The sequence below is a fragment of the Oncorhynchus mykiss genome, chromosome 26 (assembly GCF_013265735.2).
Source record: "Oncorhynchus mykiss isolate Arlee chromosome 26, USDA_OmykA_1.1, whole genome shotgun sequence".
Taxonomy (NCBI): domain Eukaryota; kingdom Metazoa; phylum Chordata; class Actinopteri; order Salmoniformes; family Salmonidae; genus Oncorhynchus; species Oncorhynchus mykiss.
This window is the reverse complement of record NC_048590.1, coordinates 45,303,510-45,519,387: the sequence shown is the minus strand read 5'-3', so window position 1 is coordinate 45,519,387 and position 215,878 is coordinate 45,303,510. Positions and strand designations below refer to the sequence as shown.

The 215,878-nt window shown below is 43.0% G+C and overlaps 9 protein-coding genes, 1 long non-coding RNA gene and 2 pseudogenes across 16 annotated transcripts in view; 4 read left to right on the top strand and 8 right to left on the bottom strand.

The window, feature by feature from the left end:
• Positions 1-18,304, top strand: part of LOC110511667 (UPF0606 protein KIAA1549L-like) — a 146,722-nt gene extending 128,418 nt beyond the window's left edge. Inside the window, exons 15-22 of the mRNA XM_036963808.1 lie at positions 406-536; positions 765-997; positions 3,992-4,124; positions 10,436-10,837; positions 11,005-11,102; positions 11,480-11,790; positions 12,058-12,209; positions 16,588-18,304. Of these exons, the coding sequence (XP_036819703.1) occupies positions 406-536; positions 765-997; positions 3,992-4,124; positions 10,436-10,837; positions 11,005-11,102; positions 11,480-11,790; positions 12,058-12,209; positions 16,588-16,857 (1,730 nt within the window). The 3' untranslated portion in view covers positions 16,858-18,304. The remainder of the gene's footprint in view (positions 1-405; positions 537-764; positions 998-3,991; positions 4,125-10,435; positions 10,838-11,004; positions 11,103-11,479; positions 11,791-12,057; positions 12,210-16,587) is intronic.
• Positions 18,305-20,745: 2,441 nt separating this feature from the next.
• LOC118944462 lies at positions 20,746-21,237 on the bottom strand. Its single transcript, XR_005039801.1, has 2 exons — positions 21,111-21,237; positions 20,746-20,913 (listed from the first exon to the last, which is right to left on the bottom strand). It is a non-coding gene; the product is annotated as an uncharacterized LOC118944462 (long non-coding RNA).
• A 2,458-nt stretch (positions 21,238-23,695) lies between these two features.
• LOC118944461 lies at positions 23,696-25,055 on the top strand. The gene is made up of 2 exons (XM_036963942.1): positions 23,696-23,799; positions 23,907-25,055. Exons 1-2 carry the CDS (start codon positions 23,704-23,706, stop codon positions 24,615-24,617), a joined length of 807 nt encoding a protein of 268 aa, XP_036819837.1. The 5' UTR covers positions 23,696-23,703; the 3' UTR covers positions 24,618-25,055.
• Positions 25,056-40,194: 15,139 nt separating this feature from the next.
• Positions 40,195-42,516, top strand: LOC118944460. The gene is made up of 2 exons (XM_036963941.1): positions 40,195-40,328; positions 40,877-42,516. The coding sequence occupies exons 1-2, from the start codon at positions 40,250-40,252 to the stop codon at positions 41,785-41,787; spliced, it is 990 nt and encodes a 329-aa protein (XP_036819836.1). The 5' UTR covers positions 40,195-40,249; the 3' UTR covers positions 41,788-42,516.
• Positions 42,517-44,811: 2,295 nt separating this feature from the next.
• Positions 44,812-108,227, bottom strand: LOC110506186 (golgin subfamily B member 1). 6 transcript variants are annotated; one of them, XM_036963556.1, is made up of 28 exons: positions 108,061-108,227; positions 105,921-105,983; positions 104,685-104,855; positions 103,406-103,561; positions 103,129-103,242; positions 99,414-99,584; positions 98,274-98,462; positions 97,421-97,543; positions 96,943-97,056; positions 95,816-96,113; positions 95,087-95,202; positions 94,649-94,766; positions 92,809-92,900; positions 91,184-91,334; positions 87,801-87,916; positions 87,353-87,485; positions 86,459-86,592; positions 84,464-84,573; positions 83,973-84,141; positions 83,783-83,887; positions 78,638-83,548; positions 70,670-70,782; positions 65,798-66,002; positions 65,484-65,624; positions 65,129-65,229; positions 64,664-64,777; positions 56,198-56,312; positions 44,812-48,061 (listed from the first exon to the last, which is right to left on the bottom strand). In XM_036963556.1, exons 2-28 carry the CDS (start codon positions 105,963-105,965, stop codon positions 47,903-47,905), a joined length of 8,484 nt encoding a protein of 2,827 aa, XP_036819451.1. In that variant the 5' UTR covers positions 105,966-105,983; positions 108,061-108,227; the 3' UTR covers positions 44,812-47,902. The 6 variants fall into 6 exon arrangements, with proteins under 6 accessions (XP_036819451.1, XP_036819452.1, XP_036819453.1 ...); XM_036963557.1 differs by having other exon boundaries at positions 65,129-65,226; XM_036963558.1 differs by having other exon boundaries at positions 70,670-70,779.
• Positions 108,228-108,634: 407 nt separating this feature from the next.
• LOC110506185 lies at positions 108,635-112,724 on the bottom strand (annotated as a pseudogene).
• Positions 112,725-121,001: 8,277 nt separating this feature from the next.
• Positions 121,002-125,258, bottom strand: LOC110506183 (guanylyl cyclase-activating protein 2-like). The gene is made up of 4 exons (XM_021585592.2): positions 125,067-125,258; positions 122,757-122,906; positions 121,765-121,861; positions 121,002-121,215 (listed from the first exon to the last, which is right to left on the bottom strand). Exons 1-4 carry the CDS (start codon positions 125,256-125,258, stop codon positions 121,094-121,096), a joined length of 561 nt encoding a protein of 186 aa, XP_021441267.1. The 3' UTR covers positions 121,002-121,093.
• Positions 125,259-130,207: 4,949 nt separating this feature from the next.
• On the bottom strand, positions 130,208-131,358 carry LOC118944427 (annotated as a pseudogene).
• Positions 131,359-144,094: 12,736 nt separating this feature from the next.
• Positions 144,095-148,481, bottom strand: LOC110506922 (guanylyl cyclase-activating protein 2-like). The gene is made up of 4 exons (XM_021586791.2): positions 148,187-148,481; positions 146,171-146,320; positions 145,181-145,292; positions 144,095-144,883 (listed from the first exon to the last, which is right to left on the bottom strand). The coding sequence occupies exons 1-4, from the start codon at positions 148,391-148,393 to the stop codon at positions 144,744-144,746; spliced, it is 609 nt and encodes a 202-aa protein (XP_021442466.2). The 5' UTR covers positions 148,394-148,481; the 3' UTR covers positions 144,095-144,743.
• A 12,182-nt stretch (positions 148,482-160,663) lies between these two features.
• LOC110506182 (sushi, nidogen and EGF-like domain-containing protein 1) lies at positions 160,664-180,821 on the top strand. Of its 2 annotated transcripts, XM_036964335.1 has the most exons (12): positions 160,664-160,755; positions 160,880-160,952; positions 161,048-161,071; positions 163,322-163,360; positions 164,600-164,638; positions 170,537-170,575; positions 171,053-171,174; positions 175,689-175,967; positions 176,148-176,243; positions 176,414-176,540; positions 178,510-178,548; positions 179,845-180,821. In XM_036964335.1, the coding sequence occupies exons 2-12, from the start codon at positions 160,886-160,888 to the stop codon at positions 179,982-179,984; spliced, it is 1,011 nt and encodes a 336-aa protein (XP_036820230.1). In that variant the 5' UTR covers positions 160,664-160,755; positions 160,880-160,885; the 3' UTR covers positions 179,985-180,821. The 2 variants fall into 2 exon arrangements, with proteins under 2 accessions (XP_036820230.1, XP_036820231.1); XM_036964336.1 differs by lacking the exon at positions 164,600-164,638.
• A 3,667-nt stretch (positions 180,822-184,488) lies between these two features.
• LOC110506920 (guanylyl cyclase-activating protein 2-like) lies at positions 184,489-186,610 on the bottom strand. The gene is made up of 4 exons (XM_021586790.2): positions 186,295-186,610; positions 186,010-186,159; positions 185,460-185,568; positions 184,489-185,160 (listed from the first exon to the last, which is right to left on the bottom strand). Exons 1-4 carry the CDS (start codon positions 186,577-186,579, stop codon positions 185,033-185,035), a joined length of 672 nt encoding a protein of 223 aa, XP_021442465.2. The 5' UTR covers positions 186,580-186,610; the 3' UTR covers positions 184,489-185,032.
• Positions 186,611-200,960: 14,350 nt separating this feature from the next.
• LOC110506916 (U2 small nuclear ribonucleoprotein A') lies at positions 200,961-204,192 on the bottom strand. Its single transcript, XM_021586786.2, has 9 exons — positions 203,962-204,192; positions 203,652-203,799; positions 203,475-203,553; positions 203,189-203,235; positions 202,922-203,024; positions 202,472-202,551; positions 202,033-202,111; positions 201,568-201,661; positions 200,961-201,378 (listed from the first exon to the last, which is right to left on the bottom strand). Exons 1-9 carry the CDS (start codon positions 204,041-204,043, stop codon positions 201,089-201,091), a joined length of 1,002 nt encoding a protein of 333 aa, XP_021442461.2. The 5' UTR covers positions 204,044-204,192; the 3' UTR covers positions 200,961-201,088.
• Between the last annotated feature and the right edge of the window lie 11,686 nt (positions 204,193-215,878).

Sequence of the window (215,878 nt, the reverse complement as noted above, 5' to 3'; positions counted from 1 at the left end):
TTTGTGGTGAGTGTGTATTAACTCCTTGTTCCTTGTGGTGAGTGTGTATTAACTCCTTGTTCCTTGTGGTGAGTGTGTATTAACTCCTTGTTCCTTGTGGTGAGTGTGTATTAACTCCTTGTGGTGAGTGTGTATTAACTCCTTGTTCCTTGTGGTGAGTGTGTATTAACTCCTTGTTCCTTGTGGTGAGTGTGTATTAACTCCTTGTTCCTTGTGGTGAGTGTGTATTAACTCCTTGTTCCTTGTGGTGAGTGTGTATTAACTCCTTGTTCCTTGTGGTGAGTGTGTATTAACTCCTTGTTCTTTGTGGTGAGTGTGTATTAACTCCTTGTTCTTTGTGGTGAGTGTGTAGTAACTCCTTGTTCTTTGTGGTGAGTGTGTGTTAACTCCTTGTTCCTTGTTCAGATCCCTACGACACCTCGTTTGGTTCCCTGCAGCTTATTTCCATAAAGCCCATGACTGCTCCGCCCACCTATTCACACCCCGCCTCCTCTGACCGCAGCCAAGACTCAGCCATCCTCAATGGAAATGGAGAGGTGAGACACACACACACAACACACACACACACACACACATACACACACACACACACACTTTTTACATGTCTGTGCTTTTTCTCCTCCCTCCCTGCCTCCCTGCCTCCCTGCCTCCCTGCCTGCCTGCCTACCTGCCTGCCTGCCTGCCTGCCTGCCTGCCTGCCTGCCTGCCTGCCTGCCTGCCTCCCTGCCTCCCTCCCTCCCTCCCTTCCTTCCTTCTTTCTCCAGGTGAACCTAGCTCTGAAGCAGAAGTCCGACATAGAGCACTACAGGAACAAGCTGAGGCTGAAGGCTAAGAGGAAAGGGTACTATGACTTCCCCTCAGCGGATGGCAGCGGGAGTGGTAGCAGGGCGCTGGCACAGAGGCAGAGACACGGACATGAGAGGGCACCTGGAGAGCATGGCCCACCACTGGAGCCTGATGAAGACCGAGCATCCACCTACGTCAAGTCCAGCAGGAGGTGAGATGGGGGAGGGTGTGAGGGAAAAGAGGAGGGGATGGGGATATATGTTGAGTTGTAGGTGGGTAGTTTAATAGTCCCTCCTCCAAAGCTTTTCAAGGACATTGATTGGCACTCTCTCTGTGTCTGTCACGCAGCCTCATTGACCAGTTGTCTGTATGCAGTTCCATGCCCTCATCTAACCCTCCCTCTCTATAAATGCTCCCTCAGCACGGCAGTCTGTCTGTCTAATTGTTTCATTATCATCTTTCTGTGATCCAGAGGAGGGTCTCATCAGGCCTCTTTAATCAGACTAATCCCCTCCTGTCTCTGGGATGGTGCTGGGCTCTGGCCCCTGGTCCTCTGGTTTTCTGCTCCTTCAGTCTGGAGATAAGAGGATTTGGTGTACTTGTCTCAGAGCAGGGGAGCCCATAAGGGGCTCTCCATTGGGACGGCTCTGCCCTGCTCTGTCGTGCCATCATTTGCTACTGATGTAGACAGAGAGAGAATAGTTGTGGTTTGTTATGGATGCCGATGAGGGAAAAACACATATGCGTACATAACGCACAGACACGCACACAGACACGCACACAGACATGCACACGCACACGCACACACACACAAACACACACACACACTGTACAGGAGGAGAAAGGAAAGGCAGATGTTGGCTGTTTAGGTGATGGTTTTGTGATTTTCATTGCTCTGTTTCTCTGGAGAACCAAACTTCATATTCACTGCTTGTTGCCCTCCTCGTCCTGTCTCCTCTCTCCTGTGTCCTGTCTCCTCTCTCCTGTGTCCTGTCTCCTGTGTCCCGTCTCCTGTCTCCTCTCTCCTGTCTACTCTCTCCTGTGTCCTGTTTCTTCTCTCCTGTCTCCTCTCTCCTCCCCCTGTGTCCTCTCTCCTGTCTCCTCTCTCCTGTCTCCTCTCTCCTGTCTCCTGTGTCCTCCTCCTGTCTTCTCTCTCCTGTCTCCTCTCTCCTGTGTCCTGTCTCCTCTCTCCTGTGTCCTGTCTCCTCTCTCCTGTCTCCTGTGTCCTCCTCCTGTCTCCTCTCTCCTGTCTCCTCTCTTCTGTCTCCTCTCTTCTGTCTCCTCTCTTCTGTCTCCTGTGTCCTCCTCCTGTCTCCTCTCTTCTGTCTCCTCTCTTCTGTCTGCTCTCTTCTGTCTGCTCTCTCCTGTCTCTATCATCTTTGGTTCTGGTGAAGTTTCCCATAGAGACATGTTTGACAGACTCTCCAGTCATGCTCAGCCTGCTGATAGGACTGTGATGAGTGATGAGATAGCACACCCAGAGCATGTTCACTGATCTGCATCACTGCATCTTGTTCAACAGAATGAAAAATATGTATCAATATTATCATACATATTACCTCCTCTCTAAGACGTCCTCAGTATGATGCCGTTTTAGGTGTTTCAGCATTGGCTGGCAGGGATAAGTAATTGAAAAACACACAATTATGTCAAATCAATCTGGCAGAGGAGATATTATGTTCAGACATACACTACCGTTCAAAAGTTTGGGGTCACTTAGAAATGTCCTTGTTTTCAATGAAAACATACAGTACATGAAATGAGTTGCAAAATGAATAGGAAATATAGTCAAGATGTTGACAAGGGCTTCTTCGCTAAATAGTTCTTGCATAGTTTGGACCTGTGCTTTAGGTCATTGTCCTGTTGTAGAAGGAAATTGGCTCCAATGAAGCGCCGTCCACAGGGTATGGCATGGAGCTGCAAAATGGAATGATACCATTCCTTCTTCAAGATCCCTTTTACCCTGAACAGATCTCCCACTTTACCAGCACCAAAGCCCCCCAGACCATCACATTGCCTCCAGCATCTTTTCATTTTTTCTACGTCTCTCGAATGTTCTTCTTTGTGATCTGAACACTCAAACTTAGATTCGTCTGTCCATAACACTTTTTTCCAATATTCCTCTGTCCAGTGTCTGTGTTCTTTTGCCCATCTTAATCTTTTATTTTTATTGGCCAGTCTGAGAAATGTTTTTTTCCTTTGCAACTCTGCCTAGAAGGCCAGCATCCCAGAGTCACCTCTTCACTGTTGACGTTGAGACTGGTGTTTTGCGGGTACTATTTAATGATGCTGCCAGTTGAGGACGTGTGAGGCGTCTGTTTCTCAAACTAGACACTCTAATGAACTTGTCCTCTTGCTCAGTTGTGCACCGGGGCCTCCCACTCCTCTTTCTATTCTGGTTAGAGCCAGTTTGCGCTGTTCTGTGAAGGGAGTAGTACACAGCGTTGTATGAGACCTTCAGTTTCTTGGCAATTTCTCGCATGGAATAGCCTTCATTTTTCAGAACAAGAATAGACTGACGAGTTTCAGAAGAGAGTTATTTGTTTCTGGCCATTTTGAGCCTGTAATCGAACCCACAAATGCTGACGCTCCAGATACTCAACTAGATACTCAACTAGTCTAAAGAAGGACAGTTTTATTGCTTCTTTAATCAGAACAACAGTTTTCAGCTGTTCTAACATAATTGCAAAAGGGTTTTCTAATCATCAATTAGCCTTTTAAAATGATAAACTTGGATTAGCTAACACAACGTGCCATTGGAACACAGGAGTGATGGTTGCTGATAATGGGCCTATGTAGACATTATGTAGATATTTGATTAAAAATCAGCCGTAATAGTCATTTACAACATTAACAATGTCTACACTGTATTTCTGATCAATTTGATGTTATTTTAATGGACCAGAAAATGTGCTTTTCTTTCAAAAACAAGGACATTTCTAAGTGACCCCAGACTGTTGAACGGTAGTGTGGCTGGAAAGGCCTATAGAATATAATAGAATGTTGATTCATGATGACAAAGTTGCTGCTGATCATGATGAGGTTGATGACGAAGAAAACGATGACCACGACAATGATAATGAAACCAGGAGTTTCTCCTAGTTAACTGTATTGTCTAAGGCGGTTTGTTGCACTCATTTGATTAACACATTCCTCTTCTTATTGGCTGATTGATTTGAGCTCTGTAACACCCTGTGATTGGCAGACATTCTCAGGTGAGGCAGCGGACCTATCGGAGCAGGCAGAGCCTGAACAGCCCGAGTACCGGAGGAACAGAGATGGACCTGCTGGTTATGAGGGAGAGACCCAGGAGAGGCATCAGGAATAGCGGCTATGACGTGAGTCCCACTCCCCTGACCCTGGTCCTGGTCCTGACCCTGGTCCTTACCCTGGTCCTGACCCTTGTCCTGACCCTGGTCCTGACCCTGGTCCTTACCCTGGTCCTTACCCTGGTCCTGACCCTGGTCCTGACCCTGGTCCTTTCCCACTGGCCCTATCTGAACTGGTGTTCTGGGTCTCAGAAGCAGACGGGTTCAAACACTATTTCAAATCTTTCAGTTACTTTGAGCATTTGCTCTAGCATGATGGGTTTGGAGTGGCAGATGGTTGGGGTTTGGAATGGCAGATGGGAGGGGTTTGGAATGGCAGATCGGTGGGGTAAGGAATTGCAGAAGGGTGGGGTTTTTAGTGGCATATGGGCGGGGTTGGAATGGCAGATGGGTAGGGTTTGGAGTGGCAGATGGGCGGGTTTGGAATGGCAGATGGGTGGGGTTGGAATGGCAGATGGGTGAGGTTTGGAATGGCAGATGGGCAGGGTTTGGAGTGGCAGATGGGTGGGGTTTGGAATGGCAGATGGGAGGGGTTTGGAATGGCAGATGGGAGGGGTTTGGAATGGCAGATCGGTGGGGTAAGGAGTGGCAGATGGGCGAGGTTTGGAGTGGCAGATGCGCGGGGTTTGGAGTGGCAGATGGGAGGGGTTTGGAATGGCAGATGTGCGGGGTTTGGAGTGGCAGATGTGCGGGGTTTGGAATGGCAGATGTGCGGGGTTTGGAGTGGCAGATGTGCAGGGTTTGGAGTGGCAGATGTGCGGGGTTTGGAATGGCAGATGTGCGGGGTTTGGAGTGGCAGATGTGCGGGGTTTGGAGTGGCAGATGTGCGGGGTTTGGAGTGGCAGATGTGCGGGGTTTGGAGTGGCAGATGTGCGGGGTTTGGAGTGGCAGATGTGCGGGGTTTGGAATGGCAGATGTGCGGGGTTTGGAGTGGCAGATGTGCGGGGTTTGGAGTGGCAGATGGGCGGGGTTGGAATGGCAGATGGGTGGGGTTTGGAGTGGCAGATGGGCGTGGTTGTAATGGCAGATGGGTGGGGTTTGGAGTGGCAGATGGGCGGGGTTGGAATGGCAGATGGGTGGGGTTTGGAGTGGCAGATGGGCGTGGTTGTAATGGCAGATGGGTGGGGTTTGGAGTGGCAGATGGGCGGGGTTGGAATAGCAGATGGGTGGGGTTTGTAGTGGCAGATGGGCGGGGTTGGAATGGCAGATGGGTGGGGTTTGGAGTGGCAGATGGGCGGGGTTGGAATGGCAGATGGGTGGGGTTTGGAGTGGCAGATGGGCGTGGTTGTAATGGCAGATGGGTGGGGTTTGGAATGGCAGATGGGTGGGGTTGGAATGGCAGATGGGTGGGGTTTGGAGTGGCAGATGGGCGTGGTTGTAATGGCAGATGGGTGGGGTTTGGAGTGGCAGATGGGCGGGGTTGGAATGGCAGATGGGTGGGGTTTGGAGTGGCAGATGGGCGGGGTTGGAATGGCAGATGGGTGGGGTTTGGAGTGGCAGATGGGCGTGGTTGTAATGGCAGATGGGTTGGGTTTGGAGTGGCAGATGGGCGTGGTTGTAATGGCAGATGGGTGGGGTTTGGAGTGGCAGATGGGTGGGGTTGGAATGGCAGATGGGTGGGGTTTGGAGTGGCAGATGGGCGTGGTTGTAATGGCAGATGGGTGGGGTTTGGAGTGGCAGATTGGCGGGGTTGGAATGGCAGATGCGTGGGGTTTGGAGTGGCAGATGCGTGGGGTTTGGAGTGGCAGATGGGTGGGCTTTGAAACAATGTTGAAACGAGCAGTTCATGCTTGTAAACCCACAAATGTTGCTGAGTTAAAGCAGTCCTGCATGCAAGTATGTTTATTTTGTTATTTGTAAACTCAGGTTCCCTTTATCTAACATTAGTTTTTTGCTGAAGATCTGACAACATTCAGTATCAAAAATACGCAAAAATAGAGAAAATGTAAAAGGGGGCAAATGCTTTTTCCTGACACTGTATCTGTAGCTTACATGTCCACAGTCGTTAAAACCACTCATTTTACAGGTGATTTACTATCCAAAAATAGCTAACATCCCCAGGTGACTGGAGACAACAGCTTCCTGTTGCAAACAAACAAACAATGTACCTGCACGCTCCAAATGTTTTGTATGGTGCTGAGGCCAAAATAAACACAAACACATTCACTGCTTGCTGTAAAAAGTGTTGACTTGGAAGGATTCAGACTAGTGCATGTTTCACAACAGACACATCACTGGGTAGTGAACTGTCTGTTTTGTAGTACCTCTGGCAGGGTACTGTTGCAGTCAAAGCAGTTGTCTTAAGGTGTAGAGGTGAGTTCCATTCAACATCACAGCATATTGCAATCCTGAATGCACCCCTAATAGAGCTCTCCAGGGGTCAAAGTCTCAGACAGGAACTGGACTGTCCACATACAGGTGTGGTTGAAGTTAAGCACATCAGACTGCAGTGAAGGAGTTGCTTAATGGATGATAGTGGTAGATTCATAAGGTGTTCTTTATAGTTGTGGTTTATGATACCTTTCAGACATGTTGCTCTCCTCGCCTCGCCTCTCCTCTTCCCTCCTCTCCTCTTCCTCTCCTCTCCTCTCCTCTCCTCTCCTCTCCTCTCCTCGCCTCTCCTCTTCCCTCCTCTCCTCTCCTCTCCTCTCCTCTCCTCTCCTCTCCTCTCCTCTCCTCTCCTCTCCTCTCCTCTCCTCTCCTCTCCTCTCCTCTCCTCTCCTCGCCTCGCCTCGCCTCTCCTCTCCTCTCCTCTCCTCTCCTCTCCTCTGCCTCTCCTCTCCTCTTCCTCTCCTCTGCCTCGCCTCTCCTCTCCTCTTCCCTCCTCTCCTTTCCTCTCCTCTTCCTCTCATCTGCCTCGCCTCGCCCCTCCTCTCCTCTCCTCTCCTCTTCCTCTCCTCTTCCTCTCCTCTTCCTTGCCTCGCCTCGTCCCGCCTCCTCGCCCCTCCTCTCCTCTCATCTCCTCTCCTGTGGTGTGATACTGTTGCTGCGTAGATGATGCTGGACAGATGCAGTTAGAATATCAAGAGGCTAAAGAGCAGCTCCCTGAAGTCATGTTTCAGATCACTACTTAACAAACACCACAATTATCTCTAAGACACTGTTAATATCTTATAACCTTTAACCTTTCATTTACAAACAAAGAGAACGAGGTAGTTTTACAGTAAGCTCCTACTTTACAAACAGAACAGCATAGTGTCTTTCTCTCCTTTACTTTATCTAATCATCTCAGACATTGGTTTTAACAATAACCACATATTACATCTAATAGAATATGTATCACATTTACCACAGACAGTAACAACTCTTTGAGTCTATTGTCAATATCCTCTACATAGAGAAGCATCATTTCCTCCCAAGCAACCTGTCTTCATACTTCTCTTCCTCTAGTCCACCCTCCACTGTTCTGCTCCCTGTCTTCCTCCACCTCCTCCCTCCACTGTTCTGCTCCCTGTCTTCCTCCACCTCCTCCCTCCACTGTTCTGCTCCCTGTCTTCCTCCACCTCCTCCCTCCACTGTTCTGCTCCCTGTCTTCCTCCACCTCCTCCCTCCACTGTTCTGCTCCCTGTCTTCCTCCACCTCCTCCCTCCACTGTTCTGCTCCCTGTCTTCCTCCACCTCCTCCCTCCACTGTTCTGCTCCCTGTCTTCCTCCACCTCCTGCCTCCACTGTTCTGCTCCCTGTCTTCCTCCACCTCCTCCCTCCACTGTTCTGCTCACTGTCTTCCTCCACCTCCTCCCTCCACTGTTCTGTTCCCTGTCTTCCTCCTCCTCCCTCCACTCTTCTGCTCCCTGTCTTCCTCTATGTCCTCCCTCCACTGTTCTGCTCCCTTTCTTCCTCCACCTCCTCCCTCCACTGTTCTGCCGCCTGTCTTCCTCCACCTCCTCCCTCCACTGTTCTGCCGCCTGTCTTCCTCCACCTCCTCCCTCCACTGTTCTGCTCCCTGTCTTCCTCCACCTCCTCCCTCCACTGTTCTGCTCCCTGTCTTCCTCTATGTCCTCCCTCCACTGTTCTGCTCCCTGTCTTCCTCCACCTCCTCCCTCCACTGTTCTGCTCCCTGTCATCCTCCACCTCCTCCCTCCACTGTTCTGCTCCTTGTCTTCCTCCACCTCCTCCCTCCACTGTTCTCCTCCCTGTCCTCCTCCACCTCCTCCCTCCACTGTTCTGCTCCCTTCTCTACCTCCCGTGGGAGTGAATCATAGCCTCCCTGCAGTAACCGTAACAACCGTGTCAAACCTGCAACCTGCAAAGAATCCGGTGCTAGCGTGTTCGGTCAGCTCCTTGCAGAAGGACTGGCTCTATTGATTACAGTGGGAACGCTTGCTCTGCGGGCCATATCACTGCGGAACAGTGGGAATGCTTGCTCTGCGGGCCATATCACTGCGGAACAGTGGGAACGCTTGCTCTGCGGGCCATATCACTGCGGAACAGTGGGAACGCTTGCTCTGCGGGCCATATCACTGCGGAACAGTGGGAACGCTTGCTCTGCGGGCCATATCACTGCGGAACAGTGGGAACGCTTGCTCTGCGGGCCATATCACTGCGGAACAGTGGGAACGCTTGCTCTGCGGGCCATATCACTGCGGAACAGTGGGAACGCTTGCTCTGCGGGCCATATCACTGCGGAACAGTGGGAACGCTTGCTCTGCGGGCCATATCACTGCGGATCCACGTCTCTGCCTGTCCGTGTTGCGAGGGAACTGATTTATGAGGCGGCTGCGCCAGGTCTCCTGTGGCTGCTCCCATCCACTCGCACAGGAAGTAGGGCACCCTCAGATCCAACTCATTTATCACCATGAGAGAGAGTGGGATGGAGGAAGAGAGAGGCTGGAGGGAGAAAGCAAGGAGGGAGAGGTGCATATAGAGAGAGCAGAGCGAGCACAGAGCGTGGGTGAGAAAAGGGAAGGAGAGAGAGTGAGAGAGAGTGAGAGAGTGAGAGTGAGAGTGAGAGAGAGATATAACAGTAGGCTAACATACAGACCTCCAGTAGTTTACCGCAGTGCTTAATTACTTCTACAGTGATTTGACGGATTGTTTATCGCCACAATGAATCTACGGGGGGCGGGACAAGGAGAGGGAAGGAGGAGATGGAGAGATAAACAGAAACACAACTCACACTCCATACAAAACTGTCCCGGTAGCACTCTACCCTGCAGAGACCAACCAGAGAGACAGCAGTTCCACTGGAGGAATACTGAACACCTATTCATGTGAGATATTACAGGACTACAGTGTACCATCAAGCAGCTCTGGCTAACTTAGTCAGCATCTTGTCAACAACAACTAGTATAGCTTCCTGAATCGTTAAAGCCACTTGAACATTTCTCATCTGACCATCTCTGGTTGAGTCAGTGGCATTCCACCCAGCTATCAGGGGACTGTTCATTTACCGTTGTAGCACTGTGCTCGTAAATCATGAAATGGGGGGGGGGGTTGCAATGCATTGTGGGATAGTCCTTCAGTGCTGTAAAGAGAAAGTACTTGGCACGAGTGTCTTTGGAGTTGTGGTGTGTTTCTGTGTAAAGGACATGGCTCCCTAAACCGGGGCAGCATCACAAGTTTGCAGGGTGCTAATAAAGTGAATGAAGAGTTTTTGTTTGAGCCTAAGAGAGCACTAAAATGACACTCTACTCTGATAGATCTGGGAGACAATGACACTCTACTCTGATAGATCTGGGAGACAATGACACTCTACTCTGATAGGTCTGGGAGACAATGACACTCTACTCTGATAGGTCTGGGAGACAATGACACTCTACTCTGATAGGTCTGGGAGACAATGACACTCTACTGTGATAGGTCTGGGAGAATATGACACTCTACTCTGATAGGTCTGGGAGACAATGACACTCTACTCTGATAGGTCTGGGAGGCAATGACACTCTACTCTGATAGGTCTGGGAGGCAATGACACTCTACTCTGATAGGTCTGGGAGACACTGACACTCTACTCTGATAGGTCTGGGAGACAATGACACTACTCTGAAAGGTCTGGGAGGCAATGACACTCTACTCTGATAGGTCTGGGAGACAATGACTCTACTCTGATAGGTCTGAACTGTATTAGCTCTACTAGTACTAATTGGAAATGAAGTGTGAACAGTGTATGAGGTTGCTGAGGGAGGACGGCTCATAATGATGGCTGGAACGGCGCCAATGGAGCCATGTGTTTCATGTGTTTGATACCATTCCACTGATTCTGCTCCAGTCATTACCACAAGCCTGTCCTCCCTGATTAAGGTGCCACCAACCTCCTGGGCAGTGTGTGTGTGTGTGTGTGTGTGTGCGTAACCAATTCCCCTCTTTTTCTCTGTGTTTCAGACTGAACCGGAGCTGATTGAGGAGACCAACGTGGATCGTCTGATTGGCCCGCGGGGGGGTTATGTCTGCCCCAGAGGGGTCAAAGGTCACTCAGAGACCTCCACGTTGAGCTCCCAGCCGTCCATCGACGAGGTACGCCAGCAGATGCACCTGCTCTTGGAGGAGGCCTTCAGCCTGGCCTCAGGGGGACACTCCTCCACAGCCGGACGCCACCACCACTCCCATCATCCCCACCCCCACCACGGTTACCACCACGGCCACTACAGCCCCGGACCTCCACCCCTGCCCTACTCTGACGTGGTGACCAGTGCCCCGGGAACCATGAGCCGTGGCCGGGGAGGAGGGCTGCAGTGGGTGCCGGCGTACGGAGCAGACATGTATCAGTGCAGCCTCCCCAAACCTGTGAGTGGGTGGAAGGATACAACCTCTGGGAATGGTTATGTTAGGTCAAAATGTACTACTGTACTGGTTCTAGTTGACTAAACCTTAACAAGTAGACACTTTCTCCTATCAGAAAACATCAACCCACAGTATATTATTCATGTGTGTGTTGACTTGTCTTCTTCCAGGCCTTTAGGTTCACCCAGCTTCCTGACATGGTTATGACCTCTCCTCCACCCCCTATTCCCCCTCGCACCGGCCCCCCTCCAGGGACCTCTCTAAGACGGTACGGCCAGGACACACACACACACACACACACACACACACACCCACACACACACACAGCCCCCATAACACTATTCTTTCCTCGAATGAATCAAAGCTGCAACACCTCACTCTCAACCAAAAATGAATCATTGAACTCCCCAACATTCACATGGTAATATTCACCAGGGAAATGCAGTGTGGCCAGACTGATCTCAGTCGTGTATACTGCACATTTGAAAGCAGAATCAGTGCAGAGGAAGATGACATGAATAGCAATGAGAATCCAGTGTTACTGTGGGTCTTATATGGAGCACCACTGTCCTCTTGAGGTGAAGAATATGTGTTGCATGTGAATGTGATTTTGCGATGTGAGCATTATCTCTCTCTCTGACTCAGCTCGTCGCCTGACCTGGGGTCCACGGCCAGGATCTCAGAGTCTGGGACCAACATGACGGATATGCAGACCCAGCATAATGACAGCAGCGCCCCCTATGTCTCTCTCTCTAGAGCAGCACTCCCCTCAGTCCCCCTCTCCAGAGCAGCACTCCCCTCAGTCCCCCTCTCCAGAGCAGCACTCCCCTCAGTCCCCCTCTCCAGAGCAGCACTCCCCTCAGTCCCCCTCTCCAGAGCAGCACTCCCCTCAGTCCCCCTCTCCAGAGCAGCACTCCCCTCAGTCACAGCAGAACAGCCGATGTCCACCTACTCAGGTCAGAACCTGTTTGTCTGTTTTTTAAATTTATTTTATTATCCTTGTGAGGGTCTAGGTTAGGAGTTAGGGTTTGGGTTAGGTGTTTGGGTTAGGAGTTTGGGTTTGGGTTAGGAGTTAGAATTAGGGTTAGGATTTAGGTTTAGGTCTAGGTCTAGGTTAACTTTGTTGTTTGTCACAATTGTAGAACAACTTGATTCTTCTTCTAGTAATGGCAGTTGTCATTGTAGTATTTCCCCTGTATAACGACCTCCTAACCCCCCCACAGGAAACCCCATCACAGCGGTGTACGCCATCCCAGCCTCGCGGTCGGGTTACTCTGAGTACTTTGCCTCCACGCCCCCGTCCTCCTACCACAGCCCATCCTGGATGTCCTACCCCCCCGAGCCTGAGGACGTGCCCCCCCAGTGGGCTGACTCTGTAAGAACCCCCCCTACTCTCCACACTCACCTCGTAGGTAGAAGTAGCTACCCACTGTAAGAATAGGTCAAAGATAAATACACAACGCAGAGACAGAGGACGAGAGGTCAAAAGGACGAGAAGTCAATAGAGTAATAATGATGAAGGGAATAGTGTTTTTTCTGTAATAGGGAATTATTGCTCAATGGTTCAGAGACATGGGAGGAATATGTCTTCTGAAATAAGATACTTGTTATTTGGCCATTGGCTAGTTTTATTGCAAGGAATTCTAATTGGTCAAGCACAGGCTAGGGCTGGGTTATAAAACTACATGCTGTCCCTTTGTTCTGGGGAGAGAACCACTGGAGAGAATCACTGAGGACAGGGGAGAATGACCATAACATCTATGATTTGGCCTCTTTGAATAAACCTATTTTCCTCCCCTTGATTTGCTTTGGGGTTTGTGTTATTGAAGAGTAACAAAAATTGCTAACACCACTGATCCTGGGACAGATACGTTACCTTATGGTAAAGTTAGGATGGGGGTGAAATATTCTGATCCTAAATCTGTGCTTAATGGTATGTTCTACCTCGAGCCACAACCACACCACACACAAGGGAAAGCCCAATCCTGCCCCAGGTCTTAGAGTTGTTATGTAAACTAATGGAAAGTTACAGAGCTCAATGTGTTTTCCTGGATGTTTGTAAGACACCAAAATGTGACTCATCAGTGAATATGAAGACATTTTCATGACAGCCTCTGCAGAGAGCCTTATCAGGGATTGACAGTGAGCTCATTCCTCATCTACCACTAAGCAAAATGTGGTTCCTAATTTTCTATTGTACAATACTCTCTGTCTCTCTCTGTCTGTTAAACATGAAACAGGTTCCATTTCCTCCTCTGTCAGATCTGTTATTGATCATGTGACCTCCCCTCTCCTCACTGGCCTTTCCTCCTCTGTCTATCTGTTATTGACCATGTGACCTCCCCTCTCCTCACTGGCCTTTCCTCCTCTGTCAGATCTGTTATTGATAATGTGACCTCCCCTCTCCTCACTGGCCTTTCCTCCTCTGTCAGATCTGTTATTGACCATGTGACCTCCCCTCTCCTCACTGGCCTTTCCCCCTCTGTCAGATCTGTTATTGACCATGTGACCTCCCCTCTCCTCACTGGCCTTTCCTCCTCTGTCAGATCTGTTATTGACCATGTGACCTCCCCTCTCCTCACTGGCCTTTCCTCCTCTGTCAGATCTGTTATTGATCATGTGACCTCCCCTCTCCTCACTGGCCTTTCCTCCTCTGTCAGATCTGTTATTGACCATGTGACCTCCCCTCTCCTCACTGGCCTTTCCTCCTCTGTCTATCTGTTATTGATCATGTGACCTCCCCTCTCCTCACTGGCCTTTCCTCCTCTGTCAGATCTGTTATTGACCATGTGACCTCCCCTCTCCTCACTGGCCTTTCCCCCTCTGTCAGATCTGTTATTGATCATGTGACCTCCCCTCTCCTCACTGGCCTTTCCTCCTCTGTCAGATCTGTTATTGACCATGTGACCTCCCCTCTCCTCACTGGCCTTTCCCCCTCTGTCAGATCTGTTATTGACCATGTGATCTCCCCTCTCCTCACTGGCCTTTCCCCCTCTGTCAGATCTGTTATTGACCATGTGACCTCCCCTCTCCTCACTGGCCTTTCCCCCTCTGTCAGATCTGTTATTGACCATGTGACCTCCCCTCTCCTCACTGGCCTTTCCTCCTCTGTCAGATCTGTTATTGATCATGTGACCTCCCCTCTCCTCACTGGCCTTTCCTCCTCTGTCAGATCTGTTATTGATCATGTGACCTCCCCTCTCCTCACTGGCCTTTCCCCCTCTGTCTATCTGTTATTGATCATGTGACCTCCCCTCTCCTCACTGGCCTTTCCCCCTCTGTCTATCTGTTATTGATCATGTGACCTCCCCTCTCCTCACTGGCCTTTCCCCCTCTGTCAGATCTGTTATTGATCATGTGACCTCCCCTCTCCTCACTGGCCTTTCCCCCTCTGTCTATCTGTTATTGATCATGTGACCTCCCCTCTCCTCACTGGCCTTTCCCCCTCTGTCTATCTGTTATTGATCATGTGACCTCCCCTCTCCTCACTGGCCTTTCCCCCTCTGTCTATCTGTTATTGATCATGTGACCTCCCCTCTCCTCACTGGCCTTTCCTCCTCTGTCAGATCTGTTATTGACCATGTGACCTCCCCTCTCCTCACTGGCCTTTCCCCCTCTGTCAGATCTGTTATTGACCATGTGACCTCCCCTCTCCTAACTGGCCTTTCCCCCTCTGTCAGATCTGTTATTGACCATGTGACCTCCCCTCTCCTCACTGGCCTTTCCCCCTCTGTCAGATCTGTTATTGACCATGTGACCTCCCCTCTCCTCACTGGCCTTTCCCCCTCTGTCAGATCTGTTATTGATCATGTGACCTCCCCTCTCCTCACTGGCCTTTCCCCCCCTGTCTATCTGTTATTGATCATGTGACCTCCCCTCTCCTCACTGGCCTTTCCCCCTCTGTCTATCTGTTATTGATCATGTGACCTCCCCTCTCCTCACTGGCCTTTCCCCCTCTGTCTATCTGTTATTGATCATGTGACCTCCCCTCTCCTCACTGGCCTTTCCTCCTCTGTCAGATCTGTTATTGACCATGTGACCTCCCCTCTCCTCACTGGCCTTTCCCCCTCTGTCAGATCTGTTATTGACCATGTGACCTCCCCTCTCCTAACTGGCCTTTCCCCCTCTGTCAGATCTGTTATTGACCATGTGACCTCCCCTCTCCTCACTGGCCTTTCCCCCTCTGTCAGATCTGTTATTGACCATGTGACCTCCCCTCTCCTCACTGGCCTTTCCCCCTCTGTCAGATCTGTTATTGATCATGTGACCTCCCCTCTCCTCACTGGCCTTTCCCCCTCTGTCAGATCTGTTATTGACCATGTGACCTCCCCTCTCCTCACTGGCCTTTCCTCCTCTGTCAGATCTGTTATTGATCATGTGACCTCCCCTCTCCTCACTGGCCTTTCCCCCTCTGTCAGATCTGTTATTGATCATGTGACCTCCCCTCTCCTCACTGGCCTTTCCCCCTCTGTCAGATCTGTTATTGATCATGTGACCTCCCCTCTCCTCACTGGCCTTTCCTCCTCTGTCAGATCTGTTATTGACCATGTGACCTCCCCTCTCCTCACTGGCCTTTCCTCCTCTGTCAGATCTGTTATTGACCATGTGACCTCCCCTCTCCTCACTGGCCTTTCCCCCTCTGTCAGATCTGTTATTGACCATGTGACCTCCCCTCTCCTCACTGGCCTTTCCCCCTCTGTCAGATCTGTTATTGACCATGTGACCTCCCCTCTCCTCACTGGCCTTTCCCCCTCTGTCAGATCTGTTATTGACCATGTGACCTCCCCTCTCCTCACTGGCCTTTCCCCCTCTGTCAGATCTGTTATTGATCATGTGACCTCCCCTCTCCTCACTGGCCTTTCCTCCTCTGTCAGATCTGTTATTGACCATGTGACCTCCCCTCTCCTCACTGGCCTTTCCCCCTCTGTCAGATCTGTTATTGACCATGTGACCTCCCCTCTCCTCACTGGCCTTTCCCCCTCTGTCAGATCTGTTATTGACCATGTGACCTCCCCTCTCCTCACTGGCCTTTCCCCCTCTGTCAGATCTGTTATTGACCATGTGACCTCCCCTCTCCTCACTGGCCTTTCCTCCTCTGTGAGATCTGTTATTGACCATGTGACCTCCCCTCTCCTCACTGGTCTCTCCTCTGTATGGAATGTTCTTTGTATCCCTGTTTGTCTGCCTGTTTCAACCAGATGCCTTCACGCAGTGTCTTTTTGCAGAACCAGTGTCATTTAGAAACCATTTGCTGAACTGAATGTATGGCTGGCGTTGAGTGGACACAGCAAAATACCGGGGTAGTTGAGCACATTTCCTAAATGAACACCTCTTTTCTTTTTTCTTTGGGGTATTTCAATGATTAGTTTTGTGTGTAAAGTCAGACACATCTCATGTCCACATTCTAAACTAAACCATAAGTGGAGTTCAAATGCTTGGTTTGAATCGAAAGTCCATTTTTAAAAGTCACAGATATTTTAATCGCCGTTTTAATTTTTACTTCTTAATTTATTTTATCGTGTGAGTTTCGTCCAAGTGTGCTTGTGTATATTTTCCCTTGTTTTCAGCCATTTGAATATGTGTAATACATGTGGAAGAGAGACAATGTTCACCCAGCAAACTGATCCAATAAGGATAATACATTTTGAATTTGAAAAACAAAAACAAAGCACCAGCTGTATTTCCTGTCGTGTTGGTGGGTATCAAACCCTGTGTGGTAGTTTTGGTGACGCCTGGCCTACCCTCTCTTCCAGGTGGCTCTCCCAGGGTACGTGGAGGCCTTCCCTCATCCCCGCTACCCTCAAGGCAGCTCCCCCAGACTCCCCCTACACTACGGCCATGCCATGGGGCCACCCCCCACCCCGACCACCGCCGCGTCCCAGCAGAGCCTGCCCGATGCGGGGGAGCCCAGAGACAGAGTCCCCCTCAGCAGTCTCTCCACATCCGCCCTGGTCCAGGCCATCCGCCAGGAGGTGGCAAAGCTGGCCAAGAAGCAGACAGACATGTTTGAGTTCCAGGTGTAATCCCTCCCTCTAGTGGCCGGGAGGTGGAATTGCAGCATTCTCTTTTCTGAACATGCTGTAACACTAGAGACAAAACAAACTCTCAAACTCAACTTTTTTGACATTTGTATATTAAGACTGATAAAAGCCTCTTTCTTTCTATTTCTCGCTCTCCCCCACCTCTCTCAAAGTGGGAAAATCCCACGTTTCTCTGATGTGTTTCATCATCATGCTGTTATTTTGGAGTTACTGAAGAGTGAAAGTGTTCTATCTCAAACTGTCAGTCATCTCTTCTTAACGATGTCTCTATAGTTACATTACCTGTTCCTTTACATTGTACATATGTCATCCCCACATCTAAAGACCTGTAATAATGAAAGATGAGTGTTTCTCTAACCAGGACAGTAACCTTAGCAACCCACAGAGGAGTATGTCATGACATCAATAGAACAATTGATGAGGCAGAGAGAGTCGTCACATGTTCATGCACAAAGGTCCAACCACTTCAGAACATCAGAATGAAGTGATAACGAGCCAAGGGTTTTAGGAGGATATATTGGCACGGTTGTTGTTAGGCCTGAGACGAAGTCGAGGGCAGGCAGACCGTGGCACTAAATCCTCCAAACACCGGTTTCGAGGGCAGGCAGACCGTGGCACTATATTCTCCAAACACTGGTTTCGAGGGCAGGCAGACAGTGGCACTATATTCTCCAAACACCGGTTTCGAGAGCATCACTTTTATAAGAAGTGTTACCAACATATTCAAATAATGATTGACATATTTTCATTATTATTATTTTTTAAAATTAATTTAGTCATACTATTACATCCTTCTACAAGATATAGTCCTGACACAAATCTAGCCGGCTTGTCGTTCGTTCTATCAGTTCGGTTGCTACAGTAGAGAAGCACAGAGTCGTTCAGTCTTTTTGTTCTGTATTTATGGATGTGACCCAGTCATTTGTTCTAAATGTTCTGTTTCCATGCCGGCTGGCAACGTTCTTATCCTTTTCTTTCCTGTTAGCCAACTAAGACTAACTTACAGCTAGAATAACAGCAAAGTAGTTGCATTTGTTTTAGCTGTTTTCTAGAGATATTTATTAGGATTAATCCATAACAATGAGCTATTGAGGCTCGATTTGTCCTGGCATACAAAATGTGCTCATTTGTCAGGACACTGTTGTTCAGAGAGGCTAACCAACAACACAGCTAACACAATCACTTCAAACTGAAGCTGGAAAGACTGCAAACTAGCTGCACTTCGTTTCATTTGACCTTTTTTCAATTTACATTTCTTTGTATATATCCATAAAAACGATACCAGCTGATTCATAATTTTGACTTGTTGAGAAACGCTGCCTGTCTGTCCTGTCCCGACTCCCGACATGTTCATTACTATGGGACAGCTGGAGGTTGAATTTGAATATTGAAACAATGTTGCAAATGTCAGAGAGACAGAGAGCAAGGTTAATACAACACTCTGCTGTTGAAAACTAAATGTTAGTCTAAAGGAAATGGGAGATCATGTCTAGATGCTTTTTATAGTGGAGATTAAGTTTATAAATTGCTTGGCTGGGATGATGAGACAGTGGATTGCGCAGTCATATGGAACAGAGTAAATAGACATTTTAACATCATAGATTTAGCCGGTGGTAACTTGTGGAATAGACACTGGCTGGAATGCGGTTTTAACCAATCAGCATTCAGGATTAGACCCACCCGTTGTATAATGTGTATATATAAGCATGTAAAGGGATGCCATGTATCTTAGCTCTTTTTATAGAACAAGTTCATTTCAACTAAAAGAGAGACTTCTGTTTTGTTGTCATCTCCAATGGCCCTGGGTATTCCATCCACTGACTGAGAGGGGATTTACCTTGTTATGTTCTTCAATGATAATTGAGGTCTGAGTCAGATTCCCTTTGTCTGTGCTCAGCCATGTCTTCTAAGTATAATTTCAAGTAGTTTGAAAACAACATGACCACAAATTACATTGGACCACAAATTAGGCACAATTGAAGTCAGTAGATTTAAAGAAGGGTGTTGATTTTCTCCTATGAAAAGGAGGTGCTGGTATTGTATATGAATGGATATGAATGGTGAGTTGAGATCTGACACCATGTTTGGAAGACACACCTGTCAGAACACATGTGCCTCATAAACTGTGATTATTGTGTCGACAAACACTTGAATCTGAAGGATGCCAACAACAATTTCACTTGTTTCTTGGCGATGCCTCCAAACTGCCTTTCACAACGTGAACATGATCAGAAATCCAGTACTGTAGCCCTTTTCTTGGGCACTGGGTTGGACTGGGTTTAACACAACTGTAAATGTAATGTGTTTCTTAACAGAAAGGAGAGGGGACACTTTAAATGCTGACACAGTGCTCAGTTAGATTTCTCTTTTCTTTACAAATCTTTAGAAATCATAAAGAAATCATAAATTGGCCACAGAATCCACTCAGCAAATGTTAGAGAAAGTATGTATTGCACTGTAATGATTCTATATAACAGAGTGTCATATCTGTGTTCTACACAATACATTTCTACATTCTGTAATGTTTTTTCTTCTAGTAATGATCAGATAAGACAAAAAGCAGACTGACTCTTTGACATTTTAGGACTGGAGATGTGCATCTCTGGTTTAATGCACAAAATCCCCAGGATTGATTGGCACAAGGTCCTCTAGTAGGGATAATGATACTATACAGTCCATATGGACAGTGGTGGACTGGGACACTGTTAACTACATAGATATTAGTTTGACCTTTGAAGACCAAGGTCCTCTAGTAGGGATAATGATACTATACAGTCCATATGGACAGTGGTGGACTGGGACACTGTTAACTACATAGATGTTAGTTTGACCTTTAAAGACCAAGGTGCTCTGTCAGCAGTGCATTCTTTACATCATATTGTGAATGTCGATCCCAATGACTTTGATCTCCTCCTTGATGATTGTACTGTAACTCTTTATTTTTAACGAGAACCAGCTCAAATGCACTTTATCCTATAGGTATATGTCTGTTATGTTAACTGTTGCTGGACAGGAAGGTGAAAAGGTTAGGGCAGCTCCCAGTCCTAAGTTTGGTCCTCTCCATGGAGTCTTTTATTCTTTTATTCTCTCGTTCCCAGTGAGGGAACACACCTTGTCTGAAGCTCCTTTTCAGTACAGTATTCATACAGTTGCTCTTGGTATTCTAATGGGTGGACATGGCATGCATGAGTCTACACATGGAAACCAAGGCTGAGATGAGCCTGGTTTGATTATCTTTGATAAGAGGAACAAGTGAGAGGGGGAAGAGTGTAATCGTTTTGGTCACAGTATACCAAAGGATGGGTGGAAGAGCATATCACCTCACACATCATAGGTGGTATTGCAACACAAAAATAAACTGTTAAAATGAAGAATTGTCCCAAAAATGTAACATATTTTCTCCTTCTGTGTTTATCATGACGACACATTATTGCATTATTTCAGATGTAGGTCATAGTCTTTCACCCTGATTTCCTTTTTTACTGACCCCCTGTACAGTAGAGTTTCTGTTTTCAGATGCACCCTGGGAGATTGGGTTTTCCAGCCCGTCCTGTGTGTCTGAGTGTAAATAGGAGAGGAATACTCTCTCTTACTGTAACTCCAAACCAGAACTCTGTTGCTTTTCTGTTTCCAGCATCTCTTTTGCTGATGGACTGACAACACTCATGGTTGAGGATGGACGGTTATGTTACCATGTAGCTGCAGTATTGTAAAATGAAACCCTTTCTGTCTGTTATGTAGATGCTGACCAGTTTTGTGATGAAATGAACACTTTTCACATGTGAATGCTGATACATCAGTCTGAAGAGAGAAACAGGATGGCAGATTATGTGATTTGAATCTTTGCAGATTAACTCAATAAAGGGGATGTTTGATGAAGAATGTGGTTTGTGACTTTAATATATGATTTATTTATGAACATAAATAGTTGTTAGTCAAGGTAATTCTGATACAATCATTATAGTTTTTTCCCTGATTTGAATCCTTCTCTTCTCAGTTGTTGGATGACAGATGTATGAAGGTTGTTTAGGAAGTAATCTATAATGGGAGGGAAAGAGAATCAATCAATTTATAAAAGTGTTGGCACTAATTTTCCATAGAGGTCTAACATTGTTAGACAACAGCATCAGACGCCCCAAACTGTCTGTCTGTCACATAGACCTACTAGGTCTACAACACGAAACAGCGCGTTGGAAGTCAGATTGTCATATGAAAAAAATAGCACTGTATTTTACATCTCCCGTGATCTAAAGGCTCTCCCATCTGCTCTCCCAACTCCAACTCCATCATCAGGATAGCCAGCTCGTTGACTTCGTCCATTTCGCTCCTCCTGGCCACATGGATACCGGTCGGAGGACTAAACACCTCCAGAGGTTGGTAGTTGTTCACCAGTAGGATGCCCGTGTCAGGCCACCGCTCCGTGTCTCTAACAGGCTGCTGCTGCTTCTGCTGCGCATTGCAATGATTATGGTCCTGCAAAATGGAGGTCCAAATATCCCCGCATGCGTTGGACTGGTCATAGAGAGAGGGGAAGAATCTGGATTTGTTGGCATTCATCTTGTTTTCACTTTTCAGTAGGTCATGAATTCAGGTTTGTTTGGATTTGAAAGATGAATGCACCTGGTGGTTCTGGAACCATTACCTCAAGTTCTTCATGTTCTAAACCTTTTGTTGCATTTTAAATTGTGCAGTAGGCTAAACCAGTAGGCTAAACCAGTAGGCTAAACCAGTAGGCTAAGCCTAATGCTAAAAGGAAATATTTAATCAATACATTAATTCACCCACCCTAATTCACCTTAGGGGAAAATAATAAAGTATGGGGGATTGGAAATGGTGCAGATAATTACATTGATCTCTCTGCAATATTAAATATGATCTACTCTCTAAATCAAGATGTATATCGAAATAAAAACATCTGCTGTTCTATTGTGTGGGTAATAATGTTTAATGATGTCCGATGATTTTGTCTTTGTTGTTTGAATTAACGTCTTTGTTGTAAATCGCAAACTGAGGTGGCAGTTCCACCTCTATGGATTCCAACGTTCAGGTCAGGGTCAGAAGGAGACATGAACTGGGTACTGGATGGACAGGTTGAGACATTACTAGAGGAGGGGTGTGGTCTGTGGAGGAGGAAAGATACAGTTCCTAGTAATATGTATTCTGTAGAATTGTTGTTAATAGGTTAATAATCTTACACCTAGGCCTCCCGGATGGCGCTGTACTGTGCCATCAGAGTCCCTGGGTTCACGCCCAGGCTCTGTCGTAACCGGCCGCGACCGGGAGGTCCGTGGGGCGACGCACAATTGGCCTAGCGTCGTCCGGGTTAGGGAGGGCTTGGTCGGTAGGGATGTCCTTGTCTCATCGCGCACCAGTGACTCCTGTGGCGGGCCGGGCAGAGTGCGCGCTAGCCAAGGTTGCCGGGTGCGGCTGGCTTCCGGGTTGGATGCGCGCTGTGTTAAGAAGCAGTGCGGCTGGTTGGGTTGTGTATCGGAGGACGCATGACATTCAACCTTCGTCTCTCCCGAGCCCGTAAGGGAGTTGTAGCGATGAGACAAGATAGTAGTAACAATTGGATACCACGAAATTGGGGAGAAAAAGGGGTAAAAAAAAAATTATAATAATTTTACACCTTAACTGGTGTAAACAAACTGTATAAAAGAGATACTCAGCTCTCTGATTTGTACACTTTCTACTAGAGAAATATAACACAGTTGTGTTGTTGAGAATAAATGGAATTATGCTGACCATGAAAAACTCAATTAAATAGTAGCTTTGCTTAACCTAGCCATAGCTCAAAATGACAGTAACGGTTGGAGTTCTGTTACTCTGTGCCAAGTTCTGCCATTTTAACCCACTAGAGAGGAGGCAAGAGACCTTGTGAATTCAATTTAGACTTTAATACAAAGTAGAAAAACTGAGCCCTTCCATGGAAGGACCCTATCACAAACATAACAGGGCCGAGCCCCTCCATGGAAGGACCCTATGACAAACATAACAGGATCGAGCCAATCCATGGAAAGAGAAGGCCTGGGTGTCACCTTCTCTTAATGTGCATGTCCTTGCTATTTCAGCCTGGCAACTAGACCTATTTAATGCTCAGCTCTCTCCTTAATGGTTCGCTCCAACAACGTCTGACACTCCAGAACAGAAGAACACAACATCACTGGTAAAGAAATGACTTCCAATTAAGGGTCCTGATGTGAATATGAGTATGTCGGTGTGTTACTTTAAAGGGCAGGGTGGTGGTGGGATGCATTGGTTGCACACTTGCTCCACTAGCACCATAACACCTGATTCAGATGATCAAAGAATCATAGTCTTCAATTTAGATCATAATTGATGTAAAGCTGAGGAGCAAAACAAATATGTGGTGAATGCTGTCCTCTAGGGGGCGTTGTTACCACACCTGGTCTATGTCATTATGTGTTGTAGTGGTTCTTTTTCAGTAAACTTATAAATTAATATATTTGTATAATTATTCATTTGACTCAGCCGAGCCCATGTTTCTGTTTTAGTATCTGTTCAGGGCGTTTTTCATGCATCCTTGAAGTCATCATTTTAATGTTTCCCCTTTAGAACAGCTGGAGAAAATGCTTTAAAAAGCTAGCTGTCAATTATTTCATATTTTATCCTTATCAAATGTTCTGGTCTTTGGTGTATTTAGTGTTGTTTCTTGCATCATATGAGGTGTTGACCAATTTCACTATTGATTCTTACTTTACAGACGCTTGTCTCCAACTACATAAAATGGCTTCTAAATACATCACAGAAATTGCAATCTCCATTGACTCTAAAAAGGAAGAACAGCTTCGTGGCCAAGGCTTTCACATGATGGATGTAAACCTCAACCAAGGCAATTCATCCACCACCAGAGTTGACATGTGGTACAAAAAGGGCAATGAAGAACCCATCACCAGAGTCCAGTTCTCATTCACTGATGGAATGAAAGATGGCCTGAGGAGTGCAGGGTACACTGAGCTCCCAGAAAACATCAACTCTGGAGCAATGAAGAACCCATCACCAGAGTCCAGTTCTCATTCACTGATGGAATGAAAGATGGCCTGAGGAGTGCAGGGTACACTGAGCTCCCAGAAAACCTAAACTCTGGAGCAGAGGGAAATGTCATCCATCTGTGGTACTTTAGTGGTGCAAGCCCTAAGTATGACATTCCCATTGTAGATCTGCTACTCACCACTAATGTGAATGCAGAGGCCGCTCAATTCAAATACGGCTGGGAAAGGCTACCATGTGATCTGAACCGCGGTAACTCAGGAGATCACATCAACCTCTGGGTGAAGAGAGAGAGTGAGACCTACATCTGTGACGTTGCTGCCACCATCTCATACCAAGAACACATCAACCTTTTCAACAAGGGCTACATCCGGATGGATGAAGATCTCAATAGAGGTGCTGGAGGAAACTGGATCTTCCTCTGGTACCGTCAATCCACCGATAAGGGCTGCGGGGTCATCAAGATGGATGTCTCCATCAACCATGAGCAGGATTTCAGCCTACAGCAGCGTGGTTTCTCCGTGGTGAATGTTAACCTCAACGAGGGAACATCCGGTCGGCCAGTGTTTGTCTGGCTCAATAAAGATGGATCTCTCCCTATCAAGGCCTTGACCGTTACATCCAACCACAAGGCAGACGGTCCTTATGAGGAGGCCGGCTTGGTTTCCATCGCGAAAAGTCTGAATACTGGCAACAACGGTGTGCCCCTCTTCCTCTGGTATGGCAAGTAAAAACCTGAGGTGGAGAGGAAGTGTCAGACTAAAAATGTGGAAGATGTTAGCTTGTGCATGGTAATTTCTCTGTCTATTTTCTGTTAAAAAATATCTTATCTTTCCCGTCAAAAAATATAAATAATTAAATGACACTAAATGTTAGCTTCATGTAATAAAGTCACTGTCATAGATCATTAAGGAACATTAAGGTTGACTTTAATGTTCTTTCCAATCTATTCACAATTGAATTATGGTTTCAATTTTACTATAACATTTTAGCAGCAGATGTATCTTTTTTCTGACTGTTTCAAGGGCTCATAAGGTATTATATCTCATTGTGTCAAATGTGATTTACAAAAACTTTAGTACAGTAATAGAAATAAAGTCAAATGATGAATGATTTCTGTGTAACACTGAGAATCCCAGTCTGTTCATCAATAAAGAAAGCGTTGCAAATCTTGTTGTACCTTTTTAAATAACTGCCCAGTGAAAATCTCACTTTTAAAAGTTAATTTTCTATTAACTCATGTGCAAATAATGTTGTTGACTCATCTTATACTAGTATTTGTGGCCAAAGAGAGGGGCTGTAAAATGGTGGGTGTCAAAGGTCACAAGAGTGGAAGGAAATGGGTCGATGTGTTAAGGAGTAGGGTGATGTTGACCCTAGACACTGATCTTTGGTCAGTTTTGCACTCATGATTGGGGAAGGGGAAGCTGATCCTAAATCTGTACCTAGGGGAAACTTCACCCCAGACAGTGTGTTCAGGAGGATGGGGGGGGGGGTCATCTGTTGGTTAGAATGGGATGCGTTGGTGGAGGGAATGGTGTTTAGAAGCACTTCCTGTGGACGATGGAGGATCCAGTCTCTGTGCATTCATCCTTACTGATATACATCTGCAAGAAGGTGGACAGGGAGACCACAGAGTACACTCACTGGGAGCAAGTATCTACACAGGGGGAGATGAGAGGTTCAGTATTTGTAGTATTTATTTTATACAGTATATTTTTCTCATCTTTATCGAGCGTGGCAATAATATTGGACCTAACTGTATATAAAAAAAACATGAGCTGACACACACCCAGAATAATGGCCAATAAACTATTAACTATCAAAATAAATAAAGTTGCAAAGTCCATGTATAATCTCCCAACAATTTAATGGGTACTTACCAAGGTTTCGGCATCACTGTGCCTTTCTCAGGATAATGTCATGAATACTTGAACCAGGTTATGTAGACACACAGTGCAATTAGTGCAACCAATGACAGTAGTGAGGGGTGTGTCATAATGATTAAGTTAATTCAAATTAATTAGTGAAACTGTTAAAAAAAAAGTATATGGCATATATATTACGCTATTGTTATCATATAGAAACATATGGAATATTGTACATCATATTAGCATCAACATACGTTGTTTCATTCAATTTCACATTATAATGTCATATTTAATTTTTGGTCTGAATATTTGTCACGTCCAGACCTTAGTTATCTTTGTTTTCTTTATTATTTTGGTTAGGTCAGGGTGTGACGAGGGTGGTTTGTTTAGTTTTTGTATTGTCTAGGGCGTTTTGTAAGTCTAGGGGTTTTGTAAGTCTAGGTGTTTATATGTCTGTGGTTGCCTAGATTGGTCCTCAATCAGAGGCAGCTGTTTATTGTTGTCTCTGATTGGGGACCATATTTAGGTAGTTTATGGGGTCTTAGTCTATGTTTAGTTGCCTGTCTGCACTAGCCATATTAGCTTCACGGTTAGTTTTGTTCAGTGTTTGTTCTTACAACGCTGCGCCTTGGTCTCCTCATTGACAATATTGACTTTGATCTCAGGCTCTTCTTATGAACACATTTTCCTGGTCTGGTTTTCCAGCCCATCCAGTGTGTCTGAGTGTAAATAGGAGAGGAATACTCTCTCTTACTGTAACTCCAAACCAGGACTCTGTTGCTTTTCTGTTTCCAGCATCTCTTTTGCTGATGGACTGACAACACTCATGGTTGAGGATGGACGGTTATGTTACCATATAGCTGCAGTATTGTAAAATGAAACCCTTTCTGTCTGTTCTGTAGATGCTGACCAGTTTTGTGATGAAATGAACACTTTTCACATGTGAATGCTGATACATCAGTCTGAAGAGAGAAACAGGATGGCAGATTATGTGATCTGAATCTTTGCAGATGAACTCAATAAAAGGGATGACAGATTGGCTGTTTGATGAAGAATGTGGTTTGTGACTTTAATATATGATTTATTTATGAACATAAATAGTTGTTAGTCAAGGTAATTCTGATACAATCATTATAGTTTTTTCCCTGATTTGAATCCTTCTCTTCTCAGTTGTTGGATGACAGATGTATGAAGGTTGTTTAGGAAGTAATCTATAATGGGAGGGAAAGAGAATCAATCAATTTATAAAAGTGTTGGCACTAATTTTCCATAGAGGTCTAACATTGTTAGACAACAGCATCAGACGCCCCAAACTGTCTGTCTGTCACATAGACCTACTAGGTCTACAATACGAAACAGCGCGTTGGAAGTCAGATTGTCATATGAAAAAAATAGCACTGTATTTTACATCTCCCGTGATCTAAAGGCTCTCCCATCTGCTCTCCCAACTCCAACTCCATCATCAGGATAGCCAGCTCGTTGACTTCGTCCATTTCGCTCCTCCTGGCTACATGGATACCGGTCGGAGGACTAAACACCTCCAGAGGTTGGTAGTTGTTCACCAGTAGGATGCCCGTGTCAGGCCACCGCTCCGTGTCTCTAACAGGCTGCTGCTGCTTCTGCTGCGCATTGCAATGATTATGGTCCTGCAAAATGGAGGTCCAAATATCCCCGCATGCGTTGGACTGGTCATAGAGAGAGGGGAAGAATCTGGATTTGTTGGCATTCATCTTGTTTTCACTTTTCAGTAGGTCATGAAATCAGATTTGTTTGGATTCGAAAGATTTATTTATATGTAAACACATGACATTAACACGTTCAAATGACTGAGGATCAGCGTCAACAACCCAGGAGGCCAAAGATATCATGTCACAATATTACTGTTGTAAAACACAGACATTCTTTGGAATTACACAGAAGGGAATTTCACATAACAATAAAAGAAGGTTCCTTTGAATCACTAATCAATAACTGTAGAATTGTTGGTTTAGATTAAAATGAACTGTGCAGTTCCAGCGAACCAGACCTGGCTGACTGGCCTTGTCACGTACATGAAAGATAAATGCAATCACCCACACACACACCATGTCATTAAACAGTAGGTCATGAATTCAGATGAAAGCCTGATATTGATTTTTGCATTCAAATGTAAGTAGAAAACCGTATTGTACTGGATCATATGAATGATTAGTAGGCATAGTAGATAACAGAAAGACTAAATCCAAAGCATATGGAACAATGTATTTATTTAAAGATTTGTAGGCCAACAGTAGGCCTAATATTTGTGTTTTACCCCTTTAATGTGTAATAATATAAATAATTGTTTAGTGGGGGGGGGGGGGGGGGGGGGGGGGGGGTCCTAGCAGATGTCCTTGCAACTTTATCTTAATCTCAAATATTGAGTAATGAAAGATAGTGAGGGCATTTCCTGTAAGTGTTAATTTTCAAAGACATGTTTTGTCATATTTGTACGTTAAAGGAGCAATCTCTCCTGAACAAACACATTCATTTATTTGCCGGGATCCGAACCAGATACAGTGCCTTGCGAAAGTATTCGCCCCCTTGAACTTTGCGACCTTTTGCCACATTTCAGGCTTCAAACATAAAGATATAAAACTGTATTTTTTTGTGAAGAATCAACAACAAGTGGGACACAATCATGAAGTGGAACGACATTTATTGGATATTTCAAACTTTTTTAACAAATCAAAAACTGAAAAATTGGGCGTGCAAAATTATTCAGCCCCTTTACTTTCAGTGCAGCAAACTCTCTCCAGAAGTTCAGTGAGGATCTCTGAATGATCCAATGTTGACCTAAATGACTAATGATGATAAATACAATCCACCTGTGTGTAATCAAGTCTCCGTATAAATGCACCTGCACTGTGATAGTCTCAGAGGTCCGTTAAAAGCGCAGAGAGCATCATGAAGAACAAGGAACACACCAGGCAGGTCCGATATACTGTTGTGAAGAAGTTTAAAGCCGGATTTGGATACAAAAAGATTTCCCAAGCTTTAAACATCCCAAGGAGCACTGTGCAAGCGATAATATTGAAATGGAAGGAGTATCAGACCACTGCAAATCTACCAAGACCTGGCCGTCCCTCTAAACTTTCAGCTCATACAAGGAGAAGACTGATCAGAGATGCAACCAAGAGGCCCATGATCACTCTGGATGAACTGCAGAGATCTACAGCTGAGGTGGGAGACTGTCCATAGGACAACAATCAGTCGTATATTGCACAAATCTGGCCTTTATGGAAGAGTGGCAAGAAGAAAGCCATTTCTTAAGATATCCATAAAAAGTGTCGATTAAAGTTTGCCACAAGCCACCTGGGAGACACACCAAACATGTGGAAGAAGGTGCTCTGGTCAGATGAAACCAAAATTGAACTTTTTGGCAACAATGCAAAACTTTATGTTTGGCGTAAAAGCAACACAGCTGAACACACCATCCCCACTGTCAAACATGGTGGTGGCAGCATCATGGTTTGGGCCTGCTTTTCTTCAGCAGGGACAGGGAAGATGGTTAAAATTGATGGGAAGATGGATGGAGCCAAATACAGGACCATTCTGGAAGAAAACCTGATGGAGTCTGCAAAAGACCTGAGACTGGGACGGAGATTTGTCTTCCAACAAGACAATGATCCAAAACATAAAGCAAAATCTACAATGGAATGGTTCAAAAATAAACATATCCAGGTGTTAGAATGGCCAAGTCAAAGTCCAGACCTGAATCCAATCGAGAATCTGTGGAAAGAACTGAAAACTGCTGTTCACAAATGCTCTCCATCCAACCTCACTGAGCTCGAGCTGTTTTGCAAGGAGGAATGGGAAAAAATGTCAGTCTCTCGATGTGCAAAACTGATAGAGACATACCCCAAGCGACTTACAGCTGTAATCGCAGCAAAAGGTGGCGCTACAAAGTATTAACTTAAGGGGGCTGAATAATTTTGCACGCCCAATTTTTCAGTTTTTGATTTGTTAAAAAAGTTTGACATATCCAATAAATGTTGTTCCACTTCATGATTGTGTCCCACTTGTTGTTGATTCTTCACAAAAAAATACAGTTTTATATCTTTATGTTTGAAGCCTGAAATGTGGCAAAAGGTCTAAGTTCAAGGGGGCCGAATACTTTCGCAAGGCACTGTAAGTTTGTAATCAAACATTGGATAACATTATGTATTTTGTCTCATCTAAAAAAGTTGTCTGGGGTGTACCGATTCCATGGAACATGGTTTATGAACTGATACATAAAATGACGCTGGATTAAAAACTTTGAGTTTTTCAATTTAAATGATTATACAAAATTATTGCAAACAGTAGAGTGTTATATATATGGGGAATACAACCATCCCAGCTCTGCAGAATTTGCTGCGTAGAGACAATCATAATATAACGTATTTTTGGTACTGCCCATATGTAGCTTGTTTTTGGTCACAAGTTCAGGAATGGCTGAAGGTTTGCAACATTTACCTGGAGTTAACTCTGCAAATATCACTGCTGGTTGATTTAAAAGTCATAGTCAATCAATCAATAATATAATAATACATACTTTTAGCAAAATGTTTGTACATTAAAGATTATCTGTAGAAACTATGAGAATGGAAAGGTTCATAACCTTCTTAAAACATCACAGCACAGTTGAAAAATATATGGCAAATAGAAATGAAAACGTGATGGTCTTCAGAGATAGATGAGAGGAGTTTTGAGTAGCTTAATGGTGGGACAAAAAGATAACTCATGTAAAATGTTTATATTATGTATAAGCTGGAAGTAGAGTTGTCCATTAGTTTACTCCAATTTGGAGTGGGGTGGTAGGCTTAGGGGAAAATAAAGTCACAAAATACAATAAACATATATATATATATATATATATATATATATATGGGGTATTGGAAATGGTGCAGATAATTACATTGATAGAAGCCACAATCTCTCTGCAATATTAAATGAGATCTACCATCTAAAAGAAGATGTATATGTAAATAAAATAAATACATCATAGTACATACTCTGCTGTTCTATTGTGTGGGTAATCATGTGGAATGATGTTCAACCAATTTTATTTTGTCTTTGTTGTTTGAATTAACGTCTTTGTTGTAAATCACAAACTGAGGTGGCAGTTTCACCTCTATGGATTCCAATGTTCAGGTCAGGGTCAGAAGGAGACATGAACTGGGTACTGGATGGACAGGTTGACACATTACTAGAGGAGGGGTGTGGTCTGTGGAGGAGGAAAGATACAGTTCCTAGTAATATGTATTCTGTAGAACTCTGATAGGTTAATCATTTTACACCTTAATAATGAACTGGGTACTGGACGGACAGGTTGAGACACGACTAGAGGAGGAGTGTGGTCTGTGGAGGACGAAGTAATATGACAATGTTCCTAGTAATATGTATTCTGTAGAACTCTGATAGGTTAATCATTTGACACCTTAAATTTACTCATACCAGATTACTTTCATCAACATATCTGTCTCTCAAGAAGTAAGAATCATCAGCAAAAGTTAGAAGTCTAAAGTGAACTACACATAGTGCAGAGTTGTTAGATGCCTGCTGGAGCTGAGGACATACAGGAGGATAGGAACCCGTTAGTTACAGGCCGTTTGATGTGCTATATGTACGATTACACTGTGGGTTTTTTACTGAAAGTTGCCAGCCATGGCCCCATGTACTGGGCCGTTCGCACTACCCTCTGTAGCGCCTTGCGGTCAGCTGCCGAGCAGTTGCCATACCAGGTGGGTGATGCAACTGGCCAGGATGCTCTCGATGGTGCAGCTGTAGAAGCTTTTGAGGATCTGGGGACACATGCCAAATATTTTCAGTCTCCTGTTGTGCCCTCTTCACGACTGTCTTGGTATGTTTGGACCATGTCAGTTCATTGGGGATGTGGACACCAAGGAACTTGAAACTCTCGACCCGCTCCACTACAGACCCGTCGATGTTAATGGGGGCCTGTTCGGCCCGCCTTTTTCTGTAGTCCACGATCCGCTCCATTGTCTTGCTCACATTGAGGGAGAGGTTGTTGTCCTGGCACCACACTGCCAGTTCTCTGACCTCCACCCCATAGGCGTCTCATCGTTGTCGGTGATCAGGCCTACCAGTGTTGTGTCGTCAGCAAACTTAATGATTGTGTTTGAGTCGTGTTTGGCCACGCAGTCGTGGGTAAACAGGGAATACAGGATGGGACAAAGTACACACCCCTGAGAGGCCCCAGTGTTAAGGATCAGCGCTACAGACGTGGTGTTGCCTACTCTTACCACCTGGGGGTGGACCGTCAGGAAGTCCAGGATCCAGTTTACATGAGTTTTCCAGGTCACCAATGACCTACTGTATCATTTATCATCATGTCTCCTTCCTTTATGAGAAAAGTCAGGATTATCTACAATACTGTATCACTGAAACCACAGGTCTTACATGTAGATGCCCTGCTGCAAATTTTATTCTGATAAAGTAACTTAAGTGATAATGCCCGAGAAGCAAGTGTTTGGAGGATATATTGGCACGGGCGTTGTTAGGCCCAAAACAAAGTGAAGGTTTATATATTTTCATAAAAAACATTATTTTAATGAATTTCTTCAAACTTACACTTCATAATGTCCTGAAACAAATCTATGGTTGCTACCAGAACTGGCTGGTCATTTGTATCGTTTTGGTTGCTGGAGACACGACCCAGTCGTTTATTGTTCTGTATCTATGGATGTGACTCGGACGTTCGTTCTAAATGTTCCATTATCATACTGGCTGGCAACGTTCTTATCCCTTGCTTGCTAGCTAGCTAACTATGAATTTCCACGACAATGTAAACATCTGTATGTTTAGATAGCTAATGGTTTACATGAGACTTTAATGACAAAGCACAGCTCAATGTACCCATGAAATGGACCAAGGACCATGACAAGAAGTTTCAACTGTGAACTATAGCCAGTACAATGTCAGACATGTATTTTTCAAAGAACACTTTGGTCACAACAATAAAACAAATGGATTCTAAAGTTGGATTCTATTGTATGTGGCGTTTCGATGTTAGTTGTTGTTGTTGTCACTATGTACATCTGTCACTGGCAGAATGTAGTGTCAAAGGAGATCAAGGTCTCTTTTCCAACGGAGCACTGCTTATCACAATTCTACAACAATTCAACTAAATGGAAGGATAGTAGCATAGGAAATACACCAAAGAAAATCCCAAAATACAAAACCCAATCATGAAAAACAACCATTGGGAATGTTCATATAATATCTTAATAGTGCTCTCATCTGCATTGCTTCTAATAGATTCTCCCAAGTGGCGCAGTGGTCTAAGGCACAGCATCTCAGTGCTAGAGATATCACAGCCTGGTTCAATTCTAGGCTGTGTCACAATCTGGCCATGAATGGGAGTCCCATAGGGCGGAGCACAATTGCCGAGCATCGTCTCGGGTAGGCCGTCATTGTAAACAATAATTTGTTCTTAACTGACTTGCCTAGTTAATTAAATAAACAATAATTAACACAATCCTGGTGGACATGTGTTTTGAGATTTCAACACCATCCCCTGAACTTCCAAGTAACCAAATGCACCCCAGCCAACTTTTTTAGAAGTAGTACATCATGTTATCCAATATTTAATTAAAAACGTATCTGGCATGGATTCTGGTCAATAAATAAACCCTTTGTTTGCTCAGGAGACATTAAATCTTTAACAAAGGACAGATATGATATGCTCTCTCTCTTTCAGACCAAATCAATAGCTGAGGTTAAGAGAGAGTTCCCATGAAAGCTGACATAAGCTCTACGAAAGTACACATGTCTCTGATGTACACACACATACACACTCACCACTTTAGCACTAGACTAACTGTACAGACCAGGGTTAAGCAGTTCTTTTGAATATAACAGGTGAAAGGGGTCAAATCCAAACATTAGTCTGTTGGCCTACTCTGAAATAAATACATTTCATATGCTTTGGATTTAGAGTCTCTGTTATCTCCTATGCCTACTAATAATTGGTTTTATGTATTACAATATGGTTTTATACTTACATGTGAATGCAAAAATCAATATCAGGCTTTCTTTTGTCCCATATCAAATACATAATGTTTTCAGCAGAGATGGCATGTGTACACCACAATCCTTGTGACCAAGATTGTTTCACATGCACACGAAAGAGAGCGAGAACCAAGTTGGCGACAATACAATCCCTTTTGATGGGAGTTTATGTAGGCCAATTGTACATGTATGAGGGTTTGTAGTCCTTATGCCATTTTGCCACAACTTTGGAAGTATGCTTGGGGTCATTGTCCATTTGGAGGGGTCATTGTCCATTTTAAGACCCATTTGCGACCATGCTTTCACTACCTGACTGATGCCTTGAGATGTTGCTTCAATATATCCACATAATGTTCCTTACTCATGATGTCATCTATTTTGTGAAGTGCACCAGTCCCTCCTGCAGCAAAGCACCCCCACAACATGATGTTGTTATCTCCGTGCTTCATGGTTGGGATAATGTTCTTGGACTTGCAAGCCTCCCCCTTTTTCCTCCAAACATAACGATGGTCATTATGGCCAAACAGTTCTATTTTTGTTTCATCAGACCAGAGGAGATTTCTCCAAAAAATACTATCGTTGTCCCCATGTGTAGTTGCAAACCGTAGTCTGGCTTTTTATGGCGGTTTTGGAGCAGTGGCTTCTTCCTTGCTGAGCGGCCTTTCGGGTTATGTCAATATATGCACTTTTCACACCACAGTACGTTCATCTCTAGGACACAGAACGCGTCTCCTTCCTGAGCAGTATGACGGCTACGTGGTGCTATGGTGTTTATACTTGCATACTATTGTTTGTACAGATGAACATGGTACCTTCAGGTGTTTGGAAATTGCTCCAAAGGATGAATCAGACGTGTGCAGGTCTACATTTCAAGCAAAGAGCCACTGAGTTTGAAGGTAGGCCTTTAAATACATCCCCAGGTACACTTCCAATTGACTCAAATGATGTTAATTAGCCTATCAAAAGCTTCTAAAGCCATGACATAATTTTCTGGAATTTTCCAAGCTGTTTAAAGGCACAGTCAACTTAGTGTATGCAAACTTCTGACCCGCAGGAATTGTGATACAGTCAATTATAAGTGATAATCTGTCTGTAAGCATTTGTTGGAAAAATTACTTGTGTCATGCACAAAGTAGATGTCTTAACCGACTTGACCCTTGGCATTTTTCCTATTTTGTTGCCTTACAACCTGGAATTAAAATATAATTTTTGTGGGTGTGTATCATTTTATTTACACAACATGCCTACCACTTTGAATATGCAAAATATTTTTTATTGTGAAACAAAAAATAAATAATACAAAAAAACAGAAAACTTGAGCATGCATAACTAACCCCCCCCAACGTCAATACTTTGTAGAGCCACCTTTTGCAGCAATTACAGCTGCAAGTCTCTTGGGGTATGTCTATAAGCTTGGCACATCTAGCCACTGGGATTTTTGCCCATTCTTCAAGGCAAAACTGCTCCAGCTCCTTCAAGTTGGATGGGTTCTGCTGGCGTACAGCAATCTTTAAGTCATACCACAGACTCTCAAATGGATTGAGGTCTGGGCTTTGACAAGGTCCTTCCAATACATTTAAATGTTTCTCCTTAAACCACTCGAGTGTTGCTTTAGCAGTATGCTTGGGGTAATTGTCCTGCTGGAAGGTGAACCTCCGTCCAATTTCCCTGTATTTGGCGCCATCCATCTTTCCTTCAATTCTGACCAGTTTCCCAGACCCTGCGATGAAAAACATCCCAACAGCATGATGCTGCCACCACCATGCTTCACCTTGGGGATGTTGTTCTTGGGGTGATGAGAGGTGTTGGGTTTGCGCCAGAAATAGTGGTTTCCTTGAAGGCCAAAAATCTCTATTTTAGTCTCATTTGACCAGAGTACCTTCTTTCATATGTTTGGGGAGTCTCCCACATGCCCTTTGGCAAACACCAAACATGTTTGCTTCTTTTTTTCTATAACCCCACTCACTAACATTGAGTGGCTGCTGCCAACATACTGACTCAAATCTCTAGCCACTTTAAGAATTCAAAATTGGATGTAATAAATGTATCCCTAGTCACTTTAAACAATGGCACTTTATATAAAGTTTACATACACTATATTAGTCATCTCATATGTATATACTGTATCTTGCCTATGCCGTTTGGCCAACGCTCATCCATATATTTATATGTACATATTCTTATTCATTCCTTTACACTTGTGTGTATAAGGTAGTTGTTGTGAAATTGTTAGATTACTTGTTAGATATTACTACACGGTCGGAACTAGAAGCACAAGCATTTCGCTACACTCGCATTAACATCTGCTAACCATGTGTATGTGACCAATACAATTTGATTTGCTTTGATTGATGACGGCCTCTGCAGAGAGTCTATCTGTTATTGCCCATGTGACCTCCCCTCTCCTCACTGGTCTCTCCTCTGTATGGAATGTTATTGTTATCCATGTTTGTCTGCCTGTTTCAACCAGATGCCTTCACGCAGTGCCTTTTTGCAGAACCAGTGTAATTTAGAAACCGTTTTCTGAACTGAATGTATGGCTGGCGTTGAGTGGACACAGCTCTTCTCTTTCTGATCTTTCTTTGATTAGTTTTGTGTAGAATCAGACACTCATGCACATCTCATGTCCACATTCTAAAGTCACCCATAAGTAGAGTTCAAACGCTCAGTTTGAATCAGATATTCATTTAAAATATATATATATATTTCTTTCCTCGTGTGAGTTTGATCCCAATGTGCTTGTGTATATTTTCCCTTGTTTTCCCTCATTTGAATATATGTGAAATACTGGTGGAAGAGAGACAATGTTCACCCAGCAAACTTATCCAATAATGATAATACCTTTTGAATTTGAAAAAAATAACCAAAAACAAAGATTCAGCTGTATTTCTTATCATGTTGGTGGGTATCAAACCCTGTGTGGTTGTTTTGATGACGTCTGGCCAACCATCTCTTCCAGGTGACTCTCCCAGGGTGTGTGGAGGCCTTCCCTCATCCCGGATACCCTCAAGGCAGCTCCCCCAGACTCCCCCTACACTACGGCCAGGCCATGGAGCCACCCCTCACCCAGTCTACCGCCGCGTCCCAACATATCGAGTCCCCCTCAGCAGCCTCTCCACCTCCGCCCTGGTCCAGCCCATCTGCCAGGAGGTGACAAAGCTGGTCAAGAATCAGACAGACATGAGTTCCAGGTGTAATCCCTCCAACTAGTGGCCGGCAGGTGGAATTGCAGATCTCTCTTTTCTGAGATGAGAGACTAACCAAACACACATCTTTTTTGACATTTGTATATTAAGGCTTATAAAAGCCTCTCTGTCTTCCTCGCTCTCTCTCTCTGTCTCTCTCACTTTCTTTCTCTCATGGTGGTGTCATGAGGTTGGCCTGGGGGAAGGTTTATGACAGTCATAAATACATCTTCCCCCCTTTTTCCTCTCTCCACCCTACTGAGGTTACATTTGCAAACCTTTTGGTTAACATAGAGATTCTGGGAAGATGGGGGGAAATGAACTATATTCTGGTAATCCGACCAGTTGAACATATGCTGTGGTACTTAATGAATACAATGTCAGTTCGGTTGTCATCTGAGACATTCTCATCAATGATAAGATGACGACAACTCTACAGTGGAAAGCCTCTCTGTTTTCCTCTCTCTCTCTATCTGTCTCTCTCTATCTGTCTCTCTCTATTTGTCTCTCTCTCTATCTGTCTCTCTCTATCTGTCTCTCTCTATCTGTCTCTCTCTCTATCTGTCTCTCTCTCTATCTGTCTCTCTCTATCTGTCTCTCTCTCTATCTGTCTCTCTCTCTATCTGTCTCTCTCTCTATCTGTCTCTCTCTATCTGTCTCTCTCTCTATCTGTCTCTCTCTCTATCTGTCTCTCTCTATCTGTCTCTCTATATCTGTCTCTCTCTATCTGTCTCTCTCTATCTGTCTCTCTCTATCTGTCTCTCTCTCTATCTGTCTCTCTCTATCTGTCTCTCTCTATCTGTCTCTCTCTCTCTATCTGTCTCTCTCTATCTGTCTCTCTCTATCTGTCTCTCTCTCTATCTGTCTCTCTCTATCTGTCTCTCTCTATCTGTCTCTCTCTATCTGTCTCTCTCTCTATCTGTCTCTCTCTATCTGTCTCTCTCTATCTGTCTCTCTCTCTATCTGTCTCTCTCTATCTGTCTCTCTCTATCTGTCTCTCTCTATCTGTCTCTCTCTCTATCTGTCTCTCTCTATCTGTCTCTCTCTCTATCTGTCTCTCTATATCTGTCTCTCTCTATCTGTCTCTCTCTCTATCTGTCTCTCTCACTGTCTTTCTCTCATGGTAGGAAAATACCACTTTGCTCTGATGTGTTTCACGACCATGCTCTTATTTTGGAGTCAGTCATCTCTTCTTAACGATGACTCTAAAGTTACATTACACCACCTGTTCATTTACATTGAACATATGTCATTCCCACATCTAAAGACTTGTACTAATGAAAGATGAGTGTTTCTCTAACCAAGACAATAACCTTAGCAACCCACAGAGGAGTATGAAACAAAATCAATACATGAACAACAATTGATGAGGCAGAGGGTGTCGTCATATGTTAGTGCACAAAGGTCGAAACACTTCAGAAGAGTTCTGGTTAGATCACAATGTATATATAAGCATTGTAGAGGGATGCCAAGTATCTTAGCTCCATTTCAACTAAAAGACTGACTTCTGTTTTGTTGTCATCTCCAATGGCCCTGGGTATTCCATCCACTGACTGAGAGGTGATTTACCTTGTTATGTTCTTCAATGATAATTGAGATCTGAGTCAGATTCCCTTTTCCTGTGCTCAGCCATGTCTTCTACGTCTCATTTCAAGCAGTTTGAAAACAACATGACTGATCTGATTGTAATATTGGACCACACATTAGGTACAATTGAAGTCAGTAGATTTTATGAAGGGTGTTGATTTTCTCCAAAGACTGCAAAATCGGCAGTGTATCAAATACTTGTTCTCCCCACTGTATAGGATAAAATTATTTCAACTGGTTCTCGTTAAAAACAAAGATTTGAAGTACAACAATCAAGGAGGAGATCAAACTCTTTGGGATCGACATTCACAATATGATGACAAGAATGCACTACTGACAGAGCACCTTGGTCTGCAAAGGTCAAACCAATCTCTATGTAGTTAACAGTGTCCCAGTCCACCACTGTCCAACGTAACAGTATCGTATAATTATAATTACTAGAGGACCTTGTGCCAATTAATCCTGGGGATTTTGTGCATTAAACCAGAGATGCACAACTCCAGTCCTAAAATGTCAGTGTCAGCCTGGTTTTTGTCTTATGTGATCATTACTAGAAGAAAAAAACATTACAGAATGTAGAAATGTATTGTATAGAACACAGATATGACACTCTGTTTCTCACCTAACTTTTATTAGATTGTACAGTAGTAGGATATGTTTTTCACCATTTTCCATGACTATTCATGCTTAGTCCTACCAGTCAGGTACGCTCCAGCTATACTTGTCTGGCGCCCTTCTCATGTCTCGGTAAGATAAAAGTATTTATTCTCTTCACAAACGGCAAAGCCAAGATGCTTATCGATAGCCGCGGGAACCACTACCTGAAGCTAACTCTGCAAATAGCACTGCTGGTTGATTTAAAAGTCATAGTCAATCAATCTATAATATAATAATACATACTTTTAGCAAAATGTTTGTACATTAAAGATAATCTGTAGAAACTATGAGAATAGAAAGGTTCATAACCTTCTTAAAACATCACAGCACAGTTGAAAAATATATGGCAAATAGAAATTAAAACGTGATGGTCTTCAGAGATAGATGAGAGGAGTTTTGAGTAGCTTAATGGTGGGACAAAAAGATAACTCATGTAAAATGTTTATATTATGTATAAGCTGGAAGTAGAGTTGTCCATTAGTTTACTCCAATTTGGAGTGGGGTGGTAGGCTTAGGGGAAAATAATAAAGTCATAAAATACAATAAACCTATATATATATATATATATATATATATGGGGTATTGGAAATGGTGCAGATAATTACATTGATAGAAGCCACAATCTCTCTGCAATATTAAATGAGATCTACCATCTAAAAGAAGATGTATATCTAAATAAAATAAATACATCATAGTACATACTCTGCTGTTCTATTGTGTGGGTAATCATGTGGAATGATGTTCAACCAATTTTATTTTGTCTTTGTTGTTTGAATTAACGTCTTTGTTGTAAATCGCAAACTGAGGTGGCAGTTTCACCTCTATGGATTCCAACGTTCAGGTCAGGGTCAGAAGGAGACATGAACTGGGTACTGGATGGACAGGTTGAGACATTACTAGAGGAGGGGTGTGGTCTGTGGAGGAGGAAAGATACAGTTCCTAGTTCTATGTATTCTGTAGAACTCTGATAGGTTAATAATTTGCCACCTTAACTGGACAAACTGTATAAAAGAGACACTCAGCTCTTTGATGTGTACACTTTCTCCCAGAGAAGACACTTTCTCCCAGAGAAGACACTCCAGAACAGAGGAAGAGCACAACATCACTGGTAACGAAATTACTTGCAATTAAGGGTCCTGATGTGAATATGAGTATGTCTGTGTGTTAGGTGGTGGTGGGATACATGGGTTGCACACTTGCTCCACTAGCACCATAACACCTGATTCAGATGATCAAAGAATCATAGTCTTCAATTTAGATCATAATTGATGTAAAGCTGAGGAGCAAAACAAATGTGTGGTCAATGCTGTCCTCTAGGGGGCGTTGTTACCGCTCCTGGTTTATGTGATTATGTGTTGTAGTGGTTCTTTTTCTTTTTCAGTTAACTTATAAATTAATATATTTGTATAATTATTAATTAGACTCAGCCGAGCCCATGTTTCTGTTTTAGTATCTGTTCAGGGCATTTTTCGTGCATCCTTGAAGTTATCATTTTGACAAGCCATGTTTCCCCTTTAGAACAGCTGGAGACAATGCTAGCCGTTAATTCTTTCATACTTTATACTCATCAAATGTCCTGGTCTTTGGTGTGTTTAGTGTTGTTTCTTGCATCATATGAGGTGTTGACCAATGCCACTATGTATTCGTACTTTACAGACGCTTGTCTCCAACTACATAAAATGGCTTCTAAATACATCACAGAAATTGAAATCTCCATTGACTCTAAAAAGGAAGAACAGCTTCGTGGCCAAGGCTTTCACATGATGGATGTAAACCTCAACCAAGGCAATTCATCCACCACCAGAGTTTACATGTGGTACAAAAAGGGCAATGAAGAACCCATCACCAGAGTCCAGTTCTCATTCAATGATGGAATGAAAGATGGCCCAAGGAGTGCAGGGTACACTGAGCTCCCAGAAAACATCAACTCTGGAGCAAAGGGAAATGTCATCCATCTGTGGTACTTTAGTGGTGCAAGCCCTAAGTATGACATTCCCATTGTAGATCTGCTACTCACCACTAATGTGAATGCAGAGGCCGCTCAATTCAAATACGGCTGGGAAAGGCTACCATGTGATCTGAACCGCGGTAACTCAGGAGATCACATCAACCTCTGGGTGAAGAGAGAGAGTGAGACCTACATCTGTGACGTTGCTGCCACCACCTCATTCCAAGAAGACATCAACCTTTTCAACAAGGGCTACATCCGGATGGATGAAGATCTCAATAGAGGTGCTGGAGGAAGCTGGATCTTCCTCTGGTACCGTCAATCCACTGATCAGGGCTGCGGGGTCACCAGGGTGAATGTCTCCATCAACCATGAGCAGGATTTCAGCCTACAGCAGCGTGGTTTCTCCGTGGTGAATGTTAACCTCAACGAGGGAACATCCGGTCGGCCAGTGTTTGTCTGGCTCAAGAAAGATGGATCTCTCCCTATCAAGGCCTTGACCATTACATCCAACCCCAAGGCAGACGGTCCTTATGAGGAGGCCGGCTTGGTCTTCATTGAAAAAAGTCTGAATTCTGGCAACAACGGTGTGCCCCTCTTCCTCTGGTATGGCAAGTAAAAACCTGAGGTGGAGAGGCAGTCACAGTAAAAATGTGCCAGATGCTAGCTTTTGCATGGCAATTTCTCTGTCTATTTTCTGTTTAATTTTGTATTATCGTTCTGAAAAAAATGTGTAATTAAATTAAACTGAATGTTAGCTTTTATGTCATCAACTCACTGTCATAGACCATTTAGAAATGTTTTAAAGTTGACTTTAATGTTCTTTCCAATTAATTCACAGTTGAATTATGGTATTACATTTTAGTATTGTCACAGCCGTCAAAGGAAGTGGACATGAGCGTACATATTCCTTTATTCAGGTGACGCCAACAAAAACAATAAACAAAGTTAACTTCCCACACAGAAAGGAGGGAAAAGGGCTACCTAAGTATGGTTCCCGATAGACAGCTGTCCCTGATTGAGAACCATACCAGGCCAAAACAAAGAAATACCAAAACATAGAAAATAGAACATAGAATGCCCACCCAAATCACCCCCTGACCAAACCAAAATAGAGACATAAAAAGCTCTCTACGGTCAGGGTGTGACAAGTAGTACATTTTAGCAGCAGATTTATCTTTTTTCTGACTATTTCAAGGGCTTATAAGGTATTATATCTCATTGTGTCAAATGTGATTTAGAAAAAATGTAGTACAGTAATAGAAATAAAATCAAATGATGAATGATTTGTGTGTAACACTGAGAATCCCAGTCTGTTCATCAATAAAGAAAGCTTTACAAATCTGAATGTTGGACCTTTTTAAATAACTGCCCAGTCAAAATCTCACTTTTAAAAGTTCATTTTCTATTAACTCATGTCCAAATAATGTTGTTGACTCGTCTTATACTCGTATTTGTGGCCAAAGAGTGTGTTAAGACGGTGGGTGTCAAGAGGTCACTAGAGTGGAAGGTCATGGGACGGTGTATTAAGGGGTAGGGTGTGCCCCTAGACACTGATCTTGAGTCAGTTTTGCACTTACGATTGGGGAAGGGGAAGCTGATCCTAGATCTGTAGCTAGGGGAAACTTCACAACTTCAGCAAAATGACCCCCTCTATCAGGAGGATGGTGGGGTCATATGCTGGTTGGAGTGGGATACAGGGGTGCAGGGAATGGTGGTTAGAAGCACTTCCTGTGGACGATGGAAGCTCTAGCCTCCTTGTATTCCTCCTTACTGATCCACATTCGCTGGAAGGTGGACAGGGAGGAAAGATGGATCCACCGACCAAGACTGAGCCCTTATTCTCAGGGGGGTCAATCATCTACACGAGGGGGAGGTTTAGAGAGCAGAGTTCCATATGTTTGAAAGTTCTCTCTATTTTACATGTCCTTTCTTCAGTTTCATTCTTTCATGTAGTTTTGTAATCATAAGAAATAGCTCAAATGTCAGGTCCTGTGCCCCCCCCCCCGTGTGTGTGTGTATCGTAGGCCTGTTCCCAGCCATTTACCTTGATTTTAATGGTGCTGGAGACCAGGGTGCATGGTGGTACCACCAGATAGAATATTGTTGGAGTACAGGTCCTTACGAATGTCAGTGTCACTTCATGATGCTGTTGTATGTGGTCTCATGAATGCCACTGACTTCATACCTGGGAGGGGGCGGCACAGCTTCCTTATTTCAACACCATACCCACCACCGGTTTGCGTGGCCAAGGAGATAGATTTTAATGTTATCTGACCGTAACTCCGGTTCCAGTCCAAGTACCAATGCCGTTTAGCAAAATCCCTGTCAGCAAACGCTCTTGTATGACATGAAATAAATCTCTTTGTTCACGCACACCAGTGGTGGATTTGATGTTGAAAGAAAGATGCATAAACAGAAAATAACCCCCTACTGTAAAGAAATGGTGGTGGATCAATATGTTTTGGGGCTATTCTGCTTCCACTGGTTTTGTGCTCTGGGCAATTCCATTGTTCCTTCTCAAGCCAAACAAATGTTAAGGAGTTGGCATGATGGCACAGACCGTCACTCAGGCTACATATTTCCTAGTGCAGAGCGGTAATAAACACACTTGTTATTAGTATGACATTCTCCATGCTAAATATGAAACAGCTAGTAGGTTTTTCTGACCATGCAACTTGACCAGGACAAAGTCTAGGTTCCAGTTATATCCTATTACTAGGGTCCAGATAGACCCTATTACTAGGGTCCAGTTATATCCTATTACTAGGGTCCAGATAGACCCTATTACTAGGGTAAAGTTATATCCTATTACTAGGGTCCAGATAGACCCTATTACTAGGGTCCAGTTATATCCTATTACTAGGGTCCAGATAGACCCTATTACTAGGGTCCAGTTATATCCTATTACTAGGGTCCAGATAGACCCTATTACTAGGGTCCAGATAGACCCTATTACTAGGGTCCAGATAGACCCTATTACTAGGGTCCAGATAGACCCTATTACTAGGGTCCAGATAGATCCTATTACTAGGGTCCAGTTAGATCCTATTACTAGGGTCCAGATAGATCTTATTACTAGGGGCCAGTTAGATCCTATTACTAGGGGCCAGTTAGATCCTATTACTAGGGGCCAGTTAGATCCTATTACTAGGGGCCAGTTAGATCATATTACTAGGGTGCAGATAGATCCTATTACTAGGGGCCAGTTAGATCATATTACTAGGGCCCAGTTAGATCATATTACTAGGGTCCAGATCAGTATTTCCTTATCAGGACACGTGGTCAGATAAAACTCCTGGCCCTACATTATGTTGAATATCTTTGCTGAAGGAGAGAAGGGAAAAAAAACACCCCCTGATGTGAAATGAGATGCATACAATTGGGAGTTTTAGTGCATAGCTTTGAATGCAGCAGTCTTGTATAACTAAGCTTGTGGGGCCAAAGAATTCAGTCCCATTCAAAATCCTATTTTCCCTAACCCTACCACTAATTCTAACCTTAACCCTAAACCCCCTAGAAATAGCATTTGCCCTTGTGGGGACAAACAAAATGTCCCCAGTTGGTGAAATCTTTGTTGTTCGTTTACTATTTCTGTGGGGACTTCACGTCCACACACATCAAAAACAGGTAACTTGAGTCGTGTTTTTCAAACAGATTTATTAAAATTCCTTTCTTCGTGAAAGTCAACCTCAAGGTATTGAACCCATTAATGCCTGGATAGGATAGTAATTGCTGTCCAAACGATTTGACTTCTAAAAAATAGAGCCTATTTAGAAAATATGACAATTCGGTTTCACTCAGTAGCATTTCCTCTTATAAATAGATGTATTTTGTCATCCTTTCCTCAATCACAACATATATACAGACAATCAGGACCACAACACCAACGTTAGAACAGGGTGGTATCCATTATCTTTGTATCTGTGCCATTACAGCGTCTGACAGCATGGGCAGTGCCATTGAAGTAGTCAATCTTCTTCTTCACGATTAGCTGATCCCTCCTAATGACCCGGTTGGACATGACTCCAACAGGGTCACCAGGAGGGATCAGCCAATGAAGTTGGAAGTCCAACCCAGTTGACTACATTAAAATGGTGGAAGCCCTCAATGGCGCTGCCCATGCTAATTCAGCCTTTTGGCCACTAGAGGCCTCTATCATTCTCTATGGTGGTATCCCACAAAGCAGGAGCAATGTTTTTAGCTCAGCTGGCTAACTACCGTAAATATTCTTAAACACCAGATTTCCTATCCTGGTCCCAAATCTGTTTGTGTTCTGGCCAACTCCATTGCTCATTGTCAAGCCAAACGTGTTTGGTATAACAATGAGTGAGAAAGAGTTGGCATGATGGCACAAACAAACAGCTTGTCACTCAGGCTTCATATTTCCTAGTGCAGAGAGGTAAAACACACTTGTTATAAGTATGACATTCTCTCAGTACTTCCCATGCTAAACTTGAAACAGATGAGATACGAACCAGAGAAATACGAAATATATCCCAAATTGTCTCAAAGTAAGATGGCTGACATATTGTCTCCTGCTTTGTGAATTGCCACCCTGCACTATCAATCAAGTGATTAAATCAGCATGTAATCAATCAACAGATGAAGTAGAAATGTACAGTGAACAACAGAGCATTGGGGGGCACAGAGCAACAAATACAGATACATAAATACACACAGTAGACTTTCAAGGGTGCACACTCGCACCCTTTTACACTCCACCCTTAAATACAACATCTTACTTACACACTTACCAGGGTACATGCTCACAAACGGGGTAGGAGGATATTCTTCGGACCATGTGATCTGACAAGGTAAAACCTTTAGGTTCCAGATAGATCCTATTACTAGGGACCAGTTAGATCCTATTACTAGGGGCCAGTTAGATCCTATTACTAGGGTCCAGTTAGATCCTATTACTAGGGTCCAGTTAGATCCTATTACTAGGGGCCAGTTAGATCCTATTACTAGGGTCCAGTTAGATCCTATTACTAGGGTCCAGTTAGATCCTATTACTAGGGGCCAGATATATCCTATTACTAGGGTCCAGTTAGATCCTATTACTAGGGTCCAGTTAGATCCTATTACTAGTGGCCAGTTAGATCCTATTACTAGGGTCCAGTTAGATCCTATTACTAGGGTCCAGTTAGATCCTATTACTAGGGTCCAGTAGATCCTATTACTAGGGTCCAGTTAGATCCTATTACTAGGGTCCAGTTAGATCCTATTACTAGGGTCCAGTTAGATCCTATTACTTGTGGCCAGTTAGATCCTATTACTTGTGGCCAGTTAGATCCTATTACTAGGGGCCAGTTAGATCCTATTACTAGGGTCCAGTTAGATCCTATTACTAGGGTCCAGTTAGATCCTATTACTAGGGTCCAGTTAGATCCTATTACTAGGGTCCAGTTAGATCCTATTACTAGGGTCCAGTTAGATCCTATTACTAGGGGCCAGTTAGATCATATTACTAGGGTCCAGATCAGTATTTCCTTATCAGGACACGTGGTCAGATAAAACTCCTGGCCCTATATTATGTTGAATATCTTTGCTGAAGGAGAGAAGGGGAAAAAAACACCCCCTGATGTGAAATGAGATGCATACAATTGGGAGTTTTAGTGCATAGCTTTGAATGCAGCAGCTATAGAATAGACCTTAGAATTGTGCCAAGGCCACCATGAGACAGTTATTACCCAGGAGACACCAGGGGGTGCCAAAGGGAACATTGTGCCATGGCCTGGTCGTGCCAGGTTGAGCACACAGTGGGTTTGGTATTGGGGAGAAGGGTTGAGCAGCAGTGCAATTACATAGGCATCTTTGCAGAAATAGTACTATTGGCCTTTTCCACCCTTCTCTCCTGAAATACCGTATCTGTGTCTTGCCAGACATCAGCATCAGTCTGAGTGGGGCAGTTCCATCATGTTGTTGATGAATCATCTTAGACTTACACCAGTCTTTGTTCTCCAAGGGGAATCTAAATGAGGTTACAGTGGACTAGTGTTTATTTCTTGTACACGTGCAAATGAACACACACACCTGCGCACACAAATGTGTTTCAAACACACACACACACACACGTACGTACGTACGCACGTCTTAGGCTAGCGTTCATGTAGAATGGATATGGCTTTCTGTTCCGTCTCAGGCTTTAACACATAACAGACAGGATCGAAACGGCACTTTCTCCTGAGACACTCCAAAAGCTGAGTCTTAATAGTCAATAACAGTCTTCTTCCTCTCGCCTCCGTCTGCACTGATCTGACAAAAAAATGGGTGAAAACAAGAAGGTAGGATCTAACCAAAGGACCCACTTTCAGCTGTCCATTTTCTTTTCAGACCAGTGAGAACCAAGGGAAGGAGGCGAGGCGAAGAAGCTACAAGACTTGAGACACACCCCAAAAGCCCTCACTCTTATGAAAACTCTGGATACTAGACAAAAACCTGCAGCTTATTCTGAAAGGTGGAATAAGATTCCAGGGGAAAAAGACATGGTTAACTACCTCGAAATGGAGTAGAACAGACATTCCTCTTTGTCGTGGAGGAAACGGGCCATGGTGTCTTGTCTACACATGACATTTGTATCTGCAATGTTAACACCCCCAGCGTCAAGTGAACTACATAGAAAAACATTGCGCAGAACAAACCGTCTTTGTCATGGAGGAAACGTGCCTCAGTCTGCTCTATAAATTATATTTCTATCTGCAATTTGTGATTGTTTTCACCCCACAGCACTAGAGGGCGCCGGTGAGGCACATGAGGACAGCCACGTGCAGAATCAGCAGGTAGCCAAGGAAGAGGTAGCGCGAGCGGGCCCGTGATGTCAGCAGCTTGGAGCAGTACAGGCTCCGCCCCCGAAGCCAGCGCCTGCAGGCCAGCATCCCGCCTTTCACCTGGTTAGGAGAGGGTATGGATGTGGGGAGGGGAGGAGAGTCATTCGTCAAACAGGCATTGGTAATCATATTGGTTACCATTGGTCATCATCATCATGTGATTGATGATTGGTGAGTCAAGAAGAACAGTCCTAGCCTGAGTGCCAGTCTGCTTGTGCCATCATGTCAACTCCTTGTCATGCCAAACACGTTTGCCTTATAATGACAGTAATGGAGTTGGCCAGAGCACATAGTAGAATGAGGATGCACATGTCAAAAAACACACCTTTCAGCTTGATTCTTTTTACATTTGTTGAATTCAATATCTAAACCAGCCCCAACATGATTTCTGCCTTTCTCCAGGGGTGCTGACAAGAGCACAAACAGATCTGGGACCAGGTAGTTCTGCATCGGTGGCGGCCGGTGCCGTTTAAGATTAGGGAGGATGTTTGTTTTTTGGTGCATGGCCTTATTTCTATTACATCATAATGGATGATGTCATTCATATTCTAGTAACCCAGCTCAATGTAACATCCATAGGTTTAGGCTCCTACAAGATACTCAACTTTGCCGTATACGTATCATGATGTTGCTACACCCTCCTAGCCTACAAATGAAAGTTTATAACGTAGTTGCACAGGTCGAGAGACACATTTTGGTAAAATGACAGACAGGCTGCATATAATCACACAAAACAGTGTACAGCAAGCAATGCAGCCTTGAACACACCTGCCTGCGTTTAGCCGATCTGGGCTGTAATCATTAGTCCAAACAGTTGCAAAATGGAAAACTATTTCATTTGCTTCCATTTTATTTTCTTCCTTTTCTTTTTTTTTTACCGTTTTCTCCCCAATTTCGTGGTTTCCAATTGGTAGTTACAGTCCTGTCTCATCGCTGCAACTCCCGTATGGACTCAGGAGAGGCGAAGGTCGATCCCTGCCGGCCAAACCCTCCCCTAACCCGGACGATGCTGGGCCAATTGTGTGCCGCCCCATGGGTTTCCCGGTCGCGGTCGGCTGAGACAGAGCCTGGACTCGAACCCAGAATCTCTAGTGGCACAGCTAGCACTGCGATGCAGTACCTTAGACCACTGAGACAGAGCCTGGACTCGAACAAAGAATCTCTAGTGGCACAGCTAGCCCTGCGATGCAGTACCTTAGACCACTGAGACAGAGCCTGGACTCAAACCCAGAATCTCTAGTGGCACAGCTAGCACTGCGATGCAGTACCTTAGACCACTGAGACAGAGCCTGGACTCGAACCCAGAATCTCTAGTGGCACAGCTAGCACTGCGATGCAGTACCTTAGACCACTGAGACAGAGCCTGGACTCGAACCCAGAATCTCTAGTGGCACAGCTAGCCCTGCGATGCAGTACCTTAGACCACTGCCTGGACTCGAACCCAGAATCTCTAGTGGCACAGCTAGCACTGCGATGCAGTACCTTAGACCACTGAGACAGAGCCTGGACTCGAACCCAGAATCTCTAGTGGCACAGCTATCACTGCGATGCAGTACCTTAGACCACTGAGACAGAGCCTGGACTCGAACCCAGAATCTCTAGTGGCACAGCTAGCCCTGCGATGCAGTACCTTAGACCACTGAGACAGAGCCTGGACTCGAACCCAGAATCTCTAGTGGCACAGCTAGCCCTGCGATGCAGTACCTTAGACCACTGAGACAGAGCCTGGACTCGAACCCAGAATCTCTAGTGGCACAGCTATCACTGCGATGCAGTACCTTAGACCACTGAGACAGAGCCTGGACTCGAACCCAGAATCTCTAGTGGCACAGCTAGCCCTGCGATGCAGTACCTTAGACCACTGAGACAGAGCCTGGACTCAAACCCAGAATCTCTAGTGGCACAGCTAGCCCTGCGATGCAGTACCTTAGACCACTGAGACAGAGCCTGGACTCAAACCCAGAATCTCTAGTGGCACAGCTAGCACTGCGATGCAGTACCTTAGACCACTGAGACTCGAACCCAGAATCTCTAGTGGCACAGCTATCACTGCGATGCAGTACCTTAGACCACTGAGACAGAGCCTGGACTCGAACCCAGAATCTCTAGTGGCACAGCTAGCCCTGCGATGCAGTACCTTAGACCACTGAGACAGAGCCTGGACTCAAACCCAGAATCTCTAGTGGCACAGCTAGCACTGCGATGCAGTACCTTAGACCACTGAGACAGAGCCTGGACTCGAACCCAGAATCTCTAGTGGCACAGCTATCACTGCGATGCAGTACCTTAGACCACTGAGACAGAGCCTGGACTCGAACCAAGAATCTCTAGTGGCACAGCTAGCACTGCGATGCAGTACCTTAGACCACTGAGACAGAGCCTGGACTTGAACCCAGAATCTCTAGTGGCACAGCTAGCACTGCGATGCAGTACCTTAGACCACTGAGACAGAGCCTGGACTCGAACCCAGAATCTCTAGTGGCACAGCTAGCACTGCGATGCAGTACCTTAGACCACTGAGACAGAGCCTGGACTCGAACCAAGAATCTCTAGTGGCACAGCTATCACTGCGATGCAGTACCTTAGACCACTGAGACAGAGCCTGGACTCGAACCCAGAATCTCTAGTGGCACAGCTATCACTGCGATGCAGTACCTTAGACCACTGAGACAGAGCCTGGACTCAAACCAAGAATCTCTAGTGGCACAGCTATCACTGCGATGCAGTACCTTAGACCACTGAGACAGAGCCTGGACTCAAACCAAGAATCTCTAGTGGCACAGCTAGCACTGCGATGCAGTACCGTAGACCACTGAGACAGAGCCTGGACTTGAACTCAGAATCTCTAGTGGCGATGCAGTACCTTAGACCACTGAGACAGAGCCTGGACTTGAACCCAGAATCTCTAGTGGCACAGCTAGCACTGCGATGCAGTACCTTAGACCACTGAGACAGAGCCTGGACTCGAACCCAGAATCTCTAGTGGCACAGCTAGCACTGCGATGCAGTACCTTAGACCACTGAGACAGAGCCTGGACTCGAACCAAGAATCTCTAGTGGCACAGCTAGCACTGCGATGCAGTACCTTAGACCACTGAGACAGAGCCTGGACTTGAACCCAGAATCTCTAGTGGCACAGCTAGCACTGCGATGCAGTACCTTAGACCACTGAGACAGAGCCTGGACTTGAACCCAGAATCTCTAGTGGCACAGCTATCACTGCGATGCAGTACCTTAGACCACTGAGACAGAGCCTGGACTCAAACCCAGAATCTCTAGTGGCACAGCTAGCACTGCGATGCAGTACCTTAGACCACTGAGACAGAGCCTGGACTCGAACCCAGAATCTCTAGTGGCACAGCTAGCACTGCGATGCAGTACCTTAGACCACTGAGACAGAGCCTGGACTCGAACCCAGAATCTCTAGTGGCACAGCTAGCCCTGCGATGCAGTACCTTAGACCACTGCCTGGACTCGAACCCAGAATCTCTAGTGGCACAGCTAGCACTGCGATGCAGTACCTTAGACCACTGAGACAGAGCCTGGACTCGAACCCAGAATCTCTAGTGGCACAGCTATCACTGCGATGCAGTACCTTAGACCACTGAGACAGAGCCTGGACTCGAACCCAGAATCTCTAGTGGCACAGCTAGCCCTGCGATGCAGTACCTTAGACCACTGAGACAGAGCCTGGACTCGAACCCAGAATCTCTAGTGGCACAGCTAGCCCTGCGATGCAGTACCTTAGACCACTGAGACAGAGCCTGGACTCGAACCCAGAATCTCTAGTGGCACAGCTATCACTGCGATGCAGTACCTTAGACCACTGAGACAGAGCCTGGACTCGAACCCAGAATCTCTAGTGGCACAGCTAGCCCTGCGATGCAGTACCTTAGACCACTGAGACAGAGCCTGGACTCAAACCCAGAATCTCTAGTGGCACAGCTAGCCCTGCGATGCAGTACCTTAGACCACTGAGACAGAGCCTGGACTCAAACCCAGAATCTCTAGTGGCACAGCTAGCACTGCGATGCAGTACCTTAGACCACTGAGACTCGAACCCAGAATCTCTAGTGGCACAGCTATCACTGCGATGCAGTACCTTAGACCACTGAGACAGAGCCTGGACTCGAACCCAGAATCTCTAGTGGCACAGCTAGCCCTGCGATGCAGTACCTTAGACCACTGAGACAGAGCCTGGACTCAAACCCAGAATCTCTAGTGGCACAGCTAGCACTGCGATGCAGTACCTTAGACCACTGAGACAGAGCCTGGACTCGAACCCAGAATCTCTAGTGGCACAGCTATCACTGCGATGCAGTACCTTAGACCACTGAGACAGAGCCTGGACTCGAACCAAGAATCTCTAGTGGCACAGCTAGCACTGCGATGCAGTACCTTAGACCACTGAGACAGAGCCTGGACTTGAACCCAGAATCTCTAGTGGCACAGCTAGCACTGCGATGCAGTACCTTAGACCACTGAGACAGAGCCTGGACTCGAACCCAGAATCTCTAGTGGCACAGCTAGCACTGCGATGCAGTACCTTAGACCACTGAGACAGAGCCTGGACTCGAACCAAGAATCTCTAGTGGCACAGCTATCACTGCGATGCAGTACCTTAGACCACTGAGACAGAGCCTGGACTCGAACCCAGAATCTCTAGTGGCACAGCTATCACTGCGATGCAGTACCTTAGACCACTGAGACAGAGCCTGGACTCAAACCAAGAATCTCTAGTGGCACAGCTATCACTGCGATGCAGTACCTTAGACCACTGAGACAGAGCCTGGACTCAAACCAAGAATCTCTAGTGGCACAGCTAGCACTGCGATGCAGTACCGTAGACCACTGAGACAGAGCCTGGACTTGAACTCAGAATCTCTAGTGGCGATGCAGTACCTTAGACCACTGAGACAGAGCCTGGACTTGAACCCAGAATCTCTAGTGGCACAGCTAGCACTGCGATGCAGTACCTTAGACCACTGAGACAGAGCCTGGACTCGAACCCAGAATCTCTAGTGGCACAGCTAGCACTGCGATGCAGTACCTTAGACCACTGAGACAGAGCCTGGACTCGAACCAAGAATCTCTAGTGGCACAGCTAGCACTGCGATGCAGTACCTTAGACCACTGAGACAGAGCCTGGACTTGAACCCAGAATCTCTAGTGGCACAGCTAGCACTGCGATGCAGTACCTTAGACCACTGAGACAGAGCCTGGACTTGAACCCAGAATCTCTAGTGGCACAGCTATCACTGCGATGCAGTACCTTAGACCACTGAGACAGAGCCTGGACTCGAACCAAGAATCTCTAGTGGCACAGCTAGCACTGCGATGCAGTACCTTAGACCACTGAGACAGAGCCTGGACTCGAACCCAGAATCTCTAGTGGCACAGCTAGCACTGCGATGCAGTACCTTAGACCACTGAGACAGAGCCTGGACTCGAACCAAGAATCTCTAGTGGCACAGCTATCACTGCGATGCAGTACCTTAGACCACTGAGACAGAGCCTGGACTCGAACCCAGAATCTCTAGTGGCACAGCTATCACTGCGATGCAGTACCTTAGACCACTGAGACAGAGCCTGGACTCAAACCAAGAATCTCTAGTGGCACAGCTATCACTGCGATGCAGTACCTTAGACCACTGAGACAGAGCCTGGACTCAAACCAAGAATCTCTAGTGGCACAGCTAGCACTGCGATGCAGTACCGTAGACCACTGAGACAGAGCCTGGACTTGAACTCAGAATCTCTAGTGGCGATGCAGTACCTTAGACCACTGAGACAGAGCCTGGACTTGAACCCAGAATCTCTAGTGGCACAGCTAGCACTGCGATGCAGTACCTTAGACCACTGAGACAGAGCCTGGACTCGAACCCAGAATCTCTAGTGGCACAGCTAGCACTGCGATGCAGTACCTTAGACCACTGAGACAGAGCCTGGACTCGAACCAAGAATCTCTAGTGGCACAGCTAGCACTGCGATGCAGTACCTTAGACCACTGAGACAGAGCCTGGACTTGAACCCAGAATCTCTAGTGGCACAGCTAGCACTGCGATGCAGTACCTTAGACCACTGAGACAGAGCCTGGACTCGAACCCAGAATCTCTAGTGGCACAGCTATCACTGCGATGCAGTACCTTAGACCACTGAGACAGAGCCTGGACTCGAACCAAGAATCTCTAGTGGCACAGCTATCACTGCGATGCAGTACCTTAGACCACTGAGACAGAGCCTGCACTCGAACCAAGAATCTCTAGTGGCACAGCTAGCACTGCGATGCAGTACCTTAGACCACTGAGACAGAGCCTGGACTTGAACCCAGAATCTCTAGTGGCACAGCTAGCACTGCGATGCAGTACCTTAGACCACTGAGACAGAGCCTGGACTTGAACCCAGAATCTCTAGTGGCACAGCTAGCACTGCGATGCAGTACCTTAGACCACTGAGACAGAGCCTGGACTTGAACCCAGAATCTCTAGTGGCACAGCTAGCACTGCGATGCAGTACCTTAGACCACTGAGACAGAGCCTGGACTTGAACCCAGAATCTCTAGTGGCACAGCTAGCACTGCGATGCAGTACCTTAGACCACTGAGACAGAGCCTGGACTCGAACCCAGAATCTCTAGTGGCAAAGCTAGCACTGCGATGCAGTACCTTAGACCACTGAGACAGAGCCTGGACTTGAACCCAGAATCTCTAGTGGCACAGCTAGCACTGCGATGCAGTACCTTAGACCACTGAGACAGAGCCTGGACTTGAACCCAGAATCTCTAGTGGCACAGCTAGCACTGCGATGCAGTACCTTAGACCACTGAGACAGAGCCTGGACTTGAACCCAGAATCTCTAGTGGCACAGCTAGCACTGCGATGCAGTACCTTAGACCACTGAGACAGAGCCTGGACTCGAACCCAGAATCTCTAGTGGCACAGCTATCACTGCGATGCAGTACCTTAGACCACTGAGACAGAGCCTGGACTCGAACCAAGAATCTCTAGTGGCACAGCTATCACTGCGATGCAGTACCTTAGACCACTGAGACAGAGCCTGGACTCGAACCAAGAATCTCTAGTGGCACAGCTAGCACTGCGATGCAGTACCTTAGACCACTGAGACAGAGCCTGGACTTGAACCCAGAATCTCAGAACCCAGAATCTCTAGTGGCACAGCTAGCACCTTAGACCACTGAGACAGAGCCTGGACTTGAACCCAGAATCTCTAGTGGCACAGCTAGCACTGCGATGCAGTACCTTAGACCACTGAGACAGAGCCTGGACTCGAACCCAGAATCTCTAGTGGCACAGCTAGCACTGCGATGCAGTACCTTAGACCACTGAGACAGAGCCTGGACTTGAACCCAGAATCTCTAGTGGCACAGCTAGCACTGCGATGCAGTACCTTAGACCACTGAGACAGAGCCTGGACTTGAACCCAGAATCTCTAGTGGCACAGCTAGCACTGCGATGCAGTACCTTAGACCACTGAGACAGAGCCTGGACTCGAACCCAGAATCTCTAGTGGCACAGCTATCACTGCGATGCAGTACCTTAGACCACTGAGACAGAGCCTGGACTCGAACCCAGAATCTCTAGTGGCACAGCTAGCACTGCGATGCAGTACCTTAGACCACTGCGCCACTCAGGAGGCCCATATTTTGCTTCCATTTATTAAGAAACGTTTTGAAACAGAATCGGCGGAATGAATACACCCGATCACACAGTTCACTTTCATAGTATCCACATACAGCATCAAACACTTTCCTTCTGGCATCTACAGGCTCTCCTCCTCACACCTTTTCCCTTCGCTTGTGGACTTCAGTGCATAACAGTGGTCTGTGACCAGGTGCAACAACAAAAAACGTCTCCAAGCCAAACCGCTACTCAGCCTTCATTATTGTCACCATATTAAGGTTAACGTCAACCTAGAACTAACACGTTAGTAAACCCACAATCCAATCCATGTGTATAATCACACAAAACAGTGTACAGCAAGCAGTTTAGCAGTTACACCGACGGGCCACAGTGGCAAAACAAATAAAAATGAATTGGATTGAGATGCAGCCCATGCAAAGAAACAGACATCCCTTGCTTAATCAGACCGATTTTAATGGGGACTTTAAAATTATGCCCAATAACTTTCCACAGGATTGCGGACATCGACTAATTTAAGTTTTGTGAGTAACACTGACCTTGCGTGTGACCAGGGGTTCGTTGGGGTTGAGGATGAGGGCTTCCCACTCCTCCTCTGTATCCAGCTGGATGCTGAAGTCTCTCTGGGTCGTCCTGGATGGACTGGAGTCAACGCTGGAGAGGAAAGAGACGCCTTTACTACTATGTGTGTGTGTGAATTCAATTCATCGGCGGAATGAAAACACCCGATCACACAGTTGACTTTCATAGTATCCACATACAGCATCAAATGACTTTATTCATGTGCTTCTGCAACAACAAGAAAAACTACCACAGCGACAACCATTCACATCATCATCAAATCATCATGAACCGTTACCAGCATAACAACTACTGACCGGTCTATTTAAAAAGCACCTGTGTCAGAAAGTAGGAACATGTGTGAAAGAGAAAGGGTCTATTCTCATTGATGAGAATGAAGAATCATTTTGAAAGATTCTCGAGAGTAGGAGCTAAGGGTCTATTCTTATTCACCAGAATTAAGGAGAATTTCTAGAGATTCTTGAGAGGTATTGATTCTCGAGAGGTATTGATTCTCGAGAGGTATTGATTCTCGAGAGACATTACTGTAATGTAAAGTTAAGTATTTCTCACGTCTCAAACGATAGCTCCGGAGTTCACGCACAGCACTCACCCCACAGCTGCACCCCTCTAAGCAGGACAGTGTAAACAGCATTTTCAATGTATAGTTTATTGAGTTTTCACCTGAAACTGCAGTAACAGCCTGCTACATTCTGAAATGATCGCTGTATATTTAAGAAAGTGATGCTCAACAGTGTTTTTCCTCCCTTGGCTGCTCTGAGCCAACATCCAGGCAAGGAGCTGATTAACACACTAGGAGATTTATCAAAGTACTCAGTCGCAATGTTGCATTTACCACATATAATAACCTCCACGATATTGATAAAATGAAGCCTGGTTTGTTCAAAGGTGACTTTAATATGCTGAAACTATACTTTTCGTATGAGAGGGGTAAACGTTAACGTTTGATATGCTAACGTTACTAGCTAGCATAGCTGACTAGCTGTATTATTGTCTTACATTTTAGACAACTTTTTTTTATCCAGAACGACTTACATGAGCAATTAGGGTTAAGGGCACACTAGCAGATTTCTTTCACCAAGTCGGCTCTGGGATTCGAACCAGCAAACGCTTGGTTACCTGCACAACGCCCTTAAACGCTGGGCTACCTGCTCCCCATTGCAAGCTACATCTTGCAAGCTAAGTTTAGTTAATACGCGTAAGAACGAGAAAAAAAAGCTTTAATTGTCTGCACATGCTTGTGAATTGTTGCATTATTCAAGAGTGTGATACGGTTTGGTTGCATTATTCAAGAGTGTAATACAGTTTGGTTGCATTATTCAAGAGTGTGATACGGTTTGGTTGCATTATTCAAGAGTGTGATACAGTTTGGTTGCATTATTCAAGAGTGTAATACAGTTTGGTTGCATTATTCAAGAGTGTGATACAGTTTGGTTGCATTATTCAAGAGTGATACGGTTTGGTTGCATTATTCAAGAGTGTGATACAGTTTGGTTGCATTATTCAAGAGTGTAATACAGTTTGGTTGCATTATTCAAGAGTGTGATACGGTTTGGTTGCATTATTCAAGAGTGATACGGTTTGGTTGCATTATTCAAGAGTGTGATACAGTTTGGTTGCATTATTCAAGAGTGTGATACAGTTTGGTTGCATTATTCTAGAGTGTGATACAGTTTGGTTGCATTATTCAAGAGTGTGATACAGTTTGGTTGCATTATTCAAGAGTGTGATACGGTTTGGTTGCATTATTCAAGAGTGTGATACAGTTTGGTTGCATTATTCAAGAGTGTGATACAGTTTGGTTGCATTATTCAAGAGTGTGATACAGTTTGGTTGCATTATTCAAGAGTGTGATACAGTTTGGTTGCATTATTCAAGAGTGTAATACAGTTTGGTTGCATTATTCAAGAGTGTGATACAGTTTGGTTGCATTATTCAAGAGTGTAATACAGTTTGGTTGCATTATTCAAGAGTGTGATACAGTTTGGTTGCATTATTCAAGAGTGTAATACAGTTTGGTTGCATTATTCAAGAGTGTAATAAGGTTTGGTTGCATTATTCAAGAGTGTAATACAGTTTGGTTGCATTATTCAAGAGTGTAATAAGGTTTGGTTGCATTATTCAAGAGTGTAATACAGTTTGGTTGCATTATTCAAGAGTGTAATACAGTTTGGTTGCATTATTCAAGAGTGTAATACAGTTTGGTTGCATTATTCAAGAGTGTGATACAGTTTGGTTGCATTATTCAAGAGTGTAATACAGTTTGGTTGCATTATTCAAGAGTGTGATACAGTTTGGTTGCATTATTCAAGAGTGTGATACAGTTTGGTTGCATTATTCAAGAGTGTAATACAGTTTGGTTGCATTATTCAAGAGTGTAATAAGGTTTGGTTGCATTATTCAAGAGTGTAATACAGTTTGGTTGCATTATTCAAGAGTGTGATACAGTTTGGTTGCATTATTCAAGAGTGTAATAAGGTTTGGTTGCATTATTCAAGAGTGTAATACAGTTTGGTTGCATTATTCAAGAGTGTGATACAGTTTGGTTGCATTATTCAAGAGTGTAATACAGTTTGGTTGCATTATTCAAGAGTGTGATACAGTTTGGTTGCATTATTCAAGAGTGTGATACAGTTTGGTTGCATTATTCAAGAGTGTAATACAGTTTGGTTGCATTATTCAAGAGTGTAATAAGGTTTGGTTGCATTATTCAAGAGTGTAATACAGTTTGGTTGCATTATTCAAGAGTGTGATACAGTTTGGTTGCATTATTCAAGAGTGTAATAAGGTTTGGTTGCATTATTCAAGAGTGTAATACAGTTTGGTTGCATTATTCAAGAGTGTGATACAGTTTGGTTGCATTATTCAAGAGTGTGATACGGTTTGGTTGCATTATTCAAGAGTGTAATACAGTTTGGTTGCATTATTCAAGAGTGTGATACAGTTTGGTTGCATTATTCAAGAGTGTAATACAGTTTGGTTGCATTATTCAAGAGTGTAATACAGTTTGGTTGCATTATTCAAGAGTGTGATACAGTTTGGTTGCATTATTCAAGAGTGTAATACAGTTTGGTTGCATTATTCAAGAGTGTAATAAGGTTTGGTTGCATTATTCAAGAGTGTAATACAGTTTGGTTGCATTATTCAAGAGTGTGATACAGTTTGGTTGCATTATTCAAGAGTGTAATAAGGTTTGGTTGCATTATTCAAGAGTGTAATACAGTTTGGTTGCATTATTCAAGAGTGTGATACAGTTTGGTTGCATTATTCAAGAGTGTGATACAGTTTGGTTGCATTATTCAAGAGTGTAATAAGGTTTGGTTGCATTATTCAAGAGTGTGATACAGTTTGGTTGCATTATTCAAGAGTGTGATACAGTTTGGTTGCATTATTCAAGAGTGATACGGTTTGGTTGCATTATTCAAGAGTGTGATACAGTTTGGTTGCATTATTCAAGAGTGTAATACAGTTTGGTTGCATTATTCAAGAGTGTGATACGGTTTGGTTGCATTATTCAAGAGTGATACGGTTTGGTTGCATTATTCAAGAGTGTGATACAGTTTGGTTGCATTATTCAAGAGTGTGATACAGTTTGGTTGCATTATTCTAGAGTGTGATACAGTTTGGTTGCATTATTCAAGAGTGTGATACAGTTTGGTTGCATTATTCAAGAGTGTGATACGGTTTGGTTGCATTATTCAAGAGTGTGATACAGTTTGGTTGCATTATTCAAGAGTGTGATACAGTTTGGTTGCATTATTCAAGAGTGTGATACAGTTTGGTTGCATTATTCAAGAGTGTGATACAGTTTGGTTGCATTATTCAAGAGTGTAATACAGTTTGGTTGCATTATTCAAGAGTGTGATACAGTTTGGTTGCATTATTCAAGAGTGTAATACAGTTTGGTTGCATTATTCAAGAGTGTGATACAGTTTGGTTGCATTATTCAAGAGTGTAATACAGTTTGGTTGCATTATTCAAGAGTGTAATAAGGTTTGGTTGCATTATTCAAGAGTGTAATACAGTTTGGTTGCATTATTCAAGAGTGTAATAAGGTTTGGTTGCATTATTCAAGAGTGTAATACAGTTTGGTTGCATTATTCAAGAGTGTAATACAGTTTGGTTGCATTATTCAAGAGTGTAATACAGTTTGGTTGCATTATTCAAGAGTGTGATACAGTTTGGTTGCATTATTCAAGAGTGTAATACAGTTTGGTTGCATTATTCAAGAGTGTGATACAGTTTGGTTGCATTATTCAAGAGTGTGATACAGTTTGGTTGCATTATTCAAGAGTGTAATACAGTTTGGTTGCATTATTCAAGAGTGTAATAAGGTTTGGTTGCATTATTCAAGAGTGTAATACAGTTTGGTTGCATTATTCAAGAGTGTGATACAGTTTGGTTGCATTATTCAAGAGTGTAATAAGGTTTGGTTGCATTATTCAAGAGTGTAATACAGTTTGGTTGCATTATTCAAGAGTGTGATACAGTTTGGTTGCATTATTCAAGAGTGTAATACAGTTTGGTTGCATTATTCAAGAGTGTGATACAGTTTGGTTGCATTATTCAAGAGTGTGATACAGTTTGGTTGCATTATTCAAGAGTGTAATACAGTTTGGTTGCATTATTCAAGAGTGTAATAAGGTTTGGTTGCATTATTCAAGAGTGTAATACAGTTTGGTTGCATTATTCAAGAGTGTGATACAGTTTGGTTGCATTATTCAAGAGTGTAATAAGGTTTGGTTGCATTATTCAAGAGTGTAATACAGTTTGGTTGCATTATTCAAGAGTGTGATACAGTTTGGTTGCATTATTCAAGAGTGTGATACGGTTTGGTTGCATTATTCAAGAGTGTAATACAGTTTGGTTGCATTATTCAAGAGTGTGATACAGTTTGGTTGCATTATTCAAGAGTGTAATACAGTTTGGTTGCATTATTCAAGAGTGTAATACAGTTTGGTTGCATTATTCAAGAGTGTGATACAGTTTGGTTGCATTATTCAAGAGTGTAATACAGTTTGGTTGCATTATTCAAGAGTGTAATAAGGTTTGGTTGCATTATTCAAGAGTGTAATACAGTTTGGTTGCATTATTCAAGAGTGTGATACAGTTTGGTTGCATTATTCAAGAGTGTAATAAGGTTTGGTTGCATTATTCAAGAGTGTAATACAGTTTGGTTGCATTATTCAAGAGTGTGATACAGTTTGGTTGCATTATTCAAGAGTGTGATACAGTTTGGTTGCATTATTCAAGAGTGTAATAAGGTTTGGTTGCATTATTCAAGAGTGTGATACAGTTTGGTTGCATTATTCAAGAGTGTGATACAGTTTGGTTGCATTATTCAAGAGTGTAATACAGTTTGGTTGCATTATTCAAGAGTGTGATACAGTTTGGTTGCATTATTCAAGAGTGTGATACAGTTTGGTTGCATTATTCAAGAGTGTGATACGGTTTGGTTGCATTATTCAAGAGTGTGATACAGTTTGGTTGCATTATTCAAGAGTGTGATACGGTTTGGTTGCATTATTCAAGAGTGTAATACAGTTTGGTTGCATTATTCAAGAGTGTGATACAGTTTGGTTGCATTATTCAAGAGTGTAATACAGTTTGGTTGCATTATTCAAGAGTGTGATACAGTTTGGTTGCATTATTCAAGAGTGTAATACAGTTTGGTTGCATTATTCAAGAGTGTGATACAGTTTGGTTGCATTATTCAAGAGTGTAATACAGTTTGGTTGCATTATTCAAGAGTGTGATACAGTTTGGTTGCATTATTCAAGAGTGTAATACAGTTTGGTTGCATTATTCAAGAGTGTGATACAGTTTGGTTGCATTATTCAAGAGTGTAATACAGTTTGGTTGCATTATTCAAGAGTGTGATACAGTTTGGTTGCATTATTCAAGAGTGTAATACAGTTTGGTTGCATTATTCAAGAGTGTAATACAGTTTGGTTGCATTATTCAAGAGTGTAATAAGGTTTGGTTGCATTATTCAAGAGTGTAATACAGTTTGGTTGCATTATTCAAGAGTGTGATACAGTTTGGTTGCATTATTCAAGAGTGTGATACAGTTTGGTTGCATTATTCAAGAGTGTGATACGGTTTGGTTGCATTATTCAAGAGTGTAATAAGGTTTGGTTGCATTATTCAAGAGTGTGATACAGTTTGGTTGCATTATTCAAGAGTGTGATACGGTTTGGTTGCATTATTCAAGAGTGTGATACAGTTTGGTTGCATTATTCAAGAGTGTGATACGGTTTGGTTGCATTATTCAAGAGTGTGATACAGTTTGGTTGCATTATTCAAGAGTGTGATACAGTTTGGTTGCATTATTCAAGAGTGTAATACAGTTTGGTTGCATTATTCAAGAGTGTGATACGGTTTGGTTGCATTATTCAAGAGTGTAATAAGGTTTGGTTGCATTATTCAAGAGTGTGATACGGTTTGGTTGCATTATTCAAGAGTGTAATAAGGTTTGGTTGCATTATTCAAGAGTGTGATACAGTTTGGTTGCATTATTCAAGAGTGTGATACAGTTTGGTTGCATTATTCAAGAGTGTGATACAGTTTGGTTGCATTATTCAAGAGTGTGATACAGTTTGGTTGCATTATTCAAGAGTGTGATACGGTTTGGTTGCATTATTCAAGAGTGTGATACAGTTTGGTTGCATTATTCAAGAGTGTGATACAGTTTGGTTGCATTATTCAAGAGTGTGATACAGTTTGGTTGCATTATTCAAGAGTGTGATACGGTTTGGTTGCATTATTCAAGAGTGTGATACAGTTTGGTTGCATTATTCAAGAGTGTAATACAGTTTGGTTGCATTATTCAAGAGTGTGATACAGTTTGGTTGCATTATTCAAGAGTGTGATACAGTTTGGTTGCATTATTCAAGAGTGTGATACAGTTTGGTTGCATTATTCAAGAGTGTGATACGGTTTGGTTGCATTATTCAAGAGTGTGATACAGTTTGGTTGCATTATTCAAGAGTGTAATACAGTTTGGTTGCATTATTCAAGAGTGTGATACAGTTTGGTTGCATTATTCAAGAGTGTGATACAGTTTGGTTGCATTATTCAAGAGTGTGATACGGTTTGGTTGCATTATTCAAGAGTGTGATACGGTTTGGTTGCATTATTCAAGAGCGTAGTTAATATATTTTAGAGGAAAAGTTGCTCGCATTGTTGAATAGTTTCAAAGCTTACTGGCTAGTCAGTGGCTATTGCCATACTGATATTTACAGTAAATTTGGAGCTGCAGAGCAAGAATGTCACGTTGCCAGTCTCAACGAGAGGTAAGGCAAGCTTGTAACGTAAATTGAAAAGTTGATGTACATATTATGTAAATAGAAATCTTGTCATGCTGCCTCTCCTTAAATATTTGTCAATGAGAATAGCCTCTAAGTGAATTTGTGCGTGTGTATGACACCATGCCCAAACCGGGCACATGCGCCATCGATTTTGTCCCTCCACACGATCACGATACACAGGTTGAAATATCAAAACAAACTCTGAACCAATTATATTAATTTGGGGACAGGTCGAAAAGCATTAAACATTTATGGCAATTTATCTAGCTAGCAGTTACTAAATAATTTGTCTTATTTAGCTAGCTTTCTGTTGCTAGCTAATTTGTCCTGGGATATAAACATTGAGTTGTTATTTTACCTGAAATGCACAAGGTCCTCTACTCCGACAATTAATCCACACATAAAACGGTCAACCGAATCGTTTCTAGTCATCTATCCTCATTCCAGGCTTTTTCTTCTTTGGACTTTATATGGCGATTGGCAACTAACTTTCATAATAAGATGTATTACCACAACCAACCGACCGACCTCTGTTCATATTTCAATCACCCATGTGGGTATATGCTTCTAAAAGCCAATGAGGAGATGGGAGAGGCAGGACTTGCATTGCGTTCAGTGTCACAAATAGAAGCAACTTCTATTTTAGTGCTTGGCAACGCAGACGCTCTTTGGCGCGTGCGAGCAGTGTGGGTGCAAAGATTGAATAACATTATTATTTTGCAACGCTCGCACATGCGTTCGGTTTGGGTAGCATGATAGAGTGTGAGAGACAGAGACAGAGTGTGTATGTTATCAATGGTCAAATTAAAGTTTATTAGCTACATTTCCTGCCGTCTCCCCTAATGTCAGTGATGGTGTTGACATTGAAGGCTGTAGTGAACGTTGAGAATGCTGTGAGGCCAGGCTGCTGTTTGGCATGACAATGAGTTGGCATGGTAACTCAAACAGACAGGCACCCACACATAGTGTGAGAATAGCTGTGTGTGTGTGTGTCCAGTTGTGGCAAAATCTTTACCTATCCCAGTACTGCAGAATACATGGTATCCTCCTCCTCCTCAGACCAGAACCCTCCCCTAGGCATGTCTCAACCCTGCATTAGTGTGTGTGTGTCACCTCTTGGCTCTGTCCTCAGCCAGTCCCAGAGCTTCCTCGGCTGCTTCCCTCCTGGTCCTCTCTTCAGCCAGACTCTCACTTAGCTGAACCACGCTCTGCTCCACCTCCACCAGCCTGCAACACACACACACAATGTAGTCATTCTGACACTCCTTCATGCCAAACAGTCTGGCATCACGGTATTCTCAATGTTCACTATGAAACCGTATCTATGAGAGGTCACTGATTGGTTGTCGATATATATGAAGACTGGCAGACTGTTTGGCTTGACACTGACAGCAATGGTTGGCAAGAGCACAAACAGATCTGGAAACAGGCTAACCATGCATGGACACAGAGAGCGAGAGAACAAGGGAGAGAAAGAAAGAGAGAACATAATAGAGAGAGAAAGAGCAAAGCATATCAAGAAAGTGAGAGAGCGAGAGAGAGTTTGAGAGAGAGACAGACGAAGGGACAGAGAGTCACCTGGTCCTGAGCTCGCCGGCCTCCAGTGCTTCCATGTCTACCACAGCACTGCTCCTCCCCTGGGGAGCTCCCGGAGGCACTTCTACAGACACCGCCCCCTGCTGGACGGGAGAGCAAACAGCAAGATATTTGAGCTGATTCACTTCAGTAGGATGAGCATGTGTCCAACGTTATATGCAAACATAAATATAGTAACCTACTGACACAGAGTACATCCAGGCTACTATTCATTAAAACACACACGGACAAGGATACACACACAGTCAGACACAGATACCAGACAAACAAACACACTATAGTCATTCAGACACCAGACAAGCCTGAGACACACACACACACACACACGACTTTCTACCTTTGCAAGGCCCTGGTGGTGCTGGTTAGGCAGGGCCTGGTTCTCCAGCCAATAGCAGCGGTTCTGGGTGTCTCTCAGCGTCTGAGACACTGCCCTCAGCTGAGCCGACACACCCCCTTTCTCCTCCACCACCTGCTGCAGCTGAGATAGGGAGATGAGGAGAGGACAGAGGAGCGGTTGGGAGGAGAGAAGATGTGTTGAGTATGGTGAACTTAGTGGAAACTGATTCAATACCTGTGCGTTGGTTTCTGTGTTCGGCACTTTGGTTGCAGAGCTGATTTGGGTTGTTTTGTGAGTGCGTGCGTGTTCAGTACCTTGGCGTTGAGCTGCTGGCAGTGCAGATCTCTCTGCTGGATCTCATAGAGGCAGCGCTGCAGGTGACTCTGCAGCTGAGTTCTCTCTGCCTGGAGCTGGGTCAGTGACGGGTCATCAGACACATCCTTCCCCACCAGGGCCATGGTCTCCTTCCTCTCCCCAGCCAGACGCTGGCACTCAGCCTGCAGCCTGCTACTCTCAGACCTGGGGAAGAACAGAGGTCAGAGGTCATTGCAGCAACACTTGAGTGACCCTCTGGTGGACCCAGTCAGTAGTGTGGTTTCTTCAGTAGCCTCTGTTTAGTAGCGGACAATCAATCTATTTGTATGGCTGTAGTAAGCAGTGAACCACTACTGGGCAAACCAAGGAACACACATGGAGGCGTGGGTCAGGGGAGATTCCAAATCCACTTCAAACACAGTCAATATAAGAGGTGTATTGAAAATAGATGTGCCTTTTTTTTTCAATTCTCTAACTAATGGAATTGAGACCTGGTTTGTCTTGGAGATGGGATTGGCAGGAGATCTAGCAGCTGAAGGGGATTGTCACCACGTGACAACTCATATAGTGCTTGACCATAGGGACCTGCCAGGGCATGTGAGCGAGTGGGGGTTGGGAGAACTGTGTGGGTGGGGAGACAACCTGAAGGGACACCATGAGGACAGATAGATGGGCTGTCACCTGCTGGTGAGCTAAAGACTTTGTCTGGTGCATCAACACAGTTTCCACTCTGGTAACTAGATGCCATCTGTTGCATAACAATTAAACAATTAGCTATTTTTTTGTGAAATGTGAAGCGGGGCCTTTGTTCACCATTTACACTCAGGGGAATTGGCATATATGAACATGGCCAAATTGTAATTTTTCTAACAGAAAATAATATGAGAAGCATAGGGCTATGTACAATCATGGTAGCAGTTGAAAGGGAACACCTTGGAGATTATGGGGAAATGATCAGAACAAAGGTGAGGAGACAACATTTCATCTGACAAGACCGAATCCAAAAATAAACTTGTTCATTTTATGTGATTTTTACATTTACTCTACTTTTCGCAGCATCTGTATACATTTGGTAACATGATAACAATATTCACGCAACATTTGGGGTAATTGCAACATAAGACAATAAAATGACAAGTGAGAGGTCTGACTGGTGTCTCCATGAGGCCTCACACCTCTCCAAACTGTGGGTTTGAGTGAGAGGTCTGACTGGTGTCTCCATGAGGCCTCACACCTCTCCAAACTGTGGGTTTGAGTGAGAGGTCTGACTGGTGTCTCCATGAGGCCTCACACCTCTCCAAACTGTGGGTTTGAGTGAGAGGTCTGACTGGTGTCTCCATGAGGCCTCACACCTCTCCAAACTGTGGGTTTGAGTGAGAGGTCTGACTGGTGTCTCCATGAGGCCACGCACCTCTCCAAACTGTGGGTTTGAGTGAGAGGTCTAACTGGTGTCTCCATGAGGCCTCACACCTCTCCAAACTGTGGGTTTGAGTGAGAGGTCTAACTGGTGTCTACATGAGGCCACGCACCTCTCCAAACTGTGGGTTTGAGTGAGAGGTCTAACTGGTGTCTCCATGAGGCCTCACACCTCTCCAAACTGTGGGTTTGAGTGAGAGGTCTAACTGGTGTCTACATGAGGCCACGCACCTCTCCAAACTGTGGGTTTGAGTGAGAGGTCTAACTGGTGTCTACATGAGGCCTCACACCTCTCCAAACTGTGGGTTTGAGTGAGAGGTCTAACTGGTGTCTACATGAGGCCACACACCTCTCCAAACTGTGCACAGTTCCTAAGTCATTTCAATACATGTATCAATCAAAGAAAGAGCCTTCAAGCTGTGCAATTGAGGAAGTTACATAATAATAATAAAATAAAGGTTAAGTAAATAAAAAATATATATATTTAAAATAAAAGTGAAGCAAGCGCAGTGGTAGTTTTTAGTTTGGAACACAGCCCTGCATCCCCACCATTACACAGCCCTGCATCCCCACCATTACACAGCCCTGCATCCCCACCATTACACAGCCCTGCATCCCCACCATTACACAGCCCTGCATCCCCACCATTACACAGCCCTGCATCCCCACCATTACACAGCCCTGCATCCTCACCATTACACAGCCCTGCATCCCCACCATTACACAGCCCTGCATCCCCACCATTACACAGCCCTGCATCCCCACCATTACACAGCCCTGCATCCCCACCATTACACAGCCCTGCATCCCCACCATTACACAGCCCTGCATCCCCACCATTACACAGCCCTGCATCCCCACCATTACACAGCCCTGCATCCCCACCATTACACAGCCCTGCATCCCCACCATTACACAGCCCTGCATCCCCACCATTACACAGCCCTGCATCCCCACCATTACACAGCCCTGCATCCTCACCATTACACAGCCCTGCATCCCCACCATTACACAGCCCTGCATCCCCACCATTACACAGCCCTGCATCCCCACCATTACACAGCCCTGCATCCCCACCATTACACAGCCCTGCATCCTCACCATTACACAGCCCTGCATCCCCACCATTACACAGCCCTGCATCCCCACCATTACACAGCCCTGCATCCCCACCATTACACAGCCCTGCATCCCCACCATTACACAGCCCTGCATCCCCACCATTACACAGCCCTGCATCCCCACCATTACACAGCCCTGCATCCCCACCATTACACAGCCCTGCATCCCCACCATTACACAGCCCTGCATCCCCACCATTACACAGCCCTGCATCCCCACCATTACACAGCCCTGCATCCCCACCATTACACAGCCCTGCATCCTCACCATTACACAGCCCTGCATCCCCACCATTACACAGCCCTGCATCCCCACCATTACACAGCCCTGCATCCCCACCATTACACAGCCCTGCATCCCCACCATTACACAGCCCTGCATCCCCACCATTACACAGCCCTGCATCCCCACCATTACACAGCCCTGCATCCCCACCATTACACAGCCCTGCATCCCCACCATTACACAGCCCTGCATCCCCACCATTACACAGCCCTGCATCCCCACCATTACACAGCCCTGCATCCTCACCATTACACAGCCCTGCATCCCCACCATTACACAGCCCTGCATCCTCACCATTACACAGCCCTGCATCCCCACCATTACACAGCCCTGCATCCCCACCATTACACAGCCCTGCATCCCCACCATTACACAGCCCTGCATCCCCACCATTACACAGCCCTGCATCCCCACCATTACACAGCCCTGCATCCCCACCATTACACAGCCCTGCATCCCCACCATTACACAGCCCTGCATCCCCACCATTACACAGCCCTGCATCCCCACCATTACACAGCCCTGCATCCCCACCATTACACAGCCCTGCATCCTCACCATTACACAGCCCTGCATCCCCACCATTACACAGCCCTGCATCCCCACCATTACACAGCCCTGCATCCTCACCATTACACAGCCCTGCACCCCCACCATTACACAGCCCTGCACCCCCACCATTACACAGCCCTGCATCCCCACCATTACACAGCCCTGCATCCCCACCATTACACAGCCCTGCATCCCCACCATTACACAGCCCTGCATCCCCACCATTACACAGCCCTGCATCCCCACCATTACACAGCCCTGCATCCCCACCATTACACAGCCCTGCATCCCCACCATTACACAGCCCTGCATCCCCACCATTACACAGCCCTGCATCCCCACCATTACACAGCCCTGCATCCCCACCATTACACAGCCCTGCATCCCCACCATTACACAGCCCTGCATCCCCACCATTACACAGCCCTGCATCCTCACCATTACACAGCCCTGCATCCCCACCATTACACAGCCCTGCATCCCCACCATTACACAGCCCTGCATCCCCACCATTACACAGCCCTGCATCCCCACCATTACACAGCCCTGCATCCCCACCATTACACAGCCCTGCATCCTCACCATTACACAGCCCTGCATCCCCACCATTACACAGCCCTGCATCCCCACCATTACACAGCCCTGCATCCCCACCATTACACAGCCCTGCATCCCCACCATTACACAGCCCTGCATCCCCACCATTACACAGCCCTGCATCCCCACCATTACACAGCCCTGCATCCTCACCATTACACAGCCCTGCATCCCCACCATTACACAGCACTGCATCCCCACCATTACACAGCCCTGCATCCCCACCATTACACAGCCCTGCATCCCCACCATTACACAGCCCTGCATCCCCACCATTACACAGCCCTGCATCCTCACCATTACACAGCCCTGCATCCCCACCATTACACAGCCCTGCATCCCCACCATTACACAGCCCTGCATCCCCACCATTACACAAGTACTGTCTCAGTCTAGGTCAGGTGGACATGCTCATTCTATTGCCAACAAGACTAGCCAAGATCTAAAAAACTACTATACGGAGTTAGGATTTCACAAGGCACTTCAGAGAAACACACACATTTTGATGAGCAAAGAATGGAGTCGTGAGGGCATTCAGGTGCGTGTTCCACTGCACATTTTCTTCACAATAAAGCAAACATTCTGTTTAGAACAACCCAGGGTATGATGGCACGCCATCCTCGTAATTCTACATCAAACAGAGATCATACGTTTCCATACTGTGAATTTTGAAATGTGAAGTGCACATTTGGAGTGTGTGTGTGTGTGTGTGTGTGGTTTGCTTGTATTACATCAAAGACATATTTATTATAATCCTCGACGTCTCATCTTTCAGAACACATTGAGTGCTTTCAATTTACTGCATTGACCTCACCAATGTGCAAAAGTAACCCAATTGGCAGAAGTAATACAATTTAAATGGCCAACTCAAATCTTTGTAGGTGCAGTTAGGATCTTACCTCAGTTCAGCCAGCTCTGCCTGGTACCCGCTGACTTCTGCTTCAGTCTGCAGTTTGAAGGCCTGTGCCTGCTGCAAGGCGCTCTGCAGCTCATCCACCCTCTGTCTCGTCTCCTTCAATAGACAAAACATACCACTAGAGACACAACAACAACGCACATTGAGGAGACTCATTTGAACACTTCACAAAAAAACTGCATTCCTGCAACACAACCAAATTGTCATGCTTGCACACACCAAAGCCATGACTGGTAGATTAGCTTTTTGACTGGTCCCCCTGCATGCTGTCAGGAAGTTCACACACCAAAGCCATGACAGGTAGATTAGCTTTTTGACTGGTCCCCTGCATGCTGTCAGGAAGTGCACACACCAAAGCCATGACAGGTAGATTAGCTTTTTGACTGGTCCCCCTGCATGCTGTCAGGAAGTTCACACACCAAAGCCATGACAGGTAGATTAGCTTTTTGACTGGTCCCCCTGCATGCTGTCAGGAAGTTCACACACCAAAGCCATGACAGGTAGATTAGCTTTTTGACTGGTCCCCCTGCATGCTGTCAGGAAGTTCACACACCAAAGCCATGACAGGTAGATTAGCTTTTTGACTGGTCCCCCTGCATGCTGTCAGCAAGTTTACACACCAAAGCCATGACAGGTAGATTAGCTTTTGACTGGTCCCCTGCATGCTGTCAGCAAGTTCACACTCACAGCCTAAACCAAAACACAACCAAATGACAACCAAACAACAAGCTTTGAGTCACAACTGGTGACTTACCAGCCCATCTCTCCCAGTCTGAAGGGCCTGAATACCACTGCTTCTATGGCTATTTGACTCCCCTGTGTTGGCGATGTCTACTACCTCTGGACCTAATCCTTGCCTGGACTCGAATGCCCTCTTTGCCCCAGCCAGCTCCTCCATCAGCCGGTCTCGGTCATCTTGGAGGCTGGCCATGGACCTAGAGAAAGCCGACACCTTACTGCTATACGTGTCGTTTTCCAGGGAGACCCGTTGGAGCTGCCCTTCCTTCTCTGACAAGGCCACAGACAGCTCGTCTACCAGTGAAGTGAGCTGGGAGGGAGCATCTTTGCTCTCTAGAGCAGAGAGTTTCTGTACCAGTATGTGTCTCTCTTTGGCCAAGGTGGCCAGCTCCGAGGTCGTGTCGCCTAGATGTCTCTCCACCTTGGTCATGGCCCCCTGGGTCTCTCGGAGCTCCTCGTCGTATCGGTTCCGGAGGATCTTGAAGTCCTCGATGAGCTGGTCGCGGTCGTTCTGCAAGGCGGCCATGGCTTTACCCAGAGACTCGTTCTGAGACTTCAGGTCCGTGCTTTGGACTCTAGCATCGGACAGCAGCTTCTCAGTTTGCATCAGGTCCCTGGCCAGCTCAGCAACCCTCTGGTCAGCGGTCTCCTTCTCGTTTCTCATCAGTTCGACTTCTTGTTCAAAGGCATCGAGCTCGCTGTTGTACTTGTCCTCTGCCTCTCCCAGTTTCTTCTCAGTCTCACACTCCAGGAGCTGCAGGCTGCCTTTCCAGTCATCCGCTGCCACTTTCTGAGCAAACAGTTTTTGCTGGAGGTCGTTACATTCCGCAGATTTGGCTGCCACGGCATGCTGCAAGTCGGCAATCACTTTTCCTTTATTCGTTTCTTGCATTCCCTTATTCAGGGCAAATATGTTAGCTTCCAGATCAGTGACCTGTGTTTGAAGTTTGGAATTCGCAGCTTTTAAGGCATCGCTTGCCTCTCCTTCCCTCTCGAGTTCCAGAAGGGTCTTCCGGTTCTGCTTTTCAGCTGTGGCTTTTTGGTTTTCCAGGTTTTTGATGGCATCTTGCTGCTTCCTGAGCAACTCTTTCAACTGGCTGTCCTTCAAGGACAGGACCTGATTCAAGTCTTCTCTATATCTGATCAGCTGTGCCCTGAGCATGGCATTCTCAGAGTTCAGATCATCCATCTGGTGAAGGAGAGTCCTAATCTCGTGTTTAAGGCCCTTGGTTGCACTGAGGTCTCCTTCAGCCGACCCCTCCTTGCCTTGCATTACAGTCTGATTCCTTGCCTCAGACATCCTATATTCTGACATCAAACGCTCTCTCTCTGTCTGCAAGGAGACCATGGAGTTCCTGAATGTTTCCATCTGAGCAGCCATTTTTTCCTTTTCCTGAATGGACTTGTCAACTTTCATTTGAAGGGATTTTACTTTGTTCTCCAGCCTTCTGAACTCCTTGTCAGCTTTCTCCCTTTCATAGTACAAGGCAGATAGTCTGTCCTCGTAGCCTTCAACCTGGGCACGGTGATTAGCTTGCAGCTGTTCTAGATACCCAGACATCTGTCCATCTCTGGAGGACAGCAGAGAGGAGATTTCTGCATCTTTGTTCTGCAGGAGTGACTTCAGGTGCAGTGAAATGGCCTCCTGTTTCTCAAAATCAACTTGAAGCATGTCACTGTGAGACTGCGAGAGGAGTAGCTGAGACTCTGTGTCTAAGAGTGTATTTTCCAGCTGCTGGAGATCAAACTCCATTTTAGATGTGGAATCTACACTGCCAGTGAGATGTCTGTTGAGTGCACTCCTATCCTGTTCTAATCTCTCAACCTGGTCACTCAGTTCCTGCAACTGTTGATTCAGGAGCTCCACGGTTTCGTTAAGCTCTCTATTGCTGGCACCCATTATAAACAACTGCCTCTGCTGAGCTGTGGCAGCTACTGTGTAATCACCAAGTGTCCTTTCGAGCCTCGACTTGGTTACCTGCAGTTCAGTTATCTCCTTCTCCTTCACTCGAATGTCTTCAAGGAATCTCGTTATGACAAAGCCCTGTTCTAGAAGCTGGCTGTCCTTCTCATGCAAGGTATTTAGGAACATATCATTCCACTGTTTCACAGCATCAGTACCCTGAGGACTAGAGGACAGGGCTGCTAACTTAACCAAATTAGTGTCAGCCTCTCTCTTCAGAGTATTCATCTGTAAATCTTGAGAATCTATTTTCCTCTTCAATTCTAAAACTACCTGACTCTCCTTCTCCTTGGAACCCAGAAGTTCCTCTATATGTTGCTGTAAAATTACCTCCCTCTCCATGAAAATACTATTTTGCTGTTCAGCTACATGCTGTAGTGCTTTAGTTCTCTCCATGACCTGACATTCTGATTGATTGTTATTTTCTGATACTACCTCAACCAATTGGTCTTTTTCAGAGCTAATGTTTGTCAAATCTTTCTTTGCCTCATTGAGAAGGTTCTTGTGTGTGGTAAGCTCAGCTTCAAGATGCCTCCTCCCTTCTTCTAGACAAGATATCCTCTCTGTCATTTCCCTCAGCTCCTTCTCCACCTGTTCATGCGCTGACTCTGAAGCCTTCAGAGACCTTTCTAGGTCTAAAATCAGCTCCTGGTATTTGATGGAGTCATGTTGCAAATGATTGATTTCATGATGCTTTTCTTTCAGCAGTTCCTGTAGCTCCTTCTTTATATTTCTGGAGCCCTCATTGCCTCTCTGGAACATTTTGAGTTTCTCCTCAAACTCCTTAACCAACTTCAGCTGCTGTTCCTCCTTCTCCTGGCAAACCTGAGTAGCCTTCTCTTTGCTCTCAGTCAATTGAGAGGAGAGCTGTGTGTTCTGGGCTTGGAGAACATTGACTGTCTCTGTCAGTTCATCAATTCTTTCAGCGTTTTTGAGGATCACTATCTCCAAATATTCATTCTCATTTTTTACTTTGTCCGAGATCTCTTGGACATTTTCAAGCTCCTCTTGTAATATAGACTTGTCGTCCTCCAAGATCCTGACCTTCTCATTTAGGCTGGTGGTCTCTTGGCTGTGTCTGTTGATAATTTCTTGGAGCTCTGAGATTGCATCGTCTTTTTCTCCCAATTCCTTTTCATGCTTATTCTGCATTTGTTTAATTCTTTCAGAGAGAGTTTCTTTCCCCTTTTGCGTTAATTTATTGATTTCCTGTTGGGAAGCAAGTTCTGTCTTCTGTGACTCAATCTGGGCAGTCAGTGAATTATTCAAAATGAGTGCATCATCTAGTTTAAGCTGCATGTTTTGCTCACATGCTTTTGATTCGGTGGACCACTTTTCTAATGAACAGGTTGCTTCTTTGAGTGCCTCTGCGAGACTGCCATTGTTGAGCTGAATCTCTGTTAGCTTCCTTCTGAGTGCTTCTGAGGACTCTACAAGGCTGTGGATCTCTGCTTCCAAGTGGTTGTTTTTAATAGTCAACTCTTCAACTGTGGCTTTCTGCTTATCATCAAACTCTAGCAAGTCTATTCTGATTTGTTTATTCTCCTCCTCCAGCTCTTCCATTTTCAGCTGCTTCGCCTTAGTAAACTTTCTCATCTTCTCTTTAATTTTCTCATTTTCATCCTCCATCTCCCCAACTTGTTTCTCCAGATTCTCCCTCTCAGCTTCAGATTTGTGTGCTTTAACGAGCGCTTCTTGTCTCTCTCTTCTTGCCCCCTCCAATAGTTGTCTCATCTTGTCCATTTCGCTACTGACATTCTCGTACGCTTGTAAAAGTGACTCATACTCCTGTTTCAGCTCTGTATGCTTAGATTTCCACTCTGACAACTCATCCGTCTGCGAGTCTTTCAGGGACTCAAGCTGACACGAAAATGCCTGTTTCTGTTGGGTGATATTTTCTATGGTGAGTTTGAGGCTTTCACAGGCTGCAGATAAATTGTGATTATCATTGAGGATGCGATCAACCTCGGCAATGAGCTTCTCTTTCTCCCTGCTCAGGGATGATACAGAACTCTCCAGGTCCTCTTTTTGTTGTTTCAACTTGGCAACAGACATTTCCAGTACAGTGGATGATGCCCCAATTTCTTCATTTTTAGCTGAGAGTATACGCATTTGTTCCTTCAGAGAGCTATTATCTTTCAAGATTTCTTTCCTGGAAACTAAGGCTGCTTGAAGCTTCCTGGTGAGAAGTGCTGTTTTGCTTTGGTTGCCCTGATCCTTTGTTTTGATGGCATCTTCTTGAGACCTCTGCTGAAGCTCATCAACTTCAGTCCTCATCTTTTCCATGGCAACTTCGTGAAGGTGAATCTGCCGCTGCAGTTGCTGTTCCAAGGCAGCAATAAGCTCTTCCTTTTCCATGGCCAGAGACTGAGAAATCACCAGGGCATCATCTCTTTCCTTGAGACTCATCTCATGTTCTTCAGGGGATATCTTAAGATACTGGACCTCCTTCCCAATTACCCCAATCTGTTCAGAGGATTTATCCTGCAAACCAGATATCTTTTGAAGAAGCTCCTCATGTACTTTTCCAGCTTCCTTTAGTTGAGCATCCAGCATGGCAACTTCACAGTTTAATTGTTCTATGACCATGAAGGCGCTTTCTTTTTCCTGCTGTAGTGATTCCATGTGCAGCTTAAGACTTTCCATTTCAGCCTGGGACTCTGCAGAATGGGACTGTGCTTTTTCAAGCTCCACTTTTAGCTGTTCCTTTTCTTCACAGAGTTGCTGTTGAGTTTCAGCCCAAGTGTTTTGGAGGATTTGAAGTTCAGACGATTGCTGGGCGATGGTAGTGAGTGCATTCTCCATCTCTCCTTTCATTCGATCCCTGTCCTCTATTAGTTCTTTGCTTTCACTTATAAATTTGTGCGACTGGGATTCTTTCTCACCAACAAGTGCTTCTAAGGTGTGTTTTAGCTCCTCCACTGTGGTTTGTAATGGGCCCAACTGGTTATGCAGCACCAGGTGGTCATCTACCATAGTTTGTTTTTCCTGCTGGTGCAGCTGCTCGGCCATCTCCACTGCTTGTTGCTGTCTTGCGAGCTCTTCCATCTTCTCCTTTATCTCTGCATGGGCTTTTTCAAGTTGACTTTCTGTGCAGCTCATTCGCTCAGATAATGCTTTGGACTTCTGTTCCAGTGCTATGAGAACCTTGTCCTTATTTGCCAACTCAGAGGACATGCTTTCCAGTTTGAAGTGAAGGGTTTCTAGCTCTGCTTGATATGATGAGGCATGGACTTGACTCTCCCTTTCTGATAGGGATATGTTGAGGTCTTGAAGAGTTTTATCCCGTTCCTGTACAAGCAGTCTTAGGGTCTCCAATTCACCTAGCTGAGAGACTGAGGCCTGACTGATTTCTTCAAATTTCCTGACCTTCTGGTCGTAACTTAACTGGACAGCATTAAGGTCATTGGTCTGCTGACAGTGTTGTTCCAGGAGTGCTTTATAATCATCTTTTAATTCTGAAAGCTCTTGGGTGAACTTTTTCTCACTTTCTTGAGACTTCTTTATAGTCTCTTTTCGTGCCAGTAAAGCAGCTTGAGCCTTTTTCTGCATCATTGCCTTTTCTTGCTTCACCTTCGTTAACTCGTTTTCAATGTCAACAGCTGTCGCACTGGAGCTTGACATGTCCTCCTTCAAACTCTCCTCGCTCTTTCTCATATCCTCCTGAAGCTTCTCTAACCTCAGCATCATACCACTTTTCTCCTGTTCAAAAGCCTCGTCTTTCTCAGAGATGATGGAATTAAGTTGATCAATGATGATGCTCTTTTCATTGAGATTATGCAGAGCTGTTGTCAAACTTGCTTCTTGTTCATCTAGTTTCGCTTGCAAAGTTTGCATATTTATTTCAAAATGTTCTAAAAGACTGTCTCGCACTGTTAAGACCTTGGCCAGTTCTAGGAGTTCACCCTCTTTCTGATTAACTTGCCATTTAATATCTGCAACAATGTCTTCATGCTCTTTTGTAGTAGCTTGAGCTTGTAAAGTGAGTTCTTGCAACCTATCCTGTAAGCCTGAAATCTCAATTCCTTTATTCACATTCTGCTCTATTTGATGTTCATGCTCCTCTATTTTCTTCAATAGTTCTTTCCTTACAACCAGAGCAGCTTGGAGCTTCTTTTTCAAGACCTCTTTTTCTTTGGTTAACTTAGTGAGCTGAGTGTTGAGATGATCCTTTTCTTTAACCAAATCTCCATTCTCCAAATCCTTGGTCTCAAGTTCACTTTGAGAGCGTGACAGATGAGCTTTGCTCTCTTCTAGTTGCGAGAACATATGTTCAAGCTGTTTCATAGAGCTACTTTGTGCATTTTCCAAGCTTTCCAGCTGCGAGAGGAAATTACTATTTTCCTCTGCGTATTTCATTCTTTCGTTTGAGGCGGATTCAATTACCTGTGCTACTGAAGCATCTTTCTCCCTCAACTGTTGACTGAGACCTGCTAGCAATTCCTTCTGGTGACTTATTTGGATGGTCATGCAGCTGACCTGCTCATCTTTCGTTTGGATGTCACTAAGTAGAGCTGTCTGTTTAATACCTGCCTCTCTCAGATTTTCAGTCTCAGTTTGGAGCTGTGCATGAAGGTGCTGTATATTTTCTTGGAATAAAACATTCTGTTGATTCTTACCTTGATAGCCCATTTCTTTATCGTTAAGGGTACACTCTGTCCGTTTCAACAATTCCGAAACTTCATTTAATTCACCCCTCAAAGAATCTACCTCACACTGATGTCTTTCTCTCAACTGTTTGAGCATAGTCTGTAGGGAGACATTTTCCTCCTCTAAAGCAACTAATCTATCAGACATGGTTAGTGACAATACAGACAAATCTTTGTCAGAACACTCTTTGCTGACCTCTAATTGTCTTAACTCACTTTCCATATCTTGAAGAGCCTGCCTCAATTCAATATTATGCTTGTCTTTTTCCTTAACAGATACTAAGATGTTTTCAGTCTGAACCCTGGATGTGGATGCCTCTACCTCTTTCGCTTTAAGCAGATCTGAACCCTGTCTAATTGCTGTTGCTGCCTCTGCCAACTTTTCATGCAAACTATCTAGGTCTTGTTTCAATGCTTGAACTTTAAAATCTTTTGACTTCATTTCATTTTCAACACTTTTCAACTGCTCCGCAATGAGATATTTATCCTGCGTCTCTCTATCCAGGACCGATAGCCACTCCTTCTCAGAGTCCTGAAGAGTTTGCCCTATCTTTTGAATGTCTGATTTCAATCCGGTGATTTCTTCACCTTTGACACTAACCTCAACCTGTAGTCTTTCCTTCTCAGCCACCATTTTCTCCATGACTTCATTCATGCTGCTGGATTGCTGCTGCTTTTGGAGATGCAACTGCTCCTGCATTGTTTGTATCTGGCTGCTGTAGCTCTTGCCGTGTTCATCTCTCTCAATTATGAGTTTCTGAACTTCTTGCTGCAGACGTTCTTTTTCACTGATTGCTGCATCCAGCCGCTGTTGATTTTCTTGCTTTGACAGAGCTATCTCCTCTCTTAGCTTCTTATTTTGCTCTTCTAGTTTCTGCATTTCTGACACTACGTGCTCTGCCTGTTTCACCTGGGCTGTGTACTGACTGTTAATGGCATGAAGAGACATCTCTCTCTGCTCAAGATTTTCTGTCAGTGCATTTACCTGAGCAGCCACATGCAAATACTGAGATTTTAGTCTATCAATTTCGACAGTGAATGTTGAGGTGCTCCTTTGATGGGTAGCAAGGGCGTCTTCCTTTTGTTTTGAAAGGTCGACATTCAGTGTTTGGATTTGCCGAAGGTCTTGACGTAGCAAGGAAGACTCATTCCTCAGCACCTCTATGGTGCTTTCTGCTGCCTGAACTGTGCTGTTGCTTTCACTGAGGGACTTGTTAAGACTGGACATCTCCTCGGCCCTTTGAGAAAGCATCGTCCGAGCTTCCTGGAGCTCCTCTAAATGAGTAGCATACTTCTCCTGAAGATTTACAAAGGCACTTTGGTTCTCCTCTGCCGACTGGCTGAGGCTTGCAGACTTAGTGGAGAGTTCCTGTATCTGATCCTGCAGTTGTGACACCAACTCTGTGCTCTCCATGAACTGGGTTTTGAAGAGGGCTGCTTCATCTGCCCTTCTCTGCAGCTCCTGAAGGGCCTTTGACTGGTCCATAACGGCAGTCCCTCTTTCCTCTAAGGCTTGTTGAAGTCGTGCCACTTCAGAGGATTGGGCACTGAGGCTACTATTGAGCTTTGAAACAGACTCTTGGAGATGTGAAAGCTGCTCTTTTAAGCACTCACATTCTGCATCTTTGGTATTGAGCTTTGAAACAGACTCTTGGAGATGTGAAAGCTGCTCTTTTAAGCTCTCACATTCTGTATCTTTGGTTTTGAGTTTTGAATTTAGGCTTTCACTAACAGCTGAGGAGGTGCTTTGTGCCTCAAGGATGAACTTGACTTTCTCTTTCAGGGTCTCTTTTAACAGAGATGACTCAGAGGTCAGGCTGTCAACTTGACCTCTGAGCTGTGTGGTGGAATCCTCCAGCTCTGAAACATATGTCCTTAAACTCACATAATCATCAACTTTCTGCTTAAGCTGTGCCTCTTGTTCTTCAAGCCTCCCACTGAGCTGATTACTCTGTTCCACCGCATTACGCAGATCACCCTGAAGCTGTTTCATTGTTTCCGCACTTGAATTCAGCTGGGTTTTGAAATCCTCAGATTCTAAGGTGAACTTCTCTCTGAGCAGACTCAGCTGTTTCTCCGCCTCATGCAGCGAAACATCTTTGTCTTGAAGGCTTTTCTGAAGACTCTGAGCTTGTGTCTGCAGCTCAGTGATGGCCTGGCTCATCTGACCCTCCCCCTCTACTGACTTAGTTTGCAACTGCTTAATAAACATCTCCTGCTGTTTTAGGGACTCACCTCTCTGCTGCAAATTCAAACCTAAGCTATCCCTGTCCGAGCAGGCTGCTGTCAGTTGCTTTGTTAAATTAGACACATAACTGTCCCTGTTAGAAATCTCTGCCTTGAGAACTGAAATCTCTTCAAGTTTCTTGGATGCCTCTGTGACAGAGTTTTTGAGTTCGGTTTTTAGTCTGACATTCTGTTCATTCAATGCTTGGATGTTGTCCCTAAGATCTAATATCTCAGTTTGCCTCTGTTCCATCTCTTCCCTTAGCTTCTTGTTTTCTGCTGCGTGGTTCTCCAGAGTGGTCTTCAGCTCTGTATTTTCAGACTCCAACTTCGCACTGCTCTCGTTTATGACACCAAGCTGACTGCTTAGTGACTTCAATGACTCGTTCCTCTGGTTCAGCTCATCTTTGTGGTTTTCACAGTCCTGTGTCATTTGTCTGAAGGTCTCTTCTTTTTCTTCCAGATGCTGAGTCAGTTGTGAGCATTGCCCTTCAAGTGATTTAGTCTCGCCCTGCAGTTGATTAAGTTTATTCTGTAAAGAGCTCCACTCCTCTGCTTTCTGCTGCAACATGGTGTCTTTCTCTGATAGCCCAGATTTCAGTGCGGTCCCCTGCTCCTGTAATAAAGCCAATGTCTCCTGGAGTTGCGACAACTCTCTCTGCTGGGCCTCTAATTGTGAGTTTTGATTTCTGATAGTCTTCTCTTTTTCGGTTATGTTGTTGTTCAGTTGATCAAGTTGGGTGTTCAAGCTGTCAACTTGGTCTTGTGAATGTGCAAGTGCCTCTTCACTCCCTCTAAGCAATTTGGTGAGATTAGTACATTTATTTGTTTTGTCCAGCAAACTCTCTGAAACAGTCTGTTTGTTTTGCTCTAGGACATTGTTGAGTTCCTCTACTGCTACACTGAGCTCCTTTTTGTCTCTCAGTAGCCCTTCAATCATTTTGCAGTTTTCTGAATGTTGCATTTCAAAATTGGAAAGTTTATCTTTCAGTAAGTTCTTCTCCTTGCTTAATTCAGAAATGGACTCCGACTGTAAAGCTAATTCCTGTTGCAGTATCTGCTTCTCCTCTGTCAGACTGTTCAGTTGTGAGCACAGGTTTGTGTTCTGCTCAAGAGTCACATTTACCCTTCTATCAAGCTCAGATGCAACGTGCATTTGCTGGGCAAGTTCCTGATCTCTGATCTCATAAGCAGCTCGGAGTTGTTGGTTTTGCTCACTCAGTGCCTGGATGTGACTGTGGAGGCCAACCACCTCAGCTTGCCTCTGTTCCATCTCATGCCTCAGCTTGTTGTTTTCTGCTCCGTGGTTCTCCAGAGTGGTTTTCAGCTCTGTATTTTCAGACTCCAACTTCGCACTGCTCTCGTTCATGACACCAAGCTGACTGCTTAGTGACTTCAATGACTCATTCCTCTTGTTAAGCTCGGCTTTGTGGTTTTCACAGTCCTGTGTCATTTGTCTGAAGGTCTCTTCTTTTTCTTCCAGACACTGGGTCAGTTGTGAGCATTGTCCTTTAAGTGATTTAGTCTCACCCTGTAGCTTGGATAGAAGCTTTTTCTGCTGCCCAAGTTTATTCTGTAAAGAGCTACACTCATCTGATTTCTGCTGCAATACGGTGTCTTTCTCCGTGAGCCCAGTTTTCAGGGCAGTCTCCTGCTCCTGCAGTAAATACATTGTTTCCTGGAGTTGCGAAAGCTGGCTCTGCTGTGTCTCTACTTGTGAGTTTTGATCAGTGACAAACTTCTCTTTTTCAGCAATTTTGTGATGGAACTGCTCCACTTGAGTGTTCAAACTGTCAATTTGCACCTGTAAACGGGCAACTGTCTCCTCCCTTTCCCTGAGTGTTTTAGTTAGAAGAATACATTCATTTGTTTTCTCAAATAGACTCTCGGAAATTGACTGTTTATTTTGCTCCAGGACCCTGTTCAGTTCATTGGCTCTAACACTCAGCTCCTCCTTGTCTTTCAGAAGCCCTTCAATGACTTTTCTGTTTTCTGAATGCTGTGTTTCGAAGTCAGAGACTTTGTTTCTCAGAGAATCCCTTTCATCTGTCATCTCTGAAATTGATTTCTGCTTTCCAGCTACATCCTGTTGCAACCTCTGATTCTCCTCTCTGAGGCCATTTTTTTGAGAGTTCAAACTGCTGTTAAGTTCAAGAGCTGCCGTAGATGTTTTATTAAGCTCATCTACAAGCTGCTTTTGAGACTTAAGTTCATCTGCCTTCTCCTTCAGGTCAGCTTGCAGTTGTTGTTTTTCTGTCTTCATGTTTTTCAAGAGCTTCTTCATATTTGAGATATTTTCCAATTTAACCTGCAGGTCTTTCGCCAACTTCTCCTTTTCAGAATCTCTGACTTGCAGTTCTGTGTTAAATTTCTGTTGCTCTACTTCGGCCTCTTCCTGGATGGCCCTGAGTTTTTCCTCAAGAGAGGATATTGTCTCCAGTTTTTCTTGCATATCTTTTTTCAACTGTACCTGACACTCTGTCTGCTTCTCTAGCTGGTTGGACAGGGTCTTAAGGTCATCAATGTGTTTGGACACCTCTGCGTTAAGCTTGTTCCGTTCCTCCTTGACCGATTTTAGTTCTTTCTCATACGTCTGCTCCTTGTCCTGGAGCTGGTCTTTCAGTGTCTTGCTGGATGTACTTGCTTCCCTCAACTGAGAGATGAGACCCTCGGACTCCTGTAGTTTCTGGGAAGCAACAGTCACATGCTCCTTCAGTGAAGAGATCTGAGTTTCGCACTCTAAGAGATGATTACGATGGCCCACGTTGTGCTGCTGGATCTCCCCTCGAAGTTCCAGGATGGTCCGCTTGTCCTCTTCCACTTGCTTCCTCAGCTCCTCCACCTCTACTGTCCTCGACTCCTTCTCCTCTTTGGCCTTGCTCAGCTCAGTCTCTGCATCCTTCAGCTGTTCCACCAGCTCTGCCGTCCTGGTGTACAGAGCCTGCTGGTCCGAGTTCTGAGAGTCTTTGATGATCTCTGCCTCCCGCTCCGATTTAGTGAGGGCGGTCTCGATGCGAACCAGGTCCTCCTCCTTGTGCTTAATCTCCTGCTTCAGCACCATGATCTGCTCTGCGTACTCCGCCATGTTGCCCGAGAGGGCTAAGATCTCCTTGTCCTTGTCTGAGAGGACATCTCTGAGGTTATCAATCTCCCGTTCACAGCTTTGAAGGTTGTGGATCAGCTGAGACCTTTCTTCCAGATGGGTGGTGTTCAACTTGTCCAGTTCATCGTTTGTCTGATCCAGGTCATTTTGAAGAGTGTTTATTGTGGCCTCTTGTTTCTGTGTCTATGGGTTTGGAAAAAATACAAATATGTTACTGGAGGAAGAAATCTCCTAAAGTACTGTCAATATCACTGCCATTTAATGAGTGTGAAGGTAATAGTTTGCATAAACTATTAAATCTGAGATAAACATGTCTTCAGGTTTCTTATATGCAAAAACTCTTAACCTGAATTCCAATTAATATTTATATTTCATCACAGTAATTAAGCCATGGTAGTCATATCCCGAAAACCTTACCTTCTCTTTAAGCACACTCAGCTTATGTGTGAGATCTGCAACCGATGTCTTCAGTTCTGAACACTGTTTTTCAAAGGTACTGCATTTTGTGGAGACTTCAGTGAGCTGAAAGAAGAAAAGAAGGTGTCATGACTTACTATAAAACAGATTGGACTATTAATTGATCACCAAAACAGGCTACTGTAGTTACATTGTTCTCAGATTGAAGCAGCTTGTCGGCGACCTCTTTGTGCTGCGCCTCCTTTTCCATGAAAGAATCTCGGAGGCTGTCGATGAGCTCCAGTTTCTCAGAGGTCTTGACTAATGTGTTCTCCTTCTCTATAAGAGAGGTTTCGAGACACTCTTGGGTGTCACTCAGTCTAAAAGGCATCAAAGAGAAAGGAGATGTTTTAAAGGTTACAAATGAGGACATGATGATAATCTTACATTCTCCAATGCAAAATAGCACAAACACATGATCATCATCAGTGCACAACTTTACCCATACTTGATGGTATTTGTTTGTTAGTAACTTGCATATGACTGCAGTTAGATGCATGGAGCCAAACCTTTCAGTACAAAAACCTTACATTCCTTTTTACCCTTAAATGAGTAACTGGCACTGGATACAAATTTGGGAAATGAACCAGTTTACCAGTTGTGTGTGTGACCCGTGACCTTTTTTGAATTGTGTGGGGTTACCCTTTGAGCTGCTCGTTGAGGCTGGTGACCAGGAGATGGTGTTTCTCTGCATCCCTGCTCTGCTGGCTCCGAAGGCTGGCCAGCTGACCCTGTAGTCTCTCGGACTCGTTCTGTGGGGAGGAGAGGGAAGGTTTAACATGGTTTGGAGAAAAGATCAGAGTAAAGCCGGTAGGAAGCTCACTCCATCTCACTGCACACATATTGACCCAAAATACTACTCTCTTTCTTCTATGTGCAGTGTTAGGGTTAGTCCAAACACAGCATAAAAGGAACATTTCAGCTTTCAGGACATTTTGGCTTAGTATCATTTCTATTATCTATTTTGCCTTTCTTAGGGTAAAAAAATGCTTTGAACTTGGCCTGATAGGAATTGTTATATACTTTTGTATGCTCCTTGTATGATGGTTGAACAATTAACCAACCAAGTGAGTTTGTTCTCCACACCGAGTGAATTTGTGGCCAAAATATGCTCAACATAGCACTCACTTATTAGAAGACTGATCGCAAGCCGTGAACACAGAACAAACAAGCCAAAGGATTAGCCTTCACCGCCGGAGGTGCTCTCTCTAGCGCACACAAACACTAACACACCTGGGAAACCCAAAATGGACTCCTTTCTTCATCTACATCAAACGTCACCTGTGTTAGAGGGGTCTGTTACAAAATCCTAGTCCTCGGGAGGAAACATGCAATGAACTGAATAGTACAAATTAATTCAGTAAAAAGTCCATCCAAAAGCAAAACAAACTCCCAAACACAAAGGAGAACTTATCAGATGCAAAATGTTGATAATGGGAGCAGCTGACAAAGTTACAATATAAAGGGGTTAGATTTCCACTACCTCAGGAACTGGCACAGGTAAGTAAACCCCAGTTTACAGGTAAGTAAACCCCAGTCAGTTATGTGCTTCTTTTTATTAACAGACCAGGAGGTATAGGAGGGTATAAGAGGGTAATATATGGTGAGTGGTATGGAAGTGTGAGAGGGGAGAAAGAAACATCCCTTAAGTCAGTGGTTCCTAAACAGTGGGGTTCGTAAACTGTGGGGTTCCCCCCCAACATTTTTTTTTTATATATTATTTTTAGGGAACTCAGTCCGGCTATCAACTTACTCTTGAAAGTTGTAATTATAGAATGGACAAGGGGACATTTCGAATTGGGTAGTAAATGATCAGTATTCCTCTTGTCATGTCGGTCATTGTATACCTTAGAGATCTATTTATAACCTGTCAGAAATGTCCAGATCAACTAGCAAATCTCAGCTAATGTTTTTTTGCTAGGTGTTTTAGCACAGATTTTGTAGTAATGTTCGAGTCACTCAAATATTACATGAAATGACATTAGACATGGCAGTGGGGCAAAAAAGTATTTAGTCAGCCACCAATTGTGCAGTTCTCCCACTTAAAAAGATGAGAGAGGCCTGTAATTTTCATCATAGGTACACTTCAACTATGACAGACAAAATTAGAAAATAAATCCAGAAAATCACATTGTAGGATTTTTTATGAATTTATTTGCAAATTATGATGGAAAATAAGTATTTGGTCAATAACATAAGTTTATCTCAATACTTTGTTATATACCCTTTGTTGGCAATGACAGAGGTCAAACGTTTTCTGTAAGTCTTCACAAGGTTTTCACACACTGTTGCTGGTATTTTGGCCCACAGCAAGCAAATTCGCTTTAAAACCGCAACATTTTCTCTACAACCCATGACAAAATGTGTAGAATTTCAGGAAATAAGCTTTAAACCTGCAAAATGTATGAACCGTTTGTGTCATGAACAGTACTTGTGCCAATAGAAACAGACGTGGGATGTTCCCCCAATGCTGGAACGGGGACCTGAGTAAAAAAGTTTAGGAACCCCTGCTTTAAGTGTCTTTATGGAGGCTATCTTGGTACAGTGTGGCATTCTGCAAGGTGCATGTGGTTCTGAAACGTCTACAAGGCGTGATATATCAGTGTCCAACCAGGTCTGTGAGACATGAGAGTTTACCTGTAGGGACTCGATGCGAGCCTGCAGCTGCAGCCGGTCCTCAAGGTCCTGACAGCGGTCCTCCAGTCCTAGGATCTGTTCCTGCAGCTGGTTCCTCTCCAGCTCCAACTCCTCCACTACCGACCGCAGGCCACCTGCAAGGGCAGTCGCATAGACAAGAAAGAGAAAAATCATCTCAATGGTTGAGAAATCTGGTAATTATCTATCATGATCAACAATAGTTAGCGAAAATGGATGCAAATTGTAATCATAGAAACAGCCCTTTATACAGTCACAACTGAAACATTTCCATGCAAACATATTGTTGTGATGGATTACAATGTTTATGATAGTTGGCCTGCTACTTGCCCCATGCAAGGTCACCGGTTTTTGGACATTTATTTATATTTTTTGTCCCATTAAAAACCATGAACCTTTCAACACAGTGAATGTGTCAAACACAAGGAGAGATAAGAGGAAAAAGAAGAACAGACAGGGCATGCCAAACACTCACCACGGACGGGGGGAAACTCTCCACCTAAATTCATATGAACTGACAAGAGTTCAATGCATTCCACATGGACCAACATCGTAGCGAGCCAAATACTAGCCAGTTCAACCAGCATGCACATGTTCAAATAATAACCACCTCAACTTGTGATGAGATAACACAAAAGCCCACAGATGAGTCAACCTTAGGGAATGTATCCACTCTGGGGTTGAATGTGTTAGACTGGAGGGAGAACAAACACCCACATGTAAAACCCCCAAAACGGCAGAGGAGTGTTAGAATGACAAAAAAACAACCCAAATGACTACAACATCTCAAGCTCCCAAAATGGTGGTGGCTGGGTGACAAATGCACAAAAAGTGACAACGTGCATGCCAGCGTAGACTGACTAGTGGGTCTCACACCTGTGTTGGGGGAAGTGTACTCAGGCCACCAACCTCCCATGTTCTCCCCCTCCTCCATCGGGGTGGTGCTCTCAGATCCGCCACTGTGTGGGTCCTGGTGGAACGCTTGCTTGCCATCAAACTCAAAGTCCTCCTGCGTGGGGGTGGGGTGACAATACTCATTTTAGTCTAGTGACTGAAGTACATTTTGTCTGGGATGTTACAGAGGACAGCGTACAAATCTAATGTCAGACAGAACTACAGTAACATTTAATCTCCCTTGTTATACTGATCATCTACAGGTATCCTTGCTGGCCGTGACCATGTGACCACACTCTCCGAGTTATTATTATTGCTGTCTTATTCATTCCCAGCTCTGAACTCCCCACACCCTCCTTCTGCCAAATCACTCACCCATCTTGCCACCTCCCCTCCATCATTCATTCTCCCTCTCCTTTTTACTCCGTACCTGCAGGCTGTGTTGGTGGGCGGTGCCTCCCATTTTCTTGCCGCCCCTATGTAGCCCTGTGAGACCCCGGGCCTGCACCAGCTCCTCCTCCAACTCCTGCTGCCGGCTGGCCAGCACTGGATCGGAGCAGCCGGGAAAGAACCAGTCATCCTCAATCAGTTTTGTGCCACAGGGAAGGGGAGGGAGCGATGAGGGGGGTGTTTTTGGGTTACAGAGTTGAACCCCAGAGATGCATTACAGGAGGGGGGTAGAGAGATGGAGAGACAGAGATGGAGAGACAGATGGAGAGACAGAGATGGAGAGACAGATGGAGAGACAGAGATGGAGAGACAGAGATGGAGAGACAGAGATGGAGAGACAGATGGAGAGACAGAGATGGAGAGACAGATGGAGACAGAGATGGAGAGACAGATGGAGAGACAGAGATGGAGAGACAGATGGAGAGACAGAGATGGAGAGACAGAGATGTAGAGACAGATGTAGAGACAGAGATGTAGAGACAGAGATGTAGAGACAGAGATGGAGAGACAGATGGAGAGACAGATGGAGAGACAGATGGAGAGACCGAGATGGAGAGACAGATGGAGAGACCGAGATGGAGAGACAGATGGAGAGACAGATGGAGAGACAGAGATGGAGAGACAGAGATGTAGAGAGAGATGTAGAGACAGAGATGGAGAGACAGAGATGGAGAGACAGAGATGGAGAGACAGATGGAGAGACAGATGGAGAGACAGATGGAGAGACAGATGGAGAGACAGATGTAGAGACAGATGTAGAGACAGATGGAGAGACAGATGGAGAGACAGATGGAGAGACAGATGGAGAGACAGATGGAGAGACAGATGGAGAGACAGATGGAGAGATAGAGGATGGTTTAAGAAAGACAGATGATACAGGGAAAGGAGGGAGTGAGACAGAGATAATGGATAAGGAGAGAAGAGTGACAGAGGGTGAAAGTCAAGAGGGAAAGACTGCAAAAAGGTACGCTCACCCAATGGATGAACACACAACAGCAGCATTGCACACAAGGAAACGTGCATACTCACTCCAGAGAGGAGAGAAAGAGAGCACTCCAGACTCCTATGAGTGTGTGTTCTTTACATACGTGTGTGTGTGTGTGTGTGTGTGTGTGTGTGTGTGTGTGTGTGTGTGTGTGTGTGTGTGTGTGTGTGTGTGTGTGTGTGTGGATTGCGTGGCTGTGTAGACTTTCCTAAAAGCAGAGTTTCTGGTCAAAGCCATGCACAACTAATAGGGAGGGAGACAGGCAGCAACCAAACACGAGGAGGATGGAAGGGGGGCGGGCTGGGGCAGTGGTTGCAATGTCTTTACGGCTCAAGGAGACTGTACTGCAACAACATTTTCAATGGTGATTTGGCATACTGGAAAGCAGGGAGGTCACAGCCATTCCGACTGAAAGCTGCCCACATTGTGATTGGACTGTGATCAGTGGTCACTACATTTTTAATTATCAGTGGTCACTAGTCAGTGATTGGACCATCAAGGGGAAGGGGGGGTAGCAATCACATTTATGTCAAATTGATCAATCAGGGCCAACAATTTGCACAAAACTCATTCCCATCTGTTTTGTGATATCAGGTAGATGTGGGAGGGGTGGGGGAGGAGTAGCTAAAAGCAAAGAGTGACAGAGAAAGGGGTTTCATTGGGTGACAGAGAGAAGGGTTTCATTGGGTGAGGATTGCAGATGTGGTAGTGCAAAGTGGTCAATGTAGCCAAGCGAATAAAAACAATTGTCATTTATTTTCAATGAGGGACTCTTTAGATTCTTGAATTCCAAGGAATCTCCTTTAACAGAATGAACTTATGGAATTGACTCCATATAATTTATTAAGTGATGAGCAATCATTGAATGGACATGACAATATTTCATTGACAGCCAGTTGTTGTTTAGATGTTAAGATGAGCTCCAGAAAACAAGTTTGAGTAGGAATGCACCAATCAGATATTGCAACAGTTAGCTACTTCAGCAACTAAAAGCAGCAAGGGTGGCGGTATTACACAGGCAAATGACAACAATGAGGTTAGCAAGCGTTAGTAAAGATGGGTAGATGATTGGAGAGGACAAAAGTGTTGAAAAACAGCACCACTTGCAGTGTGCGCGTGTGTGTGTTAGAAGACACAAAACTCCCTCAAGCTATTATGTCAGTATATTATATAATTCCACATCATCTGTCAAGTAACTATGCTCACAATGACATCACAACTGTGGCCTAGAATTTTCACTTTAGTGTTTAGTGGTTTAGATATAGCCTCATTTTTCTATGAATTAAACAATAAGGATATTTCACAATTCTATTAGAGGAGAGTCTTCTAGGGCTCTTTTGATTGGTTTATTAATTCTTTATAAACAAGATCATTGGTTTCTTTCTTTTTTATAAAGAAGATCATTGGTTTATTTCTTTTTTCCATACAAGCTCCGCCCTCAGTTAGTCCTAATTCCAGTGTTAGCGTTAGTCTTCCCACCACCATTGAAGCCTTGTCATTTTGTTGTGTTAATATGTTTTGCAGATCAGTTCAAGGACAGTGTCATTATGAAGTCAACGGAGTCCGAAAGTGGCAGGGAAAGTTGGGGGAGGGAGAGACGGAAGGAAGGAGAGAGGGAAGGAAGGAGAGAGGGAAGGAAGGAGAGAGGGAAGGAAGGAGAGAGGGAAGGAAGGAGAGAGGGAGGGGAAAGTGGGAGGGAAGGAAACTTAAAAAGAGAGGAAGATACTGAAAGAAACACTACATGGAGGAAGAGGGACAAATAAAAAGCACAGGCCTCCACTGTACTGCCTCCAGTTTACCCCGGAGGAGGTGAAAAGGATCCTGGGAAACTGAGGACAGTACAGTGGGCACAGGCTTTTGCTGAGGGGGATGGGCCTGCATGCACAAAACTGATGGGAAACAGGTTCTTGTTGGCTGCCCCCATCCCAGGAGCAGGGAGCGGAGGAGGAGGGGGGGGAGGACATGGGGTAGGGGTTGGGGGGGGCGCAGAGCCAGAACGAAAAGCTCGCCGGGGACGGATGGTTGGAGGGAAAAAAATGAAACAAAAAATAAACATGCTCAGTTGGACAGTGAGGGGCTCTCAAACAACAACAGAAGACATTGAACTTTAACAGATAACTTCTCTAGAATTCCCTCCCACCTTCCTTCCTCCCTGTTTCCTTGGGTAAAAGATGTATGCTGTTTGACAGTATATAACAAAAGGTTTGGACGGAGTGGTAGCTGTGTTCTGTGTCATCGAGGGAGGCGGGTTAGCGGCTTCTGGGTGATACGACTGTTGCATTTCGGTCTGAGGTGAGGTTTAGTGTCTGTGGTGTGTGGTAGTGCCAGTGCGCCCTGTGTGTGTGTGGATCACCCACCAGTGGTGACAGGGCCCTTACCCTCTCTCTCCTCCTCCATGTGGCTCATGCGCAGGGCCATGGTGGCCTTTTCCTCGCGGGCACGGTCCCTGGCCGTCACCGCCTCCGACACCATCTCCTGCCAGTCCAGCACCTGGCTCTGGGCGTCGTCGGCGCTACCTGACTCGCTGGCCTAGTGTGTGTAGGATCAGAAAGACATGGGAAGCAGGATATTGGTTTGGGGGTGGAGGAAGTATTGGGTCCAGAGATAAGGTATTTATTCTCATCCAGGGATTACTCAACATGGGAGAATGTGGTGTTTGATTTCATCTGAGAACAAGTGTGTTTCCATCAGAGAAGTGGTCAATAGGATAGATGTGTCAGATGTGTTTGGTGTACGGTGCCAGCAGGGTTTCTGTGAGGAAAATGAGGCGCCGGACATTTCATCTGCAGAATTTGCATTTACCAGATCATTTTGAATGTACCGGATCTGGAGGAGGAGCGGGAGGAGACGCTGTGGAGTACCGGACCCATATGTATTGGGTGCGTAACCTGATTACGTCCTCCACCCAAGGTGCTGAGAAATCCCATTTAGATTACGGTAATACATCTGAACAGAACATACAACTGGAGGATACAACGCCATGAATCCTCCTTCTTACTTTGTAGATGTTAGAATAACTGTCCACGTTTACTGTTCCTCAGTCGACAAGGAGAAACCAACAGCAACATCACTAGTCTATGACAATCTACTATCCCCCACAGTAGAAAAGTTACCCTGTTCTATTGTTCAGCTTATCTTTCTTTGTGAGAAAGAAATAGCCTTTTCCAAACAGACTCTGGGACAGTTGTGGGACGATAGATCCCAAAATCCTACAACAAGTAGGACTAGGATACATCAAAAAAACGTTAAAAAGCAATGAGGATGATGCAACAGATCAGAACATTTAGCTTGAAATGTTGATAAACTATTATTTCTTCACATTAGAAGTGCAGCAACGCGCACAAGGCAGTAGGCTACAGGCGAATGTTTGTTCCCTAATGCAATTAACGGACCGCATCAGACAGCAAGTTCATGAGACAGAGATAAAACATTTAGCAGGGAGATCTAATGATGCAACAACTAGCACGGGCTGCTAATATGACGAGGGTTGAAGTTTGGCAACTGGTCAATGAAACAAAGTTGATTTGAAAACCAATAGAAGATGAGAGAAACAGGCTGCTGGTTTCAATGGCATAAGGAAGTCTTTCTAAAATACTTTAGGCTACTTTGATGCAAGGTAAGACATGCCTCACAATATGAAGCAAAACATTCAGGTTTCAAACAATTAAGTATACATCTGCAAAATGCATACTGCTTCCAGCTCATTGCAAAGTGGTGTGGGACATGCTGAAGCCTGCCTATGCACTTGATTGGTGAATGTAAAACGCGCTTCAATTACCAGATGGGGGGGTAAAGCCGGCGATTACTGGTTAATGGAAACCTTGAGTGACAGTCAAGGCATGCATCCATAGATGAACCCATCTACCCCTCACTGGTTTCCCCAACATTGAGTATCAAGTATCATGACTCGATACCACTACTGCACTGCATGCCGGGATGTAGGTGGTACTTCCTCGTTGCAGTGCATGTTGGGGGTACCGTCTGGTGGGGTTTGAACTCTGACCTGAGAGGCGGCTCTCTTGGTGACCTGCTCCAGGTCGGAGGCCATCTTCCTCTGCTGCTCCTCGTACACCACCAGCTTGGCCTCCAGTACATCTACAGGAGGACAGAGGACATGTTAACATCTACATAAGGTCAGAGGGCATGTTAACATCTACATAAGGTCAGAGGACATGTTAACATCTACATAAGGTCAGAGGGCATGTTAACATCTACATAATGTCAGAGGACATGTTAACCACCTCCAGCACATCTACATGAGGACAGAGGACATGTTAACCACCTCCAGCACATCTACATGAGGACAGAGGACATGTTAACCTCCTCCAGCACATCTACATGAGGACAGAGGACATGTTAACCTCCTCCAGTACATCTACATGAGGACAGAGGACATGTTAACCACCTCCAGCACATCTACATGAGGACAGAGGACATGTTAACCTCCTCCAGTACATCTACAGGAGGACAGAGGACATGTTAACATCTACATGAGGACAGAGGACATGTTAACCTCCTCCAGTACATCTACATGAGGACAGGGGACATGTTAACCTCCTACAGTACATCTACAGGAGGACAGAGGACATGTTAACCTCCTCCAGCACATCTACATGAGGACAGAGGACATGTTAACCACCTCCAGCACATCTACATGAGGACAGAGGACATGTTAACCTCCTCCAGTACATCTAAAGGAGGACAGAGGGCATGTTAACCTCCTCCAGCACATCTACATGAGGACAGAGGACATGTTAACCTTCTCCAGTACATCTACAGGAGGACAGAGGACATGTTAACCTCCTCCAGTACATCTACAGGAGGACAGAGGACATGTTAACCTCCTCCAGCACATCTACATGAGGACAGAGGACATGTTAACCACCTCCAGCACATCTACATGAGGACAGAGGACATGTTAACCTCCTCCAGTACATCTAAAGGAGGACAGAGGGCATGTTAACCTCCTCCAGCACATCTACATGAGGACAGAGGACATGTTAACCTTCTCCAGTACATCTACAGGAGGACAGAGGACATGTTAACCTCCTCCAGTACATCTACAGGAGGACAGAGGACATGTTAACCTCCTCCAGTACATCTACAGGAGGACAGAGGACATGTTAGAGACAGAACACAATGTAAACAGATTCTGAATAACACGCTGAAGGTACATTGACAAAGATCAAACAGAACAAGCGACCAAAATAACATACAGATGTACAAGGCTGAAACAGATCACTTGTAAACATGGGGAGCCGTTGCTCATTTAGATGGTCTTCAAACCTCTTGTAAATCCTCACCAGACGACACAGAGATTAGTTTCAGTACAGAGAACATCTGCAGTAGAAAAGCCTTTTGTTAAAGAGAAAATAAAACCCTTTTCACTTTGAAAAGGGGCGGCAGGGTAGCCTAGTGGTTAGAGCGTTGGACTAGTAACCGGAAGGTTGCAAGTTCAAATCCCCGAGCTGACAAGGTACAAATCTGTCGTTCTGCCCCTGAACAGGCAGTTAACCCACTGTTCCTAGGCCGTCATTGAAAATAAGAATTTGTTCTTAACTGACTTGCCTGGTTAAATAAAGGTAAAATAAAAAAATAAAAAAATAAAATGCTTTTTTTTCTAGCGTTGCTAAATTCTCCAAAAACGCTAGACAAAAGAGGGGTGGGGTGTTTGCTAAATACCCAATTAACACATCATTTTTTAAAGAGTTATAAATGATAACACCAAGGAGAAGTCCACAATAAGATAACGTGCTAGCTAGTTTTGTAAGTGTTAAGTTCATTACACCATGGTCCAGATAAGTGTAGTCAGGTGATTGATGATAGTTGAAGACTCTCCTCACCGTTCTTGGCCTTGATCTCGTCGTACTGCTCCAGCTTCCACAGCGTCTCCTCCCGCTCCTCCTCCAGATCCGTGACGCGGCTACGCAGGGACGTCACGTCAGGGCCCACTCTGCCAGACTAGGAGGAGGGTCAAAGTTCACAGGTCAAGGGAAGCTCAGCGCAACATGTCTGGTTCTTGAATGAGACTAAACGTGTACGACATTCAGGGCAACATTTTCGCTCTCCCAAAGACACGTGCCCTCTGAGCATACTAATCATAGAAGTCTAAATAGATGGGAGCTCTGAATTAAACTCTGCTAAAATAATTGCCCTCTTCTCACAGACCATTGTTACAGAAAAGTTATAACATTGATCATCACGCTGCTGATTATAAATGTACTCATCCCGCCTATTTAAAATGTTACAATTAGTTTGCTAGATATAACTGGATCTCTTACCTGGCTTTTCCTCAGCTCGTCCTCCAGCTGTCGAATACGAGACTTTGACCAGGCTTTTATCTTTAGGAACTTGGCTTCCGATTTACTGGCCTCCTCAGATTTCAGCTTGGCTTGTGCTGCGAGAGACGAGAAAGAAGGGGGGAGACAGAGAGAGAAAGAAGGGGGGAAGAAAGAGAGAGAAAGAAGGGGGGGAGACAGAGAGAGAAAGAAGGTGGGGAGACAGAGAGAGAAAGAAGGTGGGGAGACAGAGAGAGAAAGAAGGGGGGGAGACAGAGAGAGAAAGAAGGGGGGGAGACAGAGAGAGAAAGAAGGGGGGGAGACAGAGAGAGAAAGAAGGGGGGGAGACAGAGAGAGAAAGAAGGGGGGGAGACAGAGAGAGAAAGAAGGTGGGGAGACAGAGAGAGAAAGAAGGTGGGGAGACAGAGAGAGAAAGAAGGGGGGGAGACAGAGAGAGAAAGAAGGGGGGGAGACAGAGAGAGAAAGAAGGGGGGGAGACAGAGAGAGAAAGAAGGGGGGAGACAGAGAGAGAAAGAAGGTGGGGAGACAGAGAGAGAAAGAAGGGGGGGAGTCAGAGAGAGAAAGGAGAGTGACAGGAGAAAAGCAGATCATGAGATCTTCACAAGACCTGAAGAAGAGCTTAACATCCCAGGAAGCCCATCAACATTATATAAGCATCCTATGGTCTGCAGAATGTGTGTGTATCTGTCCACACCTGTACCGACTACCTACCTTCCAGCTCGTTCATCCTCTGGGCCGTGGCTGGAGAATCCCCGCCGCTCCCTGCTTGCGTTTGGGTCTGAAGCTCGGCGACAGGGGTCCTTCCCAGCTCCTCCTGTAGCTGCCCGCGAAGTGCCTGCTCCCGCTCGGCCAGCTGGGCCTCGTGGCACTCGGCGGCACGGCGCAGCTCGCCCTGATGCTTCTCCAAGAGGTCACGCAGCTGAGCCCGCATCACGTGCTTCTCAGCCTCCATCTTGGACCCGAGGCTCTCGCGCTCCACCTGCAGCCGCCGCGCCCGCTCCACAAGGTCCTGGGAGAGAAAAGGAGGGATGAGGGTAGAGCAGGAGGAGGGGATAGAGAGGGATGGATGAGGGAAGGAGGGACAATTGGTGATCACTGTTCTAAGCTAGGGTTGTCGCGAGAGAGATTCCATCATAAGGGGATTGGTCTCCCTCATCTGAAGTTAATTAGTCCAGGGTCACCGTTGATAGTGGCAGACCCTGGCCGTCACGCCACTCTCCGAGGGTGTCCGGAGAGATGGGATACGCAAAAAACACATTTAGAATTCACACAGGCGTATTAATACACACTTGTATGTGTATGAAATAGGACAAATATAAGCACCAACCAAATTATTATTCATTATAGTAGTAGCCATCACCAAGACTGTATCCTTGATTCTCCACCCTCTTCCTAGTAGTGTGCACTTGCACACTCCCTGTAAGGGATCTAATAGCATTGGAATGATGTAAGAGTAGTCTGGAGAGAGTTCTCGTCATTGTTAAATGTATGCAGGAAGGTTTGGAAGTGGACACACACTTTGGGAGAAAGAAAGAGAATTGGAACTTAGTCCATATTGTTGTGGCCCACCCTTCCAATGGGTATAGCTGTTAACACCCATGTGGTTCCTTATAATATATCATAATATATGCCTTTTAGCAGAAGTTTTTATCCAAAGTGACAGTGTTAACAGTGTACAGTCATGTGTGCATACATTCTTCATATGGGTGGCCCCAGCGGGAAACAAACCCCCTGGTCCAGGCGGTGCAAGCGCCATGCTCCACCTGAGACACAAAGAGGACCCCTTAAAGGGATAGTTCACCTTAAATAAAGTTTGACCTATTTAAATAACCCCTCACCTTGATCTGCTGGTCTCTGGAGTCCACCTCCCCCTGGAGGACATCAATCACCTGGTTTTTACCCTGCAGCACCTCCTCCTTCTCATGTAGTTTCTGTTTCAGAGCCTTCAGGAGCTGGGGAGGACAGACAGCCATGTCAGCAACTACACTACCCACGGTGCACAGCAGTGATACTGTATATCACAACTTGATCTTGTGGTCACACTAGGACATTGCATGTTGTAACTGGAAATGTTTCACTTTTGGTACAATTCGCTGGATGTATAACTGTTTTGAAACAGAATGTTCCTTCCAATGACCTAAGATAGAATAATCTATAGTGTATCTACAGCTAGCATGCAGCCGGGTTACAGAGTTCAGAATGAATAGAGTAACTTCACGGAATAAGGACAATTTAAAGTGGGTTCATAGTAGATTTTACTGGTCATTTTAATGGTAAAACAAAAGTAACAGTGGTAAATCCTCTAGTCTAGTTTACCTGTTCCAGATCAGCACTGGCGTCAGACTTGGCGGCCAACTTGAAGAGCTCCTGCTCATGCATCTGGTTGACCTCCATTAGCTTGTTGTCTTTCTGCAGAATGATGTCTTTAAACGTCTGGATCTGAAACGATAGTTCATTCAGAAGACATTTGTGAAGCTTGAATACATGGCTGGTCACAGCTGGTCTGACGGAAGCTTGAATACACGGCTGGTCTGACAGGGAAGCTTGAATACACGGCTGGTCTGACAGGGAAGCTTGAATACACGGCTGGTCTGACAGGGAAGCTTGAATACACGGCTGGTCTGACAGGGAAGCTTGAATACACAGCTGGTCTGACAGGGAAGCTTGAATACACGGCTGGTCACGGCTGGTCTGACAGGGAAGCTTGAATACACAGCTGGTCTGACAGGGAAGCTTGAATACACGGCTGGTCACGGCTAGTCTGACAGGGAAGCTTGAATATACGGCTGGTCTGACAGGGAAGCTTGAATACACGGCTGGTCACGGCTGGTCTGACAGGGAAGCTTGAATACACGGCTGGTCACGGCTGGTCTGACAGGGAAATAGAGCATTTGCGATTTCTTCAGCTGATGAGGTGAACAGTGATGTGATTGGCCAAGACACAGAAAACATGAAAAAGCTGATTTTACAGGGACGGGGGAGGAGTTGAGTTGTAACTGGGTGTTTTGTTTTTGTTTTAATGTTTATCTGTCATTAATAAATGTGACGATAAATGTGATGATTTAAAAAATAGTACATCTCTTGTAATCTAAAGTCAAACAGATTTGCTGATAAATCACGTTAAAAAAAATCACATCTGCGAAATCTGTGATTTTTCACCATAACCTACGTTTTGCTTGTACATGTTCTCCTTGTCCTCGAAGGCGGCCTTTTCTGTGACTAGGAGCTCTTTGAGGCTCTCAGTCTGCTCCTGCAGCAGGCTGTAACGTTCATCACCCTCGCCCACCTTCCTGGTCAGACTTAGGACCAGCAGCTGCAGCTCCGCCAGGGAGCCCGCTCCGCTCTCCTCCGGCAATGCCTGGAAAACCACCCAAAAACCTTGTATTAGATTGTGTGGTGGGATACCTTGTATTAGATTGTGTGGTGAGATACCTCGTATTAGATTGTGTGGTGAGAAACCTCATATTAGATTGTGTGGTGAGAAACCTCGTATTAGATTGTGTAGTGTGATACCTCGTATTAGATTGTGTGGTGTGTGGTGAGATACCTCGTGTTAGATTGTGTGGTGAGAAACCTCGTATTAGATTGTGTGGTGGGATACCTCGTGTTAGATTGTGTGGTGGGATACCTCGTATTAGATTGTGTGGTGGGATACCTCGTGTTAGATTGTGTGGTGGGATACCTCATATTAGATTGTGTGGTGGGATACCTCGTATTAGATTGTGTGGTGGGATACCTCGTGTTAGATTGTGTGGTGGGATACCTTATATTAGATTGTGTGGTGAGAAACCTCGTGTTAGATTGTGTGGTGAGATACCTCGTATTAGATTGTGTGGTGAGATACCTCGTATTAGATTGTGTGGTGGGATACCTCGTATTAGATTGTGTGGTGGGATACCTCGTATTAGATTGTGTGGTGAGATACCTCGTATTAGATTGTGTGGTGAGATACCTCGTGTTAGATTGTGTGGTGAGATACCTCGTATTAGATTGTGTGGTGGGATACCTCGTATTAGATTGTGTGGTGAGATACCTCGTATTAGATTGTGTGGTGAGATACCTCGTATTAGATTGTGTGGTGGGATACCTCGTGTTAGATTGTGTGCATGAGGTCAAGAATAATATGACTGTGCTGGTCACACCCCATGTATCTCCAGGACCAGGGCTGGTGACTACTGTTTCTGGTACCCCCAACATCTCTCTGAAATCCGTAGTGTCCCAATAGCAGAAGCATCATTGTTGGGTCGTGCCAATTTGTCCATGTGATGTATATTTCAAAGACAATAAAGCTTCTGGAATTTGTATTTACCATGAGCTCCGTGTCGGGTTGGGCTGGAGGCGTGGCCGTCTGCTCTCCGGTGGCCATGCCAGTCTGCAGGTGGACTATGTAGGCCTCCTTCTCTGACAGCTTCCTGTTTCGCTCCACCAGCATGGCGTCCATGTCCGCACCACGCTGCCTCTGGGCCTCCAGCTCTCGTGACTGGTAGAGGGAAAGACGTGGGCATGGGTCAGATGCACATCGGTGCACACACACCGTAAACACTCAAACACAAAAAATATATACTCATTCACACACACAGCAAAATTCAAACACAAAAAATATACTCACTCACACACACAACAACACTCAAGCACTAAAAATATATACTCATTCACACACAGACACAGTAGACACAACAACACTCAAACACAAAAAATATATACTCATTCACACACAATTTTGAGAATTTTCCACCAAACACCTTGAAGATACTGGATCAGGTACAACTAAGTATGAAAAGACAAACACACTATACATACACACTTGATGGACAAAGCAACCTGAACCACAAACATAACTAAACACCTATTCTCTACGTAACAGTGTAGGCCTTGGTTACAAGATCGACCTGGGATGGATCGACCTGGGATGGATCGACCTGGGATGGATCGACCTGGGATGGATTGACCTAAAAATGGATTGACCTAAGATGGATTGACCTAAAAATGGATTGACCTAAAAATGGATTGACCTGGGATGGATTGACCTAAGATGGATTGACCTGGGATGAATTGACCTAAAAATGGATTGACCTGGGATGGATTGACCTAAAAATGGATTGACCTGGGATGGATTGACCTAAGATGGATTGACCTGGGATGAATTGACCTAAAAATGGATTGACCTGGGATGGATTGACCTAAAAATGGATTGACCTAAAATGGATTGACCTAAAAATGGATTGACCTAAAATGGATTGACCTAAAAATGGATTGACCTAAAAATTGATTGACCTGGGATGGATTGACCTAAAAATGGATTGACCTGGGATGGATTGACCTAAAAATGGATTGACCTGGGATGGATTGACCTAAAAATGGATTGACCTGGGATGGATTGACCTAAAAATGGATTGACCTGGGTCTAGATGAAAATGATAAATTGTATTACATGTTATCAGGTAATAATATGAATAAAGCACACCACCTTATCCTCCAAAGGAGACATGTCTTTATAAGGGCCCAACTGTCTACTGTACATCGTTTTCTGTTTATGCATACATGTGTATAGATGATGTAATGCATTATAGATGATGCCTCTACCATGTTTGACTAGGATTGTTTTTAGTGTCTCAAAACTGAGTGGTCCACATTGTGGTTTGAAAAATCTGTATTTTTTATCATTGTGGAGTGACACTAAAATACAATTTTCTAAACTCTAGGACACAACCCCTCATATCTCACTGACAAGGCCACACTGTTTAAAAACATAGCCATGGGACATGAACATTCCCATAGTTAAGGAAACGAGAGCTGAGCACTGTGAGACATTCTGAATAGGCCTAGTAGGAAAAATGACTTCGTAGATAAGAGGATGGAGGAAAACACCTCAGTCACATTCATTAGGGCATGACGTAACAAAACGGTTTGCACAGAAAACAAGTCCAGGCAGTACTTCTCTGTTCCAGTCCGTTTTCTTGCACTTGGTGCCTAATGAACAGGACCCATGTTAGCTGTGGCCTGAGGGCACCTTGCAGGAGATAATAACACTACGCCAACTCATTCCTCACATCCTTGCAGGAGGATTTTGGCTTCCCTTATCTGTCCGCTGGCTAAGGAAACATGGACCTGGGCTTTCTGCTCAGGAACAAGGTGATGTTTCTATTTGGAGTGGTGACATTCTCTTGTTACTACAGTTATGTAGGCAAAAAAATAAAGGGTTGTTTTAAAAAAGTTAGTTCACAATCACACTGGATTGACGAAAGCCATGTTCTATACAACTCATACACAGAGTATTAAAGCATGTTTACTGTGGAATGTTTTAGTTGTGACACACTAAAGTCCACTGGAACACTAACAGTATTGTCATGGCCTTAGCTTAGGAACACAGTATTTATGTATTTGTGTATTGTTTGTGTATGTACACTGCATTGGGAAAGGATTCAGGCCCCTTCCCTTTTTCAACATTTTTTTACTTTACAGCCTTATTCTAAAACCTTATTTACATAAGTATTCAGACCCTTTACTATGAGACTCAAAATTAAAATGTTGAATCAAAATTTCCATTGTTCATCCTTGAGATGTTTCTACAACTTGAATGGAGTCCACCTGTGGGAAATTCAATTGATTGAGCATGATTTGAAAAGGCACACACCTGTCTATATAAGGTCCAACAGTTGACAGTGTATGTCAAAGCAAAAACCAAACCATGAGGTCAAACATTTCTGCAACATTGAATGTCCCTAAGAACACAGTGGCCTCCATCATTCTTAAAAATGGAAGAAGTTTGGAACCACCAAGACTCTTCCTAGAGCTGGCCGCCCGGGTAAACTGAGCAATCGGGAGATGGGCCTTGGTCAGGGAGGTGACCAAGAACCCGATGGTCACGCTGACAGTGCACCAGAGTTCCTCTGTGGAGATGGGAGAACCTTCCAGAAGGACAACCATCTCTGCAGCACTCCACCAATCAGGCCTTTATGGTTGAGTGGCCAGACGGAAGCCACTTCAGTAAAAAGCACATGACAGCCTGCTAGGAGCTGCCAAAAGGCATCTAAAGGACTCTGACCATGAGAAAAAAAGATTCTCTGGTCTGATGAAACCTAGATTGAACTATTTAGCCTGAATGCCAAGCGTCACGTTTGGAACAAATAAGGCACCATCCCTACGATGAAGCATGGTGGTGACAGCATCATGCTGTGGGGATGTTTTTCAGCGGCAGGGACTGGGAGACTAGTCAGGATCGAGGGAAAGATGAACGGAGAAAAGTACAGAGAGATCCTTGATGAAAACCTGCTCCAGAGCGCTCAGGACCTCAGACTGGGGCGAAGGTTCACCTCCAGCATATCAATAACCCTAAGCACACAGGCAACGCAGGAGTGGCTTCAGGACAAGTCTTTCAATGTCCTTGAGTGGGCCAGCCAGAGCCCGGACTTGAACCCAATCGAACATCTTTGGAGAGACCTGGAAATAGCTGTGCAGTGACGCTTCCCACCTAACTTGACAGAGCTTGAGAGGATCTGCAGAGAAGAATGGGAGAAACTCCACAAATACAAGTGTGCCAAGCTTGTAGTGTCATACCCAAGAAGACCTGAGTCTAATCGCTGCCAAAGATGCTTCAACAAAGTACTGAGTAAAGGGTCTGTAATATTTTAGTTTTTATGTTGTATAAATGTGCAGAAATGTCTAAAAACCTGTTTTTGCTTTGTCATTATGGGGTATTGTGTGTAGATTGATGAGCGAAAAATTATTTTTAATCAATTTTAGAATAAGGCTGTAACGTAACAAATTGTGGAAAAAGTCTAGGGGTCTGGATACTTTCCAAATGCACCGTATATAGCAACTAAGCTTTAAACTGCAAATGTGTACATTCCCTAAACCAAACCACATTTCATAAGGCATTATAAAGCTAGTATGAATGCTCATAGGAATGCATGTACAGTGCCTATAGAAAGTTTAAACCCCTTTGAACTTCCTTCACATTTTTCTGCCTCAAAATGCATTCTAAAAGGGAATAGATGAGATTTTGGTGAGGGTGTAGGTAGTACCTTGACTTCCAGTTCCTCATCTCTCTGTGACAGCTGATGCTCCAGCTCCTCCACCTTCTTCCTAAGGAGGAGGATCTTCCCACGGCTGGCCTGCTCGCTTCCCTCTGCACCTCCCTACAGGGGTCACATGCAGGGAAAAACAGGGTCAAAGGTCAGAAGGGTTACTGTGGTTTCCTGTTGCTATTGCTCACTGAACTTGGATGGGTGTGCCTGTCTGTCCGTCTGTCTGCGTGTGTACGTGAAAACATATGTGCATGCGTGTGTGTGAGCGTGTTACCTTCTTACTGTGGGTGGGAGTCCCCTGGCCCCCAGCTCCACTCCCGGCAGCACCTCCTTTCTTCAGCTCCTCCAGCTGGGCGCTGAGGGAGGTGACCTTGGCTTTGTTCTGGAGACGCATCTTGGACAGCTTGGCCTCGCACGCCTCCTTCTCTGCCTGTGTAGAAAATTAGGAGGGGGGAGGGGTAGACATGGTACCTTTAGTTAAAGCTAGGGATGTCACACATTCAATGTATGTCTTGCTCCGATATGGAGGGGTAGCCTACTCTTTGGAGTTATCGTGTCTTTAGCATCGTCTTAATAAGCATAACTGTAAAAGCTCATTTGGGCTAACTGTGCCTTTAAAAGGCCATATGGACACTGAGTTTGTGAGCTGTTTTTTTATGTGATGCACTGTGCTGTGATCTCAGACTGCCTGAACACCTCTCACATATTAGCCAGTCTGTTTCTTTATTCATGCACCTTGGTTGGACTGTGAGTTAGCGATAGTAGTCTATACTATTCCCTGTGGACTCCAATCCTGTTTTACTATATAGTCTATCTATGGAGCCTCTCAGGTAGACTAAGCTATGGCTGTAGTATCAGCAGAGACCACAATGTTTCAATTGGACAAAATTAATTGGTTGTAAATTCCTCAGCAGCCCTCTTGTAGACATGGGGTGCATCCCAAATTGCACTCTATTCCCTATGTAGTGCAATACTTTTGACCAGGGCCCATCTATTCCCTATATAGTGCACTACTTTTGACCAGGGCCCATCTAATCCCCATATAGTGCACTACTTTTAACCAGGGTCCATCAAATCCCTATATATTGCACATCTTTTAACCAGGGCCCATCAAATCCCTATATATTGCACATCTTTTGACCAGGGCCCAGTAGTGAACTATACAGGGAATAGGGTGACATTTGGGATGCAGAAATGGTGTCAGCACTCTGTGCAGCACAAGTGGACTTTGACTTGTAAATGAATAGACAAAAGTAACTAAACCACTCCCTGCCATTGAAACAGGATGAGTGGTTCTATTGTCTTGAATTAAAAACAAACTGACAGCATATGGGCCTCACTCTGCCGTGGCCGTGTTTGCATTGCGCTTTCTGATAAATGCCTCTACTTTGTCCATCACCAATCCCGGTGGCTTTAGGCCTTTAGGCCACAATGTTGCAGTTGGTAAGACCTGATCTACGGTCAGTTTAAAAATGTTCACCTCTTAATGGTTAGGGTTAGGCCTTCGGGAGAGTGTCTAGGAGCATCATCAAACTGGAGCACACAGGACGTACCTTGAGCTGCTCGTCCTTGTTGCGCAGCGAGCCATCCTTCTCACGGATCAGCTCCTTCAGCTGGGCCACCAGCTGCTCTGTCTGGGCCAGCCGCTCCGCCACCTCCACCAGGGCTGCCTGGCCTCCTTCTCCTCCTCCAGCACCACCACCACCCTGGGGAGAGCCGAGCGCCTGGAGAGAGACCGGGGACCGAGGGTAGGATGGGGGAGAGGGAGATATGGTAGAGAGCCAGGAGAGGGAGACAGACAGACGACAAGAGAGACGAGGAGAGAGAGAGACGAGGAGAGAGAGAGAGAGACAAGAGAAAGACACAGATAGCGAGACAAGGTGAGAGAGAGGCGAGGAGAGAGAGCGAGAGAGACGAGAAGAGAGAGAGAGACGAGGAGAGAGAGAGCAAAGAAGAGAGACGAGGAGAGCGAGACGGGGAGAGCGAGACGGGGAGAGCGAGACGGGTAGAGCGAGACGGGGAGAACGAGACGAGGACAGAGAGACGAGGAGAGCGAGACGAGGAGAGCGAGACGAGGAGAGCGAGACGAGGAGAGCGAGACGAGGAGGGCGAGACGGGGAGGGCGAGACGGGGAGGGCGAGACGGGGAGAGCGAGACGGGGAGAGCGAGACGGGGAGAGCGAGACGAGGAGAGCGAGACGGGGAGAGCGACGAGGAGAGACAGACAAGGAGAGAGAGACAATCTGTTAGTGAAAACAGAAAGCTAGCCTTCGCTGGAACAGAGGAGGGCATGGTATGGATGAGAAAGAGATGGGGTATACACAGGGGGACAGCTCCATGTCTTCACTATGGTAATGTATGGAGGGATTCTAGATGTGTGAGGACTGGATAGGTTTCAGCTAATAACATAGCCCCAATCCAATAAACGTATTATACAAACAGCTAAGGGATAAGAACAAGGAGAATGGGCTAGGCTAGGGACTGAAAGGAAAAGTCTATGGGGTTGTTGTTAGGGGTCGATTGTCGTGAATTGGGGCGGATGTGTGGGGAGGGGTAGCTGTGGCTTCACTACAGGAAGTACGATTTCTGATCCTCACACAGTAAAAAGCTGTGTGCTCAGCACTCTCCCTAATCCCCCCCCCCCCATCTATGGGGTTATGGGCTGATGGCTTTGGAAGAACACACACGACATTGCACACACGTGTATACACACATACACAAATGGGCATACTACATGTACATAGCACAGGTGCATTCCTTCACAAACAGACATGCTGGTTTAATACTTACTCCCTGGCCAGGAGTGCCATCTTCATTGGAAAACCACTTCAGCATGGTTTAGAGTGCTACTTCCTGGGGTCAAATAAACAACAGGGACATTTAGTCCACAACCAAAGCATTTAAACAAATAGGCTACCCTACACATAACCATGACAACTAACACAGGACATTCAATGGAATTCGGGATAACGATGACTAAAATGCATCTTAGCTGGAAGCTAGGCTAAAACTTAAGTGGCCTATCAAATTCAAGCTTCAGTGAAACTCTGAAGGTCTTGCATCAGAAGTTGCGTCACTGAGCTTTCTTGAGGGCTGTTTTCAACAACAACAAAATCATAGCAATGTCAGTTTCAGATCCTGGGGCTTTTTGAAGGCCTGTGCCACATAATTAATTTGTGAACACCAAACATATCCCAGAAATGTTGGAATGTCCCCCAAGAGGTTCCTCAGGCTCTAGGACCCAATACTAGCCTAGGTATTGTGAGTAGTGTGGAATGTATGAGTGAAAACAAGCATGCAAGCTTACATATAGTAGATTTTTTTACATGTTTTAAAGCTAACTCTAAAAAAATGTTTTTATTTGTTTTCTTCTTGTGACAGCAAATCCGTTTGCTTTTAAATTTTCACAACTACACTAGGGTGTCAAATAGCCCGTTTGTGAAAGGATGTCGATCCATAGCCTAACTGACATAACGCAAGACTAAGATAAGACATTCACCCCCTGTTGCGAGACGCCGACTAATGAATACACCCATGTGTTAGGCTTCTGCACCTTCGAGTGCAACACAGTGAGGCTACATTGGTTCCCACTCACAGACTAGCCTATTCCATGAACAGCTTGTTTCATGCCAGGGATAAAGCGTTTCAGAGTAGGAGTGCTGATCAAGGACCCCCCCTAAAACTGATCCAAGATCAGCACTCTGAGACTCGTTGTCAATACAGGCCCAGGTCTGTAACCGGTGCCCACGCACATTGACTCTGTACCGGTACCCCCCTGTATATAGTCTGGCTATTGTTATTTTATTGCTGCACTTGAATTACTTGTTACTTTTATTTCTTATTATTATTAATATTTTTTTAAACTGCATTGTTGGTTGGGAGCTCATAAGTAAACATTTCACTGTAAGGTCTACTACACCTGTTGTATTCAGCACATGTGACTAATACAATTTGATTTGAGATCATGTTAGTGGAGAGGAGTTAGGAATCACTCAATTCTGGCTGCTACTAATGACAATGAGCAGTGGGTTGTTTATGATTCTGCAATCTAGACAGGTAAGGCGAGTTGTTATATTGCACAACAAGGGCTGGAAGCCAGTCATTTAACTGAGTGCCCTGAGATGCTGGCAGCCAAAAGCACTTAGCTGTTTGACGCACATGTCACATGACATACAGCCAGGAGAAAATCAGGCCAAACCAGTTCACTCATGCATTCAGCAAGTCCTGCCACTCCCTCTGTGCCCAGCTGCCCAAACCTCCCTGTCTCATTCCTCGGTTCCACTGGCCCGTAACAGAACAACGTTAATAATCTCAAGCAGAAAAATGCAGGGTTGGCCCTACGAGGTTTATTACATTATCAGCCGCAGGCACCGCTGGATAGCAACGACATTATTAGTAACGTCGGTGCTGACTGCGCCATTGTAACGTTATATACAGTCATCTTTTGGCTGCTGGTTTGGAAATCCTTAATAGCATGGTAGTTAGTAATGGCTTTGAAAGATAGCCGGTTGACTGTTCACGTGTTTGTACATGTCCGCAAACCATTGTAAACTAGCTGAAATGGAGGTACTTGTTCTGTTCATTTGGCTTACACTTGCTAACTACATTTACATTTGTCATTTAGCAGACCCTCTTATCCAGCGCGACTCAGCCTGTGACACAGGAGCTAACGTTGATGTAACATGACCATTTACATTTTAGCTAGCTACGTTAGCCAGCTCGACTTGGCATGCCAAATGCATCAGCATGCAAAACATGTTCTATAACGTTGCCTCCACTATGTAACTAAAGGCTACTTAATGAGTAGTATAATATAATTAATGTCAGCTATGAACCTTATCTAAGCCAGTCGGCAGCTGACAATTTTGCTAACGTTAGCTAGCATTAGCAGCTGCTTGCACTTGTCAGACAGCAAAACCCAAACGCTTACCCAATTTATCGCTTCATAAAGATGTTCATTCACATATTATACAATGAAATCGTCAAATGGCGCATGTTTATTGCTCAAGTTAAGAAATCACAAGAGATCCGAGGTATCCTTCAATCATCAGCGGCCATGTTCGTCAGGTGAATAAAAACAGCGAAGGGACGCAACGACGCTCCTACTGCGATGCTGCGTGCGCGTGCCCAAGGTCCGCGTGCCCACGAATAAGGTACGTATCAGGGAGGACGAGGTATATCATCTTTATAAGTACAGTATGTGTAGCCCTTCATATATACAGTGAGTCATTGGTGTAGTCCAGGGATGGGCAACTTTGATGATGGGGGGGCACAAAAAAATCTGAGCTCATCATGCAACAATTGGCTGTTGAGACTGTTCTGTTATCTGTTTTATTTTATTAATTGTAATTCACTACAAAGCTGTATTCTGTTTTGGGGGGGGAATTGATCTAAGGGCCTTCAAAAGGGGGTCAGTTGCCCATCCCCGGTGTTAATTTTTTTTATTTAACCTTTATTTTTTAAAAATTAACACCGGGGATGGGCAACTGTCGACTAGGCCTTTTGAAGGCCCTTGGATCAATTCCCCCTCAAAAACAAGTCAGTTAAGAACAAATTCTAATTTACAATGACGGCCTACACCGGCCAAACACGGACGACGTTGAGCCAATTGTGCACCGCTCTTTTGGATCCCAATCACGGCCGGTTGTGATACAGCCTGGATTCGAACCAGTGAAATGCAGTTCCTTAGATCGCTGCGCCACTTGGGAGCTTATCTAGGTTTCTAGGGTCCAACTTTGAAGGTTTATTTTTGTTTTATTTTGGAATTTTTACCCTCTTTTCTCCCCAATTTCGTGGTATCCAATTGTTAGTAGTTACTATCTTGTCTCATCGCTACAACTCCCGTAAGGGCTCAGAAGAGACGATATGGCACCATGTGTTTTGTTAATAGCTCTGTCCTTTGTCCATATCAATATATTGTCTATATATCTTACAAATATCATTGTAGGAATCCAATCCCTTGAAGGTCACTTGTTGTTCTTCCTCTGCAGTTCTTCCTCCACATTATTCCTCTGCTATTCTAGGAACCACCCACAGGGCCTTATGTCCAGCTGAAGCTGGTCCAGCACCCACTGGTCCTTCTGAGCCCCATCCAGGAACTCCTCCAGGGAAATCTGGCCTGAAAACGGGAGAGATAGAGAATGAAAGGAATACCTGTATATATGTGTGTATAGATATATAGTGTACATATATACCGTATACACAATCAGTTTATCAGTACCAGTTTATTAGGTACACCACCCAGGTCACAAAAATGGTACGCTCCAACAGACTTTGAGTCACGTGGTCATGGCTTGCTATATAAAGCAGGCAGACAGGCATCAGGTTATTGTTTGATTGAACATTAGAATGGGCAAAACAAGTGACCTAAGCGACTTTGAGCGTGGTATGATCGTCGGCGCCAGGCACGCCGGTTCCAGTATCTCAGAAACGGACAGCCTCCTGGGCTTTTCACGCACAACAGTGTCTAAGGTTTACCAAGAATTGTGCGAAAAACAACCAGTTAGTGGCAATCATGTGGGCGAAAACAGCTCGTTGATGAGAAGTCGAAGGAGAATGGCATGAATCGTGCAAGCTAAAAGGCAGGCCACAAACAGGCAAATAACGGCACAGTACAACAGTGGTGTGCAGAACGGTCCTTGTCACGGATGGGCTACTGCAGCAGATGACCACACCGGGTTCTACTGCTATCAGCTAATAACAAGAAGAAGCTCCAGTGGACACGCCATCACTGGACAATTGAGGAGTGGAAAAACTTTGCCTAGTCCGATGAATCCATCATGCTGATGCTACAGGAACAGGGATCAGGATTTGGCGTAAGGATTTGGCGTAAGCAGCATGAGTCCATGGCCCCATCCTGCGCTGGTGTCAATGGTACAGGCTGGTGGCAGTGGTGTAATGGTGTGGGGAATGTTTTCCTGGCACATGTTAGGTCCCTTAGTACCGATTGAGCAATGTTTCCATGCCCTAAAGAATTCAGGCTGTTCTGGAGGCAAAGGGGGATCCGACCCAGTACTAGATGGGTGTACCTAATACTCCAATGCTTCCCACAGTTGTGTCAAGTTGGCTGGATGTCCTTTGGGTGGTGGACCATTCTTCATACACGGGAAACCGCTGAGCTTGAAAAACCCAGCAGGGTTGCAGATTTTGACACAATCCATGTCTCAATTATCTCAAGGCTTAACCATCTTTCTTTAACCAGTCTCCTTCCCTTCATCTACATTGATTGAAGTTGATTTAACAAGTGACATCCAAAAGGAATCATAGACTGACCAGGTGAAAGCTATGTTATGAAAAGAGCAAGTGTTCTTAATGTTTTGTACACTCAGTTTATATATACAGTCGGTACCTTAATGATTGACACCCTCGATAAAAGTGAGCAAAAATTACTGTATAAAATAAATATTTCAAATACTGAGCTAGATTGTATGCTAGAGAACATTTTGTAAATTGTATTATTTTAATACAATTGCTCAGAGAAAGCAATTTTGTTTAACAAGCAATATTCTTTTCTCAACAAGGTAGGGGTCTTACTTATTCACACCCCTGTTTTCAAAACCTTTCAATACCTCATCTTTGAGAGGATAACGCTATTGTCTTTTTCAATAACAAAAACTATGAGTTGGAGAACATATTGGGAAGGATCTTAGACCATTCCTCCACACAGAATCCTTTCAGATCCTTGACATTCTTCTGTCTGTGCTTATGGACTGCCCTCTTCAATTCAAACCACAGGATGTCAATGGGGTTCAAGTCCGGAGACCTTAACGTTCCCCAGGACCAGTAGGGATGAGGTATTTTCTGCAGATGCATTGTACTTTCGAAGGCAAAACCCTCCGCTGGTGAGCGAGGTCAAATACCTCTATTTTCGTGTCATATGACTATTAGCACCGGTTCCGATCCAAGCACCAATGCCGTTCAGCAAACTTCTGGTGGTGCTATGGTCAGATGCCATGAAAATAGAGCTCTTAGACCACGCACACCAATGGTGGGCACAAATGTTTGCGCTCTCGTCATCTCAACATTGCTGGCTCTGCGCATATACCATCATTTGCAGAGCCGAAATGTTTTAGTATTTCCTTAATACACCCACAATGTAATGAGTGGATTGCACAAATACAGATACTACCCAGATACTACATTTCTATTGATAGACAGACACCTCCCACCTTACCATCTTTATTCTTATCCACCAGGTCAAAGATCCGGTCAGTGATTTGATCAGGGGTCAGGTTCTCCGTTTCAGATGGGTTCCCAGGCCTCTTGATATTGTAGATGATCTGCAGAGAGAGGAAGACATGAGAACATGTATTTACTATGGTGAGTGGAAGCAGGGTACATACACACATTTTGTCTAGATTGAAGCAGATGATGGTACACTACACACAAAGGTGTTTTTAATGGCTCAATATGCTGTATGTCATATCATATCAAATGTATAGTGTCATATCCCTACATATAATTAGGCTTGCTGGTTATGTGGTTTTGGTATGCACAGTTCATTAAAAAGGAGTACAATTAGCATGGGAAAATGTTGAGGCATCTCAATTTATGAGAGGATTATACACAGTATATTGTTTACATACATCACGTTCAGAAAGGGTCTCTGGCAGCATACACGCTGTTTAGCTTCAGGGTACTTCAAAATAATAAGAAAGAAACCACATCTAAACATGAAACCCCTATACACTTACTTTGACAACTTGTTTTAGCTCCTTTTTGTCAAGGTGTCCGTTTCCATCTCTGTCATAAAATTTGAAAGAAGACCTCAGTCGGTCCTCGAGCTTTCCTCTAAGAACGAGGTGCACTGCTGCCACATACCCCATAAAGTCTAGTGTGTTGTCCTATGGACAAAATAAATAAATCATTTTAGAGGGAAAAACAAGGAATTAAATAAACTAAACACCAATGAATGTGATGTAGGTGAGGATCTCTGTGTGACGTTGTTACATAGTTGAGCGTTTCAGCACCAAGGACAGCGCGCGGGGATATCCAAAACAGAATCTGCGTAGAAGCCAGGGCCGACGTTTACATTTTAGTCATTTATATTTGAGCCACTTATCCAGAGCAACTTGCAGTTGCTATTAGGGTTAAGTGCCTTGCTCAAGGGCACATCAACATATATATCACCGGCTCGGGGATTGAACCAGGCTAGCGACCTTTCGGTTACTGGTCCAAAGCTATTAACAGCTAGGCTACCTGCTTACCTTTAATTAATATCTTTAATGTTGTGTTTCTCTAGGCTATATAACCAAGATATTATCACAATTAATGACTCGTTTTATAATATACAACTGTCTCAGCTTCTGACAAAGTCTACTAGCCTACTGATGTCCATGATCCCTTCCTCTGAAGATACTTAGCTTAATAAATCAGTACAAAGGTACCTAAAAACGTACATGGTTTGCATCAAACGATCGAAACACATTGTCCATGTATGCGGAATCCTCTATCGAATCGCTGTTAATTCCAGATTTTCTTGAATTTGTGTAAATGCAGGTTGCCACTGGGACACTCGCTGGCGAACTTTCGGTAAAGTTCCTGGATATGTGTGAGGGCCACCTCGTCGTCTAGCTCACTGTGCGACTGACCCATGGTTGAGCAGATCCAAGTCCTTCAAAGGTAGTCTATGAAGTTTCAATTAATAACTTGAATTGATTTCAATCGATGGTAAAGTCATCTACCACAGCCATTAATTCAACACGCTCAGAGACCACACACCAGGTTTGCGCCCACGTCAAAGAGTTTGAGGATTAACCCAACATTGCAACATTTGGCGATATTTTAGATCCGTTATAAAGCAATCCAATCAAGACAGGCGGGAACAAATCAAGATGCATCAAGCGTCAAAACCCGTGTTTATTTATCCGTTATTTTACCAGGTAAGTTGACTGAGAACATGTTCTCATTTGCAGCAACGACCTGGGGAATAGTTACAGGGGAGAGGAGGGGGATTAATGAGCCAATTGTAAACTGGGGATTATTAGGTGACCGTGATGGTTGGAGGGCCAGATTGGGAATTTAGTCAGGACTCCAGGGTTAACACCCCTACTCTTACGATAAGTGCCATGGGATCTTTAATGACCTCAGAGAGTCAGGACACCCATTTAACGTCCCATCCAAAAGACAACACCCTACACAGGGCAGTGGCCCCAATCACTGCCCCGGGGGATTGGGATTTTTTTTTAGACCAGAGGAAAGAGTGCCTCCTACTGGCCCTCCAACACCACTTCCAGCAGCATCTGGTCTCCCATCCAGGAACTGACCAGGACCAACACTGCTTAGCTTCAGAAGCAAGCCATCAGTGGTATGCAGGGTGGTATGCTGCTGGCAAGATAAGGTACTATTCCATTCTTTGGATATTTGAGGGGATTATTTAACAATTCACCAATATTAATGACTGGTGAAGTCACCCGATGACCCTCCACACTGAAAAGGGTTATACCTAGAACCAAAATGATTCTATCTGGAACCAAAAAGGGTTCTTCAAAGGGTTGTCTTATCGGGACAGCCGAATAACCCTTTTCTAAGAGGGTATAGCTACTCAGACCACAAAGTCATTTAATTAGCCTCATGTTGCCCACTCCACATTTTCCTCTGCTCTTTATCAGACAATTCACCAAAGCTAACATGAAGTTTCATTTGCTTGGTATTTATTCAACCTTAGTTTAAATCCAGGACAGTCTCATTGGAATACATCTATTTTGCAAGAGCGACCTGAGTAGATTCATGTTGAAGCATATGGATATATTCATTAAACACTGAATACCACATGCCAATGACCTGGTATGTGGGTAAATAGCTAGGATTAATTGAGTGTATTCATTCATTAAACAATTTGAGATGACTGAATAGCCTAAACAAGCACTTTGTATATGTGTTTCAGAGTGTTTGCCTGTAGTTAATATATTAATTGACTTAGTGGATTGAATTAACTTCAGGTGTGTGTCCCAGGTCACGGTGTAACTCATACCTGTGCTCACTGATACATGAACAAGACAAAGCCTGCAACTTTACATTCCAGAAAAACAAATGTGAAGTAGTCATTAGATCCCACATTCACATTTAGCAGCGACACTGAACAAAAATGGTGTGTGTGTGTGTGTGTGTGTTGTGTAATAATTAGCCTTAGCTGTGAAATCCAGTTAAAGTATTAGCTGAACACTCACCTTTCACCGTCTTATCAACCTACTGTAGTCTGACCCCAAGAGGACAGTTAACCTCAGGGGAATCAATCACCTAAAAAAACAGACTGGGGGTGAACGGACGGACGGATGGAAAAGGCATACAGAGGTGTCTCACAACACATGTTGCATAAGGAAGTGTGTGTGCATGCGTGTCTGTGTGTGTGTGTTAGGAGGATACATCCCTTCATTAATTGCACAGGGGATGAATTATATGAATAAAGTGGAATGTGGTCATCAAAAACCTACAGGTGATCTAAATCCACTTTATATTCTGTATATGGACATACAGCCCTAAACATATGGATAAAGAGAGCCATACGACAGAGAATCCGTATAACATATGGATAAAGAGACATACAGCAGAGAATCCGTATAACATATGGATAAAGAGACATACGACAGAGAATCCGTATAACATATGGATAAAGAGAGACATACAGCAGAGAATCCGTATAACATATGGATAAAGAGAGACATACTGGAGAGAATCCGTATAACATATGGATAAAGAGACATACGACAGAGAATCAGTATAACATATGGATAAAGAGAGACATACTGGAGAGAATCCGTATAACATATGGATAAAGAGACATACGACAGAGAATCAGTATAACATATGGATAAAGAGACATACGACAGAGAATCCGTATAACATATGGATAAAGAGACACGACAGAGAATCCGTATAACATATGGATAAAGAGAGACATACAGCAGAGAATCCGTATAACATATGGATAAAGAGAGACATACTGGAGAGAATCCGTATAACATATGGATAAAGAGACATACGACAGAGAATCAGTATAACATATGGATAAAGAGACATACGACAGAGAATCCGTATAACATATGGATAAAGAGAGACATACGACAGAGAATCCGTATAACATATGGATAAAGAGACATACTGGAGAGAATCCGTATAACATATGGATAGAGAGACATACAGCAAAGAATCCGTATAACATATGGATAAAGAGAGACATACGGCAGAGAATCCGTATAACATATGGATAAAGAGAGACATACTGGAGAGAATCCGTATAACATATGGATAAAGAGAGACATACGGCAGAGAATCCGTATAACATATGGATAGAGAGACACGACAGAGAATCCGTATAACATATGGATAAAGAGACATACGACAGAGAATCCGTATAACATATGGATAAAGAGAGACATACGGCAGAGAATCCGTATAACATATGGATAAAGAGAGACATACTGGAGAGAATCCGTATAACATATGGATAAAGAGAGACATACTGGAGAGAATCCGTATAACATATGGATAAAGAGAGACATACGGCAGAGAATCCGTATAACATATGGATAAAGAGAGACATACTGGAGAGAATCCGTATAACATATGGATAAAGAGACATACGACAGAGAATCAGTATAACATATGGATAAAGAGAGACATACTGGAGAGAATCCGTATAACATATGGATAAAGAGACATACGACAGAGAATCCGTATAACATATGGATAAAGAGACATACGACAGAGAATCCGTATAACATATGGATAAAGAGAGACATACAGCAGAGAATCCGTATAACATATGGATAAAGAGAGACATACGGCAGAGAATCCGTATAACATATGGATAAAGAGAGACATACAGCAGAGAATCCGTATAACATATGGATAAAGAGAGACATACAGCAGAGAATCCGTATAACATATGGATAAAGAGAGACATACTGGAGAGAATCCGTATAACATATGGATAAAGAGAGACATACTGGAGAGAATCCGTATAACATATGGATAAAGAGACATACAGCAGAGAATCTGTATAACATATGGATAAAGAGAGACACGACAGAGAATCAGTATAACATATGGATAAAGAGAGACACGACAGAGAATCCTTATAACATATGGATAAAGAGAGACATACTGGAGAGAATCCGTATAACATATGGATAAAGAGACATACGACAGAGAATCCGTATAACATATGGATAAAGAGACATACAGCAGAGAATCCGTATAACATATGGATAAAGAGAGACATACAGCAGAGAATCAGTATAACATATGGATAAAGAGAGACATACTGGAGAGAATCCGTATAACATATGGATAAAGAGACATACGGCAGAGAATCAGTATAACATATGGATAAAGAGAGACACGACAGAGAATCCGTATAACATATGGATAAAGAGAGACATACAGCAGAGAATCCGTATAACATATGGATAAAGAGACATACTGGAGAGAATCCGTATAAAACGACATTGTAATACAGTAAGTCATCACAGGTCCACAATACAGTGCATCTGGAGCGTCTAAAAGGTTCACAGTGAATGTACTGTACACACATTGGAGAGCATAGAGAAGACCGCTCATGAACCCTGGACACTCTCTCACTTCCCCTCTTTCTCACTCTTCCATCCTCACAGTGAATGTACTGTACACACATTGGAGAGCATAGAGAAGACCGCTCATGAACCCTGGACACTCTCTCACTTCCCCTCTTTCTCACTCTTCCATCCTCACAGTGAATGTACTGTACACACATTGGAGAGCATAGAGAAGACCGCTCATGAACCCTGGACACTCTCTCACTTCCCCTCTTTCTCACTCTTCCATCCTCACAGTGAATGTACTGTACACACATTGGAGAGCATAGAGAAGACCGCTCATGAACCCTGGACACTCTCTCACTTCCCCTCTTTCTCACTCTTCCATCCTCACAGTGAATGTACTGTACACACATTGGAGAGCATAGAGAAGACCGCTCATGAACCCTGGACACTCTCTCACTTCCCCTCTTTCTCACTCTTCCATCCTCACAGTGAATGTACTGTACACACATTGGAGAGCATAGAGAAGACCGCTCATGAACCCTGGACACTCTCTCACTTCCCCTCTTTCTCACTCTTCCATCCTCACAGTGAATGTACTGTACACACATTGGAGAGCATAGAGAAGACCGCTCATGAACCCTGGACACTCTCTCACTTCCCCTCTTTCTCACTCTTCCATCCTCACAGAGAATCAGACAGCTGGGTGTGATTTCTTGTTATAAAACAGGTAGTTTGGATCCTGGATGCTGATTGGATCCTGGATGCTGATTGCTCGGTATTTGTATGCATGTTGTGACCCTTTTTTTAAAAGCAGTAAGGCACGTGATACTACACTATAAAGAATATAGTCCCAGGTAAATGGGTTGAAAGGCCTTCTACTAGCACTATCATGACACAAGGCAAGAACCAGATGCAGACACAGGAGGAAGATGGTTGGCGTTTAAGATGTTTAATAATCCAAAAGGAGTCGGCAAGAGAATGGTCGTGGACAGGTCAAAGGTCAAAACCAGTTCAGAGTCCAGGAGGTACAGAGTGGCAGACAGGCTCGAGGTCAAGGGAGGTAGAATAGTCATGCAGGTCGGTACAGAGTCCAGAAACAGCCAAGGGACAAAACCAGGAGGACTAGAAATAGCAAATAGCAAAGGCAGGAGAACAGGAAAAACAGCTGGTTGACTTGGAAACATACAAGACGAACTGGCCCAGAGAGACAGGAATCACAGGGATAAATACACTGGCCCAGAGAAACAGGAAACACAGGGATAAATACACTGGCCCAGAGAAACAGGAAACACAGGGATAAATACACTGGCCCAGAGAGACAGGAAACACAGGGATAAATACACTGGCCCAGAGAGACAGGAAACACAGGGATAAATACACTGGCCCAGAGAGACAGGAAACACAGGGATAAATACACTGGCCCAGAGAGACAGGAAACACAGGGATAAATACACTGGCCCAGAGAGACAGGAAACACAGGGATAAATACACTGGCCCAGAGAGACAGGAAACACAGGGATAAATACACTCGCACAGAGAGACAGGAAACACAGGGATAAATACACTGGCCCAGAGAGACAGGAAACACAGGGATAAATAGACTGGCCCAGAGAGACAGGAAACACAGGGATAAATACACTGGCCCAGAGAGACAGGAAACACAGGGATAAATACACTGGGGAAAACAAGTGACACCTGGGGGGGTTGGAGACAATAACAAGGACAGGTGAAACAGATCAGGGTGTAACAAGTACATCAAGATGAACAACGGCATTTACCTGTGACTATATTCATGATATAGCATGGACTCTTGTGCCTTACTGTTTGAACAAACCTCTGTTCTGAGACAACGATGCCTTGTGCATAGAAATGTTGTGTATCACAGTATCATGTAACAGAGTGGAGCAAGAGTTCAAAACAATGGTCCTCTTGAATGTGGGTTTTCAGCTGAGCCAATCTTCTAGCTGCACTCTGACTATTGATTTGGACATATAACCTGCATAATACCCTAGAGTGGTAGGCTACATGAAGACCAATGCTGGGAACCCTTGTCATAGATGCAAGGAGGTTTTTCCATTGGGACACCCCACCCAAGAAAATACTAGTGGAAAGCTTCTTTCTCCCTGAGGTATGCCTACATGGCTGGGTGGCTTTGCAAATCAAATCCAGTTTATTTGTCGTATGCACAGGATACACTTGGTGTACATACACAGTACAATTAAATGCTTACTTACAGGTACACCTCTCAGCTATGCGACAACAATAAGCCTGTGGTTTATCGTGATGGGTGCATCGATTGTCAAATAAATGAACAAAGAATGGTTGCTATGGTGAGACCACTTAATGGGACATGCTTGCATTAGATTAAACAAAATGTAAATATAGATATTTGGTGTAAATGTGTTGAATGCACATAATTCTATACAAAATTCTACATTTTTTGTATGAGGATTGTTCTATCTAGAATGATCTGTTGTGTTATCTTTAGTCATTACTTGGATCAAATATCACAGCACTTGCTTCTCAGCCAAGGGAGTGGGCTCACTCACAATTTTGCCTAAGAACACAGCCATGAATAAAGAATGGTACCAACACATCCTCCGAGAGCAACTTCTCCCGACCATCCAGGAACAGTTTGGTGACGAACTATGCCTTTTCCAGCATGATGGAGCACCTTGCCATAAGGCAAAAGTGATAACTAAGTGGCTCGGGGAACAAAACATCAATATTTTGAGTCCATGGCCAAGAAACTCCCCAGACCTTTATCCCATTGAGAACTTGTGGTCAATCCTCAAGAGGTGGGTGGACAAACAAAAACCCACAAATTCTGACAAACTCCAAGCATTGATTATGCAAGAATGGGCTGCCATCAGTCAGGATGTGGCCCAGAGGTTAATTGAAAGCATGCCAGGGTGGATTGCAGAGGTCTTGAAAAAGAAGGGTCAACACTGCAAATATTGACTCTTTGCATCAACTTCATGTAATTGTCAATAAAAGCCTTTGACACTTATGAAATGCTTGTAATTATACTTCAGTATTCCATAGTAACATCTGACAAAAATATCTATACACTGAAGCAGCAAACTTTGTGAAAATTAATATTTGTGTCATTTTCAAAACTTTTGGTTACGACTGTAGCCAACAGTTTGGTTCACAGTTTAAACTCTGCTGATATTTAAAGGTTATTAAAGCTTTTTTTGTGATGCCTCATTGTTTTTGAAAGGATTTGAAGTACTTGACATTGAATAATATAACATATCCCCATTCTAAGTTCTGTTGGGGAATAATCAGAGTTGGTTGGTAACATAGGTAAGATGTTTTATATTCATCATGCTTCTCATCAGAATGTTATTTTTGTATAATACTGTGGCAGGGTTGCAGTATCTGTTCTATGTCAAGACTAAGTTGTTTGGGCCGGAGAGAGGGGAGAGGTCAAGCGTGTATCTCTTGGCTCCACAATGTCTGTGTGCCAGTCAGTGTGTCTCTGTGATCTTGTCAAGATAGGATGGATTTGATATATGCCTGTTGATATGGAGGATTGGTTTATGGTTCTGGGTTTGAGTAAGGAGACAAAGCTGAACAATGTATTATGTCTATGCTGTCTGACTATGTGTGCTTTTTGCTATTAAAGGATCTCAGCTGCAATGTGTAAGGGGCTCTCAGAGAATTCATTGATAGACACTGAATTGATCTGAGAAGTCACAGGGGATGAGGATAGAGCTCATATAATTAAAAATGGACTTTGTGATAACTAACTCTGACTTGTGTGTGGTTTGCTCCCATGATTTGGTAAATAGAGGAAATTTCCACGACAGTTCTCTGATGTGATATAAATTCCTTAAACATAATAGGTCAAATAAATATGGGTAACATAACATGATATATCACATTTAGGTTACTAACGGTATGATATTTGCATTGATATGTTTTGAAATATTACTTCGTACTTGAAAGTATAAGGTTGTGAAATAATTATTTTGATCATATTATATTATTAATATGATACTGAGTATAGAATTACATATTTTTTTACATTTGAATGCAATGTAAATACTCAAACTGCGGATAGTGACCCTGTGTAATATCATATCACACAATATGACCTTTGAACTCTGTTTGAAATCTACCAGAGTTCCAGTGATCTATGACAGTCATGTGCTGAATGAGACTCCATCCTGTCAGCTGGTCCCAACTCAAAAAGAGAACGCCTGTTGTTCCGACACATCAACGTGCATGGACAGCATGTTAAAAGAACAACTACAAGAAGTGATACGGAGGAAAGGGCTCCATGTCTATGCCTGAACCACCACAAGCAAACATGGAGGCAGAGCCAGATCTGTAGGCCCAAGGCATCAGGTTTCTTGTGAGAAAAAGGCAAAACTCAGATGCCATTTGAGGGACACAACCCCTCTCTGTGTAGATGGGAGAGCCTGTTTGGAGGGCTCAGGTCATTTTTACACAGTTCTGCATGACCCAGCCACTAGCGTTGACGTCCAGCTTGAGCATATTCATGACCCACTCGTCCTTCTGGGCCCCCTCCATGAACTCAGTAAAGGAAATCTGGCCTGTAATAGAAGGAAAAATATATACATTTTGGTGGGCAATGATTCAAGATCTTTCTCAGGTTAAGGTTACTGACATAACTCGGATGTAGTGCCAACTTAGTAAGAAAGTAGGAAGACATTCAGACTTATTAAAAGTAGGAAGCCATTCATGCTTATTAAAAGTAGGAAGACATTCATGCTTATTAAAAGTAGGAAGCCATTCATGCTTATTAAAAATAAAACAACAAAGAAATGGCAAAACCTCCATCTTTCCTCTGTATAATGGGCCAGGTAGCACCTGACCATGAGGATGCAAGAGCAAAGTCCCCGTCAAATGGACCACCAATTAGCACTAGCATTACCTAATCCTGGTCATTACATCAGACTGACCAGTGTGTAAAGGCAGTGACAAAGGCATATTGTCTCTCGCTGATGGAAGATGGCATTACATGTAAGCCCTTAGAGAACAGATTGTTCATTGTGGTGGTTTGATGAAAGTACTGTATATTTGGTACAGATTTGAATGCATGTTCTGCCGTATATATGAATATATCTTAACCGGGCACTTACCGTCATGATTCTGGTCGACCAGCTCAAAGATCCTGTCACAGACTTCATTAGGTGTCATGTTTATGGCAGTTGTATGAATTTTGATTTTGTAAATGATCTGCAATTGTATGAGATAAATTTCATTACATACAGTGTGGTATTTGACAGAAGTGTTTTTACACAGTTGTCCTATCTCAAATGGTATACATTTTAAAGGGGTTCAACATAAAAAGATGGGTTTATCCCATTGACGAAAAATCTAAAGTTGTATAAACTTTTATATGACAGAAATAATATTTTGTCTAGTGTTGTTTATCTGAGCTTAATTTACTGAGTTCACATAAGGTAACATTTAAGGCAGATGGGCAACAAAATTATAATATAATATATACATATCCTATATCATATCATCAGTGGGGTAACACATCTTTAGAAATGGATTTTTTTTTTTTTACATTGAAACAATACTGTGACATTAGGCCTTTTTAATTGACAAAGGAAAAAGATTGAGGTCCTATATATACAGTAAATACCAGAGCCGTGAACTCAGCTGACCAATGGGTTCAGTTCAGAACCAGATAAGCTATAGGATCAGGGCTAGGTGTTCCCAAGAATAATTGGTATTAAAGCCACTTGCTCCTCCCATCCTTTCATCCAATAACATGTACGAACGGAATTAGATTTGTGAAAACCCCAGTCATCCCACGTAGTCGCTTCTCCTGACCTGATCCTAATCCCTCACCTGATCCTAATCCCTGACCTGCAGCATATTAAGGCACTGCTCTAATAACATTAGTTTTATACAAGTATTATACAAGTTATACAATTGAGAAAACTTCAAACTGAGTATTGCAGATTGTACTACCAAAATGTGTCCAGCTGTTCTTACCCTTAGAAAAGAAGGTGCATAGCCTAGCCTAACTGATCTACAGCTACTAGTAGCCAACTGCAGGCCCAAACGAAGCAGCCAGTCAATAGCATGATGCAGAGGAAGATTATGTGTAATTTCTTACCCGAATGAGGTTTTTCACCTCTTCTCGGTCTAACTTGCCATTCCCGTCCTTGTCGTAGATTTTAAAGGACCACTTCAATCTATCCTCAAGATTCCCCCGCAATATCAGATGAAGAGCGGCTGTATACTCCATAAAATCCAACGCGTTATCCTGTGAAAACAATACATGGATTTATTGCATGTTTACCTTTTGAATGTATAACTGAATAACTGAAGCTAATGCAATTAAAGGGATTGTTCACCCAAATTACAAAATGATGTCATGATACCGGTATTAGCATTATTCGTGCATTATGTCCAAATCGAAAGTATCTCAAATTGATTGTGAAGCTCAACAAAGTAATTTCTTCTGTGCCCTCAGAAAGGATTCACACCTCTTGACATTTTCCACATTTTGTTGTGTTACAGCCTGAATTTAAAAATGATTAAATTTAGATTTTTGTCACTGGCTTACACACAATACCCCATAATGTCAAATGGGAATCACATTTTTCCATGTTTTTACAAATTCATTAAAAAATCTGCTGAAATGTTTTGAGTCAATAAATATTAAACCCCTTTGTTATGGTTTGTCTAAATAAGCGAAGGAGAAAGAAATGCTAACAAGTCACATAATAAGTTGCAATAATAGTGTTTAACGTGATTTTTTAATGACTACCTCATCTCAGTACCCCACACATACAATTATCTGTAAGGTTCCTCAGTCGAGCAGTGAATTTCAAACACAGATTCAACCACAAAGACCAATGCCTTGCAAAGAAGGGCACCTATTAGTAGATGGGTAAATATTTTAAAAGCAGACATTGAATATGGTGAAGTTATTAATTACACTTTGGATGGTGTAGCCTAGTGATTAGAAAGGTTGCTAGATCAATTCCCTGAGCTGACAAGGTAAACATCAGTCGTTCTGCCCCTGAACAAGGAAGTTAACCCACTGTTCCTAGGCCGTCATTGTAAAGAAGAATTTGTTCTTAACTGACTTGCCAAGTTAAATAAAGATAAAATAAAAAATATGTTAAAAAAATCAATACACCCCGTCACTACAAAGATACAGGTGTCCTTCCTAACTCAGTTGCCGGAGATTAAGGAAACTGTTCAGGGATTTCATTATCAGGCTAATGGAAACTTTAAAATAGTTACAGGGTTATACAGGTTTAGTTTGGGGGAAAACTGAGGAAGTATCTATTATGTTGTAGTTACTCCAAAATATTAACCTAATTGACAGAGTGAGAAGATGGAAGCCTGTACAGAATGAAAAATATTCCAAAACATGCATCCTGTTTGCAACAAGGCACTAAAGTAATACTGCAAAAAATTGGCAAAGCAATTCCTGACTACAAAGTTAAGTTTGGGGCAAATCCAATGCAACACATTACTGAGTACCACTGTCCATATTTTCAAGCATAGTGGTGGCTGAATGTTAAGGGTATGCTTGTACTTGTTAAGGACTGGGAGTTTTTCAGGATAAAAAAAACATACAGAATGGAGCTAAGCACAAGCAAAATCCTAGAGGACAACATGTTTCAGTTTGCATTCTACCAGACACCGGGAGATGAATTCACCTTTTTGCAGGCGATAACCTAAAAGACAAGGCCAAATCTGCCCTGGAGTTGCTTACCAAGATAGTGAATGTTCCTGAGTTGCCGAGTTACAGTTTGGACTTAAATCTGCTTGAAAATCTATTGCAAGACTTGAAAATGGTTGTCCAGCAATTATCAACAACATATTTGACAGAGCTTGACATTTTGAAAATAATAATGGACAAATATTGTACAATTCAGATGTGGAATGCTCTTAGAAACTTACCCAGAAACACTCACAGCTGTAACCACTGCCAAGGGTGATTCTGACATGTATTGACTCAGGGGAGTGAATACTATTGTACATTAAATAGTTATATATCTGCAAACATTTCAAAACATTTAATTATGGGGTATTGTGTGTAGATGGGTGAGAGGAAATATATATGTAATCCATTTTGAATTCAGGCTGTAACATAACAAAATGTGGAATAAGTCAAAGGGTTTACATTCTTTCTGATGGCACTGTAGATGATTTGAATATGGTGCACAACATTCTTTAATATCAGCACCATGAGATTAGCATTTGGAAACAGTGCCAGGGAAACTAAACCAAAGCATGGATTGCTGTCATACCTTGCCCATAGACTGCTTACAGTGTAAGGAAACCAACATTACATTTCGTAATTTGAGTGAACTGTCCCTTTAACAGCACAATGGATGAATGGAATGGATGACATTTTTTTAAACATTATTTCCTGATTGAAAATTGTTTTACCCCCTTCACTTACCCTGTTTGTGTCGAATGAATGGAAGACAGTCTCAATGTACAAAGTCTCTTCCTCGCAGCTGGCTGGTATACAAAAGATCCGTTTTAATTCATGTAGGTGCAAAGCCCCGCTCGGGCACTCCTTCATAAAAGCCATACACAGCTCCTGAATTTGCTCCAAATCCATCTCATTGTGGCTCTCTGCTTGACCCATTGTTGCAGTTCACTTTGATGGTAGAAAATATTTTCTACAATAATTCAAGCAAATATAGTTCAACATAAAGGTTATAAGTTAAAGTCTGGCTACTACAAGTGGCTACCGAAGCATCTGCTGACACGGTCCATCAAACTAAATGCCTTTACTCCACTTGTCAGATACCATGGCCTAATGGGGGACTGGACAGCGGTGTATATTTAACCTTTCAATCACATTAACTAAGAAATCTCTCAATCTTTTGCCAAAAGAAAGGTGAGCTGTCACCTGACCATTCAAGAGTGCATGTCCTAACATACTCCCTAGGCATGTCCTAACATACTCCCTAGGCATGTCCTGACATATTCCCTAGGCATGTCCTGACATACTCCCTAGGCATTTCCTGACATACTCCCTAGGCATTTCCTGACATACTCCCTAGGCATGTCCTGACATACTCCCTAGGCATGTCCTGACATACTCCCTAGGCATTTCCTGACATACTCCCTAGGCATTTCCTTACATACTCCCTAGGCATTTCCTGACATACTCCCTAGGCATTTCCTGACATACTCCCTAGGCATGTCCTGACATACTCCCTAGGCATTTCCTGACATACTCCCTAGGCATTTCCTGACATACTCCCTAGGCATGTCCTGACATACTCCCTAGGCATTTCCTGACATACTCCCTAGGCATTTCCTGACATACTCCCTAGGCATTTCCTGACATACTCCCTAGGCATTTCCTGACATACTCCCTAGGCATTTCCTGACATACTCCCTAGGCATGTCCTGACATACTCCCTAGGCATTTCCTGACATACTCCCTAGGCATGTCCTGACATACTCCCTAGGCATTTCCTGACATACTCCCTAGGCATGTCCTGACATACTCCCTAGGCATTTCCTGACATACTCCCTAGGCATGTCCTGACATACTCCCTAGGCATTTCCTGACACACTCCCTAGGCATTTCCTGACATACTCCCTAGGCATTTCCTGACATACTCCCTAGGCATTTCCTGACATACTCCCTAGGCATTTCCTGACATACTCCCTAGGCATGTCCTGACATACTCCCTAGGCATTTCCTGACATACTCCCTAGGCATGTCCTGACATACTCCCTAGGCATTTCCTGACATACTCCCTAGGCATTTCCTGACATACTCCCTAGGCATGTCCTGACATACTCCCTAGGCATGTCCTGACACACTCCCTAGGCATTTCCTGACATACTCCCTAGGCATGTCCTGACATACTCCCTAGGCATTTCCTGACATACTCCCTAGGCATTTCCTGACATACTCCCTAGGCATTTCCTGACATACTCCCTAGGCATTTCCTGACATACTCCCTAGGCATTTCCTGACATACTCCCTAGGCATGTCCTGACATACTCCCTAGGCATTTCCTGACATACTCCCTAGGCATTTCCTTACATACTCCCTAGGCATTTCCTGACATACTCCCTAGGCATGTCCTGACATACTCCCTAGGCATTTCCTGACATACTCCCTAGGCATTTCCTGACATACTCCCTAGGCATGTCCTGACATACTCCCTAGGCATTTCCTGACATACTCCCTAGGCATTTCCTTACATACTCCCTAGGCATTTCCTGACATACTCCCTAGGCATTTCCTGACATACTCCCTAGGCATTTCCTGACATACTCCCTAGGCATTTCCTGACATACTCCTTAGGCATTTCCTGACATACTCCCTAGGCATTTCCTGACATACTCCCTAGGCATTTCCTGACATACTCCCTAGGCATGTCCTGACATACTCCCTAGGCATTTCCTGACATACTCCCTAGGCATGTCCTGACATACTCCCTAGGCATTTCCTGACATACTCCCTAGGCATTTCCTGACATACAGTGCCTTCAGAAAGTATTCAAACTCCTTGACTTTTTCCACATTTTGTTGTGGTACAGCTTGAATTTAAAATTGATTAAATATAAAGATGTTGTATCACTAGCTTACACTCTTAGAAAAAGGGTTCCAAAAGGGTTCTGCGGCTGTCCCCATAGGAAAACACTTTTTGGTTCCGGGTAGAACTCTTTTGGAAAGGGTTCTACATGGATCCCAAAATGGTTCTACCTGGAACCAAAATAGTTATACCTGGAACCAAAAGGGGTTCTTCAAAGGGTTCTCCTATGGGTACAGCAAAATAACACTTTCTGGTTCCTGATAGCACCTTTTTGTACACACAATAACCCATAATGTTGAAGTGTAATTATTTTTTTTGACATTTTTACAAATGGATTAAAAATTAAAATCTGCAATGTCTTCAGTCAATAAGTATTCAAAGCCTTTCTTATGACAAGCCTAAATAAGTTCAAGAGTAATGTGCTTAACAAGTCACAAGTTTCATGGACGCACTCTGTGTGCAATAATAGTGTTTAAAATTATTTTTTGATGACTAGCTTATCTCTGTACCCATACATACAATAAAATGTCAAATGTTTACATTTTAGTCATTTAAAACAGACACTCTTATCTTAAGATAGCTACACTATCTATACAAAAGTATGTGGACACCGCTTCAAATGAGTGGATTTGGCTATTTCAGCCACAACCGTTGCTGACAGGTGTATAACATCGAGCATACATAGACAAACATTGGCCTTACTGAAGAGCTCAGTGACTTTCAACATGGCACTGTCATAGGATCCACCTTTCCAACAAGTCAGTTCGTCCTGCGAGAGCTGCCCCGGTCAACTGTAAGTGCTGTTATTGTGAAGAGGAAACGTCTAAGAGCAACAACGGCTTAGCCGCGAAGTAGTAGGCCACACAAGCTCACAGAACGCGACCACAGAGTGCTGAAGCGTGTAAAAATCATCTGTCCTCAGTTGCAACACTCACAACTGAGTTCCAAACTGCCTCTGAAAGCAACGTCAGCACAATAACTGCTTGTCGGGAGCTTCATGAAATGGGTGTCCATGGCCAAACAGCCGCACACAAGCCTAAGATCACCATGTGCAATGCCATGCATCGGCTGGAGTAGTGTAAAGCTCGCCTCCATTGGACTCTGGAGTAGTGTAAAGCTCGCCTCCATTGGACTCTGGAGTAGTGTAAAGCTCGCCTCCATCGGGCTCTGGAGTAGTGTAAAGCTCGCCTCCATTGGACTCTGGAGTAGTGTAAAGCTCGCCTCCATCGGGCTCTGGAGTAGTGTAAAGCTCGCCTCCATTGGACTCTGGAGTAGTGTAAAGATCGCCTCCATTGGGCTCTGGAGTAGTGTAAAGCTCGTCTCCATTGGACTCTGGAGTAGTGTAAATCTCGCCTCCATTGGACTCTGGAGTAGTGTAAAGCTCGCCTCCATTGGACTCTGGAGTAGTGTAAAGATCGCCTCCATTGGGCTCTGGAGTAGTGTAAAGCTCGTCTCCATTGGACTCTGGAGTAGTGTAAAGCTTGCCTCCATTGGACTCTGGAGTAGTGTAAAGCTCGTCTCCATTGGACTCTGGAGTAGTGTAAAGCTTGCCTCCATTGGACTCTGGAGTAGTGTAAAGCTCGTCTCCATTGGACTCTGGAGTAGTGTAAAGCTCGTCTCCATTGGACTCTGGAGTAGTGTAAAGCTCGCCTCCATCGGGCTCTGGAGTAGTGTAAAGCTCGCCTCCATTGGACTCTGGAGTAGTGTAAAGATCGCCTCCATTGGGCTCTGGAGTAGTGTAAAGCTCGCCTCCATTGGACTCTGGAGTAGTGTAAAGCTCGTCTCCATTGGACTCTGGAGTAGTGTAAAGCTAGCCTCCATTGGACTCTGGAGTAGTGTAAAGCTCGCCTCCATCGGGCTCTGGAGTAGTGTAAAGCTCGCCTCCATTGGACTCTGGAGTAGTGTAAAGATCGCCTCCATTGGGCTCTGGAGTAGTGTAAAGCTCGCCTCCATCGGGCTCTGGAGTAGTGTAAAGCTCGCCTCCATTGGACTCTGGAGTAGTGTAAAGATCGCCTCCATTGGGCTCTGGAGTAGTGTAAAGCTCGTCTCCATTGGACTCTGGAGTAGTGTAAAGCTCGCCTCCATTGGACTCTGGAGTAGTGTAAAGCTCGCCTCCATTGGACTCTGGAGTAGTGTAAAGCTCGCCTCCATTGGACTCTGGAGTAGTGTAAAGCTCGCCTCCATTGGACTCTGGAGTAGTGTAAAGATCGCCTCCATTGGACTCTGGAGTAGTGTAAAGATCGCCTCCATTGGGCTCTGGAGTAGTGTAAAGCTCGCCTCCATTGGACTCTGGAGTAGTGTAAAGCTCGCCTCCATTGGACTCTGGAGTAGTGTAAAGCTCGCCTCCATTGGACTCTGGAGTAGTGTAAAGCTCGCCTCCATTGGACTCTGGAGTAGTGTAAAGCTCGCCTCCATTGGACTCTGGAGTAGTGTAAAGCTCGTCTCCATTGGACTCTGGAGTAGTGTAAAGCTCGTCTCCATTGGGCTCTGGAGTAGTGTAAAGCTCGCCTCCATTGGACTCTGGAGTAGTGTAAAGCTCGCCTCCATTGGACTCTGGAGTAGTGTAAAGCTCGCCTCCATTGGACTCTGGAGTAGTGTAAAGCTCGCCTCCATTGGACTCTGGAGTAGTGTAAAGCTCGTCTCCATTGGACTCTGGAGTAGTGTAAAGCTTGCCTCCATTGGACTCTGGAGTAGTGTAAAGCTCGCCTCCATTGGACTCTGGAGTAGTGTAAAGCTTGCCTCCATTGGACTCTGGAGTAGTGTAAACACGTTCTCTGGAGGGATGAATCACGCTTCACCATTTGGCAGTCCGACGGACAAATCTGGGTTTGGCGGATGCCAGGAGAACGCTACCTGCCCGAATGCGCCATGAAAGTTATTTAAGATACTCTTTAAGGTAAGATACTCTTCATAGGGTAAGGTCCCAGATGTTTTCAAAAGATAGGCAGGGACTCCGGTGTAATGACTTTAGGGGAAAACTTGTTCCACCATTGGGGTGCCAGGACAGAGAAGAGCTTTGACTGGGCCAAGAGACCAGAGGTGGCTCGGGTTGGGATGTAGGGTTTGAGCATAGCCTAAGTAGGGGCAGTTCACCTTGCTGTTCCGTAGACAACCACCAGGATCTTGAAGATGATGCAAGCTTTGACTGGAAGTGGAGTGTGTGGAGGAGCAGGGTGACATGGGAGAACTTAGGAAGGTTGAACACCAGGTGGGCTGCGGCATTCTGGATAAGTTGCAGGGGTTTGCTAGAACAAGCGTGGAGCACAGCCAACAGAGAGATGCAGTAGTCTAGACGGGAGATGACAAGTGCCTGGATTAGGACTTGCACTATTTCATGTGTGAAAGGTGTTCCTCTACGGATATTGTAGAGCATGACCCTGCAGGAGTGAGTCACTGCTTTGATGTTTGCAGAGAACTACAGGGTGTTGTCCAGGGTCACGCCAAGGTTCTTTGTGCTCTGGGAGGGCGACACTGGAATTGTCAACCGTGATGAAGAGGTCTTGGAGCAGGCAGGCCGCCCCCAGAAGGAAAGGCTGCTCCTTCTTGTCAAGATTGGACTTGAGGTGGTGGGCCGACATCCAAGCTGAGATATCTGACAGGTACGCAGAGATGTGTAGTTGAGTGTCATCAGCATAGCAATGATAGGAGAGACCATGTGAGGATATGACAGAGCCGAGTGACTTGGTGTAATGAGAAAGAGGAGAGGGCCTAGAACCGAGCCCTGGGTGACACAAGTAGTGAAAGCACGTGATGCAGACACAGATCCTCCTCAGCCACCTGGTAGGAGCGACCTGCCAGGTAGGATGCAATCCAAGAGTGAGCAGAGTCTGAGATGGCCAACCCTGAGAGGGTGGAGAGGAGGATCTGATGGTTCACAGTGTCTAAGGCAGCGGATAGTTGGCATGTCCTGACATACTCCCTACTTAGGCTTGTGCCTGTCACTCAACCAAATGGCAATCCTTTAACTCACTGTACTATTGGCTGATGTTTGAGTGTGTGTACTGTACTCTTAATCAGCAATTGCAAGGACTGACCATCCGTGAGATCCAAATTATAGTGTTAAATGTTTTGAGGCTATACAGTGTTTGTTTACAAATACATTGTTAACAATCAATGGAGTAAAGAAAAGCTTATATTTAGGGTTCTGATGGGGTGTGACAGTTGGAAACATTACAGTACCCATTGTTAGGTTCTAATTCTCTAATTGACACTATGAAACACTATGAAAGCTTAAACCAATGTTATTCTTCCCAGAGGGTCAATACAGCTGCATTAAACAAAGAAAGCTGTCACGGTCGTTGTACGGAGGAGACCAAAGCGCAGCGTGATGTGAATACATCTTTTTAATGAAAGACGAAAAAACACAAAGTTCACTAAACAAAATAACAAGACGGCCGTGACCGCTATCAAAACTGAGTGCAAACATCACATAGACAATAACCCACGAAATACCCAAAGAAGATGGCTGCTTAAATATGGTTCCCAATTAGAGACAACGATAAATAGCTGCCTCTAATTGAGAACCAATCTAGGCAACCATAGACATACATAAACACATAGATAATAAACGACCCCATAAACCTACAAAACCCCTAGACAGTACAAAAACACATACATCACCCATGTCACACCCTGACCTAACCAAAACAATAAAGAAAACAAAGAATACTAAGGTCAGGGCGTGACAACAGCTGCATTAAACAAAGACATTTTCACACAATCACTGATAATCAAAACCCTTTCTCCTAGGCTGAGTCTCCTCCTACACATCTGAACAAACGTTGTATCTTTACTGCTAGGCAGGACACTAAGTGATACGGGCCATAAACGTTTATTTCTTCCTTAACATGACCTGGTCTGACCTCTACCCCCTTCATCACTAATCCCTGGCTCTCTCCCCCTATCAATGCCTGCCACATGTGATTGCTTTTCCTACACTCAATACATTCCAAGCTTAATTGCCCCCCACCATATACTTTTCTCCTACAGATAATCATTAACCTCTGGAGTAGCCCCTCAGCTATGGCACCCCTCATTTCTCTATTACAACTAATGATTAATAAGGATTTACAGTTCATAAATACAAACCTATCACTATAATATATTAGAGTACCTATAATATATTAGAGTACCTATAGTTTATTAGAGTACCTATACTGTAGTATATTAGAGTACTTATAGTCAGACAGGTTGATGTATTCTTCAAAATCTCTGTCGAAAAATGTTGGTTAGCATCGAAAAATTGCTTTCGCCTTTCAGGGCGAGATGTATAGTATTATGGCATTCAAAGCTGAGACTCAACCTATATCCTGAGACTCAACCTATATCCTGAGACCCAACCTATATCCTGAGACCCAACCTATATCCTGAGACTCAACCTATATCCTGAGACTCAACCTATATCCTGAGACCCAACCTATATCCTGAGACTCAACCTATATCCTGAGACTCAACCTATATCCTGAGACCCAACCTATATCCTGAGACTTAACCTATATCCTGAGACCCAACCTATATCCTGAGACTCAACCTATATCCTGAGACTCAACCTATATCCTGAGACCTAACCTATATCCTGAGACTTAACCTATATCCTGAGACCCAACCTATATCCTGAGACCCAACCTATATCCTGAGACTCAACCTATATCCTGAGACCCAACCTATATCCTGAGACTCAACCTATATCCTGAGACCCAACCTATATCCTGAGACCCAACCTATATCCTGAGACCCAACCTATATCCTGAGACCCAACCTATATCCTGAGACTCAACCTATATCCTGAGACCCAACCTATATCCTGAGACCCAACCTATATCCTGAGACCCAACCTATATCCTGAGACCCAACCTATATCCTGAGACCCAACCTATATCCTGAGACCCAACCTATATCCTGAGACCCAACCTATATCCTGAGACCCAACCTATATCCTGAGACCCAACCTATATCCTGAGACTCAACCTATATCCTGAGACCCAACCTATATCCTGAGACCCAACCTATATCCTGAGATCCAACCTATATCCTGAGACCCAACCTATATCCTGAGACCCAACCTATATCCTGAGACCCAACCTATATCCTGAGACCCAACCTATATCCTGAGACCCAACCTATATCCTGAGACCCAACCTATATCCTGAGACCCAACCTATATCCTGAGACCCAACCTATATCCTGAGACCTAGCAAAAAACAAGCTCTGGAATACTATGTATTTTCATCACAAGGGTTTGGAATTTACAAAGAAAAAAAGTTACTTTTTTAATGTAAAATCAAATCAAATCAAAATGTATTGGTCACATACACATGGTTAGCAGATGTTATTGCGAGTGTAGCGAAATGCTTATGCTTCTAGTTCCGACAGTGCAGTAATATCTAACATGTAGTATCTAACAATTTCATAGCAAAACCAAATATCTAACAAATTCAATATCTAACAAAAAACAGAACCTAATACACACAATCTAGTAAAGGAATGGGATAAGAACATATGAATATAAAATTAATGGATGAGCAGTGACAGAGTGGCTAAGATGCAATAGATAGTGTAGGAAACAGCATACAGTATATACATATGAGATTAGTAATGTGAGATATGTAAACATTCTTAAAGTGTCATTATTAAAGTGACTAGAGTTCCATTTATTAAAGTGGCCAATGATATCAAGTCTGTAGGTAGGCAGCCACCTCTCAGACAGACCTAGTCTATCTCTAGTGATGGCCGGTAAACAATCTGATGGCCTTGAGATAGAATCTGTTTTTCAATCTCTCTGTCCCAGCTGTGATGCACCTTTACTGACCTCGCCTTCTGGATGGAAGCGGGGTGAACAGACAGTGGCTCGGGTGGTTATTGCCCTTGATTATCTTTTTTGCCTTCCTGTCACATCGGGTGTTGTAGGTGTCCTGGGGGGCAGGTAGTTTGCCCCCGGTGATGAGTTGTGCAGACCGGACCACCCTCTGGAGAGCCCTGCGGTTGTGGCAGTGCAGTTTCCGTACTAGGCGGTGATACAGCCAGACAGGATGCTCTCGATTGTGCACCTGTAAAAGTTTGTGAGGGTTTTTGATGACAAGCCAAATATTTTCAGCCTCCTGAGGTTAAAGAGACGCTGTTGCGCCTTCTTCACCACATTGTCTGTGTGGGTGGGCCATTTCAGTTTGTCCGTGATGTGTACTCCGAGGAATGTGGGAGCAAGATGTACATATAGGGACAAACATAATACTGTACCACAAGAGAATGATACACTTAGAATGCATTTGCCATTCTGGTAAAATGCATTGTCTATTGTATAGGACAGGAAACAAAGTAAGGCCATGAGAGCATAGGACAGCTGGACATACCAAGGTCAGAGGGACATACAAAGGAGGGGGTCGGCCAAATGACCAACTGATGGACTATAGACATAGGGCATATATTTTTAGGACATGAAGAGAAGAGACACATAGTCTACTAGTCCTAATAAGGACAAGCTAAACATAAGGGGCCCATAGGATAAGATGGGCATGTATTATTTTTGGGACATGAAGAGGTCCTGTCACCATTATAACTTAACTGAAAGCAGATATGGGCGTTATTGGGCGTGAACAAGTAGGAAGCACGGATTGAAAGATAATGGTGGCAGATGGACTGAGGGAAGTAACTTCATTTGCATGTGGGATGGACTCATATGTTGTATTTGTATAAATCCAGAGCCAGTGCTCTGGAAAAGGGTGTGTTCCGCGGACCATCTAGGCTTCTGATATGTTTGTATTAAAAGCCTATATTGAATTCACAAGTTCTTGTAAGTGTTATATTTTGTAACGATCCTCCACGACAGGAACTTAAAACTTTCCACCTTCTCCACTACTGTCCCGTCAATGTGGATAGGGGGGTGCTCACCTTTGCTGTTTCCTGAAGTCCACGATCATCTCTTTTATTTTACTGACATTGACTGAGAGGTTATTTTCCTGACACCACACTCCGAGGGCCCTCACCTCCTCCCTGTAGGCTGTATCGTCGTTGTTGATAATCTAGCCTACCACTGTTGGGTCGTCTGCAAACTTGATGATTGAGTTGGAGGCGAGCAAGGCCACCCAGTCGTGGGTGAACAGGGAGTACAGGAGGGGGCTGAGCACGCACCCTTGTGGGGCCCCAGTGTTGAGGATCAGTGGAGTGGAGATGTTGTTTCCTACCTTCACCACCTGGGGGCAGCCCGTCAGGAAGTCCAGGACCCAGTTGCAGGAAGTCCAAGACCCAGGAACTCAAGCTTAATGATAAGTTTGGAGTGTAGCGAAATGTATGTGTACTGTAGTGGCCATTAGGACTCAGGACTCAGTTGATAGTAAATATGATTTTCTTTACATTGCAGTAAACAGGGAGAGTAGGTAAAAACCATAGTTATCTCATCCTGCTGTCCACTACAGAGGACATGTTAACAAGCTCTTAAGCTCCTATTTAAAGTGTTTGATACTTTACAAAATATTACACTGCTCTGAAAACTCACCAACCTATTACTGAGATATGCATCTATTAGAAACTATTTGAGTAACAAACTCACAAAAAAATCTAATTACACAATCACACACACTTGGCATAAAATGTACTAATTGTGATGGTAATTGTGATGGTAATTGTGATGGTAGCCATTTTGAAGAACCAAAAAGAAAAAATGATGAAGGTGACACCCCCACGTGAAAATCCCAGAATGTCTTCTCAAAGCCACATCAGGTCCTAACACAGTGGCATGTATGACCTTCAGCGACACGGACCAAAAACAAATGTCCATTAGAGAGGACAACAAGGAAATGTTAGGTCTCAGGAGGATGTCAGGCCTAATGTCAGTTGGTTTAATTGTCAGTTGGCTTTGTTATTTTTGGAATCACAGAATGCCCCCTTAAAGGAAGATTCTTGCTTTTCTGGTGACAGAAAAGAAAAGTGCTCTAATAAGCCAGTGTTCACAGAATGTATGGATTTGTTGATAAAACACAACATTTTATGAGATTATGTTAACCAAAAGGCTGGAGAAAAGTCATAGAGACTCCATAGATACTGTACAGTTAAATCCCAGAAAACAGAATAGTGCCTCTACGTGGTTAATCTGAGGTATTGTACCTGGGCGGTGTTAATGGTATACATAGTAATTGGCTTGGCAGTGTTTTGGCCGTGGTAGGTGAAAGGTGACTGTGGCTCGATGACGTGGTGTACAGTGGCTTGAGGCTGATGGTGTCCTAACCTAATGGACACCAGACTGGTGATGCTGAAAGCCTTTGATTTGACTTTAATCAGAACTACACTGCCAAGTAGGGGCTGTTCCTCCGATTCCTTACAGGTGTGGCAATAGAGAATGACAGTATGAGCCATAATACCCATAAAACCTAGTGGTCAAACAGGGAAACTGTTCCAATCGTTTTTCCACCATCAATGTTTCCCATAGGAGATTTTAGAAACACATACGGGCTGCATTTCCTGTCGGCTCACCCTGGCATGGCGTTTTAATAACCATGTAAATCTCTCCAGGACAAGGTGCCTTATCAATATATCTGTCTGTAGTTACTCCCCCAAATTAAATGCCAATTAGCTGATAATATGGCTATCCTAAATTTCTAGTAATGCCATGATCTGGATGAGACTGCCAAATCGAGACAAAGGTAAGGATCTCTGTATCAATGATCTAATGTTAGCTAAATGTAGTTATGAATAATGAATGATGATGAGGACAATGTGTGGATGATGACTTCCTCCACCTCTTCAGACTGAATTACACATGAGGATAGGTTCAGTATAATGGGGTTGTACTGTTGGGTCCTAGCCAACAGATACTTGTACTTGGTGTAATTCAGTCAACTGAGGATAGGTTCAGTATAATGGGGTTGTACTGTTGGCATATAACTCTATGGGTAAAAACAGCATGCCACCAGGCAAAGACAGAACAGTTTCCAACATTGGTTGATAGTTTATTCTGTTTTCAACTAACATGAATTTAACTTGAAATGAACCCTTGACACCCTACATTAAAATGAGACCTAAACTGATTACATTGAAGAAACGTAGCAAATTCACCCAGCACAGCTATGGTGTGCTATGTTGATGCTCACCATAATTACACATACATTATGTTGAAATAGAGATGTTACTAGTTGACCAGATCTTTTGCTCTGAGGAATGTCTGATAGCCAATGGTGATGAAACAGCTTTTGATTGGGAGGAGATTGCGACTTGATCCTTGCCTAATGAGTGTGTGGCAGAAGAAGGGGTCAGACTATTGGATTATCGTATCTCAGGCTGGCTGTGTAGTGGTAAGTGACAGGGATATACCTAGTGGGAAAGCAGCTGGGTAAATAATATTATACTATTCACCATATTTAAAAAGGTGTGTGAATGACATTACTGTAAAATAAATTGTGTAGCTGGGTAACTGAAGCCTCAGACTCTGTTATTTGACTTCTGTCATAGGGAGTTATACGTCTGACTTCCCAATTCGTCCACCAGAGGGCAGCCTCACGCTCATAGTTTTGTCCCATTGCTCAAGAATCTGGGCGCTATGGGGGATGAGGGTAGGCATAACATCCGCCTTGCAAAGTGGAATGTTACATGTTAGAGCCCCATATGGGGCGTTATAATTATTTGCTGTGAAAGCATGTTTTTTTCTGGGTAACCTGGGTCAAACACACATAGTCATTTACATAAGGTGAGAACATTAAGCTCCTCCCCCCAGTCTGAGATGCCAAAGTTCCACTTATCCATCCCCTTAGTTAATTAGGAATCCTGGCCCTTCTCACGTGTTCAGGTTGAGTAGTTGTGTTAAGTGTGCATTCATAAAGAACCTGTCCAGTGCATTCAGACAGATCTTTAATATGTTATAACACATGAAATAGCTTCTCAATCCCCAACACCTTAAACTCCATTCAGAGCAGCACAAGAATCAGGACCACAAGTTATACCATTACAATGATTGTATTGTACTGTGTTTGGAAAAAAAGTATTGTATAATATACATACATACACTCCCCTACACCTCTAACTCTCTCACTCATCATTATTCACAATTAATTCATGATTATTCATAATCATGGTAGCATCCACATTAATGTATACCTGTTCAGAAACATATTATATTCTTATTTATAATAAAAGTGACTCCAAAATGACAATACAATATTTACCATTCATTTCTATTGGGCACAACATAATCTGAAACACAACCAAAACCAACTGCAAATGCATCCAACGAGTTTGTAGTCACAAGCTTGATGCAGTCATTGCGTGCTAGGAATATGGGACCAAATACTACATTTTGACAAAATGTAATACACTATAAGTGAATTTGTACAAATACTTATGACCTCTTCAAATGTGTCGACTAGATACTTAAGGTGCTTTCATTTTGAAAGTGTAAAACAGATACAGCGCTGTGAAAAAGTATTTGAAGGTGTAAAACAGATACAGAGCTGTGAAAAAGTATTTGAAAGTGTAAAACAGATACAGAGACGTGAAAAAGTATTTGAATGTGTAAAACAGATACAGAGCTGTGAAAAAGTATTTGAAAGTGTAAAACAGATACAGAGACGTGAAAAAGTATTTGAATGTGTAAAACAGATACAGAGCTGTGAAAAAGCATTTGAAAGTGTAAAACAGATACAGAGCTGTGAAAAAGTATTTGAAAGTGTAAAACAGATACAGCGCTGTGAAAAAGTATTTGAAAGTGTAAAACAGATACAGTGTTGTGAAAAAGTATTTGAAAGTGTAAAACAGATACAGAGCTGTGAAAAAGCATTTGAAAGTGTAAAACAGATACAGAGCTGTGAAAAAGCATTTGAAAGTGTAAAACAGATACAGAGACGTGAAAAAGTATTTGAAAGTGTAAAACAGATACAGAGCTGTGAAAAAGTATTTGAAAGTGTAAAACAGATACAGAGCTGTGAAAAAGTATTTGAAAGTGTAAAACAGATACAGAGCTGTGAAAAAGTATTTGAAAGTGTAAAACAGATACAGAGCTGTGAAAAAGTATTTGAAAGTGTAAAACAGATACAGAGCTGTGAAAAAGTATTTGAAAGTGTAAAACAGATACAGAGCTGTGAAAAAGTATTTGAAAGTGTAAAACAGATACAGAGCTGTGAAAAAGTATTTGAAAGTGTAAAACAGATACAGAGCTGTGAAAAAGCATTTGAAAGTGTAAAACAGATACAGAGCTGTGAAAAAGCATTTGAAAGTGTAAAACAGATACAGAGCTGTGAAAAAGCATTTGAAAGTGTAAAACAGATACAGAGCTGTAAAAAAGCATTTGAAAGTGTAAAACAGATACAGAGCTGTGAAAAAGTATTTGAAAGTGTAAAACAGATACAGAGCTGTGAAAAAAGTATTTGAAAGTGTAAAACAGATACAGAGCTGTGAAAAAGCATTTGAAAGTGTAAAACAGATACAGAGCTGTGAAAAAGCATTTGAAAGTGTAAAACAGATACAGAGCTGTGAAAAAGCATTTGAAAGTGTAAAACAGATACAGAGCTGTGAAAAAGTATTTGAAAGTATAAAACAGATACAAAGCTGTGAAAAAGTATTTGAAAGTGTAAAACAGATACAGAGCTGTGAAAAAGTATTTGAAAGTGTAAAACAGATACAGAGCTGTGAAAAAGTATTTGAAAGTGTAAAACAGATACAGAGCTGTGAAAAAGTATTTGAAAGTGTAAAACAGATACAGAGCTGTGAAAAAGTATTTGAAAGTGTAAAACAGATACAGAGCTGTGAAAAAGTATTTGAAAGTGTAAAACAGATACAGAGCTGTGAAAAAGTATTTGAAAGTGTAAAACAGATACAGAGCTGTGAAAAAGTATTTGAAAGTGTAAAACAGATACAGAGCTGTGAAAAAGCATTTGAAAGTGTAAAACAGATACAGAGCTGTGAAAAAGCATTTGAAAGTGTAAAACAGATACAGAGCTGTGAAAAAGCATTTGAAAGTGTAAAACAGATACAGAGCTGTAAAAAAGCATTTGAAAGTGTAAAACAGATACAGAGCTGTGAAAAAGTATTTGAAAGTGTAAAACAGATACAGAGCTGTGAAAAAAGTATTTGAAAGTGTAAAACAGATACAGAGCTGTGAAAAAGCATTTGAAAGTGTAAAACAGATACAGAGCTGTGAAAAAGCATTTGAAAGTGTAAAACAGATACAGAGCTGTGAAAAAGCATTTGAAAGTGTAAAACAGATACAGAGCTGTGAAAAAGTATTTGAAAGTATAAAACAGATACAAAGCTGTGAAAAAGTATTTGAAAGTGTAAAACAGATACAGAGCTGTGAAAAAGTATTTGAAAGTGTAAAACAGATACAGAGCTGTGAAAAAGTATTTGAAAGTGTAAAACAGATACAGAGCTGTGAAAAAGTATTTGAAAGCGTAAAACAGATACAGAGCTGTGAAAAAGCATTTGAAAGTGTAAAACAGATACAGAGCTGTGAAAAAGCATTTGAAAGTGTAAAACAGATACAGAGCTGTGAAAAAGCATTTGAAAGTGTAAAACAGATACAGAGCTGTGAAAAAGCATTTGAAAGTGTAAAACAGATACAGAGCTGTGAAAAAGTATTTGAAAGTGTAAAACAGATACAGAGCTGTGAAAAAGCATTTGAAAGTGTAAAACAGATACAGAGCTGTGAAAAAGTATTTGAAAGTGTAAAACAGATACAGAGCTGTGAAAAAGTATTTGAAAGTGTAAAACAGATACAGAGCTGTGAAAAAGTATTTGAAAGTGTAAAACAGATACAGAGCTGTGAAAAAGTATTTGAAAGTGTAAAACAGATACAGAGCTGTGAAAAAGTATTTGAAAGTGTAAAACAGATACAGAGCTGTGAAAAAGTATTTGAAAGTGTAAAACAGATACAGAGCTGTGAAAAAGTATTTGAAAGTATAAAACAGATACAGAGCTGTGAAAAAGTATTTTGAAAGTGTAAAACAGATACAGAGCTGTGAAAAAGTATTTGAAAGTATAAAACAGATACAGAGCTGTGAAAAAGTATTTGAAAGTATAAAACAGATACAGAGCTGTGAAAAAGTATTTTAAAGTATAAAACAGATACAGAGCTGTGAAAAAGTATTTTGAAAGTATAAAACAGATACAGAGCTGTGAAAAAGTATTTGAAAGTATAAAACAGATACAGAGCTGTGAAAAAGTATTTGAAAGTGTAAAACAGATACAGAGCTGTGAAAAAGTATTTGAAAATATAAAACAGATACAGAGCTGTGAAAAAGTATTTGAAAGTATAAAACAGATACAGAGCTGTGAAAAAGTATTTGAAAGTGTAAAACAGTCCATCTTTAATTATATGAGCTCCATCACAACCCTGTGACTCTCAGATCAATTCAGTGTCTATCAATGAATTCTCTGAGAGTCTTTACACATTGCAACTGAGATCCTTTATAGCAAAGACACACATAGCCAGACAGCATTGGCTATAAATTATCATTCAGCTTTGTCTATGTTCTTATCTCGCTCTTGGTACCACTCAGGACCAACAACAAAACCTCATCCACTAGCATATATCAAATACACCCCCTCCTGGACAAGATCACAGAGAGACAGTGACTGGCACACAGACATTGTGGAGCCAACTATCTGGTTCCCCATTTATCACACCATCCCTTCACATGGTTTAGGAATAGTTTACAGACACATTCACAGATAAGACTAACCAGAACTCGCATTTCTCTGGGCCCACGTAACTTTGCCCACAGAAAAGGGATAACTGCAAACAGTATTATCCAAAAGAAGACATTCTAATGACAAATATCTCACATAAGTATGCAATAAAATGAATAAAACATCTTATTTATAAATGTTACCTAAAGAATTCTGATTCTGCCACGACAAACCTCATACCAACGGTCAAGCATGATGGTGGTAGTGTGATGGTTTGGGGATGCTTTGCTGCCTCAGGAGTCAGGACCTGGACGACTTGCCTTAACAGAAGGTTTGTTTTACAGGTCGATCCAAAGCTTTCGCTTCAATTGCAGTGCCATAGACAGCCATGTAAAAACATGCTAACCATTTTGACTTTAGTATGACCACATACTAACATTTGGCACTTATTAAGAATTCAAAATCAAGAACAGATTTCAAGATTCTAAAATATTGAAGATTCAAAACTAAATTCTAAACATTTCTAAAGCATATTAAATATCAGTACTCCGATTTCAAAGATAATTTACCTGAAGTTCTTGTGAATTATCTTCCACCAACCATCTCTTATGACTCAATCGCCAGCAAAAACAGTTATCAAGTATTTAAATGGCTATTTGTGAAAAAAGGCACTATTTAAACAAAGTGTGACCAATTGAAATATCCAGGCTGCAACTCTGGAGATGATTTGTGAAATGGCTACATTCTCACTGTGTGTGGTCTCTGCTGTTATTTACAGTATTTGGCTGGTAAGCTTACTTGTTTCTACCATTTCATATATTGAAAACGTCCACGTGTACCTGGACATACTGTATATTGGGTATATGTTGTTGTTTGTTTTTACAATATGTAAGGTACCCAGCTAACACATAACATTCTGAGAACCATATGTTTGTTAGAGCTTGGTGAGAGCATGGTTGTCCTATGGTTATATTGCATGCAACCTTCCCTCAGGGTTCTGGGAATGCTGAAGGGATACCCTGGTTGCACATAATGTTCTGAGAACCATGTTCCTTGGGTGGGAATTTCAGTACTTCAGCATAACGTTTTCTGCCGGTTTTCTCAGGGTTCTATTTAAAGTCATGTTCTCAGAACATTAAGAAAGCATTAGTAACGTTCAAAGAATGTTATTTAACAACATATACATTATGTTCTCAGCGTCAACATATACATTATGTTCTCAGCGTCTAGCCTCTATCTTGTTAAGTGTGTTCAGGTGTGTTGGCTGAGCCCACTAATTGGCCACACCTGAACTTAATGAGTGATTGTTTTCTTTGAAACGGGGGTCTGTTTGAATAGACTAAATTGAACTGCTTTGTATGAGTAAAGAAAAACAAGGCATGATTAGCGCCATCCTTGTGGCGCAGTGGAATAATTCCATGAATAGAGAACAGAAGATCATAGGTTTGAATCTTACTGACACCGTGCCACAATAAAAAATGAATGTGTTTATATGATTCATGTCTAAGAAGATTAATTTCCATGTGTCCTACCTGTGCTTGAGTTCAAAACTGCTTAAGCTAGCAGTGTTATTGAAAGTCTTATTGAAACATGTTCTCAGAACATTATTTAATCATCTTCAAATAAACTATAATTTCTGTTCTCAGAACGTTAATAAAACCTCCCAGGAAAACTTTTAGTGAACCATAGTCAAATGTTCTCAGAACCTCCCTTCAACCTAAAAATGAACGTCCCTGAACAGGATACATTTTTATTTCCATTCTCAGAACATTTAAAAAATATTCAGTTGTACCTGTCAGGAAACATATGGCTTCGTTCCCAGAACCAATGGGAAACCAAAAACATATGTTCCCACAACTTCCAAGGAACCAAAAGTGCTAGCTGGGTATGTACTACAGTATCAACACTTATCTTAATGTTATAAAAAATGTATTGCATTTATTTTGATATTGGCATATACACAGAGTGTACAAAACATTAAGGACACCTTCTCTTTCCATGACATAGAAATCCACTTCAATCAGTGTAGATGAAGGGGAGGAGACAGGTTAAAGAAGGATTGTTAACCCTTGAGACAACTGAGACAAGAAATGTGTGTGCCATTCAGAGGGTGAATGGGCAAGACAAAAGTTTTAAGTGCCTTTGAACAGGATATTGTAGTAGGTGTCAGGCACACCGGTTTGTGTCAAGAACTGCAACGCTGCAGGGGTTTTCACACTCAACAGTTTCCCTTGTGTGTCAAGAATGGTCCACCAACTGAAAGGACATCCAGCCAACTTGGGAAGCATTGGAGTCAACAAGGGCCAGCACTGCTGTGGAACGCTTTCGACACCTTGCAGAGCATGTCCCGACAAATTGAATGGGAGAATCTCAAATGCATACTCTTCGTGTCCTCTCTCCTCACCTCCTTCTCAAAACCCATTGTAGGAGAAGGCCATTGTAGGAGAAGGTCTCAATCAAATAAGTCCTGAGGCGATGTATGCTAATGACTCAATTGTGAATTTCTGCTGTCTGTAAAGAAATGGGCTGTAGGTTGATTCTGCTGCTACAATTGGATATCATGCAGGATGCTCTAACCTAATGTAGCAGGTGCAAAAAGATGCCTGAGCGAAGTCCCCACATCCGTTTTTCAGGGGAAATGGAAGTTGAAAATACTGTATCCAAGAAAACTGGAAACATCCGCTTTCTTCTGACTCCTCGGAGAGTGAGTATGCTGGGAATAATTGAAATCCATACACAATCCTCAAATATCCAAGGATTTGGCAACGTCATTCATTTCCTAAATCTAGCAAATCCCCATTTTGAGAGATACTGACTTTATGATCATCCTATTGTTATCCTATTATGGGAGTAGAGTCGATGATATTGAATACAGGCCGTTTTCAACCAGAGAAGTTGTTGTTTTGGTTCGGATCCTCTTTAATAGAGAGAACCAATGTCTTCCTCCCTGTCTGACATTTTAGTTCATTGTTTTGGACCCTGGAGTTTTCTGTCACTCAGGTGCTGGTGGACCCAGTAACTGGGGTTGATATCCAGGCGTATGAGTTTTTGTACCCAGGGGTCTCTCTTTGCCCCCTCCACAAACTCCTCCAGAGTTATCTGACCTGGAACCAAAGACAACAAGGAGATCCTTATTATTCTACCTAATATGTATCCACTCTGTCATTATACTGTATCATCAAGAATTAGTTAAAGGCGATAGCTCATTCCAAATTTTTCAGATCTCACAAGTAGTCACAATTCATCCACTTCCCACGCCATCGGTTGAGTAGATCAAGCCATACATGGGTCATTATTTTAATAGTGTCTCACTATGTCATTTTTTCTGACATATCTGACCATCCTGCTTCAGTAACAGCTAAAGTCCGTCACAATACACAAATAAGTGCTCCAGTACTCACCGTCATCATTCTCGTCAACTTTCTGGAAGATACGGTCACAAACCTCTTCAGGTGTAAGGTGGATTTGGCCTGCCTCGTCACTGACAGAACCTTTCTTTATCTTGTAGATGATCTACAGACATCACAAACAGGAGTGTTACATCAATCAACTGTTATAGTTACGTTTTGCAGACATTGGTTCCTCAAAGGGTTTGAGAGATTTCCTACCCTTCCACATGTGTGCATTTTAAATCATTAGGTTAGTACGGCTGGAGAAAGTTCCTACCATATTCTTTACACCAATTCGATGCTTTTAAATCCATAAGGGGGTATATACGAGTACACACTTTGGGGGAACAGTAGAGCATCGGACTACAGCCTTCAAGTCCAAGCGCAGGGTTTCTCAACTTCGATCATGAACAGCCACTGTCCACACAGCTTTTCAATTAACCGATAAATTACTTAGATTAAGAAGCATGAATAAAATGGCCCAAATGTAATTCAGTTGAATTATTCTAACTAGAGTACTTCCAATACTGCCAATACAGTAACTATGCCAACAGTGAATCTGAGAAAAATGGCTTTAAATTATTTTTGTTAGCCATCCCAATAGGTTGTAGGTAAATAAATGATAATGCAATGACGTATCATCTTATTATGAAGTAATGTTTATGCATATCAACCATGAACACTGATTTGATCTATGACACCTAAAATGCAAATACTGCACTCTGCCTTTGTATGACCTTAACTATATGGGTAATGCAAGGGCAAAGTGCAGTATCTACAATATAAATGTGTTTATTCAACTTAGTTGTTGTTTTTCTGTTTGATAAATAGCTGATTCTCAGAGGCTTTGAGTTTAGTGGTTACCCAAGCAGATATACACTGCTTAGCGTCTAATTGATAATGAGCTATAGTGTGCTGTAGAACACATTCCTACCAGGAGCCATGTTGAGAAACACTGGATTAGAATGTTACTATAGGTCGCACTTCGGCCCGAACCCTTACCCTTATAATTATTCTCAGCTCGTGCCTGTCCAGTCGCCCATTGTCATCGTTGTCAAACACCTTGAAAGACCACTTGAGTTTATCCTCGAGCCGTCCTCGAAGCACAAGGTTTAGCGCAGCAACATACTCTATAAACTCCATGGTGTTGTCCTGTAATAGAGACAGACAAACGATCATGATCAACTACAGCCTCAATAAAAATCCTTATGTGTTCTCCAAGTAAGAAATGCATAACATCCCTGACAGTGGGGCACATGTAAAACAAAAGGTACACCATGGGATCATGGTGGATTGTGATAATATGGGGAAAGAGACCTGGGTCAAATATGTCTTTTCAGGTAGTCTATTATTCATCCAGAGAGTTGTGGACCTTTTTAGACTTCTGCATCGAGCCAATTTCCAACTTTCTCCTCAATTGTTACATTGGTGGTAACTGTGGGATAGCTTAACTGGCCTACAGCATTGTCTTGGGCCTTTGTTGGAAGTGTGGCCCTATTTCCATTTGGGTCTTTCCATGTCAATTCAGCAGGCCCTAACACCCACTCAGATTCTTCTGAAGTCGTTTCTGTAGTTAAAAACAGATACTATTAGCATTCCTGCAACATCATTTAAAAAATATATAATTTGATTTGTGAGAAATTAAGCTAATTGATTGCACCTAAATTGGACATTTTAATTTATAGGATTCATAGAATATTCAACACATATAGTACCTAGGATACGGTTTGGACCTTAACTTTTAACAAGGAGTAAGATGTGAGGAATCCAAAGAAATGTCAAAAAGCCCACAGCCCTACACGCCAATCCCACTCCAACACCGAGTTTATAGTATCAGTTCTCTATGTCTGATAAGTAGTATGGAGCTGCTGCTCTGAGTATTATTTCTTCATCATATGTAATGTATTCTCAGTGAATTTTATTGTTTTTTTTTCCCATTCAGAGAAATTAGTAATGGAAGTTGTTAGGTTTTTATCCCATCCTACATCCTGATATTACCAGGTTCTGAACACTAGGGAAAAAAATATGTTGTATTGTCACATACACTAGATAGGTGCAGTGAAATGTGTTGTTTTACAGGGTCAGCCATAGTAGCACAGTGCCCCTGGAGCAAATTAGCATTAAGTGCCTTGCTCAAGGGCACTTCAACAGATTTTTCACCTTGTCGGCTCGGTATTCAAACCAGCTAATCCAATGCAAGTCAATGGTACCTATTAGCATTTTTGCACTTCATATCCATATAATCTATAAGTAACACCATTGAGTTAACATAAAAATGTAATTAATAGCCCAGGTGTTTATTTAATTAAATTCCTGAACTCAACAGGTGCTTATCAGAGACAGGCTTCTATTTAAGCCAGGTGTCTATTTCCTTAATGCACACAGCTTTTGCTCATTTGCTACTTGTCAGACATAGAGAACTGATAATATACTCATTGTTGGGGTGGGATTGGTGTGGGGTGTGGGGGGGGGGGTCCATTGGTGGCTTTTGATGTCTAAGTCATTGTTAGAAAAACAATGGTCAAATGTGGATGTTAGGTACTACATTTAAAGAATGCAAAAACTATTCCAGAACAACCTGAGAAGGTTGCTGTTGAAATCCTCTTTCTTGTCCTTTTTGAGGTGGAACGACTAATTTGGCTTTACACTCTGGCCCACTTTATGGAAAGAAGGGTATTATGGCCATCTAACTTTAGACTATTTAATTAACCATACGGCCAAATGAAGCATGATAGTGTACAGACAAATAGCTTAGCCTACACGTGGAAAGTGCACACATTTTGGGAAACCCATATTCTAGAAAACAATATTAATAATAGTATTGTCCTAAAATTGTATGGATCTATATTCATGAATTAAATGGGAAGTTTAAAACACTTGAGTTGAGGGGGAGGGGTCTATGATAACTTTAGGCCTACACCAATACAACATGTTTTTTTTACAGTATGTACATACATAATTTACAGTAAATGCAAATGCAATTGACCCAGGTCTGCTGGTTTGTATTCAGAATCTTACCCCATTCATATCAAACGCACTGAATATGCCCTCCATGTATTGCGATTCTGGCGAATTATCGTTTTGAACCCCAAACATCCTTTTGAACTCGTGCAAGTGCAACGAACCGCTGGGGCACTCATTGATGAACCTCCTGTAGAGGTCTTGAATTGTCGATACTTCCAACTCTTCTTCGCTGGTTGACTGAGCTTGCTGATTTTGACCCATTGTAAATCCGAGTGAAAAAGGTCAAAGTGTGAAAAAGACAACGCGTAAATTTAAATCCAGCTGTGGGCTAGTCTCCGATATGGCTGTGCGTAATAGCCTGGGGACACCGTTACCTCCGAGGTTCATAAAATTCGTAAACCTTTAAGAATTCGACCTCGTTTCTTCTCTCTGCTCCCTGCATCGTTGCCTTTGATGGTTGTGCGTGGAAATAGGTCAGACAACATAGGCTACATCATGTGGGATATACATACGTTAACCCTAGGGGGCGAATTTATTTTTAGCAAGACTTGTCCTATATCGGCATTTAGTAATCTGCAGACCTGATCCAATTGAACGATGTAATTTGTAGACCTACAAGGCTACATACAGTGTGCCAAATAGAGAGTATATGTCTTATAACGTTTGTGACTCAACTCGTTTTATTGTGTTAATATATTATAAAACATTTTCACAATTGCATTTATGTTATAAAACCTTTTCACACCTGGAATGGAGGTTGGTCAGGCCATGGGCAAATGATCACCCATCACTATCTGAGGATTAATAAATACATTTTCACTGAACAGCCACTTCTGAAGTCAAAATAGTATGTGTACAGAGATCAGAACAGGTAAAATATAGGTAACATATCCAATAGTAGGTTGGAAATGGGTTTAGAGTGTTACTGGATATAACAGAAGTTAGGTGTTTAAATAGAGAGGTCCGGTGGAATTTGAAAGGCTCTGGTGTAAGGTTCGGGCTTGTTACTTCCAGATGACCCATGTTGGGGAATACCTTAAGGTTGGCTGTGGGTCAACGAAGGATTAACTGCACACGCTGGCCTGTCACGAGAGACTAGAACCAGGACAGCTTGATTGTATTCTCGCTTAGAAAAAAGGGTTTCGGATAGGGTTCTTCGGCTGTCCCTGTAGGAAAACTATTTTTGGTTCCAGGTAGAACCCTTTCACCCAACAAGGAACCCCTAACATTTGCTTTTCAATGAAGAACTCCTTGGTGAAAAGGAACCAAAAAAAGATGTCCCCTACAGAGACAACCAAATAACCCTTTATGGTTCAAGGGAGCACCTTTTTTCTAAGTTAGTACCTTAGATTGAGATTCTGGCAATGAATTGCTTTTAACTCCAGTGACCCATACCTGACCTATTGTTTTCAGCATCTCAGTCGACCTTTTGTATTTTTATAAGTTGATAAAGATAAGAGATATCGTTAAAGGTCAGGTATGGGCTAAGAGTGTTACGGGATATTACACAAGTTCAAGTTGATTGGCTCTGGTGTAAGCTTCTTCAACATGACCTATGTGGGGGAAAACCTCGATGTTGGCTATCGGTCAAAGGAGGATTTATATGAAACAGGAAATTACATTGACATTTTATTCATTTCACAGACTCTTATCCAGAGCGACTTACAAATAGTGCATTCATCTTAAGATAGCTAGGTGAGACAACAACATATCACTACTGTAGCAGGTACATTTTCCCTCAATAAAGTAGTTATCAGCAAAGTCAGTGCTAGTAGGAAAAGTGAATTTATTATTAATAAATGGGGGAGGTGCATGATTCAGTGGGATTATTCAATGTGAGATGATTCAGTGGGAATATTCTATGTGAGATGATTCAGTGAGATGATTTAGTTGAGGTGTTGTATGAGAATCAATTCACCCTGATAAGGATACATTAAACAAGTCATATATTAAATAGAGAAGTCAGGTAGAAGTTGAGTAGCTCTGGTGCAAGCATCAGGTTAGAGTAACTCCCTTCAGAAGACCCTTGTTGAGGAAAACCTTGAGTTTGGCTGTGGGTCAACGAAGGATTCATCTGCAAAGAATAATCAGTTATGCCTACAGTCTTAGAAAAAATGGTTCCAAGGGGGTTCTTTGTGGAGGGATAGAGTTCTACCAAGAACAGTTTTTATCTGAAGAACCCTTTCTGAAAGACAAGTGTTCTATGTAATACACAGATTTCTACCTAAAACTTTTAACATTATAAAGAACTGTTTTTATCTGAAGAACCCTTTCTGAAAGACAAGTGTTCTATGTAAGACACAGGTTTCTACCTAAAACCGTTAACATTATAAAGAACAGTTTTTATCTGAAGAACCCTTTCTGAAAGACAAGTGTTCTATGTAAGACACAGGTTTCTACCTAAAACCTTTAACATTATAAAAGAACAGTTTTTATCTGAAGAACCCTTTCTGAAAGACAAGTGTTCTATGTAAGACACAGGTTTCTACCTAAAACCTTTAACATTATAAAGAACAGTTTTTGGAAGAAAGGTTTCTGTAATGATTCTTTGGAAGCAAAGAATGATTTTTCAGAAGGCAATAAGGGTTCTACATAGAACCACATTTCCCAGTTTGTTCTTTTACATGGTGATATTCAGAATGGTTTGTTATAATATCTGTGTTTTTGGATGCACATTGATTGGTTGATTAATTTTCTGCTACACAAAGATTTGTTTTAAATAATTATAAACTAATCCAATCTGTTAGTAGTTATTCGACTTATTGCGCCCGTTACTGGGATGGTCGTTCCAGTTTAGATGATTAAGGTAGTCTCAGCATTCAAGTCATTCAGATTGCAGGTTGTGGGTGCTAAAACAAATGAAAATACATGTGTTGGATATCCTAACTCTGGCTGGATTCCAATAGGAATTACACATGACTGTAAGACAGCATAATGTGACTTGCTGGCCTGATATGACCTGTAAACCAAGAGTTTCCTAACACAACTATGTTGAGTATAACTAGACCCTCAGAGAAAGTCCTTATGGTACAGTATAAGGACCCAGATGCAGACACAGGAGGCAGATGGTTTGAGTCTTTGATATTTATTAAATCCAAAAGGGACTGCACTGTGGTAGGCAAGAGAATGGTCGTGGACAGGCAAAAGGTCAAAACCAGTTCAGGAGGTACAGTATATATATATATATATTTGACCAGGTAGGCAAGTTGAGAACAAGTTCTCATGTACAACTGCGACCTGGCCAAGATAAAGCAAAGCAGTGTGACACAGACAACAACAGAGAGTTAGTTACATATGGAATAAACAATAAACAAGCCAATGACACAGTATAAAAAAGAAAGTCTATATACAGTGTGTGCAAAAGGCATGAGGTGGTAGACAATAAATAGGCCATAGGAGCGAATAATTACAATTTAGCAGATTAACACTGGAGTGATAAATGAGCAGATACTGGTGTGCAAAAGAGCAGAAAGGTAAATAAAAACAGTATGGGGATGAGGTAGGTAGATTGGGTGGGCTATTTACAGATGGACTATGTACGGCTGCAGTGATCGGTTAGCTGCTCAGATAGCTGATGTTTAAAGTTGGTGAGGGAAATAAGTCTCCAACTTCAGTGATTTTTGCAATTCGTTTCGGTTACTGGCAGCAGAGAACTGGAAGAAAAGGCGGCCAAATGAGGTGTTGACTTTGGGAACGATCAGTGAGATATACCTGCTGGAACGTGTGCTACGGGTGGGTGTTGTTATTGTGACCAGTGAATTGAGATAAGACGGAGCTTTACCTAGCATAGATTTATAGATGACCTGGAGCCAGTGGGTCTGGCGACAAATATGTAGCGAGGGCCAGCCGACTAGAGCATACAGGTCACAGTGGTGGGTGGTATAAGGTGATTTGGTAACAAAACGGATGGCACTGTGATAGACTGCATCCAGTTGGCTGAGTAGAGTATTGGAAGCTATTTTGTAGATGACATCGCCGATGTCGAGGATCGGTAGGATAGTCAGTTTTACTAGGGTAAGTTTGGCGGCATGAGTGAAGGAGGCTTTGTTGCGAAATAGAAAGCCAATTCTAGATTTGATTTTGGATTGGAGATGCTTAATATGAGTCTGGGAGGAGAGTTTACAGTCTAACCAGACACCTAGGTGTTTATAGTTGTCCACATATTCTAGGTCGGAACCGTCCAGGGTGGTGATGCTAGTCGGGCAGACGGGTGCGGGCAGCGAACGGTTGAAAAGCATGCATTTGGTTTTACTAGCGTTTAAGAGCAGGTGGAGGCCACGGAAGGAGTGTTGTAGGGCATTGAAGCTCGTTTGGAGGTTAGTTAGCACAGTGTCCAAAGAAGGGCCTGAAGTATACAGACTGTTGTCGTCTGCGTAGAGGTGGATCAGAGAATCGCCCGCAGCAAGAGCGACATCATATATACAGAGAAAAGAGTTGGCCCGAGAATTGAACGCTGTGGCACCCCCATAGAGACTGCCAGAGGTCTGGACAACATGCCCTCCGATTTAACACACTGAACTCTGTCTGCAAAGTAGTTGGTGAACCAGGCGAGGCAGTCATTAAAAAAACCAAGGCTATTGAGTCTGCCGATAAGAATACGGTGATTGACAGAGTCGGAAGCCTTGGCCAGGTCGATGAAGACGGCTGCACAGTACTGTCTTTTATCGATGGTGGTTATGGTATCGTTTAGTACCTTGAGCGTGGCTGAGGGGCACCCGTCACCGGCTCGGAAACCGGATTGCACAGAGGAGAAGGTACGGTTGGATTCGAAATGGTCAGTGATCTGTTTATTAACTTGGCTTTCTAAGATTTTAGATAGGCAGGGAAGGATGGATATAGGTCTGTAACAGTTTGGGTCTAAGGTGTCACCTCCTTTGAAGAGGGGGATGACCGCAGCAGTTTTCCAATTTTAGGGATCTCGGAGATACGAAAGAAAGGTTGAACAATCTGGTAATAGAGGTTGCAACAATGGCGGCAGATAGTTTTAGAAAGAGAGGGTCCAGATAGTCTACCCTAGCTGATTTGTATGGGTCCAGGTTTTTCAGCTCTTTCAGACCATCTGCTATCTGGATTTGGGTAAAGGAGAACCTGGAGAGGCTTGGGCGAGTAGCTGCGGGGGGGGCGGAGCTGTTGTCCGAGGTTGGAGTAGCTAGGAGGAAGGCATGGCCAGCCGTTGAGAAATGCTTGTTGAAGTTTTCGATAATCTTGGATTTATCGGTGGTGACCGTGTTACCTAGCCTCAGTGCAGTGGGCAGCTGGGAGGAGGTGCTCTTGTTCTCTATGGACTTTACAGTGTCCCAGAACTTTTTGGAGTTAGAGCTACAGGATGCACATTTCTGCCTGAAGAAGCTGGCCTTGGCTTTCATGACTGACTGCGTGTATTGGTTCCTGACTTCCCTGAACAGTTGCATATCGCGGGGACTATTCGATGGTATTGCAGTCTGCCACAGGATGTTTTTGTGCTGGTCGAGGGCAGTCAGGTCTGGAGTGAACCAAGGGCTATATCTGTATTCTGCATTTTTTGAACGGAGCATGCTTATCTAAAATGGTGAGGAAGTTACTTTTAAAGAATGACCAGGCATCCTCAACTGACGGGATGAGGTCAATATCCTTCCAGGATACCCGGGCCAGGTCGATTAGAAAGGCCTGCTCGCAGAAGTGTTTTAGGGAGCGTTTGACAGTGTTGAGGGGTGGTCGTTTGACTGCGGATCCGTAGCGGATACAGGCAATGAGGCAGTGAATGCTGAGATCCTGGTTGAAGACAGCGGAGGTGTATTTGGAGGGCCAGTTGGTCAGGATGACGTCTATGAGGGTGCCCTTGTTTACAGATTTAGGGTTGTACCTGGTGGGTTCCTTGATGATTTGTGTGAGATTGAGGGCATCTAGCTTAGATTGTAGGACTGCCGGGGTGTTAAGCATATCCCAGTTTAGGTCACCTAATAGAACAAACTCTGAAGCTAGATGGGGGGAGATCAATTAACAAATGGTGTCCAGGGCACAGCTGGGAGCTGAGGTGGGTTGGTAGCAGGCGGCAACAGTGAGAGACTTATTTCTGGAGAGAGTGATTTTTAAAATTAGTAGTTCGAACTGTTTGGGTATGGACCTGGAAAGTATGACATTACTTTGCAGGCTATCTCTGCAGTAGACTGCAACTCCTCCCCCTTTGGCAGTTCTATCTTGACAGAAAATGTTATAGTTGGGTATGGAAATCTCAGAATTTTTGGTGGCCTTCCTAAGCCAGGATGTGTGTGCAAACCTGGTCAAGTACTACAGGAAACGTATGATCTCTGTAATTGCAAACAAAGGTTTCTGTACCAAATATTAAGTTCTGCTTCTCTGATGTATCAAATACATATGTCATGCAAGAAAATGCTAATTAATTACTTAAAAATCATACAATGTGATTTTCTGGATTTTTGTTTTAGATTCCATCTATCACAGTTGAAGTGTACCTATGTCATTAACATATAATCTGGGTCTATAAGTGTTGAACATCCGAAGTATTTTCAGAAAATTAAGCTCAAGCACCAAGGAGTTAAGATAGCATGTGTGTTACAAAAATTGCATAGTTTATTTACAAAAAAAACAGACTGCAATTTGACATACCAGGTATCAAGCATAAATGGATTTTAAAAAATTGGTGCCCATCAATATTACAAACTTACAGTATCATATTTATGCTCATATATATTATTTTAACTAATAGCAAAGAAAAGTTTTGGAATTAGCTTAATCAAGACTAAATTAAATCTGTGTGACATGATTCCCTTGGGATTTATAATTTTAGAATGTCAGTGTACTAGGTAGTACACAGTGTAGGTTTTAATCATGACCAGAGGGACAGCCTAAGTTCCAAATTATCCTAGGTAAATTTAGAACAGCATACTTCTGCGGTTCTGGTGAGAACTGGCTAAATGTTTCACAAACTCATCCATGTTGAGGGAGCGTGCCCTCCTTGACTCAACACCGAGCATTCCGAGGTGACAACCTGTCATCAACCGTTATTGTCCTAAGGTGGGTTTTAATCCGTTTTAAAGCTGAGAAGCTGCACTCGCAAGAAGCACTGCTGACTGGTGTTTAACAACAGAAATCTTACAAAGTGGAAATAGCTCATGGAAGACCTCTTTATAAGGTTCTAGAAACACAACCAAGTCAAGGAGAGTAGACGGTCTGTCGCTTCCACGTTTCTCTCTCCTATCAAAAAGCCGCTTGGTTTGATGAACCTCATGTTTGAGGTCCTCTAAATCTGACTCAAAGGTCTGAGCAAAGGCAAACAGAGGATCCTCATTCAAGAATGCTGTACTCTTTGGGTTGCTCTGCAATCTCTTCAACCTCTTTCCATAGTTCTCCAATGTAACCCTCACTTCTGTAGTCCTGTAATGTGTCTGTAAGGGAACCTACTAGATCCACAGCTCTTGCTAGGTCAAGAGACCTTGATTGGAGTATGTCAGAAAGACATTTGGCATCACCAATCACTTTACAAAAGGTAACCAAAATCCCTATGAAATGTAAATCTATCTGAGAAAGAAGGCCCCTTGCCTCCACTGATCTATCACCGCTATTTTCAAGTGTGATATCCTGTGGCACTCTTAGAACTGCTGGAAGCCTGTCCCTCAGATTACGGCTTGCCATGTATCTGCATGCCAACCTTACATCCGTAAGTCTCTGTAGTTCCCTGGGCTGCTGCTGTGGATACAGCTCTTTCTGAACTGCAAGCCACTTCAGATGAACCTATGAGCCAGATACAAAGTTATAAAGCTTCTGCAGGAGAGCAAAAAAGTGAACTGCCTCAGGCACTGATTTGACAGAATTTACAAGAACCAAATTCAAACACTGTGCATTACATCTTGCACTGATATTAATCCGTGCAGACACACCAGAATGCTTTCCGCTCATGACGGATGCAACTTCATAGCCTTGCCCCTCAAGATTATTCCTGTAGTCCAGACCATGTTTTTCAACGGAATCAATTATCATTGATTACATCTAAGCTTTCAGCTGACTGAAGGTGTAAAAAGCTTTCGTGGATGGCCCCGTTGTAGTAGTACCTCACAACTAAAGACATTTCTTATTTTTCTTTACATCTTTGGTTTCATCTGCAATTACAATAAAAACTTCACTTTCTTTTACTTCTCTTATTATTTGACTTTGTACCATCTCAGCTAAGCCCTCAATAACTTTGTTCTGGATTTGGTGGCTTGTGTACTTAGCATTGCCACATGCATTCATCCTTTTCTCTATGAGAGGGTCATGCTTTGTTATTTCTTCTAAGATTGTAAAAACAATTACCCTTGTTGTGAGAGTCATCAGACTCTCGATGACCTCTCTGCGTTATATTTTGAGTGGCAGTTAATAGGAGCACATCTGCAATTGTTTTAATGTAAGTACAGTATTCCTCCACGTTCTTTTTCCAGTCCTCATTTATGAAATATAACATTGATAAGTTGCTGTCAATAGCCATTTTATGCTGATTCCAAGCATACGTAAATAGCATTGATATGATGCTCTGCCTTCGAATGGAGCTTAAACCCAGAATCTTTAAGCAGCGCCTTTTTCCAGTTACAAAACCCTGACTGTGATGTGAAGGCAGATTCAGGTGTACTGGGCAGAGAAAAATGACTACAGGCGAAAGAATACGTTTAATCTTGATTTACAGAATATTCAAGCCATGAATTGTCCTTATACCAGGAGCTGTTGAAAACCTTTTTCCTAGTACCATGCTGAGTTCTGGGAAATGTTTTCAAACACGGCTGTACAGGACCCTCTTCTCTGGATCTTGACATGTCTGAAATATACATTAAATAATGTGTCATATCTCTATGGAAATGTATAATTAAGGGATCCACAAGATTAGATACTAACAGCTGCTAACTAAAATGTGTAGTTTAAAGTATTGGCCTGGCCTACCATTGGGTCCTTTTGTAACAGTCTGATATCTCTCCCTTTCTTTTCATGTTTAACTGACCCTATGCAAAAACAAGACAGTCTATGTTTACCTCTAAGCATCCAATTACCCACGTTTTAGTCCAATCTCAATCTTAATTACAAATCCCCATTATCATAACTGTGCCTTAAAATCCACTACCAGCCTAAGTTACTAGTTAGATCATGGCTAGCCCTACTCTGCAGTAAGTAACACAGCTAGCTATAATTTATTTCACCTTTACGATAGCAAACAGGCTATCTGCAAATTGTTGTAATCTTTTGAGTAACGTTAACAGATTGATAATAACAATTGTTCATTTTGAGTTCAAGTCCGAAAATCGAACTGAGTTAATTCATGGATTTCAAATTGCTGAATGTTAACTTGCTGAACACTGACAGCTGTAGCCTACTGGTTACCCCACATTAGCTAAACATTTATATACTGTAACTTACAACACTGCACTGTATATTTGTGTATTACTAGCACAGATGTTGACACAATGTGAGGCTAAATTGGGAACCGATCTCTCTTATCTGATTAACTGTCTGTTAATGGAGCCAAAGGTCTAACATTAACTTACACAGCGACTCAACTTTCATAAAAGTTGTTCAGGAAACGTAAACCCGATGCTAAACCTTAAAACTTACTTCAAATATGATGCTTTCGCCAATCGCGAAAAGAGCTTGTGGAGCTGTGGAAATATTCTCTCTTCTTCTGCATGTTCCTCTTATTCTTATGTATCTCGCAACCAACATTAATATTCTCTCTTCCTCGATTTGAAAAATACGCTGCCGAATGTCAAAATAAATGCTTCTTTCAACAAGAGGTGAAATGGGATGTCAATCAACATCAAACTGTCAGCACCCCTTTAGCTCCGCCCCTGCAAGTTTGGTGGGCTATTAATGACCATCAGCAGTGTCAGAGCTTGGAGAAGCCTAATAACCAGGACTAAATGGTCACGTGGAATTTGACTGCAGTCATGACTTGTGACTGCCGGTGCGGCAGTAATACGGTCACCATAACAGCCCTAGGTCTGGAGATGGAACAGTATGTACCAGTTACGAGCTGGTACGTTCTGACTGACGCCTTTTAGACTCAGTTATTCCAATAAAGGTCCACCTGCCTCCCACACATCTATTAAGGAGGAAGTTCATCCCCATGTCACACACATCTGGTGAGGCAACGTGTTTTTCCAGTTCGCATTTTCGCTACCGATGATGACTAAGAATGCTCTTACTCAATCCTATGAGGTCAACTGTCAGTCATAACTCATTGTGTACCCATGTCTAATTTATTGTGCATTGTTCCACGCCTGCACTGCATGTCACAAAGGTCCATGACTGTTAAGATTCTTAAGATGAACAACAACATTCTTCTACTTAGTCATCATAGCTTCATGCTGCACAAGTCTATCTGAATCTGGGTAAGGAGACAAAAGGTGTAATTGCCAGAATATGGCAGAATCCCTTTATTTACCTGTCTATAGGCTACGTATACACTCAACCCCATATGTATTTGGACAGTGAAGCTAACATTTAAAATGTATCTCTATACTCCAGCATTTGCAAATGTTTGGTCCCGCTTTAAATGAAGTGTAGCTTATAAATGCTTCATAAAGCCTTAATAAAGCCTTCATAAGCACTACATAAATGTCACAAATCATCTATAACTATATGTCATGCTCTATAAAGGGTTCATAAATGTGTCATAACTGTGTGACATAACCACCCATGTCAAATGTGACATAACCCACTATGTCATACATGACACAAACCTGTGCTTTATAAAGGGTGACATGAACACCGCTTGATAAAAGCTTTATGAATTCTATAAAATTGAGGCATCACAAATCTAGCTATAACCTTGTCATGCATGTTGGTAGATTATTGCAGGGACCACCCATGCGTACAACTGTATGTGTAAAGGTATTGCTTCCATCCCTCTCCTTGACCCGACCTGGGCTGGAACGATGGACCCTCTGAACACGACAACAGTCACCCACAGAGCATTGTTACCTATAGCTCCACAAAAGCAGCGGCAGAGCAAGGGAAACAACTAACTAGCCAGCCGTTTCACACTGGTTATAAATGGACGCATGACTGTAAGTCGCTTTGGATAAAAGCATCTGCTAAATGGTATATATTATATTATAACTGTATATTTATATTACATTTCTAGGACGGCCTAAACTCTTTACTTCTTGTGTGCACTGCCAATATTGGACGTGACCTCAACGTTCCCCAGAATTCTGTGCTACAGGATGACACACTCTAAAGTGCAATCACGCACAGAGTAAAACATTGGTAGGGCTCTTAATTATTATTAGATTATTTTTTAGCCTAATTCAGGTTTTTCCCAAATTCCGCTTTCTCGGTTTTGTTTTGCCAGGATTCGTATTTCCCCCATTTCTTTCTAGCTTCGCTCTCAAAATCACATCAAAAAATGGATATAATAACAATAGGGTGCTCTACACACCAGGGGAAATGTTTTTAAGTCTAACATTTTAGTGCACCTAGCACCTAGCACTGTTGTTTGGTTAGCTGTGTTTCTGTGCATGTGACAGAGTTCACAAATCAAAATGCCCACGTGTGGTGCTACGGGTAAGTTAACCTTTATTTATGGTAATATAAATTAGCTAAGTGTTTAGATAGATTATATGGCTACCTCAATCGCAATTTCAAACCATTTCAATTACTTCACAGCTGCTAGCTAGCTAACGTTAGCTATATCAATGCTAAATTTAGCTAGTTAGCAGGCTCAGCTAAATAAAAAATACCCATAGATACTTTACTACAGTATACCTCATAGCCAAGTCTCAAGCCATGTCATGAGATTTGCAAATGAAATAGGACTAGGTTGTCTCTAGCTAATAATCTTTTATTTTCTATTTGTCACGTTCGTCGTATGAATCGGACCAAGGCGCAGCGTGGTATGCGTACATTCTCTATTTAAAAGAATGAACACTGAACAAACTAAACAAAACGACACGTGAAGCTATACAAATGAGTGCTGACAGGCAACTGCACATAGACAAGAACCCACAAAGACCAAAGGGAAATGGCTACCTAAATATGATCCCCAATCAGAGACAACGATAAACAGCTGCCTCTGATTGGGAACCATATCAGGCCACCATAAACATACAAATACCTAGACCTACAAAACCCTAGACATACAAAAACGCTAGACCTACAAAACTCTAGACATACAAAAACCCTAGACAATACAAAACCACTAGACAATACAAAACTCCTAGACAATACAAAAACTAGCATGTCCGCCCTAGTCAAACCCTGACCTAACCAAAATATAAAGAAAACAGAGATATCATAGGTCAGGGCGTGACACTATTACAGTAAATCAAGTCCTGATTAAGATATTGAAGGTGAATATAGCTAAGAAACCAGTTAGCTACCTAGGTCTAGGCCTAATTGTTTTGTAATCTCATAATTGAAATGTATGTATTGCATTCCATTTGTTGTTATTCCACCTTATTCATTTGATTTACATATAAAATACATAAGCCTGGTGCCAAAACCTGCAGGAAGTGTCCTTGGGGTGATTCATGTATGCCATTGACTATAGGGGTTGGCCACATTCCACCTTCTTAACATACCTACGTATAAACTATACCTAGGAACCAATAGTCCCAACCCAACAGAACTACACAGAAGAAAGGGTGAATGCGCGGAAACAGGTGAGCTGTTCTAACACATCTGTTTGTAGAATAGAACATGTAAAATGTGAATGAAGACAGTTTTGAAGAAAGGGATAATGATATTCATGGTTATGACGATAAATATGAAACATTTTGCTTCTAGATTTGAATGGACAAGGAGCTTGTGACAATGAGGAATCAAATGATGCTTTTTGTGATGTTTTTGTTGATGACGAGTAAGTACTTTATCCACTTTGTATCTTGATGATTGTGTTAGTATTTTACATGTGAATTTAAGCTCACCTTGACCCCCCCTCCATTGTTTCAAAAGGTAAGGTGACCACTGCTGATTTTGGTGAGTTTACATGACACCCAATAACTGATTTCAATCCACTTTTCAACTCGGACTAAATTGTAACTGAAACCGTCATGAGATACTTACATAACATGAAACAAGCAGAGATTACATCACTTAGTCTTAGAGGCATAGGTGGTAGTTCCTGAACTAACACAGAGGAATGGATTTGACTTCCTTATTCTACCGAAAGAATGCTTGGTGTGAAAACTACAAGTGTGAAAACTTGGCCTACAAGCATCCTAAAATAACTTCTATTTAACTTCTCTTGTGACAATGTCACTCGAGAAGATCTGTGAATTAGAATTAAAGATTTTGCGCTGGTGTGCATGGATGTCTGTGGTATGTGTCTACCAAAGGAGGTTGGTGGCTCCTTAATTAGGGAGGACAGGCTCTTGGTAATGACTGGAGCAGAATTAGTGGAATGGTATCAAACACATCGTTTCCATGTGTTTCATGTCATTCCATTGACTCCGTTCCAGCCATTATTCCGAGCCGTCCTCCCCTCAGCAGCCTCCACTTGTGTGTACACGTGTACTTGTGAGAGAGGGAGGGGAATAGGGAGAATACTGGTGCATGCCTCACTCTCCATTGACTTGCATTGGAATTGCTTATACTGGCTTCAGAAAGTATTCATACACCTTGATTTGTTACACATTCTTTGTGTTACAGCCTGAATTCAAAATGGATTAAATATACATTTTTTCTCACCTATCTACACACAATACCCCATAATGATAAAATGAAAACATGCTTTTCGAATTGTTTGCTAATTTTTTGAAAATGAAATACAGAAATTTCAAATTTACATAAGTATTCACACCCCTTTGCTATGACACTCCAAATTGAGTTCAGGTGCATCCAATTTCCTTTGATCATCCTTGAAATGTCACTACAACTCTATTGGAGTCCACCTGTGGCCAATTCAATTGTTCGGACAAGATTTAAAAAATAAAACACACCTGTCTATATAAGGTCACACAGTTGACAATGCATGTCAGAGCAGAAACTATACCATGAAGGCCAAGGGACTGTCCGTAGATCACCTCATCTCGGAGGTCATCTGGGGAAAGGTATACATGTCAGGGTGTGCGCTACTGGTTGAAGGTAAGTCAGGTGCAGGAGAGCAGAGATGGGTGATAATAGGCGCATTTTATTCATACCCAATATTCGCCCAAAGTACACGAATGGTACAAAATAACCAAAACACACTGGCCAAACACAGACCCGGTGCTAACCAGCCTAATACGGGCTACATGTAACAAACAAACAAGTTCACACAAAGACATGAGGGGGAACAGAGGAATAAATACATGTAGTGTGATTGGGAATGAAAACCAGGTGTGCAGGGATCAAGACAAAACAAATGGATAAATGAAAAATGGAGCGGCGATGGCTAGAAAGCCGGTGACGTCGACCGCCGAACGCCGCCCGAACAAGGAGAGGAGCCCACTTCTGCGGAAGTCATGACAATAAAACAATTTCTAGAGTTTCCTTGAGCACAAAATATGGAACTACTCAGACTCTGCCTAGCGCTGACCAAATTGAGCAACCGTGCAAGAAGAAACTTGGTCAGGGAGGCGACCCAAAACTACAGTTTTTATCAAATATTTCATCTTTTCATATTTTTATCATATTTGTACTGTGTATTTGAGCTTGTGTCCTCAAAAGTGACTACACCGCAGCAATTTATATATATTTTTTTACCAGAAAGGTGAGATTTGTACATTTCTTGGAGTGTGCAGCATTAGTAGTTATTGTTTATGCCCCTTCATGATAACTTGTTACTTTTGGGGATTACAGTGATTACATTTAAGATAAAATTGAGTTACATTTAAGTGGTATTGCATATACTATAGGAGTGTGTGTGAGAGAGTGTGTGGCTTTCTTTAGATATTGTTTTATATACAGTATATATACTGTAAGACATGTTGACAATCTTATGTTGAAAGAACACCTGGACTCTAAGCCCATTATGGAATGGCCACTTGCTGATGTGTCTGATAGTGATCACTCCAGTATGCCATGGTTTTGGGCAAAATGAGAATTGAGACAATACTCACTTACATCCCAGCTGCCACTTGTTCATATTCAAAAATTCAAGATCCATTCCCGAGCATCTCGTGTCCCGTCGCAATCTAAAATCAGTGGGGCTTTAAGTGTTTATAAGAGACCAAATCTAGTATTTTGGAGGCTATGGGGTTTTACAGGAAGTGCTACATTTCTAACCTCTCTGTCTATATATTCCAGTGAACACTTCAACAACTGATGGCCCTTCAACAACCCCTGGTGAGTTTACATTACACCCAATAAATAGCTGATTTCAATCCACTTCTCAATTCTCTCTTACTGGATTGTAACTGACTGAAACCGTCTCTTATCTTAATGAGATGTTATGTTATATAACAAATATTATATATAGGTGGGGTTGTCACGAAAGAGCTGGGATTTGATCAGTAAATGTGTAGGTGTGACGCGGGCTTGCCACTGACTGGTCCCCCATTCACTGTGCATCATGATTTACATGAGGGTTGGGTTTGGATTACAATCATGTCAATGTTTTTGGATTTAGCGACTAATCATTTTTACACTATGACTGAATAGGTTTTCTTATGGCTTTGTCCTGTCCCTCTGCAGCAGACACGTTTTGGGCTTTGGGTTTTGGCACTCTCTGGAATGTTGAGAATGTTGAGGGCTGGTGGCTTGTGCTCTTGCTAAAATATTATTTTCTGAATACTAGAATTAGCAAAAAATGAATCAAATCAGAGCAAAGTGAATCTATGGAAGTCAACCCTAGTTTACCTCAGCCCTCATGGCTCGGTAATTAATTAGTGTTGCTGTCGAGTTGATACTCTTTAAATGTCACAAGATACTTTTTAAATCAACTCATGGTTGAAGCATGAGACAACGCAACACATTACTCTTACATTTAAACCAACCGGTGGCTGCAGCAGGGTAGGGTACTAGGGGGTAAATAGCCCCCTGCGGTAACTGACCCCCCCCCCTCCGTAATTCACATTGGACCACAAGATGTTACCATACTATTGTTATGAATGTGCTTCTGCCTGTCATTTAGACCAGGGTTTCCCAAACTCGGTCCCCAGGACCCCAAGGGGTGCATATTTTGTTTTTTGCCCCTGCACTACACAACTGATTCAAATAATCCTCTAATCATTAAGCTTTGATCATTTGAATCAGCTGTGTAGTGTTAGAGAACAAAACTAAACGTGCACCCCTTTGGGTCCCGGGGACTGAGTTTGGCAACAGTTGATTTAGACAATGACTAGCCCAGTTAGTGCTAGTTTATGCTAACTTGCTAGCTAGCAACTTCACAAGCAGTAAATGCACTTGCATCCCAGCTGCCACTTGTCCATATTCAAAAATTCAAGACCCATATCCGAGCATCTCGTGTCCCGCCGCAATCTAAAATCAGTGGGGCTTTAAGCGTTTAGAAGAGACCAAATCTTGTATTTTGGGAGCAGGAAGTGCTTGTGCTAAATTTCCAACCTCTCCGTCTTTATCCTCCAGCGACCACTTCAACAACTGATGGCCCTTCAACAACACCTGGTGAGTTTACATTACACCCAATAAATAGCTGATTTCAATCCACTTCTCAATTCTCTCTTACTGGATTGTAACTGACTGAAACCGTCTCTCATCTTGATGAGATGTTATGTTATATACCAAATATTATATATTAGTGGGGTTGTCATGAAAGAGCTGGGATTTGATCAATAAAGTTATAGTTGTGACGCGGGTTTGCTATTGGATGGGTGGCCAATCACTGTGCATCACAATTTACATGAGGGTTTAGTTTCGATTACAATAATGTCCACTTGCCCACTAACACTAGATTAAACAGATGCACTAATTGTGCTCTATCCAATCATAGTGTTATGGTGAGTGAATGAGGACCCAAAAGCGAACTAACTTAAACAGAGCTTCTTTAATAACCAAACATAGGTAGGCTCAGATAGACCGGCAGATTCCGACAGGACAGGACAAGGTTACAGCAAACATGACGATAGTCTGGCTCAGGCATGAAACACAACAAACAAGAATCCGACAAGGACAGGAACAGAAACAGAGAGAGATATAGGGACCTAATCAGAGGGAAAAAGGGAACAGGTGGGAAACGGGGTGAATGGGTAGTCAGAGGAGACAAGGAACAGCTGGGGGAAAGCGGGGGAGAAAAGGTAACCTAACAACGACCAGCAGAGGGAGACAGGGTGAAGGGAAAGGACAGAGAAGAGACACAACATGACAGTACATGACAGTACCCCCCCACTCACCGAGCGCCTCCTGGCGCACTCGAGGAGGAAACCTGGCGGCAACGGAGGAAATCCTCGATCAGCGCACGGTCCAGCACGTCCCGAGAGGGAACCCAACTCCTCTCCTCAGGACCGTACCCCTCCCAATCTACGAGGTACTGGTGACCACGGCCCCGAGGACGCATGTCCAAAATTCTACGGACCCTGTAGATGGGTGCGCCCTCGACAAGGATGGGGGGGGGGGGGGGGGGAGACGAGCGGGGGCGCGAAGGACGGGCTTGATGCAGGAGACATGGAAGACCGGGTGGACGCGACGAAGGTATCGCGGAAGAAGAAGTCGAACTGCGACAGGATTAATGACCCGAGAAATACGGAACGGACCAATGAACCGCGGGGTCAACTTGCGAGAAGCCGTCTTAAGGGGAAGGTTCTGAGTGGAGAGCCAAACTCTCTGACCGCGACAATATCTAGGACTCTTAGTTCTACGCTTATTAGCAGCCCTCACAGTCTGCGTCCTATAACGGCAAAGTGCAGACCTGACCCTCTTCCAGGTGCGCTCGCAACGTTGGACAAAAGCCTGAGCGGAGGGGACGCTGGACTCGGCGAACTGAGATGAGAACAGCGGAGGCTGGTACCCGAGGCTACTCTGAAAAGGAGATAGCCCGGTCGCAGACGAAGGAAGCGAGTTGTGGGCGTATTCTGCCCAGGGGAGCTGTTCTGACCAAGACGCAGGGTTACGAAAAGAAAGACTGCGTAAGATGCGACCAATAGTCTGATTGGCCCGTTCTGCTTGACCGTTAGACTGGGGGTGAAAGCCGGAAGAGAGACTGACGGAAGCCCCAATCAAACGGCAAAACTCCCTCCAAAATTGAGACGTGAATTGCGGACCTCTGTCCGAAACGACGTCTGACGGAAGGCCATGAATTCTGAAAACATTCTCGATGATGATTTGTGCCGTCTCTTTAGCAGAAGGAAGCTTAGCAAGGGGAATGAAATGAGCCGCCTTAGAGAACCTATCGACAACCGTAAGAATAACAGTCTTCCCCGCTGACGAAGGCAGTCCGGTGACAAAATCTAAGGCGATGTGAGACCACGGTCGAGAGGGAATAGGAAGCGGCCTGAGACGGCCGGCAGGAGGAGAGTTACCGGACTTAGTCTGCGCGCAGACCGAACAAGCAGCCACGAAACGACGCGTGTCATGCTCCCGGGTGGGCCACCAAAAACGCTGGCGAATGGAAGCAAGCGTACCCCGAACGCCAGGGTGGCCGGCTAACTTGGCAGAGTGAGCCCACTGAAGAACGGCCAGACGAGTAGGAACGGGAACGAAAAGAAGGTTCCTAGGACAAGCGCGCGGCGACGGAGTGTGAGTGAGCGCTTGTTTTACCTGCCTCTCAATTCCCCAGACAGTCAACCCGACAACACGCCCCTCAGGGAGAATCCCCTCGGGGTCAGTGGAGGCTACTGAAGAACTGAAGAGACGAGACAAAGCATCAGGCTTGGTGTTCTTAGAGCCCGGACGATAAGAAATCACGAACTCGAAACGAGCGAAAAACAGCGCCCAACGCGCCTGACGCGCATTAAGTCGTTTGGCAGAACGGATGTACTCAAGGTTCCTATGGTCAGTCCAAACGACAAAAGGAACGGTCGCCCCCTCCAACCACTGTCGCCATTCGCCTAGGGCTAACCGGATGGCGAGCAGTTCGCGGTTACCCACATCATAGTTACGTTCCGACGGCGACAGGCGATGAGAAAAATACGCGCATGGGTGGACCTTGTCGTCAGAGAGGGAGCGCTGAGAAAGGATGGCTCCCACGCCCACCTCTGACGCGTCAACCTCGACAACGAACTGTCTAGAGACGTCAGGTGTAACAAGGATAGGAGCGGATGTAAAACGATTCTTGAGGAGATCAAAAGCTCCCTGGGCGGAAACGGACCACTTAAAGCACGTCTTGACAGAAGTAAGGGCTGTGAGAGGAGCTGCCACCTGACCGAAATTACGGATGAAACGACGATAGAAGTTCGCGAAGCCGAGAAAGCGCTGCAGCTCGACGCGTGACTTAGGGACGGGCCAATCAATGACAGCTTGGACCTTAGCGGGATCCATCTTAATGCCTTCAGCGGAAATAACAGAACCGAGAAATGTGACGGAGGAGGCATGAAAAGTGCACTTCTCAGCCTTCACAAAAAGACAATTCTCTAAAAGGCGCTGGAGGACACGTCGAACGTGCTGAACATGAATCTGGAGTGACGGTGAAAAAATCAGGATATCGTCAAGGTAAACGAAAACAAAGATGTTCAGCATGTCTCTCAGGACATCATTGACTAATGCCTGAAAGACAGCTGGAGCGTTAGCGAGGCCGAAAGGAAGAACCCGGTATTCAAAGTGCCCTAACGGAGTGTTAAACGCCGTCTTCCACTCGTCCCCCTCCCTGATGCGCACGAGATGGTAAGCGTTACGAAGGTCCAACTTAGTGAAAAACCTGGCTCCCTGCAGGATCTCGAAGGCTGAAGACATAAGAGGAAGCGGATAACGATTCTTCACTGTTATGTCATTCAGCCCTCGATAATCTATGCAGGGGCGCAGAGACCCGTCCTTCTTCTTGACAAAAAAAAACCCCGCTCCGGCGGGAGAGGAGGAGGGGACAATGGTACCAGCGTCAAGAGCTACAGACAAATAATCTTCGAGAGCCTTACGTTCGGGAGCCAACAGAGAGTATAGTCTACCCCGGGGGGGGGGTGGTTCCCGGAAGGAGATCAATACTACAATCATACGACCGGTGTGGAGGAAGAGAGGTGGCCCTGGACCGACTGAACACCGTGCGCAGATCGTGATATTCCTCCGGCACCCCTGTCAAATCACCAGGCTCCTCCTGTGAAGAAGAGACAGAGGAAACAGGAGGGATAGCAGACATTAAACATTTCACATGACAAGAGACGTTCCAGGAGAGGATAGAATTACTAGACCAATTAATGGAAGGATTATGACAAACTAGCCAGGGATGGCCCAAAACAACAGGTGTAAAAGGTGAACGAAAAATTAAAAAAGAAATGGTTTCACTATGATTACCAGAAACAGTGAGGGTTAAAGGTAGCGTCTCACGCTGAATCCTGGGGAGAGGACTACCATCCAGGGCGAACAAGGCCGTGGGCTCCTTTAACTGTCTGAGAGGAATGTCATGTTCCCGAGCCCAGGTCTCGTCCATAAAACAGCCCTCCGCCCCAGAGTCTATTAAGGCACTGCAGGAAGCTGACGAACCGGTCCAGCGTAGATGGACCGACAAGGTAGTGCAGGATCTTGAAGGAGAGACAGGAGTAGTAGCGCTCACCAGTAGCCCTCCGCTTACTGACGAGCTCTGGCCTTTTACTGGACATGAAGTGACAAAATGACCAGCGGAACCGCAATAGAGACAGAGGCGGTTGGTGATTCTCCGTTCCCTCTCCTTAGTCGAGATGCGGATACCTCCCAGCTGCATGGGCTCAGCACCCGAGCCGGCAGAGGAAGATGGTAGTGATGCGGAGAGGGAGGCGACGGAGAGCGCGAGCTCCTTTCCACGAGCTCGGTGACGAAGATCAACCCGTCGCTCAATGCGAATAGCGAGTTCAATCAAGGAATCCACGCTGGAAGGAACCTCCCGAGAGAGAATCTCATCCTTTACCTCTGCGCGGAAACCCTCCAGAAGACGAGCGAGCAAGGCCGGCTCGTTCCAGCCACTGGAGACAGCAAGAGTGCGAAACTCAATAGAGTAGTCTGTTATGGATCGATTGCCTTGACATAGGGAAGACAGGGCCCTGGAAGCCTCCTCCCCAAAAACAGATCGATCAAAAACCCGTATCATCTCCTCCTTAAAGTCCTGATACTGGTTAGTACACTCAGCCCTTGCCTCCCAGATTGCCGTGCCCCACTCACGAGCCCGTCCAATAAGGAGAGATATGACGTAGGCGACACGAGCAGTGCTCCTGGAGTAAGTGTTGGGCTGGAGAGAAAACACAATATCACACTGGGTGAGGAACGAGCGGCATTCAGTGGGCTCCCCAGAGTAACACGGCGGGTTATTGATTCTGGGCTCCGGAGATTCGAAAGCCCTGGAAGTGGCCGGTGGATCGAGGCGGAGATGGTGAACCTGTTCTGTGAGGTTGGAGACTTGGGTGGCCAGGGTCTCAACGGCATGTCGAGCAGCAGACACTTCCTGCTCGTGTCTGCCTAGCATCGCTCCCTGGATCCCGACGGCTGAGTGGAGAGGATCCGAAGTCGCTGGGTCCATTCTTGGTCGGATTCTTCTGTTATGGTGAGTGAATGAGGACCCAAAAGCGAACTAACTTAAACAGAGCTTCTTTAATAACCAAACATAGGTAGGCTCAGATAGACCGGCAGATTCCGACAGGACAGGACAAGGTTACAGCAAACATGACGATAGTCTGGCTCAGGCATGAAACACAACAAACAAGAATCCGACAAGGACAGGAACAGAAACAGAGAGAGATATAGGGACCTAATCAGAGGGAAAAAGGGAACAGGTGGGAAACGGGGTGAATGGGTAGTCAGAGGAGACAAGGAACAGCTGGGGGAAAGCGGGGGAGAAAAGGTAACCTAACAACGACCAGCAGAGGGAGACAGGGTGAAGGGAAAGGACAGAGACAAGACACAACATGACAGTACATGACACATAGCCTCCAGACAGTGAGACAGCCCTGTCCATTACACAGTACCTTGGAGACTCGGCATCGTTTACATAAAACAACAGGTTGACAATCTTATGTTGAAAGAACACTTGGACCCTAAGCCCATTATGGAATGGCCACTTGCTGATGTGTCTGATAGTGATCACTCCAGTCTGACATGGTTTTGGGCAAAATTAGAATTTAAATATTGTGCACTTGCATTCCAACTGCCACTTGTCAATATTCCAAAATTGAAAACCAATTCCCAAGCATCTTGTGTCCCGCCATGACCTAAACTCACTTTGGCTGAATTGCTCGGGCAAAATGAGAAGTCAGACAATATGATTTACATCCCAGCTGCCATGTGTTCATATTCAAAAATTCAAGACCCATTCTCGAGCATCTCGTGTCCCGCCGCAATCTAAAATCAGTGGGGCTTTAAGCGTTTATAAAAGAGACCAAATCCCGTATTTTGGGGGCTACGGGGTTTTACAGGAAGTGCTAAATTTCCAACCTCTCTGTCTATATCTTCCAGCGACCACTTCAACAACTGATGGCCCTTCAACAACCCCTGGTGAGTTTACATTACACCCAATAAATAGCTGATTTAAATCCACTTCTCAATTCTCTCTTACTGGATTGTAACTGACTGAAACTAATGTTATATTAAAAGAACACCTGGACTCTAATCCCTTTATGGAATGGTCACTTGCTGATGTGTCTGATAGTGATCCCTCTGCCATGGTTTTGTGCAAAATGAGAATTTAAATATTGTGCACTTGCATTCCAACTGCCACTTGTCAATATTCCAAAATTAAAAACCAAATCCCAAGCATCTTGTGTCCCGCCATGACCTAAACTTACTTTGGCTGAATTGCTGAAAAATCCCAAGAGTTTATTCTCCCTTTAGTGTGTGGCATAATCCAAATCAACAAGAAAATAGTTGGGGTGAGGATGACAATGCAGAAAGTTGGCCGTGACAGATTGTTAGATAATCACTGTATGACCTAATTGTAATGATGTTATTAATGGACCATTTTGTTCATCTCAGGCCCACTCTATCCATTTGGGGCTGGAGACACAGTGAGCTCCCGATCCGATGATGGAAGTTCCCCTCCTATAACCCTGGAGCAGCCATTTGTTTATTTTGGAAAACCATATCAACAGATACACGTGCGTAAAAATAAATGTTTTTAACCTCTCTGGGATAGTGCATACATTACATACATTATGGAGTGATAGTAGTACACACTGTATTTATTAATATGTTCCATGTTTTTTTGTGTTTTTTTACTCCACCACCCGGAGTACAAATATCTTTTTGTTTTTTTTAACTACTTTTCTGCTACATATACATACAATTTACATACACATTTTACATACATGGTACTTTTATATAAAGCAGTCACATAACAATAATACATTACCAAACATAAACTCTTTAATCCCACCCCTCAGCCACTCTCAGCCCGTCCCACCTATCACCATAGACCTCAGCTCTTTAATCCCACCCCTCAGCCACTCTCAGCCCATCCCACCTATCACCATAGACCTCAGCTCTTTAATCCCACCCCTCAGCCACTCTCAGCCCATCCCACCTATCACCATAGACCTCAGCTCTTTAATCCCACCCCTCTGCCACTCTCAGCCCATCCCACCTATCACCATAAACCTCAGCTCTTTAATCCCAGACCTCAGCTCTTTAATCCCACCCCTCCGCCACTCTCAGCCCGTCCCACCTATCACCATAGACCTCAGCTCTTTAATCCCACCCCTAAATCACTCTCAGCCCGTCCCACCTATCACCATAGACCTCAGCTCTTTAATCCCACCCCTCAGCCACTCTCAGCCCATCCCACCTATCACCATAGACCTCAGCTCTTTAATCCCACCCCTCAGCCACTCTCAGCCCATCCCACCTATCACCATAGACCTCAGCTCTTTAATTCCACCCCTCAGCCACTCTCAGCCCGTCCCACCTATCACCATAGACCTCAGCTCTTTAATCCCACCCCTCAGCCACTCTCAGCCCATCCCACCTATCACCATAGACCTCAGCTCTTTAATTCTGCCCATCAGCCACTCTCAGCCCATCCCACCTATCACCATAGACCTCAGCTCTTTAATCCCACCCCTCAGCCAGTCTCAGCCCATCCCACCTATCACCATAGACCTCAGCTCTTTAATCCCAACCCTCAGCCACTCTCAGCCCATCCCATCTATCACCATAGACCTCAGCTCTTTAATCCCACCCCTCAGCCACTCTCAGCCCATCCCACCTATCACCATAGACCTCAGCTCTTTAATTCCACCCCTCAGCCACTCTCAGCCCGTCCCACCTATCACCATAGACCTCAGCTCTTTAATCCCACCCCTCAGCCACTCTCAGCCCATCCCACCTATCATCATAGACCTCAGCTCTTTAATTCTGCCCATCAGCCACTCTCAGCCCATCCCACCTATCACCATAGACCTCAGCTCTTTAATCCCACCCCTCAGCCAGTCTCAGCCCATCCACCTATCACCATATACCTCAGCTCTTTAATCCCACCCCTCAGCCACTCTCAGCCCATCCCACCTATCACCATAGACCTCAGCTCTTTAATCCCACCCCTCAGCCACTCTCAGCCCATCCCACCTATCACCATAGACCACCCTTGTTTGGTTTCCATGTGCCATATATTTATCAATTGTCCTGTGATGTTTTAGATCCTTTTTTTTCTACCTTTCTAATCGTATAGTAACTACAAATTGTGAGCTAAAGATGAAAACCTTTCCTACGAGTATTATTATATTATTTATTGACTAACTATGTCTTTCCAAATCGCCCAACACTGCTATTTGTAAGGTTAATTTTAAGAGCATGTTGTGATTTTTTTTTTTAACCATTCCGGAACCTGTGACCAGAAACAAGCTACATGGGGGCAATACCAGAGTAAATTATCTATTAATTCTCTCTCTTCGTAGGCAAAACTTACAGAGCTGAGATTGTTGTATGCCCCCTATATATAGCATTCTGTTGGTGGCAAGAATTTTATATGAAAACTTACATTTAAAACTCTAAGTGTTGAATCAAGTATCCATTTGGTTGCAAATTTGGATTGAGCAGATATTCCCATATATTTTCAATAGCTAAATATGTGACATAACTCCTCCATTTCTATTCATAATATCATTAATAAATATAATACCATTTAAAAGAAAATCTATAAAGAATGTTTATTTATTAGTCAGTATATTTGAGTTTAACCATAACATTTGTTGTAATATTTGTTCTATCTTGTCTGGAGGATAAAACTGAAATTGTAACCAGCTTTGTATGGCTTGTTTAAGAAAGGGCGATACTTTAAACAACATTTCATTTTCAATTTGTCAGAAATTAGAAGTTTCAATCTGTATACATGCAAAAAGGCATTTTTGAACAAAGGCTGAGCCTTTCTCAATAATCTACTGGAGAACCATTTTGGGTTTAGTATCATTTATGTATTAGTGAAGCTTTTAGTGAGATATTTCAAATGCTAATATTTAATCATTTTAGCCCCCCAAACTCATATTCATTATATAAATAGGCACGTTTAATTTGTCTGGCTTAGCATTCCAAATCAAATGAAATGAGACTGTGCAGGGATCCAGATTGAGACTGTGCAGGGATCCAGATTGAGACTGTGCAGGGATCCAGATTGAGACTGTGCAGGGATCCAGATTGAGACTGTGCAGGGATCCAGATTGAGACTGTGCAGGGATCCAGATTGAGACTGTGCAGGGATCCAGATTGAGACTGTGCAGGGATCCAGATTGAGACTGTGCAGGGATCCAGATTGAGACTGTGCAGGGATCCAGATTGAGACTGTGCAGGGATCCAGATTGAGACTGTGCAGGGATCCAGATTGAGACTGTGCAGGGATCCAGATTGAGACTGTGCAGGGATCCAGATTGAGACTGTGCAGGGATCCAGATTGAGACTGTGCAGGGATCCAGATTGAGACTGTGCAGGGATCCAGATTGAGACTGTGCAGGGATCCAGATTGAGACTGTGCAGGGATCCAGATTGAGACTGTGCAGGGATCCAGATTGAGACTGTGCAGGGATCCAGATTGAGACTGTGCAGGGATCCAGATTGAGACTGTGCAGGGATCCAGATTGAGACTGTGCAGGGATCCAGATTGAGACTGTGCAGGGATCCAGATCGCGGACTTAAGAAAAAACTAGTCATCAGCATACATTGACATTTTAGTTTTTATCCCCTGGATTTCTAACCCCTTGATGTTCCTGTTGGATCTCATTTTAATAGCTAGCATTTCAAAGGCCATAATAAATAGATATGGAGACAACGGACAGCCTTGTTTTACTCCTCTTAAAAGCTCAATACTTTCTGAGAAGTAACCATTATTTACTATTTTACACCTGTGGTTGCTGTACATAACTTTAACCTATTGTATAAGAGATTCACCAAAATTAAAGTAATCCAGGCATTTATATATAAATTCTAGTCGTACTTTATCAAATGCCTTTTCAAAATCTGCTATGAAGACCAAGCCTGGTATCTTCTATGTTTCATAATGTTCAATTGTTTCAAGTAATTGTCATATATTATCTCCAATATATTGTCCATGTAAAAATCCTGTCTGATCAGGGTGAACAATATCTGGTAAAACCTTTTTTATTCTATGTGCTATGCATTTCGCCAGGATTTTCACATCACAACATTGAAGCATTAGAGGCCTCCTGTTTTTAAAATGGACTGGATCTTTATACTTACCACTTGGGTCCTGTTTTAGTAGTAATGAAATCACACCTTCTTGTTGAGAACTTGAACGTCTACCATTTGTATAGGAGTAATTAAAATATGCTAATAATGGATATTTGAGTACATCAAAAAAAAGTTCTGATGTACCTCTACTGGTATACCGTCAAGCCCTGATGTTTTCCAGACTGAAGAGATTTTATAGCCTCAAGAAGTTCCTCTTCAGTAAGTTGGCCTTCACACAGGTCTTTCTGTAAATGTGTTCATTTAACATTATTATTATTATTAGGAAAGAAATCATAACAGTTAACACCATTCAGTGCAAATAGAGGAGACTGAAAAGAAAACATGCTTAACATATTTTGCTTCCTTTTTCAAATTATAATTTGAATCATGGATAACTCCATCATTTGTAACAAGTTTCTGTAAATTATTTTTGGTAGAATTTCTATGTTGAAGATTCAAGAGAAATGTTGTGCATTTTTCACAATTTTCCATCCAATTCACTTTATTTTGTAAAACATTACACTTGATCATTCTTGAATAAGTACCTCCATTTCTTTTTGTGTTTTCCTCTAGCCTATTTTGTGCCTCTATAGTACAATTTCCATTACCTTCTGCCTGCACTGTTACTTCCTCTATTTCCTTTATTAGTCTAATCTATTTTGACCTAAACTGCTTTTGTTTTAGTTATGAGTATTGTATTGAATGGCCTCTAAAAGTACATTTAAAAGTGTCCCATACAATATGTTACATGTACTTTATTTATTCACGCATTTTGTCTGATTTTCCTTTACTTTCACTTGTCAGTGTTGTAAGCGATGCAAAACCATCTTCTCCAAAGATCTGTCCTTACAAATAAACAAATGATGAAGCGTAACCAGTTGTGTCTAAACTGTCATACAGGCTTTATTTCCATTCCAATTCAGACATTTCATTTCAGGTGAACCACAATGGACATCTGACCTTCAATGCAGCATTTGCCAGTTACATACCATACCGATTCCCTGCATTTTCCTCAAGAGATCTGATCGCCCCGTTTTGGACCGATTTGGACAACAGGCGGAATGGTACCATCTCTTACCGGCAGTACAGCAGTGGCAGTGTTCTTCAACAGGCCACACAAGATATTAATCAGTACTTCCCAAATCTGGGCTTCTCTGTTAATTGGGTCTTCGTTGCTACCTGGGATAAGGTTCCCTACTACAACACTTTTGGAACAGTAAGACTTTTTGTTGTGACTCTGTTTCTATTGTCAGCTAAAGTGATGCTTAGTTATTTTTAAGCCGATTAGTAAAAGCCTGTGAATCTATGATATAAGATGTATAATGTGCAAGATTGGTACATGACACAGGAGGCTACAGTATGTATTAAAATGTGTATCTAATTTCCTTAATATAAGGAAATCACCTTCCAAGTGGTTCTGATTGCTGGTGGCCAATCCTCCTTCATCCTGATGAACTATGGGGAGATTGCACCAACAACTCAAAATATTCAGGTCAGAAGAATGAATGCATATTATACATTTTCATGAAGAATAATATATGGGTTTCTATTCATTATCATGAGCATAAATTGCATTCCTGATGTGAATTATGTATGGACAGTATTTCATCTCTGATGCTTTTAATAAATGATAATAACGATCTATGATATGTGTATTTCTAGGCTGGCTATGACACAGTCAACTCCATCCACTACTTCTCGATCCCGGGGTCATTTCAAAGCAACGACACAACTTTCAGTTACACCAGCAATGTCAATGTCGCTGGTCGCTGGGCCTTCCAGACAAATGGTACTTTCAACAAACCTGGGTTCAAATACTATTTCATGTATTTCAATTACTTTAAATACATTTCAAAATAATTATTCAACGTTTTTTTAAAGTAGTTTACGTGAATGTATTTGGAAATACATTTGTAAAGTATTATATCTACAGCTACTTTTACTTGATGACTATGTTTATTTTTATTTTTTTTAAAGACAAGTTCACCAGGATACACTTTGACATCATCTGGTGTGCAACATCACTTGATAACATTAAATAGCACTATTATCCCGTTCCTGCACCAAAACTCTGGTATTTTTCCTTATTGTATTTAGCGACCAACAGTTTTTTACATGGTCCGTCATTTCTCCGGATTTAATGACCAACAGTTTTTTACATGGTCCTTCGAGACGGATTTAATGACCAACAGTTTTTTACATGGTCCTTCGAGAACGGATTTAATGACCAACAGTTTTTTACATGGTCCTTCGAGAACGGATTTAATGACCAACAGTTTTTTACATGGTCCTTCGAGAACGGATTTAATGACCAACAGTTTTTTACATGGTCCTTCGAGAACGGATTTAATGACCAACAGTTTTTTACATGGTCCTTCTAGCTGGATTTAATGACCAACAGTTTTTTACATGGTCCTTCAAGAACGTATTTAATGACCAACAGTTTTTTACATGGTCCTTCTAGCTGGATTTAATGACCAACAGTTTTTTACATGGTCCTTCTAGCTGGATTTAATGACCAACAGTTTTTTACATGGTCCTTCAAGAACGGATTTAATGACCAACAGTTTTTTACATGGTCCTTCTAGCTGGATTTAATGACCAACAGTTTTTTACATGGTCCTTCTAGCTGGATTTAATGACCAACAGTTTTTTACATGGTCCTTCTAGCTGGATTTAATGACCAACAGTTTTTTACATGGTCCTTCTAGCTGGATTTAATGACCAATAGTTTTTTACATGGTCCTTCTAGCTGGATTTAATGACCAATAGTTTTTTACATGGTCCTTCTAGCTGGATTTAATGACCAACAGTTTTTTACATGGTCCTTCTAGCTGGATTTAATGACCAACAGTTTTTTACATGGTCCTTCTAGCTGGATTTAATGACCAACAGTTTTTTACATGGTCCTTCTAGCTGGATTTCATGACCAACAGTTTTTTACATGGTCCTTCTAGCTGGATTTAATGACCAACAGTTTTTTACATGGTCCTTCTAGCTGGATTTAATGACCAACAGTTTTTTACATGGTCCTTCTAGCTGGATTTAATGACCAATAGTTTTTTACATGGTCCTTCTAGCTGGATTTAATGACCAACAGTTTTTTACATGGTCCTTCGAGAACGGATTTAATGACCAACAGTTTTTTACATTGTCTGTCATTTCTCCGGATTTAGCGACCAATAGTTTTTACACTATGACTGATCAAGTATTATTATGGCTTTATCCTGTCCTCTGCAGAAGACACATTTTGGGCTTCCTTGGCACTATCTGGAATGTTGAGTTGTGCTGGTGGCTTGTGCTCCATGCTAAAACATTATTTTATGAATTCTAGAATTAGCAAACAATAGTTTACCTCGGCCCTCCTGAATTATTGTTGCTGTCGAGTTGATACTCTTAAAATGTCACAAAATACATTTAAAATCAACTAACTGGTGGTTGCCGCAGGGTACAATGGAAAACACACAAGAGTGGGACAAATCAAGGTGATCTGCCTCCATTGAAAATGAATGACTTATGGACTGCAAAGAGTTTAATTAAGTAGTCAGTGGAATTGGTCAACATTCAGGGAGAGAAAGGGGAGCAGGTGATAGGAGTTTAAACAGCTGTACTGCTCTATACAATCCAATCAGCAGGATCGAAGGCGGGTGGGGCTTTGAGCGTTTATAAAAGAGTTCAAATCTCATATTTTGGGGGCTACAGGACATTACAGGAAGTGCTTGTGCTAAGTTTCCAACCTCTCTGTCTATATCTTCCAGCGACCACTTCAACAACTGATGGCCCTTCAACAACCCCTGGTGAGTTTACATTACACTCAATAAATAGCTGATTTCAATCCACTTCCCAATTCTCTCTTACTGGATTGTAACTGACTGAAACCAATGTTATATTAAAAGAACACCTGGACTCTAATCCCTTTATGGAATGGTCACTTGATGTTTCTGATAGTGATCCCTCCAGTCTGCCACGGTTTTGTGCAAAATGAGAATTTAAATATTGAGCAATAGTAAATAAAAGTATTTAAAAAAACCAATGAGAAGTTCACCAGGATACACTTTGACATCATCTGGTGTGCAACATCACTTTAACCAGTAAAAGTAGACTTTGCCTACTTGTTACAGTATAAAATCACATGATGCACGCTAGATGATGTCAAGTGTTTAAATCGCTCTAAATGATTTATATTCAATTTGGAAAAATGTTAACCTCTTAAGTGGGTTATCCATGAAACAGTAAATAAAATGTGTATAGCCTATGACTGATTGACAACATTAAATAGCACTATTATCCCGTTCCTGCACCAAAACTCTGGTATTTCTCATCCTTACTGGATTTAGCGACCGATCATTTTTACATGGTCCTTCGAGACAGATTTAATGACCAACAGTTTTTTACATGGTCCTTCGAGACAGATTTAATGACCAACAGTTTTTTACATGGTCCTTCGAGACAGATTTAATGACCAACAGTTTTTTACATGGTCCTTCGAGAACGGATTTAATGACCAACAGTTTTTTACATTGTCTGTAATTTCTCCGGATTTAGCGACCAATAGTTTTTACACTATGACTGATCAAGTCCTTCGAGACAGATTTAATGACCAACAGTTTTTTACATGGTCCTTCGAGAACGGATTTAATGACCAACAGTTTTTTACATTGTCTGTAATTTCTCCGGATTTAGCGACCAATAGTTTTTACACTATGACTGATCAAGTATTATTATGGCTTTGTCCTGTCCTCTGCAGAAGACACGTTTTGGGCTTCCTTGGCGCTATCTGGAATGTTGAGTTGTGCTGGTGGATTGTGTAATGTTAAATACAATTCAAGACCCATTCCCGAGCATCTTGTGTCCAGCCTCAATCTAAAAGCAGTTTGGCTAAATTCTACAATTGTTATTATGTCAAAATTCTAACAAAAGTATTCTCACTTTCGTGTGTGGCATCCGCTCCATCAACAACAAAATCGTAGGGGGTGAGGATGACCCTACAGGAAGTTGGTTCTGGAAGATTGTTACATAATTGCCAAATTGTTACATTGTTATTCATATTATGCTGCATCTCTGTATCAAACCTCTGTCTCTATTCCTTCCAGCTCCAACATCTGATGAGCCTTTCGCAATTGATGACTTCTGCATAGATTCCATTTTTTGTAAAGGACAGGGTTTGACTGGTTCTGTTTATATGCTGAGCACTTTGTTAATTCTGGTGTTTCTTACCATTTTAAATCATTGATTCTTACTTTGTTGCAATCAAGGGAGTGGTTTTATTGTCAGCCATAGTGCATGTGCTATTCATTCGAGAGATTTGTCTTTCAAAGTGAAGGCTGGAGTGCACTGGAAGAATGAGAGTGGGGAAGGAGGGAGCCTATTGTCTAATATTCTAAACAGTATTGTATGTGCAGTTGCGCCTTTGAGTTACTCCAGATCCACTCCCATTTTCCTTGGGCCCTTCTTCCTGGGTGTTTTAATGGGCTTAGCTATTGTATTGATTTATTTGTGTAGATGGATAACTTGAAATATATTTACCTATTCATTAAAGTGGCAAATTCCAATAGAAACAAAGTGATCACTGTGACACTTTTTGATAAACAGTTGAGGAATGGGCTGGAGAAATGTAACCCAAATTCATAGATGGAGCTATGGGTGCAAGGACTGACTGATAACTATGTTACTCTCTTGCCAGACAGCGGTCGATTCAAAGCAGGAGCAACACAGATGTGCTGTCCTGTCATTTAGATTGAGTTGTGTTGATTTAGTTCTGAGAGTGTTTGATGTTTTTATTATTTTGTATCATTGTTTTGGCCAAGCAGAGTGATGGTAATTACATTATGGTAATTATTGAGATCTGGATCTGCCCTGGGAAGGATAAAAGTTGGAAATATTCTTACTTATGGGAGCAATTGTTAACCAATCTGCTGACATACATTTTCTATGTAATTGTGGTATTTTCTAGGCTTATAGACTTAGATGAGTGAGTATCTTTTTACATTGAAGCCTCCCTATATTTTCTCCTTGATAACTGTATTCTTATTGCACAACTGTAATTAACCGGATTACTCTTAAATATACAGTGCCTTGCGAAAGTATTTGGCCCCCTTGAACTTTGCGACCTTTTGCCACATTTCAGGCTTCAAACATAAAGATATAAAACTGTATTTTTTTGTGAAGAATCAACAACAAGTGGAACAACATTTATTGGATATTTCAAACTTTTTTAACAAATCAAAAACTGAAAAATTGGGCGTGCAAAATTATTCAGCCCCCTTAAGTTAATACTTTGAAGCACCACCTTTTGCTGCGATTACAGCTGTAAGTCGCTTGGGGTATGGCTCTATCAGTTTTGCACATCAAGAGACTGACATTTTTTCCCATTCCTCCTTGCAAAACAGCTCGAGCTCAGTGAGGTTGGATGGAGAGCATTTGTGAACAGCAGTTTTCAGTTCTTTCCACAGATTCTCGATTGGATTCAGGTCTGGACTTTGACTTGGCCATTCTAACACCTGGATATGTTTATTTTTGAACCATTCCATTGTAGATTTTGCTTTATGTTTTGGATCATTGTCTTGTTGGAAGACAAATCTCCATCCCAGTCTCAGGTCTTTTGCAGACTCCATCAGGTTTTCTTCCAGAATGGTCCTGTATTTGGCTCCATCCATCTTCCCATCAATTTTAACCATCTTCCCTGTCCCTGCTGAAGAAAAGCAGGCCCAAACCATGATGCTGCCACCACCATGTTTGACAGTGGGGATGGTGTGTTCAGCTGTGTTGCTTTTACGCCAAACATAACGTTTTGCATTGTTGCCAAAAAGTTCCATTTTGGTTTCATCTGACCAGAGCACCTTCTTCCACATGTTTGGTGTGTCTCCCAGGTGGCTTGTGGCAAACTTTAAACAACACTTTTTATGGATATCTTTAAGAAATGGCTTTCTTCTTGCCACTCTTCTATAAAGGCCAGATTTGTGCAATATACGACTGATTGTTGTCCTATGGACAGAGTCTCCCACCTCAGCTGTAGATCTCTGCAGTTCATCCAGAGTGATCATGGGCCTCTTGGCTGCATCTCTGATCAGTCTTCTCCTTGTATGAGCTGAAAGTTTAGAGGGACGGCCAGGTCTTGGTAGATTTGCAGTGGTCTGATACTCCTTCCATTTCAACATTATCGCATGCACAGTGCTCCTTGGGATGTTTAAAGCTTGGGAAATATTTTTGTATCCAAAGCCGGCTTTAAACTTCTTCACAACAGTATCTCAGACCTGCCTGGTGTGTTCCTTGTTCTTCATGATGCTCTCTGCGCTTTTAACGGACCTCTGAGACTATCACAGTGCAGGTGCATTTATACGGAGACTTGATTACACACAGGTGGATTGTATTTATCATCATTAGTCATTTAGGTCAACATTGGATCATTCAGAGATCCTCACTGAACTTCTGGAGAGAGTTTGCTGCACTGAAAGTAAAGGGGCTGAATAATTTTGCACGGCCAATTTTTCAGTTTTTTATTTGTTAAAAAAGTTTGAAATATCCAATAAATGTCGTTCCACTTCATGATTGTGTCCCACTTGTTGTTGATTCCTCACAAAAAACACAGTTTTATATCTTTATGTTTGAAGCCTGAAATGTGGCAAAAGGTCGCAAAGTTCAAGGGGGCCGAACACTTTCGCAAGGCACTGTATACTGGAAGTCTGATTGCAAGTATTTGTTATGGTTTTCTTCCGATGAAGGAGAGGAGGACCAAAATGCAGCGTGGTTAATTCGATATACAAAAACAATAACCGTAATGTGAAAACCTAAACAGCCTAACTGGTGCAAACAAACACAGAGACAGGAACAATCACCCACGAAACTCTCAAAGAATATGGCTGCCTAAATATGGTTCCCAATCAGAGACAACGATAAACACCTGCCTCTGATTGAGAACCACTTCAGGCAACCATAGACTTTTCTAGACAACCCCACTATACCACAATCCCAATACCTACAAAAAAAAAACAAGACAAAAACACACCACATAATTAACCCATGTCACACCCTGGCCTGACCAAAATAATAAAGAAAACACTAAATACTAAGACCAGGGCGTGACAGTATCAGCTCAAAGTACAGATGTCTTAACTTCATCCCTCTTTGTGGCAGAGAATTTTCCATCCTTAATGACATCACAAAATAATAAATTATGACATGATTATTGTTTGTATCCTCACCAACCATTCCAAACATTTGGATTTCAAAACGAATGTTCCAATTTCCAATCTTTTGATGTTGAAGTTTTGGCGGGGACAGTTTCTCTCTGGGAGTGAAACGAAGGAATTTTTAACTTCTCCATACTGCAGTGCAAGAGAAAGAAAGTTTACAACCTGTCGTTAAGTCAGAAAACCGGCCCAACTCCCCCTCTCCTCTGGGAGAGAGGGGGTTTGGACTATCTGTTGCCCTGTGATCCTCACCAAGAGAGAGATAGTCATGACACTATGTTTGGAATATTTATTTCTCGCACAGAATAGAATAAGTCAACTTTTGTACTATAGGGGATAATAGATTGGCATAGACTAGTACTTTTGCTGTTCGGTAGGCCTACTCATCTTGTTGGCTGACGAAAAGTAAAGAGTTCTTCCAATATGCACCTCACAATTGGATAAGGACCTGCGCCGTTGCGTCCCCGAGTCTGTCTTCACTTGTTGCCTGTGAGAAAGACCCGATCACGTGATGGACAGCCATGCGAGTGAGAGGTGCTCACATGACTGTCCATAGGAATTATAATGATCATATTCAGCCCAAAGGCACAATGTCTACTGGCCGCAAAAGGCATGGATTTTTATTAAGGAGCATTACGGCCACACAGGGATGCAGCCAGGATATCTGAGGAATGATCAAGTGCTTGTCAGACTGTGAATGAGAGTTTGTACAGCCTGCGCAAAAAAACAAAGCAGAGCTCATGCCTTTCATGCAACTTTTAAAAAATCATAATGAGAGTAGCACCATACAGCCTTAGAATGTATTAAAAATCTATCTATATATATATATATATATATATATATATATATATAGCCCAACATTTGCATCACAACTAAAGTTTCATAAATAACTCTAAATTAAGCACATAGCAGTACCTGTTTCTTTGTGAACTGCTCAACACAGAATTGCTGCATGTGCTCACTCCCCCATATCGTTTGGAGAAAATATGACTTATATTGTATTCAGCTATGTTCAACTATATTCTTCATACTATCAAATTATATAAAGTAATGCCACAGAATTCTAAGCAAATCTTGTCTGCTAAATGAACTAGTGTAGCCCACAAGCCAAGACAATGCGGGAGTGACTTCGGGACAAGTCTCTGAATTTCCTTGAGTGGCCCAGTCAGAGCCCGGACTTGAATCCAATCTAACATTTCTGGTGAGACCTGAAAATAGCTGTGCGGCGGTGCTCCTTATTCCAACCTGACAGAGCTTGAGAGGATCTGCAGAGAAGAATGGGAGAAACTTGCCAAATACAGGTGTGCCAAGCTTGTAGCATCATACCAAGGACTCAAGGCTGTAATCGCTGTCAAAGGTGCTTCAACAAAGTACTGAGTATAGGTCTGAATACTTATGTAAATGTTATATTTCTGTTTTATTTTTAATACATTTGCTAACATTTCTAAAAACCTGTTTTTGCTTTGTCATTAATGGGTATTGTGTGTTTATTGATGAGGGGGGAAAAACAATTGAATCCATTTTAGAATAAGGCTGTAACGTAACAAAATGTGGAACAAGTCAAGGGGTCTGAAGACTTTCTGAATGCACTGTAATTGGTGAATTCTATTACTCATGCATTGAACTGCATCCATCTATTCTCCCAACAATGCCTTACTGTATGTCATGGAATCTTGAGTGAAATATACCCTATTTTTAAAACCTCTTAAGTTGGTTTTGTAGCATGAACTGGGAATTTTATATTTTGTATTTATATTATGATTGTCTGTTTGTTTCATATCTGAAAAGTAGTTCAAGTGGAACTGACATTGTTTTAAGTCATATTAAGTCATATGGCCCAAATGAGATCATCTACAGATGAAGAAAAACTGCACTGCAGGTTCACTCAGAATGAAGATCTCATGGAATTTATGAAAGGTAAACGACACAACCATTCCTGTCCTTATAATTAAAACTAGCTTAAACAATCCGAATGAATCTGCAATGTATTTTTTCCTATTATGTGCAATTGATTTGGAACCTAATTTAGTTTAAGAAAAAAAGGGGGGAAAAAATAACGAGAACTGTTAAATGAAATGTCTTTCCAGACGTTTTAAAAGTGTGCGCTCTTCCTTCTCTGTTCCAGCACCCAGCCATAAGGGTTCATGTCCAGTTGGAGCATGTTCATGATCCATGGGTCTCCCTGGGCCCCCTTGATGAACTCCTCCAGGGTGATGTGACCTGTATGGGCCATCACAACAGAAAGGTTGTTCAGAAAACAAGGCAGACAGACAGACTGGAAGTTTCTGTGCAGGCCTACAGCACACCTAGACAAGCAGACCAGGGCCACGTTTAGTAGGGAAACCTTGTGGAACGTTGCAGATAAACATGTCATGAACAGAGCTGACATGACTACATATAGAAGAAAACAAGAGGGATTTCAAAACATATCTATCTGTTTGTTCCACAACATTGAGCTCTGCTGAATTGGCCCCCAATACTGCACATAATGTAAACATTCAGACTGAGTATGCACCTACCGTCCCTGTCCACATCCACAGTCTTCAGTATTCTTTCACACACTTCATTCACCGACAGCTGCATATCCTCCTGCTCTCTCTTGGACGTCTTCTTTAATCGATATATACTCTGGGGGGGAATTAAGGAGTAACAGTGTGTAACCAATACATACATGGTTATAAATTATTTGGGCCAAGATCATTCACAAAGTAAGAGGGCCTAAAAACCTTTACTATTGTTAGGCCTAACTTACATCAATGGAACCTGTTTGCAGGTTTGCATTCACGCTTAATGTTTTTACACATCAAAGTTGTTTTAGATTTGTAATTTAAACCACACCTTATACCAAAAGTAGCCTACACACACACATACAAACACACATAATTGTCTCATCAGAATTGTTAAAAGTTAGCCATCTGACCAGAAAGTTTTAACTGATAAACTGATTGTCTGCTTCTGCTTATTTACCACCACTGAAGAAGACACTCCCATAAGACCCTTGGATAATTTAATCACTAGACACCGAAGTGACTTTGTGGAATCCTCGGGCGACCTTCACTGGGTGCTTACATCAATAATAGCTCGCAGTTCTGTCCTATCTACATAGCCGTTGCCGTCCTTGTCGTATACTTTAAATGACCAGCGTAATTTGTGCTCCAAGTCCCCCCGGAAGACCAGATTCAAGGCTGCCACAAACTCCAGAAAATCAATGGTGTTATCCTGAAAAGACATAGACAAATTGAAAATAATCGTTTTTTTTCCCTAAACTTAGAAAAACGGGTGTCCGTGTTCATTTGCATGGATATAGAAAACTGCAAAACTCAGAAACAGACAGCATACAATAGGCTATCTCACCCCATTCTTGTCAAAAGCTCGAAACATGCTCTCCGCATACTCAGAGACTTCCCCAGTTGGGTCGATGCCAAAAAAACGCTTGAACTCGTGGATAAATAAAACACCGCTCGGGCATTCTGTCACAAACTTTTTGTACATGTCCTGGAGCGCCTTGACATCGATCTCCGGGTCATTCTGCTCGGTCTGGTGTGTCTGTCCCATGTTTGGTGGTCGGGGGAGCGCTGTCCTCTGTTCTGAAACTCCTTGGTGCTGAGTCTCTGCAGTTGGTCTACTAAAAAAGGTCATTAACAAACAGGAGGGGCTCCCGAGTTGGTGTCAGTAATTAGGAAGGACTCGATCATGAAAGCACTTGAACTAATAAGAGGTTGGACACCACAGAGGCTTCACTAATGTTCAAGTCAGGTAACTTGGAGTAGCTTTAGAACAGGAATTATGTCAGACAGGTTTCCCCAGGCCCCAAGGGTTGTGAATTGATAAAAACATATGATACCCTAGCCTATAGCCTGTATATACCCTCATGTCAGCTTGTCCTGAACATTATTCAAGGTAATGCCTACCTAGACACTCTATCCTCAATTCAAATTATCATACAACTCCCCAAATGCTTTAATTAATCTGAAATGGAATTCATTAAAACAAATAAAACTCAATCTAGCACCCATGATAGACTGAACATATTATTTAATGAGGCTGTACCATCCCATCTCATTTTTTCTAGTCATTCTATTTATATGCTGTCAAGACTGTCATGACAGCACAGAAATGGAATCAATAGAAAACACGAAGCCCCTCAGACCAAGCTAATTTGTCTGGTAAAGTCCCTCAGTATGTGATTCTCATCTTATGGTTAATTAACTGTCTTTCACTGTGGAACCATGGAGCTGCTGATCAACCAATCACTATGAAGGAATCGTCCATAACCAATGGTCCATGGATTATGCCAGAGGACATTCATTACTGCCTCGTAAGCATTTCACATCGAAAGCAATTGTCCTTAAAGGGGTTCCCAGCTTGATGCCCGCAAATCTTCTCAGAACAGAACATCTTAATATAACAGAGAAGCCAATTAGGTGAGTGAGTGCCAGGACTTTCACAACCAGCCTGGGTCATTTTCATTGGGCACCAAATGGAACAAAACACATTGAAACAGGGAGGGACTGCCTGAACTTGTCCAATAAGAAAGGCTTGTTTTAATTTTGTGTTGTAAAACACTTTGCTACGTCAACTACAGTATGCCCTGACGAATACAACCTAGGCCAGCCATAAACTACAGTATGCCCTAACGAATACAACCTAGGCCAGCCATAAACTACAGTATGCCCTAACGAATACAACCTAGGCCAGCCATAAACTACAGTATGCCCTAACGAATACAACCTAGGCCAGCCATAAACTACAGTATGCCCTGATGAATACAACCTAGGCCAGCCATAAACTACAGTATGCCCTGACGAATACAACCTAGGCCAGCCATAAACTACAGTATGCCCTGACGAATACAACCTAGGCCAGCCATAAACTACAGTATGCCCTGACGAATACAACCTAGGCCAGCCATAAACTACAGTATGCCCTGACGAATACAACCTAGGCCAGCCATAAACTACAGTATGCCCTGACGAATACAACCTAGGCCAGCCATAAACTACAGTATGCCCTGACGAATACAACCTAGGCCAGCCATAAACTACAGTATGCCCTAACGAATACAACCTAGGCCAGCCATAAACTACAGTATGCCCTAACGAATACAACCTAGGCCAGCCATAAACTACAGTATGCCCTGACAAATACAACCTAGGCCAGCCATAAACTACAGTATGCCCTGACAAATACAACCTAGGCCAGCCATAAACTACAGTATGCCCTGACGAATACAACCTAGGCCAGCCATAAACTACAGTATGCCCTGACGAATACAACCTAGGCCAGCCATAAACTACAGTATGCCCTAACGAATACAACCTAGGCCAGCCATAAACTACAGTATGCCCTAACGAATACAACCTAGGCCAGCCATAAACTACAGTATGCCCTAACGAATACAACCTAGGCCAGCCATAAACTACAGTATGCCCTGACGAATACAACCTAGGCCAGCCATAGACTACAGTATGCCCTAACGAATACAACCTAGGCCAGCCATAGACTACAGTATGCCCTAACGAATACAACCTAGGCCAGCCATAGACTACAGTATGCCCTAACGAATACAACCTAGGCCAGCCATAAACTACAGTATGCCCTGACGAATACAACCTAGGCCAGCCATAAACTACAGTATGCCCTGACGAATACAACCTAGGCCAGCCATAAACTACAGTATGCCCTAACGAATACAACCTAGGCCAGCCATAAACTACAGTATGCCCTAACGAATACAACCTAGGCCAGCCATAAACTACAGTATGCCCTAACGAATACAACCTAGGCCAGCCATAAACTACAGTATGCCCTGACGAATACAACCTAGGCCAGCCATAAACTACAGTATGCCCTAACGAATACAACCTAGGCCAGCCATAAACTACAGTATGCCCTAACGAATACAACCTAGGCCAGCCATAAACTACAGTATGCCCTGACGAATACAACCTAGGCCAGCCATAAACTACAGTATGCCCTGACGAATACAACCTAGGCCAGCCATAAACTACAGTATGCCCTAACGAATACAACCTAGGCCAGCCATAAACTACAGTATGCCCTAACGAATACAACCTAGGCCAGCCATAAACTACAGTATGCCCTAACGAATACAACCTAGGCCAGCCATAAACTACAGTATGCCCTAACGAATACAACCTAGGCCAGCCATAAACTACAGTATGCCCTAACGAATACAACCTAGGCCAGCCATAAACTACAGTATGCCCTAACGAATACAACCTAGGCCAGCCATAAACTACAGTATGCCCTAACGAATACAACCTAGGCCAGCCATAAACTACAGTATGCCCTAACGAATACAACCTAGGCCAGCCATAAACTACAGTATGCCCTAACGAATACAACCTAGGCCAGCCATAAACTACAGTATGCCCTGACGAATACAACCTAGGCCAGCCATAAACTACAGTATGCCCTAACGAATACAACCTAGGCCAGCCATAAACTACAGTATGCCCTAACCAATACAACCTAGGCCAGCCATAAACTACAGTATGCCCTAACGAATACAACCTAGGCCAGCCATAGACTACAGTATGCCCTAACGAATACAACCTAGGCCAGCCATAGAACAACAATGTTGATAGTCATTTATATCCGGAGGTCACACACACATTTGAAGTTGTTTTCTGGAATCTGTGTTTGTGTTTATTAAGGATCCCCATTAGCTGCTGTCAAGGCAACAGCTACTCTTCCTGGGGTCCAGCAAAATGAAGGCAGTTATACAGTTTTTTAAACATTACAATACATTCACAACAGATTTCACTACAGTATTAAGTGTGTCCACTCAGGCCCCTACTCTACTACCACATATCTACAACACAAAATCCATGTGTACATGTGTGTATCATGTGCATGTTATCGTGTGTTATCGCGTGTTTGTATGCATGTGTCTGTGCCTATGTTTGTGTTGTTTCACAGTCCCCGCTGTTCCATCATTTTACTGCTTGCATGAGTTACCTGATGTGGAATAGAGTTCCATGTAGCCATGGCTCTATGTAGTACTGTGCGCCTCCCATAGTCTGTTCTGGAATTGGGGACTGTGAAGAGACCTCTGGTGGCATGTCTTGTGGGGTATGCATGGGTGTCCATGCATACCCATAGTTCAAACAGACAGCTCGGTGCATTCAACATGTCAATACCTCTCACAAATACAAGAGGTGATGAAGTCAATGTCTCCTCCACTTTGAGCCAGGAGAGATTGACATGCATATTATTAATGCTAGCTTTTTGTGTACATCCAAGGGCTAGCCGTGCTGCCCTGTTCTGAGCCAATTGCAACTTTCTGGTATAATAAAAGGGAAATGTTACACATTTCCTGTAGGAGCAATAAGAATGTGTCTCTCATCTTACCCTAAGAGCCACCATCCAATCAGTCTGTTCTTGTTGATGACCAAAACATAATGTTCATCAATTCATCAACAAGCCCAAAGAAAAGCTGGATGATTATTACCAATACCAACTGTTGAGATTGTTGAGATACTGATTTCAGCTGTTGAGATACTGATTTCAGCTGTTGAGATACTGATTTCAGCTGTTGAGATACTGATTTCAGCTGTTGAGATACTGATTTCAGCTGTTGTGACACTGATTCCAGATGAGTTGGCAAAGAGAATAACACAGATAATGTGACTGAATGCTGAAACAGTCAGGTAGGCTAGATACCCAAGCTAGGGACCTCATATGCTATACAAAACCTTCTGACATCGATTTGACTGTAAATTGCACAACATGTCGTAATCCACGTCAAAGCTGTAACGTAGGCCTTTACACCTTGAACTGAGATGCACTTACTGGGCCATGGCCAGATTGAGCTCCATGTCTGTCCTTATTCCTTAAACAGGCTCAATTATGTTTTTCCTGGACTGGATGTCTCCCCGGGTGAAGCTAAGAAGCTCTCGGCCAAGCTAGATTTGTAGATGGAAGACTGGTATATCAAGCTCCCTAATGGGATTGTGGCGCTGCCAGGCTAATGCATCAGGCTACACTGAGCTAAAGAAAAGATAAAGCAAACCTGGGTCATATTCATTAGGGCACACTGTAGCAAAACGAGCACACTGTAGCAAAACGAGCTCATACAGTACATCCCAGTTTCAAACAGTTTTTGTCTGTTTCATGCCTAGTGAATCCAACCCTGTATATTTTCCAGTGGGTCAGTCCATAATAAGGGAAGCCTATAATGCACCTGGAAGCCTATAAAAACTGTTTGCATTAACGTTGTTCACATGTAATTTCAACCAATTGTCTTTATCTGATGACGTTGAAACAATGTAGGAAACTGATTGGATTTGCAAAAAGTTGTCAACGTAAGGCAACTTCTTATTTTTTTCACCCAACTTTTAACCAAAATGTTTCTTACCTAGTTGACTCGGGGATTCAAACCAGCGGTCTTTTCGGTTACTAGCCCAACACTCTTAACCGCTAGGCTATATTCATAGGTTGCTTGTTATCCATTTTATAATTGGTAAAATAGCGTTCATTTCACAGTGGCAGGCTGGCAGGAATCCAGCAGTGGATCCTAAATAAAAGCTATATTGGAATAATGAGGTAAGGTGTGGATAAGGTAAGCCATTAGTCCAAATCTCATTAAAGTATATCTAAGACATATTCATTAGTAAAATTACTTTCATTTACTGTGGAATTTCAAAGTCATACCCCCTAAACCACATTTAGCCCATTCATTCTCTATGACTACCTCTGACCATAGTTGGCAAACAGCACAAACAGATCTGGGACCAGGCTACCCTTTCCCCTCAAACAGATCTGGGACCAGGCTACCCTTTCCCCTCAAACAGATCTGGGAACAGGCTACCCTTTCCCCTCAAACAGATCTGGGACCAGGCTACCCTTTCCCCTCAAACAGATCTGGGACCAGGCTACCCTTTCCCCTCAAACAGATCTGGGGACCAGGCTACCTTTCCCCTCAAACAGATCTGGGACCAGACTACCCTTTCCCCTCAAACAGATCTGGGACCAGGCTACCCTTTCCCCTCAAACAGATCTGGGACCAGGCTACCCTTTCCCCTCAAACAGATCTGGGACCAGGCTACCCTTTCCCCTCAAACAGATCTGGGACCAGGCTACCCTTTCCCCTCAAACAGATCTGGGACCAGGCTACCCTTTCCCCTCAAACAGATCTGGGACCAGGCTACCCTTTCCCCTCAAAGGCACAGCGTAGTAGCCTAGCCTAGCTGGTTGGTTTGTTTGGCCTGCGTAGAAAAACTCTCGTGGATTAACCAAAGCCTTTGGCTTTAGGATCTCCCATGCAGTCCAAACTGGCTTGACCTCTCTACTATCTCTCTCCCCACAGATGCACTGAGCCTAGCTAGGTAACATTTAAGTCACTTTCGGTCACCAAATGCAACAACTTGGCTGAGGCTCTCGCCCAGAGTGACATGTCAGTGTATATAGAGAGGTGGAACAACAGCAGGTACCACCAGCCAAACAGTCTATACACACTCACCGGACTCTACACCCTCATACACACTGATACTCCAACACACACATAACATGCACACATTTATACTGACTACACACACACACACACACACATACAATCTTCATTTACACGACTGCTACTCTGTTTATCATACTTCCTGATGCCTAGTCCGCTTACCACTATAAATATCTACCTCTATCACCCCAGTATCCCTGCACATTTTAACTTTCTTACTTTCTTGTGTTCTTCTTGTTTTTATTTCTTGTGTGTTTTTGTTCTACCTTATGTTAGTTTTAGTGCTACATTGATATTGATTACTGCATTGTTGGGTTTGGAGTTCGCAAGAAAGGCATTTCACTGTACTTGTGCACATGACATTAAAACGTGAAACTTTCAACTTAATTGAAACAGAAGATTTACTTTTGATTGAGTCGAACATGAATTCAAAGGGAGATCAACAAAAGGAAATGTGAAATCAACAAAACTTTTAAAAATGTATTCGAGATTGGTGTCCCGTCGATGGGATGGTTAAGCTAATGTAGGCAAATGTGATTACCATGAGGTTGTAAGTAACAAGAACATTTCCCAGGACATAGACATATCTGATATTGGCAGAAACCTTCAATTATTTTTAATCTAACTGCACTGTCCAATTTACTGTAGCTATTACAGTGAAAGAATACCATTCTATTGTTTGAGGAGAAGGAGCACAATTCTGAACATGAAAAGTTATTAATAAACTAATTAGGCACATTTGGGCAGTCTTGATACAACATTTTGAACAGAAATACAATGGTTCATTGGCTCAGTCTAAAACTTTGCACATACACTGATGCCATCTAGTGGTCAAAATCTAAATTGCACCTGGGCTGGAAAATTACATTATGGCCTTTCTCTTGCATTTCAAAGATGGTACAAAAGAATGCTAAAGAACGGTTGGTTTTTTCTTGTATTATCTTTTACCAGATCTATTGTGTTATATTCTCCTACATTCATTTCACATTTCCACAAACTGCAAAGTGTTTCCTTACAAATGGTACCAAGAATATGCATATCCTTGCTTCAGGGCCTGAGCTACAGGCAATTAGATTTGGGTGTGTCATTTTACGGGAAAATTGGGGGGAAATAAATGAAAGTCCTTATGTTGATGACTTTTTGCAAATCCAATCAGATTTCTATGTAGATTCAACATTATCTCATAAAATGTTTGTTGAACTGATGTGGAAACAATGTTGATACAACCAGTTTGTGCCCAGCAGAATAGCGTGCAGGTCCCTGGCACATAGAGGTTGAGAAACCCTGACCTTGCCTGCTGTGTCCTTGTCCTCACTAACTCTTATTTGACCTAGATTGTTTGTGTGTATGATTCATATGTAGGTTACGTGTGATTTTTTGTAAAAATGTTGTTTTTTTTATTACTTAGTTGTTTATGAATCAAAAATCAAACCAAACTTTATTTGTCATGAAATGCTTACTTACATGGTAAGGTCTACACTTGTTGTATTTGGTACATGTGACAAAGTTTGATTTGATTTTTGATTTAAAAACTTTTTTATTTTGGGTTATGATCGGGTAAACAATGTCTTCGTAAACAAACAATGTATAGCTTCAGAATATGGTAAAAGCTGTCATGTTGATCTCATTGACTGTCAGTCCTTGTATCCATTACTCTACATTTAACATTTGTTACAATTACAGTATACAGTCCCATCCCCCAGTTAATATCGGGGTTGCCGCTGGGCTGAAGCACAAATCCCTAACTGCCCCATTAAAAACCTATTATGAATCAAATCCCGTTAGCGGGATCGATTTGACAATATTCGGTGAAATTGCAGAGCGCAAAATTCAAAAAAAAATTAGAAATATTTAACTTTCATACATTCACAAGTGCAATGCACCAAATTAAAGCTTAACCTCTTGTTAATCTAGCCACCGTGTCAGATTTCAAAAAGGCTTTACGGCAAAAGCAAACCTTGCGATTATCTGAGGACAGAGCCCAGCATACCAACACATGAAAATCAGATAACAACCCGCCAGGCGCGACACAAAACTCAGAAATAACGGTATAATTCATGCCTTACCTTTGAAGAGCTTCTTATGTTGGCACTCCAATATGTCCCATAAACATCACAAATGGTCCTATTGTTCGATTAATTCCGGCGTTATATCTCCAAAATTTGGATTCAGAAAAACACTGGTGCCAACTCGCCCAACATGACTACAAAATATCTAATAAGTTACCTATAAACTTGTTCCAAACATTTCAAACTTTCCTAATCCAACTTTAGGTATTTTAAAACGTAAATAATCAATCAAATTTAAGATGGGATAAACTGCATTCAACACATGACGAAAACAAAGTGAACCACGTTCCAGGTCACGTGCACCAAAACATTGGTGCACTAGGCTGGACCCTCGTTCTGAATAGCCCTACTTCTTCATTTCTCTAAAGAAAAATATCAACCAATTTCTAAAGACTATTGACATCTAGTGGAAGCAATAGGAACTGCAACCAAGTGCCACAGAAATCTAGGTTCCCAAAGAAAACCAATTGAAAACTCAAAAAAAAATATTCCTGGATGGTTTGTCCTCGGGGTTTCACCAAGGAGTCTTGTTCTGAACACAGACCGTGCAAGCGGCGACAAACGCGGTGATATCCGGAACCATGGTAGGGACCAAAAGCGTTGTCGCAAGTAATAAGTGGGTGGCCATCCGTTTGTGAGACTACCCGGAAGGACCGTTCTCAGCTACAAAAGCGTCATCGTCCACTGGTCCCTGTAGCCAGTCCTGGCAAGCTCGCCATTTATGTTGTGGTAAATGACGTAAACCAGTTGATGAGGGGAATCTGAGGAGACTTGATGAGCAGAAATTGAATAGTCTCGCTGTGATCACCTGACACCCGTTAGGTTTAAAAAATGTATTTATTTAACCAGGTAGGCAAGTTGAGAACAAGTTCTCATTTACAATTGCGACCTGGCCAAGTTAAAGCAAAGCAGTTCGACACATACAACAACACAGAGTTACACATGGAGTAAAACAAACATACAGTCAATAATACAGTAGAAAAATAAGTCTATATACAATGTGAGCAAATTAGGTGAGATAAGGGAGGTAAAGGCAAAAAAAGGCCGTGGTGGTGAAGTAAATACAATATAACAAGTAAAACACTGGAATGGTAGATTTGCAGTGGAAGAATGTGCAAAGTAGAGATAGAAATAATGGGGTGCAAAGGAGCAAAATAAATAAATACAGTTGGGAAAGAGGTAGTTGTTTGGGCTAAATTATAGGTGGGCTATGTACAGGTGCAGTAATCTGTGAGCTGCTCTGACAGTTGGTGCTTAAAGCTAGTGAGGGAGATAAGTGTTTGCAGTTTCAGAGATTTTTGTAGTTCATTACAGTCATTGGCAGCAGAGAACTGGAAGGAGAGGCGGAGGGGAGTGGTATTATGAGTGACCCATCCTATAGAGCGCCCGCCCAGCGCTCTAACATCCATGGGAATGGAGAGGGGCTGAGTGGGGATGTTCAGCTCGGAAGTGACTCGGCTGTTGTCGAGATAATGGGAAAGATGGGCGACACCTGGAGGGAGGTGGAGACATTCACAAAGACAGGTGAAACAGATCAGGGTGTGACAGTTGTTCATCATTGCTAGACATGTTCAAGTCTTACCATAGATTTTCAAGCCGATTTAAATCAAAACTGTTACTAGGCCACTCAGGAACTTGTAATGTTTAGTGGTACATTTGGCCTTGTGTTTTAGGTTTTTGTTATGCTGAATGGTGAATTAGTCCCCCCAGTGTCTGTTGGAAAGCAGACTGAACCTCTAGGATGTTGCATGTGCTTAGCTGTATTCCATTGTTTTCAACAACAAAAAACTCCCTAGTCCTTGCCAATGACAATGACATGATGCAGCCACCACCATGCTTGAAAATATGAAGAGTGTTACTCAGTGATTTGTTGTGTTGGATTTTCCCTAAACATAACATAACGCTTTGTATACAGGACAAAAAGTACATTTCTTTGACATATTTTTTGCAGTATTACTTAAGTGCAAACCTCTTGCAAACAGGATGCATGTTTTGTGAGCCCTTCAGAACAGCCAGAAACAACCAACAAAAAAGTACTTCATATATTTAATATATCTTGTCATTTAAAGTAATGTCACAATAATCTTGGCCAGCCATCAGTGTTTCTGAGTCATATTGCAGAGTGGAGAATCAAGATGTTCTACTCTTGTAAGAATAGATTGTTACAGAGCAAGCTGATGAGAATTATAGCAAACTGTCACTCTCCTCTCCTATCCTTGTTAAACCATGGGAGCTGTTTCCAATGGAGGTGTTAAGGAATTTACCTGTAAAAATACAGCTCCGTTCAGCTAAACCTGCTACTAGTTTTTTACAGGTTACGTAACAAGGTTTCAGACTGGGTTTTTAGTGGTACAAATGTACTTTTCTTTTTACCTCCTACCCCTTTCAAATATACAAAAAAGGTGGACCTTGCCGCTTTTTCAAACCAACCTTGTAACTGCATGTGCCTTACGCACATGGGCGAGTCAGTGCCACATTCATTTTTGCACCCCAAATAAGTTATCCTGCAAATCTATGCCATCGTGGCATGTTAGAAATGCCCTCTTTCTGCTCATCATAAATGCAATGTTTGGTGACCTTATCAATGAACGAGCAGGCTGATTTCTTCCACTCCTGTCGATAAAGTAAATGTTATTAATAGCCATACCAATGTTTGAGCTACTTAATAAATGAGTGATGTGTCAAAACACCTGGGTCAAATTGACAGAAAAGTGGTTTTAATGGTTGATGCAGCATGATCATGTTGATGTGGTAGAGTAAAGTAACATTAGTACAATGTTGACTCAACCAATGTTTGCAAGCAAGATGGAAAGTCCAGAATACATAAATAGCTTTTATATATTCTTGATAAAACAGATATGTATGAAAATAACGTTAAAAAAGGTGACGTTCTGTACTGTCGTCTCGTATTCATAATTTGATCTCAAATTCAAAATGCTGAAGTACACAGTTTAATGTAAAAATTTAGCTTCAGTGGTTAAGGTAAGGGTAAGGGTTTGGGATGGGTAAGGGTTAAGGTAAGGGTTTGGGATGGGTTAAAACAAACCAATATTACAAAACAATTGCCTTACCACTGGGATTGAACCTGCAGTCCTCTGACCTGTAGATCCTTGTTTAAGCCCGTCATCAACCCCATCCCAAAAGTCCTAGCTCATTGTGAACCTACTAGGCATATAGGCTCTCGCGTTTCCCCTAGTAGATGGTAGGAAATGGCCATGGAAATAAAATTCCACCACATGCCATAATTTCACAATTTCAAATATGCCTAAATTCGCCGTAATCCACTAGAGTTTGGCCTGGATACGTTCTGTTACGAATGGAATAGTCATCATACAATATCATATGAATTGGAGGACTTATATGTCTTGCTCTGAGGCCAGGCTGCTTGTTGTGTTAGCATTTGTGGCTAACTATAGCAGCTTGCAGGTTATGTGTAGTAACGTAGCAGGTTAGGTGAACTAATGTAGCAGTTTAGATGAACTAGCATAGCAGGTTAGGATACTATGGTTAAGGTTGGGGTTGGAGAAGGGTTAGCTAACATGCTAAGTATTTGCAAAACACTTGTGGTTAGCTAAAGTTGCTAACTTGCTAAAATGCTAAAGTTGTCCTCAAAACAATCCAAACATGCATGTTGAAACTGCTGATTGCCCCTTTAAGTAACCAGACCATTCGTACATATCTTGTGTTTTGGAGGTACACAAGAAAACGTCATGTCCTTTGTATGGCTCTGAGGCCAGCCATACTGACACAAATGACAAAAGAAAATAAATATGCCACTTACAAACATAAATGAATCACACCCTTTTGTTTGCAAGGACCAGTTCCTTTGAAGTATAGATACAAATAGGGCAGGTTTCCCCGGAAACAGATTAGGCGTAGTCCTGTACTAAAAAGCTATTTAAATGGACATGCTTCATAATCCAGGAATAAGTGTAATCTGTGTCCTGGAAACCCGCCCATAGGCTTTCAGATAGAACACATCAATTAAACATTTCTGTAGGTAGATTACCATTTTTTATTGTTTATGTTAGTCATACCCAGTGAAAATCTGAGGTAAGGAGAAACTTCAGCATTTTTCAACTTCATATGCATCATCTCTAGCACCCCAACATCAACATAAATGAAAATGGTGCATTTCTATGTTTTGTTGTTAAAAAATATTGAGAAAGATAAGTGTTTCCAATGACATCATCGATGTGCATCGTGTCATTTTGACCAATTGTGAGTATGCATTGCCTACTAATTGGCTGATGATGTCATTGGAAACGCTTATCTTTCTCAATATTTTTTACTACAAAACAAATAAACGTGCCGTTTTGACATATGTTGACGTTGGGGGGGGGGTGCTGAAGATTTTTTAAATGTCCCTTTAAGTGTAAAAACAGATGAGAACTTTGATTACTTCAATACATTTGACATACACTCACCTCCACATGCACAGTATTTGGACAGTGAAGCAATTTTTATTTTTATTGTCTCTACACTCCAGCACTTTGGATTTGAGATCAGTAAAGAACATCACCTTTAATTTTTTATACATATCTGTTTTACCGTTTAGCAATGAAGACACTTTATGTTCGTCTGGGTACCAGTATTTTTAGCTAACACTCCACTGCACATTTGGCAAATCACAGGAGTAGCAAGGAGTAGAATGTATGGCTGAACAGAGACGGCAACTGGGCTAACTTTACATATCTAGTCCTCCCATTTGAGGAAGTCATAAATATTTGGACAAATTAACTTAAAGTGTATTAAAGTAGTCAAAAGTTTAGTATTTGGTCCCATATTCCTTTCACTCAATGACTACATCAATCTTTTGACTCTACACACTTGTTGAATGCATTTGCAGTTTGTGTTGGGTTATATTTTTCCCAATAGGAACTGAATGATGAATAATGTATTGTGTCATTTTGGAGTCACTTTCACTGTAAGTAGGAATAGAAGATGTTTCGGGAACACTTTTACATGAATGTGGATTTTACCATGATTATGGATAATCATAAATTAATTGTGAATAATGATGTGTGAAAGTTACAGAGGCACAAACATCATACCCCCAAAATAAATTATATTATTGGTAATGGTGAAAGGTTTTATTGCAGCCTCTGTAATCTTATCACTCATCATTATTCATGATTTTTCTTAATCATTACGTTATCAGGATTAATTTTGAAGTGTTCAGGAACATCTTATCTACTCCAGTCATCATTTATCATTCAGTTCCTATTGGGCAAAACATAATCCAAAACACACAAAAATGCATCCAACGAGATTGTAGTCACAAGCGGGATGTAGTCATTACATGCTAAGAATATGGGACCAAATACTACACTTTTGAGGGGAGGACAGCTCATGTTTTTCCAAGTGTTTGATACCATTCCATTGACTCCATTCCAGCCATTATTATGAGCCATCCTCCATTCAGTAGCCACTGGTAGGCACTAGCTACACTGCCTTCAGAAAGTTCACGCCCCTTGAATCCTTCTAAAACATGTGTTACAGCCCACATTTAAAATATATTGAACTGAGACTTATCACTGGCCTACACACAATACCCCATGTCAAGTCAAATCGTATTGGTCACATACACATGGCTAGCAGATGTTAATGCGAGTGTAGCAAAATGCTTGTGCTTCTAGTTCCGACAATGCAGTAATATCTAACAAGTAATCTAACATTCACGACTACCTTATACATCGTTCTGCCCCTGAACAAGGCAGTTAACCCACTGTTCCTAGGCCGTCATTGAAAATAAAAATGTGTTCTTAACTGACTTGTCTAGTTAAATAAAGGTTTAAAAAATGGAACGGGATGAATAGAATATGTACATAAAAATATATGGATGAGCGATGGCCTGCGGCATAGGCAGTAGACGGTATAGAATACAGTATATACATATGAGATGATTAATGTAGGATATGTCGACATTCTTAAAGTGACTAGTGATACCTTTATTAAATGTATTAAAACGTCAGATTTGTCTGTATGTTGGCAGCAGCCACTCTGGCAGTGATGGCAGATTTGTCTGTATGTTGGCAGCAGCCACTCTGGCAGTGATGGCAGATTTTCTGGTCTAACAACGTAAGAAATATAACAAAAAAATGACTGCAGTTTCCTAAGGAGCTGAAGCGAGGCGACCATCTCTGTCGGCGCCATCTTACCGTTGATGTCGAAGTGGAACTATGTTATTACAAATGTAACATTTAAAGCTGAAATTTTTTGAGTCAAGTATTCAAATCCCTTTGTTATTGCAAGCCTAAATAAGTTCAGGGTTAAAAATGTGCATAAGTTGCATGGACTCACTCTGTGTGCAATAACAAGTCTGATATTTTAAAAAATCCACTGATCAATAAAATATACCACACCATTTTAAAGTGAAATAAAAATCTGGAAATGTATTAACAAATGTATGACTGTATTGGATAAGACTGTATAGACATCAGTTTATTTTGGATCAGTAATCATTGGTTGCATCGTTTTGTAAAAAAATGTTTATTGTATTTTCATTTCTCAAAATAACAAAAATGGCATTAATGCATGCTCAACAAATATAAACTTACAAATCAAGCAAGACTTGAGACATGAGATCCGCATAAAACGATCATGATCCGTTAACCGGTGAGTCTTCATCCATATCATCGTCCTCAGACTCATCTTCCTCAGACTCTTGTTTTTCACCCTCCTCCCCCTCTTCTTTCTCCTCCACTTTTTCCTTTTCTACCTCCTCCACCTCCTTGACATCTACCTCCTCCACCTTTCCCTGTACCTCCTCCACCACATCCTCTTCCATCTCCTCCACTCCATTTCCTTCCTCTGTCTGTATCTCTCGTTGCATATGTACAACCCCGTTCTCCTCCTCTTCCTCTTCCACCTCCACCATTTCCAGGGGGACTGCAACACAAGAGAAATAAAGTCCGGAACCAGTCAAAGAACCATATATGCAAACCCCTCTGCCCCATAATGCTGTTTACTTTGTCCATCGGTGGCTCATTTAAATACTCAGACAACGCAGGACATGACAGACACACAGTACATGCCTTGGACATGCCATATGGAGAAGATCTAGTCGCCTGTACACACCTTGTCTGACCTCCCGTCCGGGGATCTGACCAGCCTGCAGCATCCCCTTCAACCTCTCCACCTCGGCCAGAGACGAGGCGTTAGCTATTGCATTCTGGGTAGGGCACAGAACAAATGTATTAGTTCATACATACAGAATCATTACATTAGATGGGCATTTCGGTTGTGATGAACAGACTCTTTTTGAAAGAACCATTAGAGTAGATTGCCAGTCCCGTTACATTAATTTGTTTAGCAGACCATAAATTGACCATTAAAATTGTGAACATTACATTAGGTCAATGGAATAGTGGTATAGAAACTAAGCTGTCCACGCCATAGTGTGTCACTGTCTGAAAACAATGACGTAGGTCTAAACCATGTGTTACAATGAGTTTGAACACACAATCTGTGGAATGAACAAACTACACAGCGAGTGTACATTTTCTGGTGCTAAATAAAATGTATAAATAAATTATGATGTGCCTTGATCGCTTCCACGTCAGCGGGAGACGGTCCCATCTTCTTCTTCTCAGGCTGCTGCACGGCAGCTCCGGGGGTGAACCTGAGAACACACACCAGCAGAGTTAGAGAGAACATGGAGGGGATGGGTGCTTCTCTAGCCTCTCAACCAGTGTAGTATCTCAGGTGTAGTATCTTTTCTTATTGAGTCAAATAAACTGATACGACAGGAAATGCCATTGAGACGGCGCTCCTAAGAAACACTGTTGCATGGGGGGTGTTCACAGTAGTTGGGTCAACACATATTTAGATACTCCAGTTGCTACGCAACACCCCATCTACAAGAGTGATCGGTGGTGCAGATAGTCCAATTCTAGAGTGTTCCGGTGATTGTCCGACACCCCCACCAGCCAGTGTCCAGTGATTCTAAGGAGCTGCCGTCCGACAGGGACTTTCATCTTACGTTTTGGTCCGCTTGGCAATATCCTTTGCAAGCTGAGCACCTCGTTTGCCCTTGAACATTTTCTCCGCCTCCTGACGCTCCTATGGTAATACATCACAGTTAAAGTGAGAGCTTTTCCAATCAGACAACGACACCTTCACGAGAAGGATGGACAGAGGTTTGGGAAAAACATACAAATACAGCACTTTCTGTATGGAAGACAGAGCTCTCCTATACATTTCCTTCTATTCTGCAGGCTTCTTTATCATTGCACTGCAAAGATGAAAAACTAGGGCCTTCGTAGGCCAAGTCCAACGGTATGTGATTGTTTGCCCTGACTAAAGGCCTACATCATTACAAAAAACAACGTTGTTTCATACAACCTGACCTGTGTTATAGATTACCAGGTCCAAAGGGTGGTCATGACAACGCTTTTCTATATTTAGTTTCTGAACGATGGCATGCACTTACCTTTAACTTGACTTTCTGGAAGTCAAGCACGTGAATCTGGGGAATTTTGTTGATGACGTAGAGCCTGTAGTGTTTCTTGTTGGTCACTGGATTCCTTAGGAGACTGAGATGTCATAAAATAAGAGATTACGATATTGACTCATAAAACACAGGATTTAGGTGCACAAATATAGCAACTCATCTTGTCCTGCAATTTACAGTGAAATTGATGCATGAATCTGACTTAACTAGGTGTTGTAGTAGAGGCAAGTATTGATCATGAGATACCTGAGAAGGGTCAATGTCTTCACTGAGGCTAGCGGATCCAAATCACCCTGGAGGTAAAAGCACATTTAAAAACATGCCAACACATTAAAAACAAATCGATGGTTCAACCGCTGTAATTGAACACAGGAGCACACTCATGTCACAAATACTGCTAAATAACAGCACAGGTCATATTTTTCCAATCAACAACATGCATAAGTAAAATGCTCCCAATCAGTAATTATTTTAAAAGATCTGATCAGATAAGGCCTTGACCGATTCACTGATGGGATGTGTGATAACTCACCAATTCCTGGATGTTGTTGCTTGTGAGGATCAGCTCCCTCATACTCGGCAATGCCTGTTCAAGGTTTTCACCAACACGACTGTGGGGAGCACACAAAACACAGTGATAGCTAGCTAGGAAGCTAACCTTATAACGAATTCTAGCAATCCTAGACAACACAATTGCTGCGAAAGTTACCATATTCTGTTGTTGTTCATGAGCAACGTTTTGAGCCTCTTGAGCAAAGGGAAGCCGTCCAGTTTTCTGATTTCATTGTCAGAGAAATCGATGGTATCAAACTGGTCAAGTGTAGCCCCAAGGTTTTCAAGTACAGGAATTTTGTAACCTAAATGAGAGCAGAGCATACCAGCATAAGGTTAGCCAGATAGTTTTGGTGGTGTAGCTAGCAGTTAGCAATCACTATCCATCAGTTATTACAGTGCGAAGGCCTAGCCAACCAGAGTTAGCTTTTCTAGCTAGCTAGCATGAAATGCGCAGGTTTATTTACCTCGCAGATCCAGCTCTCTGTCGCGCACGGGGTTTGTGTATTGAGCAGCCTGCTCAATTAGCTCTGCCGATAATTTTACCATATCGACGGCTAACTGGGAAAGCAAAAAATGTTAATAAGCGGGTTTCTTGATTTAAAAAAAAATCCAGTCCTTACAACGCTTTTTCAACACGCTGCCGCCCGGAAGTAAGACTACTCCCACAATGCAACTCGGTGTAAACTAATAACTGGTCAAATTTCATCGAGCGCGCTCTAGCGCTGAGATCTTAATAGGTTCAATAAGTGCGTCTGATGATGACTGATTATCATTCAAAGACAACTGTCAGGATCTCACGGGGGTGACTATGTATTTGTCTAGAAGCATTCCAGAACCTTATTCACTTGATAAGAGTTTCACCAGACCGAGATAGCTGCACATCTCTATTGCCCCTTCTTCTTCAGTCAGTGAGATCTGGAATCCTTGGGACGTCCCTATCCTAAACTTAACCCCTACCCTTACCCTAAACTTAACCCCGACCCTTACCCTAAACATTTAAAATGTCATCTTTAATGGGGTAGGGATGTCCCAAGGATCCCGGATCTTCTTGTAACTTTCTGGCGGACTAGATGCTTTCCGGCTTATTGCTGCCACCCACAGGTCAGTTTAGGTGTTATCCAACTGGTATTATCAGAGAGGAAGAGGCGAGATGATAATTGAGATTGCACGGTCAAACTACATCTCTTCATTTGGTTGAATTTTAGTAATTTAGCAGATGCTCTTATCCAGAGCAATTTACAGTAATGAGTACCTTGCTTCCTACTGGCCCCCCATGGGAATCAAACCCACAACCCAGGTGTTGCTAGTGCCATGCTCTACCAACTGAGCCACACACATATCAATAAGTGAGTGCAGTGATCTTTTGGTTTCTCAGTTAAGGCAACTTATTTGAAAGTCACCTAGGCATAACATGTTTCTGAATTCAAATTAGATATCCTCTGTTCATATACAATGATAATCCCATTTAGCGTGTTATTTACCCACAGGTAGGTTACTAATAGATTTTTCTCAGCTTCACCTCGCCCACAGGAAGTTAAGCAGGGCAACTCATCCTCATCTTTGCTATAATTGGGACCAGTCTCCATTTCTTCCCTCTCTAATCCTCTGATGGTGTGGTCATCCTTTTATGTGTTATAAACAGACTGGTGCCTTAGCTCTGCAATTGTGTGCTTATTGTCTTTTAAAGGAGTAGTTAAATAATGAACATGGGTTCTGGGGGGGTATCCAGCGATCTGCTAGGTCAGCATCAAAGTGAAAGTGAAATAAATTATTTCATCTTGAAGGGTAAGGAAGGGTGGGACCCACATTTAAGGGATTTTGATACTTTTTAAAAAAATTGTGTGGAGTGAATGAATGAATGTGTGTGGGACACTGATAGTGGAATATGTTGTGATGTGAAGATGAACATTAACATGCTGTCTGTCTCTCTTGTTTGTGATGCTGGGAATAACATCCCCATAACAGTTCAGTCCATCCTAAAAGATGACTCATGCACACAGGATCTACAGTATATGTACATTCAAATAAACCAGGTGTAATAGACTTACCGTGACATCATTGCTGATGAGTGTTGTCAACATTTCTGTTGTCTGTCTTGTCTTACTGGTTACTGACCGAAACGCGGCAATACATGTGCAGAGGTAATTGTGCGTGTGGATGTAATCTTTTACAACGATAATGAACATACTAAACTGTATTAGTTTTACTAAGCTACCTGCCTTTCTTCTCTCTGGGATCTCTCTCTCTCTCTCTCTCTGTCCCACAGGTATGGGACACAGAGAGAGAAAACCCACAGACACTCAGCCCTCTGTGGAATGAGCTTGACGCGTGATTTAGAGGAAAGACATTTACTCCTCACCCAACAACAGTAATGATGGCATGACTGTGTGAGAGACGTCCTCATTAAAAACTGCAGTGGATACAGACACTATGAAGCTTTTCAACCAGACTGGAGAGACACAGAATCAGTCTCTTTCTACAGTATCTATTTCTATGCTCATTCCTCTCAGGGTCTGAAATGTTGAAGTGATTCACACCAAAGTTCAAAGGCGCAATATATTTGCCATTGTTGGTTGTAATTTTCCTGAACCAAATATATTCAACTTTTACAAGTTGTGAAATGATTCACTGCCCTTGCCTAGTTTTTACATTTTCGCCTTAAATCAAAATAATACCAAATCTAAGATGTCTTGATTGCATTAGTATTGCTGTGCCACACCAAAATTATTTCAGGTGCAAACATTTCTTTAAGTTGAATGTACAATAACAGTAGTTCACATCAGTCCACAGTAAATGATCCCCGCCTTTTCCAGGTCCCTCAACACATTAAAAATGGGGGAAAACAGCATGTTAATGCAATATATTTATTTTAGCTTTATTTTTACATTTAATGTAGACCAACAGAAAGAAGCATTATCACAAGATTTAGCAGAACAGCCATATTCACTATTCATTAACCGAAAGGCTTTATAATCCAAATATGTGCATGCAACAAGGCAAAAACCATGGTTTATGACCCACTTTGTAATAATTGTGTTCTCTGAGAACCGCCAAAGTTTATTACTTTCTTGAAGTGAACTTTCACACAACCTGATGACTTACTGTTCAAGTGAAAACACTATGGGCTGGTTTCCTGGATAGAGATTATTAAACATAGTCCTGGACTAAAAAAGCATGCTCAATGGAGAATCTCCATTTAAATAGCCTTTTAGCCCAGGATTTTACATCATCTGTGCTGTCTGGGAATGTGAATCAATATTTTTGTGAAGTTAGATGTTCTGGTGATGTTTTAGACATTCAAACAAAGTGGACATGGAATCAGTAAAAATCACAAAACCTTCTAGGCTGAAATTGTTGCTATCTAAACATTTTGAGTTTGACTTGACTGAATATTCCAATATAGAGCATGTCACAAGTAAAAAAATATATATATAATTGCATTTGAATTATAAAGCAGATCCCACTGGGCACAGACGTTACATTTCTAGTTTTGATTATATTTGGTTGAGTTGTTAACAACAACAAATGTCACCATGTCATTGGATTTAGGTTAAAAGTAGGGTGAAAAAAAGACAAAATGCCCTGACGTTGATCTCTTTTTGCCAATCCAATCAGTTTTCCACGTTGATTCAGACGTCTTCACAGATTTTTTTGGTTGAAATGAAGTGGAAACAACATTTATTCAACCAGCTTTTGCCCAGTGGGATTTTGGTTTTGGATATTACACTTCAGCTAAACCACACGAGTTACAGATAACTAATTACATATTGAGATGTCATTTATGATGTATGATCAAAAAGTTGTAAAAGATCAATACAACGTATTGGCCACATCGCCCCCACCCCTACTTGAAAGTGATCAAGTACTCAGGATATGCCTGACTGTCATGGAAGATTATGAACATGGATGGTGGAGATACACTATCTGTCACACTGTCATAGAGATTAATACTTGTGGTGCTTTTAGTTAGAGGTACTTTCATCCCCAGTGTTCCTGTTATGAAATCTCCAGTCAGAACACGACATAGGTACATGTACTTCTGGCCTTGGGGATCCGGTTTTGAGTATTTGTCACTGGCAGAGTATTTTGCATTTACAGCAAAGTAGGTGCCGTCTCCATGCAATGCAGCTGCAAAAAAATATTTTGGACTTGTTATGAAATTCTCTAAACCTTTAAATCATTGCAGACTGTAGAGTAAATGCAGGAGAAAGCTTATTGCATTTGAATAGAACATGTGCAAAAACATCATGCCAATATATACAGTGGGGAGAAGAAGTATTTGATACACTGCTGATTTTGCAGGTTTTCCTACTTACAAAGCATGTAGAGGTCTGTACTTTTTTTTAATCATAGATAAACTTCAACTGTGAAAGATGGAATCTAAAACAAACATCCAGAAAATCACATTGTATGATTTTTAAGTAATTAATTTGCATTTTATTGCATGACATAAGTATTTGATACATCAGAAAAGCAGAACTTAATATTTGGTACAGAAACCTTTGTTTGCAATTACAGAGATCATACGTTTCCTGTAGTTCTTGACCAGGTTTGCACACACTGCAGCAGGGATTTTGGCCCACTCCTCCCTACAGACCTTCTCCAGATCCTTCAGGTTTCGGGGCTGTCACTGGGCAATACGGACTTTCAGCTCCCTCCAAAGATTTTCTATTGGGTTCAGGTCTGGAGACTGGCTAGGCCACTCCAGGACCTTGAGATGCTTCTTATTGAGCCACTCTTTAGTTGCCCTGGCTGTGTGTTTCAGGTCGTTGTCATGCTGGAAGACCCAGCCACAACCCATCTTCAATGCTCTTACTGAGGGAAGGAGGTTGTTGGCTAACATCTCGCGATACATGGCCCCATCCATCCTCCCCTCAATACGGTGCAGTCGTCCTGTCCCCTTTGCAGAAAAACATCCCCAAAGAATGATGTTTCCACACCCGTGCTTCACGGTTGGGATGGTGTTCTTGGGGTTGTACTCATCCTTCTTCTTCTTCCAAACATGGTGAGTGGAGTTTAAACCCAAAAGCTCTATTTTTGTCTCATCAGACCACATGACCTTCTCCAATTCCTCCTCTGGATCATCCAGATGGTCATTGGCAAACTTCAGACGGGCCTGGACATGCGCTGCCTTGAACAGGGGGACCTTGCGTGCGCTGCAGGATTTTAATCCATGACGGTGTAGTGTGTTACTAACGGCGTAGTGTGTTACTAGTAACACACTACGCCGTCATGGATTAAAATCCTGCATTTTTTAAAAGCCTGTCACATCTGTGAATGTGGAATGTGTTTTGTTGGTTGATTGAAAAACAAGAAAACTTAAAAAAACTTTACATTTAATTTTTTTTGTTGAAAAAAATAATAATCTCCAGCACCATCACCTCCAACATCAACATGTGTAAACAACATCAACATGTTTAAACAGCAGGTATTTATTGCAGTCAAAAAGATAGAAGAAGATACATGTTACCAATGACAGAAACACTGCCATATTCTAGTGTACATCATGTCATTGTAATACTGGAGTGGGCTAAATCATGGTCACACAGTGTTTCCTGGTAGTCTTCAAAAAATCTACTTCGAAAACAAAGGTATACACCTCACACAAATGGTTAAACACCTGTACCATGTCAGATATACAGTTGAAATGTATACCATTTTGAGTTTGCATCCCACACTATATACATCACAGACGACTGAGATATAACAAACCCGTTTAACATTTCTTTTTTCTTATTTTACTATTTGCTACATTGTAGAATTATAGTGAAGACATCAAAACTAGGAAATAACACATGGAATCATGTACTAACCAAAAAACTGTTAAACAAATGAAAATATGTTTTAGATTTTAGATTCTTCAAAGTAGCCACCCTTTGCCTCGATGACAGCTTTGCACACTTGGCATTCTCTCAACCAGCGTCACCTGTAATGCTTTTCCAACAGTCTTGAAGGAGTTCCCACATATACTGAGCACTTGATTGCTGCTTTTCCTTCACTCTGCAGTCCAACTTATCCCAAACCATCTCAACTGGGTTGAGGTTGAGTGATTGTTGATGCCAGGTCATCTGAGATCGTCGGTTCATCTACTCTGCGTCTCACAAAGAAGCGTTGGTTGGAACCAGAAAATCTCACATTTGGAGTCATCAGACCGGTCTAATGTCCATAGCTTGTGTTGCTTGGCCCAAGCAGTCTTTTCTTCTTATTGGTGTCCTTTAGTAGGGGTTTCTTTGCAGCAATTCGACCATGAATGCCTGATTCACACAGTCTCCTCTGACCAGTTGATGTTGAGATGTGACTGTTTCTTGAACTGCAAAAGGGCTGCAATCTCAGGTTGGTAACTCTAATGAACTTATCCTCTGCAGGAGAGGTAACTCTGGGTCTTCCTTTCCTGTGGTGGTCCTCATGGGAGCAGTTTCATCATAGCTCTTGATGGCTTTTGCGACTGCACTTGAAGAAACTTTCAAAGTTCTTTAAATTTTCAGATTGACTTACCTTCAGGTCTTAAAGTAATGATGGACTGTCGTTTATCTTTGCTTATTGGAGCTGTTCTTGCCCTAATATGGACTTGGTCGATTACCAAATAGTGCTATATTCTGTATACCCCATCTACCTTGTCACAACACAACTGATTGGATCAAACACATTAAGAAAGAAAGAAATTCCACAAATGAACTTTTAACAAGGCACACCTGTTTAATGTAAAGCATTCCAGGTGGCTACCTCATGAAGCTGGTGGAGAGAATGCCAAGTGTGTGCAAAGCTGTCTTCAAGGCAAAGGTTGGCTACTTTGAAGAATCTAGAATATACACTTTTTTGGTCACTTAATGATTCCTTATGTGTTAATTCATGTAGAAAATAGTAAAAACAAAGAACAACCCTGGAATGAGTAGGTGTGTCCAAACTTTTGACTGGTACTGTATATATATATATATATATATATATATATATATATATAAAATTATGTCATGCAATAAAATGCTAATTAACTACTTAATCATACCATGTGATTTTCTGGATTTTAGATTCCGTCTCTCACAGTTGAAGTGTACCTATGATAAAAACAATTATAGACCTCTACATGCTTTGTAAGTAGGAAAACCTGCAAAATCGGCAGTGTATCAAATACTTGTTCTCCCCACTGTATATATACACTGCTCAAAAAAATAAAAGGAACACTAAAATAACACATCCTAGATCTGAATGAATGAAATATTATAATTAAATACTTTTTTCTTTACATAGTTGAATGTGCTGACAACAAAATCACACAAAAATTATCAATGGAAATCAAATTTATCAACCCATGGAGGTCCTGATTTGGAGTCACACTCAAAATTAAAGTGGAAAACCACACTACAGGCTGATCCAACTTTGATGTAATGTCCTTAAAACAAGTCAAAATGAGGCTCAGTAGTGTGTGTGGCCTCCACGTGCCTGTATGACCTCCCTACAACGCCTGGGCATGCTCCTGATGAGGTGGCGGATGGTCTCCTGAGGGATCTCCACCTAGACCTGGACTAAAGCATCCTCCAACTCCTGGACAGTCTGTGGTGCAACGTGGCATTGGTGAATGGAGCGAGACATGATGTCCCAGATGTGCTCAATTGGATTCAGGTCTGGGGAACGGGCGGGCCAGTCCATAGCATCAATGCCCTCCTCTTGCAGGAACTGCTGACACACTCCAGCCACATGAGGTCTAGCATTGTCTTGCATTAGGAGGAATCCAGGGCCAATCGCACCAGCATATGGTCTCACAAGGCGTCTGAGAATCTCATCTCGGTACCTACTGGCAGTCAGGCTATCTCTGGCGAGCACATGGAGGGCTGTGCGGCCCCCCAAAGAAATGCCACCCCACACCATGACTGACCCACCGCCAAACCGGTCATGCTGGAGGATGAAGCAGGCAGCCGAACGTTCTCCACGGCGTCTCCAGACTCTGTCACGTCTGTCACATGTGCTCAGTGTGAACCTGCATTCATCTGTGCAGAGCACCGGGCGCCAGTAGCGAATTTGCCAATCTTGGTGTTCTCTGGCAAATGCCAAACGTCCTGCACGGTGTTGGACTGTAAGCACAACCCCCACCTGTGGACGTCGGACTACCTGAGCCACTGCACTACCTGAGCCACTTGTGTGGGTTGTAGACTCCGTCTCATGCTACCACTAGAGTGAAAGCACCGCCAGCATTCAAAAGTGACCAAAACATCAGCCAGGAAGCATAGGAACTGAGAAGTGGTCTGTGGTCACCACCTGAAGAACCACTCCTTTATTGGGGGTGTCTTGCTAATTGCCTATAATTTCCACTTGTTGTCTATTCCATTTGCACAACAGCATGTGAAATGTATTGTCAATCAGTGTTGCTTCATAAGTGGACAGTGTGATTTCACAGAAGTGTGATTGACTTGGAGTTACATTGTGTTGTTTAAGTGTTCCCTTTATTTTTTTGAGCAGTGTATATATATAAAGGCCAAACTCTTGAGGCCAAAGAGGGTGCTTTTGGTAGTTGACTGCAGGAATGGCAAAGGGTACTTTAGTAAGAACATTGGGGGCATAAAGTAATAAAAAGCAAACATACACTGAGGGTACAAGTCATTAAAAACATCTTCCTAATACTGAGTTGCACCCCCCCCCCCCCCCCCAACAGCCTCAATTTGTGGTGACATGGACTCTGGACACATCAAAGTTACCCTAGTAAGAACATTGGGGGCAGAAAGTTTTTAAAAAGTAGACATAGATGTTTACTGCAGGGTGTGATGAAATCTTTCAACTTTCACTTTATTCCTGACTAGCTTCACTAGAATAAACTGTGGCTGCTGTTCAGAATTCTCTGGAAGCCTCTTCCTGTTGGCAAACAGTCTGAAGCTTGTGAGGGATTCTCTACATTACATACAGTCTCTGCCCTAGCCTAGTCATTCAGCTGCCCAGAGATCAGGTTACTCTGCTGAATTTGGAATAATACTGGCCCCTAAGACTTAAACAAATGTTTACAGATGCACCATTGAGAGAAATTTCGACACTGAATAGCTGTCTACCACCCGGTTACTCAACCCTGCACCTTAGAGGCTGTTGCCCTATGTGCATAGACATGGAACACTGGTCACTTTGATAATGCTGCATACTGTTCTACCTACTTCGTATGAATATACTGTATTCTAGTCAAGGCCTATCCAATAGCTGTACAAATACTATTCTATCCTACGTATTCTTCAGATATACCACATTCTATCCATACACTGTCCATAAGGTCTTTACATCCCATCATATATACGCTACCGTTCAAAAGTTTGGGGTCACTTAGAAATGTATTGTTTTGAAAGAAAAGCACATTTTTTTGTCCATTAAAATAACTAAATTACTATTGTAGCTGGAAACGGCTGATTTTTTTAAATGGAATATCTACATAGGCGTACAGAGGCCCATTATCAGCAACCATCACTCCTGTGTTCCAATGCCACGTTGTGTTAGCTAATCCAAGTAGTTGGTCATTAGAAAACCCTTTTGCAATTATGTTAGCACCACTAAAAACTGTTGTACTGATTAAAGAAGCAATAAAACAGACCTTCTTTAGACTAGTTGAGTATCTGGAGCATCAGCATTTGTGGGTTTGATTACAGGCTCAAAATGTCCAGAAATAGGAAGCAGGTGAGCTGGATGTTTTGTGGTGGAAAAAAAAATAGCCGGTCGAGCATAACACGTCAACACTGTTACCCATTGATAGACAGGCTAGAAATGTTTTAACGTTGGTCAAACTTGATTTCAGTTGCCCCTCCCTGTGCATATAACAAGCATCCATTCCTTCTGTCACAAGGGAGTTCATGGCTGATTTAAGATTAAATCGTCAACCCTGTTACCGTCAACCCTGTTACTTTATTTGACACATAATGAGTCGTTTTTTCTTGGTGGGAAAACATGTTTTTTCTTTTAGTTGAACATGTGCACTTTATGACAATGTGAAAGTGTGAAATAAAAACATTTGAGGACCAAGTTACACCACCCAAAAGGCACTCAACTGGTGGACCGACCCAATTATCATAGGAAAAGCCTACAATAGTTTACAGAAAACATATTCAAAACCAAATATATTTTCCCATTTAAATGTACAGAAAATACACATTTCAGAAAACCACGCGGCTCCAAATGTGTTAATTGCGTAACTTAAATGTCCTTTTGATTTAACATGGGAGTTGAAGTTGACGCTTCAATCTTTATATGTGAAAGAACAAAAGTACAATTTTACAAAAATCATGTGTTTTTAGATGTGAAATGTCTGAAAGTGGCTTCACATATTTAGTTTACATTTGATCCTTCCATTACGACAATGAAAATAAATGAGGGTTGTTATTTCATAATAGTATATCTTATAAACAACCTTATTGTAACGTTCGTCATCTTCCTCTGATGAGGAGTAGGAGAGGTCGGACCAATTTGCAGCGTGGTAAGTGTCCATTTTAATAAGAAAAACTGAACACTACAAAAATACTAAATAACAAAGTGAAACAAACGAAACGGTCCCGTGTGGTAACAAACACTAACACGGAAAATAATCACCCACCACTCAAAAGTGAAACCAGGCTACCTAAATATGATTCTCAATCGGGGACAACGATAAACAGCTGCCTCTGATTGAGAACCATACCAGGCCAAACACAGAAATCCCAAAACATAGAAAAAGGAACATAGACAACCCACCCAACTCACGCCCTGACCATACTAAAACAAAGACATAATAAAAGAACTAAGGTCAGAACGTGACACTTATGCCTTTGATTTCAATATGCACATTAACCTGTATAATTTGTGGAAAAACAAGTGAACATTAATAAAACGTACCCTCCTCTGTCCGGAACCGCACAACTGCTCTTTGTCCATTTGAGACTTCAACTAGACAATCACCACCGTTGGACTTTTTACTCTGGAAATATTTGATCAACTTGTTTTGTACTTTGGGGACATCATGGTTTCCTAGCTCAACAAGCAGAGAGAACGAGTATGCTTCTGCCATTGCTGCTGGCCATCAAAGAATGAACAAATCTGTAGGCTGCTGTAGAGATAGACTAGATTCACTGCAGGGTGAGGTGTGTTCTTTCTGGTTTCACTTTCGCTTATGTTTTTGTGAAAAAAGATCTTATTTGACAATGAAACATTGCAGCAACATAACAAACAGTAGATTACAAATAAACCGATCACAGAAATGATTCCTTCAAGACAATGAAAAAACAACTAAGGGCTGTCTAGTAAATCCTTTATTTTCAGGAACGCACAAAAATGTGTGATACTTGGTGACAAAACTGCTGCAGACAGAATTTGTCAGCAGAATTCATCACAACGTTTTAATTTTGCCATGTGGTGCCTTATCTTAGCTGTAAATCAAACTCTACACAAAGTGAAACTAAAATGTCATTTTAGGCATTAATTCTGAATGGTTAGGGATAGGGTTAAGGGATAGTTTAGGGATAAGGTTTGTGAAAGGCTTAAAACAAAAAACAGTATGTAACACTAATCTATTTATCTGAGGGAACTCGTTTTTTTAATCACCTTTTTATTTCATTTTATTTACCTTGTCAAATTGAACTAAGATAAAAGGAAACAGTTGTATGCTAAACATCCAGCAGTGGTTCGCAAATGGTTTTGTTTTGGTATGGAAAATTCACCTGGTCGCCTCAGTCGCCACCCGATATTCATATTGCGGGTGGGAAAAATCCAGTAAAATGCAACATGGGAAATTATTTACTGAAAAATATATAAATGCAACATATAAAGTGTTGGTCCCATGTTTCATGAGCTGAAATAGAAGTTACCAGAAATGTTCCTTATGCACAAAAAGCTTATTTCTCTCAAATTTTGTGCACAAATTTTTTATATCCCTGTTAGTGAGCATTTCTCCTTTGCCAAGATAATCCATCTACCCGACAGGTGTGGCATATCAAGAGGCTGATTAAACAGCATGATCATTGCACAGATGCACCCTGTGCTGGGGACAATAAAAGGCCACTCTAAAATGTAAAGTTGTCACCAGAACAATGCCACAGATGTCTCAAGTTTTGAGGGAGTGTGCAATTGGCATGCTGACTGGAGAAATGTCCACCAGAGCGGTTGCCAGATATCTAAATGTAACTTTTTCTACCATAAGCCTCCTTCAACGTCATTTTAGAGAATTTGGAAGCACATCCAACCGGCCTCACAAGCGCAGACCACGTGAAACCACTCAAGCCCAGGACCTCCACATAGGGCTTCTTCACCTGCGGGATCATCTGAAACCAGCCACCTGGAAAGCTGATGAAACTGAGGAGTATTTCTGTCTGTAATAATGTCCTTTTGTGGGGAAAAACTCAATCTGATTGGCTGGGCCTGGCTCCCCAGTGGGTGGGCCTGGCTCCCAAG

What these genes read in the sequence shown, in the direction of transcription:
- LOC110506922 (XM_021586791.2), bottom strand. Translation starts at nt 148,393, where the DNA reads ATGGGTCAAAATCAGCAAGCTCAGTCAACCAGCGAAGAAGAGTTGGAA. An exon ending in AGCTGAGAATAATTATAAGG is followed by an intron (nt 145,293 to 146,170) that starts GTAAGGGTTCGG and finishes TGATGTCTGTAG; the next exon opens with ATCATCTACAAGATAAAGAA. An exon ending in AGTTGACGAGAATGATGACG is followed by an intron (nt 144,884 to 145,180) that starts GTGAGTACTGGA and finishes CTTTGGTTCCAG; the next exon opens with GTCAGATAACTCTGGAGGAG.
- LOC110506182 (XM_036964335.1), top strand. Translation starts at nt 160,886, where the DNA reads ATGGACAAGGAGCTTGTGACAATGAGGAATCAAATGATGCTTTTTGTG. An exon ending in CAACAACTCAAAATATTCAG is followed by an intron (nt 176,244 to 176,413) that starts GTCAGAAGAATG and finishes GTGTATTTCTAG; the next exon opens with GCTGGCTATGACACAGTCAA. An exon ending in TGGCCCTTCAACAACCCCTG is followed by an intron (nt 178,549 to 179,844) that starts GTGAGTTTACAT and finishes TATTCCTTCCAG; the next exon opens with CTCCAACATCTGATGAGCCT.
- LOC110506186 (XM_036963556.1), bottom strand. Translation starts at nt 105,965, where the DNA reads ATGCTGAAGTGGTTTTCCAATGAAGATGGCACTCCTGGCCAGGGA. An exon ending in AGAACATGTACAAGCAAAAC is followed by an intron (nt 97,544 to 98,273) that starts GTAGGTTATGGT and finishes CTATCGTTTCAG; the next exon opens with ATCCAGACGTTTAAAGACAT. An exon ending in TGAGTGTGCTTAAAGAGAAG is followed by an intron (nt 83,549 to 83,782) that starts GTAAGGTTTTCG and finishes CCAAACCCATAG; the next exon opens with ACACAGAAACAAGAGGCCAC.
- LOC118944460 (XM_036963941.1), top strand. Translation starts at nt 40,250, where the DNA reads ATGTGTACACTTTCTCCCAGAGAAGACACTTTCTCCCAGAGAAGACAC. An exon ending in GGAAGAGCACAACATCACTG is followed by an intron (nt 40,329 to 40,876) that starts GTAACGAAATTA and finishes CGTACTTTACAG; the next exon opens with ACGCTTGTCTCCAACTACAT.
- LOC110506183 (XM_021585592.2), bottom strand. Translation starts at nt 125,258, where the DNA reads ATGGGTCAAGCAGAGAGCCACAATGAGATGGATTTGGAGCAAATTCAG. An exon ending in ATTCATTCGACACAAACAGG is followed by an intron (nt 122,907 to 125,066) that starts GTAAGTGAAGGG and finishes TTGTTTTCACAG; the next exon opens with GATAACGCGTTGGATTTTAT. An exon ending in GGTCGACCAGAATCATGACG is followed by an intron (nt 121,216 to 121,764) that starts GTAAGTGCCCGG and finishes CTTCTATTACAG; the next exon opens with GCCAGATTTCCTTTACTGAG.
- LOC110506920 (XM_021586790.2), bottom strand. Translation starts at nt 186,579, where the DNA reads ATGACCTTTTTTAGTAGACCAACTGCAGAGACTCAGCACCAAGGAGTT. An exon ending in GAGCTTTTGACAAGAATGGG is followed by an intron (nt 186,160 to 186,294) that starts GTGAGATAGCCT and finishes ATGTCTTTTCAG; the next exon opens with GATAACACCATTGATTTTCT. An exon ending in TGTGGATGTGGACAGGGACG is followed by an intron (nt 185,161 to 185,459) that starts GTAGGTGCATAC and finishes TGGCCCATACAG; the next exon opens with GTCACATCACCCTGGAGGAG.
- LOC110506916 (XM_021586786.2), bottom strand. Translation starts at nt 204,043, where the DNA reads ATGGTAAAATTATCGGCAGAGCTAATTGAGCAGGCTGCTCAATACACA. An exon ending in AAGACATTGACCCTTCTCAG is followed by an intron (nt 203,025 to 203,188) that starts GTATCTCATGAT and finishes ATGACATCTCAG; the next exon opens with TCTCCTAAGGAATCCAGTGA. An exon ending in ATTGCCAAGCGGACCAAAAC is followed by an intron (nt 202,112 to 202,471) that starts GTAAGATGAAAG and finishes GTGTGTTCTCAG; the next exon opens with GTTCACCCCCGGAGCTGCCG.
- LOC118944461 (XM_036963942.1), top strand. Translation starts at nt 23,704, where the DNA reads ATGATGGATGTAAACCTCAACCAAGGCAATTCATCCACCACCAGAGTT. An exon ending in AACCCATCACCAGAGTCCAG is followed by an intron (nt 23,800 to 23,906) that starts TTCTCATTCACT and finishes ACCAGAGTCCAG; the next exon opens with TTCTCATTCACTGATGGAAT.